This window comes from Eleutherodactylus coqui, chromosome 4, assembly GCF_035609145.1.
Source record: "Eleutherodactylus coqui strain aEleCoq1 chromosome 4, aEleCoq1.hap1, whole genome shotgun sequence".
NCBI classification, from domain to species: domain Eukaryota; kingdom Metazoa; phylum Chordata; class Amphibia; order Anura; family Eleutherodactylidae; genus Eleutherodactylus; species Eleutherodactylus coqui.
The window spans coordinates 278,156,209-278,417,443 of NC_089840.1; the positions used below are offsets into that span (position 1 = coordinate 278,156,209).

Sequence of the window (261,235 nt, forward strand, 5' to 3'; positions counted from 1 at the left end):
ACAGAATGAATAGTGTGTGGCACATAGGCTCCCCATTGCTATGCCCACGTGTGCAGCTCCTGATGGCGGTGGCACAGGATTCTATTTCTCATTGCTTCTGTACAGCATTGTGGGCTATCGCTCCGCCACTTTTAAAGAGGGTCGCTGCCTAGCTGTGCCAACCTCTGCAGTGTGTGCCTGCGGTCCCTCGTCATGGCAGACGCAATTCTAAATAGACATGAGCGTGGTGTGGCATGAGGGCAGCTGAAGGCTGCCCAGGGACACTTTGGTGTGCGCTGTGGGGGGGGGAGGGGGGGCGGTTGGGCAGCATGTAACCCAGGAGAAGTGTCAGTGGAGTGTCATGCAGGCAGTGATTGTGCTTTGTTGGAGGTAGTGTGGTGCTTAGCAAAGGTATGCCATGCTAATGAGGGCTTTTCAGAAGTAAAAGTTGTTGGGAGGGGGGGGGGGCCCACTCTTGCCGGTATTGTGGCTTAATAGTGGGACCTATGAACTTGAGATGCAGCCCAACACGTAGCCCCTCGCCTGCCCTATCCGTCACTGTGTCATTCCCATCACTTTCCTGAATTGCCCAGATTTTCACACATGAAAACCTTAGCGAGCATCGGCGAAATACAAAAATGTTCTGGTCGCCCATTGACTTCAATGGGGTTCGTTGTTCGAAACGAACCCTCGAGCATCACGGGAAGTTCGTTCCGAATAACGAACACCCGAACATTTTGGTGTTCGCTCATCTCTACTTAAGAAGTCTTCTAAATATCAAAATGGAAACTAATAAAAACTACAACTACATCTTGCTATGCAAAAAGCAAGCCCTCAAACAGCCTCATAGATAGAAAAATATAAAGTTACGGGTCTCAGAATGTGGTGAAAAAAGCTATTTTTATTTGTTTTTTAAGCTCGCTTGTAATGAATAAGAACAGTGAAAAATACAATATAAGTTTTTAGCAAAATCGTAGCAAATTACAAAATAATGTGCATAACTAGAATTAATCTTAGCGCTAATTCCTTTTCCATGAGTCCATGACAGCACACATGGAGGTTGCCCTCTTGACCTGACTGGGACAGGAAGAGGAGAGTTCAAAAGGCCACCTACCACCACCATTCTCTAGTGACTTCAAATTATCACAACGGATATGTGGCCCAATCTTTTATTGTTGCTGAAAACATTTTTAAGAAAAAAAAAGAGATCTGTAGATACAAATTTTTTGACAATCAGAAGATTAACATGGCTTTTCCCCTGCATGAATTCTCTGATGTGTAACAAGAGCCGATTTCTGGCTAAAACACTTCCCACAATCAGAACAGGATAATGGCTTTTCTCCTGTGTGAATTTTCTGATGTGTAACAAGATTTGATTTCTGATTAAAACATTTCCCACATTCAGGACATGAATATGACTTCACTCCTGTGTGAATTCTCTGATGTTTAACAAGATAACCACGAATGCGAAAACATTTCCCACAGTCCGCACATGAATATGGCTTCACTCCTGTATGAATTCTCTCATGTATTACAAGTTCTGATTTCTGATTAAAAGCTTTCCCACATTCTGAACATGCAAATGGCTTTTCCCCTGTGTGAATTCTCTGATGTACTACAAGTTCTGATTTCTGATTATAACCTTTCCCACATTCTGAACATGAAAATGGCCTCTCACCTGTATGAGTTCTCTGATGTCTAGCAAGATGAGATACATATATAAAATTTTTCCCACATTTTAAACATGAAAATGGCCTCTCACCCGTGTGAATTCTCTGATGTACAACAAGATGAGATTTACGATGAAAACCTTTCCCACATTCTGAACACGAAAATAGCTTCTCAGCTGTGTTACCCCTCTGATGCGTAAGAAGATGATGTTTATACCTAAAACATTTCCCACAATTGGAGCAGGAAAACGGCTTCTCCCCTGTGTGAGATATTTGATGTCTAACAAGATAAGATTTATGGTTAAAACTTTTCCCACATTCTAAACATAAAAATGGGATCCGTTCTTTGTAAACCCTTTGCTGTTGAACATCCCTTCTGTAATTGTTTTTTTTCTTAACTGCCTGTGATGAATTAGTAGATGATGAAGAAGGATCAGATGATAGATCTTTGCTGTGTAGGGCTGAGGGTAGAGCTTGGATAATGGCATGATCTGCCTGTGTATTTTGCTTGATAATATAATCTTCCACTTTATATTCTGAAGATATCAGATGTTCCTCTGAGCTGCTGGTGTCGTCATCTGGCAACAAAAAAGATTTTTTTTTTTTTAATATCAATAATTTTTGGCATTTCCAAAAGACAGTATACAGTATGTTGGTTTTCATCATTGACTTTTAAAGTATTGCATGCTACATCTTTATGGGTAGGGAAAAGTGAGGGACGTATGGGGAATAGGGGAAGGAGAGTAAGGGAACAGGGAAATCTATAACTTAACCTTAAGGTGTCTCCAACATATCTGTTCCGAGATTCAAACAGCAAATATTAAAACATATAGATTTAGGTTTAGGGGTTTCCATTTAGATTATACAGTATAAGATGATTGTGTGCAAGGAGGAGAGATATTGCCAGTTGTCAGAACGAGCACCAGAGCAACCAAATTATTATATCCTAAGAGGAATTTTAGAGGATGGGCGCAAGTGGTGTAAAGATGGGTGGGAAGCAGACCAGGAGTGGGAAAGAGCTTGTTGGTGGCTAATCAAAACCTGTCAGCATTTTTGTTACTCGGATCCACCTTGCCCTGTCTTTCCTGAATGAGCCAACGTATCCTTTTGGTGCGCAATTCGTTTCTCGTGGACACAATTTAGAGTGACAGTATCCTGCATTTCTTCTAAGGATGGAGTGTACTTGGATCTCCAATTTCTTGCTATGAGAATTCGCGAAGTGTGGAATATGTGAGATACTATTACTCTGTGTCTCCTAGGTAAATTTTCTATGCCTATAAGGAGCAAGGCTAGTTCAGGTTCAAGTTTCCTCACAGTAGGTATCAGGTTGGATATGTATTGTGAGATCTTGCCCCATTATTGGTTTATCTGAGAGCATGACCAGAATATGTGAAGTAGGGACCCAACTTCACCACATCCTCTCCAGCAAAGGGGGGAAACGACTTTCTGCATTTGTGACAGCCTATGTGGGGAGCAAAACCATCTAGTCAGGAGTTTTTGATATTGTTCCCAGTGAGAGGGGCAAGAGGTGGATCTATGAGCCCATTTTAGGGCCTCGCACCACATCTTTGGAGAAAATTGTTTTGTTCAAGTCCCTTTCCCAATTTAAAAGTTGATAGTCTTCTTAAAATATTGGATACTAGATAGACAGGTATATATAGATTTTGAGAGTTTTTTCTGTAGTGATATGTTTGCATTTAATAGGTTGTTCAGAGGATTTGGTAGCGTTGAGCAGAGGGACTTGTGGGCCCTTAGGAAGCTACAGATATGAAAGTATATGGAATGTTCAGAGGGTGGAATTGCATATTTCTCTTGCATCTGTTGGAAGGAAAGCATGGTGTTCCCCTGATACATGTCAGATATATTCATAGTTGCTCTATGTGGCCAGTTGTTCAAGGAGAGGTCTGGGATTAAGTATTTTAGGCTGAGAAGGGGGAAGAGGGACTTTTGTAGACATGTGCAGTTCCAAATTTAGTCCCGAACCCAGTGTATTCCATGCCTGCAAGGTAGCTTTAACCGTTGGGGGATACTGTGAGACATCCCGGGTCTGTATCGAGTTTGCTAGAAGGTATGCTCACCGGTTAGTTATGCCCGTTAGGGCTGATCCAATGGGAGACCATGTTTTGTCTGCCTCCATGTTACACCAGTGTCTGCTCTGGTCAATTAGGAAGGCTTTGTGGTAGTTATGAAGGTTGGGAAGGCCCATGCCCCCTAGCTTCAGAGGTCTGTTCAAAATAGAAAAAGCCACCCTGGGTTTTGCTCCTCTCCATATGCACTCATTCATTTGTTGGTGAAGTGATAGAAAAATAGAGTCAGGGATGGGCACAGTGATAGTTCTAAAGAAATATAAGATACGAGGGAGAATGGGCATTTTATACAATATCACCCTGCCCATCCAACTAGGTTCAAACTTGGTTAGACGATCAAGTTCTTTTTGAATTGAAGTTTTCAGTGTGGGGAAGTTTACTGATGGGAGGTCATCGGCTGCGGGAGTTAATGCTATACCTAAATATGGCAGAGCGGATGGACGCCATTGAAATGGAAATGTTGTTCTTAGGGACTTTTTGTCCACTTTGTGTAAGTTGATACCCATCATTTGCGATCTGGTAGAATTTACTTTATAATAGATGTCTCCATATTGCTGCAAGGTGAACATCACCTGGGGAAGCGAGGCCCTCGGATTCGTTACAGTTAGTATTACATCATCGGCAAATAAGTTAATTTTATGCGTAGTTGTTGCTATAGGGATGCCCTCAATGTGTGGGTCAGATCTTATTGCCTCCGCCAGGGGTTCCATCACCATTGAAAATATGAGCGGAGATAGTGGGCATCCCTGGCGTGTGCCATTAGTAATTTGGAACGGTTTGGATAGTATTTCGTGCGACAGAACAGAGGCTGATGGGAGGTATAGAAGGCGGTTATAACCGAAAGGATCAGCCCAGAGAGGCCAAATCTCTCCAGCGTTTGACGCATAAACCCCCAGTGTACTCTGTCGAATGCCTTCTCCGCATCCAAGGCAAGGAGCAGAGAAGGAATCTGTCCAGCGCCGGCCATGGCTATGAGGTCAATCAATCGTCTTATTCCATCTGGAGCCTGACATCCTCTCGTAAAGCCTACCTGATCGTTTTTAATAAGATGGGGCAAGATGGGGAATAGTCTGTTGGCTATTATTTTAGCATACAGTTTAATATCTCAGTTGAGGAGTGAGATGAGTCGAAAGTTAACTGGTATCTCTGGAGGCTTCCCCTCCTTGGGAATAGTAACTATAGTTGCTTTTAAGTTTTCCGGAGGGAAGGTTCCAGAAGACATTATACGGTTAAAAAAATTGCATATGTACGGAAGCAAGACTGGCTTCAATAGTTTAAGATATTCATTCGAGAATCTGTCTGGACCTGGCGATTTGCCCATTTTCAGTGACCGAATGGCCCATTCTCCTTCCTGCTCTGTTTAGGGTGACTTAGCTCCTGTGCTTGTTCTGGTTGGAGAGAAGGGAGAGATAGTGAAGATAGGAATGTATTGATTAGTTCCTCATTAGGTTGGGGGCTGGCTTTGTCGCAGCTTAGATTGTAGAGTGAATTGTAATAATTGCTGAATTCATCCGCGATTTCTTGTGGGGTGTAGACCCTCTTGTTTGATGTCTGAGATATTAAGTAAGGGATTCTGGTGTTTGCTCTTGTTGCTTTAACTCTGTTGGCCATTAATTTGCTTGCCTTATTATATGAATGATAGTGTTGCATTTTAAGTCTTTTTAGGTGGTTTTCATGGTCTATTGCAAAATGCGCTTGTAGTTCCGTTCTTGCTTTTTTTAGTGGAAGTAGGTTTCCCAAGGAGGGCTCTGCTTTATGAATTGCAGCTAGAGTGGAAACTTAAGTTAAGAGGCCTGTGTGATTTCGTTGCGCTGTTTTTTATACTACGCTGTTTGCTGGATAAAAAGGCCTCTTATAAACGCCTTATGTGTATTCCATAGCAGAGAGGGATTGGTGGAAGGGGGGGGGGGGAGTTAAAGGCAAAGAATTCAGTAAGCATCTTTTCAGTGGTGGCAGAGTTATTTTTGAGAGACATAACGTAAGTGTTGTTTCTCCAAATGAAAGTGTTTGGGGGCGAGTGAGGCATGTGGAGAGTCAAAGTGCTTGGGGCATGATCTGACCGTGAGATGTCTCCTATTTCACACTACGCCACCATCGGCAAGAGCCATTTAGTTGTTAGGAACATGTCAATACGCAAGTAGGTGTTGTGTCTGTGTGAGGAAAAACGTACAATCTCTCTCAGAGGCGTTTGCATCGCCACGCGTCATATAAGTCCTCTCTTCGTAGCCACTCAGAGAGGTGAGGGGGATGTCTGCCACTTCTCGATGTGGAGTCCAAATCTGGACTTTGAATGATATTAAAGTCCCCACATATTAGAAGTTTGCCTTTAATTAAATGCGAAATCCGTTTAAGAGCGGTATTTAAAAAGGCGAGTTGCGCGGTATTGGGGGCATAGACATTCACTATGGTAAAAGTCAAATTGTTGATCTTACATACCAAGGCGGCAAACCTTCCCCTCTCATCCAGAACCTCCTGCAGCAACTGGAAGGCAATCGTTTTCTTTATTGCAATAAGGACTTCCGCTTTTTTTCTTTGGGCCGTTAGCATAGAAAATTTGGGGGAATTCCCTGTTGTTCAATCTATTAGTGTCAGATTTTTGGAAGTGGGATTCCTGAACGCAGACTGCTTCAGCTTTGGATCTTTTAATTTCTTTCCACATAAGGGATCTTTTAAATGGGCTATTCAAGCGTTTAGCATTAAGAGATAGAACCTTCCGCTCCATATTAGCTGTAATAGTATTGTGGTAAAGAAACCACAATCTGGGAGTAGTTACATCTAAGATGCAAGTTAGTGTAAAATATCAGCGAGGATATGAACAAGCAATTAGGCACCCTTTGGGGGAACAAAAAACATTTGACTAAATGTAAATAGAAACATAAACATAATTGTGCAGTGATTCATACTGCGCAAACTTGGTAAAAGTTTGCAGGAAAACGGTGGTGAAACCTGTACTTGTAGAACCGGCGATCAGCAACGTAGCTGTTCAGCTTGCATCTCTCCACTCCTGAGTGATCTTGGGAGAAGTGTTGTTCTTCTTGGTCTGGTTTTGATCGGATCGCGTTGGACAAGGAATGTTCCACTCCTCCAATAATTCCAGGGCTTTGTCAAGTGTGGAAATTACATGGGTTCTCCCATTCTTTGTGACGATAATTTTAGTTGGGTAGCCCCATTTGTATCTTACAGCATGGTTTCGTAAGGCAGAAGTTATGGAGGTCAATTTCTTCCTTGCTGCAATTGTAGCTTGAGAAAGGTCGGCGTAGAGTGTAATGTTCTGGAAAGGAGCCGGCAGTGAAGGCATTTGTCTTGTGGCTCGCATGAGTTGGTCTTTTATATGAAAAAAGTGTATCTGAGCAATTGGTGTCTCAAGGAAAAGAAGTCGGAATGGATTGAGCTCTTGGTAGTCTATGAGCCCGGTCAATGGTGAGGTCCATAGGAGAGCATTGTGGAACTACTGTACGGATTAAGCTTTGTAGGAACGCAGTGAGCTCAGTAGGAGGAGACTGTTCTGGAATGCCTCTAAATTTAACGTTGTTCTGGAGGTTCCGGTCCTCAATATCTGCTATTTTGTTTTGCAGGGTTTCCACTTCTTCTTCTAAAGTGTTATGCGAGTCCATAGAATTGTGGGCCGATGCGAATTCTCTCATTTTACGATCTGTATGGTCCACCCTTTCTCCCAGTTCTTCCACCGTTGCATTTATGCCCGCGAGGCTATTGGCAAAGTCTTTTTGTATTGATGTGTGTAGAGCCAAGATTGCTTCTTTCATGAACATTTTAGAGGCTGCTTGGTCGGTTAAAAGTTGGTTAATTTCTCAGGAGACAGCTTCCTTATCCTTTTAGGCATTGTATATGGATGCTAGCAGCGTTCAGGAGTAAAGTGATGCCCTTTAAGCTGATTTTCTAGTCGCTTTATCCATCGCTAGACAGGTTAGAAGGGGAGCTGTGCTAATATGCGTCCATCCATCTCTCCCTCCATTAAGTTTATAGTTTTTACTTTATATATAATGTCCATACAAAATGCGAGGCGAGTAGCAAAATTGATCAGCCAAGACAGAGATGGCAAAGCAGATTACAATTTTACAGTAGACTTCAGAGCAAGGAGCAGTGGATCATGATGTTCTCTTGATCTTCTTAGACGCATGTATCATTGTACTTGTCATCCTTTTTTTCCACTTAAACACCAAGTGGAGACGCAAAGGGTCCCCTGTGAGTCCATATAAAATGTACAGAAAAACAGCACATACGAGTTTGACCTTATTAATAACTTGTCAAGATGAGACTGGTGGACAGGCATGGGTAGAGGGTGACGTCACTGCCTTAGACCAGCCCACGTGATTCACCAAGCCAGCATAAGGTCTTTGTCAATAACTTTAAGTAAAAATGGTCTCACCTTACTTCGTCCACACAAGCCCGTTCATTTATAGATCCTTAGCAGGAGATCCTCACGTCCGAGACCACTCGATCGGGTGGTTACATTTATAAGTAGCAGAATATTGGGAACACGGACATACAGTGAGAAATCCTCTTCTTTATTAAATGAGGTGCTCTACATAATCAGGTGCACGGAGTACGCGTTTCAGCTCAGCAGAGCCTTGTTCACCTCGTACAAATCGTCACTACCTGCTCATTTAAATATTAAAATCAATTAAAACCAGCTGATTATTAACCCTTTATATACTGGTGAATGATTGCTGTCTAGTTCCCTTTAGATCGGCAGTACTGATTCACTATGTGCTTATTAGGATATGCAATGGAATATAACATAATACAACCATTGTTAAATATTCCAATGGGAGCTTAAAAAAAGACGTATCATCAGATAATATAAATATCGATTTTATGCAGAATAAATAGAACATAAATAAACTATATGATGTGCAATTAATAAATATCATGAAATAAATAGAGAATTAGAGATGGAATATAATTCATCCTGCAAAATGTCATAGAATAAATAAATAAATCAGGGCGCATTGATGAAACCTAAATAAATTCTATTATAGGTCATCCAAAAAATCCTTGCAGAATTATTATTATAAGTGAATATTTCACATTGTTAATAATCTAATCAATTCTACTGAATGATATTCATACATAATAATACAAACCACTAAATAATAAACTGTAAATAACTAAACCGCATGAAATAATATCAACAATACCTCTGGATGAATTAATTATAATTATTTAATAAATATATAATTAATGTGTTTTGATATTCAAACCTCTTGGAAATCTTGTATCTAAAGTCAAAATCCAAAAACCCTCGTGTTTTAACACTGTTGTACGATCAACATTTTGCTTTCTTTTGTGTTTTACTCTCTCGATGCCAAAATAAATTAGGCTGTTAGTGTTAGGGCTTATTCAGACGACCGTATATCGGCTCGGTTTTCATGCCGAGCTGATATACGGTGTCCTTGTCTGCAGGGGGGGAGGATGGAAGAGCCAGGAGCAGGAACTGAGCTCCCGCCCCCTCTTCGCGCCTTGCCACTATTTGCAATAGGAGGGGGCAGGATGGGGGCGGAGCTAATGGAGCTTAGCGGTCGTCTGAATAAGCTCTTACCCTTATGTTCTTCTAAAAGGTGTCTGTCAACAGCTGCATTGTGATTATTGATATGTCTGATATGCTCCGCTATGCGAGTCCTTAATTTCCTTATTGTGGCATTTAAAGTCTTCGTAGTGAAAAGGCTGGGAGGTAAAATGTTACCAAGATTTGTATTCCTTTTGGCTACTACCATAATTCCATTATTCAAAATTTCATTAGTGACCTTATCTTGACATCGGGAGGAACGGCTTCACAACCTTCAGCATCCACAGCAAAAGACCTTAGACATTGATTTTGTTGTGGATTTCAGAAGCAGAGTTCATCTGGAATTCTTCCATGGTGAAGTCTGCCATGTGAACATACCCTTACTGCAGAATACGATGCAGTATTGCAAGTTATGTCACTACCAGATGCGGAAACTAGATATTCCATGTCAAAATTCTGCAGGCGTAATTCACGTGGAATTTTTCCACCGTATGAACATACCCTTCTTGCAAATTTTGAGCTGGAATTTACTGCAGCTTGCAGCATGTCCTGGGTCCTAATTCTGGTCAATGTGAAAGGTAATTTCTACTCCTTTTGCTTGTGTGCTGTTGGGTGTATCTTCTTTTCTTGGATCTGTCTCACTTTTCCTGTCCTGGGGTTTGTCTTCTTTCCTTATTCTATGTATGGTTATTAGGGAAGATCCATGTTCCTGTCGCAGGGTCACCCCTTTCAGGGCAGATACTCCGCTTGTTTGGCAGATGTGACTATCTTTAGATTAACGTAGATCCTTTCACCTCTAGGTTAGCTGCTCTGGTGCCTTTCCAGTCTACCTGTCCCAACATAGTCCTAGAGGCCTGTGCAACGTGCTTGTCAGACTTGACATAACTAACTGCAGCTGCCACTACTAGTATGAAGGTGCCGAAAAATCTGTGAAAAAATTTCCAGCAGTGTCCTTCACAAGGCCTGGGTGCCTGTCCCAGGTAGGTCATCTTCCTCAAACAGCATAAAAAGTATATTGAAGATAGGAAAGGAAAGAAAAAAAAAAAAAAGGAGACTAGCTTTTTAAAAAATTTTCTCCAAATAAAATATCATACAAAATACGAAACAGGATTTCAATAACACACGGGCACAACAAATCCGGAGCTGCTCATTGGTTAACCCCTTAATGCTATAGGATGTAAAGCATATACAATAAACAGGAAAAAAAATGCTCACCACCTCACTCTGTCTGGCACCTTTATATACTGCAGGCTAGATCCACACGAGCTGGCAGCCCTGCCATTCAGTCCCCATCGGCATTCCATATAGGATATATTGAAATGTATCCTTGGTACCGGACCATATGTGAACACTTGGAAACAGAGGCTCTAAGATTCTTATACGATAAAGCAGCGATGCTTTTTTCTTCAGCTATAGGATGTAAGTTCATGTCCTAATTGCCTGGTACTTAAAGGGGTTGTCCCGCGAAAGCAAGTGGGGTTATACACTTCTGTATGGCCATATTAATGCACTTTGTAATATACATCGTGCATTAATTATGAGCCATACAGAAGTTATTCACTTACCTGTTCCATTGCTAGCGTCCTCGTCTCCATGGTGCCGTCTAATTTCAGCGTCTAATCGCCCGATTAGACGCGCTTGCGCAGTCCGGTCTTCTCCCTGGTGAATGGGGCCGCTCGTGCCGGAGAGCTGGTCCTCGTAGCTCCGCCCTGTCACGTTTGCCGATTCCAGCCAATCAGGAGGCTGGAATCGGCAATGGACCACACAGAGCCCACGGTGCACCATGGGAGAAGACCCGCGGTGCATCGTGGGTGAAGATCCCGGCGGCCATCTTGCTAAGGTAAGGAAGAAGTCGCCGCAGTGCGGGGATTCGGGTAAGTACTAAATGTTTGGTTTTTTTAACACATGCATTGGGTTTGTCTCGCGCCGAACCCCCCGCCCCCGCCTATTGAAAAAAAAAAAACCCGTTTCGGCGCGGGACAACCCCTTTAATACAACAGGTTGTAAACTTAAATCCTGCACACGCCACAGGCTCAGAAGCTGAGCCCATGCCACCTGCAGCAGGTGGATGTCTGCACTGGGTGCCGGGCAGCCATTCAGCTGTGTCCTAAGGGGCCGAAGCCAAGACTCAGAGTATGGCCAATAATGGTTCACATTTCTGACACTGATAGAAGGCACAAAATCAGTACATTACAGAAAAATGATTGCTGTGTGTATAGGTATCATGAGGAGGTGAGAAAAAGGTGAATGTTTTTTTTCAGAGGGGTGAGGGCCTAATTTTAATATACAGCCAACCTCATACAGACTAAGTGATTAATAACTGGATTCTGTTATGTGGGTATAGGAGTCTCCCTCTTCGATATTCTGTTATCTAGGTCTAGCTATATATTTTCTGTATTCTGTTACATGGCTATATGTGTGACCTTCGTCAGTACTCCGCTATCTGGGTATTGCTGTGTCCCGTTCTGCATTCTGTTAGCAGAATACAGAATATAGAGACATAGACCCAGCTATGTACGTTCAATTTATCCCTTTTCTGGATTTTGTTATCCAATGTATCTGAAGTCTGTATTCTATTATCTGGGTCTACTTCTCCATAATCTAGATTCTGTTATCTGGGTCTGTGTCTACATAATAACATAGTAATATAGTAACACAGTATATTAGGCTGAACGAAGACAATGTCCATCTAGTTCAGCCTGTTTCTAACACCCCCACCCCTTGCTGATCCAGAAGAAGGGGGGAAAAACGCAACAAAGCAAATGCCAATTAAAGGGGTTGTCTCGCGACAGCAAGTGGGGTTATACACTTCTGTATGGCCATATTAATGCACTTTGTAATATACATCGTGCATTAAATATGAGCCATACAGAAGTTATTCACTTACCAGCTCCGTTGCTGGCATCCCCGTCTCCATGGCTCCGTCTAATTCTGATGTCCTCTGGTGTTTTTAGACGCGCTTGCGCAGTCCGTGCTTCTGCCTGGTGAATGGGGCCGCTCGTGCCTGAGAGCTGGTCACCGCGTCGTCATCGTAGCTCCGCCCCGTCACGTGTGCCGATTCCAGCCAATCAGGAGGCTGGAATCGGCAATGGACCGTACAGAGCCCATGGTGCACCATGGGAGAAGACCCGCGGTGCACCATGGGAGAAAACCGCGGTGCATTCCTGGGAAAGGACCGGCGGCCATCTTGGAGAGAAGATTTTTATAACTTCATATTTCGTCAGATCGGTGAGTAGCAAGCGGTTTAAAAAACGCTTTAAATTGCTATTTTATGCCAGGGGGGGTGACAGGAGGAATGGGGTAATGTAAAATTTTGATGCTTGCCTCGGGACAACCCCTTTAAGCTCATTTGGAGGAAAAAAAATCCCTTCCCCACTCCATAATGGCAGTCAGAATAATCCCTGGATCAACGTTTGAGTTCCTATCTAACTCCAGGACCCGGATCAACAACCCTGCTAGTCACCTAATGTCTACATCCTGTAATATCATAGAGATCCTTGTATTGTCCCCTAATGTATTTATACATAGTTATTTGGTCACCCCTTAACAGTTTTTTCCAGGGTAAATAATCACAATTTTCCAGTCCTCCCATTCCGATTATTAATTTAGTTGCCCTTCTTTGAACCCCCTCCAGCACTGTAACATCTTTCCTGAGCACCGGTGTCCAGAACTGTACACAGTATTCCATGTGAGGCCTGACAAGTGCCTTATATAGTGGGAGGATAATGTTTTCATCCCTCGCCCCTATACCTCTTTTAATGCATCCCAAAACTTTATTTGCTTTTGCAGCTGCTGACTGGCATTGGTTACTCCAGTTTAGTCTACAGTCCACTAGTACCCCCAGATCCTTTCCCATATCCCTTTTCCCTAGCAGTACCCCATTTAGTGTATATTGGTGACATCTGTTTCTCCTGCCCATGTGCATGACCTTACATTTTTCAATATTGAACTTCATTTGCCATTTTTCTACCCAAGCCCCTTTTGTAGCCGCAGATTATCCTCCTTTGTATTAATTATCTTGTATAATTTTGTGTCATCTGCAAATATTGATATTTTGCTGTGCAGCCCCTCTATCAGGTCATTGATAAATATATTGAACAGAATGGGGCCTAGTACTGAACCCTGTGGCACCCCACTAGCAACAGCGGAGCAATCAGAGTTCGATCCATTTATTCCCACCCTCTGCTTTCTATCTCTGAGCCAGTTCCTTACCCAGATACACACATTTTCACCCAATCCGAGCTGCCTCATTTTATATATTAGCCTATTATGCGGCACGGTGTCAAATGCTTTAGAGAAATCCAGATATACGAGATCAATAGACTCTCCCAGGTCCAGCCTAGAGCTTACTTCATCGTAGAAGCTGATCAGATTGGTCTGACCTGATCGACCCCTCATGAACCCATGCTGATGAGGGGTTATACTGTTGTTTTCTTTGAGGTATTCTAGGATGGCATCTCTCAGGAACTCCTCAAAAACATTTTTCCATGTTCTGGATTCTGTTTTTAGGGTCCATATATCCATGATCTGTATTGTATAATGGTATAGGTTTCTCCCTTTTCTGTATTCTGCTATCTATGTCTCAATATACTGTTAGTACAGATCGGAATTTGATAATCTCGTTAGTCCCAAAATTGGACAAATTAATTATATTATGGCTGAATAGGGAAATATACAGCTAAAAAATGTCAACAAGGAGCTTAAAAATACACAAAATTGTTGCAGTCATTGCATGAGAAGAGTCTTTTCTCTACATTGTTTGGATTTGGATCCTGTCCATCGCAGGGCGAGCATTATATATCACGTATATGTATATGTGAATCAAAGTAGGTGAGCTGCTGTGATACAATTCTTTCAAGACTGTTCTTATGGATCCAACACAGTGTGCACCCGACAGGAATGAAAGAATCTTCTCTGGCCTGGCTGATGGAGCATCAGGTACCTCACTTTCGTTTATGTATACAGAGGCTGAAGTTACCCAAATTCTACCTGATGTCACCATTGATGGTTCATTTTTGAGTATGCCATCAACCAATTTACTACAAAGGAAATGGGAGTCTGAATATGATGATTTAGAACATCGAATATCTCCAAATGGAAGTTAAAAGAAGTGTAGGAGTAATTAAAGATATTGAAACCCAGCTGAAACAGCAGATGACTAGTGATGAGTGGAATACGTATTCCTTGAAAATGGATAATATCCTTAAAAGATACAAAGAGAACACTGAATCCACAAAAAGGACAAAGTGACACCGCGATGTGGAAGACTATAAAAATGGGAGGATATACAATTGGCAGTTCCCAAAGAGAAGAGCACAAAAACCCCCAGCACCATGACAGCAAAAGACGCAGAGGCAATTTTGGTGGCCAGAAACACATGATGGATTTTGGATCTACGTCTAGGGGCTCTGACTCAACGGATGATTCATCAAGATTTGGTACAGGAAGTGGGAGGGGACACTAGAACATCATATGGGTCCTAACATTGTTTCTACCCTAATTTAAGTAGGGATGAGAGAACAGCTCTGACAAGTCTGAATAATAAGTCCACTGTGATCAAGCCGGCCGATAAAAGCAGAGCGGTGGTCATAATGGACACTGTGAAATATAAAGATGAAATCATAAGACAACTGAATGATCTTGAGGTGTATGAACCCCTTAAGGGAGATCCTACTTTGAAATACCAGACACAGTTGAAGGGTATGATTGATGATACAGCACATCAGGCATTATTGACAAAGCACCTGCTGATTTCCTCTTTATCCTTCATCCTATCGTTCCAGGTATGTAGATACTCCCCAAAAATCCATAAAAATCTTAGGGAGCCCCCAGGGAGACCTATAATTTCCAGTAGAGGTTCACTCTTTGGGAATATCTCAAGCTTTCTGGACCGCATTTTACGGGAATTTCTGTAAGTGCTTTGTCATACATTAGAGACCCTAGTGACTTCCTTTTGAAAATCAGAGATATTGAAGTGAACAGCGAGACTATTGTGGTCTCTGTGGACGTAGTTTCGCTATACACCAATATTGTTCATGCAAAGGACATCGAAGCGGTACATGATCATCTCCTTCCCTCTGCCTGGAGTAATGGGAATGTGAATTTTGCAATTTTTCTACTTGAGTTCATCCTGAGTAACAACTTTTTTGTGTGGGGCGGTAAATTTTGCTGCCAATGCTGCCGGCACCACTATGGGTTCGAACGTGGCCCTGACCTATGCGAACATGTTTTCAGAACTTAAGTTCATACTGTCATATTCAACTAAGGAAATGCAATTTTTAGACGTCCTTGTGTACAAAAAAGGTACACGATCGTAATAATCTGCTTGCCTATGACAGTTACCATCCCAGGGGAATGTTGAAATCACTTCCCTGAAGTCAACTGTTAAGAGTCAGGAGGATTGTGGATGATGAACAAGTGGATGTTTGCCTTGAACAAATGTGTGGCAAATTTGTGGAAAGGGGTTACCCAATGACCCGCTTGTCGGTAGCATCTCAGAAGGTTAGAGCATTAACTCAGGAAGAACTACTAGTCTCTAATAAGCATAAATCTTCTACATCAAGAATGACGTTTGTATCAGCTTTTGGGCCCTATAGTGGTCGAATCTCTGGTATTCTGAGACGCTATTGGCTTATATTACAAAGGAATTGTATGCACATTAAAGAGTTTGAACAAATGCCTATGATGGCATACAGGCGGGGCCCTAACCTGAGGGACCACCTTGTACACTCATATTCCCGAGGCAAGCAAGAAATTAGACAGAGTTTTAGCTCCTATTAAAAATTGGCAATTTCCCATGCCTTAGTTGTGCTTGCTGCGGAAATATGAGTAAAGGAGACAGGTTCTCTCATCCTCTAATGCAGTGTTCCTCAACTCCAGTCCTCAGGGATCGGCAACAGGTCATGTTTTCAGGATTTCCTCAGTGTTGCACAGGTGATGTAATTATCGTCGGTGCCTCAGACATTGTCACAGGTGTTTTTACCATAGGAGATCCTGAAAACATGACCTGTTGGTGGTCCCTGAGCAAGAGAGTTGGGGACCCATGCTCTAACGGGACGTACATTCCAGATTAAAGCAAGATACACTTGCAAGTCAAGCTATGTAGTGTATATCATTTTGTGTCCTTGTGGTCTCCTCTATGTGGGGGGGACCACAATGGAGGTAAATTCTAAGATTACGAAACAAAAGAGTATGATCAGAATGCGTAACATCATACTTCCCATCCCCAAGCACTTCTTGGAAATGGGACATAATATATCTCAACTAAAACTTAAAGTAATTGATCATGTACCAGCTGACATTAGAGGGGGGGATGGGTTACATTTATTAAAGAAACAGGAGGCTAAATGGATACACAATTTGGACACGTTGACCCCTAATGGACTTAACATTGAATATAATATCTTACCATTCTTATAGAGTTCTAGTATCTGTAGTCTCTGAAGTCACCATTTTTTGTAAGTAATGTTTTTTATGACGTTATTTTATAAATGGTTTAACGATATTTTCTATATTATTTTTTGGATATTTATGAATCTGCTTGGTTTGCCGTATCATCATCCCGTGAGACGTGGTATTAATTAGAAAGATTGGATTTGTATCACCCATCTATGGTGCGTCTGGTGTCCTGAAGTCCTCCACTATGATGACTTTGTGATCAATCATCTTCATGAGAAGTGGTTCCATGTGAAATATGGACAATCATGATAATTGTTTTAATTGTAGTTTATCATGAATAAAAGTGAAACTATATGGTAGAACTGGAGTATCCCTCATATATTTTTTATGATTAATGCCCATTATAGCTCTGTACTTCTTGTGTCTGATATGATTGATATCCTGGTTCACCATGAATTGCTATCTACGAGGGGGTTAATGAGTATTAACTCACGTTATATGGGGATTTTCCCCCGCTCCCCTGCTTTTCCTCATCCTTTTTGCCCTCTGTTCATTCATGCAAGGACCTGGATGGTTACGGTCTTGCACGATTGTAAGATACTGTTATATTGGGGCTACATTTGTGATCACACTTTAAGAGGAATTATCTATTTATATATAAAATTGAATGTATGTGTGAGGGTATATATATATATATTGCCATATGTTTTTTTTTAATGTTTTATACCTATATGCAAGTTTTATTCAATTCCAAATGAAAAAAACTTATATGTTGCCTTACATCAGATATTCCAAGAGGCTTTGCAAGGCTGAGAGAGATGTTCTAGAAATTCAGAGAAAACCACGGAACCAGACACAAGGACGCATGTACTTGGCCGTTTTCCCAGAAGTGCCATATCAAGATGTTCAACCATGTACATAATTTTCACTGTCCCAGGCCGGAAATCCGGACTTCTTAGAATTGAGTGGGTGATTCTTTGCACTGGAGTTAATTGAATACGTGATTTTCTGTACAAGCCAGAGGCGCCAGTATCAAGATAATGACTGTTATATGATTTTCACTGTCTCAGTCCGCAAATCCGGACTTCCCATATATGGTTATGAGCCCATCACCCCCTTGGGGATGGGACAAAGGGTATAAGATCTCATGTAATCTGTAATAAAGCACGTTGGCACAGCCGAGAGCCATGTCCCGTGTGAGGAATGATACCAGATCCCTGTGTGGTGTCTCTTCTTTACCGCCGGCAACGGGGCAAGTGGGGTGGGCCTGATTGGTGCTGTACTTAGAATATTTTATTTTACCCTGATAAATGGCGCCCGAACGTGCGGCGACAAAACCGGAGCTTACAACGCATTCCACCCGGATCCACGCCACTGAGAAGCCGTCCTGCTGCAAACCGAGCCTGATCAACTCACAGAACTCCAGGTAAGACAAACATATATTTATGTTGTGTTTTACACTGCGGAGTCTTGCAGCAGGACTGACTATCTGTGGTTTGTGACCGGACGGGTTGGGTTAAGAGTTCTACACGGTAACTCGTGTGGGCTCCGGGTTTGCCGTCATGGACCACTGACCGTGATATGCGCACCAATCGCTCACCCGGAAACTAGTCTGTAGTCTATTTGTACTTTGAAGTCCGTAGCGTTTTAGCGATAGTGAAGATTGTTTGATTGTTTGTTGTATCTGCAGAAGTTTTTTTTCTCTCTTTCTTTTCATTTAGTCTCACAAGAGAAGGGACCCTCAGTTTAGTTTAGTTAGTTGTTAATGGTTTAGCAGAGAGGGATGCATTTTGTAAGATAAGGCTTCATAAGAGAAGGGACTCTCGGTCGGTTTGCCTTATATATGGGGCTAACGATTTGATTTCAGAGAGATGCATTTTATGGGGCTGGTTCCATAAGGAGAAGGGACCCTCGGTTGTTCTGCCGGTATATAAGGGGCTGACAATTTGAAAATTAAGAGGGATGCACTCTATGGAGCGTGTTATTATTTTTATTGTTGTTGTTGTTGTAATATGCGTAAGACCTTATTAAAGAAGATAGAGCCCCTCAAGGGCTGCCGCCGTGTGGATGAATTTGTAAAATGTAAGAAAACTCTAATGAAAATGTGTGACACCGACCCGCACGGCAGATTACAAAATGGTGTCTGGGAGGGAGGTCTTTAGGACCGAGAGGTGCCTTGGAAGATCAAGGTTTTCTAGAAAGTGCTGGAGAGAGAAAGAGAGACAGTCAGAGAAAGTATGTACACATTATTTGTTTAAGATAGTGTCCGTAAGTGAAATGTTGAAAAGTACAGTAAGTGATCAAGAGGGCGTCAGGAGAGTGTCTATTGAAGGTTACATTGGCAGTTAGGTAGGGGAGAGAAATAAGGGGAGCAGGCAAGTCGATAAGAAAGTTACAATGCATGTGATTTGTTGGTAAAGAAAGAAGAAAATGTGTATAATACAAGATAGATAATAGATATGGATATATATGTGTATATATGTATATACTGTGTGTGCAAATAGTTAACTGAGCTTGCTTTTAGGGGAGAAGAGTTTTGTTGACATGTAGCTGCGAGCTTGTGTTCAGTCTGTTTAGTCTTCAAGGTCAAGAGATAACGAAGCGAGAGAAAGAATGCAATAATAACCCTGGATAATATCTCTGCTTGCTGTAAAGGAATGAAGAATTGAAATGAATTTAATTAGTTATACTGTCTTAGTAGGCAGGGAAATATAGTAATTTCTAATGTATATTCTTACTTATACAGGGGTTGAAAATGAATGTTGCAAGGTCCCAGGATATGTGTTAATTATGATTTCAAAATGCAGGCAATAGTTTAAGCTAAAACTTATTCAGTCTGTGTTTCATATTCGCGGAGAGATAACAGTCAGGGTCACAGAAACTAAAACACTTCAGTGTTTAATACAGCATATAATAGCTTCAGTAAATAAGAAATATAGAATATTTCAGTCACTCAGCAAACTTTTTCACATAATTTGTCAAAGATAGCGCTCATTCACAATCTCATCTCAATAGAATTATGTACTTTATAAAATGATAGCACTCACCTCAATGTTTTTCAACTGATGTATGTATGTTTGTCAAACTTTTTTTTCGTCCGTGCATCTGTGTGTACTGGTATACCTCCAAGGGGGGATGACGGAGCAGACTTGAGAGCATGGATGGATGAGAGTTAGTGACCCGTGTTCAAGCTGTGGTGGAATGTGTGATGCAGATAATTGACTGGGGATAAAATGTCCTCCCCATGCATGGGACTTTGCTTGGTTGAGATGTGGACGTGTGGACTGTTACACTGAAATTAAGTTGGGAAGACGGACGCAATGTGCCAATATCGAAGGGGTGGAGCTAGATGATGTAATAGTACGTAATGTTTCATCCCTCTTGTCCACAAGGGAGGGGTGAGGATTTTGAGCAGCTAGTAAAAGTTGTTTTTTTTTGTTTTGTTTTTTTTTTCTCCTGTCTGAAATTTGATAAAGATATTGCAGGCAGGATCAGACTAATAATGAATTCACTTAAAGGGATCTCACATTTCCAATATTAGTAGATGTTTGTAGATTATTCTGCCCTGATGTAACTCATGTTTCTGTTATTGATGCTAACATTTTACAGGCCTTATCTGCTTCCATCAAATCTTTTTACAATGTTATACTACCTTGAAACCGGGTGCTCTTGTTCCAATTGAGTACCCTGTTTCAAAGGGGGGGAGGAGAAGGCATAGGTGATCTAGGTATTGCAAGTCAGCCATTTTTAAATTCAGCCATTTTTAAAAAAAATTTTGCAAGACATTTTTTAAATTTTTAAATTTTTTGCAACAAGATTCTGATCTTTTTCAAATAGAATATCAGCCCGATTGTCTAGCATTGATGCAACAAGAAAATTTAAGTTTTAAAAAGTTACTGAAAGCCCTTGTTAATAATGCATATTTTGAGTTGTTTTTTATAGATGGTACCAGGGTGATTGACGACTCCACACTGGATATACGGTGGTTACACAACAAGATGTCCTAAAAAGCAGAATGTCTCCGCATGTCGCAGTACAAGAAGCGGAATTAAAAGCCCTCGCTGAGGCGTGTAGAGTGGAGGAAGGTAAGACGGCAAACATTTACACTGACTCCCGGTATGCATTTGGCATAGCTCATGATTACGGCCCAACATGGAAGGCCAGACAGTTTTTTACCACAGCAGGACAGCCAATTAAGAATGTTGCAGCGGTGCAGTCTCATGGAGGCCCTACTTCTACCTGACAAGGTGGAAAGCTCACACCAATTCCTACACCGGAGAAGCAAGAGGCAACGCCATCACAGGCCACACAGCAAAAGCAGCGGCCCTCAAGCCGTCGAAGAAAGAAGAAAAGAAGAATTTGATAAAAACTTGGACTTTGATTTGAACTTGGACTTTGATAAAAACTTGGACTTTGATAAAAACTTGGACTTTGATATACTAAGGACTTTACAGTTACAAGCCAGCAAGGAAGAAAAAGACAAATGGACTAAAAAGGGACGGCATATGGTGAACAGTCAACAGCACTTGCCCACCATGGTCCCTGTGCCCCATGATGGTCCAGCTGACGCACGGAAAGACGCACCTCTTAAAGCAGCAATGATGTCGACGCTTGAACGAGGACGGGTGGCTCCTTGGTTTTCTGTAGCTGCTGCATCATTTGTCCAGTTTTGCATGATCTTTGCCGTAAGCAACAGGGCAGAAGTAAATTTGCCACACCACACTTGCCTAGACCACTCTACCCATTTCAGGGATTGCAAATTGGCTACACTCAGCTCCTACTTGTTGGGAAGCATGAAAATGTGCTTGTTGTTGTTGATGTCTTTTCAGGTTGGAGACCTACTTTGTTACCAAAGTAATTTCCAGGTAATCGCACAGAAGCTCATGAATGAGGTAATCTGCAGATATGGGGTACCGGAAGTGATTGAGTCAAACAAAGGTACACACTTCACAGGTGAAATAATGCAACACATCATGTCTGGTTTGGGTATATTCCAGGTTTTTCACACACCCTACCGTCCGCGGAGTAGTGGGAAAGTAGATACAAAAGGCAATGAAGAAAACGGGCAAATTTTGAATTGAGTGTCTTTCATTAGTTTTTTCTTTTTCTCCGGAGGGTACATGCCACAGTAGCTGAGCTTGGGGAATGATTTTCTTGTTAATTTTGTCATAGGCCTCTCCAAGGAATTGTCAATAATGTATTCTGTAGTCTCTGCTTTTCTCCCAGGTCCTACAGATGAGTGTCACAATCTGAAACCAGGTGACAGGGTCTATGTGAAAAAGTTTGAGCGAGAAACCCTGTTTGAATGTGCTTACCAGATGTTGTTCACCACCCCAACTGCAGTCAAGCTCGAAGGAAAACCCACTTGGATCCACACTTCACACTGAAAGAACTTATGATCCTGCATATCCTTTACATGCTATAATTTGGTACAATTCCTCTAACACACACCTTTGACTACTGTACACTAGCCCCCTGTTTCAGAACAAATTAATACAAGCAAATGTGCAATAAGAGTACACTGAGGGTGAGAATCCAACACCGCATCGTGCTAAGAGAGACGTTGACGCTCCAGGTGGTAACTTTGACCCACACGTATACATAGATGTAATAGGAGTGCCAAGGGGGGTGCCAGATGAATTTAATTCTAGAGATCAGGTTAAAGCAGGTTTTGAGTCCTTATTTGTTATTGTCACTGTTAATAATAATGTAGATTGGATGAATTATATCTATTACAATCAGCAGAGGTTTGTAAACTACACCAGAGATGCTTTGCAAGGGTTAGCTGACCAATTAGGGCCCACTGCATCCATGGCCCTAGAGTGGCCCTGGATATGATTTTAGCAGAAAGAGGTGGGGTATGTAATTTCCTGTTTGTGTATTATTCCTTTAATATGACGCCAACATTTCCCTTGTTTAAAAAAGATGAAGAGTCAGTTCCGATAATGACAACCAGGTACGTTACCAGAAGAATGGAGAGATGGACTAGTACTGCGCCTGCCCCGGTCTCATAAGATGTACTGTCAGTGGACTTCCCATTTGCCTAGGGAAAGTGCAGAAGACCTTAGGTTCCGGCGAGGGCACACCCTGTGGGGTGTTAACTCGTACAGATAGAGGGTATGGATGCCCGGAAATAAGCCCAGGGAATCCATGGCCTCCTTCTGAGGTGAGGTAAGGATCCCTCCCTTTTAGGAGTAGGGACTTACGGGCAGTGGAGAAACCCTGACGCAAGGGAGAGACGACCGAGGAAGAGTGCAAGGTCTGATGCTTGATCTCCATATTAAGTTTTTTAGGGGGGTTTGTGAGGGTATATATATATATATTGCCATATGTTTTTTTTTTATGTTTCATACCTATATGCAAGTTTTATTCAATTCCAAATGAAAAAAACTTATATGTCGCCTTACATCAGATATTCCAAGAGGCTTTGCAAGGCTGAGAGAGATGTTCTAGAAATTCAGAGAAAACCACGGAACCAGACACAAGGACGCATGTACTTGGCCGTTTTCCCAGAAGTGCCATATCAAGATGTTCAACCATGTACATAATTTTCACTGTCCCAGGCCGGAAATCCGGACTTCTTAGAATTGAGTGGGTGATTCTTTGCACTGGAGTTAATTGAATACGTGATTTTCTGTACAAGCCAGAAGCGCCAGTATCAAGATAATGACTGTTATATGATTTTCACTGTCTCAGTCCGCAAATCCGGACTTCCCATATATGGTTATGAGCCCATCACCCCCTTGGGGATGGGACAAAGGGTATAAGATCTCATGTAATCTGTAATAAAGCACGTTGGCACAGCCGAGAGCCATGTCCCGTGTGAGGAATGATACCAGATCCCTGTGTGGTGTCTCTTCTTTACCGCCGGCAACGGGGCAAGTGGGGTGGGCCTGATTGGTGCTGTACTTAGAATATTTTATTTTACCCTGATATATGCGTGTCTGCCTGGGTGTCTGTCTGTCTGCCTGGGTGTCTGTCCTTTGTGCGCTACTACACCATTCATCCGATCACCATGAAACTTTGGGAAGTTGTTGAGTACACTCCTGGGAAGATTATTGACATAGTACAACTATCCTATGATAAATGGCGTGCATGCGTCGTCGACAGTTACGCCCTCCCCCACGTAGATCCTTTCGATTTCCATCATTGCCACTAATTCTCTCACTTCCCGATGTCGTAGAAACATGAAATTTAGCACGAGCATTGATTATGTCATAAATAGGAAAAGCTAATGGGTCCCAACTCGATTATTCAATTCTATGCGCTAAAGAATTAGTGTCCAAATTTTACGTATTGAATCTAATTCTCTCACTTCCCGATGTAATTTGGCACAAGCATTGATTATGTCATAAATAGGAAAAGTTAATAGGTCCCAACTCAATTATTCAATTCTAAGCGCAAAAGAATTAGCGTCCAAATTTTACGTATGGAATCTAATTCTATCACTTTCTGATGTCATAGAAACTTGAAATTTGGCACAAGCATTGATTATGTCATAAATAGAAAAAGCTGATGGGTCCCAACTCGATTATTCAATTCTAAGTGCAAAAGAATTAGCGTCCAAATTTTACGTATGGAATCTAATTTTCTCACTTCCCGGTGTCATAGAAACTCGAAATTTGGCACGAGCATTGATTATGTCTTAAATAGGAAAAGCTGATGGGTCCCAACTCGATTATTCAATACTAAGCGCAAAAGAATTAGCGTCCAAATTTTACGTACGGAATCTAATTCTCTCACTTCCCAATGTTATTTGGCACGAGCATTGATTATGTCATAAATAGGAAAAGTTAAAGGGTCCCAACTCAATTATTCAATTCTAAGCACAAAAGAATTAGCGTCCAAATTTTACGCACGGAATCTAATTCTCTCACTTCCCAATGTTATAGAAACCTGAAATTTAGCACGGGCATTGATTATGTCATAAATAGGAAAAGTTAAAGGGTCCCAACTCAATTATTCAATTCTAAGCGCAAAAGAATTAGCGTCCAAATTTTACGTACGGAATCTAATTCTCTCACTTCCTGATATATATAAATGAATGTATGTCTGTCTGTCTGTCCTTAATGCATTACTACACCATTCATCCAATAGCCATGAAACTTTGGGAAGTTGCTGAGTACACTCCTGGGAAGATTATAGGCATAGTATGTCTATCCTACGATAGGTGGTGCGCGTACGAGCATCGTTGACAGTTATGCCCCCCAGACAAAGATCATTTGATTTCCATCTCAAGCACAAAAGCAAAAGGCATTACGAGCAAAGGGATGCGTGTTCAACCAGAAAATGATGCATCCGCCGAACGTTTCGCAAGACAATTGCTGGATATTGAGAATGCTGAGGTAAAATGAAAGCTGCGCTGTGGTTGGTTGCAATTTCTTATACTGCTGAGGCAACATGAAAGCTGTGCTGTGATTGGTTGCTATTTCTTATACTACTGAGGTAACATGAAAGCTGCGCTGTGATTGGTTGCTACTTCTTATATTACTGAGTTTACATGAAAGCTGTGCTGTGATTGGTTGCTATATATTATACCGCTGAGGTAAAATGAATGCTGCACTGTGATTGGTTGCTATTTTTTATATTGCTGAGGCAGAATAAAAGTTGCACTGTGATTGGTTGTTATTTTTCTTACTGCTGAGGTAATATGAAAGCTGCGCTGTGATTGGTTGTTATCTAGATATATAAAAACGAATGTATGTATGTCTGTCTGTCTTCGCAGCAACGCGCGACGGGTAAGCTAGTACTAAATAAGGGTTACTTTTTTTTATATATGTACCGCTTTCCCCTATTAGTAGGAGCATAGTGAAATCCAATATGTGAAAATTTGACACAAGACGACAGTTAAGACAAACTCTGTGGTATGGACTAACATGGCATCCCCTTGAGATGCCCTCAGTGATAATGTAATGACTATGAGGATGATGACACAAGAAACCCGGTCTACAATACTGCATAACTATATCCTACATATATATTTTGTACCCTATACATGTGCTGATCATGCATGCAAAGACATTAAGTGTATTTGATCTCCATAGTAACGCTGCGAGAGATTGACAAGTAGCCTAGCGGCGATCCGTACATCTCTGCGCATGCGCAGTAGATACAATGAGATATGCATGAAACAGGAAGTTTCTTTACTTCCAGACATGCGCAAAGGGGTACGCTGGATGCTGACACGGAGGGGCATAGGGTGATGATCGGCAATCCATATCAGAGGAGGTACTAAGAGATAACTCACAGGTGTTTTATGTTCTGTTTATGTTTGTTATATGCTTTGATTGGTGCACTTTATTATATAATGGTGTCTATGCAAGATCTTTATTGAGCTTGACAAAGACTATGGAATAGTGGTCGAAACGTCACCTGTCTTTACGAACGTGAGGAAAGAAAAGACACAGTGATGTTTTGACCTGCTGGCACCATAATTTTGCTGTCCTGAATTTCTATTTTCTGTTCTCTACATGCAGTCTCACCTGGGGGGTCATCTGTAGGAATCCCCTCCTTACACGGCTGATCCCCCCTCACATGTGTCTCTGTAGCATCAGTATGGAGCAGATCTTCATCCGGATTCACCAGCTGTGAAATAAATATTGTAAAAGTCATCACACAGTTGGAGAAGTCGTGTGGGAGGTTTTATATGGCCAGAAAAGGTCATTAATTAGTATGAGGAGCCGGAATGACATGACAGCAGTAGTGATCTGGGCCAAATAGCTGCAGGTCTCCTGTATAACTCCAACCTGTTGCTTCTTTATTCCAACCAGAAGTCTCCAGAACCAGAAAATAGTGATAAGATGCGGAGATCTAATGTCTGCGGTCGGCTGTAATCCTGCCATCTCCAGCTTTCTCATTACACAAGTATCAGTCATATAATAAGACTAAACACAAGACCTTCCCAGCCGTCCTACAGACCAGAGGGGAGATTTCATGAGACCTTCTCTCCATCTACCTGATCATCCTGTGGAAGAAGAGGCCGGGGACATCTCTCCGCTGCTGTTCTCTTACTGGATCTACCTGCAGAAAACACAGACAGCCACTGAATTCATTCTCTACATACAAATAATAAAGGCCGTGTGGATTTAGTCCTGTCTATTACCTGGTGATGAGGGGGGCTGGTGGTCCTCCATCATGATGTCCTTGTACAGATCCCTGTGTCCTTCTAAATACTCCCACTCCTCCATGGAGAAATAGACAGCGACATCCTGACACCTTATAGGAACCTGACAACACAATGATACCGTCATCACCCAGACATGTTATACTGCCATAGTGTTACTGTATAATGTCCCAGCATTTCCAGCAGCATCACCTCTCCAGTTAGCAGCTCAATCATCTTGTTGGCGAGTTCTAGGATCTTCTGCTCATTGATCTCCTCCAGTATCAGGGGGTGAGGTGGAGGCCCTGTGATTGGGCTCAGGGGTCTTCCCCATCCATCAGACACCGGGGCCTGACAGCCATCACTAGAAGTCTTCTTCACTACCGTGTAATCCTGTTTATGGGGAGATACAATCATAAATATCACTGCAGACATTCCCAGAGTCCTTCATCTCTCCAGTTATTAAAGCAGTTGTCCATATCAGGACAGGAATGCAGCAATGTAGAAAACTGAATAAAACAAACCATAAAAAGGACGTTCCATTAATACTAGTTATTTCCTATCTACAAGATAATGTATAAGTTCCTGATTTTGCGGGTCCAACTGCTGGAACCCCCATGATCCCAAAAATGGAGCTTTGATATGTCCTAAAGTATGGACAGTGGGTAGGTGATATCTTATTTGGTGGGACAAACCTCGCTCCACAGCTGACACCCACCCACAGCAGCCATGATCAGCGTGAATGTTGATTGCAGCTGTTAATCCTTTAAATGCTTTCATCAGCTTTAAGAGGTCACAAATCCATCCCCCCATCCCACAATGAAATTGTGAGGTGCTGTTTGATTGCCATGGAAGTCTGAGGATCACTCATAAAAGTGATCAAACAATCGCAAGTCCAGGTAAAAAAAAGAATAATGTAAAATTGAGTTAAAAAATGTTTTATAAATTATGGGAAAAATGAAAGGTGCAACCAACCTACTAGTATTTTTTATGCTCTGAAAAATGATGATGAACCGACAAACAAGAATTCATAGTTACTTATGGCTTATTTTGTTCAGTTTCCCAATAATTCCTTGTTTTTGTCTAAAACTAGACCACTGTGATAACATAGACAGGAATGATGGAACGTGACGTCATCCCCAGAACCTCTCACCTCTCCTGTAAGCTGGAAGAGTATCTCTAGGGTGAGGGTGAATATACTCTCCGCCATCTTGTCCCTCTTCCTCTCCATCCTTGTCGGGTCAATCAGGATAATTATCTGATATAGAAGATATCAGCTGAGGATCCTGACTGGAGAGAAGATGAGACAATGTAACATCATATAAAACCACCTGGAATAATATAATTACTGGAGATAATAAGGTGAAACCTGTGAGGAGGTAATAAAGTGTAGATGTTGTGTTCTCTCTTTGTAGGGATTGAAACAGGAGGTGACTAGTTTGTCAGGTCAGTTCCTCCATGTCCGAGGGGAAAGCATGTCAAGTAAAGATGAGCGAACCTACTCGGCCACGCCCCTTTTTCGCCTGAGCGCCGCGATTTTCAAGTACTTCTGTACTCGGGCGAAAAGATTCGGTGAGTGGGGGGTTGCAGCGGGGAGTGGGGGGGGGGAGAGAGAGAGAGAGGGCTCCCCCCTGTTCCCCGCTGCTACACCCCCCCCCCCCCCCCGCTCCACCACGCCTCCCCCCGGCACCCTCCTCCATATAATAGCTACGGACAATCAGCAATGGTCATTTCTGTAGGACTCTTTTTAGACGACCGAATTTGTGCAGGTTTTTGCGGGTGCAAAATATATGCGCAAAACACAGAGAATCAAACGTATTCATCTCCATGGGTTCATCTTAATGAGCGTTTTTCCACACACTGAATAAAGTAGGACCTGCTTAATCTTTCTGCATTTTGCGCAGCAAAGGCCCCATAAAAGTCTACTTTTATACGGGGCAGAAATGCTGCGGAATTCCCACAGCAACTTCAGCATCCAAAACAAGTCAAAATCTGCACTATCGCTGTGGAATCGGACTGGAAATCAGCTGTGTTTCTGCAGCCACACCGCTCCCCTCCCCACCAAACTCTTTGCGCTATCCTCACCTGGTGTCCTCCAGTGAGTGCAGAGCCGCGGTCAGGTGACATCACTACTGCATCAGCTGACCAGCAGCGCAGCGCTCACTAGTGTCAGGAAACTGGAGGTGAGGGCAGCGGTGTGGCTGCTGAACAAGCTGCAGGCACCCAGCTGATTTCCAGTCCCGTTCTGCACCGATACGGACGATTTTAATTCTGTTTTGGATGAGGAATTTGCGGGGGAATTTTCTGCTGTGGAAACTCTGCAGCACCTCTGTTCCGTGTAAACGCACCCTAGGGGTGTATACGCGCATACGCGTTTTAAAATGTTCTTACCCGCATGTGACACCTCCTTTCCTGAATTGAAAAGTTACCCTCATGAGGTCTAGATGTGTTCTTTATACCCTCAGGTTTGCACAGTTTTTCGTGCATCCCCTTGCGTATTGCGTGCGCATTTGTGCATCTCCCATAGGCTTCTATGGGGTCTTCTGGAATGCAGCAACGCAGGAAAATAAAGCGGGTCCAATTTTTTGTGTGAAACCAAAATGCCAACAAAAAAAAAAATCATTACTGTGAAAGAACCTATTGACATCAATGGGTCTATTCTCTGGGCATGGCACGCGTATATTTTGCGCTCACAAATACGTTGTTCTCAAGTCGCCTTAGAGGGGTAAAGCTAGAGCTTCCAGTGACTTCCGTAGTCCTTCCACCTGCAGGAACTAAAGACACGTACAGAATATCTCAAAGGAATTAAAGGGAAGGTGTGAACACCAGCGGTCCTCAGGGGCTTTCACACACAGTATTTAAGGGGGTCTCCGTGTGAGGTGGGGGGCTTCTAAACTTTTTCTACTGGATTTTTTTAACAAGATAACATAATAGACGGATTTTAGTGTTAATATAAAGTGTTTGTTCGACTTTAAAAATACAAAACTGATGGGACACCGAGGACACATCGAGCGTGTGAGGAGCTGCGAAGAATCACGTTATTAACACTACTCCCCTTCCCCCGCTAAAAACATTTCCTGAACCAGCAGATAAACACAAAGTGTTAGAATGTGATAATGAGAAAAAACAAACAATAAATGTTTGGTAATTAAAGCCCAAAAGAGACCCAAGTGAGAGGCTGAGTGACACGTACCTCCTCCCGCCAGACAGGTGAGCTCCAGGAACTCTGATGACATCACAAGCATGTGACCGGACTTGTGTGGGAGGAGCCATCCTGTATTTACCTGGAAATCTCTGTTCCTCAGTTGTTGTAGCTGCAGCAGAGAAGAGACATTATGGAGCTTGTGAGATCCCGGGAGTTCATAGCCGACATCAACCTGAGGAGACCACAGATGTAATGTAATGTGGGGGCTTCAGGACCCCCTCCATCTACGGATACAATAGTCTGCAGTACTGGGGGCTCCATCTACAGATACAATAATCTGCAGTACTGGGGGCTCTGGGTGCCCCCTCCATCTACAGATACAATAGTCTGCAGTACTGGAGGCTCTGGGTGCCCCCTCCATCTACGGATACAATAGTCTGCAGTACTGGGGGCTCTGGGTGCCCCCTCCATCTACAGATACAATAGTCTGCAGTACTGGGGGCTCTGGGCGCCCCCTCCATCTACAGATACAATAGTCTGCAGTACTGGGGGCTTTGGGTGCCCCCTCCATCTACAGATACAATAGTCTGCAGTACTGGGGGCTCTGGGTGCCCTCTCCATCTACTGATACAATAGTCTGCAGTACTGGGGGCTCTGGGTGCCCCCTCCATCTACAGATACAATAGTCTGCAGTACTGGGGGCTCTGGGTGCCCCCTCCATCTACAGATACAATAGTCTGCAGTACTGGGGGCTCTGGGTGCCCCTTCCTCCTACAGATACAATAGTCTGCAGTACTGGGGGCTCTGGGTGCCCCCTCCATCTACAGATACAATAGTCTGCAGTACTGGGGGCTCTGGGTGCCCTCTCCATCTACAGATACAATAGTCTGCAGTACTGGGGGCTCTGGGTGCCCCCTCCATCTACAAATACATTAGTCTGCAGTACTGGGGGCTCTGGGTGCCCCCTCCATCTACAGATACAATAGTCTGCAGTACTGGGTGCCTCCTCCATCTACAGATACAATAGTCTGCAGTACTGGGTGTCTGGGTGCCCCCTCCATCTACAGATACAATAGTCTGCAGTACTGGGTCTCTGGGTGCCCCCTCCATCTACAGATACAATAGTCTGCAGTACTGGGGGCTCTGGGTGTCCACTCCATCTACAGATACAATAGTCTGCAGTACTGGGGGCTCTGGGTGCCCTCTCCATCTACAGATACAATAGTCTGCAGTACTGGAGGCTCTGGGTGCCCCCTCCATCTACAGATACAATAGTCTGCAGTACTCGGGGCTCTGGGTGCCCCCTCCGTCTACAGATAAAATAGTCTGCAGTACTGGGGGCTCTGGGTGCCCCCTCCATCTACAGATACAATAGTCTGCAGTACTCGGGGCTCTGGGTGCCCCCTCCATCTACAGATACAATAGTCTGCAGTACTGGGGGCTCTGGGTGCCCTCTCCATCTACAGATACAATAGTCTGCAGTACTGGGGGCTCTGGGTGCCCCCTCCATCTACAGATACAATAGTCTGCAGTACTCGGGGCTCTGGGTGCCCCCTCCATCTACAGATACAATAGTCTGCAGTACTGGGGGCTCTGGGTGCCCCCTCCATCTACAGATACAATAGTCTGCAGTACTGGGGGCTCTCGGTGCCTCTCCATCTACAGATACAATAGTCTGCAGTACTGGGGGCTCTGGGTGCCCCCTCCATCTACAAATACATTAGTCTGCAGTACTGGGGGCTCTGGGTGCCCCCTCCATCTACAGATACAATAGTCTGCAGTACTGGGGGCTCTGGGTGCCCTCTCCATCTACAGATACATTAGTCTGCAGTACTGGAGGCTCTGGGTGCCCCCTCCATCTACATATACAATAGTCTGCAGTACTGGGGGCTCTGGGTGCCCCCTCCATCTACAGATACAATAGTCTGCAGTACTGGGGGCTCTGGGTGCCCTCTCCATCTACAGATACAATAGTCTGCAGTACTGGGGGCTCTGGGTGCCCCCTCTCCATCTACAGATACAATAGTCTGCAGTACTGGGGGCTCCGGGTGCCCCCTCCATCTACAGATACAATAGTCTGCAGTACTGGGGGCTCTGGTTGCCCTCTCCATCTACAGATACAATAGTCTGCAGTACTGGGGGCTCTGGGTGCCCCCTCCATCTACAGATACAATAGTCTGCAGTACTGGGGGCTCTGGGTGCCCCCTCCATCTACAGATACAATAGTCTGCAGTACTGGGGGCTCTCGGTGCCTCTCCATCTACAAATACAACAGTCTGCAGTACTGGGGGCTCTGGGTGCCCCCCTCCATCTACAGATACATTAGTCTGCAGTACTGGGGGCTCTGGGTGCCCCCTCCATCTACAGATACAATAGTCTGCAGTACTGGGGGCTCTGGGTGCCCTCCATCTACAGATACAATAGTCTGCAGTACTGGGGCTCTGGGTGCCCTCTCCATCTACAGATACAATAGTCTGCAGTACTGGGGGCTCTGGGTGCCCCTCCATCTACAGATACAATAGTCTGCAGTACTGGGTCTCTGGGTGCCCCCTCCATCTACAGATACAATAGTCTGCAGTACTGGGGGCTCTGGGTGCCCCTCCATCTACAGATACATTAGTCTGCAGTACTGGGGGCTCTGCGTGCCCTCTCCATCTACAGATACAATAGTCTGCAGTACTGGGGGCTCTGGGTGCCCCCTCTATCTACAGATACAATAGTCTGCAGTACTGGGGGCTCTGGGTGCCCCCTCCATCTACAGATACAATAGTCTGCAGTACTGGGGGCTCTGGATGCCCCCTCCATCTACAGATACAATAGTCTGCAGTACTGGGGGCTCTGGGTGCCCTCTCCATCTACAGATACAATAGTCTGCAGTACTGGGGGCTCTGGGTTCTCCCTCCATCTACAGATACAATAGTCTGCAGTACTGGGGGCTCTGGGTGCCCCCTCCATCTACAGATACAATAGTCTGCAGTACTGGGGGCTCTGGGTGCCCCCTCCATCTACAGATACAATAGTCTGCAGTACTGGGGGCTCTGGGTGCCCCCTCCATCTACAGATACAATAGTCTGCAGTACTGGGGGCTCTGGGTGCCCCCTCCATCTACAGATACAATAGTCTGCAGTACTGGGGGCTCTGGGTGCCCCTCCATCTACAGATACAATAGTCTGCAGTGCTGGGGGCTCTGGGTGCCCCCTTCATCTACAGATACAATAGTCTGCAGTACGGGGGGCTCTGCCCGCTCCTCCTAACTAAGTAATAGCAGCATGTCTGTGCGAGTCTCATCCCCTTTCATCCCACATCTGTGGCAGATGCAGCAAAGGGAATTCTTCAATTCTCAACCGCAGCTGTCACACATGACAGCTGCGGTAGAGAATCCTGCTGCCGGCATCCCGTCAATGGCTTATCAGGGAAGGGCTTCATAAGCCCTTCCCTGAAAAGCCATTTAAAAAACTATATTAAAAAAAAATACTCACCTCCCTTCAGCTGCCGGGGCTCAGCCATGACTTCTGGCGATGTCCCCGGTTCTCTAGTTCTGAGCCATCAGCAGCTCTGATTGTGATTGGCTGAGCACTTCAAATCCCTGGCTGCTGATAGCTCAAAACAGCAGTGCAGAGCCGGGGACAGAGGCAAAAGTTGCCGCTGAGCCCGGCAGCCGTCAATAAGCCTTTCCCTGAAAAGCCTTTTAAAATAGTGGAAAAAAAAATACTCACCTGTCGGGGTTCAGCGGCGACTTCTGCCACTGTCCCCGGCTCTGTAGCTTTTAGCTATCAGCAGCTGGGGGTTTAAAATCCCTGCCTGCTGGTAGCTCTAATTGTGATTGGCTGAGTGCTTCAGCCAATCACAATCAGAGCTACTACGGTAGCAGGCAGGGATTTTATATCCCTGGCTGCTGACAGCTCAGCAGCGCTATGGGGCCGGGGACAGCAGCAGAAGTCGCCGCTGAGCCCCGGCAGCTGTCAATGGCTTTTCAGGAAAGGGCTTCATAAGCCCTTCCCTGAAAAGCCCTTTAAAATAGTGTACAAAAAATAAAAAATTATACTCACCTGTCGGGGCTTAACCGCGGCTTCTGCAGCTGTCCCTGGCTCTGTAGTTCTGAATTATCAGCAGCCGGGGATTTAAAATCCCCGCCTGCTGGTAGCTCTGATTGTAATTGGCTGAACTGCTCAGCCATTCTATAGCCATACTATAGAGTTGGGGACAGCGGCAGAAGTCGCCGCTGAGCCCCAGCAGCCGTAAATGGCTTTTCAGGGAAGGGCTTCATAAGCCCTTCCCTGAAAAGCCAATTAAAAGTAGTGTAAAAAAAACCAAAAAAAACTTACCTGTTGGCAGCTGCTGGGTCCCCCGTGGGGATGAAGAACACATCTGCAAACGGCAGATGTTTCCTTCATTCCCGCTAGTTAAGAGAATTCCCTGCTGATACATCTGCCACATCTGTGGCAGATGCAGCAGAGGAATTCTTTAATTCTCTAACGCAGCTGTCACAGGTCAGCTGCGGTAGAGGATTCTGCTGACGGCAATTGACAGCTTAAATATAAGCCCTTCCCTGAAAATCAAGTAGAAGTAGTTTAAAAAAAAAAAAAATCTCCCTTCAGCTGCTGGGGCACAGCCGCGTCTTCTCCTGCTGTCCTCTGCACGGTAGTGCTGATCTATTAGCAGGCAGGGATTTAAAATCCTCGCCGGCTGAAAGAGCTGAATGTGATTGGCTGAGGTGCTCAGCCAATCACAGGCAGCTCTCCCCGTCATTCATTCGGGGATACAAAAGAAAGAAAATAACACGAAGCCGACGGCAACCAAAACCGTCGCCGTATGCCCCCTGTAAACCAAAACCATACATACTATATATCAAAACGTCCGAAACAAATAGAGGAACCCATTCCCATACTTTATTTCAGCATAAATATACTAAATTGAAAAATAACTATAAATGTTAAAAAAAATATTTTTTTAGCATTTTACCCCCAATAAAACTCAAAAACGGAAAAAAAGGCAGTGAAAAAGATATTTTCAAAAAATTGCCCCATATGTCACTGAAAAAAAAACGCAGTGAAAATAATTTTGATAGCTAAAGGAAACAAAATAGGGCAGTAAAACTGCCACATGGGTAAAATCCCTAAAAAGTGTCTGGTCCTTAAGGTACAAAACAGCCTGGTCCTTAAGGGGTTAACTTCATCTTAAATCATAATTATTTTACTTATTTAGATGAATTTTACATCCAAAATAAAGGTCCACCAACGGGCACTAAAATTGCACCGTTATGCAAATCTATTCATGGGCTACTTTAAGTCTACTATCCATGAAGAAGTTTGATAGTTTTAATACCGTATATTTCGGCGTATAAGACGACCCCCCAACTGTCACCTTATGCGCCGGGAATACGGTGTAAAAAAAAAAAAAACAGTACTCACCTTCCCCGGCTGCAGGCTGTTGTTCCCTCCTCATCCCCGACAGAGCATTGCTTTCTGGATGATGCTGGGCTTGAAATCCCCACCTCCAGAAAGCTAATGCTGTGATTGGCTAACACACACGACGTCAGCCAATCACAGCCATTCAATGTGAAATGGCTGTGTTTGGCTGACGTTGTCTATAAGAGTTGTCGCCAGTGAAGATAGAAGTCCAACATACCTTATAGTCGGCTTACAAGGGTATGTAGAAACTGCTAATATAACATTCATTTTGAGAAGCAAGTAGGCTTTACAGTAACCGTTTTTGCCATAAAGACTACCCTAGAAAATGAATTGATGATGCAATGATAAGAGTATCTTTGGTTACGCAGAAAGATCGTTTAGAATCATGAAGGAAAAATATAGATATGGATAAAAATGGTAAGATTATATTGGTAACTTGTTATAATGCATCTCACGGGGTAATAAGATATATTCTTAAACACCATTGGCCGATTTTCCTGTGATCCAGTATTGGGAAAAGTAATAGGAGAATATTCACAGCTGGCATATACCTTGTTTCCCTGAAAATAAGACCTACACCGAAAATAAGACCTAGCATGATTTTCCAGGATTTTTGAGGATGCTTGAAATATAAGTCCTACTCCAAAATTAAGCCCAGCTTACAGTTAATTTAAAAAGTCTACTTAAATAGTGTCCAGGCAGCTATACATGTAAAAAAAGTTACATCTTTTTGAGCAAAAATTAATATAAGACACTGTCTTATTTTCGGGGAAACACAGTAAAAGGACCCTAAGTAATCAGATTGCACCATCTCTTCCAAATAAAAATATATATGCAAGCAGTAAGAACAGCAATGATCAGTATAATAGGAATATGAGAAAAAGCCAGGGAGTAGTTAAAATCGGTTCCAAGGAGTGTGGCAATATCCGATGTAAATGTTGTCTTTCAATAGGGAGTAATGTACAATGTATAAAAGGGTCAGAACCACAGGAGAGATGATCCCCTTAACCAAATATATGGACCAGACGTGAGCTATACTTGCAGCCTGCAATATGTTGGTCTTACAATACGCCCCCTTCAGGAAAGGATCAACAGACACTGGTCAGTTATATATGTTTTTATTACATAATGTATTTAGACACTTCATTCAAACTCACAGCGGGAACTCCCAGGAATCACTGGCGATACCCTTACAGGTATTAAAAGGGAAACGTAAAATATTATGCAGACGAGAAACGTTCTAGATTTTTAGATTTCATTGTTTTAGTCCCGTGGGACTAAATGAAGCTTTGGATTATGGGAGATTTTTTTTATTTCCTATTGTGTGTTTAGTGATGAATTGAAATGCTAATTTACTATATGAATATGTGAAGATATAGTGATTTAATATTTTGGGATATACCGTATTTTTCGCCTTATAAGACGCACCCCCGTTTTAGAGCGGGAAAATAGGGGAAAAAAATCATTACTCACCTCCCCCGGCGTTCTGCGGCGCTGCTGCAGGCTGTCGCTCCCTCCTGGTCCCCGGCAGAGCATTGCTTTCTGGACGCAGGGCTTGAAATCCCCGCCTCCAGAAAGTTAATACTGTGATTGGCTAACACACGCCGTCAGCCAATCACAGCCATTCAATGACATCATTGAATGGCTGTGATTGGCTGAAGGCGCACGTGTGTTAGCCAATCACAGCCATTCAAGGATGTCATTGAATGGCTGTGATTGGCTGACAGTGTGTATTAGCCAATCACAGTATTAGCTTTCTGGAGGCGGGGATTTCAAGCCCCGCGTCCAGAAAGCAATGCTCTGCCGGGGACCAGGAGGGAGCGACAGCCTGCAGCAGCGCCGCAGAATGCCGGGGGAGGTGAGTAATGATTTTTTTTTTTTGACAGGAGAAAAGAAATCTTCTAACTGATCGCACATTTGTTCGTGCGATCGCGAATTTAACGCGCAATCGCGCTAAATAAATCGCGTCCGTGCGTTAAATTCGCGATCGTGCTAAAAATGGCGATCGGAACGAATTTTCAGCACATTCACTTTATAAGACGCAGGAACATTTCCCCCCCCCCCCCCCCCCCCACTTTGGAGGCGGAAAAAGTGTGTCTTATAAAGCGAAAAATACGGTATAAAATTTTCTGTATTTAACATTATTCATATAATTTTAATATTTGTATATATATGAGAATGTGGAGATTTAGAAAAAATATATATATCTATCTTCAAATTCTGTATAAAGATTTCCTTGTATCTTATATATGAAGAATTTTATATGTTTTCCCTCAGATAGGCAAAAAAAAACTGAATTGCTGGTCTTTAAGTGGTTAAACCTTTCTTGCCCTATTTATCAATTGGAAGGATTTAGACAAATGGCGACTTCCTTGATTAGTTCTTTGATGTTTAAAGGGTTTGGACTACAATTTCAAGTTAGTCCCATTCCACAGGATAAGGGAAAACTTGCTGAGCAGAGGGGATCTTACTGCTGAGACCCCCACTGATCTCGAGAACTGGGGTCCTGTGTAACCCATTCGCTTCACTGTGGGATTACTGCACCCCTGCAGTGTGGAGGAAACTGAATGAAGCACTGGTAGTGAAAGTGCACCAGCGCTCCATTCGCTTTCTATGGGACTGCTGAGATGCCAAGGTGGCTCACACTCGGGTATTTCTGTCAGCCCCATTGAAATAAACCGAGCACTGAATGCATGTGAGCTGCCAGTGCTCCACTTAGGGACATTACTGCGGAACAAGAAGCGACCCCCATAGTAACAAGAGCATGGGAAACGGGAGTCCCATCCTCAAGATCGGCAGGGCTCTTAGCAGTGAGAACCCCACCAATCAGCAAGTTATCCCCCCCCTTTCCTGTGGAAAGGAAATAGCTTGAAATTCTGGTACAACCATTCTGGAACAAGATATCTGTGGGTAAAACATTTCTCACATTCAGAACATTACTATGGATGGCTTCTCCTCTATATGAGTTTTTTTATGGTTAACAAAGTTTGATTTTCTGGTAAAGCATTTTCCACATTCTAAACACGAAAATGGCTTCTCCCCTGTGTGAATTCTCTGATGTCTAACAAAACTTGTTTTATGAATAAAACATTTCCCACATTCTGAACATGAAAAGGCCTTCTCCCCTGTGTGAATTCTCTGATGTCTAATAAGAATTGATTTACTTTTAAAACATTTCCCACATTCAGAACATGGAAATGGCTTCTCCCCTGTGTGAATTCTCTCATGTTTAACAAGAACTGATTTATAGGAAAAACACTTACCACATTCAGAACATGAAAATGGCCGCTCCCCTGTATGAGTTCTCTGATGTAAAACAAGTTGTGATAGCTGGATAAAATCTTTCCCACATTCTGAACAGGAATATGGTTTCTCCCCTGTGTGAATTCTCTGATGTACAACAAGTTGTGATTTATAGACAAAACATTTCCCACATTCTGAACATGAAAATGGCTTCTCTCCTGTGTGATTTTTCTGATGTACAACAAGATTTGATTTCTGACTAAAACGTTTCCCACATTCTGAACATGAATAGGGCTTCTTCCCTGTGTGAACTATTGGATATTCAACAATCATGTAAATTTTATTTTTCTTAACCGCTTGTGATGAATTAGTAGATGATGATGATAGATCTTTGCCGTGAAAGGCTGCAGATATATCTGTAATGGCAGGCTCTTTATATGCATCTTGTACGGTACCATGATCATCTGCTTTACAATCTGAAGATATCAGATGTCCTTCTGAGCTCCTGGTGTCGTCATCTGCTAAGAATAAAACGGATTTAATTATATACAAATGTCGCAAAGTTTAACTGTTTTCTGATAACTTTCTGTGAGGAGTTATCTTAAAGGGGTTGTCCCGCGCCGAAACTGTTTTTTTTTTTTTTCAACAGCCCCACCGTTCGGCGCGAGACAAACCCGATGCAGGGACTTAAAAAAAAAAAAAACGCACAGCGCTTACCTGAATCCCCGCGCTCCGGTGACTTCTTACTTACCTGGTGAAGATGGCCGCCGGGATCTTCTCCCTCGGTGGACCGCAGGGCTTCTGTGCGGTCCATTGCCGATTCCAGCCTCCTGATTGGCTGGAATCGGCACGTGACGGGGCGGAGCTACATGGAGCCGCTCTCCGGCACTAGCGGCCCCATTCAGAAAAGAAGAAGACCGGAATGCGCAAGCGCGTCTAATCCGGCGATTAGACGCTGAAAATTAGACGGCACCATGGAGACGAGGACGCTAGCAACGGAACAGGTAAGTGAATAATTTCTGATAACTTCTGTATGGCTCATAATTAATGCACAATGTACATTACAAAGTGCATTAATATGGCCATACAGAAGTGTATAACCCCACTTTCTTTCGCGGGACAACCCCTTTAACCCCTTAATGACATGGCCTATTTTGAGCTTAAGGACCAAGCCTTATTTTTCAAATCTGACATCTGTCACTTTCTGTGCTAATAACTTTTGAATGCTTTAACTTATCAAGGTGATTCTGAGATTGTTTTTTCGTGACATATTGTACTTTATGTTAGTATAAAAATTTAATCAATAAATTTTGTCCTTATTAGGAAAAAAAATCTAAATTTACTGAAAATTTGGAAAAATTCACAATTTTCAAACTTTGAATTGTTTTCTTTGTAAGATAGAAAGTCAAACACCACAACATAGTTATTAATTAACATTTCCCATAGGCCTACTTTACACATCAATCATTTTTTAAGTGTTATTTTACTTTTTGCAGACTCCACAAAGTATATAAATTTAGCAGTAATTTTTCACATTTACTAGCAAATTTCAAAATCTAAATTTTTTAAGGACCAATGCAGTTCAGACATAGTTTTGCCGAGCCTATATATCAGAATCCCCCATGAATTGCCCCATTTTAAAATCAGCACCCTTCAAAGTATTCAAAATGGCATTTAGAAAGTTTATTAACCCTTTAGATGTTTTACAGGAATTAAAGGAAAGTGCATCAAAAATTAGAACAGTTCCTTTGTTCTACTGATTTTCAATATAAAACCTTTTTTTTATATAAAACAGTAGGAGTTAGCAAAGAAACAAAACTTGGAATGTATTACCCAGATTCCGCAGTTTTTAGAAATGCCCCATATGTGGACGTAGCCTGTTGTATGGGCACATGGTAGGTCTCAGAAGGAAAGGAGCGCTTCTTGTCTTTTTGAATGCAGATTTGGCAGGAATAATTTTCAGACCCCAATTTTTTTTAACAGTTTGAGTTCAATACGAAAAAATCCAATTTTTCACATAATGTTTAGCTTTAGGCCCAGATTTTCATTTTTCACCAGTGGCAGAAGGAGAAACGTACCCCATGATGCATTACCCAGTTGCTCTCGAACACGGAAATGCCCCATATGTGGACGTAGCCTGTTGTATGGGCACATGGCAGGACTCAGAAGGATAGGAGCGCTTCTTGGCTTTTTGAATGCAGGTTTTGCTAGAATAATTTTCAGACCCCATGTAGTGTTTGCAGTGCCCCTGAGGTACCAGTGCATTTGAAACCCCCAACAACTGACCCCATTTTGGAAACTACACCCCTCAGGGAATTTTTTAAGGGGTGTAGTGAGCGGTTTGAACCCACAGGTATTTGAGGAATTTTTTTAACAATTTGAGTTCAATACAAAAAAAAAAAAAAAAATCACATTTTTCACATAATGTTCAGCTTTAGGCCCAGATTTATATTTTTTACCAGTGGCAGAAGGAAAAAAAACGTACCCCATGATGCGTTACCCAGTTGCTCTCGAACACGGAAATGCCCCATATGTGGACGTAGCCTGTTGTATGGGCACATGGCAGGACTCAGAAGGATAGGAGCGCTTCTTGGCTTTTTGAATGCAGATTTTGCTGGAATAATTTTCAGACCCCATGTAGTGTTTACAGTGCCCCTGAGGTACCAGTGCATTTGAAACCCCCAACAACTGACCCCATTTTGGAAACTACACCCCTCAGGGAATTTTTTAAGGGGTGTAGTGAGCGGTTTGAACCCACAGGTATTTGAGGAATTTTTTTTAACAATTTGAGTTGAGAACGAAAAATTCACATTTTTCACATAATGTTCAGCTTTAGGCCCAGATTTTCATTTTTCACCAGGGGCAGAAGGAGAAAACATAGTCCATAATGCATTACCCAATTACTCTCGAGCACGGAAATGCCCCATATGTGGATGTAAACTGTTGTTTGGGCACATGGCAGGGCTCAGAAAGAAAGGAGCGCTTTTTTTGTATGCAGATTTAGCTGGAATCATTTTCAGCCCCCATGTAGTGTTTGCAGCCCCTGAGGTACCAGTGCATTTGAGACCCCCAACAACTGACCCCATTTTGGAAACTACACCCCTCAGGGAATTTTTTAAGGGGTGTAGTGAGCGGTTTGAACCCACAGGTATTTGAGGAATTTTTTTTAACAATTTGAGTTGAGAACGAAAAATTCACATTTTTCCAATAATGCTCAGTTTAGGCCCAGATTTTTATTTTTTACCAGGGGCAGAAGGAGAAAACGTAACCCATGATGTTACCCAACAGGGAAATGCCCCATATGTGAATCTAAACTGTTTTTAGGGTGCAGGGCTCAGAAGGGAAGGACTTAGCATGTGGCTTTATGTACAAGCTGTGCGAAGTATATCAGGGTAAAACGTCAGGGCAATAAAAAAATTAAAATTTCAGGGACGTGTGGTAGATCTTAAAACACTCATTTATACAGAGGCCGGGTTGTGTGGGGCACGTTTCACACTGGTATATGGTGTATTTTCTTATCCCCTGTTTGTAGCACACTCTGCACCTCTTTTGGGGCCTTCCCTTCGTCGCAGTGGAAGGAATTTCACTGAGTAAATGCTGCCCTGGTACAATTCTTGTGGCCTCGCTTCCAGAAGTACTGGGCCTCTCCCACCTCCTGGTCCCCAAATATTAGGTCCTTGATAACTTCCTCTTGAAATTCAAGGAATGTCCCCCTGTGGCCTGCACCTCGGAACAGCACGTAGGCATTATACAGTGCCATCTGTACGAGGTGCACGGCCAGTTTTTTGTACCACACCCGTGTTTTCCGCATGGCTCTATAGGGCTCCAGTACCTGGTCTGATAGATCGACCCCTCCCATGTACTTATTATAGTCGAGGACGCAGTCTGGTTTGGGGGTCTCTGCACTGGTACCTCGTACTGGGCAGGGGGTACTGCTGTGGCCGTGTATTGTCGTCAACATAAGGACATCCCTCTTGTCCTTATATTTAACGCACAATACATTGTCGCTGCATTGGGCCCGGCTCTCACCCCTTCTGAGCAGTTGCCCAAGCAGCGTCTTAGGGAGGCTTTTTTGATTTTTCCGAACAGTGCCACATGCCACTGTTCCTCTGGAAGCGAGGCACTGAAACAGGGGGACACTGGTATAAAAGTTATCCAGGTACAGATGGTAACCCTGGTCTAATAGTGGGTGCACCAGTTCCCACACTATTTTCCCTGTTACTCCCAGCACTGGGGGGGGCATTCTGGGGGCTCAATTTTAGTGTCCTTCCCCTCGTAAATACGGAACTTGTGGGTGTACCCTGATGTACTTTCGCACAGCTTGTACAACTTCACACCATACCGTGCCCGCTTACTGGGCAGGTACTGGCGGAATTTTAGCCTCCCCTTGAAGTGTACCAGGGACTCATCTACTGCAATGTTTATCTGTGGGGCATACGCCTGGGCAAACTTGGCGTTAAAATGGTCTATTACGGGCCTGATCTTATACAACCGATCGTAATTGGGGTGATCGCTGGGGGGGCACAGCTGGTTGTCATTGTAGTGCAGAAATTTTAAAATACACTCAAAGCGCGTCCTCGACATCGCCATGCGGAACATTGGGGTGTGGTACAAAATATCGGTAGACCAGTACGCCCTGATTGTTGGCTTCTTTATTAGCCCCATGGTTAGTATAAGCCCCCAAAATTTTTGTATCTCTGGTGCATCCACAGGGGTCCACTTATCGGGTCTGGCATAGCTGGAGGTGGGATTTTGTTGAATAAAATTCTGGGCGTACAAATTCGTCTGGGTAACAATGTGGGCAATGAACTCTTCTGAAAAAAAAAACTTGAAGAAGTCCTTCCCTCTGAGCCCTTCCGGATCAAATTGAATCCCTGGGTTCCCAATAAAATCAGGGATCTGGGGTCTGTAATCTTCCGGGGTACTCCAGTGAGCATCTGATGCATTGGGGTCAGTGGCGGTCCTTGGACGCCTTCTCGGGGGTGCAGGGAGCTCAGACTCGCTGGATGAGGATGAGGATGAGGAGTCGGAGAATGCCAAAAAAGTGGGGTCGTCATCACCACTACCTGAGTCCGAGTCTGATGCAATGATTGCATACAGTTCCTCTGAAGTGTACCTCCTGCGGGCCATATTTATATAAAATGGGGCACACGGGGAAAAAGTTTTATTAGATGGGACACTGCGGGATGGGGTGACCACGGGACGGGGGTCGGAAAGAACACGGAAACTTATGTGGTGTATTCACGTAAGTGTTTTTTTTTTTTTCTTTTTTTTTTTTGTTTTTTTTTTTTACACAGACGAATACACTGACACAACACGGACTAACGACACACTACACACTAGACGGACTAACGACACGCTACACTAACTAATGACGGGTGACGGGACAGGTAACGAAATGGGAACAACAGGAACTTTTTTTTTTTTTTTACACCAAGGGATACACTGACTACACACTGCGCTACACTACACTGCTGATCGCACGCTACAGCTCACTCACTACACTTCTGATCACACACTACAGATCCCTCACTCACTACACTACACTTCTGATCACTCACTCCACTCTGCTACACTACACTGCCTGATCAATCACTCACTACACTCACTACACTGATCACTAACACTCACTCCACTACACCACACTGATGACTAACTCCTCTCCACTACACTGATCACTAACTCCACTCCACTACACTACACTACACTGATCACGCACTCCCTGCCTAATCTACACACTAATCGCTCTTTTTTATCACAGTAGGTGCTCTATCTACAAGCACCGGATGCTTGCACATGGAGCCCCTACTGTAAACAGCGCAAAGTCCGCTGCTGCGCTGTGATTGGTCAGGGAGTTTTTCCCTGACCAATCACAGCGATCGTGGGGGAGGGACCGCTCTGATTGGTCCCCAGCCCGGACGCAGCACTTGTCTGCTGACTATGTCAGCAGACATCACTGCTGTGTCGCCGCGATTGTCACCGCGGCGACACTTTAATGACATGACGTACCAGGTACGTCATGTTGCGGGAAGTATCCCGCTACCATGATGTACCAGGTACGTCCAGGAGTGGGAAGGGGTTAAGCCATTAACCCTTTCCAATCCAATTTTGGATTCAGGGTTTCCGAAAAGGCTTTCTCTTTTTGCTGTTCTACAACGGTGCCATCTGCTGGCTAAAACCAGTGTGTGTGCTCCAGAGAGGCTCCGACAGCTGAGTGGCTGGCAATAGATGGTAAGAATACCCTGCTGGACGTCTTCTGACATTGGAGCTGTAAAATATAGGAAGACGTCAGACAGTGGATTGGAAAGGGTTAAAAAGCTATTATGCTCTTAATATAGCAAAACCCTTTATAAAAGCAATTAAAAGGGTAAACAAACGGTTACTCAGAAAGTTTTTGTAATACATTTAATCTCAAGTTAAACTTTGCTCTATCTGTAACATTACAAGTGCAGTGATATTTTATGACATCACTGTATAGAATATCCACAATTCAATTAAGATGGAGGTGGCAAAAGAGATCCCGATGTAACCGTGAACCTCAGAGCAAGGACCAGTAGATTATCATGTTAGGCCACCAAGCTGTTCTCTTGCAGTTTTCCAGCCAGCATTGCTTAGGCTCATGCATCAGTGTATCGGTCAACACTCTTCTAGTGAAATGCAAAGTGGAAAATCATAAAAGGAGGCTGCAAGTCAGTACTATTAGGTGGGGTCCATCTCACAAACTCCTGACAGCTACATGTACTTTAGTGCAGAAGGGAGCAGTATAGAAAATGTTGGAGTAATGCTTTCATTTAGGTGACACTCAGGGGCATTGAAACCTTATCAACCAGGTATGCTCAATGATCCGTACGATGCACCAGAGAAGAACACAACACGGAACAATAAGGTTTTGTCCCATAGCCCTTCTCATAGAAGTAGCTCACTCTAGATCTCCGTGAGGAGCTGAGGCTAGATGTAACGGCCTAGGGAAACACATGCAGAGAGGTTTTTTTGTTAACTGCATTGGCTTATTGATTCTTATATGCCTGCTTTGTGTGGATCAACGAAAATGAATATATCTAAGGAGATTGTTATGCCCTGATATCAGCATACAGGGCAGCTATGCGATATCGCAACAACCAGCAATGCAATATCGCTGTAATTGTTTTGCGTCGCTATCCAATCGCCCGTGCGGATACAGTTACACATTGTTTGTATGAATCAGACATCCAAAAAAGGTGAAAAACTGAACAACTGGTTGAGAAAAAATCGTCACTGGAGCCGAATGTAACTTTCCTGAACATTGGCTGGTGTATCGCCTCAGAAGAGGTCCACAGACATCCACCGAGAAGCAGTGGCCATTACTAGTAACACCCCACCCAACAGAAGAAGATTCCTGTTTCTTTTGGGTATCCGCTATGTCTCCATGTTCTGTATTCCATTTTCTGGGTATACATGTCTCCATGTTTTGTGTTCTGTTAGTCTAATAGAAGCTAGCTCAGTCCTTGTATCTCTATACTGGCTGAATAGAGGAATAGACGTCAACCAACTGACAACAAATACATTAAAAAAATGTACACAAACCTGTTGTAGTCAGCGACTGAGGAGAATCTGTGATGTTTTCTGCATTTAGTAGTTACTCACCTGGGGGGTCATCTGTAGGGATCCCCTCCTTACACGGCTGATTCCCCCTCACATGTGTCTCTGTAGCATCAATATGGAGTAGATCTTCATCCCGATTCACCAGCTGTGAAATAAATATTGTAAAAATCATCACACAGTTGGAGAAGTCGTGTGGGAGGTTTTATATGGCCAGAAAAGGTCATTAATTAGTACGAGGAGCCGGAATGACATGACAGCAGTAGTGATCTGGGCCAAATAGCTGCAGGTCTCCTGTATAACTCCAACCTGTTGCTTCTTTATTCCAACCAGAAGTCTCCAGAACCAGAAAATAGTGATAAGATGCGGAGATCTAATGTCTGCGGTCGGCTGTAATCCTGCCATCTCCAGCTTCTCATTATACAAGTATCAATCATATAATAAGACTGAACACAAGACCTTCCCAGCCGTCCTACAGACCAGAGGGGAGATTTCATGAGACCTTCTCTCCATCTACCTGATCATCCTGTGGAAGAAGAGGACGGGGACATCTCTCCGCTGCTGTTCTCTTACTGGATCTACCTGCAGAAAACACAGACAGCCACTGAATTCATTCTCTACATACAAATAATAAAGGCTGTGTGGATGTAGTCCTGTCTATTACCTGGTGATAGGGGGGGCTGGTGGTCCTCCATCATGATGTCCTTGTACAGATCCGTGTGTCCTTCTAAATACTCCCACTCCTCCATGGAGAAATAGACAGTGACGTCCTGACACCTTATAGGAACCTGACAACACAATGATACCGTCATCACCCAAACACGTTATACCGCCATAGCGTTACTGTATAATGTCCCAGCATTCCCAGCAGTGTCACCTCTCCAGTCAGCAGCTTAATCATCTTGTTGGTGAGTTCTAGGATCTTCTGCTCATTGATCTCCTCCAGTATCAGGGGGCGAGGTGGAGGCCCTGTGATTGGGCTCAGGGGTCTTCCCCATCCATCAGACACCGGGGCCTGATAGCCATCACTAGAAGTTTTCTTCACTACCGTGTAATCCTGTTTATGGGGAGATACATCCATAAATATCCCTGCAGACATTCCAGAGTACTTTGTCTCCAGTTATCTTCATCTGTTATTAAAACAGTTGTCCGTATCGGGACAAGAACAAAGTAATGTATGGCATTGAAAAAAACAAGCCTTAAAGTGGATGTCCCATCAATAGTAGTTATCCCCATCCACAGGATAAAGGATAACTTGCTGTTAGTGGGGGTCTGAGTGCTGGACCCCCATTGATCACAAAAATAGAGCTCTGACGCACCATCAAGGTTGGGCAGTGGAAGACCCATACTTTAAGTCCCCCACAATCAGCAAGTTATTGCCTCTTCTGTGGGTAGAGGATATCTTGTTAGGTGGGATAACCCCTTTCAAGGTGCTTTTACACCGACAGATCATCTGCTCATGCTACATAGCAAAGATTGAGAATGACTATGTTGGTCCCCGCAGGTTAATAAAGTGTAAATTGTTAGATGATCTGCAGTGTAGTAAGAAACAATCATTAATAGGATCATTCATTCCCATACAGCCATCATCGGTTGGCTGCACATCTCCTGGTTTATACATACAGTGGGCAGCCAACCCACTACCATTTTTATGTGCACTGAAAGAAGATGATGAACCGACAAACAAGAATTCCTAGTTACTTATGGCTTATTTTGTTCATTTTGCCAACATTTCCCTGTTTTTGTCTAAAACTAGACAACTGTGTAAACATAGATAAGAATGATGTATTGTGACGCCATCCCCAGAATCTCTCACCTCTCCTGTAAGCTGGAAGAGTATCTCTAGGGTGAGGGTGAATATACTCTCCGCCATCTTGTCCCGGTTCCTCTCCATCCTTGTCGGGTCAATCAGGATAATTATCTGATATAGAAGATATCAGCCGAGGATCCTGAATGGAGAGAAGACGAGACAATGTAACACCATACAAAACCCCCTGTAATAATATAATTACTGGAGAGAATAAGGGGAAATGTGTGAGGAGGTAATAAAGTGTAGATATTTTGTTCTCTCTTTGTACAGGTTGGAACAGGAGGTGAATAGTCTGTTAGCTCAGATCCTCCATGTCTGAGAAGAAAGCATGTTCCACCTTCACATGCCGACTATAGACAATCACAGACTAACAGCGATTCAAGTATAAAGTTGTAAACCTAGGGATCCGACAGCGCCTTCCCAAGTCCTCTAACCTGGGATAACAAGAGTGAGAAACAAATACAGGAGTTTTTGGACTATTAACCAAGGTGTGAACTCCAGCAGTCTTTACATGATTTCATACAAAGCATTTTAAGATAAAACACTGTGTTTTGTGGGTTCTTCCCAGCTTTTCAGCCATTTTTTGGTAAAAATAACACGATGGCCAGATGGTAGTTTCAATTTAAAGTGGTTGGACAACTTTAAAAACAACAAAAGAAGTCAGCGTTACTCACCCGTCTTTATTGGATTACTTTTCTGTCCCACCAAAAAAAATTAAAAATAAAAACATAAAAATGTATACTTTTTTTTTTTTAACATTGCAATCAATGAAAAATGTATGAGAACCTGTGGCTGCATGTTACTGTATGCTTATACGTTTTTTGTGATTAAGAGAAAAAAAAGCATTGAACTACAAAATTTGATTAGAACAGAAAAGGTTTACAGTGAAAAATGTACATTTTGGATCACAGTGCATGCTGGGTATCTGATTTTAACACCATAACTGTATGCTTTGAATGCCTGCTTTGTTACGCTGTTGCGTCCAACCGGACAGGCAACATCCAAAACAAACGAAAAGGCACAACCGTGCAAAGGAAACATAAAACTACGGGAAATCCTCTCCCTATAAACCCCTAACCCGGGAGGGGGCCCTGCCTACTCGGCGGGCCGATCGCTCCGAGAGGTGCGGACCCGCACTCGTGCCTGGGCCACTGACACGTCCCTATCAGGGAGCCCTAGAACAAAAGAAAGGGAAACAGAAAACCAAACAAAGCAGAAATAGGAACTTAGCTAGCACGGAGGAGCTTCAGCCAGGATGTGTTCCTCAGTAGCTGGTCCAGCGGCAACTGAAGCATTGACCAGCACAGGAGTCAATACTAGCACTGCTTAAATAGGAGCAGACCTACTCAGCACCAGGTGAGGACTGACATTACTCTTGCAACCACCACACCCCTCAGCTCCAGGAGAGGTAGGAATACTGCTAAACCCTGGTCTGGCCTGAAAGCAAGGTGGAAACCTCAGAACGGCTGCAACATACGCAACAGACGCTTCCCATCTATGTTTCCCGCACACCTGATACGTAGTACAGGCCCTCACGATAAACTACGGGGACACCAATCAGGACAAACTTCCCTCGGCCTCAGAGCGCAGATTTGATCCCTGGCAACACCAAGGTGAATCTAATTGGCGTCATCCTGAAGCCCGTGCTCTCCAGATTATGATATTCTAGGAGGTAAGTTTTAGGCTACCTACACATCGGCGTCGCAATATCAGGGAGAGAAACTCAAACCAATATTGTGCTTGCCAATGTGCATTTTTACGCTGATGGGTGAATTAGAGGATCGGCAAGTGGTTCACATTATTTCAATAGGAAACCTCACCTCACCCGCCGTGCGATGCGTTTTACTGTCCCACTGTGTACTATGGGCGACAGGTTCAGAGGAGCGGGAGAAGATAGGAGAATATTTGTGCGAGATTTGGGAATCTCGCAACGCACAAATCTCAAGCGAAAGAGAGCGTCTTGGCCGTGTGAAAGCGGCATTACTCTTACAAGTTCTGATAGTAAATGAGGGAATTACCTTTCGTGCCAGAGTCCTCCCAGCGTCCGTCCTTCCTCAGAAAGCGTCTGTCTGCAGTCCAGCGCCAAGTGAATCTGCGCCCCGGCTGCTATATACTAATCATGACAAGATACGACCGATCCTGGTGACCCCATGAGGCTGACGGAGAGACCATGAAAATGTGTATTCAAAGCCAAAGGGGTCTACTGTGAGAAGCCTAAACTATACAACATTTTCCAATTCAGCATTAACCCCGCGTTCTCCTCCAGTTTTCAGGTCTTCGATAAGAATCTACAATATAAAAAATACAAAACTAAGAAAACTACGGACAGAAAAGTTGTGTCCAAACTTTTGACTGGAACTGTACGAACTCATCCGTCATTTAGGCCGTCTGCACAGATGTCACATCAAACTCAAGTAGCGCATGCTGCGTTTGTAAATGCTGAACGGATTTTCTTCACCTGTGTGAACAAATGTTTGTTTTTTTTCTGGACAATTCTTTTTTTTTTTGTTTCTTACAGTTTTTGGTGCCGATTCCAAAATTTCAAATTCCAAAGGTCACACAAATATGAACCCTATTCTTTTGAATCAAGTCATACGCATGAGCGCTTTTTTTTCCTGTGGCGTGTTCTAACCTTTCACGTTCCTCAGAACACATTGCCTATTGTTTTCAATGTGACTGTAAAACAGCAAGCGATACGAGGATTCCCATTCAAAACAATGGGAAGCACTTACCGATCCTCCATGCAGCTAAAAACCGCGCCGGAGGATCGCAACTTCCCAGAAGTGATATGAGGCATTTTCCTACAAAACAGTCTCGCAGCCGTGGGTACCTCGCACGTTCACGGCCGTGTTTCATGGTCTGATATTGAACTCGCCCGTTGTAGTGACCCGGAAGGTCCTACAGAGAAGTCAAAGTGAGTTAATAAGTTCTTGGGATCTCACTATGAGCCTCAAGGGGACAGAGGAGGTGCCCCACCCTCAAATAGAAGTGGTTATTCCTGAAATAGCTGTCCCAGCAACAGCTTACTAATTGGTGCTTTAGGTGCTTAGCAAAATCCGAGCCCGCATAGAAAAGGTCATTTTAAGTTTGCGCATGTTGTCAGTTGGAGGCAGAAGAGGGCAGACGAAAAGACAAGAGCAGGAGAGGAATATAGTGCGGTGAGACGGCGAGTGTGTCATCAGGAGAGATAGACGGAGGAAGATCAGAGAGTAGTAGAGTTTTTCCTCCATCCTGAGTAAGGAAATCGGACCCAGTCAGATAGAGAGGTCATCATAATAGTGAGCGTTACCTCCTCTTGTACAGTTAACTAACAGTGGAGTATAATCTACCCTGCACAAGCCCCTCCAGCCTGACGCTGACAGCCCCGGACGAAGAAAAGGGAAAATCTTTATTGTATCCAAATAACCTTCACCGTGAGAGAAGTAAGAAATCCGACACTGTCAATGTGGATACAAATGTACCGTAACTGTTGTTATCATTGCTCCCACATCCACACGAGTGAACTGTCTCTATGACCTGACATTACATTGTAAACTGCATGCCTTCAGATTACTGGCATCCAATTGGACTGGTCTGGTTATTTCATTATCATAAGTAAGGTTTTTCTCATATAAAGGCACTGGCGTCACGTACAGATATCAGCAGTCAGTACCTAAACTAAACGGAGACTCTTGCCAACCGCTTGCTGCATAAGTCGCCATTTCTGTCAGAGTAGCTACCACTGTGACCAAGTGTAAACTGACATCACCCACTCGAGCTACCTCTGGCTCGCTGCACAGTGTGTAGGAAGCGTCAGGCTGACTTCACACAGGCGAGCGTGATATGGGGCTGTGAATCTCGCCCCCATATTGCGCTCCCCACCATGTGAATTCCCTATGTATGCGAGACGTTTTTATGTCAAAATAGCCTTGCATCACTTCGGGGATGTAGCGATCCGCCGGCGCAGCTGTCAGCCATGGCGGGGGATTGCGGAGTTTCTCCCATTGCATTCAATGGGAGACATCGCATTGCATTGCATGCGCCTACCGCAGTATGTGCCCCGATACTGCCGCCGGCCACATTAAAAAGAATGGGCGCTGTGATGCCAGAGCGTGAACGAGATAGAACATGCCGCGATTTGTTTCCTGCATAAAACGGGGGTTCATATTTGTGAATGGGGTTTGTATTTGTGCGTCTCGCAATGCACAAATCTCGCGTGATTTTCTCGCCGCTGTGTTGGAAGTCTTAGGAAGATTTACGGACAATAACCGTAACAGCAGAATAAAGAAAATGAGATCGAGCGGCTATAAAAGGTTTTATAAATGGGATTAGGGCTCCTGCAGACCAGCGGAGGCGCTCATGTGACATAATAGAGCTGTGAAGGAAGCGCTGTGCATTTTACTGCACTGTTCCACGCTGCCCAGGAGAACGGAGTAGACAATACGGCCAAAAAAGTAACCAGCGCTCAATTGCAAAATAGGTGAAAATGAAATGGGATGGGAATACACAGGGTTAAACTTCCTTCATGGGGTGCCTGGTCCTCGACCCCCCTGATCCCAGATGGCGTGCAGTATCGCAGACGTCAATGAGGGGGTTCGTAATACAGACTGACTTGTTTATCTACAATGCGACGCGTTTCGGCTTTACAATATAAACATCAATGGATCCCGGCGCTCCAAGTTTAGTTCAAACCAGTTTTCCACAGATGACCCGCTTCTGTTCAGGGTTAGGACTCTCGCGGGTTTAGTTTCTCAGTCCGGCTGACACCAGAGAACGGAGTAAGTCTGGCGTTGGGTGAAAAACGCTCTTTATTGGAAAGTTCAGACAGTCATGGAGGAACGTGGCGTCTTACGTGTTTCAGGCACGCATGTCGGCTGTGATTGAACCGCCCGGCAGCCCAACTTGTCCCGCGGTGATCAATTAATGACACAAAATCCTGCAGTTCACTGCGTGATTTTGTGCGGATGCCGTGCGCCCCCATAGAATGCTATGGTGCTTTGGGTGCGCAAATGTGCACAAAAAATAGACCACGTTGCGTATATTTTCGTGCGAGCGTAAAAATGTAGAATGTGATGAAACCCAGTAAAATCAATGGGTTCTATTTTCTGCGCTTTGCGTATGCAAAAACTCCTGCCATCCACACAAATGAATTTGCACGCCATCTTGTGCGCGGCGGGCAGAGAACTGCGGGGTTTCGATCACATATTTTGCAGGAGTATTTCAGCTGCACAAAAAATACGCAGCGCGATTTATTTTCCTGAGATCATTTTGAACTCATTACACTAATTTCGTGGCTCGGAGCGTCGGGGGGTGAAGGGTTTTTTTGTGCGTGCAAAAAGTGCAGTAAAACAGAAATGCACTTGTGTGCGCAAATACGTGTACGCTCGTGTGATCAGCCTAAACCCTGAATGGGGTCACCTGCGGTGACCTGCAGGACACAAGATCCCCGGATGGCGGAACAACACAGAACGCCTGGGAAGCGGGACGGCATGTTTACATAAATCACTTTCCCGCCAGCGTCCTCCGTCTGCGAACCTTCATACGGTTTTACAACCACATGTGACCTGGTGACTCCATCACCACTGCGTCCGTCATCACCGGGGGATCCGATACACGAGGTGCCAGAATACTGCAGGGCATACAATATGGGAGGGTATTACAGACAGACCAGAGGTGTAACTTGAAGCTCCCGGGCCCCAATGCAAAACTTGTAACGGGGCCCCCAACTATAATGCTTTACTCATAGTACTGGGCTCCCCATATGGAGAAGAGAGGCCGTATGGGCCCCCTAAGGCTCCTGGGCCCGGGTGCAACCGCATCCCCTGCATCCTCTATAGTTACGCCCCTGAGACAGACAGTTCTAGTATTCAGACTCGGGACCCTGGAGAACACAGAGTGTAACAGCATCATTACCCCAGTACTGCCGCCAGCAGAGGGAGCCACTGAGGGAACAGAAAAAGACAGCAGCAGCAAAAGGAAAATGCATGCTGGGCAATTAATGCCAAGAACAGGCTGGTGCTGAAGGGGTTAATGATAAATCTGCCCCCCAGTGCTGGTGACCCCCACATACCTCCACCTGCAGCCGTACAGGAGCCGTGGGGTTGTTCTGTGCTTACAGGACCTGTGATGATGTCACCGTCATGTGATCAGTGTGTGGGAGGAGACAAGGGGTCACATGACCAGGTCTCTCTGCTCAGTGGATGCAGGACTCTGCTGTGTGACCTGCAGTTTGTGTGTCTTATCAGGATGTATTCAGAGAGTGGATGGAGCCGAGCCGAACGTGTGTGAGAGACGGAGGAGCAGAGCCGAGCGTGTGCGAGACGGAGGAGCGGAGCCGAGCGTGTGCGAGACGGAGGAGCGGAGCCGAGCGTGTGCGAGAGGGAGGAGCGGAGCCGAGCGTGTGCGAGACGGAGGAGCGGAGCCTGAGCGTGTGCGAGACGGAGGAGCGGAGCCGAGCGTGTGCGAGACGGAGGAGCGGAGCCGAGCGTGTGCGAGACGGAGGAGCGGAGCCGAGCGTGTGCGAGACGGAGGAGCGGAGCCGAGCGTGTGCGAGACGGAGGAGCCGAGCGTGTGCGAGACGGAGGAGCCGAGCGTGTGCGAGACGGAGGAGCCGAGCGTGTGCGAGAGGGAGGAGCCGAGCGTGTGCGAGAGGGAGGAGCCGAGCGTGTGCGAGAGGGAGGAGCCGAGCGTGTGTGAGACGGAGGAGCCGAGCGTGTGTGAGAGGGAGGAGCGGAGCCGAGCGTGTGTGAGAGGGAGGAGCGGAGCCGAGCGTGTACGAGACGGAGGAGCCGAGCGTGTGCGAGACGGAGGAGCCGAGCGTGTGTGAGAGGGAGGAGCCGAGCGTGTGTGAGAGGGAGGAGCGGAGCCGAGCGTGTGTGAGAGGGAGGAGCGGAGCCGAGCGTGTGTGAGAGGGAGGAGCGGAGCCGAGCGTGTGTGAGAGGGAGGAGCGGAGCCGAGCGCGTGCGAGACGGAGGAGCGGAGCCGAGCGCGTGCGAGAGGGGGGAGCTGAGCCGAGCGCGTGCGAGAGGGAGGAGCGGAGCCGAGCGCGTGCGAGAGGGAGGAGCGGAGCCGAGCGCGTGCGAGAGGGAGGAGCGGAGCCGAGCGCGTGCGAGAGGGAGGAGCGGAGCCGAGCGCGTGCGAGACGGAGGAGCGGAGCCGAACGCGTGCGAGACGGAGGAGCCGAGCGTGTGCGAGACGGGGGAGCGGAGCCGAGCGCGTGCGAGACGGAGGAGCCGAGCGCGTGCGAGACGGGGGAGCGGAGCCGAGCGCGTGCGAGACGGGGGAGCGGAGCCGAGCGCGTGCGAGACGGAGGAGCGGAGCCGAGCGCGTGCGAGACGGAGGAGCGGAGCCGAGCGCGTGCGAGACGGAGGAGCGGAGCCGAGCGCGTGCGAGAGGGAGGAGCGGAGCCGAGCGCGTGCGAGAGGGAGGAGCGGAGCCGAGCGCGTGCGAGACGGAGGAGCGGAGCCGAACGCGTGCGAGACGGAGGAGCCGAGCCGAGCGTGTGCGAGACGGGGGAGCGGAGCCCAGCGCGTGCGAGACGGAGGAGCCGAGCGCGTGCGAGACGGGGGAGCGGAGCCGAGCGCGTGCGAGACGGGGGAGCGGAACCGAGCGCGTGCGAGACGGAGGAGCGGAGCCGAGCGCGTGCGAGACGGAGGAGCGGAGCCGAGCGCGTGCGAGACGGAGGAGCGGAGCCGAGCGCGTGCGAGACGGAGGAGCGGAGCCGAGCGCGTGCGAGACGGAGGAGCGGAGCCGAGTGCATGTGTGAAACGGGAACGGAGCCGAGCATGTGCAGGACGGAGTTCCTGTTTGTATGTGTGTGTGTAATGTAGACGTTGGGGGCCGTATATGTGTTGAATAGCCTGCAGGGGGTGATAGCGTACTAGAGATTGGAGAAATCACCTAACTGCATGGTTGTGTGGCAGGAACTAAATAAAAGCCACTTCCTGCCAGGCTCACAGGAGGAAGTTACAGCTCACCAGAGCTGGACAGGCTGCAGGCTTGAAGTCCAGTTTGGACCAGTGGAGGCGGTGTGAAGCCGTGTCAGGCACTGGGAGCCTGAGGTCCGGTGCAGACCAGCGTGGGACCCTGTGTTGGTTAAACCTTAACTTATGGACGGTGATACGCTGAATACGTTTGTGCGCTGTGAATAAATGATGGCAGGCGCCAGATGTAAAGAAAGTAAAGTCTCCTTGGACATTTGTCTATACACACACGTGGTGCCCATTCCGTTCCGAGAGTTCAGCGATCTGCAAGCGAGAAATCCCCTTGCCACATGGTGGATTGCGCTGGCAAACTAGAAGGGCGCATAAAGAGCTGCAGAGAGCAACATGTGTAAAGCATTTAAAAGGGCCAGGAAGCTAAGTGTTCTGTTGTCGCGGGCAACGCAAGCTGAAGGCTGCAGACAGCGGTGCAAAGGGCCAGGAGGCCAAAAAACTACACCTGTATTTATTATCTATCATTCACATGCAGCGTGATTTAAGACTCCAGGGGGAGCCCAGGGTGGCAGTACCAATGTTGTTCACTGATGGAAATGAAGGGCAACCCGCCGAATTATCATGGCGTCATTAATAGGTTGCTGGGCTGCATGGTGAACTACATATATCAGAATGGTCTGGCGCCCTGTATCCACTATGTGTGGGAGTGTACGCCAAGCATTCACCCCCCTCATTATCAGGAGGCAGTGTGAGTGGCTGTCTTATCGGTGTCCTGCACAGGTGTTATTGGCTCCTCCATTTGGTAGTCAGCTACCTGCATGGTGAGAGGAGGATGCATCTATATGCACTCCTCAGTCAGTAAGTAACGGCCATTTTCTGTGATTGTTTTTAATTTCTTATTTCCCCTTCTGTGATGCAGCCCGTATAAAATGTAGTTGCGTATGGGCTGTGGGTATATCAGCGACCATGGAGCACAATGGGCTCTATGTTGCAGATATCCACTGTAAAACAGAACATGCTGCGTTCTCTTTTCTGCGAGTGGATTACGTAATTCCGACCCACTAATGTGAGCGGAATTGTGTAATCCAATGCGATTGATCTGTGTATTACCGCGGATCAGACGCATGCGGAATCTGTAATTGCTATCTGGTCATGTGAGACCGGCCAAAGGTAGATCGCTATCTTTTTATCACGTGACCAGGGACCGCTCAACCGTTGGTTTCTGGGAACAAGGAGATTTTAAATTTCCTGGGCTCCCCGCCTCCTGCGCATGTGTCCAACGTTTTGCTGGCGGTCGCATATGCAGAATCCAGGAAGGTTCACGGAGAAGAATCGCGTCGTGGTTCAAATACGGAGGCCTCCGGTAAAAAGTTTCATCTCTTCTCACCGATCGCAGGTGAGGCGAGATGAAACTTTAATTTTTTTTTTTAACTTTTACGTGATAACAGCGAATACGTGACCAGGAACCCCTCACCGCAGCCCTCCATGAAATCTCCAGGCTCTTGGCTAAGTTTTGTAGCTAGGAGCAGGGAAAATTTAAATTACCCTAGTAATCCATGGCTTTTGCGCATGCGTCTGCCATTTTGGCGACGGGCGCATGCGCAGAATCTAGGGTAAGGTCCGCGGATAAATCCGGGGGCCTTAGGTACGTACTTTCATCCTCACTCACGGACATGATCCATGAGGGAAGATGAAACGTTAGCTTTTTAAACTTTTTTACACTCTTTTTTTTACTTTAAATGATCTCGTCACCGGTGACATCTCAAATTCAAAATCCCTCTGCTCCTGCCTACACATGGTATCCAGGAGCCGAGAGATTTTGAATTTCCTGGGGCGCGAGCCCCTCTGTGCACTCGCCCGATGAATGACATTGGACGTGCATGCGCAGAAGGGGACTTCAGATCCCGGGACATCGCGGAGGACCCAAGGTGAGAATTTTCACCTCCACATGGATCCGATTCATGAGGGGAGGTGAATCTTGACCTTTTCTTTTTACCTTTTTACACCAGTTCACCGCGGGACACCACGGACAAGGCGGGTGAGTAATCTCAGCTGCCCCCATGGATCCGATCCATGAGGGCAGCTGAATCTTTAAGTTTTTTTGCACTTTAATGCGATCAGCGCCAATTGCATTTCCAGAGGGGGGGGGGGACACGCCCTGCAGTCCGGGATGACAGCTCTAGGCATGGAGCTGTCATGCCCATAGCCCACGTTTTTACATCCTCAGGGATTAAAGCCCTCTTGGGCAGGACATAAAAACTCTGTGGGCTGGTCACTAAAGGGTTAATGAAGTATGAGCGGACAGAGGGTAGTCCTAGTGAATACTAGTATATATGTCAAAAGAGGGAGAAATATTATCATTTATTTTCCGGCACGTGGGGATGAGTAGAGAGCTAAAATGAGAATACATTTCTGGGAAAGTCCTAATTTGGCTAGTGCTTGTTCCAGGTAGAGCCAGTCAGTCCTGTGAAATGTTTTTTCAGTGATAGTGCTTAGTAAAGTTAGGGGAAGGTTGTGCTTTTTAGTATACTCAATAGCATACAGAACTCGCTGGGTGTTATGTCTCCCCTCTCTGTTTTTATAAATCTGGATTGTTCTGGCAGAACCAATTTCGGAAGGAGGGGGGCAATTCTATTAGCAATTAATTTGGACCAAAGTTATATATCCGTATCAAGAAGTGAAATGGGCCTATAATAATAATCTTTATTTATATAGCGCCAACATATTCTGCAGCGATTACAATACAGGGGAAATAACACAAGACCACAGTTACATGAAGTACTCAATTGAAGGAAACAATAGGGGTGCGGGTCTTGCTCCAACGAGCTTACATACTACAGATAATGGGGTGATACAGATAGTAAAGGGGCTGAAGATGCGCACCGTATGGCGAGGTGGAGAATGAAAGATGCTATACACACAATGGTCAAGCCATATAGTGGCAGAATCAGTATGACTGCAAGTGCCGGTTGATTATGTCTAGCAGGAACTGCAGTCGGTAGGACAGGGAGCATGTTATCAAGCGGAGTTCAGAGGGGTTTGGTTTAGAGTATATGATATGCTTCCCTGAAGAGGTGCGTTTTTAGAGCACACCTGAAGTTTAGTGTGCCAGTGATTGCTTGGATATTTTTTGGTAGCGCGTTCCAGAGGACAGGTGCTGCTCTAGAGAAGTCTTGGAGGCGGGAATGAGAGGTTTAAATTAGAGGGGCACTTAGTCTGATTTTGTTAGCAGAGTGGAGGGCTCGGGCTGGGTGATGGATTAAGATGAGGGAAGCAATGTAGGACGGGGCAGTGCTGTGGAGAGCTTTGTGGATGAGGGTAGTGAGTTTAAATTGTATTATGTATTTGATGGGCACAGGGCAGAGGTGTCCGAGTAGTGGCTGGACAGGAAGATGAGCCTGGTTGCCGCATTCAGGATAGATTGGAGGGGGTAGAGTCTGGAGCAGCGGAGGCTGATCAGAAGTGAGTTGCAGTAATCGAGTCGAGAGTGGATGAGGGCAACAGTGAGCGTTTTTAGCGTGTCCACGGTGAGAAAAGGGCATATTCTAGCGATGTTCTTGAGGTGCAGCTGACATATTCGGGTGAGAGATTGGATATTGGGGGTGAAGGAGAGATCGGAAATGAATATGACCCCAAGGCAGCGGGCGAGATGTCTGGGATAACTATAATTGCTGCAATATAAAGGGTCCTTGCCTTTTTTGTAAAGAATGGTGATATAAGCTTCAAGGGAATGTGGTTAGAGAAAGGCACCTTAAAGGAGGGTATTAACAGGATGTTAAAGATTGGCCTAAGACACCAAAGAATTTTTAATAATACATGACTCTGTCCATTGGGAATGGTTTTTAGAACCTCTCTGATTTCTGTAGCCGTGACTGCCATCAGAAGAGACTCTGATTCTGTAGGAGAGACAAGTGGAAGACCAATAGTGTCCAAAAAGGACTTGTTATCGTCAAGCCTGGAACTGGATTCCGCCGGAATCTCCCCAAAACGTATATTATATAAATTATGGTAGAAGGAGGAAAAGCACCTGGCAATGTCCTTCGTATCCATCAAGACGTCACTTTGAGGAGATTTTATTTGGAAGATCATGGTGAACTTTTTCTAATCAAAGCTGACATGACTCAACTCACTATCCCCTCTCCTCTTCCCCCCCCCCTTCCTGTTGCCATGAGCATAGTTTTAAATTCGTTGTGTGAGATAAGATTTGGCTGATTGGCTATTTAATAAATCCTTGAGTTGGTTCCTCAGCAACATCAAGGAATTTTGTTCCACTACTGATAAAGATTTCTTGTAGAGTTCTTCCAGGGACGCTATTTCAGTAAGCAGTGCAGAGGTTTATTGTAAACATTTCTTTTTCACATAAAAGCCTAGAGAGATGAATGTATAAAGGCCTTGTGTGCTTCCCATATAAATGACTGGGAAACAGAGGTAGCCAAATTCAGCTTGAAAAAAGTTTTCCTAATAATCCATCGAGAGTTTCTGGTAGGAGTCTACTAATGTTTAGTTAGGCTTCCATAACCACTCCCTGCTCGATAGAGTTGATATACTATTAAATAAATGGGGGGCGTGGTCTGAGATGGTTATGTTACCAGTTTAAGAGTCCAGCACCTGTCCCAAAAAACTACTAATTTAAATTTCTGGTAGAACGTAAACACCCTGGAGAGGAATGTACAATCTCTTGTGTCCGCATGGAACAGACGCCACACATCACTAAGACCCATGTCTGGTATCTTCTGATGGAGGCTCTTCAATGCTCTATAGGAGAGGCCTGAGTGTGAGGAGAAGGAATCTATAAGTGGGTTAAATGAATGCCAAGTTCAGGTCTCCCCTGATGGGTATTAGGCCCTCTTTAAATATATCAATTTTAAACAGGATTCTTTTAATCCACCCGATGTACAATTGTTTGGGGCATTTGATGTCTGATTTTTTCTTACATTAATATGTACTGTACATATAATGGTGATCATTCAGTCCATTGCTTTGATTGCTTCAAAAAATATTTTTTTTAGATTCAAATTATGAAAAAACTTCTGAATATCTAGATGCATCTGAAATGTATCCATATTCTTATCTGGTATAAACATCAAACGCTTATTAAATAACAAATAATGAGTCTTATTTAATTTTTTTATTACCGTATATACCGGCGTATAAGGCGACGGGGCGTATAAGACGACCCCCCAACTGTCACCTTATACGCCGGTATTCAGTGGAGAAAAAAAAAAAAATTTTATTACTCACCTCCCACGGCGTTCTGTCGCGCTCCGGCAGGATGTCGCTCGCTCCGGCAGGCTGTCGCTCGCTCCTCGTCCCCGGCGCAGCATAGCTTTCTGAATGTGGGGCTTGAAATCCCCGCTTCCAGAAAGCTAATACACACGCCGGCAGCCATGACATCATTGAATGGCTGTGATTGGCTAAAGCACACGTGGCTTCAGCCAATCACACTATTCAATGACATCATTGAATGGGTGTGATTGCTAACACGTGCGCCTTCAGCCAATCACAGCCATTCAATGATGTCATTGAATAGTGTGATTGGCTGAAGCCACGTGTGCTTTAGCCAATCACAGCCATTCAATGCTGTCATGGCTGCCGGCGTGTGTATTAGCTTTCTGGAAGCGGGGATTTCAAGCCCCGCATTCAGAAAGCTATGCTGCGGCGGGGACGAGGAGCGAGCGACATCCTGCCGGAGCGCGACAGAACGCCGTGGGAGGTGAGTAATAAAATTTTTTTTTTTTTACACTTTTTTTTTTTTTGTATTACCGGCGCATAAGACGACCCCCGACTGCAGAGCAGATTTTTCGGGGTTCAAAAGTCGTCTTATACGCCGGTATATACGGTACTCAGATTAAAAACACCTTCACCTTTTTCTTTTACTTCCCCTTCTGCTTTTTTCAGGTCTCCCTGAATTAACACATCTTCTTCCATTTTTGTGCTATGACATTGTGGCGAGCCGATGACGTCACAGAAGGAGCACGCGCCCTCTGTGAACTCTTTACATGAAATCAACATTGATTGCGGCATGTAAGGGGTTAACAGCAGGTAAGAATGTTCTCAGTGATTCCTGCTGGTGCAGCAGAAGGCCCCCTGTTAGCACAGGCTCAGCTTCTGAGCCTGCATCATCACAATGCATAAGTTTCTGTCCTGTTGGATATGAATATGAGGCAGCCAGGATGTAAATTTACGTTCTGTGGTGTAAGGGGTTAAAATATTTCCCACATTCTTAACATGGAAATGTCTTCTCCCTTGTGTGAATTCTTTCATGTCTAACCAGACCGGATTTATTTGAAAAGCATTTCCCACATTCTGAGCACGGAAATGGTTTCTCCCCTGTATGAATTCTCTTATGTTTAACGAGATGTGATTTCTGATTAAAACATTTTTCACATTCAGAGCATGAAAATGGCTTCTCCCCTGTGTGAGTTCTCTGGTGCAAAACAAGTTGTGGTATTCGGCTAAAACATTTCCCACATTCAGAACATGAAAATGGTTTCTCTCCTGTGTGAATTCTTTGATGTCTAACAAGATATGAATTATGGTTAAAACATTTCCCACAGTTTGTACATGAATATGGTTTCACCCCCGTGTGAGTTCTCTGATGAGTAACAAGACACGATTTATCTGTAAAACTCTTCTCACATTCTGAACATGTATATGGCTTCTCCCCTGTGTGAGTTCTCTGATGAGTAACAAGGGTTGATTTCCGCTTAAAACCTTTTCCACAATCTGAACAGAAAAATGGCCTCTCTCCTGTGTGAGTTGTCTGATGCTTAAAAAGATTTGATTTATCTTTAAAACCTTTCCCACATTCTGAACATGAAAATGGATTCTCCCCTGTGTGAATTCTCTCATGTATAACCAGATCCGATTTATTTGAAAAACATTTCCAACATTCTAAACATGGAAATGGCTTCTCCCCTGTGTGAATTCTCTGATGTCTAACAAGATGTGATTTATGACTAAAATATTTCCTACATTCTTTACATGAAAATAGTCTCTTCTCTGCGTTAACTCTTTGGTGTTTTACATCCTTTTTGTAAATTTTATTTTTCTCAATCACCTGAGAAGAATTAGTAGATAATGATAGGGAATCGGATGATAGATTTTTGCTGTGAAGGGTTGAGGATATATCTGGAATAATGACAGGCTCTTCATATGTACGCTGTATGATACCAGGACCTTCCACGCTACAATCTGTTGATATCAGATGTCCCTCAGAGCTCCTGGTGTCGTCATCTGTCAAGAACAAAATGAATTTTAATATTTTTGAATACAACTTTACAATTCTAGTGCTATTTAATGACATTACTATAGAAAATGTCCATATAAATTGTGTATCAAAATTCTAATATTAACTAATACAGAGATGGCAAAACATATCACAATTTACCAGTAGATATCAGAGCAAGGACCAGTAGATTATGCTGCTGGACCATGGGGATGTTATCTTGATTTTCATCTTCAGGTTCATGTTTCGGTGTGCCCATAATTCCTCTTTTCTAGTTAAATGTTATATATAATATATGGAGTCGGGTGGATCCTTCTCACAAACTCCCTAACATCAACATATACTTTAGCACAGAGCAGGGTAGAGGAGAGCCATTAAGTCATGTACAAAGAAGCCAAGAAGCCATGGCTCTGAAGTAAGAGATCACCACCGGTAGTTTTCTCTTTTCTTTTTTTTCCATTCATTCATTCATTCATTCATTCTTGTTAGCCATAGCATGGAGTGGATACTCAAAAGAACTTGTCTTTTTGTGTTTCCATTCCATTTTGTGGCTAAAAAAATGATTTTTCTTTCCTTTATATGGTATTTCTTCACAAAAAAGTGCATATAAAACTCTGTGTGCAAGTTTGACCTTATAGGAAAATAACTGTGGCTGCCACAACTTATATAGAAGCACTGGGGAATCTGTAAAAGAACTTCCAGCAGTGTCCTCCACAAGACCCGGATGCCTGTTACCAGTAGATCGCCTTGCTCAAGCCACATGAAAACGTATATTACTACAATATGGAATAAAAAGACTAGCTTTTCTTTTTCTCTAAAGAAAACTGGACTGAAATATCACAACTTCTGTGGATTTCCCAAAATAAATCCTACCTTCTTGGGCAGTAAACAAGTGCTGGATCTCCATAACTTTCGTAATAAAAGGTTGGATCCTACCCATGCACCAACCTCAGGAGTACTGTGGTCTCTGTACCTAATGGACGCTGAGAAAGGACACAGACATACGGTCTCGGACAGGCACACCACAGCTGTCTACTAAAGTTTACTTAGACCTGGTTCCTCCTCGTTCTGGACCCAAGGTGCTCCAAATAATTCCACAGACAGCACATTGCCTGAAAATATAGCTGTGTGGCTTTCATCTTAATCCATGGTGAGTAGAGATGGGCGAACATACTCGGTAAAGCCGATTTCGCAATCGAGCACCGCGATTTTTGAGTACTTCACTACTCAGGTGAAAAGATTCGGGGGGCACCGTGGGTGAGCGGGGGGTTGCAGAGGGGAGTGGGAGGTAGAGGGAGAGAGAGCTCCCCCCTGTTCCGCGCTGCTACCCCCCCCCCCCCCCCCCGCGCGCTTCACCACGCCCCACCCCCCGGCGCCCCCCGAATCTTTTCACCCGAGTAGTGAAGTACTCGAAAATCACGGTGCTCGATTGCGAAATCGGCCTTACAGAGTAATAACCTTCCATTTTCCAATGAATGTTACCTGGGTTTACATCCTTATTAGAGATGAGCGAGCACCAAAATGCTCGGGTGCTTGTTACTCGGGACGAATTTATCGCGATGCTCGAGGGTTCGTTTCGAACAACGAACCCCATTGAAGTCAATGGGCGACCCGAGCATTTTTGTATTTCGCCGATGCTCGCTAAGGTTTTCATGTGTGACAATCTAGGCAATTCAAGAAAGTAATGGGAACGACACAGAAACGGATAGGGCAGGCGAGGGGCTACATGTTGGGCTGCATCTCAAGTTCACAGGTCCCACTATTAAGCCACAATAGCGGCAAGAGTGGGCCCCCCCCTCCCAACAACTTTTACTTCTGAAAAGCCCTCATTAGCATGGCATACCTTAGCTAAGCACCACACTAGCTACAACAAAGCACAATCACTGCCTGCATGACACTCCGCTGCCACTTCTCCTGGGTTACATGCTGCCCAACCCCCCTCCCCCCTGCACGACACAGTGTCCACAGCGCACACCAAACTGTCCTTGCGCAGCCTTCAGCTGCCCTCATGCCACACCACCCTCATGTCTATTTATAAGTGCGTCTGCCATGAGGAGGAACTGCAGGCACACACTGCAGAGGGTTGGCACGGCTAGGCAGCGACCCTCTTTAAAAGTGGTGGGACGATAGCCCACAATGCTGTACAGAAGCAATGAGAAATAGAATCCTGTGCCACCGCCATCAGGAGCTGCACACGTGGGCATAGCAATGGGGAACCTATGTGCCACACACTATTCATTCTGTCAAGGTGTCTGTATGCCCCAGTCAGACTGGTAATATGTACCTTAACAGTAACCGCGTTGGTGGTAATGTGGTGGTGACTGCGGACCTAGTAGCACGGTTGTATTTTGTTGGTTTTCGGAATGTGGCCAGGATTAAGTGGGCCGTGGCGGGGGGATGGTGGGGGGGCTCTCTTGTTGTGTCGGTAAAGGTGAAATTCTTGGACTGCCACCAGACGAACCAATGCAAAGGCATTTGCCAAGAATGTTTTCATTGTTGGAGGAGGAGGGGGATGTTTTTGAGGCACTACGTGTCCTCTCCACGTGTCCGTGGTTATATGCACCTTAACAGTAACCGCGTTGGTGGGAAATGGCCTCGCCGCCATCATGTCTTTGGGAAGCCTCTGTTTCCACACCCCAGAGACATACCATTAGCAGCGGTATAGGCAGAGCCCAGAATTCATAACATTTCAGCCGTAGCATTAGGACAGGCCCCACTAACATATCACTAGCAGCATTATAGGGGGAGCACAGTATTAGTTCCATTTCAGTAATAGTAGCACTCAAGACAGGCCCCAGTAACAATTCCGAAGCAGCAGTATAGGAGGAGCATAGTCTAAGTTCCATTTAAGTAATAGTAGCAGCCTACACAGGCCCCAGGAACAATTCCGAAGCAGCAGTATAGTGGGAGCGCAGTCTTAGTTCCATTTCAGTAGCTGCAGTATAGCCAAGGCCCAAGTTACATTTATGTAGCTAAAGTGTAGGCCAACCCCACACACCTTTCTGTACCATGAGTGCAGGCGAAGAACATAGAAATTGCTATGATTACACTGTAGGTGAGGGCTCAAAAAAATTGGTGTACCAACAGTACTAATGTACCTCAGTAAAAATTGGCCATGCCCAACCAAGATGGCAGGTGAAACCCATTAATCGCTTTGGTTAATGTGGCTTAAGTGGTAACTAGGCCTGGAGGCAGCCCAGTTTAACGAAAAATGGGTTCAAGTTAAAGTTCCAACGCTTTTAAGAGCATTGAAACGTATAAAAAATTTTTAGAAAAATTATATGAGTGAGCCTTGTGGCCCTAAGAAAAATTGCCCGTTCAGCGTGATTACGTGAGGTTTCAGGAGGAGGAGCAGGAGGAGGAGGAGGAATATTATACACAGATTGATGAAGCAGAAATGTCCCCGTTTTGGATGGTGAGAGAGAACTATGCTTCCATCCGCGGGTGCAGCCTACGTATTGCTTAGGTATCGCTGCTGTCCGCTGGTGGAGAAGAGAAGTCTGGGGAAATCCAGGCTTTGTTCATCTTGATGAGTGTTAGCCTGTCGGCACTGTCGGTTGACAGGCGGGTACGCTTATCTGTGATGATTCCCCCAGCCGCACTAAACACCCTCTCCGACAAGACGCTAGCCGCAGGACAAGCAAGCACCTCCAGGGCATACAGCGCTAGTTCAGGCCACGTGTCCAGCTTCGACACCCAGTAGTTGTAGGTGGCAGAGGCGTCACGGAGGACGGTCGTGCGATCGGCTACGTACTCCCTCACCATCCTTTTACAGTGCTCCCGCCGACTCAGCCTTGACTGGGGAGCGGTGACACAGTCTTGCTGGGGAGCCATAAAGCTGTCCAGGCCCTTAAAGACTGTTGCACTGCCTGGGCTGTACATGCTGCTTGATCTCCGCACCTCCCCTGCTACCTGGCGCTCGGAACTGCGCCTTCTGCCACTAGCGCTGTCGGATGGGAATTTTACCATCAGCTTGTCCGCCAGGGTCCTGTGGTATAGCAACACTCTCGAACCCCTTTCCTCTTCGGGAATCAGAGTGGGAAGGTTCTCCTTATAGCGTGGGTCGAGCAGTGTGTACACCCAGTAATCCGTAGTGGCCAGAATGCGTGTAACGCGAGGGTCACGAGAAAGGCATCCTAACATGAAGTCAGCCATGTGTGCCAGGGTACCTGTACGCAACACATGGCTGTCCGCACTAGGAAGATCACTTTCAGGATCCTCCTCCTCCTCCTCCTCAGGCCATACACGCTGAAATGATGACAGGCAAGCAGCATGGGTACCGTCAGCAGTGGGCCAAGCTGTCTCTTCCCCCTCCTCCTCATCCTCCTCACGCTCCTCCTCCTCCTCCTGAACGCGCTGAGCTATAGACAGGAGGGTGCTCTGACTATCCAGCGACATACTGTCTTCCCCCGGCTCTGTTTCCGAGCGCAAAGCGGCTGCCTTTATGGTTTGCAGGGAACTTCTCAAGATGCATAGCAGAGGAATGGTGACGCTAATGATTGCAGCATCGCCGCTCACCACCTGGATAGACTGCTCAAAGTTTCGAAGGACCTGGCAGATGTCTGCCAACCAGGCCCACTCTTCTGAAAAGAATTGAGGAGGCTGACTCCCACTGCGCCGCCTATGTTGGAGTTGGTATTCCACTATAGCTCTACGCTGCTCATAGAGCCTAGCCAACATGTGGAGCGTAGAGTTCCACCGTGTGGGCACGTCGCACAGCAGTCGGTGCACTGGCAGATTAAACCGATGTTGCAGGGTGCGCAGGGTGGCAGCGTCCGTTTGGGACTTGCGGAAATGTGCGCAGAGCCGGCGCACCTTTACGAGCAGGTCTGACAAGCGTGGGTAGCTTTTCAGAAAGCACTGAACCACCAAATTAAAGACGTGGGCCAGGCATGGCACGTGCGTGAGGCTGCCGAGCTGCAGAGCCGCCACCAGGTTACGGCCGTTGTCACACACGACCATGCCCGGTTGGAGGCTCAGCGGCGCAAGCCAACGGTCGGTCTGCTCTGTCAGACCCTGCAGCAGTTCGTGGGCCGTGTGCCTCCTATCTCCTAAGCTGAGTAGTTTCAGCACGGCCTGCTGACGCTTGCCCACCGCTGTGCTGCCACGCCGCGCGACACCGACTGCTGGCGACGTCCTGCTGCTGCTGACACATCTAGATTGCGAGACAGAGGTTGAGGAGGAGGAGGAGGAGGGTGCTTTAGTGGAGGAAGCATACACCGCCGAACATACCACCACCGAGCTGGGGCCCGCAATTCTGGGGGTGGGTAGGACGTGAGCGGTCCCAGGCTCTGACTCTGTCCCAGCCTCCACTAAATTCACCCAATGTGCCGTCAGGGAGATGTAGTGGCCCTGCCCGCCTGTGCTTGTCCACGTGTCCGTAGTTAAGTGGACCTTGCCACTAACCGCATTGGTGAGGGCGCGTACAATGTTGCGGGAGACGTGGTCGTGCAGGGCTGGGACGGCACATCGGGAAAAATAGTGGCGACTGGGAACTGAGTAGCGCGGGGCCGCCGCCGCCATCATAGCTTTGAAAGCCTCCGTTTCCACAACCCTATACGGCAGCATCTCAAGGCTGATAAATTTGGCTATGTGGACGGTTAACGATTGAGCGTGCGGGTGCGTGGCGGCGTACTTGCGCTTGCGCTCCAACACTTGCGCTAGCGACGGCTGGACTGTGCGGTGCGAGACATTGGTGGATGGGGCCGAGGACAGCGGAGGGGAGGGTGTGGGTGCAGGCCAGGAGACGGTAGTGCCTGTGTCCTGAGAGGGGGGTTGGATCTCAGTGGCAGGTTGGGGCACAGGGGGAGAGGCAGTGGTGAAAACCAGAGGCGGTGAACGGCCTTCGTCCCACCTTGTGGGGTGCTTGGCCATCATATGTCTGCGCATGCTGGTGGTGGTGAGGCTGTTGGTGGTGGCTCCCCGGCTGATCTTGGCGCGACAAAGGTTGCACACCACTGTTCGTCAGTCGTCAGGCGTCTCTGTGAAAAACTGCCAGACCTTAGAGCACCTCGGCCTCTGCAGGGTGGCATGGCGCGAGGGTGCGCTTTGGGAAACAGTTGGTGGATTATTCGGTCTGGCCCTGCCTCCACCCCTGGCCACCGCACTGCCTCTTGCAACCTGCCCTGCTGCTGCCCTTGCCTGCCCCTCTGAAGACCTGTCCTGAGTAGGCGTTGCACACCAGGTGGGGTCAGTCACCTCATCGTCCTGCTGCTCTTCCTCCGAATCCTCTGTGTGCTCCTCCCTCGGACTTACTGCCCTTACTACTACCTCACTGCAAGACAACTGTGTCTCATCGTCATTGTCCTCCTCACCCACTGAAAGGTCTTGAGACAGTTGGCGGAAGTCCCCAGCCTCATCCCCCGGACCCCGGAAACTTTCCAATGGTTGTCCATCAGTGACGATAAACTCCTCTGGTGGGAGAGGAACCACTGCTGCCCAATCTGAGCAGGGGCCCGAGAACAGTTCCTGGGAGTCTTCCCGCTCCTGAGCATGTGTCATTGTAGTGGAGTGAGGAGGCTGGGAGGAAGGAGGAGCAGCAGACAGAGGATTCGGATTTGCAGCACTGGACGGCGCAGAACTCTGGGTGGATGATAGCTTGCTCGAAGCGCTTTCTACCATCCACGACAGGACCTGCTCACACTGCTCATTTTCTAATAAAGGTCTCCCGCGTGGACCCATTAATTGGGCGATGAATGTGGGGACGCCAGAAACGTGCCTCTCTCCTAATCGCGCAGCAGTCGGCTGCGACACACCTGGATCAGGAGCTCGGCCTGTGCCCACACCCTCACTTGGGCCTACGCGTCCTCGGCCGCGTCCTCTAGGCCTACCCCTACCCCTCAGCATGCTGTATTACCAGTGATCTCCAAGCCAGGAAAGAAATTGGCGCAAGCCTGCAGCCAAAATAGAATTTTTTCCCTTGTTTTTCAAAGGACAAGCCACACTGCGTGTATTCAATGAATACTACTAAGTTTAATAACTGTGTTGTGGCCCTGCAAATGTGTCACAGAACTGCAGTGATGCAAAGTTATTCGCTACAGCAGATCAGGGATTTCCCATGCAGGAAAAAAATTGGCGCAAGCCTGCAGTAAAACATAGCTGGCTGCGTCTGATTTTTTTTAACGTTCTGCACGCAGCACACACGTACCCAGAGCCCTGAGGACTGTCAGAGGCAGGCGAAATATAATTTTTTCCCTTGTTTTTCAAAGGAAAAGCCACACTGCGTCTATTCAATGAATAATGTATGTCTTCTGGCCCTGCCTACACAATTCTATCCCTGTAGTATTAATGCCGGGTGCAATGGTCTGCACAGCCGGTTTTGAGAAAGAAAAAAAAATGCAACACTGCTAACAGCAGCCTGGACAGTACTGCACACGGATAGATGTGGCCCTAGAAAGGACCGTTGGGGTTCTTGAAGCCTACACTCACTGCTAACACTCTCCCTGCCTAACCACCACTTCTGTCCCTATTGCAGGGCGCAATGCTCTGCAGATCCAATTTTGAAAAAAAAAATACAGTGCTAACACAGTACTGCACACTAGTAGATGTGGCCCTAAGAAGGGCCGTTGGGGTTCTTGAAGCCTACACTAACTCCTAACGCTCTCCCTACAGCAGCTCCAGCACGATAGCACTTTCCCTCAGCTAACTCACAAGGCATCTGAGCCGAGCCGCGGGAGGGGCCGATTTTTATACTCGGGTGACATCAGATCTCCCCAGCCACTCACAGCAGGGGGGTGGTATAGGGCTTGAACGTCAGAGGGGGAAGTTGTAATGCCTTCCCTGTCTTTCAATTGGCCAGAAAAGCGCGCTAACGTCTCAGAGAGGAAACTGAAAGTAACCAGAACATCGCGTGGTACTCGTTACGAGTAACGAGCATCCCGAACACCCTAATATTCGCACGAATATCAAGCTCGGACGAGTACGTTCGCTCATCTCTAATCCTTATGTTCTGGATTCTGTTATCTGGGTATTAGGAGATGTTTTGTAAAACTTGTTTGGGCCTGTTTTTTTTGGAATGGATGGCAGGCTTGGTAGTGGGGCTGTCCATTCCACTCCCTCCACTCCAGGTATTATTTTGGGAAGACAAGCTCCTTAGGTGCAGAGGCTGTCCGATTAGCGGGGCCATAAAGTCTGCAAAGTGGAGTGGCAAACAGAGGAGGCCGGGTGCAGCTAGGAATGCTGGAAGCTGCTGGTCTCAAGAGACGCACTATTACTGACCCAGGGAAAAAAATGGACTTTGTGCAACTGTGTGGTTTTTTGTGCTGCTGTAGCAAGCCGTCTGTATAGTCAGGGACGGACTCTGTATAGTAAGTGCTGGATAAGCAGGATTTTGTTTAGGCCTGAAGTTAAGGCTGTATTCTGTTTATTTTTATGCTTTCTAATAAACACAGGCCAAGCCTGTATGGACTTTATCTACTGTTGTGGACTGCCAATAACACTGCAACTCTGCGCTCTACCTGAGCGGACTCTCCTACAGCCTCCACGTTCTGTTGTCTGGGTCTACGCCTCCATGTTTGGGATTCTCATATTGTTCTCAACACGAGAAACAAAATAATCTTGTACATATGATACCTCCAATGGCTGACTAAAATAAATGATGTTATAGCAAGCTTCTGAGGCTGCAAAGATAACATTTTTGTATATTCCTTTCCAAAATTAGACAAATACTTTCTCCTTCTCAGTACTGAGAACAGATGTGGAAGGATATGTTTTTGTATGTAGAGGCATTACATTGTTATCCATGATTTGTAATTTGGCTGAATAGAGGAGTATACAGCTGATAACAGAGAGTAAAAATTCAAGACAAAATGCCGGTGAATAGAATCTGTGACTCTTCTCTGCAGTTAGTGGTTATTGCTCAACCGGGGCAGTCATCTTTATACTGCTGATCACTGCTCACATTTGTGTCTGTAGCATTAATATTGTTCAGATTTTTACCATGATTCAGAATATGTGAATCAGAGTTTTTAGTAATGTCTATTACCTGGTGATGAAGGGGGCTGGTGGTCCTCCATCATGACGTCCTTGTACAGATCCTTGTGTCCTTCTAAATACTCCCACTCCTCCATGGAGAAATAGACAGTGACGTCCTGAGACCTTATAGGAACCTGACAACACAATGATACCGTCATCACCCAGACACGTTATACCACCATAGCGTTACTGTATAATGTCCCAGCATTCCCAGCAGCATCACCTCTCTAGTCAGCAGCTCAATCATCTTGTTGGTGAGTTCTAGGATCTTCTGCTCATTGATCTCCTCCAGTATCAGGGGGCGAGGTGGAGGCCCTGTGATTGGGTTCAGGGGTCTTCCCCATCCATCAGACACCGGGGCCTGACAGCCATCACTAGAAGTCTTCTTCACTACTGTGTAGTCCTTCAAATTGAAAGACATTAATCAATTCACTAAAGACATTTTCAGATTCCCTCACCTCTCCTGACATATCATTTGTTATAAAAGGGGTTGTCCGAGGTGACAAAAATGGGCAATGTTGGGAAATTGAAAAAAAACAAGCCTTATATGAAATCCAGCACTCGCGCTCTGAAAACGGCTTTATTTGGCCAGATTCAATGATGACATTAGATCAACAAAATGTGACCACTGTAGCCAATCACTGGACTAGTAATAATACAAAAAAATGAATGTTGAAGCCACAGATTGCCTGCAGTGGTCACATGTTGTCAGAATGACCCCTACAACAAAATGCCAGTAATTGTTCACTGTTTCTATCACCATGTCGCCACTTTCTCTAAAACTGAATTTCTCAAAAACTGAACTTCTTGTGTTCTTTCCATCTACTAACCCACCTGAGGGTGCTTTCACACGAGCGTAGGCGTATTTACGTTCGCACGTGCGCAGCGTTTAATCGCCGGAAAGAACGTTTTTCGGCGATCATGACCAGAGCTAGAAAGCGTATTATCGTTTGTTCCTACTTTGCAAACTATCTTTTCGGCCATCGAATATGCGTTGGCGCGTATTTCGGTCACATATGTTCCGTTTTTTTCGGGTTGCCGTTTTTACGCGCCGTAAAATCGCCCGTGCGAACGAATACATTGGAAACCAATGCCTTAGATGGTCACGTTTATACGATTGGGCGGAAAAAAGCGCCGTTTATGTGCTCGTGTGAACGCACCCTTAACCTGACATTTCCGTCTCAGTCTGCAGTACACCATCGCTCCTCGGCAGCATGCCTGCTGTCTTGGGGTCTCATTTGACTCTAATCTTTCCTCCACTCCCCATGTTCAGTCATTTGCTGGCTCATGTCACCTCAAAAACTTCTCCAGAATTCCTTACCTTGGAAATATCAAAAACTTTTAATGTTGCCCCGATCCATTCTTGGCTTGATTACTGCAACTGGCAACTAAATGGTCTCCAATTCACTAAATTCTCCTCTCTCCAATATATCCTGAATGCAGCAGTCATCCTAATAATTTCTTGTCCAGTCGCTACGCTGATGTCTCCATCTTGTGCCAGTCACTGCCCCGTCTGCCCGTCAAATATAGAATACAATTTAAACTAATCCCTCTCATTCATAGGGCTCTCCACAGTGCTGCACCGCCCTGTATCTCCGGCCTCATCTCTACTGCCCGACTTGTGCTCTCCACTCTGCTAATGACCTCAATCTAAATACCCCTTTAATCCGAACCTTCCACTCCTGTCTCTAATGGCCCATTTATTTGGAATGATTATTGTTTAGGATTGTTCATATTCCAGCGCTCTCGCACGAATTAGATAACGTCCCATGTAGAAGCATGCAGCTCACTTTTGAACGACTGTCTGCTTACAGTGAATGGAGGCGGATAGGGGAAGAATGATCTCAGTCTTGCTCTTTCTGAATGCGATGCCAAGGATACTCGCTCCTATGTAACAGGACAGGAGCGAGCATCACTAGAACACACTGTCAGGCATCATTTGCCCGACCGCTCATCCCATGTAAATGGGCCATAAGACATTTCCAGAGTCACATCAGTTCTCTGGGATGCGCTACCCCAGACGATCAGGTTGATTCCCAATGCCCACAGCTTTATGGCCCTTTTACATGGGACAATTATTGTTCAGAATACCGCGCTCCCGTGGAAATCGGATTGATAATTAACCCGTGTAATTACATTCAGCGACTGAACGACAAGACTTGTTCACTTTTTGCATACAGAAAACTGAACAACTTGTCGTTTAGTGTAAACAGCAATTGTTCACTTCTGAAAGACTGTTTGTTTACTGTGAATGGATGCGGCGGGGGGAAGAACGCTTCCCGGCCCGCCCTGCCTCCATTCTGGCAGTGCTGTGAGTGATGCCAATGATACTTGCTCCTGTGTAACAGCACCTGAGCGAGTATCATTGGGATGGACTGTCGGGCATTATTTGCCCAGCAGCTCATCTTGTGTAAAAAGAGCATTAAGCATGTCCTAAAAACATATCTATTTAGAGAGACGTATTATATTCCCTAATCTAAACTCTTTTCCATCAACACTGCTTCTGCACTCGCCATTGGAAACCCAACCCGCTTCTACCAACAGTATCATCCATGCAACTTATTGTACCTCTTACCTGTTTATACCCAACTATGGCTGGTGATCGACTCCCACTAGAGATTAGCGAGTATACTTGCTAAGGCACATTACTCGAGCGAGTAGTGCCTTAGCCGAGTATCTCCCTGCTCATCTCTAAAGATTCGGCTGCCGGCGCGGGTGACAGGTGAGTTGCGGCGGGGAGATACTCGGCTAAGGCACTACTCGCTCCAGTAATGTGCCTTAGCGAGTATACTCGCTCATCTCTAACTCCCACCGCTTCATGTACGTATGTATATCACCCCATATAGATATTTTTTCACCTGTTGTGGCACCCCAATTCCTTTATAGTCTGTAAGCTCTTGCATTCTGGTCCTCACCCCTATTGTCCAAGCTATCCATTGGTTGAATACTGTATGTTATATCTTAATTAGCGTATGTTACCTCCGATTTGTAAAGCATTGTGGAATAGGTCGGTGCTAATAAAGATTATTATAATTGTCACAGAAACAAGGTTTACGGGTCCAACAGCCACCGACCTGTGATGTACGGCACCCGGGGGCAGGCTGCAAGGTTGACTTATTTCTAACTCCCTGTATCCTTCATTTGCCCAAATCACACACTGCACAGCTTAGTGCGCCCCAGCATACAGGCCATCTCGGTTTCCACCAGCTGACGCACAATTAACACACTTTGTGTTTATGTATCACTTAAAGCTTTATCCCAGTGAGGGCTAGCAGAGATTAGGCAAAATATATACATATAAAAGAGTTTATATTTACAGAAGAGTAAGGAGCTACAAATAACCACAAACAGTATGAAAACCAAAAGGAATAAAATAGTAGAAACTACCAGTCTATGAGGTTGTTTCCAACGGTCCTGGAGAGGAGGTGGACAGCCTGCATTTAGATGCAACTCCTAGGTCTGGCCATGGTGGGAAGATCCCCCTCTAGTTTTAAAGTCCCTCTGGTCCCACCTCCATCGTCATCCTGATGACATCACCGAAGGCTGGTTAAGTAGATGCGCAGATCTTCCGGAGGGAAACCCAGTTTAATATCCCGGCCATATTTCCCTGGGTGACACTCCAATAAGGAAGCTATAACTGCCATGCTTCATATCAGGAATGTACCTACAAGTGGACACCAAGCATGATCTGTGCAGCGCTTCATAGAATGTGCAGGACGGAACCAGAACCCAGCGGTGATCTGCTTGTCTAAGAGCTCTGCACGGGTGACAACAACCTAATGGTGACGTCAGCACTCATGCAGTCATTGGGATGACAGTTGTCCTGTCTAAATGGGATATTAGAGATATCTTTACCCAGGCGCAGATGGCAGATAACTGAGAGAATAGCTTACATGCAAAATATTTGGTGATAATCTATGAGTATCATGTTTAACATTTATTATTAACATGATGTCATTGCTGCAGTCAGATAAAGGAAGCCCAGCAATGAGAAACGGAGTGATGGGACTTGAGTCCATATGTGAGTCAGGCTGGCTTCACACGGAGCGAGAAAATCGCGAGATTTCTGCGTTGCGAGACGAACAAATACAAACCCCATTCTTTTGAATGGAGTCATACACATGAGCAATTTTTTCCGGCATAGCACTGCAATGCAATGCTGTGTAGGAAACACGATCTATCTTGCGGTGTGCTGTCGCATCGCAGCGCCAATTGTTTTAAATGGGGCTGGCAGCAGCCGCACCGAAAGATCCCTGCATTCCCAAAGTGATGCAAGGCTGTTTTCACAGGTAATTCACATAGTGGGGAGTGTGATATGGGGCGCGGGTTCACTGCCCGATATCACGCTCGCCAGTGTGAAGTCAGCCTAAGGCTTTTTTTTATGCATTTTTTTTACTTTCTCAAGATTTCCTTGTTTTTGTCTGAAACCCGACAACCCCTGTAACAGTGAAGAACGACATAACCCAGAATCTCTCACCTCTCCTGTAAGCTGGAGGAGTATCTCTAGGGTGAGGGTGAAGATACTCTCTGCCATCTTGTCCCGGTTCCTCTCCATCCTTGTCGGGTCAATCAGGATAATTATCTGATCTAGAAGATATCAGCCGAGGATCCTGAATGGGAAGACGACGAGACAATGTAACATCATACAAAACCCCCTGGAATAATACTGTGGTACGAGGACTTTGTTAACAAGGACTTTGAAACACGCTATTGTTTCTCTGTTATCAGCCTGAAAGCTGAAGCATATTGTATATTGTTATATATCTACCAAATGAAATGTAGCTACTGTATACTAACTTTACCTTTCATTAACTTCCCTTGGTATAAACGTAATTGTCTGTACATGCAGTCTGCTCTGCTGTGTGATGCTAGTTGTAGTTAAGATACACGGTGTAACCAGGTACCAGGAGCCTGTGATGGAATTCACTAACACCCCCCTTCCTTTATTCACTCACTCTACCCCGTGTCCCTCAGTCTGCTTCATGTTAACACAATCTTTGTTCATTTCCTATATACTCTGGGTGTCTTCTGCAGATCCAAGATCGTATATCAATACAATTACTGGAGATAAGAAGTGGAAGCCGGTGAGGAGATAATAAAGTATAGATGGTGAAACGGGGTGTTTTACCAAGTCAGAACACAATTACAGGCTTATATTGTAAGAGTCGTACAATGAGAATAGACTTAGTAAGACATAGTAGAATACATCACCGATCAGCCATAATCTTCTCTACATCCTGGCCAGCACATCAAACGAGAGAAGGAAGGTGTCAGGTCTATATCGGGGTACAGGTCTCAGGTACCTCATCAGGTCCTGTCTATGTACTCTCAAGCCCATGTTATATACTCTTTACAAAAAGTTTCTACATGCACAGAATTCTATTGCTCATTAGTCCTGGCTCATCTTATGGTCCTTTTAGGGGAGCCAATTCCCGGTTGGACAAGCGAATGACGTCACCTCTAGCTCGTTCGTATTCGTTCAGCCTGCAGACAGGCAAATGTATTGTTGCTTGTTCAAATGAGAATCATTCAGTCTCTCTATAAGTGAATGAGATGAATGAATAATTGCTGTTTAAACCGAATGGGCCAATGATAATTTTTATGGCTGTATAAAATGAACGACGAGCGGAAATCCAACTATCCCTATTCTTGTTCACCGTTCAGTGGTTGACTCGGGTTTGGACCAAACAAATAACCTTCATTTTCACTCGTTTCAACGATTTTTCCAATGATAATGAAGCACCTTTAACCTTTGCCTAACCGTGTTGTCCCATCTCAAAGTACTGGCCAGATACCTTAAGAAGTCACAAGTCCGCAAAGCAAACATAAAGACCTATTAGACACTGTAGACACTGTCAGTAGACCAACTCCAGAGAAATACGACTATAGCAAAAGGGTTACACCAAATATCACTATGCCTTCTAAAATACAATATGGAGGACATCCAGAGAAAAGTCCCCAGTCAATCTACGCAGCACTACAAGGGGGCACAGCCTGGCCGCAGTTGTAGGCGGCTGTGTGGTGTGAGAGCTTGCTATTCTGCTTACCGTCCTTTCCCCAGCATAGGAGCAGGGAGTGGTATCTCTACAGTCGCGACTGCTTTAGCAGTTGGAGATCCCTCTGGACCATTTCCAAAAATAATCTGGGAGAAGGCTGCAGGAAGCACTTCCACAATGGCGCCGGCGCACAGGGAGCCAAGGCTCGTTATTATAAGTGGTGCGGCATGCCAGATCCACACCCCCATCGGTGGTACTATCATCTCAGGCAGATACGTTCGTAAGGCTGACACAGGGCTCTTGCAGTAAGTGTATCTCCAGCCAGCAGATATGTGGAGCTGCAGCAGCTTCCTCCTCCAGCTCTATTACAGCCACAGCAAATGGGTCTGCATTGCAAGATTTGGGGCTTATTCGCTGTAATCCCCCAAAATTTTAGAAAGAACAACAGCGGTAAAAGGGAAGCTCAGTGATGTGGGGGCTCATCGGCGCACAGTAAGGGCCAGAACTCGTTTACATGGCCGTCTGAGAGCTTGGCTTATTTGGACGAGTTGTGTATTTTAATGGCACCACTCTGGGGTACCAATAATGGGTTACATTTTTTTAGTGGGGGAAGGCCGCCTGCAGACGAGCGGAAATCCCACCGCGGGATTTCCCGCGGGATTTCCGCCGCTGAAAGTCTGCATAGGAGTGCATTACTATACGCACTCCTATGCAGACGGCCGCGGTTTGGCCGCGCGAAATCTCGCGCGGCAAACAAACCGCAGCATGTTCTAATTTTCTGCGGGGCACGCACTCACCTGGCCGCCGGCTCCAGTCTGCGCATCTCTGGGGTCGGATCGCGCGGCGAGATTTCTCGCTGCCGGATCCGACCCGCTCGTCTGCAGGCGGCCGAAGATAGATAAAACGTCCAAAAATTCTGCTATTCTTTTGGGGGTTTTATGGTGTTACGATTATTGTGGTACCAAGTTTGTATAGTTTTTTTTTTTAAATTTATTACTTTTGAACAATTATAATCTGTTCTTATAAAAACAGATTATAAGAAAAACAATTAAATCTGCATTGCTGTATTCTAAGACCCTGAACATCTCTACTCTTCTGGCGGCGAAGCTCTGTGAGGGCTTGCTTTTTGAAGGAAGAGTTTTAGTTATTATTGGTATCAGCTTGAGGTACATGTGACTTTTAGGGCACCTTCAGACGACCGTATATCAGATATGGATATTCACGCTGGCCGATATACGGCGTCCCTCTGTGCAGGGGGAGGAGGCTAGAAGAGCCAGGAGCAGTGCACTGAGCTCCCACCCCCTCTCCACCCCTCAGGACTATTTGCAATGAGAGGAGTGGGACAGGGGCAGAGCATAGTCTCACGGCTTAGCTCCGCCCCCTCTCATTGCAAATAGTGTCGAGGGGTGAAGAGGAGGCGGGAGCTCAGTTCCTGCTCCCGGCTCTTCCAGCCTCCTCCCCCTGCACAGAGGGACGCCGTATATCGGCCGACGTGAATACCCGGCCGATATACGGTCGTCCGAATGCACCCTTAGATTGCTATTTATTATATTTTTTCGGAGGTGAATAAACAAAAAATAGTAATGCTGGCATTACTTTTGAAAATAATTTTTACGGCGTTCACCATGCGAGATAAATAAAATATTTTCGCAGTCTGGGTCGTTACGAACGCAGAAACACCTATTATGTGTTGCTTTTTTTTAATCTTTAATTGGCATTTTATCCATTTAAATTGATTTTTGTTGGGAAAAAATTTTTTATTTTTTTATTAACTGGATTTTTTTTTATTTTGAATTAAACATTATTTTAGTTGTTATTTTTTAGTCCCTGAAGGGGACTTGAAGAGTGATCATTCGATTGCTGGGATAGTACACTGCATTACTCATGTAGTGCATTCTACTAAGCTTATGATAACAGCCTATTAGACTGTGGGAGACATGGTCTAATAGGCTGAGTTACATGGCAGACATAAAAGCCTTTGTCAGACCTTCCGCTGCCATGTGAACCCATTGGTACCTTGTAATCACACCACGGGGTGCCAATGGGTGACAGAAAAAGCCCCCTCCTCGTCATCTGCTTACTTGTTGCAGTTGCTACTGATTGTGGCATGTAAGGGGTTAAACGGCCAGGATCTGAGGTTTCTCTATTCCTAGCTGCTAGGGCAGGAGCCTGGCTGTCAGTAGTCAGCCTTCGGCCTCCTGTACACTGGATGTGATTGACGCCCCGATATCGCTCTCACAATCCTTCCTGAAGCCCTGGATGACAGTCGTGTTCGCAGGGAAACAGCCCCCCATCCCTGCAGGGCTGAAGGAATCCCCTGCTGTGGCTGTCACAGCTGTGGCAGGAGAGAGTGATCTCCTACCATTGATGGCAATGAGGCCAGCAGCAGCAGCGCCAGCCCCATTGGAATCAATAGGACAGGATCGCTTAACCCCTTCCCACTCCAGGACGTACATTTATGTCGGGGTATGTATGAAGAGAGATCGCGGGGCGACCTCTCTGCATGCAGCGCGGGCGTCAGCTCTTTATTACAGCTGACACCTGTGGGCAATCGCTGCGTTCAGGAACTTCTAAACATAAAACTTAAACAACAGTCCTTCATGTTCGGTCCAAGATTTATCAGTCCTTTCAAAATTGTAACGCCATACATATTCTTTCCTGCTTTTTAGATGCAGCTAATGTTTATAATAGTGACACAAAAGAGAAGAAATACTGATGATGTCACCAACCTGTAAAACAGCGAGCGGCACAGAGCCGAAGAATGAAAGAACGCAGCAGCGACAACACATTGGGGGAATTAATGCCCGGAAAGGTTAATTCTGAAAGTGTAAATAATAAACTTATCTCAGTGCTGGAGACCCCACATACCTCCACCTGCAGCCGCACAGGACCTGTGATGATGTCACCGTCATGTGATCAGTGTGTGGGAGGAGACAAGGGGTCACATGACCAGGTCTATCCGCTCAGTGGATGCAGGACTGTGCTGTCGGAGGATGTATTCAGAGAGTGGATGGAGCCGAGCCGAGCGTGTGTGAGAGACGGAGGAGCGGAGCCGAGCGTGTGTGAGACGGAGGAGCGGAGCCGAGAGTGTGCGAGATGGAGGAGCGGAGCCGAGCGCATGCGAGACGGAGGAGCGGAGCCGAACGCGTGGGAGACGGAGGAGCGGAGCCGAGCGTCTGTGAGACGGAGGAGCGGAGCCGAGCGCGTGCGAGACGGAGGAGCGGAGCCGAGCGCGTGCGAGACGGAGGAGCGGAGCCGAACGCGTGCGAGACGGAGCGGAGCCGAGCGCGTGCGAGACGGAGGAGCGGAGCCGAGCGCGTGCGAGACGGAGGAGCGGAGCCGAACGCGTGGGAGACGGAGGAGCGGAGCCGAGCGCGTGGGAGACGGAGGAGCGGAGCCGAGCGTCTGTGAGACGGAGGAGCGGAGCCGAGAGTGTGCGAGACGGAGGAGCGGAGCCGAGCGCGTGCGAGACGGAGGAGCGGAGCCGAGCGCGTGCGAGACGGAGGAGCGGAGCCGAGCGCGTGGGAGACGGAGGAGCGGAGCCGAGCGCGTGGGAGACGGAGGAGCGGAGCCGAGCGCGTGCGAGACGGAGGAGCGGAGCCGAGCGCGTGGGAGACGGAGGAGCGGAGCCGAGCGCGTGCGAGACGGAGGAGCGGAGCCGAGCGCGTGCGAGACGGAGGAGCGGAGCCGAGCGCGTGCGAGACGGAGGAGCGGAGCCGAGCGCGTGCGAGACGGAGGAGCGGAGCCGAGCGCGTGCGAGACGGAGGAGCGGAGCGCGTGCGAGACGGAGGAGCGGAGCGGAGCGCGTGCGAGACGGAGGAGCGGAGCGGAGCGCGTGCGAGACGGAGGAGCGGAGCCGAGCGCGTGCGAGACGGAGGAGCGGAGCCGAGTGTGTGTGAGACGGGGAAACAGCTGAGCCCATGTGAGACGTATGTGTGTGTAATGTGCACATAGGGGGCCATATATTTGTGTAATGCATATATATATATATATATATATATACACACACACACACACGCGCAGTAGATATGAAGTCTTCACACACCTGTTAGGGTGCCATGTTTTTCACCTTCCATCTCCCACCTTATCTGTACAATTGCATTGAAAAACAAAGTGAAATCTTTTAGGGTGGAGAAATATAAATAGCAGACATAACATCATGGTGCTGTGAGTTTGGGGTCCGGTTGCTGCGGTCAGGCTGGGATGCCGTCTGTATTACAATGATACAATGGTGTGTTCCCAGCCTGATGACATACTCCTGCATTTGCATCACATGTGGATTTCAGTGTAAATCCGCCATGACAGAAGTCTGTGTACTTTCATTGTGGGTTTGTGCATATCTCCCTCCTACAGGGAGGCTCATCCGCGTGCCGTACACCCGATGCAGAATCTGTGCCTCTTAGTTACATGTGACTTTTTTCTGTGATGTGAATTTGAAATTCATGGCATGAACCTTATGTTGGTATTTGGGGACCATATACCTCCCAGGAGCTCCTGTGATCGAGGCGGCAGCTCTATCTGCTGATCTATTCAGCTCCCTGAATTATACGTTCTGCCTGCTCCCTTGTACTGCAACAGATACCTACCCGTTACCGACCTTTGGCTTAATCCTGACTATGCTACCTGCCTCCTCCCTTGTACTGCAACAGATATTTACCCATTACCGACCCTTGGCTTTCCTTGACCATGCTATCTGTCCGCTCGGGTTACAACATGAGACTCCAAACCGCTCCAGAACGTTACAGAATAATCTCACCAAACATGGAGTCTCTTGTGGTCAGCCTGAGGAAACGGGCTGCGAGGTTGCTGATTTACAAAGAAAACAAAAATAAACAACAGATCTGCGCTCCTATACGGTAGAGTTGTGTAAAGTGAACCTGTATAGATCACTTACATCTGAGAGAGCCTTCTCCAAAACCTGGAACCTGGTGTTGGGTCCTGCAGCTCTGCTTCGTCAGTGACGCTTGGGGATTCGTTTAAGGCTTCTGGGCACCTCCAGGGTGTAGCGGTCATCCCCTTCCCTCAGATTAGGGTTTGACCGTGTGCAGCGAGTGAGGCCTACACATTATATAAATTGATATATATTTTTTTCTACTTTGTCGAGTCCAAGCGCCGTTCTCACAACTTTTAATATTGATTTGCCAAGAAAAATAGAGACGGATTAGAGAGGCAACCCCTGGCGGTGCACAATGCAGGTTCAGATGTCTGCATGCCACTGCCATCTAAACTTGGTGGAGATTGCCGCCAATATCGAGGATTCCCTACTCAGTGCCGTATCTACCTACAGATGCAACCTACTCCATTTACCACTGACAGAAAGAAGGTATTGTTTATCGTCAACCTCCTCACAGATGAAACTGTATCCGAGCCAATGCATATAGATGTCATCTGCAAACCTCTTTCCCTAGCAGAGAAGGAAAGGCGCTATAAGGAGAATCTATGTCTGTATTGCGGGCTCGGGATATTATGCTATTAATTACCCCAACAATTTCAAAAAGACTTGCCTTTACCAGTGCTAAGTACATAGGGAAATCTGACATTCTCAAACAGCCTGGGTTTGGTGTCACAGGCCATCCCATTGATAACTCAAGGTAAAGATGAGATATTTCCCCCATCTTTTCACTTTGTCATTCCCATACAGGTCTTAATTGTGGACTAAAAATTATAATGCCCTGCCTTTTTCCCGACGCCCCACTCCCCATCACAAAGGACACCCCTCGTTCTCCTCCCCCACACTAAGCACACACAGAACCCTCCCTCGTTTCCCACCACTCCTTATCATACAGAACACCCCTCTTTCCTCCCACCCCCCACTCCCTATCACACAGGAGAAGCTCCTTGTTCACACGCCCCCACTCTCCATCACACAGGACGCCCTTCACCCCCCCCCCCACTCCCCAATATACAGAACACCGCTCGTTTCCCCCCCAATTCTTATCATACAGAACACACCTCTTTCCTTCCCCTCCACTCCCCATCGCACAGGAGACACCCCTTGTTCTTACCCTCCCACTCTCCATCACACAGGACACCCCTCGTTCTCCCCCACACTCCCCATCACACAGAACACCCCTCGTTTCCCACCACTCCTTATCATACAAAACACTACTCTTTCCTTACCCTCCACTCCCTATCACACAGGAGAAGCCCCTTGTTCACACGCCCCCACTCTCCATCACAAAGGACACCCCTCGTTCTCCTCCCCCACACTAAGCACACACAGAACCCTCCCTCGTTTCCGACCACTCCTTATCATACAGAACACCCCTCTTTCCTCCCACCCCCCACTCCCTATCACACAGAAGCCCCTTGTTCACACGCCCCCACTCTCCATCACACAGGACGCCCTTCATCCCCCCCCACTCCCCATCACACAGAACCCTCCCTCGTTTCCCACCACTCCTTATCATACAGAACACCCCTCTTTCCTTCCCCTCCACTCCCCATCACACAGGAGACACCCCTTGTTCTCACCCTACCACTACCTACTCACCCTACCACTTTCCATTACACAGGACGCCCTTCGTGCATTAATTATGAGCCATACAGAAGTTATAAAAAGTTTTTCACTTACCTGCTCCGTTGCTGACGTCCTCGTCTCCATGGTTGCCGTCTAATTTTCACCGTCTAATGGCCAAATTAGACGCGCTTGCGCAGTCCGGGTCTTCTCATCTTCTCAATGGGGCTCTGTGTAGCTCCGCCCCGTCACGTGCCGATTCCAGCCAATCAGGAGGCTGGAATCGGCAATGGACCGCACAGAAGCCCTGCGGTCCACGGAGGGAGAAGATGCCGGCGGCCATCTTCACCGGGTAAGTAAGAAGTCACCGGAGTGCGGGGATTCAGGTAAGCGCTGTCCGGTGATCTTTTTTAACCCTTGCATCGGGGTTGTCTCGCGCCGAACGGGGGGGGGGGGTGGGGGTTGAAAAAAAAAAAAACGTTTCGGCGCGGGACAACCCCTTTAAGTTTACAAAATGTTTAAAGGGGTTGTCCCGCGCCGAAACGGGTTTTGCTTTTTTTCAACCCCCCCCCCCCCCCCAGCCCCGTTCGGCGCGAGACAACCCCGATGCAGGGACTTTAAAAAAAAAACGCACAGCGCTTACCTGAATCCCCGCGCTCCAGTGACTTCTTACTTACCGGTTGAAGATGGCCGCCGGGATCTTCTCCCTCGGTGGACCGCAGGGCTTCTGTGCGGTCCATTGCCGATTCCAGCCTCCTGATTGGCTGGAATCGGCACGGGGCGGAGCTACACGGAGCCAGCATCCTGCACGAGCGGCCCCATTGAGAAAAGAAGAAGACCCGGACTGCGCAAGCGCGGCTAATTTGGCCATTAGACGCCGAAAATTAGTCGGCTCCATGGAAACGAGGACGCCAGCAACGGAGCAGGTAAGTGAAAAACTTCTTATAACTTCTGTATGGCTCATAATTAATGCACAATGTACATTACAAAGTGCATGAATATGGCCATACAGAAGTGTATAACCCCACTTGCTGCCGCGGGACAACCCCTTTAAGAAAACATTTTGAAAAAGGATATTTTCCAAAAAAAGAAAGTGACCTATTTCCACAAAGTCCGGGATCCTTGGTGTAATTCTCGCCTCACAATTTCTATACAAAACCCCTACCACCTAGCCTTCATCTCCAGAGCTCTGATGGGATAGCTTAACCCTTTCCAATCCACTGTCTGATGTCTGAAGACATTATGATTTAAGGCTGCACAGCTCCGATGTTGGATGACGTCCGTCAGGGTTTTCTTACTGTGTATTGCCAGTGTCTCTGCTGTGGGAGCCTATCCAACGTGTCACCTCATGCAGTACTGGCTTTAGCCAGCAGAGAGCACCGTTGTATAACAGCATAAAAAAGTAACCCCCTAGGAAAACCAGAATACAAATTGGATTGCAAAGGGTTAACATTTAAAGAATACATTGAAGATGGACTAAAACACAAGCATATGTTTTAACAGCAAACATTTATTAACATTCGGTAAAAAAAAGCTTTAAGGAGCAATTATAAATTAAATTAAAGTGCAATATTAAAAAAATAGATTCTTTCTATGTAGATGAAATAAATTAGAGGCCACAAAATTAATATAGCTGCATTCATAATGACCTAAAAAGAAACTGTGAAAAAAATTACGTTCCCTTATCTTGCCTAAAAAAAACTGAATAAAGAGGAATTCAGAAGTCCTAGAAATACCAAAATGGCTCCAATAAAAAAACTACAGCTTGCCCTACAAAAAGCAAGCCGCCAACAAAGGCTTGTAGACCGGAAAATGCCGCAGGTCGCAGAATATATTGATAAAAAGTTTTTTCGTTTTTGTAAAACTTTCTTTAAATTTTTCTCTGCATTAAAATATGCTATATAAATTAGGTATCACTGGAATCTTTTTACATTTTTTTTTTAAAAATCACAAGATATTGCGGACATGTTTTTTACAGCACCATGGAGGCTATAAACATAAAAATGCAGGAAGAGTTCTGAGTGGTGGATCACATGTTGCTATGTTTTAAAAAACTTTATGCTGCTTGAAAGGTATAGCCAAATAGTGGAAAACAAAAAAATGGTTGGTTATTAAGAGTTTTAAATGTCAAAAAAGTTTTTAAAAAATAGCTACTTCCCTGACAAGTTCTTTTATGTGGAGATCTGTAAGTAAAACATTTCCAACATTCAGAATATTAATATGTCTTCTCCCCTTTGTGAACCTTCTCATGTTTAACAAGATATGATTTCCTACTAAAAGATTTCCTGCATTGAGAACATGAAAATAGTTTCTCCCCTGTGTGAATTCTCTCATGCTTAATAAGACCTGATTTATCTATGAAAGATTTTCCACATTCAGAACAGGAAAATGGCTTCTCCCCTGTGTGAATTCTTTCATGTCTAACCAGTACTGATTTTAATGCAAAACATTTCCCACATTCTGAGCATGAAAATGGCCTCTCCCCTGTGTGAATTCTCTGATGCATAACAAGCTGCGATTTATATGCAAAACAGATTCCACATTCTGAACATGAAAATACCTCTTCCCCTGTGTGAATTCTCTGATGTTTAACCAGACATAATTTATCTCTGAAAATCTTTCCACATTCGGAACATGAAAAGGACTTCTCCCCTATGTGAAGTCTCGTATGTGCAACAAGATGTTGTTTCAGATTAAAACATTTCCCACACTCTGAACATGAGTAAGCCTTCACTCCTGTATGAACGCTCTGATGTAAAACAAGATGTTGTTTCCGGTTAAAACATTTCCCACACTTTGAACATAAATATGGCTTCACTCCTGTGTGAATTCTTTCATGTCTGACCAGAACTGACTTAAATGAAAAGCATTTCCCACATTCTGAACATGAAAATGGTTTCTCCCCCGTGTGAATTCTTTGATGTATAAGAAAACTTTTTTTGTAGATAAAACATTTCCCACATTCTGAACATGAAAATGGCTTCTCCCCTGTGTGAATTTTCTGATGTGTACAAAGACTTAATCTCCGATTAAAACATTTTCCACATTCTGAACATGAAAATGACTTCTCACCTGTGTGAAGCTTTTCATGCCTGTCCAGAACTGATTTAAATGAAAAACATTTCCCACATTCTGAACATGAAAATGGTTTCTCCCCTGTGTGAATTCTCTGGTGTATAACCAGTTGTGATTTATTTGGAAAACGCATTCCACATTCTGAACATGAAAATGGTTTCTCCCCTGTGTGAACTCTCTGGTGTATAACAAGCTGTGATTTATTTGCAAAGCACATTCCACATTCTGAACATGAAAATGGTTTCTCACCTGTGTGACTTCTCTGGTGTACAACAAGCTGTGATTTATATACAAAACGCATTTCACATTCTGAACATGAAAATGGCTTCTCCCCTGTGTGAATTCTTTCATGCCTGACCAGAAATGATTTAAATGAAAAACGTTTCCCACATTCTGAACATGACAATGGCTTCTCCCCTGTGTGAATTTTCTGATGTGTTATAAGAGCTCTTTTAACGGAAAAACATTTCTCACATTCTGAACATGAATATGGCTTCTCCCCTGTGTGAATTTTCTGATGTTTAACAAGAGCTCTTTTAGCGGAAAAAAATTTCCCACATTCTGAACATAAAAATGGCTTCTTTCCTGTGTATAATCTTTGATGTTCAACACCACTTCTATAACTTTTATTTTTCTTAACCGACTGTGATGAATTAGTAGATGATGATGACGAAGAAGGATCAGAGGATAGATCTTTGCTGTGAAGGGCTGAGGGTATATCTGAGTTAATGGCAGGCTCTTCATATGTATCCTGTATGACACCAGGATCTTCCACTTTGCAATCTGTTGAAATCCGATGTCCCTCTGAGTTTCTGGTGTCGTCATCTGCTAAGGATAAAACTAATTTTATTATTTTTAAAAATAATTACAATTATACTGATATCTTATTACATCTATGACGTCTTATTTCAGCCTTACATACTATATTATATAACATCTATACAAATTGCAAAAAGGAAGGAAAAGGGATTAATCAAGGCACGCTAGAACAGAAGAACCAGCTGCAGAATGAAAGACCAATGTGCAACTTTTACTAGGATGGGCAACATGATTTGGCATTTGATTAACTGCTTTCTGTAGTCATGATGAGCAACTTAAATATATTAAAAAGTACAGGAAGAGGGGAGCCTTTGAAGTCACATGTACTGCCCACTGTATACAAAACAACTTTGAAAGTAGCCATAGCAAATAAGTCATTAAAGAAAACAATATATAGAAATAGTAATCAATATGTCAGTAAAAACACATACCGTATATACCGGCGTATAAGGCGACGGGGCGTATAAGACGACCCCCCCAACTTTCACCTTATACGCCGGTAATACAGTGGAGAAAAAAAAAAATCATTACTCACCTCCCCCGGCGTCCTGTCGCGCTCCGGCAGGATGTCGCTCGCTCCTCGTCCCCGGCGCAGCATTGCTTTCTGAATGCGGGGCTTGAAATCCCCGCCTCCAGAAAGCTAATACACACGCCGTCAGCCAGTTACAGCCATTCAATGACAGCATTGAATGGCTGTGATTGGCTGAAGGCGCACGTGGCTTCAGCCAATCACACCCATTCAATGATGTCATGTGTTTTTCAGGTTAAAACATTTCCCACACTCTGAACATGAGTAAGCCTTCACTCCCGTATGAACGGGAATGTGTTTTTTTGTTACTATATGATTTAGAGAACGCCGGCACAGAGTTTATATTTTTGGGAATTTGGAGAAGATCTCCTCTGGAGTTATTATTCAGCAGATGCTCTTTGTAGCATCCGTTGTTTATACGGTTTCACTCTGAATCTAATATGTAAATCCTCCATAATTTTAGGATAGTCCCTCTGGTCAGAGCATGCACGTTTTGTTCTAATGAACTCTCCCCACAGAGTATACAGAAGTTGTTCCTGACAGAAGTGCTGGAACCCTTCTTCCTATTACTCAGTGTATTTTACGCCCAGGTTCAACGCTGCACAGCGATTCCTGGGCTGCCTACAGCAATAGTCAACCAGCAATGAGTTTCCGTCATGAATGTGTCAATCACAGAGATCCAAAATTTTGATTTGTTTCTCCAACTGACGCCCCCAAACATCATATGTTAATAAATAAATAAATAGACTTATTTGTGTTAATGTTTGTGTCAAGTGAAGTTTATGTCCTAAGAGAATATGATCTTCGCTTGATCCAGAATGTTATCTGGGTCTACATCTCCATGCTCTAAACTCTCTTATCTGGGTCTACATCTCCATGTTCTACACACAGTAGTTTAACATGTTGGATAGGAGCTCCTAAAATTAGGCAACTATTTCCCCATCTTCAACACTGATAGCAGACATGGAATAAATAGGACTCGTTCATGTTGGCTCATTTCATGTCCATTTTGCAGATACATTTCTACATCTAGATCTTAAATGTATATTGTGTTGTCGTCTAGAGCGGCATCACATTGTCATCCAGGTTTGATTTATATTTTGGCTGAATAGGGGAGTATACAGCTGATCACAACGGAGCTTAAAAAGTCTGTGACTCTTCTTTGTGTTTTGTTTGTAGGATTATTATTGTTCTCATTTTTACCCCGATTTAAAAGCTATAAGTCAGGGTATTAATTCATGTCTATTACCTGGTGATGGGAGGGGCTGGTGGTCCGCCATCATGATGTCCTTGTACAGATCCTTGTGTCTTTCTAAATATGCCCACTCCTCCATGGAGAAATAGACAGTGACGTCCTGACACCTTATAGGAACCTGACAACACAATGATACCGTCATCACCCAGACACGTTATACCGCCATAGCGTTACTGTATAATGTCCCAGCATTCCCAGCAGCGTCACCTCTCCAGTCAGCAGCGCAATCATCTTGTTGGTGAGTTCTAGGATCTTCTGCTCATTGATCTCCTGCAGTATCAGGGGGTGAGGTGGAGGCCCTGTGATTGGGCTCAGGGGTCTTCCCCATCCATCAGACACTGGGGCCTGACAGCCATCACTAGAAGTCTTCTTCACTGCCGTGTAATCCTGTTTATGGGGAGATACATCCAGAAATATCAAATCTCCCATCATATCATTTGTTAGTAAAGCAGTTGTCTGATTTTGAGAAAACAAGTGAAATGTTGGGAAATTGAACAAAATAGACCTTAATTAAATATTAGATCTGACACTCTGGTTCTCTGAGATGGGTTAATGCAGGAATGATGCCACATCAACAAAACCTGACCACTGCAGCCGATTTACTGGCCTCTGCAGCACACCAATAATACTAAATAATCAATGCGGAGGCCAGTGATTGGATACAGTGGTCACATGTTGTCAACATGACATCAATGCTTCAGACAGGTAAACAAAGCCCAGCAATGAGTAACAAAGTTGTGGAACTGGAACCAACAGGTGTGTAAGGACGCTTTTACCTGGGACGGCTTGTTGGGTGCAGATGTCTGGCATGTTGTCCCAGTGATGAATGTTCTGTGCTTTTACATAGGAGTGATTATTGCTCAGTGAATGGAGGTGGAGCGGACCAGGGATTGTACCGACCCACACGCATCCATTCACACTAAACAGGCAATCTTTCATAAGTGAACAACTGCCTGTTCACATGGGCCGAGCCATCGTTCATTTTTCTACATACAGAAACTAAACGAAGAATGAGAACAAAACAAATTCTCATTCACCATTCATTCAGGGCAGCATTTACACTGAACGACAATCATTCATATTCTCACTGGATGCAGGAATTTGAACGATTTATTGGCCCATGTAGAAGGGCCCTTAGGCTCGTTTTCTAGTTTATTCAATTACCCAACATTGCCCTGTTTTTGTCTGAAAGTAGAAATCCCCTTTAACATAAATAAGAATGATGGAACGTGACGCCAGCCTCAGAATCTCACCTCTCCTGTAAGCTGGAAGAGTATCTCTAGGGTGAGGGTGAATATACTCTCTGCCATCTTGTCCCGGTTCCTCTCCATCCTTGTCGGGTCAATCAGGATAATTATCTGATATAAAAAAATATATCAGCTGAGGATCCTGAATGGGGAAAAAAGGAGACAATGTAAAATCATGCAAATCCCATGTAAAAAAATACAATTACTGTAGATAATAAGGGGAAATGTGTGAGAAAATAGTAAAACGTATTCAACATGAGTTGAATAGCTTGTCGAGGCAGGACCTCCAAAGTAGTATTTTCTGAAATACTACCTGTACTAATTGCTGCACAAGATAGGCAGCGGCAGATTAGGGGGGTAAACAAGTGACTCCAGAGTTGGTGCAGGAAGAAAAGGTTTGGGTTCCTGGAGAACTGGGCTGACTTTGCGGTCGGCTACAGGCTCTACCGTAGGGACGGGCTGCATCTCAATGGGGAGGGTGCAGCTGTACTGGGGAAGAAGATGGCTAGAAAGTCAAAGGAGTGTTTAAATCACGGACTCGGGGGAGGGCAACCTGAGAGATACAGGGAAGACAGTGTAGGAGTAAGTAATGGAAATGGGGGTGGAGCGGTGGGAGGGGTTATAACAGTGAGAACTGGCAGAACAGTTAGTAGGGATACCCGAAATATAACAAAATACCCAAAACCTTCTAAACTAAATGGTGACTGATGCTAGAAGTCTGAACAATAAAGTAGATGAACTAAAAGTAATAATGGCTGAGGAAAACTATGTCATAGTGGGAATAATGGAGACCTGGTTGGATGAAAGCTGTGACTGGACAGTTAACTTACAGGGTTACAGTCTGTTCAGAAGGGATCATAAAAAACAGAAAGGGGACGGGGTTTGTCTTTATGTAGAATATATGGGAAGGAGATGAACATGTGCAGTCTCTATGGGTGGAAATACATGGAGGGAAGTACAGCAATAAAATCCTCGCAGGGGTTTTCTGTAGGCCACCAAATATAGCAGGAGCTTCAGAAAAACTATTATTGAAGCAAATAGATGAAGCAGCAAATCGCAATGAGGTCATTATTATGGGGGACTTCAACTATCTGGATTTAAACTGGGAAGCCGAAACCTGTGGATCTCATAAAGGTAACAGCTTCCAGTTGGTTACTAAAGAGAACTACCTTACCCAACTTATACTGGACCCAACTAGAGGGACGGCCATTTTGGACTTTATATTAACCAATAAACCTGACAGAACAACATGGGTGCAGGTTGGGTGGCACTTTGGAAATAGTGACCATAATATAACAAATTTCAACATGTCCTTCAAGTGAGAGTTTTATAGGGAAACTTCAAAAATACTAAACTTTAGGAAGGCCAAGGTCGATCAGCTTAGTGACGCCGTTAACCTTATTGACTGGGGTAATGTCCTCAAAATAAGGGTACAAACAATGAATGGGAAATGTTTAAAAACATCCTGATTACTTACTGCGCGTGGTTCAAACCTTACAGGAATGAAAGACTTAGTAACAGGAGAAAACCAATGTAGCTTAACCCTTTAGTGACCAAGCCTGTTTGCATATCCAAGCAATTCTGACATTGTTTTTTCACCATATATTGTACTTCATTTAGGTGGTAAATATAGACTGATAGAATTTGCATATATTTATTAACCCTTTCCAATCCATTTATTTTTTCTCATCCATTCTCCCCAGCTCCAAATAAATTGGAGCTGGGGAGAATGGATGAAAAAAAAATACATTTTCCCTTCACCCTCCTGATCTGACAGAGTTCAGGAGGGTGCAGGTACTCACCTCACCGTGGGGGGAATGCGGAAGTTACTTCCGCATTCTCCCTTCTGCCCCCCGGCTCGGCGATCATGTGACCACTGGGGTCAGGTGGCACCCAGCGGTCACATGATCGCCGGGCAAAATGCGGAAGTAATGCTTCCGCATTCTCCCATCGGCCTCCCGACTCGCCGTTCATGTGACCGCTGGGGGTCAGGTAACACCAGCGGTCACATGATTGCCGGCCGGAATCTTCATGCATTACATAGCGCTAATTGAGCGCTATGTAATGTGTAAAGGAGAAGGCAGGGGTGTATACCCGATCATCAGACACATCGGGTGCAGATGCACTCCTGCACTGCAGTGTCGGGCCTGTCCCGACATCGGAGCTGTGGAGGAAAATGATGATGTCAGGGCAGGCCCGGCATTGGATTGGAAAGGGTTAAAAATGGGGAAATTTTGAAAAAATTCTCATTTTTTCACATTTTCAACTGCAGTATGTCAAATATCTGCAAACATACCGTACACATTTTTGATAAGATATATATTTCCATCTGTTTACTTTATTCTGGAAGCACATCGAAAAACGTTAGTTTTTTTTAAAACCATTTAGGAGACGTACAAACGTAACATTGATTATTAACATTTTGAGGAACATTTTGTTGTCCTACACTAAGCCAAGAGTGCAAAGGCTTATAGGTGTCAGAATTATAGATACCCCATTTTAAAAAACACACATCTTACTGTATTCACTCAGGGGTGTCATGAGTATTTTAACCCCACCGTTTCTTTTCAGGCATGAAATGCAATTTAGAATAGAAAAAATAAAATCTCATATTTTTGCAAAAATGTCATTTTAAAGAAAGCTTTTTTCTCTATAGTGCACATGAAAATTATGATTTGCACCCCAAGACAGATACCCGTTTGTCCTGTGTTCAGAAACATACCCTAATCTTCTGTTTGTATTCAGAATGGAGCCCAAACCAAATAATTTTGCTTGAAGGTATTTCAGACCCCACTGCACAATTGTAGAGCCCTTGAGTGGCCAAAACGATAGAGAACCCCCACAAATGACCCCATTTTGAAAACAAGACCACTTAACAAATTCATCTAGGTGTGTACCACGTATTATAACCCCACCGTTTTAGAATGAATCTAAGCAAAGCAGAAGTAAAAAATTACGATTTTCATTTTTTGGCAATCGTGTCATTTTAAATACAGTTGTATTGTACAGTGTACATAGGAATGAAGACTTGCACCCCAATATGGATACCCATTATAGCAACATACCCATTATAGCCCAGATTTGCTTACAGGACACATGGCTAGGCCCACATTGGAGGTAACAGCCTATGGACTTCAGGGCACAACTGAATAAATTCCAGGCTCCATTGCTCACTTGTGCAGAATAAAAATTGACTCCCTAAAAATAATCCTCCGCACCCTTTTTGGCATTCCCTAAATATTAGATAAAAGTAATAATGTAAACTGTGTGGTATGTCTGAAAATAGGAGTAATTACAGAGGCCTGGTTGGGATGGGCACATGGGGCAATAAAACCAGATATCCCACCTCCTGCAATGCTTCCTGCAAACCTAAAACTTTTTTAGGGGGTATTTCTTGACCTTAGTGGCAGGAAGCGGGTGTAAAAAGTGGTGCTCTGTGAGGGCTCCCACACACTGGCGAGAGCGATATCGGATGTGATTGACGCCCCGGTATCGCTCTCGCAATCCTTCTGAAGCCCTGAATGCGAGGCGTTTCTGCAGAGAAACAGCCTCCCATCCCAGCAGGACATTGCCAGAGGCCTTAGGTTAGTAATTTCACCTCCCCTCACGGATCGGATCTGTGACCTCTGACCGCCAACAGCAGGAAGCTGTCACATCCACAGCCCCTGTGGCTTTAATCCACAGGGCTGCAGAGTTTTTTCGGCCCTATGGTTTAAAGCCCAGCCAGGGCTCACTAAGGCCCTCACTAAGGGGTTAATAAAGATGTAAAGGGGGCAAAAACACCAAAAATAAAGTGTTTAAACTCCTAAAAAAAGAAGGCAGTGAAGAAGCACTAAAAATCTATAAGAAAAAAAAACAAATTATATAAAAATCAGATAAAAGAAGAAAAGATGGAGAGAAAATCTAACCCTAAACTCTTCTTTAACTATATAAATAGTAAAAGATTGATATTGAAAGTGTTGGCTCTTTAATAATAATGTAGGAGAAATTGTAGAGGACAACGAGGATAAGGCAAATCTATTAAATAGCCGTTTCTCCAGTGTATTTCACAAGGGAAAAAGAAATGTCAGATGAGATGCAAAGTGATAATGTAAACTCTTCACTAAATGTCACGAGTCTAACCCAAGAAGTGGTGCAGAGCCGCCTTAAAAAGATTAAAATAGACATATTGCTGGGTCCCGATGGCATACATCCATGGAGTTCTTAGGGGAATAAGTAATCTGACAGACAGACCCTTGTTTCGTATTTAAGCACTCTATAGTGACGGGTCTGTTCCACTGTATTGTTGCATAGCCAATGTGGTGCTGATATTCAAAAAGGGGTCAAAAGGTGAACCTGGAAACTACAGGCCGGTAAGTCTGATTTCTATTGGGGGTAAAATGTTTGAAGGGTTTCTAAGAGATGCGATCGTGGAGGACCTCAAGGAAAATAGTTGTATAACTCCTGATCAGCTTCTACGAGGAGGTAAGTTCTAGATGGGATCAGGGAGAGTCGTTGGATTTTGTGTTTCTGGACTTTTCCAAAGTGTTTGATATTGTGCTGCCTAAAAGGTCGCAATGATTCTCCGCTTGTGGACAGGGGGCCGGCGCTTTCCATAGCAACGCTATGGAAAGCTTCAGACGGCGTGATTCGCCAGCGATTTACTGCCGGCGAAATCACGCCCGTGGACAGAAGCCCTAACTCACTCACTCAGGATGAAGGAACAGTGATGGCATCACCATCACATAATCAGGGGCGGAACGTGTAAATCACTCCGGATGAAGGATCTGTGATTATGTCGCCGTCATGCTCTGCCCCTAATCACATGACAGTGACTGTCATCACAGGTCCTATAAGCACAGGGCTGCTGTAGGTGTTCATTAGTATTCTATAGCAACTGAGGCTGCAGGGGTTTGAAGGGGATGGAATACTAATGAACACCTACAGCAGGCAAGTGATTACAGGACCTGTGATGATGTCACCGCCATGTGATCGGTCACCTGTGTAGGAGGAGTTTGGGATCACATGACCAGGGGGTGATTAGTGTGTGCAGTACTCTGCTGTGATGCTTTCAATCCATGTTGTATAAAGAATGTATGTAGCAGAGTTGTATATGAAGTCCATGTAGCAGAGCTGTGTGTGTGTGACGTGCATGTAGCAGAGCTGTGTGGTGCATTGCGCCACCAGAAACACTGGTACGATATAATTTCCTAATATTTACTAATCTATATATCTATATATATATAAGATTGAATGTATGCGTGTGTGTCTGTTTGTTCTTTATGCGCTACTACACCATTCATCCGATCGCCATGAAACTTTGGGAAGTTGTTGAGTACACTCCTGGGAAGATTACTGGCATAGTACATTTATGCTATGATAAATGGCGCGCGTGCGAGCGTCGTCGACAGTTATGCCCCCCCCCCCCCCACGTAGATCGTTCAATTTCCATCATTGCCACTAATTCTCTCACTTCCCGATGTCAAAGAAACATGAAATTTGGCACAAGCATTAATTATGTCATAAATAGGAAAAGGTAATGGGTCCTAACTCGATTATTCAATTCTATGCGCAAAAGAATTAGCATCCAAATTTTACGTATGGAATCTAATTCACTTCCTGATGTCATCTATATATATAAAAATGAATGTATGTCTGTCTGTCTGTCCTTTATGCATTACTACACCATTCATCCAATCGCCATGAAACTTTGGGAAGTTGTTGAGTACAATCCTGGGAAGATTACTGGCATAGTACATCTATCCTACGATAGGTGGCGCGCGTGCGAGCATCATCGACAGTTATGCCCCCCAGACAAAAATCATTTGATTTCCATCTCAAGCACAAAAGCAAAAGGCATTACGAGCAACGGGATGAGTGTTCAACTACAAAATGATGCATCCGCCGAACGTCTCGCAAGACAATTGCTGGATATTGAGAATGCTGAGGTAAAATGAAAGCTGTGCTGTGATTGGTTGCTATTAGAGATGAGCGAGCACCAAAATACTCGGGTGCTCGTTACTCGGGACGAAATTTTCGCAATGCTCGAGGGTTCATTTCGAATAACGAACCCCATTGAAGTCAATGGGCGACCCGAGCATTTTTGTATATCGCCGATGCTCGCTAAAGTTTCCATTTGTGAAAATCTGGGCAATTCAAGAAAGTGATGGGAACGACACAGCAACGGATAGGGCAGGCGAGGGGCTACATGTTGGGCTGCATCTCAAGTTCCCAGGTCCCACTATTAAGCCACAATAGCGGCAAGAGTGGGCCCCCCCCCTCCCAACAATTTTTACTTCTGAAAAGCCCTCATTAGCAATGCATACCTTAGCTAAGCACCACACTACCTCCAACAAAGCACAATCACTGCCTGCATGACACTCCGCTGCCACTTCTCCTGGGTTACATGCTGCCCAACCCCCCCCCCCCCCCCCCCGCACGACCCAGTGTCCACAGCACACACCAAAGTGTCCCTGCGCAGCCTTCAGCTGCCCTCATGCCACACCACCCTCATGTCTATTTATAAGTGCATCTGCCATGAGGAGGAACCGCAGGCACACACTGCAGAGGGTTGGCACGGCTAGGCAGCAACCCTCTTTAAAAGGGGCGGGGCGATAGCCCACAATGCTGTACAGAAGCAATGAGAAATATAATCCTGTGCCACCGCCATTAGGAGCTGCACACGTGGGCATAGCAATGGGGAACCTATGTGCCACACACTATTCATTCTGTCAAGGTGTCTGCATGCCCCAGTCAGATCGCATTTTTTAATAAAAATAGTCACAGGCAGGTACAACTCCGCAATGGGAATTCTGTGTGCACCCACAGCATGGGTGGCTCCCTGGAACCCACCGGCTATACATAAATGTATCCCATTGCAGTGCCCTGGACAGCAGAGCTAACGTCAGATTAAATGCAGGTGGGCTTCGGCCCACACTGCATGCCCCAACCTGACCGGGGCTTTTAATTCATAGACACAGGCAGGTACAACTCCCTATTGTGAAGTCCCTGTGGACCGACAGCATGGGTGGGTGCCAGGAAGCCATCGGCGGTACATAAATATATCCCATTGCAGTGCCCAGCACAGCTGAGGTAATGTCATGTTTAATGCAGGTGGGCTTTGGCCCACACAGCATGCCCCAGTCAGACTGGGGTTCTTTAGAAGTGGACACATGCAGTTACAACTCCGTGTGGACCGACAGCATGGGTGGCTCCCTGGAACCCACCGGCGGTACATAAATATATCCCATTGCAGTGCCCAGCATAGCTGATGTAACGTCAGCTTTAATGCAGGAGGGCAAAAAATTAATTGGATTACACTGTAGGCGAGGGCCCAAAAAAATTGGTGTACCAACAGTACTAATGTACCTCAGAAAAAGTGCCCATGCCCAACCAAGAGGGCAGGTGAAACCCATTAATCGCTTTGGTTAATGTGGCTTAATTTGTAACTAGGCCTGGAGGCAGCCCAGTTAAAATAAAAATTGGTTCAGGTGCAAGGTTCAACGCTTTAATGAGCATTGAAACGTATAAAAATTGTTTACAAAAATTATATGACTGAGCCTTGTGGGCCTAAGAAAAATTGCCCGTTCGGCGTGATTACGTGAGGTTTCAGGAGGAGGAGCAGGAGGAGGAGGATGAATAGAATACACAGATTGATGAAGGTCCCCGTTTTTGATGGTGATAGAGAACGATGCTTCCATCCGCGGGTGCAGCCTACGTATTGCTTAGGTATCGCTGCTGTCCGCTGGTGGAGAAGAGAAGTCTGGGGAAATCCAGGCTTTGTTCATCTTGATGAGTGTAAGCCTGTCGGCACTGTCGGTTGACAGGCGGGTACGCTTATCCGTGATGATTCCCCCAGCCGCACTAAACACCCTCTCTGACAAGACGCTAGCCGCAGGACAAGAAAGTACCTCCAGGGCATACAGCGCGAGTTCAGGCCACGTGTCCAGCTTCGACACCCAGTAGTTGTAGGGGGCAGAGGCGTCACGGAGGACGGTCGTGCGATCGGCTACGTACTCCCTCACCATACTTTTACAGTGCTCCCACCGACTCAGCCTTGATTGGGGAGCGGTGTAACAGTCTTGCTGGGGAGCCAGAAAGCTGCCAAAGGCCTTAGAGAGTGTTCCCCTGCCTGTGCTGTACATGCTGCCTGATCTCCGCGCCTCCCCTGCTACCCGGGCCTCGGAACTGCGCCTTCGGCCACTAGCGCTATCGGATGGGAATTTTACCATCAGTTTGTCCGCCAGGGTCCTGTGGTATGGCATCACTCTCGAACCCCTTTCCTCTTTGGGTATGAGAGTGGAAAGGTTCTCCTTATACCGTGGGTCGAGCAGTGTGTACACCCAGTAATCCGTAGTGGCCAGAATGCGTGTAACGCGAGGGTCACGAGAAAGGCATCCTAACATGAAGTCAGCCATGTGTGCCAGGGTACTTGTACGCAACACATGGCTGTCCTCACTAGGAAGATCACTTTCAGGATCCTCCTCCTCCTCAGGCCATACACGCTGAAAGGATGACAGGGAAGCAGCTTGGGTACCCTCAGCAGTGGGCCAAGCTGTCTCTTCCCCCTCCTCCTCATCCTCCTCATGTTCCTCCCCTCCTCCTCCTCAACGCCCTGAGATATAGACAGGAGGGTGCTCTGACTATCCAGCGACATACTGTCTTCCCCCGCCTCTGTTTCCGAGCGCAAAGCGTCTGCCTTTATGCTTTGCAGGGAACTTCTCAAGAGGCATAGCAGAGGAATGGTGATGCTTATGATTGCAGCATCGTCGCTCACCATCTGGGTAGACTCCTCAAAGTTTCCAAGGACCTGGCAGATGTCTGCCAACCAGGCCCACTCTTCTGTAAAGAATTGAGGAGGCTGACTCCCACTGCGCCGCCCATGTTGGAGTTGGTATTCCACTATAGCTCTACGCTGCTCATAGAGCCTGGCCAACATGTGGAGCATAGAGTTCCACCGTGTGGGTACGTCGCACAGCAGTCGGTGCACTGGCAGATGAAACCGATGTTGCAGGGTGCGCAGGGTGGCAGCGTCCGTGTGGGACTTGCGGAAATGTGCGCAGCAGGTCTGACAAGCGTGGGTAGCTTTTCAGAAACCGCTGAACCACTAAATTAAAGACGTGGGCCAGGCATGGCACGTGCGTGAGGCTGCCGAGCTGCAGAGCCGCCACCAGGTTACGGCCGTTGTCACACACGACCATGCCCGGTTGGAGGCTCAGCGGCGCAAGCCAGCGGTCGGTCTGCTCTGTCAGACCCTGCAGCAGTTCGTGGGCCGTGTGCCTCTTCTCTCCTAAGCTGAGTAGTTTCAGCATGGCCTGCTGACGCTTGCCCACCGCTGTGCTGCCGTGCCGCGCGACACTGACTGCTGGCGACGTGCTGCTGCTGACACATCTTGATTGCGAGACAGAGGTTGCGTTGGAGGAGGAGGAGGGTGGTTTAATGGAGGAAGCATACACCGCCGCAGATACCAGCACCGAGCTGGGGCCCGCAATTCTGGGGGTGGGTAGGACGTGAGCGGTCCCAGGCTCTGACTCGGTCCCAGCCTCCACTAAATTCACCCAATGTGCCGTCAGGGAGATATAGTGGCCCTGCCCGCCTGTGCTTGTCCACGTGTCCGTTGTTAAGTGGACCTTGGCAGTAACCGCGTTGGTGAGGGCGCGTACAATGTTGCGGGAGACGTGGTCGTGCAGGGCTGGGACGGCACATCGGGAAAAGTAGTGGCGACTGGGAACTGAGTAGCGCGGGGCCGCCGCCGCCATCATGTGTTTGAAAGCCTCCGTTTCCACAACCCTAGACGGCAGCATCTTCAGGCTGATAAATTTGGCTATGTGCACGTTTAACGCTTGAGCGTGCAGGTGCGTGGCGGCGTACTTGCGCTTGCGCTCAAACACTTGCGCTAGCGACGGCTGGACGGTGCGCTGACAGACATTGGTGGATGGGGCCAAGGACAGCGGAGGTGAGGGTGTGGGTGCAGGCCAGGAGACGGTAGTGCCTGTGTCCTGAGAGGGGGGTTGGATCTCGGTGGCAGGTTGGGGCACAGGGGGAGAGGGAGTGGTGCAAACCGGAGGCGCTGAACAGCCTTCGTCCCACCTTGTGGGGTGCATGCTGGTGGTGGTGAGGCTGGTGGTGGTGGCTCCCCGGCTGATCTTGGCGCGACAAAGGTTGCATACCACTGTTCGTCGGTCGTCTGCACTCTCAGTGAAAAACTGCCAGACCTTTGAGCACCTCAGCCTCTGCAGGGTGGCATGGCACGAGCGGGCGCTATGGGAAACAGTTGGTGGATTATTCGGTCTGGCCCTGCCTCTACCCCTGGCCACCGCACTGCCTCTTCCAACCTGCCCTGCTGCTGCACTTGCCTCCCCCTCTGAAGACCTGTCCTCAGTAGGCTTAGCAAACCAGGTGGGGTCAGTCACCTCATCGTCCAGCTGCTCTTCCTCCGAATCCTCTGTGCGCTCCTCCCTCGGACTTACTGTCCTTACTACTACCTGACTGATAGACAACTGTGTCTCATCGTCATCGTCCTCCTCACCCACTGAAAGCTCTTGATACACTTGCCGGAAGTCCCCAGCCTCATCCCCCGGACCCCGGGAACTTTCCAAAGGTTGGGCATCGGTCACGACAAACTCCTCCTGTGGGAGAGGAACCATTGCTGCCCATTCTGGGCAGGGGCCCGAGAACAGTTCCTGAGAGTCTGCCTGCTCCTCAGAATGTGTCATTGTAATGAAGTGAGGAGGCTGGGAGGAAGGAGGAGCAGCAGCCAGAGGATTCAGAGTTGCAGCAGTGGACGGCGCAGAACTCTGGGTGGTCGATAGATTGCTGGATGCACTTTCTGCCATCCACGACAGGACCTGCTCACACTGCTCATTTTCTAATAAAGGTCTACCGCGTGGACCCATTAATTGTGAGATGAATGTGGGGACGCCAGAAACGTGCCTCTCTCCTAATCCCGCAGCAGTCGGCTGCGATACACCTGGATCAGGAGCTCGGCCTGTGCCCACACCCTGACTTGGGCCTCCGCGTCCTCGCCCGTGTCCACGTCCACGTCCTCTAGGCCTACCCCTACCCCTCAGCATGGTGTATTACCAGTAGTGCAGAAACAGAACGCTGTAATTAAATGTGCCGCTTATTGGCCTGTGGTTGGAAGCTGACTTCACTTACGGAACGCACAGCAGAGCCAGGAAAGAATTTTGCGCAAACCTGCTGTAGATGTGGCCCTAAGAAGGACCGTTGGGGTTCTTGAAGCCTAATATTACACCTAACACTCTCCCTATAGCAGCTCCGGCACCAGCAGCACTGTCCCTGATCTATGTCAGAATGCATCTGTGGCGAGCCGCGGGAGGGGCCGATTTATATACTCGGGTGACACCTGATCTCGCCAGCCACTCACTGCAGGGGGGTGGTATAGGGCTTGAACGTCGCAGGGGGAAGTTGTAATGCCTTCCCTGTCTTTCTATTGGCCAGAAAAGCGCGCTAACGTCTCAGAGATGAAAGTGAAAGTAACTTGAACATCGCGTGGTGCTCGTCTCGAGTAACGAGCATCTCGAACACGCTAATACTCGAACGAGTATCAAGCTCGGACGAGTACGTTCGCTCATCTCTAGTTGCTATACATTATACCGCTGAGGTAAAATGAATGCTGCGCTGTGATTGGTTGCTATTTTTTATATTGCTGAGTCAGAATAAAAATTGCGCTGTGATTGGTTGTTATTTTTCCTACTGCTGAGGTAACATGAAAGCTGCGCTGTGATAGGTTGTTATATATTATACCACTGAGGTAACATGAAAGCTGCGCTGTGATTGGTTGTTATTAAGGATGAGCGAGTATACTCGCTAAGGCACTACTCGTTTGAGAAATGTGCCTTAGACGAATATCTCCCTGCTCCTCCATAAAGATTCGGGGACCGCTGCAGCTGACAGGTGAGTCGCGGCGGGGAGCAGGGGAGAGCGGGCGGGAGATACTCATCTAAGGCACATTACTTGAACGAGTAGTGCCTTAGCGAGTATACTCGCTCATCCTTAGTTGTTATATTTTATACTGCTGAGGTAACATGAAAGCTGCGCTGTGATTGGTTGCTATATATTATACCACTGAGGTAACATGTAAGCTGCGCTGCGATTGGTTGCTATATATTATACCACTGCTGTGATTGGTTGTTATATAGATATATAAAAACGAATGAATGTATGTCTGTCTTTGCAGCAACGCGCAACGGGTAAGCTAGTGTGTGTATATATATATATATGTATGTGTGTATATATATATATATATATATATATATATATATATATATATATATATATATATATATGGCGAAAGCTCTCACTGACTGACAGACTCACTACTAATTCTCGATGTCATACAAACTTGATATTTGTTGATGCTGCTGCAGGCTTCAATGTAGTCCTGAGCGCCGACAGAACATTTCTCCCTGGTAGCGAGGCTTGAATACCCCGCCTCCAAGGTATATACCCCAACCTCGATTAACCAATCACAGCCATTCAAGGATGTCATTCAATGAATGGCTGTGATTGGTTAATCGAGCACTGGCTCTGATTGACTGAGTTGCTCGATGAATCAATCAGAGCAATCGCTTGCTGGGGGTGGGGTATTCAAGCCCTGCTACCAAAAGAAATGCTCTGTCTGCGTTCAGGACTACACGAAGGCCTGCAGCAGCGCCGGAGACCAGCGCAAGGGACCTGAACACTGCCTGCTAGGTGAGTATTAAGACAACCCCCAAAAAATAAGAAACTGCGCCTCTTTTGAGGGCAAAAATGAATATAAGACAGTGTCTTATTTTCGGGGAAACACGGTAGTGATCAAGATATTTCTGCTTCATGATACACATCAATCTAAATGTTTTTGCCGGGAAATTTGTATTTCCTTTGTGGCCACAGAGCCTATCAGCAGTTGTCTGCAGTTCTACAGGTAGGGAAATATGTCCCGTTCTTGTATTACTTAGTTATCACCTTAAGGCCGGTCTCACATGACTAGATTAGAATTGTGGCATCCACGATCATCACCCGCACAAATGATAATTCAGGTACGAGGGGGCGACAGCCGTGGTCAGGGCCGGATTCTGAGCGACTCCCGCATGCGCAATCCGACCTTTCCTTCTGAGACCGGCCAAAAAGGTAACCAGTCATATAGTTTTTACAATTCAATCTACAATAAAACTTTAACCCTTTCCAATCCACTGTCTGACCTCTGAAGACATTCTGATTGAAGGCTGTACAGCTCCAATGTTAGAAGACGTCCGGCAGGGTATTCTTACTGCATATTACTGGCCGATCTGTTGTCGGGGGCCTCTCCAGCATGTCACATACCGCAGTACTGGCTCTAGCAAGCAGATGGCACCATTGTATAATGGCAGAAAGAGAAAGACCCCTAGGAAACCCTGAATCTAAAATTGGATTGCAAAGGGTTAAGGCTGCTTTAACAGCAGCGACAAAAATCGCACGATTTTCTCGAGATACGTCAGCACTACAGATCGCACGTATGTGAAGCCCATGTTTTCCTATGGGCTCCTTCACATTAGCGATGTTTTGTAGCCCATGTTTCCCTATGGAGCCTTCCTTTGTGTTGGATCACATTGCATGAAATCACGGTTTTCGCGGGATGTGATGCAACTTTTACAGTAGGAAGTCCTACTGTTTGTTCCTAAAATAAACCCTAGCTGCAGTAAAAAAAAAAATGAAAATACATTACCTAACAGGCGCTGTCCGCTCCACCGCACTTCTCCTCCGGCAGCACTTGTTTGTAGTCTTCAGCCACCGTTTCCTGGTCAGAGGGTTCAAAAATATGATTGGCTGCGCCGGGGTGCTTTTGAGAACCAATCACTGCAGTACTTGATGAAGCAATCAGGGTAGGTCACACAGCATTTTACCGCTGTGGAGCCACCGGTGACCCGGCCTATTGCCGCGTAAGGCAACAAAATTGTACTGAGTCCTCGGTCAGGCGCGTTTTTTCGCGCGATTTGCGAATGCGATCTGCACATATATAGAACCATTGCTTCGCAATGGGATCGGTCACATGTCCGCTTTTTATGCGGATATGCGATAAATTATAGGACACGACGAATCGCAGATCGCGCCTATCTGCGTTCTGCGATTCCTTGTGTTCTATATATGCGCTCAATTGAGAACATATACTATAAAGATCGTTCTCCTCTGCCACAGCTGTAACAGCTGAGGCAGAGAAGAACGATGTTCGCCCATTGAATTCAATGGAGCCGGCAATACAGCCGGCTCCATTGAAAGCAATGGGCTGCCGGCGAGCGCAGGATGAATTTTCGGGAAGGGCTTAAAAATATAAGCCCTTCCCTGAAAATCATCCTGAAATGTGTAAAAATAAAAAAAATAAATTATTGAATGACAACTGAGAGCTGCCCCTGATTGGTCCCTGCGCTCAGCCAATCAGAGGCAGCACTCACTCACCCGTTCATGAATTCATGAATGGGTGGGTGAGAGCTGCCTGATTGGTGAGGGCTGTGTCCAATCAGAGGCAGCCCATTCAGCAGGCGGGGATTTTAAATCCCCGCCTGCTGAATACTACACAGAGCAGTTCAGGAAAACTGCCGGCAGCCCATTGCTTTCAATGGAGCTGGCTGTATTGCCAGCTCCATTGAATTCAAGGGGCGAACAGCGGACAGTGCTCCTTTGATCGGGCCCGTTTAGCTGAAAACGCTGCTAGGTGCAGATTTTTCAGCGAATCGTCGGCCCCGGTCACGTGATTTGCGGATGTGCATCCGTTATGCGATCCGCAAACCGCGCGAAAAAAACCCCTTCTGACCGAGGCCTGAGCATGACAGCGTATTCCACGCACGCCGCCATGCGCAGTCACCTATTTTTTTTATATATATTTCCACGGCCATCGCTTTGCAGTGGTGCATTTATTCGCCGCCCATACACAATCTAATTAGGTACAGGCGGCACTGCTTACGTACCCCTAGAGAACAATTGGCTCTCTGTGTGTAATATGCCGCAAAAGAGAAAATGCCGCACTCTTTTTCGCGCTCCTGTAAATGATTCTTATTTGCAAATGTGAAGGTAACCGTGTATAGCAATGCATCTGATTGCCTGCGTATTACCGTGTGTCACACTTATAGCATACGTGTAATATGCGGTAATCATGCGCTCATGTGAGCCGGCCTGCGGGGCTGCAGACACATTCTCACGTAGTCCAGGAAATGAGTCGTGTTTGGAACTTATTCCAAGGAGCAGATCATGTATGGGAATTCATTTTGCAGCAGTATGCAGCGTGGTTTAGGTACGGGTACCGGTACAGGTTAGGGGGCTGAGCTGAACTTTTGTACCCGAGACCCTGAGCCTTTAGTCACGCCCCCCTCCAAATACTAATATCTTCATTCCCCGCCCGAATCCACTAGTGAGTTGGGAGAAGCATTTCACCTCCCCAGACCCCCCTTATAATGATACCTGACCCCCAGTGCTGGTGACCCCACATACCTCCACCTGCAGCCGGACAGGAGCCGTGGGGTTGTTCTGTGCTTACAGGACCTGTGATGATGTCACCATCATGTGATTAGTGTGTGGGAGGAGACAAGGGGTCACATGACCAGGTCTCTGCTCAGTGGATGCAGGACTCTGCTGTATGAGGATGTATTCAGAGAGTGTTTGGTGCAGAGCCGGGCGTGTGTGAGACTGGGGAGCGGAGCCGAGCGTGTGTGAGACGGAGGGGCAGAGACGAGCGTGTGCGAGACGGAGGAGCAGAGCCGAGCGTGTGCGAGACGGCAGAGAGGAGCGGAGCGTGTGTGAGACGGAGGAGCGGAGCCGAGCGTGTGTGAGACGGAGGAGCGGAACCGAGCGTGTGTGAGAAACGGAGGAGCGGAGCCGAGCGTGTGTGAGACAGCAGAGCGGAGCCGAGCGTGTGTGAGACGGAGGAGCGGAGCCGAGCGTGTGTGAGACGGCAGAGAGGAGCGGAGCGTGTGTGAGACGGAGGAGAGGAGCGGAGCGTGTGTGAGACGGAGGAGCGGAGCGGAGCGTGTGTGAGACGGAGGAGCCGAGCCGAGCGTGTGTGAGACGGAGGAGCCGAGCCGAGCGTGTGTGAGACGGAGGAGCCGAGCCGAGCGTGTGTGAGACGGAGGAGCCGAGCCGAGCGTGTGTGAGACGGAGGAGCCGAGCCGAGCGTGTGTGAGACGGAGGAGCCGAGCCGAGCGTGTGTGAGACGGAGGAGCGGAGCCGAGCGTGTGTGAGACGGAGGAGCGGAGCCGAGCGTGTGTGAGACGGCAGAGAGGAGCGGAGCGTGTGTGAGACGGAGGAGCGGAGCCGAGCGTGTGTGAGACGGAGGAGCGGAGCCGAGCGTGTGTGAGACGGAGGAGCGGAGCCGAGCGTGTGTGAGACGGAGGAGCGGAGCCGAGCGTGTGTGAGACGGAGGAGCGGAGCCGAGCGTGTGTGAGACGGAGGAGCGGAGCCGAGCGTGTGAGAGACGGAGGAGCGGAGCCGAGCGTGTGAGAGACGGAGGAGCGGAGCCGAGCGTGTGTGAGACGGAGGAGCGGAGCCGAGCGTGTGGGAGACGGAGGAGCGGAGCGAGCGGTGGGAGACGGAGGAGCGGAGCCGAGCGTGTGGGAGACGGAGGAGCGGAGCCGAGCGTGTGGGAGACGGAGGAGCGGAGCCGAGCGTGTGGGAGACGGAGGAGCGGAGCCGAGCGTGTGGGAGACGGAGGAGCGGAGCCGAGCGTGTGGGAGACGGAGGAGCGGAGCCGAGCGTGTGAGAGACGGAGGAGCGGAGCCGAGCGTGTGGGAGACGGAGGAGCGGAGCCGAGCGTGTGTGAGACGGAGGAGCGGAGCCGAGCGTGTGGGAGACGGAGGAGCGGAGCCGAGCGTGTGGGAGACGGAGGAGCGGAGCCGAGCGTGTGGGAGACGGAGGAGCGGAGCCGAGCGTGTGGAGACGGAGGAGCGGAGCCGAGCGTGTGGGAGACGGAGGAGCGGAGCCGAGCGTGTGGGAGACGGAGGAGCGGAGCCGAGCGTGTGGGAGACGGAGGAGCGGAGCCGAGCGTGTGGGAGACGGAGGAGCGGAGCCGAGGTGTGGGAGACGGAGGAGCGGAGCCGAGCGTGTGGGAGACGGAGGAGCGGAGCCGAGCGTGTGGGAGACGGAGGAGCGGAGCCGAGCGTGTGGGAGACGGAGGAGCGGAGCCGAGCGTGTGGAGACGGAGGAGCGGAGCCGAGCGTGTGGGAGACGGAGGAGCGGAGCCGAGCGTGTGGGAGACGGAGGAGCGGAGCCGAGCGTGTGGGAGACGGAGGAGCGGAGCCGAGCGTGTGGGAGACGGAGGAGCGGAGCCGAGCGTGTGGGGAGACGGAGGAGCGGAGCCGAGCGTGTGTGTGTGAGACGGAGGAGCGGAGCCGAGCGTGCTGTGTGGAGACGGAGGAGCGGAGCCGAGCGTGTGTGAGACGGAGGAGCGGAGCCGAGCGTGTGTGAGACGGAGGAGCGGAGCCGAGCGTGTGGGAGACGGAGGAGCGAGCGAGCGAGAGTGTGGGAGACGGAGGAGCGGAGCCGAGCGTGTGGGAGACGGAGGAGCGGAGCCGAGCGTGTGGGAGACGGAGGAGCGGAGCCGAGCGTGTGGGAGACGAGGAGCGGAGCCGGAGCTAGCGTGTGGGAGACGGAGGAGCGGAGCCGAGCGTGTGGGAGACGGAGGAGCGGAGCCGAGCGTGTGGGAGACGGAGGAGCGGAGCCGAGCGTGTGGGAGACGGAGGAGCGGAGCCCGAGCGTGTGGGAGACGGAGGAGCGGAGCCGGAGCGAGGTGGAGACGGAGGAGCGGAGCCGAGCGCGTGGGAGACGGAGGAGCGGAGCCGTGCGCGTGGGAGACGGAGGAGCGGAGCCGTGCGCGTGGGAGACGGAGGAGCGGAGCCGTGCGCGTGGGAGACGGAGGAGCGGAGCCGTGTGCGTGGGAGACGGAGGAGCGGAGCCGTGTGCGTGGGAGACGGAGGAGCGGAGCCGTGTGCGTGGGAGACGGAGGAGCGGAGCCGTGTGCGTGGGAGACGGAGGAGCGGAGCCGTGTGCGTGGGAGACGGAGGAGCGGAGCCGTGTGCGTGGGAGACGGAGGAGCGGAGCCGTGTGCGTGGGAGACGGAGGAGCGGAGCCGTGTGCGTGGGAGACGGAGGAGCGGAGCCGTGTGCGTGTGAGACGGAGGAGCGGAGCCGTGTGCGTGTGAGACGGAGGAGCGGAGCCGTGTGCGTGTGAGACGGAGAAGCGAAGCCGTGTGCGTGTGAGACGGAGGAGCGAAGCCGTGTGCGTGTGAGACGGAGGAGCGGAGTCGAGTGCGTGCGAGATGGAGGAGTGGAGCCATGTGCATGTGAGATGGAGGATCGGAGCCGTGTGCTTGTGAGATGGAGGAGCCGAGCCGTGTGAATCAGATAGAGGAGAAGAGTTGGGTGTGTGTAGTGACCCAGTGACTGGTATACTGTGTATGAGATCGCTGTGGGGGGATATAGAGAAGTCTCTAGATTATTGGCTTTCTTTCCTGTTAGACAGGACGAAGTTAATTCAATGAGTTCACAACGCTCCCCCCCCCCCCCCCCCAGTCTCTAGACACTGGAAGCCCCCTAGTGCGGCCAGCCTGCTCTGTGATAGGTCAGCCTTGTTAGGCTACAAGAAGCTCCTAGAAGGGGGTGGGGGTTATAAAGAGCTGTCCTTCCTGTCTTGTGTGCTAGTAATCATCTGAGTGGACATCAGTCAGGAGCTTTAGTCCCCAAAAGCTGGATAACCCAGTCAAGCACCTTAGGACAGCAGCCATGGAGAAACCATTGTACAGAAGAATTCCTCCCTGCGAGAGATTACAGAGTAAAGAGATGGGAACAGATGTTCCCGGGCCCAAGTACATGTGTATAAGGTACATGTAGTGAGCCGTATATGTGTAATGTAGATGTAGGGGGCTGTATATGTGTAATATACACAGAGGGCACAATCAAAGGGAAAAATGGGAAGGAACTGAATGACCAACAGAGTATCGAGGATTGGTGGAGGAATACTGAAAGGAACTATATACCTGCAACCACATACCTGGACCATTGCATGTGGTGGAGCCTGTGGACTTGGAGCTCCATTATGGAGTCAGAAGTAGTTATGGCAGTGAAACAACTAGCCAAAACTAAAGCACCAGGCATAGATAACATACCGGCAGAGCTATTGCTGCCAGTACCAGTGAAAACCATCATAGCGCTGTTCCAGGCAGTATGGGCATCCACACAATGGCCACAGGACTGGGAAAGATCTGTCTTCATCCCTCTACCAAAAAAAGTGACTCCCAGAGTTGCTCCAGCTACCGAACAATAGCACTCATTCAGCATGCAAACAAGATCCTTCTCAAAATTATACAGGAAAGACTGAGATCAGTAGTCAAACCGGCACTCCCTGATGCGCAGGCAGGATTCCGTCGAGGACGCAGCACTCGCTCCCACATTGCAAACGTGCAATGGACCATGAAAAATGGTTTGGGATTGGCAAGGGCATGCGACACAGCTGCATCCAACAGGGCTTCTTGTTTAACCCATATGCGGAAGAGATCATGCAGAAAATGGACCTAGATGAATTGGAAATTGGTGTGGAAATAGGTGGAAGACACATCAACAATTTCCATAATACAGATGACACAACTCTGCTTGCAGAAACAGAAGCAGGTCTGATATGTAAGATTAAAAGTGGAAAAAATGGGCCTCTACCTGAATTTAAAGAAGAGTAAATTTATGAAAACTGCAAAAAATGGCTAAATTCAAATCAAAAGGAGCACATACAGCTGCCAGCAAGCCATGGGAGCGTATCTTCATTGGAGCAGAGGAGGTCATGATTTACAGGACTCACACAACGTGGGCAGACCAGGTCTCCCTTCTAGTCTTCACCCCTCATAGTTGACGAACCTAGTGAACATTTTTAACTAGGCTTCCCCTCCTCATCTTAGCCCTGCACCCCACAGAGCTGTTGCCTAAATTTATGTTGTTATGCCTTTTGAATAAAGCATACCTTTAGAAATCACTACTTAAAATTTTCCGCTCCGCAATAAAATAGTTGCCATACTGTCTGATGAGCGAGCCGGACCATCTGTGTGTAGTTTCTGCATAAGCCCTCCCCCTTTCCTTTCGTGTTGTGAGATCATCAACCACAGTTCTAATGTTGCTGAAGAGGCTTTCTTTCAAATCTTGCAACAAGTCAGGGATGAGCTTGCAGCATTGTCTAACTTGAAGGAAATCAGCAAAACCATCAGCCAATTAAAAAATAACAAAGCCAGAAGACCGGATGGGATTCACGTTAAAATCTTCAACCTTTTCCAATCCACTGTCTGATGTCTAAAGACATTCAGATTGAAGGCTGCACAGCTCCGATGTCAGAATACGTCCGGCAGGGTATTCCTATTGTATATTACTGGCCACTCTGTTGTCAGGGGCCTCTCCAGCATGCCACATACTGTAGTACTGCCTCTAGCCAGCAGATGGTGCCGTTGTATAATGGCAGAAAGAGAAAACCCCCTAGGAAACCCTTAATCCAAAATTGGAGTGCAAAGGGTTAAAGAGGGTGGACCTGAGCTGACATAATAACTGCACCAGCTGATTAAAAAAGTGTGGGTGACTGATAAAATCCAGGCAGACTTTAAGGACGCCACTATCATCACTCTTTCCAAAAAGGGGGAAAGAACAGACTGCGGAAACTATCAAAGTATCTCCCTTCTAACTTCTGCAGGGAAAATCCTTGCAAACCATCTTCTATCCATTTCAGAAGACATCCACCCGGAATTGCAGAATGGCTTCCACCCTTCCAGAGGAACAGTGGATATGATCTTCACGACACGACAGCTCCAAGAAAAATGCAGAGAACAAAACTAACCCCTGTACATGGCTTTCATTGAACTTGCAAAGGCATTCGACACAATGAATCACAATGCTCTTTGAACCATCCTCCAAAAAAATCGGATGCCCTAATAAATTCGTAAAAATCCTGCGGCTCCTTCAATGGCAAAAGGTACAGTCAGGGGTCAAACAGGTTTGTGTTATTGCCCCAACTTACTTTTCTATCTTTATAGCTGTGATACTGCACTTTCTTGATGAGAAGCTTCCCATTGGCGTGGAAATCATCTATCGGACAGTTGGCAAACCATTTAACCTTAACAGACTGAAAGCCAAAACCAAGCTCACCATTACGTCTCTTATAGAACTCCAATATGCTAATGATAACATAGTCTTTGCTCATTCAGAAGCTCTACAAGCCAGTTCTACAACACTGTCTGAGCTCTGCGAGTATAGCTTCTTTTTGAATGCAGCAGAGAGTGTTTGAGGACCCGGATATTCGTAGAGATACCAAGATGTTTATAAAACTATGGTCCTTCTAACCCTCTTATATGCCTGTCAAATGTGGAATGTCTACAAACGTCACTCTCAACTTCTGGAATGATTCCATCAGCGTTGCCCTGGAAAAATCCTGCAAATCTCTTGGGAAGACAGGAGGACAAATGTCAGCATTCTGGAAGAAGCAAAGACCACCAGCATTGAAGTGATGATCTTATACTATCAACTTTGCTGGACTAGTCATGTTGTTTGAATCCCAACTAACGTCACCTAAAGCCATTGATATACTCTCAAGAACGGAAAATGGAAAGTTTTGGGACAGCAAAAAATGTAAAGATGGGCTTAAAGCTAACCTTAAAAACTGTGGCACAGACATTCAGTACTTAAAAGCTCTGGCGCTCAAGCTCTCATTTTGGGAGTCAGCCATTACCAACAGCACTGTGAATTTTGAAGAAGCACAAGTGGAGGGTGAAAGGGAGAAACATATCAAAAAGAAAGCACATCAAGCCAACCCTTGTCGGGACAGTTTCACTTGGAAACCAATGTCCTCACTGCAAATGAACCTGCTGATCAAGAAAAGGTCTCTATAGTCACCTACGGACCCACCGCAAAGCCCCCATACTTGGAAGGCAATCATACTCGTCCACGAGTGATAACCTATGGGGGATGGTAACATCATTCACTGAGACAGAGCACTGATCTGTATCTGTCCACAAAAAGGCCAAATTATTTGCATATATGCGGCTCCACGTTCAAAAAAAAATAAAAGTTTTTGTTTAAAGAAATTGCAACTTCCCTGACGAGTTCTTTGATGTTTAAGAGGAAGAGATCTGTAAAACATTTCCAATGTTCAGAATATTAATGTCTTCTCCCCTTTGTGAACCCTCTCATGTTTAATAAGACCTGATTTAGATATGAAACATTTCCCACATTCTTATCATGAAAATTGATGGGCTGGTGGTGACACTGGCTAATATTTATGCCCTAAACTCATCTCAGATCAGATTTCGAAACAAAGTCTTGAAGAAAATTAGAAGGATTCAGAAAGCCCCCCCTAATAGTTTGTGGAGACTTTAACCTCATAGCCAAGAGAGAAATGGATTCTAGTGGATGGGGAAGGATATCTACACCCTCATTGTCTTCATTAATAAACAAAGAGGAATTATATGATTCATTTCGATACCTCAATGCTCATTCTAGAGAGTATTCCTTTGATTCATCTAGACATAGATCCTTTTCCAGAATAGACATGTTTCTGGTTGATCTTTTCTTGGTGCAAGGAATGAGAAAGGCTTCCATTGGCACAATCCTATACTCAGATCACGCCCGTCATAGGCAATTTCCACAAACGTCTTTACAGACAAGGTATGGCGTAATAACACTTATCTGATGTAGATGCCGGTCCATCAGGAGAAGATCACAAAATCCTTGCAATATTATTTTGATATGAATGATTAACCAGGTACTGATCTATTTATATTATGTAATGCCCATAAATCAATTATAAGAGCTATTATGATTTAGCCGGGAGCTATTTTAAAAAAAAATAAAAAAGCAAGAAGATATGGTCCGTGTTAGCATGGATTGACCCCTTAGTGACCAAGCCTGTTTGTGTCTAAATGACCAGGCCAAATTTTGGAAATCTGACATGTGACACTTTAGCATAGAATAACCCCGTAAAGGTTTTGCATATCCAAGCGATTCTGACATTGTTTTTTCCCCACATATTGTACTTCATTTAGGTAGTAAAAATAGACTGATACATTTTGGGTATTTTTATTAAAAGTGTTAAAATTGGGAACATTTTGAAAAAAAAAATCATTTTTTCACATTTTCAACAGCAATATCTCAAATATGAGAAAATAGCGTACAAAATTTTTTGATAAGATATATATTTCCATGTTTACTTTATTTTGGGTGCACATTGAAAAAATTGTCATTTTTTAAAAACCATTTAGGGGACATACAAATTTAACATTAATTATTAACATTTCGAGGAACATTTTGTTTTCCTGCACCAAGCCAAGATTGCAAAGGCTCAAAGGTGTCAGAATGATAGATACCCCCACAAATGACCCCATTTTAAAAAATACACCCCTTAAAATATTCACTGAGGGGGGTCATGAGTATTTGACCCCACAGTTTTTTTCAGAAATTAATGCAATTTAGAGGAGAAAAAAAATTAAATTTAATATTTTTGCAAATATGTCATTTTTAAAGACAGGATTTTGTTCTATAGTGCACATGAAAATAAGGATTTGCACCCCAAAATGGATACCCCTGTTTGTCCTGTGTTCAGAAACATACCCATTGTGGCCCTAATATGTCTGTATGCACAACAGACCCAAACCGAGAGGAGCAGAGGACACCCACAAATGACCCCATTTTAAAAATTAGACCCCTTAAAGGGGTTGTCTCGCGAAATCAAGTGGGTCTATACACTTCTGTATGGCCATATTAATGCACTTTGTAATGTACATCGTGCATTAATTATGAGCCATACAGAAGTTATTCACTTACCTGCTCCGTTGCTAGCGTCCTCGTCTCCATGGTTCCGTCTAAATTCGCTGGCGGCTTGCTTTTTTAGACGCGCTTGCGCAGTCCGGTCTTCTGCTCTGAGCACGAGCCGCTTCAGTGTGCTCGCCGCTACAGCTCTTCTGCGCATGCGCAGACGAGCTGTATCTTCTCGGGAGCGCGCTGGAGCGGCCATTCTGCTACCATCCTCTGTTAGAGGAAGGTGCAGAAACTGGAGCCGCCCAGCCGAGAAGCCCAGCCCAGCAGCCCAGCCGCCCAGGTAAGTGATGGGTGACGGACTGACGGGGGTGACGCGTGACTGACTGCCGCTGTGGCCCCGGAGCCTACCGCTGGGGAGCCGGGGGCTAGCGCGGGGAAACCGGGGGCTAGCACCGGTTACCTGCTGCCTGGCGGTGGGTGACTGGTCGGCCGCGTTCAATCCCGGAGTCCGGTCGGCAGCTGCGGGGCGTCTGGTTGTCAGGGAGACACAGCTGGTAGCGTCTCGGGAGCGCGCACGTCGGGCTACAGCAAGCGATGGGAAAAGAGCTGGCGGCCATCTTGGGGAAACTTTTTATAAGTTGCTGAAACGCTGGAACTGTAAGTACAAACCAGCTAGAAAAGTCATTTACAGGGGGGCTTAGTAATGTTTGCTTAATTAGGGGGACTGGGCAAAAAAAAAATTTTACTGCTTCCTCGAGACAACTGCTTTAACAAATTCATCTAGGGGTGTACTGTGTATTTTGACTCCACAGTTTTTGAATGACTCGAAGCAAAGCAGAAGGAAAAAAAATGTGATTTTCTTTTTTTGGCAATTGTCATTTTAAAAAGTTTTTTTTGTACAGCACACATATGAATGAAGGCTTGCACCCCAAAATGGATACCCCCCGTTTGTCCCATGTTCAGAAACATACCCATTGTGGCCCTAATCTTCTGTAACCCTTAACTGTTAACTTTTACATGATTGCCATTATCCATTGGATAACGGCGATCACGTGACTGGAAACCGCTCACCACGGCCCTCAGTTACTGCTCCAAGCTCTCGGCTACTATTAGTAACCAGGAGCAAGGAGATTTTAAATTTCCCAGGTCCTCCCCAGCTTCTCTGCTTGCGTTGTGCTGGCGACGGATGCATGCGCCACAGCAATGAAGAGGTCTACAGAAAAGGATCACTGCAGGCCTTAGGTAAGTAATTTCACCTTCCCTCACGGTTCAGATCTAACTTGCACCAACTCATTGGAAGTCCATCTTAAGGTAGTCACAAAATGGTACTACTCCCCTATCAGATTGGCCAGACTTTTACCCAGTACTAACGGAACCTGTCGGAGAGGATGTGAGGATTCAAGCTCCCTAATGCATATTTTTTGGGAATGCCAGAGATCAGAGCTAAGGAGTCTCTATCCACACCCTGTCTCTTAAATTCTAACCTCCTCTCATTCATTATTAATAAAAAGGTTAAAGATGTTGCAAATTAAAAGGTTAATAAGGTTTTGCTTTATTAGAATATGACAATTATAAAAAGGTCAGGCTGAATTTACTGATTAGGATGTGATGTTAACGTGTATTCCTTTAACTCTTTCGATACTTGTTTCATATAGAATAGTTTAACTTCATTAGGCAATGAAGACACATTTATTGTAATGCTTAAAATGTCTTTATTAATAAAAATCATTGAACATAAACATAGACTTAAATTGTCAAGAGACAGAAGACCTAGCACTGGCGTGACAGAGGAAAGCACACCAATACTTAGGGCAAGGAGGAAGTGCATCAGCTCAGCTTAAATAGTTAAGTGATTGCCCATCAATCTCACAGCTGATCTGAGAGCCAGAGGACTGGTTAACCCTCTCAGTGCTGGATGAAAACAGACAGATAGGGTCCATATGCACAGGAATAGCAGAATGATGTTTGTGGCTGCCTGGAACAGCAAGAGGGCGGCAGAAATGAGTAGCAGACCTTACATGTGCAGCAAGATGTTGTTTTAGGTTAAAGCATTTCCCACACTCTGAACATGAATAAGGCTTCTCTCCTGTGTGGATGCTCTGATGTAGAACAAGATGCTGTTTCCGGTTAAAACATTTCCCACACTCTGAACATAAATATGACTTGTCTCCTGTGTGAATTCTCTGATGTGTAGCAAGATGTGTTTTCTGGTTAAAACATTTTCCACAGTCTGGACAAGAAAATGGTTTCTCCCCTGTGTGAATTCTCTGATGTTCAACAAGATATGATTTATAGGTAAAACATTTCCCACACTCTGAACATGAATATAGTTTCTCCTCTGCATGAATTCTCTGATGTGCAACAAGTTTTGATTTACAGTTAAAACATTTCTCACATTCTGGACATGAAAATGGTTTCTCTCCTGTGTGCGTTTTCTGATGTCTAACAAGATGTTGTTTATTTTTAAAACATTTCCCACATTCTGAACATGAGAATGGCTTCTCCCCTGTGTGAATTCTTTCATGTTTAATAAGATCTGGCTTATATGTAAAGCATTTCCCACATTCTGAACACGAAAACGGCTTCTCCCCTGTGTGAATTCTTTGATGTCTGACTAGAACTGATTTAAATGAAAAACATTTCCCACATTCTGGACATGAAAATGGCCTCTCCCCTGTGTGAATTATCTGATGTGTAACAAGACCTCTTTTACCTGAAAAACATTTCCCACATTCTGAACATGAATATGGCTTTATCCCTTCGTAAACATTTTGATGTTCAACACCACTTCTGTAAATTTTGTTTTTCTTAACCACCTGTGATGAATTATTAGATAATGATGGTGATAAAGAGTCAGATGATAGATCTTTGCTGTGAAGGACTGACGGTATATTTGCGCTAATGGCAGGCTCTTCATATTTATATTGTATGATATCATGATCTTCCACTTTACAGTTTGAAAATATTAGATGTCCCTCTGAGCTCCTGGTGCCGTCATCTGCCAAGGACAAAACCAATTTTCTTATTTTTGAAAATAATTACAATTACACTGATATCTTATTAAATTTATGACATGTCTTTTTTCAGCCTAACATACTAAGTTACGCATATATAAAATCTTCCTACAAATTGCAAGGAAGGAAGGAAAAAAGGTTAACCACATCCCACTGGAACAGATGGGCAAGCAGCAGAAAGGTTGATCAATATAGAGCTTTTATTAGGATGGGCAACAAGTTTTGGCATTTTATTATGGCCATGACAAACTGTAATCACTGTGGATGTGGAACCACTGTGTCAACCTACCGGGTAGGTGATGATCCAATACAACAGGGCTGACAGCCGACCCCAGCATGAGAGGTACAAACCCCATATACAGATGGAAACTAGGGAAAGTATCTTGCCCTGAGCTGCTAATCAGGAGAGGTAAACCCCTGCCTATAAGCGGGCCTAGCGTCCTGATAAGGACGACTCCACGGTCTTCCTTTAGGGACTGACTCACCCTGACAGGACAGAACACCTATAAAACAAAACACAGAACAATACCGGGGAGTACAGAAACAAAGGAGGTACAAGCGGACAAGAATAAACAGAGAAGCAGACTCACAAGGATAACAGACAGCAGGATACACGAACGGAGAACACAGAACACGAGCAGATAGCAAGGTAGCAAGATAACTGCCAGAGCAGCGGCTAAACATGAAGTTATGGAAACAAATTACACAGCAACACTACAACACTGTCTGAAAGGCCCAGGGCAGCGATATAGGGCGGTGATTAGAAAAGGGACATCAGCTGTGAAGGAGGTTCAGAAGCAATTAACCCTAGGAGTGCTGGAAGGGAATAAATGTGAGTTCAGTGAACAGGGCGAGCAGGGTGACGCCCACATCTGCTAGACACAGAAGCAGAGGATTGTGTCTGAACAGTGCATCTAACAGGAACAACTTAAATTGATTAACAAGTACAGAGAGAGGGGAGCGTGTGACATCATATGTACTGCCCACTGTATACAAAACTTTGTGAATGAAAGTAGCCATATTTCAATAAATAAAACAATATATAGAAATAGGAACCAATAAGTAATTAAAAACATATAAATTGGTCTATAATAAAATGTAATATATAAAAAACAGTAGTACTCATCTGCAAGGCACTAAAAGTAGCATTAATATTGTTTTGATTTTTACCCTGATTCAAAAGCTGTAAATCAGGGTATTGAGTAAAAAACAAATCACAGAAAGCGGCCAAATACTCACTGATATACTGATACAAGAGGGCAGGTATATACACCACTTATCCCCAAAGATGCAGATAGCCAGACTGCTAAATGAAGGAGCAACCTGACTAGGTGTCAGGTCACATAGTAAATGTAGTGCACCATGCAGGCCTACAACCTATTAATGATGCCATATTTGAATCCAGCGGGTTTCCCTAAACCCCACAGATGAACTACACTGGCACTGGTACTAGCAACCTAAGCTTAATGTGGTTACTGGCTGTCTACATGTTGAGGGATAAGTGGTGTACATGCCTGCCCTCTTGTATCAGTATATCAGTGAGTATATGGCCGCTTTCTGTGAATTTTTTGTCTGTTTTATATTTACCTTTCTGTGATTTTAGGTTATTTTGTCCCGTCTATTACCTGGTGATGGGAGGGGCTGGTGGTCCTCCATCATGATGTCCTTGTACAGATCCTTGTGTCCTTCTATATACTCCCACTCCTCCATGGAGAAATAGACAGTGATGTCCTGACACCTTATAGGAACCTGACAACACAATGATACCGTCATCACCCAGACACGTTATACCGCCATAGCGTTACTGTATAATGTCCCAGCATTCCCAGCAGCGTCACCTCTCCAGTCAGCAGCTCAATCATCTTGTTGGTGAGTTCTAGGATCTTCTGCTCATTGATCTCCTCCAGTATCAGGGGGTGAGGTGGAGGCCCTGTGGTTGGGCTCAGGGGTCTTCCCCATCCATCAGACACCGGGGCCTGACAGCCATCACTAGAAGTCTTCTTGACTACCGTGTAATCCTGTTTATGGGGAGATACATCCATAAATATCCCTGCAGAGATTCCCAAAGTCCTTCATGTCTCCAGTTATGGACAACAATTAGTAAGATTCTCTTCAGATCTCCTATCATATAATTTGTTAACAAAAGGTTGTCTTATTTTGAGAATAAATATGGGAAATGTTGGGAAACTGTATAAAACAGACTTTATTTATCTATTAGATCCGGCACTGGCACTCTGGTTCTCTGAGATGAGTTCATGCAGCGATAATGTCACTGTAACCAACAGGTGAGTTAGGACCCTTTTCAATAGGATAACTTGTTGGGTGCAGATGCCTGGCATGTCATCTCAGTGATGAATCTTCCTGTGCTTTTAAACAGGAGTGATTATAATAATTATTGCTCAGTGAATGGAGTCGGATCGGGCCGGGGATCCTTTCGACCCCATTCACAGTAAACAGGCAGTTTATCATAAACGAACAACTGCCTGTTCACATGGGCAGATCTATCATTCAGTTTTCTACATACAGAAACTGAACGATGAACAAGAAGTGAGCAAATTGTCATTCAGTCGGGGCAGCATTTACACTGAACGATAATCATTCAGATTCCTTCTGGATTCATGAATCTGAACAATTTATCGACCGTGTAACAGGGTCCTTAGGCTCGTTTTGTAGTTTTATTCAATTACCCATCATCCCCAGAATCTCTCACCTCTCCTGTAAGCTGGAAGAGTATCTCTAGGGTGAGGGTGAATATATTCTCCGCCATCTTGTCCCGGTTCCTATCCATCCTTGTCGGGTCAATCAGGAAAATGATCTGATATAAAAAAAAATTATCAGCAGAGGATTCTGAATGGGAAAATAGGAGACCATAGTAGATCTGAGCTGGTAAGAACTGAGATCACTGGCCTTTAGCTTGATGCTGTTCTATGCACCCCCACCTCCTGAACAACTATTACTATTATTTTGTGTGGCCACAAAGTCTCGCAACTTTTTAGCGCTTTTCTGCCAGGATTTTTTGAAATATAAGCCCTACCCTGAAAACAAGGCCTACCTGCATAAAAAAAATAAAAATACATCACGCAAGAGGCGCTGTGGGCTCCGTCGCAGGAATCCTCTGCAGCTCTGGCAGACTTGCTTGAAGGTTTTAGTCAGTGCTTCCTGGTTTAAAAGTTCAAATCCTTGCTTCCAGGAAGAACTGGCTCTGATTGGTTCTCAAGCACCGTGGCTCAGCCAATCACTGCAGCGCTTGATGAACCAATCACAGCCATGGCATTTTCATGTGATGCGATGCAACACAAAGCAAGGTTCCATAGGGAAGCATGGGCTACAAAACATAGCAAATCGCAGCAATATTCAGCAGGCCACAATCTTTCCCCCCGCAATGTAGCGGCCTACAAAACATCACTAATGTAAAGGAACCCATTGGAAAGCATGGGCTTCACATACTTGCGTTCTGTAGCACTGTCGCATCACGATAAAATCGCACGATTTTCTCGACCGTGTGAAAGTGGCATAAATCTGCCTTTATGGTGGGGGGGGGGGGGTAGTTTATTAAGGCCAGTCTTAATATTACCCTCACTGGTGTACAGCTAGCCTCGCTCTGCAACAGTGGTGATCGGTGAGACTAACTATCCCTTCTGTTAATCCTTTACCTGACCCAATATTGATCACCACATGTAACGTGCTCACGGAGTAAGGGCACTCACTCTGTGACCCCACCGACTATCCCTCATGTAATCGTTGAGGGTCAGTGGGTTTTAATTGCAGCCAGAGACCAGTCATTGGTGTCCGGTTCTGCTATAGGCCGAGATCGCTAAGGTAAGCAATAATGCATTGCAGTAGAAAGGTAGTTCGGTGTACTATCAGAGCGATCATAGCATCACAGATTCAAGTTCCTTACAGGACCATAAAAAATAAATAAAACTAGAAAAAAAAAAACACGGAAAAAAAACTCCCTTTTGGTCACTTTTCCTTGTTTTATAAAATTTAAAAAGCCACACATTTGGTATAATCGCATTCATAACGACCTGTACAATAAATTGAACACATGTTTGTCCGTACGGTAAATCCTATAAAATATATTTTTAAAAAAACAAGGCCAAGGTGCTTTTTTTTTGTTTATTTCGCCTCCCAAAAAAGCTCAATATAAGTGATCCAAAAAGCCATATGCACCCCAAAATGGTAATAATAAAAACCTTACTAAACTCGGTTAAGAAAAAAGGTATGGGAACTTAAAAGCAGCGATGGGGAAAAAAGTGTTTTCATTTTCATTAAAAGGAAAAAAAAATGGCAGAATTAATGTATTTTTTTCTCTCTATCCTCCCCAAAGAAAAATAAATAAAGGTTATACAATACATTATATGTACCCAGAAAATCGAATCAATAAAAACCATGGCTCATCACATAATAAAACAAGCCCCTATATGGCGACATCGACAGAAAAATAAAAAAATTATAAGTTTGGAAAAGTGGAGATGACGATCTTTGCATCCTTATGGCCAAAATAGGCCGCGTATTAGTGGGTTAACCCTGTCCAATCCAATTTGTATCCTGCTTTTCCTAGGTGGCTTACTCTTTTCCTGCTGGTTTACAACGGCGCTATCTGCTGGCTAAAGCCAGTACTGCATGAGGTGACACATTGAGTAGGGTCTGACAGCAGAGAGGCTGGCAATATATAGTAAGGGAACCATGACGGACGTCTTCCAACATCGGAGCTGTACAGCCTTAAATCATAATGTCTTCAGACGTCAGACAGTGGATTGGAAAGGGTTAAAAGTGGAACTCCCATTCACTGCCACAGTCTGTAGCAAGGTTTGTGGACTATTTGATGCCTTTCTCTATTTTATGTACACAGTTAAAACCCCCTTTTATTTATTTTTCCTTCAACATGGCTGTGTGTGGGAATTTTCCCATCCTGCCATGGGCTTCTGGTAAATTGATTATTCTTGAGTAATCTTGTTATTCCCGTTACACCCATGACAACATCTATGTCAGATTAACTCACTCATGATCGCCCAATAGTAGATTTACGTTGGAGAATGCTTGGGAGTAGAGTCGGCTCCATTCCAGCTATTAGCTGTTTCTGGCAGTTGACAGTCGCCAGTAACTGCCACAATCAGAGTTAGATCTGATCGTGGCAGGTAACTGTTTAGACGCATGGTCAGCTTTTACCGTAGCATCTAAACATTTAGCGGGAGTGGGGGCGCCTCTCCCCCACATCCCATCAGCATCCCCCACAATGCAATTAGGGGGTGCCATTGGGCTAGCAAGGCAGCCCAGAGCCTACTGAAGGCAATGTCAAAAATCACTATGTAGTAAAAGAAATGAATAAAAATGTAAAAAAAAAAGAACATTTTTTTTTACAGTTCAAGAAACCCTCCTTTGTTCCTTTTTCCCACAAAAATCTAAATAATTTTTTTTAAAAATACATGTTTGGTATCTCTATGTAAAAGTCTTAAACTATTAAAGTATTGCAGTATTTATCCCGCAAGGTGGAGACCATTAAAAAAAAAGTACGTAATGCCAGAATTGCAAGGTTTTTTTGTTATTACAGCTACCAAAAAATTGGAAAAAAAGTAAACAAAAACATGCATGTCTCCCAAAATGGTGACAATAAAATCTACAGTTCACCCCTCAAAAATGTACGAGCCTCAGAAAATAGTGATGGAAAACAATTTTTTTTTGAAGAACAAATTTTATTTACTTTTAAAACATGAAAAAAAGTTAAATAAAATAAAATTGACAAACCCACCATTATTGAAGTGATCTTCTCTCCTCTGTCACTATACGTCTTACCAGTAAGCCGCTTCTCTGTCCATTACTCACAGTTATCATCTGTATAGTCCCTGACATTCTATTTTCTTTTCTTTCTCTGTATCTCCACCAGTCTTTGGCTTCATCCTAATCTACTTCTATCCTGGGCACTCCGCTCTTCGCAGTTTTCTTGGTGGAGGACTCCACCACTGATAGGGTCTCCAACAACTGCAGAAGGAATCCATGAGGCGAGAGAATAGAACTTTCCCTACAGAACCTCGAGAGATAGGAGAGCACATCATCTCATCTGCTGTGGGAGACAAGAGGATGATTCTAGGCTTTCCCAGTGGCTCCCCGTGGGGACCTACACCAGGCAGGTAACCTGCATGCCCATGGATTTTGGGGGAGGGAGGTCCTGTAGTCCACTACCTTTAGAGATCTGGAGGAATCCTTGAAAGAGCAGAGAAAGCCAAGCAGCCATCTCACATTTTCCAATCTGTCCCATAGAAAGAAAACAGTAACTGAGGAGGTGAAGAGTATTCAAGCTTTCCAAGAGATCTGGGAGGTTCCTATTTCCTGTCCGGATGGCAGGTGGTCTCACATGGGTGCGGTCATGAGCTTAAGGAAAATTCAAGGTTTATGTCTGGTTTCAGGCAGTTCTAACTAAAAGCAATAAAATCTACCTAAGAATTAATTTTATTAACTCATCAATGACTGGTCAGGAACGGGCCACTTAATATGTATGGTGATTCTTGTTAGCCATTGGCCAGAATTCCTTCTCGTAACTCCCAACTGAGGCATAGGGGGTAGATTCTGTTGCTAACTCTTGGCTAGAAACTCCATGATTACATATTCTTATCTCGTCCTTTCCTTTCTTATCACTTTAAATTACTTTGTACTTATTCCTTGTACAAATTACCTGAAAGCACTGTGGAATAAGTTGACGCTACACAAATAACAGGTCCCTTCCCCCCTGTATGGCAGTTTCTAGTGTAAATTCTTCTTCAACCAGACAGCAACCATGTCCTTTCTGACATAAGATGGCGCAGATAGCCAAAAATAACAATATTTTTTCAAAAGCAGAATTTTTACAATCTTTATATGCCGTTTTGTCATAAATCTCTGCTATGTTTTTTAAATTGTCTCAATACTAAAATAAAAAAAGACATTAAAATGAAAAACTTTACAAATAGTTTCTCTTCTTTCTATGATTTCCCAGATTCTGATCCTGTACACAGCGCCCCCCATTATTACTCATCCACATTATCTGTCCCCCCAAAATCATCTATCCCCCTGGCCCCCAGTATAACACCCTCCAAATAGTAATATCGTCATTCCCCACCAAATCCACCAGTGAGTCAGGATAAAGATTTCACCTCCCCAGACCCCAATTATAATAACTGCCCCCCAGTACTGGAGACCCCACATACCTCCCCCTGCAGCCGGACAGGAGCCGTGGGGTTGTTCTGTGCTTACAGGACCTGTGATGATGTCACCGTCATGTGATCAGTGTGTGGGAGGAGACAAGGGGGTCACATGACCAGGTCTCTCCGCTCAGTGGATGCAGGACTCTGCTGTGGGAGGATGGATTCAGAGATGAAGCGGAGCCGAGCGTGTGTGAGACAGAGTAGCGGAGCTGTGCGTGTGTGAGATGGAGGAGCAGAGCTGTGCATGTGTGAGATGAAGGAGTGGAGCCGGGCACATGAGAGACGGGGGAGCAGAGCCAATTATGTGTAAGACGGAGGAGCGGAGCCGTGTGTGTCTGTTGGACAGAGGAGCCGAGCCATGTGTGAGACGGAGGAGCGGAGCCGTGTGTGAGACGGAGGAGCGGAGCCGTGTGTGAGACGGAGGAGCGGAGCCGTGTGTGTGAGACGGAGGAGCGGAGCCGTGTGTGTGAGACGGAGGAGCGGAGCCGTGTGTGTGAGACGGAGGAGCGGAGCCGTGTGTGTGAGACGGAGGAGCGGAGCCGTGTGTGTGAGACGGAGGAGCGGAGCCGTGTGTGTGAGACGGAGGAGCGGAGCCGAGTGTGTGAGATGGAGAAGCGGAGCCGAGTGTGTGTGAGACGGAGGAGGGGAGCCGAGTGTGTATGAGATGGAGAAGCGGAGCCGAGTGTGTGTGAGACGGAGGAGCAGAGCCGAGCGTGTGAGAGACAGAGGAGCGGAGCTGAGTGTGTGTGAGACGGAGGAGCAGAGCCGAGCATGTGGGAGATGGAGGAGCGGAGCTGAGTGTGTGTGAGACGGAGGAGCGGAGCCGAGCGTGTGTGAGACGGAGGAGCGGAGCCGAACGTGTGTGAGACGGAGGAGCAGAGCCGAGCGTGTGTGAGACGGAGGAGCGGAGCCGAGCGTGTGTGAGACGGAGGAGCGGAGCCGAGCTTGTGTGAGACGGAGGAGCGGAGCCGAGCTTGTGTGAGACGGAGGAGCGGAGCCGAGCATGTGTGAGACGGAGGAGCGGAGCTGTGTGTGCGAGACGGAGGACCAGAGCCGAGTGTGTGTGAGACGGAGGAGCGGAGCCGACTGTGTGTGCTAGACGGAGGACCAGAGCTGGGTTTGGTGACCCGGACTGGGCACTATAGACTGGTATGCTGTATAAAGATAGGTATGGGGTGATATAGATAGGTCTTGCTGTAGGTTATTGGCTTTCCTCCCCTGTTAGACAGGGCAGAGTTAATCTAATCAGTTCACAACCACTCAGGTACTTCCCCTGCTCCTCCTTTGATTCTGTCAGAGCAGATACTGGCATGAATATCAACCAACTGAAGGAAGCTGTGCAAAACCGAAAAACATGTAGGGAGCCGTCAGTGTCAACGAGGGTCATAAACGACAAAACAGCTAGCAACAACAGTACTTTCCCCCCAGTCTCCAGACACTGGGAGACCCCCTAGTGCAGCCAGCCGACTCTGTGGTGGGTCTGCCTTGTTTGGCTGAGCTAGAAGCTACCAGAAGCTTCTAAAAGGGGGAGGGGTAATAAAGAGCTGTCCTTCCTGTCTTGTGCACTACCATGTTTCACTGAAAATAAGGCATAGCATGATTTTCCAGAATTTTTGAGGATACAAAATGATTTTTCAGGCTTTTTGAGGATGCTTAAAATATAAGTCCTACTCCAAAATTAAGCCCTGCTAACAGTTAAATTAAAAAGTCAATTTAAATAGTGCCCAGGCAGCTATACATGTAAAAAAAAGTTAAACCTTTTTGAACAAAAATTAATATAAGACAATGTCTTATTTTCGGGGAAACGCTGTAGTAGTCATCTGAGTGGACATCGGTAAGGAGCTCTGCTGCCCAAAACCTGGATAACCCAGTCCAGAACCTCAGGACAGCAGCCAGGGAGAAGCCAATGTACAGAAGAGATATTCCCTGAGAGACACTACAGAGTAAAGAGATGGGAACAGATGTCCTGGGGGATGTGTGGTTTCCTAGTTCTAAGACCTATAGAGCCAAGGGCTTTAACATCTTATTGAGAGGTATCTGTGAGACCTGTGACTCGCTTAGTCGTCAACTGACATCCTCACCATTACCTTCCACCTCTCAATTTATTGCCATATACAATTAAGCAACCCACTCTCTCAACACCAGAAAAAAATCTGGAATCTGTTTAAAGACCTGACTATTAAAGATTTACAAGTGGTAATGCATAAAGATCCTCTAGCCAGGGGGGCGGGTCCAGCAGCCATGCTGTGAGGACGCACGAAACCTGAGCTCTGTGGTAATCCCCATCATCCTGCACCCATCCTGAAGGCCCAAACCCCCGAGTGTGCTCTACAACATACCGACAGACAGGCGATCACCCCTGACGGCACGGCGGGAGCTTCGGTGGACGCCCGAGGGAGATTTTTATAGGTCCCGGCTTCGGGCCTACTCCTGTGGAATCCCCCGGCCGAGGTGAGGCGGCGGGAAATCCACAACCCTACCGCTCAAAGAAAGCCCAGTGGTGCGGCGGGACTCTCCGGGAGCAGAAGCGGTGGGAGACCAGGCCGGAGAGAGGACACCCGCCAGCAGGAATACCGCTGTCTGCCCGGAGACTTCCGGCTGCATGAGAGGAGGGGCCCCGGAGAGCGGCAGGTCCCCGCTGGCCTGCGCTGCACACCGGACCCCACACCCCTGCCTGGACCCACTGTGGACTTTCCCATCATACCGTTGAGAGGCGGCGGGGTGCCGGGGGGAGGGTAGAGACACCCGAATCGGCCACAGACTTGACCCTCCAGGACGCCCGGTGTCACACCGAGGGGACCCATTAAACTGCCCCCGCCTCAGAGACAACATAAGAGTCAAAGTCCTACAGGGTATCAATTAACTGCCCCACTACAACACCATCAAACGGCAGTGTAGCTCACAATGGGCAGCCATTTTGCAAAGCACAGCTTATATAGGAGCTGGAGCCCTATCTCTGGGGTGACATTCTTTATAAAGAAAGACGGGAATTAACCCCTGTACCCGGGACTCTATGCTGCATTGACTGTGTGTCTGTTATTTACAGTCTCGAGTGACACAGGAGACAGTCCCTGTCACCTATACCTCCTCAACAACCAACACCAGATGCTGACCAGCGATAGGCCAACGCACTGCCAAACTGCGATACCGGGTTACCGGATCTCAAGCCCTCCATACACCCCCATTGCAGATACATCACTGTAACCGCGCCAATTAAATCCTCATCTGCTAAATTGATGACTCGCACTATAAGCTGTTGCGACCCAGAGTGATTTTCTACTATTACCCTGGCTGCGACTAACAATAATTGCCGATCAAGTCTCTGATCAACAGACCGTTATGCCAAGCAACTCAGAACTCTTTGCAACTCAAAACTATTTTTGTTTCCGAAACTGTACGTACCTAAACATCTCAAACCACCATTCAGAAGGGAAGCCCCGGCTGACCCCTTAGTACATAAAGACCGCAAACATACCACCGCCGTCCTCCTCCCGCAGGCGGGGTGGCCGCAGGTCCTCCAAGATGAGTCGCAGCACTCCCTGACTGATAACGGAGCACCTTAAGGCCTTCGTACTTGAGCCAACGACTGGCATACCGTACCAATCACCTGGACCAGACATAGAGGCTGCTAGAGCTTCGGGATCCATCCCTTCCTCAGAGTCAGAACAGGAGCCAACACTGCGACAGGTCACAGTGCAGCTCTTGGAGGCCATACACTCCAGCACCACCTCCTTGACTGGGAAAAATCGAAGAAGTTAAAATAGATGTAGGATTGCTGCGGCAAGACATGCATAATCTCAGAGGCAGAGTGGGAGAGGCAGAGACACACATATCCCAGCTTGAGGACATTGTGGCTCCAATCCCTGACAAACTCTCTGAGCTCAACAGGGCTGCGAATGCCTGGGCCCAGCGCGCAGATGACCTGGAGAATAGACTGCGCAGAAATAACCTTCGAATTCTGGGTCTACCAGAACACACTGAGGGCCAAGACCCTTGCTTGTTTATGGAAACTTGGTTGAAAGAACGTTTACCAGAGGCCAAATTCACTGCAGCTTTTGCCGTTGAATGAGCCCACAGGGTCCTGGGCCGCCCTCTGCCTCCAGGCGCACCCCGATGCTGGCGAGACTTCTCAGCAGCAAAGACAGAGACATAGCCCTCCAGGCTGCTAGGCGTGTGCAGACTCTCCAATACCAGAATGCTAATATTTCTGTTTTCCCAGATTTCTCTGCTTCTCTTCAGAAAACCAGAGCGACCTTCGTGGCTGTTAAGCGTTGGCTGAGGGAGGCCTCCATACCATATTCCATGATGTATTCAGCTTTACTTCGGGGGGTACACAATGAACAAGCCTCCTTTTTTTCCACTCCAGAGGAGGTTGAGGACTGGCTTAAGCATATACCAAGATCGCCCAGGCGCTAGTGATTACCTGACAACTCCATCCGGGTAGGAGTGGGAGGGCAGGAGGGGTCCGGATGTTTGATTATGGTCAATCTGGTGTCGCCGGAGATGGCTAGACCTACTTATATTGTATCTGCCCCCCCCCCCTTCCCGCTCCTTCCTCTCCCCTCCTTTCTTCTCCCTCCCCCCCATGCCGCCCCCAACACTTCAAATTTATCGGTTGTCTTGCCTGATTCAAGTGTTTAGTGATAAACGATGGGCAGAATAGATTATACATTGTACACAAATCACTATCGTCTTAACCATATAGGAGAGCCGCTCGTTGGGCGGTTGAAATTTATGTACCTGTGATGATGGTGTCCCAAAGCTCAAAATAGATCTGATCTGTTTGACTGTGCGTACTTTAGGTGCACAGTCTTCCCCGTCACCACATGCATGTTTGTTTTGTTAATAGTTACCATGTTTGTTCTACTTAAACAAGCTTTAGCTGATGCAACCTCGAATGCAATTATTGGGATAAGTTCTTGCAGTACAATGTTCATAGATAATACAAGTTACCATCATTGGGTTCAGCTATTGATCGAAATACAGGGGACTCTGACGGCGAGACATATGCGGGGTCGGCTTACCCCGACAGGGTATATCCCCCTATATACACATAGAACTAATAGAGTCAATGGCTAATATTAACATACTCTCCTGGAATGTGCGGGGAATGGGCACCCCAAAAAACGGTCCATGGTCTTCTCATATATTAGGAACCATAACCCACACATTGTATGCCTCCAAGAGAAGCACATGATTCCAGAGAAAACAGGCCAGCTACAGAAACCTTGGGTCCAATGGTCCCTGCATTCCACATACTCATCCTACGCCAGAGGGGTCTCAATACTGATCCACAAGCGACTGAGCTGGGAACCGGGATGCACAGTTAGAGACCCAGAGGGCAGGTTCATCTTTATTCAGGCATGGGTGGAGTCCCTTCTCTTTGTACTTGTGGCAGTGCACCTCCCCCCGCTGGCCAATATTGCAATCCTTCATCAGGCAGCCCAATTTGCCACCCAATATCCCAACGCCTCGCTACTGTGTATGGGAGTCCTGAACATGGTTCTAGATCCCCAGATGGACAGATTCAGTGCCCCACATGTCCACCCAGCCCAGGCTAATCCCTAACCCTTGGCTCTACTTGTGCAGGAGGTCGGCTGGAAAGACATTTGGAGAGTTAGACGGCCAACGGTTCGTGAGTACTCATGTCACTCTGTCGGTAGGAACGCCCTCTCCCAAATAGACTATTGCCTCGGGAATGCCAGACTGTGCACCGCAGTAACCCAAATCGAATACCTCCCCAGGGGAATATCGGATCACTCTCCCATGCACGTTGAAATGACCACACCAGATGCACATGCCCATAGGCACAACTGGCACGTACACCCCTTTTGGCTAAACCTGTTTGGCATAAATGACAGGATTCCCGACCAACTCGCTAGCTTTTTAGAACTAAACCAGCCAGATGCCGACCCGATAGTACTATGGGAGACATTAAAGGCCTTCCTGCGGGGCGCCCTGAAATCTTCCATATCATACATCAAAAGAGACTCCTCCAGGCTGGAGCGAGAGATGGCGTCCCAGTACATGCACCTAGAGGCTGCTTACGTTGCGGACCAATCCGACGAGCGCAGAGAGCAGTGGTTGAGACAGCGAAGACAATATCTAATTCATCTACAAAAGTGGGCTCGTAGAGCATCCTTTTTTGCAAAACAACGATTCTATGAACTGGGCAACCAATCCAGTAGCTTATTGGCCCACTTGGTACATCAAAATTCGTCATCCCCGTCAATACTCCGCATCGCATCTGAAACAGGAGAGATTCTCCACTAAAAGGAACTAATAGGGGCGCGATTTCAGCGCTTCTACAGCGGGCTGTACGCTACTGGATTCCATGCCACTCAACAGGAGCTCAAGAGCTATCTATCGAATCTCAACTTCCCGGCGCTTAACCCAGACCAGCAGATTCCAATAGATGCCCCATTCACATTGACAGAACTCTCAGAGGCCCTTCAGGAGATATCAAGTGGCAAGGCTCCAGGCCCGGATGGATTACCAATAGAGGTATACGCTAAATATCAAGAGACGCTCTTACCCACATTGTTAGCGACTTACAACGTAGCTTATAAAAATGGATCACTGCCCCCAGCCTTTTATGAGGCCACAATTGTACTCATTCTGAAACCGGGAAAAGACGCCCTAGATTGCGGCTCCTATAGACCCATTTCCCTCCTCAACTCAGATTATAAACTCCTAACTAAAATGTTGGTCCGGCGCCTTAACACTGTTATTTTAGACCTAATTCACCCAGACCAAACCAGGTTTATGCCGGGGAAATCTACACGAGAAAACCTACGACAGGTTCAGGTAGTAGCGCAGGTCGGGTCAGCGGGAGGGACGGACTGGGCCCTAGCCTCTTTAGACGCCACCAAAGCTTTCGACTCCATTGACTGGCCCTTCCTACTCCAGGTGCTGAAGAGATTCGGGTTCGGAGATAGATTCAATGTATCTCCCTAATATACAAAACGCCTGTGACGACAATATCGGTGAACGGCACCTGTTCCTTGTACTTTCCTTTGTGTAGAGGTACGAGACAGGGATACCCCCTCTCCCCACTCCTCTTCGCCCTGACCATGGAACCACTGGCCATCATGCTTCGGACGTGTCCAATATACCACGGGATTGTAATAGGAGATAGAGAGGATCGTGTGGCGTTATACGCCGATGATCTTATGCTCTTTATGTGTGATCCAATGATTTCCCTGCCCCACGCTATGGACATCATCAACAAATTTGGGCTCTACTCTGGCCTACATATTAACTGGTCAAAATCTGCCTTAATGCCAGTCTCTGCACAGAACCCCCTGCGGCTTATGGACTCACTTTGCGGCCTACAAGTCTCTAACGATTTTAAATATTTGGGCATCCAGATTACCAACACAGCGAACCGATCTCTTGCTTTGAACATACATCCCCTGATAGACCTCTATAGGTCCAAATTCAGAACCTGGAGATCTCTGCCGCTATCGGTGGCGGGCCGCATTAATTTAATTAAAATGATAGTCCTGCCCAAGTGCCTCTAAATCCTGCAGCACATCTCTGTGCACGTAACAAGGAAATTTTTCCGGACCATGAACTCCCTCATGACCTCCTTTATATGGGGAGGTTCCCACCCAAAACTTAAACTCTCCACCCTCCAAAGACCCAAGAGTGCTGCTGGGGCGGCACTTCCAGATCTGTTTTTATACTATTTAGATGGTCAACTGCTACATTTGAAATCCTGGCTGGGAAATAGCCCGTTACTTAACTCAGAAGCAAACTTAGCCCAAGTCCTGAATATCCCCAGCCTTTGGCCAGTGCTGGAATTCCCCACCACCATAGGGGGTAAGATACTACCCATCCATAGACTAGTGATGCGGGTTTGGAGTCAGGCCAAGGACGTAAACGGGTTCTCTGACATCACCGCGGACATGCCATTGTGGAGAAACCCTGGGCTACGGGAGCTACTACCACTAACTGACCTTGAGGTATGGGATCTGTACGGCATAACATGCCTGGGCGCCCTATACAACTCTAATGTTATGCTATCCTTCGAGCAGCTGCAGAATCAATGCCAAATACCCCAAACCTATTTTTATAAATATCTTCAGATCAGACATGCACTCCAGACGCAATTTCCGCCTGCGAGTAACAATATATCCAACTATCCGTTAATAGAAATACTATGATTGCAAGGGCCCAGGGGACTTATCTCAACACTGTACTCCCACTTAACAACCTCAAAAGCCGCTTGAGAAATCCCTCCAGCCCTATCTAAATGCAAGTCTCTAATCCCAACACTGACGGAAGAAACCATTCAAGAAGTATTAGAATCTCCTTTATACATCTCCCCCTCAGCAAACAATAAAATGACCCAACTATACATAGTTCATCAATGCTACCTCACCCCGGCGAGGTTACATAGGATGGGCTGAAACCTATCTCCGCACTGTATCCGATGTACATGCACATATGCCGACTTCTGGCACATGATTTGGGACTGCCCGTCGATCCGGTCATACTGGGCGGAGGTCACAAACCTGCTGTTCGCAATTCTGGACGTCCCGGTTCCCACTACTCCAGAAATCTGCCTCTTTGACGTCCTTGATGTAGAATATTGGCAGCATTATGACAGAGTCTTCCTACGAGAAGTCCTATTTCTAGCTAGAAAGGTTATCGCACTACGTGGATGGACCCAAGAGGCCCGACCTTGGCAATGTGGAAAAAGTTTACTAACTCAACCATACCCTACAACAATCTAGTCTACAAGGCACGTAAATGCCTGGACAAATTCCAAAAAATGTGGGGCCAATGGTGCGACTCGTCGCTAACCCTGTTCCCTCAGCAACCACTCACCTTAGCCATATCAGAGCTACAAAGACAGCATTAACAATCTGAGGAAACGGACGCCAAGTCAAGAAACTCAACCCCCACACTCCGTTATCTAATTAGAGCACCACACTTAAGAGTTCCCCGATAACTGCGCTTCCTATGTTAAGTCCCCTTCGTAAGTACACTCAATTCTTCTTCTTTCCTTTGTTTTCCTTTTTTTATATATAAATGCATATACACCCATATATTTATAGTCCTACAATTGATATGCAGCTTCCACTATACATTCTATGGCTTCTTCCCCCTCCATGAACCTTCTATTATTCTCCTTTCTTCACTCCGTTCTTCCTTCCCTCCCACTTACGAAATGTACTGTACTTAGTAAACAATGCAAATGTATGGCTGTTTGACCACCAAACCACATGTATGACTTTGTACTGCAATTGTTTTGTTTTAACATGCTCTTTACTTGCCAATAAAACAAGTTTAAAAAAAAAAAGATCATCTAGTCATAATAAACACACTTACACCTCTCAGAAATATTCAAGGACTCCACCTTGCACATCTTTCAGCTGTGACATCAGGCTTCAAAAATCCGCAAACATCTTCGAGACCTCTAACAGACTGTGAAAAATGAATTAGCAAGCAAAATAAAAATGCTAGAAGGATTGCACTATTAGCAAAAAACTTCACCTCCTCCCATGTTACTGGTGGAGCAACTTTTATCTCCTCTTGGGAAAAGGATCTGGGTATCAAGATAACGGATGCAGAGATTAGAACAATGTTTAAAATCCCATATGGAATCTCACTATGTGTCCATCTACAAGAGAATCATTACAAATGACTAACTAGTAGAGATGAGCGAACGTGCTCGGCCACGCCCCTTTTTCGCCCGAATACCGCGATTTTCGAGTACTTCCGTACTCGGGCGAAAAAATTCGGGGGTCGCCGTGGCGGCGCGGTGGGTTGCAGCGGGGAGTGGGGGGGAGAGGGAGAGAGAGAGGGCTCCCCCCTGTTCCCCGCTGCTACCCCCCATGCCGCCACACCTCTCCCCGCCCCCCGGCGACCCCGAGTACTTTTCACCCGAGTAGTGAAGTACTCGAAAATCGCGGTATTCGGGCGAAAAAGGGGCGTGGCCGAGCACGTTCGCTCATCTCTACTAAATAGTGGTACTAAACCCCGGAGTGGTTGCATGCATACAAACCTCGGGGATGGACAGATGTTGGAGGTGTCAGGAGCAAACAGGATCATACCTATGTAGTGTACAGAAGTTTGTATGTGTGAAAGCTTCTGGATGTTTTTGGATGGTCTATGTCACAGGTGTCAAACAAGGCCTACGGGCCGAATCCGGCCCACTGTCTCATTTTATGTGGCCCGCGGAGTGCCGACGGCCGCTTACCACTGTAGCGATTACCAGCTAGGGGGCCGCAGCTCCCCACTGGTAATCACGCTGTTAGCGCTGATCCCGGCGCACACTCTGACATCAGTGTGCAGCCGGGATCCTCCTCCCCAGAGTCCCCTGCTCATCAGTTCCGAAGGAGAGGACTCAGGGAGGAAGCATGCCGGGCGCACACACTGACGTCAGAGTGCATCGTAGCTCAGCGCGAGCAGAGGGGGAGCGGCACTGACAGCAAGGGGGAGGTAAGTATATGGGTTGGGGGGGGAACTATTATTACTGAGGGGGGTTAATATTACTATTGGGGGTTAATATTACTGAAGGGGGTTAATTTTACTGTGGAGGTTAATATTACTGACAGGGATAATATTACTGACAGGGATAATATTACTGAGGGGGGATAATGATATTACTGATGGGGATGATATTACTGAGGAGGTTTAATATTACTGAGGGGGTTAATATCACTGTGGGGTTATTACTACTGAAGGGGTTAATATTATTACTGTGGGGGTCACTATAACTACTGGGGCCACTTTGGGGTACCCTGTTACTACTGGGGCCACTGTGGGGGGTCTCTTACTACTGGGGCCACTGTGGGGGTCTCTATTACTACTGGGGTCACTGTGGGGTTGTTATTACTACTGGGGCCACTGTGGGTGTCGCTATTAGTAATTTGGCCACTGTGATGGTCGCTATTACTAATTTGGACACGGTGGGGGTCGCTACTACTAATTGGGCTACTGTGGGGGTCGCTATCTATCGATACATAGATGCTCCTAAACATGTAGAGAACACAGGTAGCATGAAGTCGGAGCTGTGGCATCAAAGCAGGGGGCAGTAGATGGTAAAAGTCCTAGATTTTAGCATCCTCCAACTTTGCTCTTAGGCCACTATCACTTTGAAAATCAATTAACTCCATCTGAAGGTGATTGGGTTCACTGTTGGTGAAAGGATTGGCAAAGATGGCAAAGCTTGAGTGCTGTGTTCTAAAGTCAGAGAAGCACCGATCAAACTCATCAATTAACCGGCTCAATTTGGTAGCCAATCGAATGCATGAAAAAGCACCAGGAACTGAGGCTGAGATGCTGACAAACAGGAAAAAGAGCAAGATTGTTCTGGTCCAGTTGGGACTTCCTTGGGTGAAGTTTACGCAGCAAACCTGTGATTATGTTGAACATCTGTATAATTACTTGTTTGCATCCTGCAGCCTCTGATTCAGTTGGGCGAAATGTTTGGTTATGTCACACAACATGATAAAATCACATAGCCAGTATGGATCAGACAGCTCAGCCAAGGGCTTTCCTTTACTTCGCATGAAAAGTGCAATTTCTTCTGGAAGCTCCAAAAAATTATTTAGGGACTGCGCTCCTGCTCAGTCACCTCACTTCTGTATGGTATGGTACGTCTCCAAGCTCCAAGTCCACCTCTTGTAAAAACAGACAGAACTGGCGATGATTTAAGCTACATACTTGAATGAAGTTTACTGTTTTCATGACCGTGGCCATAATATTATCTAGTTCCAGAACCTTTCCACACAGAGCTCCTTGATGGATAATGCAATGATACGTTATCAGAGGTGTGTGGCAGTTAGTTTTTTTGCATTTGGGAGGCGTAGGTAGCCCCCCATTAGATTGGTGCTCCAGTAGTTAAATTCCCCCGTATTAGGTAGAAGCTCCCAGTTACTAATCCTCCACTTAACAGGTGGGTGCCCCAGTAGGTAGTCAATTTCCCCCAGCTGATAAACACACAGATATAGAGCCTCTTTGTGACAGCCATAAAATGTCATAATAGTGTTCAGTCAATGGTTAATGAGTTATCCAGACTTTAAAAATATCTGATCAGTCTGGGTCTGCTGCTTGGCATCTCCACCGATCAGCTGATTGAAACAGCCATGACACTCATGTAAACACTGTAGTCTCCAATATTTATACACGAGGAAGATCCTCTCTTTGGAAGAAGTCTGTAGTACTCAGAATGGTCACTATAAAAAAAAATACATCATGCTGAGTAATCACAGATTGTACTCGAATCTAAACACTGAACAGGCTGCAGCGCTCACACCAGCATTTGGCCCCCTCAATCTGCTTATCTGCAGGGGTCTTGGGCAGCAGATCCCTACTGTTCAGATATTGATAGCCCATCCTGAGAATAGGCCATCAATTTTTACAGCCTGGTTAATTCCTTAACCCCTCTTAAGGATGCAGTGCAACGTTTGCTGGCCTTCTACCCTAAGGGCCAAAATTAACACTTAACTTCACCAATTTAACTCCTCACTGCTATTATTTTGAAAACTTCCCTTTCAATTATACAGAATGAGCGTCAAGTACGTCCTAATTGTTGACTCTGTTTTTCTTTCTCTTACTCTACTGCACTTACAAGTAAATTACTTGCAATGTAAAAATATCACTTCTAGCAAAAACTGTGATTTATCAGGTTAATGATGCTGGACTGCTATTTTTCGGAACACCACTGTACGTATGATGCAAGAAAGACGTGAACCTTAAGTTCCTCAACAAACTTCACTCTTTGCGGAAAAACAATTGTTCTACTAATTAATGATTATGCATTATGACTGTAAATACAGTATGACTTGGTGCCAAGGCAGTTGGCACCTAAATGATCCTTATTTGACACCAACCTTCATTCTTAAGAAACTTACCACAATACTGAAGTTTATCCCTTCCGTCTCCTATTGGGAGATTAATTAAAATGAATTAAAAAGGATATCTTTCCTCCAAAAGAAACTTCTACATTCAACCTGTTCCAGATGTGGAGAGGAAGATGACTTCCATTATTTTAGGGTATGCCCTCAAATTCAGGCTGAATTTAAACTTTTACTAAAATGCACACTGGTCATGGTATAGCAGTAACTTCAGCCTGGGTCTCTTTGGTCACGTAACCAAGATTGGTGCATCCATACCCCACGACATTAAACATTTCTTGTTGTGGTTAGCACTGTTGCCTTACACTGCTGGATCCTGGGTTCAAATCCTGGAGACATTATCTGGAAAGAGTTTATGTTCTCCCTGTGTTTGTGTGGGATTCCGATTCCTCCTGGTACTGCAGTAAAAAGAAGTCCTATGAATACCAAAATTACTCCAATAAAACTACAGCTTGCCCTTCAAAAAACAAGCTCCCACACAGGCCCATAGACCGATAAACATAAAACGCTACAAAGTCTTAAAAAACGTTTTATTTTTTTTAAAGATTCTTTACATTTTTCTAAGCAGTAAAATATCCTGTATAAATTAGGTATCACTGAAATCATACCAAATCACAAAATAATATGGACATGGTTTTACAGTACCACGAATGCCTTAAAAAAAACTAAAATATAATGGCCCAATTTTTTTTTAAATTTATCGCCAATTAAAATGCTTTTAGCTCTTCGAACACATTATATGTCAAATTAAAGGAACTATCCGGTTATGAGATGTTGATTGCCTATCCTCAAGATAGGCCACCAATAGCAGATTGGCAGGGTTCACTGCTCAGGACCCATCACCAATCAGTTGTTCACTATGTCACTGTACTCGGGTGCGCGGCTGAGTCCATAGGAAGCAGACAGTGCCATTCTCACAGCAAATTTTCCTTGAGCTATTTATCAATAAAAAAAAAAAAGTATAAAAATGTCTACTTCTCCGATAGTTCTTTCTGGTTTAAGAAGAAGAGATCTGTAAAACATTTCCAAAATTCATGGAATTAATGTCTTCTCCCTTTTGTGAACCCTCTCATGTTTAACAAGAGCTGATTTATCTATAAAGCATTTCCCACATTCAGAACATGAAAATGGCTTCAGCCCTGCGTGAATTCTCTGATGTTCAACAAGATATGACTTATAGGTAAAACATTTCCCACACTCTAAACATGAAAATGGTTTCTCTCCTGTATGAATTTTCTGATGTCTAACAAGATGTTGTTTATTTTTAAAACATTTCCCACATTCTGGACATGAAAATGGCTTCTCTCCTGTGTGAATTCCCTGATGTGTAGCAAGATGTGTTTTCTTCTTAAAACATTTTCCACAGTCTGGACATGAAAATGGTTTCTCCCCTGTGTGAGTTCTCTGATGTTCAACAAGATATGATTTATAGGTAAAACATTTCCCACACTCTGAACATGAATATAGTTTCTCCACTGCATGAATTCTCTGGTGGGCCACAAGTTTTGATTTACAGTTAAAACATTTCTCACATTCTGGACATGAAAATGGTTTCTCTCCTGTGTGAGTTTTCTGATGCCTAACAAGATGTTGTTTATTTTTAAAACATTTCCCACATTCTGAACATAAAAATGGCTTCTCTCCTGTATGAATTCTTTCATGTTTAATAAGATCTGGCTTGTTTGTAAAGCATTTCCCACATTCTGAACATAAAAATGGCTTCGCCCCTGTGTGAATTCTTTGATGTCTGACTAGAACGGATTTAAATGAAAAACATTTTTCGCATTCTGTACATGAAAATGGCTTCTCTCCTGTGTGATTTCTCTGGTGTATAATCAGCTGTGATTTATATGCAAAACACATTCCACATTCTGAACATGGATATAGCTCCTTTCCTGTGTAAATGTTTGGATGTTCAACACCACTTCTATAAATTTTACTTTTCTTAACTGGCTGTGATGAATTAGTAGATGATGGTGATGAAGGATCAGATGATAGATTTTTGCTGTGAAGGGCTGAGGGTATATCTGGGATACGGGCAGGCTCTTCATATTTATATTGTATGATACCACGATCTTCCACTTTACAATCTGTTGATATTAGATGTCCCTCTGATCTCCTGGTGTCGTCATCTGCCAAGAATAAAATTAATATTCCTTTTTTTAAAAAAAAATAATTACAATTACACTGATATCTTATTACATTTAGGACATGTCTTTTTTCAGTCTAACATACTATTTTATATAAAATCTCCATACAAATTGCAAGAAAGAGAAGAAAAAAGATTAACCACCCTATGCTGGACCAGCAGCACAAAGGAAGTTTAATGTGTAGCTTTTATTAGGATGGATAACAAGTTTTCGTATTTGAATATGGCCATAATGTCCAATAGCATCTTTGACTTTCTTTTGCATTTGACATACCCCTAAAATCCTTTTTTATTGCTTTTGGCCTCTGTTGCAAGCCTCAATTCATTATTAACTTTTCTGACACTTGCCCTACAGTTTCTGCAGACCACATTATATTCTTCTTTAGATATTCCCCCCTTTCCCATTTAATAAACACATTTTTATTCAAATTGCAAGTAAAATCCATGTTATGTGGCATGCGGACCCTAAAGAGCTATGTGTTTCAAGCCTTGCGGTTCTTACTCATAGCATGACCATAGTGCTACACATGTTTATTTTAAAACCAAATAGACCAGTAGGATACAGAGATTAACTGTTTAAATGCCAGCATAGTATAGTGATTGCAGATCACCATTACATAAAATTGTTGCAGTTGTCATATACCTACAAATTAAACATTATACTACTGTCACTGATTTCTTCAGAGGGGTCGGTGATCCGGGGATTATTCTGATTGCTAGATTGGAGTCAGGAAGGATTTTTTCCCCTAAAATGAGGAAAATTGGCTTTTATCTCATTGGGCTTTTCCCTTCCACTGGATGAACATTGAGGGGTGCCAGGCTGAACTGGATGGATAGGGCTTTTTTTCAGCCTAAAATACTATGCTACTATAGCGATAATAGTAGCATAAAAATATTACAATGCTGGTAGCAGAAACAGCAAAGCATTTGAAGGCACTGAACCTGAAGCTAAAAGAAGAAAGTAAGAAGACAGCTTATGTTGCCAATCTCCTCCTCTCAGGGGTTTGTTAACTCTTTCCAAACCAAAAGAGGAGAGACTTCATATCTTGTACATGTGTATGTAGAACATGACATGCTGCTCTCGATGATTGAGGCATGTTTCTAGATATATAGGAAAGATGTTCTGATATTCTGCTTTATGGTTCAAAATATGTTTATTGCAAAGCAACACATCTAGAAGGTATATGTTTCCGCCTAATAGTAACGCGTAGATTGTTAGTTTAATAAAACTTTTCATTTGTTTAACATGTTACTTGTAGCTACCACATTGCAATTCTTTGAAATTTTAAACATAAGGCCCTTGTCACAAACAGTGTGGCATAGTCAGATTGGTCAGGTGGTGGGCAATTCATCAATATGACATCCAGCTTCTCGCATTCCAATAATGCATCCCCTCTCAAACTCTGTTAACTAAGCAAATTGGAAAAAGACGTCCAAGTGTATTAACAAGAACAGTGCGGCAGCATGGTTATCCATCAGAAAGGGTTCTTTACTTGAAAAGTCGCACATTTCTATGAAAAAGTGGCTACATATTACTTACCTCTGGTGTTTGGAAAATCTGAAATGCAAACCGCACAACTAAATGGAATATCTGAACATACTGTTAGGTTGTGCTGCTGGGACCTTTAGTACTAGGGTTTCTAGCAGCACAAGCCCACAGGCGTGGCATAATTGTGCTGGCTGGGTGTGGTGATCTCCTGCTAGCCAATCCCCTGGGTCTTTGCTCACATATTCACATATATACCCAGCTCCTGTCAGCGTCTGTTTGGTGTCCAGAGTGAGAAGTCATGTATCCTTGTCCGTTGCAGCTTGCAGTGAGTTTGTTGGTTCATGTCAGTTTTTTAGTTTACTTTCTGTCAGTTTTGTGTCAGTTTGTTCTGCTGAGTTCGTTTGCCATTTCTGCGCTAGGGTGGGCCTTTGAGTCCTCTAGTAGGAGTGTCTTGCTAGTGTAGTGACTGTAAGACACGAGGAGCCTTGCCGTGGCTTTGCAGTTTAAGTTCATTGGCCAATGTATGAACCAATTCCCATACTTTTATAGCTATAACATCTGCTTGTGTGTACAGGTATGCAAGGTGAGTGTTTTGATCATTTGTCAGTCCCTATATTATGTCTGTCCATCAGTCCAGTTCGCAGTATGCAGTTCTCTGTCCAGTTGGTGTTTCCATCAGCACGTTCAGTCTGAAGTCCGTCTTAGGCTCCCTTGTTTGTTATATCCCTGTCTTTGGTCACGTTTGTGTGGGCACGGTGTTTATTTGCCCACACGAACCTAACACGTACCCCAGTTGGATATTTATATGTTTTATCATGAAGAATGTAGTCTATATTTGCCTACAAACCGTGATTTTTGCTCGGTGGCCTCCGTCATTATATTCAAGTTGATGAGTCTTGTTTTATTCATAAAATATAGTAAAATCATTGGTGTGCCCCACATCACGAAATACGTATCTTTGGCATTGTGGACACTGCCACAACACCAGCTGTGAGGTATATGGAAGTTGTTTTAGACAGAAGTGCTAAAACCCTCCTTCCTATTATTCAGTTCAACCCAAGTTCAAAGGTGCACAGCGATTCCTGGGCTGCCTACAGAAATATTCAACCAGCACTGAATTTCAGACACTAATGTGTCAATCACAGAGATCTAAAATTTCAATTTGTTTCTCCAACAACACATGTTTATAAATTAATATACTTCATTTGTGTCAAGGGAAGTTTATGTCCTAGGAGGACATGATCTTGCTTGATCCAAAATGTTATCTGGGTCTACGTCTCCATGTTCTGGATTCTGCTATCTGGGTCTACGTCTCCATGTTCTGGATTCTGCTATCTGGGTCTACGTCTCCATGTTCTGGATTCTGCTATCTGGGTCTACGTCTCCATGTTCTGGATTCTGCTATCTGGGTCTACGTCTCCATGTTCTGGATTCTGCTATCTGGGTCTACGTCTCCATGTTCTGGATTCTGCTATCTGGGTCTACGTCTCCATGTTCTGGATTCTGCTATCTGGGTCTACGTCTCCATGTTCTGGATTCTGCTATCTGGGTCTACGTCTCCATGACTTCTATTAGCATACAGTAACTTAACAGATCTAATAGGAGCTCCCAAAATTAGACAAATACTTTCCCCTCATCAATAGCGATAGCAGATGTGGAATAAATAGGCCTCGTTCACGTTGGCTCATTTCATGTCCATTTTCCAGACGCATTTTTACATCCTGATTTTCAATGCATATCATGTTGTCGCCTATAATTGGTATCACATTTCATCCTGGTTTGATTTACATTTTGGCTGAACAGAGGAGTATACAGCTGATAACAGAGTAAAAATTCAAGATAAAATACTTGCACCAGTGAGTAGAATCTGTGACTCTTCTCTACATTTAGTGTTTATTGCTCAACCATAGGATGTCCTTTTTATACTGCTGATCATCGCTCATATTTGTGTTTGTAGCATTAATATTGTTCAGGTCTTTACTCTCATTAAAAAGCTGTGGATCAAAGTATTAAGGCTTGTCTGTTACCTGGTGATGGGGGGGACTGGTGGTCCTCCTTCATGACGTCCTTGTACAGATCCTTGTGTCCTTCTAAATACTCCCACTCCTCCATGGAGAAATAGACAGTGAAGTCCTGACACCTTATAGGAACCTGACAACACAATGACACCATCATCACCCAGACACGTTATACCGCCATAGCGTTACTGTATAATGTCCCAGCATTCCCAGCAGCATCACCTCTCCAGTCAGCAGCTCAATCATCTTGTTGGTGAGTTCTAGGATCTTCTGCTCATTGATCTCCTCCAGTATCAGGGGATGAGGTGGAGGCCCTGTGATTGGGCTCAGGGGTCTTCCCCATCCATCAGACACCGGGGCCTGACAGCCATCACTAGACGTCTTCTTCACTACCTTGTAATCCTGTTTATGGGGAGATACTTCCAGAAATATCATTGTGGATATTTTTAGAGCCAATAACACTTTTCCCATCATAGAATTTGTTATTAAAGGGATTGTCTAATTTTGAGAGAAAAAAAAAAGGGAAATGTTGGAAAATGAACAAAGCAGATCTTACTTAGCTATTAGATCTGGCACAGGAGCTTTAGGTCTCTGAGATTGTTTAATGCAGCAATGTCGTCACATCAACAACACATGACCACTGCAGCCAATCACTGGCCTCAGCAGCACACCAATAATATTACTAAATAATCAATGCTGAGGCCAGTGATTGGATGCAGTGGTCACATGTTGTCAACATGACATAACTGCTTCAGGCGGGTAAGCAAAGCCCAGCAATTTGAAACGAAGTTGTGGAATTGGAACCAACAGGTGTGAAAAAGTACTTTTCCATAGGACGGCTTGTTGGGCGCAGATGTCTGGCATGTTGTCCCAGTGATGAATGTTCCTTTCCTTTTACATAGGAGTGATGATTGCTCAGTGAATGGAGGTGGAGTGGACCAGGGATCATTCCTACCCACCTCAATTCACTGAAAACAGGCAGTCTATCATAAGCGAACAACTGACTGTTCACATGAGCCGATCTATCGTTCAGTTTTCTACATGCAGAAACTGAACGACGAACAAGTAGCAAACAAATTCTCGTTCGTCATTCAGTCGGGGCGTGCCTTTACACTGAACAATAGCATTCAGATTTTCGCTGGATGTAGGAATCTGAACAATTTATCTGCCCATGTAAAAGGGCCCTTAGGCTTGTTTCATAGTTTTATTCAATTACCCAACATTGCCCTGTTTTTGTCTGAAAGTAGACATCCCCTTTATCATAGATAAGAATGATGTAACGTGACGTCATCCCCAGAATCTCTCACCTCTCCTGTAAGCTGAAAGAGTATCTCTAGGGTGAGGGTGAATATACTCTCTGCCATCTTGTCCCGCTTCCTATCCATCCTTGTTGGGTCAATGTGAAAAATGATCTGATAAAAAAAAATATCAGCTGAGGATCCTGAATTGGGGAAAAAAAGGAGACAATGTAAAATCATACAAATCCCATGGAAAAAAATACAATTACTGGAGATAATTAAGGGAAATGTGTTAGGAGATATTAGTGTTTTTAATACGAGTTGAATAGCTTGTCAAGGCAGGACCTCCATGTCTGAGGTCAAAGCATGCAAGTACCCTATGGTCACTTGACTGCTTCTGCACTGTGAATTCCACTAGCACAGTCATACGCACCTACGTCTCACTACAGGCGTGCGCAAAATTGTTTCCTGGCTCTGCTGTGCGTTCCGTAAGGGAAGTCAGCCTCCAACCACAGGCCAATAAGCGGCACATTTAATTACAGCGTTCTGTTTCTGCACTACTGGTAATACAGCATGCTGAGGGGTAGGGGTAGGCCTAGAGGACGTGGACGTGGGCGAGGACGCGGAGGCCCAAGTCAGGGTGTGGGCACAGGCCGAGCCAGTGCGGTGGCCAGGGGTAGAGGCAGGGCCAGACCGAATAATCCACCAACTGTTTCCCAAAGCGCCCCCTCACGCCATGCCACCCTGCAGAGGCCAAGGTGCTCTAAGGTGTGGCAGTTTTTCACAGAGACGCCTGACGACCGACGAACAGTGGTGTTCAACCTTTGTCGCGCCAAGATCAGCTGGGGAGCCACCACCACCAGCATGCGCAGGCATATGATGGCCAAGCACCCCACAAGGTGGGACAAAGGCCGTTCACCGCCTCCGGTTTGCACCACTGCCTCTCCCCCTGTGCCCCAACCTGCCACTGAGATCCAACCCCCCTCTGAGGACACAGGCATTAGTGCCTACCGGCCTGCACCCACACCCTCACCTCCGCTGTCCTCGGCCCCATCCAGCAATGTCTCTCAGCGCAGCGTCCAGACGTCGCTAGCGCAACTGTTTGAGCGCAAGCGCAAGTACGCCGCCACGCACCCGCACGCTCAAGCGTTAAACGTGCACATAGCCAAATTGATCAGCCTGGAGATGCTGCCGTATAGGCTTGTGGAAACAGAGGCTTTCAAAAGCATGATGGCGGTGGCGGCCCCGCGCTACTCGGTTCCCAGTCGCCACTACTTTTCCCGATGTGCCGTCCCAGCCCTGCACGACCACGTCTCCCGCAACATTGTACGCGCCCTCACCAACGCGGTTACTGCCAAGGTCCACTTAACAACCGACACGTGGACAAGCACAGGCGGGCAGGGCCACTATATCTCCCTGACGGCACATTGGGTGAATTTAGTGGAGGCTGGGACTGAGTCAGAGCCTGGGACCGCTCACGTCCTACCCACCCCCAGAATTCCGGGCCCCAGCTCGGTGCTGGTATCTGTGGCGGTGTATGCTTCCTCCACTAAACCACCCTCCTCCTCCTCCTCCGATGCAACCTCTGTCTCGCAATCAAGATGTGTCAGCAGCAGCACGTCACCAGCAGTCGGTGTTGCGTGGCGTGGCAGCACAGCGGTGGGCAAGCGTCAGCAGGCCGTGCTGAAACTACTCAGCTTAGGAGAGAAGAGGCACACGGCCCACGAACTGCTGCAGGGTCTGACAGAGCAGACCGACCGCTGGCTTGCGCCGCTGAGCCTCCAACCGGGCATGGTCGTGTGTGACAACGGCTGTAACCTGGTGGCGGCTCTGCAGCTCGGCAACCTCACGCACGTGCCATGCCTGGCCCATGTCTTTAATTTGGTGGTTCAGCGCTTTCTGAAAAGCTACCCACACTTGTCATACCTGCTCGGAAAGGTGCACCGGGTCAGCGCACATTTCCGCAAGTCCCCCACCGACGCTGCCACCCTGCGGACCCTGCAACATCGGTTTAATCTGCCAGTGCACCGACTGCTGTGCGACGTGCCCACACGGTGGAACTCTACGCTCCACATGTTGGCCAGACTCTATGAGCAGCGTAAAACTATAGTGGAATACCAACTCCAACATGGGCGGCGTAGTGGGAGTCAGCCTCCTCAATTCTTTACAGAAGAGTGGGCCTGGTTGGCAGCCATCTGCCAGGTGCTTGGAAACTTTGAGGAGTCTACCCAGATGGTGAGCGGGGATGCTGCAATCATTAGCGTCACCATTCTTCTGCTATGCCTCTTGAGAAGTTCCCTGCAAAGCATAAAGGCAGACGCTTTGCACTCGGGAACGGAGGCGGGGGAAGACAGTATGTCGCTGGATAGTCAGAGCACCCTCATGTCTATATCTCAGCGCGTTGAGGAGGAGGGGGAGGAGCATGAGGAGGAGGGGGAAGAGACAGCTTGGCCCACTGCTGAGGGTACCCATGCTGCTTGCCTGTCATCCTTTCAGCGTGTATGGCCTGAGGAGGAGGAGGAGGAGGATCCTGAAAGTGATCTTCCTAGTGAGGACAGCCATGTGTTGCGTACAGGTACCCTGGCACACATGACTGACTTCATGTTAGGATGCCTTTCTCGAGACCCTCGCGTTACACGCATTCTGGCCACTACGGATTACTGGGTGTACACACTGCTCAACCCACGGTATAAGGAGAACCTTTCCACTCTCATACCCGAAGAGGAAAGGGGTTCGAGAGCGATGCTATACCACAGGACCCTGGCGGACAAACTGATGGTAACATTCCCATCCGACAGCGCTAGTGGCAGAAGGTGCAGTTCCGAGGGCCAGGTAGCAGGGGAGGCGCAGAGATCAGGCAGCATGTACAGCGCAGGCAGGGGAACATTCTCCAAGGCCTTTGCCAGCTTTATGGCTCCCCAGCAAGACTGTGTCACCGCTCCCCAGTCAAGGCTGAGTTGGCGGGAGCACTGTAAAAGGATGGTGAGGGAGTACGTAGCCGATCGCACGACCATCCTCGGTGACGCCTCTGCCCCCTACAACTACTAGGTGTCGAAGCTGCACACGTGGCCTGAACTCGCGCTGTATGCCCTGGAGGTGCTTGCTTGTCCTGCGGCTAGCGTCTTGTCAGAGAGGGTGTTTAGTGCGGCTGGGGGAATCATCACAGATAAGCGTACCCGCCTGTCAACCGACAGTGCAGACAGGCTTACACTCATCAAGATAAACAAAGCCTGGATTTCCCCAGACTTCTCTTCTCCACCAGCGAACAGCAGCGATACCTAAGCAATACGTAGGCTGCACCCGCGGATGGAAGCATTGTTCTCTATCACCATCAAAAACGTGGACCTTTTAGCTTCATCAATCTGTGTATAATATTCATCCTCCTCCTCCTGCTCCTCCTCCTGAAACCTCACGTAATCACGCCGAACGGGCAATTTTTCTTAGGCCCTTAAGGCTCACTCATATAATTTTTGTAAACAATTTTTATACGTTTCAATGCTCATTAAAGCGTTGAAACTTGCACCTGAACCAATTTTTATTTTAACTGGGCTGCCTCCAGGCCTAGTTACCAATTAAGCCACATTAACCAAAGCGATTAATGGGTTTCACCTGCCCTCTTGGTTGGGCATAGGCAATTTTTCTGAGGTACATTAGTACTGTTGGTACACCAATTTTTTGGGGCCCTCGCCTACAGTGTAATCCAATAAGTTTTTGGCCACCTGCATTAAAGCTGACGTTGCATCAGCTGTGCTGAGCACTGAAATGGGATATATTTATGTACCGCCAGTGGCTTCCTGGGACCCACCCATGCTGTCGGTCCACATGGACTTCCCATTAGGGAGATGTACGTGCCTATGTATACTTATAAAAAACTCGAGCCTGACTGGGGCATGCAGTTTGGGCCGAAGCCCACCTGCATTTCATCTGACGTTAGCTCTGCTGTCCAGGGCACTGCAATGGGATACATTTATGTACAGAGGGTGGGTTCCAGGGAGCCACCCATGCTGTGGGTGCACACGGAATTCCCATTGCGGAGTTGTACCTGCCTGTGACTATTTATAAAAAAACGCAGTCTGACTGGGGCATGCTGACACCTTGACAGAATGAATAGTGTGTGGCACATAGGTTCCCCATTGCTATGCCCACGTGTGCAGCTCCTGATGGCGGTGGCACAGGATTATATTTCTCATTGCTTCTGTACAGCATTGGGGGCTATCGTCCTGCCCCTTTTAAAGAGGGTCGCTGCCTAGCCGTGCCAACCCTCTGCAGTGTGTGCCTGCGGTTCCTCCTCATGGCAGACGCACTTATAAATAGACATGAGTGTGGCGTGGCATGAGGGCAGCTGAAGGCTGCGCAGGGACAATTTTGTTAGCGCTGTGGACACTGGGTCGTGCGGGGGGGGGGGGCAGCATGTAACCCAGGAGAAGTGGCAGCGGAGTATCATGCACACAGTGATTGTGCTTTGTTGGAGGTAGTGTGGTGCTTAGCTAAGTTATGCATTGCTAATGAGGGCTTTTCAGAAGTAAAAATTGTTGGGAGGGGGGGGGGCACTCTTGCCGCTATTGTGGCTTAATAGTGGGACCTGGGAACATCAGATGCAGCCCAACATGTAGCCCCTCGCCTGCCCTATCCGTTGCTGTGTCGTTCCCATCACTTTCTTGAATTGCCCAGATTTTCACAAATGGAAACCTTAGCGAGCATCGGCGATATACAAAAATGCTCGAGTCGCCCATTGACTTCAATGGGGTTCGTTACTCGAAATGAACCCTCGAGCATCGCGAAATTTTCGTCCCGAGTAACGAGCACCCGAGCATTTTGGTGCTCGCTCATCTCTAGTGGGGATCTTACTTGTTAGGGGGTGCCTGGACTCCTGGCACCCCTTACATCCAAGGAAGCAGAAAATCCAATAGAGAAGGCGTATTCCTGTAGATCAATTTATTGCATTTAAAACAGATAAGTGGTGCTGCGACGCGTTTCAGCTTATACCAAGCCTTTTTCAAGCATAAGAGACAAGTAGCAAGCTGCCTCTATTTATAGTAAGCATACAATTGGGAAAGGGGAAGGAAGGGAACAATCTGCTCTGTCACTCCCCTAAGATAGACGTGGTCTTCCAATAGTTAATGCATTATAGTATATATGGTGTCTTATCCTATAATAATAGCGTCCTCTTGCTAATATTACATAATGCATCAATAAGTACAAATTAGGCTGTATTGAACGGCGTCCGCGTGGTAACGCGGCGCCGTTCAATGACGTCCATGGAGTCATATGGTAACCCAGGGTGAAAGAGGAGTGTCGTGAAACCAGGGGGAAGGGGCGTTCCATAAAACGTAGGTGTGGGCGCTTGGTAACCTTAGTTACAGATAGGGGGCGTGGTGATGTTACGTCACTAATAAGGATTCACTTCCAGTGACGTGAATAGGGTCACATGATGCCGCATGGAGCGCGATAACGTCCGAAACGTGAGGGCGTTGTGTCACATGACCGCACAGTCGAGATCACGTAGGGGAAGGGGGAGGAGAGCATGTGTTGACTGAGACGGATTGGCAATATGTCATGTGACTACCCAATGGTAGCCCGATTGGGTCAAACACACAAGGGAGCACATGTTGACCGGGACGAATCGGCACTGTGTCACGTGGCTACCCGATGGCAGCCCGGCCGGGTCAAACGCACAGGGGAGCACCCAGATGTATAGATGTATAGCCACGTCCAAATGAAAAAAAACTAACATCACATGACCGCACGATCCGGGTCACACGAAGGGGGGAGGGGGGATAGGGTAACAGGGTGTGTTATGTATTGTGGACACGTCTCAGTCAACACCCCTTCCCCCTGGTTTCACGACACTCCTCTTTCACCCTGGGTTACCATATGACTCCATGGACGTCATTGAACGGCGCCGCGTTACCACGCGGACGCCGTTCAATACAGCCTAATTTGTACTTATTGATGCATTATGTAATATTAGCAAGAGGACGCTATTATTATAGGATAAGACACCATATATACTATAATGCATTAACTATTGGAAGACCACGTCTATCTTAGGGGAGTGACAGAGCAAATTGTTCCCTTCCCCCTCCCCTCCCCTTTCCCAATTGGATGCTTACTATAGAGGCAGCTTGCTACTTGTCTCTTATGCTTGAAAAAGGCTTGGTATAAGCCGAAACGCGTCGCAGCACCACTAATTTGTTTTAAATGCAATAAATTGATCTACAGGAATACGCCTTCTCTATTGGATTTTCTGCTTCCTTGGATGTAAGGGGTGCCAGGAGTCCAGGCACCCCCTAACAAGTAAGATCCCCACATACATTGATATAGTTTGACGGAGCGCAAAAGTTTTTTTCTTTTTATCTTGATTGCAAACCAATATTTGCTATACAATATGCCATTGGGGTCCGAATTCTTAGTTTGTTAGAGGTAAGCTGAGCTCAGGAGACTAACATCAAATCACACAGCATGGGTTGTGATCCAAAGTAATCTGTTTATTCAGTGACAAACGACAAGTTTTATAGGGTCACATGTTCAATTACAATATTTCAAATCTATTATAATTCATTTGTTACGATTGGTCAAAGAAATATAAACAAAATATAAATATACTAGATAAACGATTTAACATCTAAAATGCCAACCAAACGCACGCAGGCGCAGAGTTGACCTTACATGATTAACCTCTCAGAATACAAAGATACTTTAAGTATAAACAATGAGTGTTGAGAGAAACACAGAACAGGGCGTAATGACCCGAGACACTCAATCTAGGGCGTTGGAATGTTCTAATCATCGAGGTCCCTTCTTATTCTTCAATACATTTTAGCAAATCTTATAAAAGTGAAAGTACAAAATACATGACACAGAAGATGGCTACTTGCTCACAAAATAGGTAAGCATAAAAATGAACATGGAGAGATATCCATTTCACTAACACTCCCCCAGACCAATGGGACACAAAACCTAATTACATGTGTTTCTCTGCATCTGCTGATTCCATAGGCATTTTCTCCCCGTGTTGTTCTCTCACACACCTCCCAAAATGGTGGCCAATGCTATGGCATCATACAAACAGCAAGGCGCCAGACATGAAATCATCAGATCTCTTATTTTATTGTTAAGGCCACAACAATTTGGCTATGTAAAGCTGGATCGTTCCATTGCGCCTCAGTTGCCGAGTGCTGAAAGTTTGCACAAAACTCCTTAATGGAAACTCTGCCCTGATGCAAAGCCCTGATCTTCCCTTCTGCCAATGACACCTTGTTTGGGTCATCGTAAATCAGCCCGAGGAAGGAAGAAAAATTATCCACAGATGACAAAACCTCAGACATGGGGGATAAAGAAAAGGCTCAAACCTGCAGGTCTCCCTGTAGTCTAGAAATCACAATCCCCACTCCTTGACTCTGATCACCCGAAGAAATTGGGTGCAGTCTAAAATACAGTCTGTTACCTGAAAACCAGTCTAGCAAGTCCAGCTTCAGTTCTGTCACATAGCCTGACTGAACCGATTGCTGCCGCTTAACTTTGGCAACCTCAATCGCCATTGCTGATTGGACAAGGCCTCTGTAGGATTCATAGTACTACACACAAGATCCTAAAGAACAGTATAGGCTGATCAATCTGTCATGTCCGCTTCGTGCATGCAATAACTGCAAACCAAAATATGAATTCTCTATCAATGTTCACACAACACTACCAGGAACCCCCTGCAGTACAAGGAAAAAATAAACAAATAAGGGAAACTTTCCGTAAGGGGAACTAGAGGGTGACAACCCCTGCCTACTTGTGGATGGCCTGCCCAGATGGAGCTGCATCCACCCTCATGCCTGTGCCACTCACTAACCCTAAAAAGTGACAAGTGAAAAACCACAATAAGAGTAAACCAAAACCTCAGAGTAAATGTCTGCAGAACCACAGAAACCAGATCCAGAGATGTTCTCACTCCACAGCAGAAGGAGCTGAAATTGACCAGCACAGAACCCAGGCCAGGAAGAAACTAAAAACTCGCCCTAATTGCCCCCAGGTATACACCAACAGCCGACACACCCATCAGAGTCAAAGAAGACCAAATGCACAGTCAAGCTCAAACTGATACAACAATGCATATTGGAAGCCTGCCATGAGAAGCAACACATGTTGCTGCAGGATTCCTGAACCTATCACTGAGCTGTCACGGTCACCTCTGGCAGTGTTACTAGGGACAAACTGTCATATGCGAAGACAATGCAGTTCCACTCTGTTAGCAGTCTAGTTTCATAGTTCATGACACCAATGCAAACGAGTGGGTGTCAAAGCCATTACACAAAATGGTCACCGTGAAACCAAATATCTTTCAGCCAAGTGCCTGAAAATGGTTCCAACAGACACAGGGGTGTGTAACGATTGTGCCACCTGCCTCTGGATGGCAGACAACAAAACAGTTGGACCTACTTGTGCTTGTCAAATGATCCTCTCTACTCATGGTCTGTCGAGGGCATCCTGAGCCTGGTCTCCTTGTGTGTCCCCACACATCCAGTGGTCCCAACACCTCCTAAAAGTCTGGTCAGAATGTCCCAGGGGACAGGCAATTTGTCAATATGACCATCTAGCTTCTTGAATTCCAATAATGCGCCCGCTCTTAAACTCTGTTAATTGGGTGAAATCTTTTGATTGTGTCCTAGAGGCATAGCTAGTGATCAACAAGCTCTACAGAAACTAAAAAAGAGGTCCACTATACACACACAGCGTCTGAAAGCCTTTTTATAGGCCAACGGTAGTGACAAGACTGTACATCTAATCATGCCACAACACTAATCATTTGCATATCAGCCCAAGGTGTAACTGCATGCTGACTTTTGCAGCAAAACGACAACTCAATCTAAGAGTTTAATTATTTTTTTTTTACAAAGTGTGTAAAAGTCAAGGCTAAAAAGAGACTCTGTGAGAGCATAAATGATAAATGTCCGCAGAAAAGACATTGGGTAAGAAAATAAATTGACGTTAAATTTTTCACACAATTTCTGCTCATCCAACAGCACATGTATGAACCATCAATCTCAAAATAAACTTTTAAACATCGGAAATCAAGTTTATGGTCAGAATGATAAAGTCTGACTAAATAGTTAAAAGTGTAGAGGCACCCTACAACTACTCCTTTACATATGGATGTAAACCTTCCATGTGCAGGTTGAAGGAGAGATAAGACATCATAACACTGTCACATCCCTGAGCTCAGTGGACTGATTAAGTATTTATGTCTCAGCTCAGTTTGTCTGTTTTAAGTTTTGAGTGTAAAACAGTCTTAAATTTCTGTGTGCGAAAATTTGTATTTCAATCAAGAGGGGTGTCCTCTCTGCATTTGTATATTATATGTGCCCCATCCAAACCAGTTCCATATTAGTCTGATGAAGGATGGATAGAAGACCCAAAAGCTTACTGTAACATTGTGTATTTTTGTTAGCCATTGAAAGGTATCATATCTACAAGATTACGTGGTTTCTCTCACTGAGAACAGTCACACTTTGCTCTACTGGCTAACACGGTACCAAACCTTTTTTCTCGATTTACATATGGATATGACATCATAAATAAAGTTTCTTACACAAACTTTCCATAGAAGAGTAAACGTTAACCTACTCTTACCCAATGTAACTTCCATGCTTCTAAAATTTGCACCTCTTGTTTTTCTCATCTTGTTCTTATACAATCATCAGAATAGTCTTACCTCAGACTTCCCAAGGTATTCTTTAACCTGAGGTACCTTACTGAAGGTGTATGGTGAGAAAAAAAGGGAATTCATCTTCTGGTTTCTCCACTGAAGACCACAGGCCAAGCTCAGAGAACCTAGGTCAGCGGTCAAGCTCAGACGCCATAAGCTATAGATACAAGTATAGAGGCCATAAGCAGGGCCCAGAGGCCATGCTTCATAGAAAGAGCCCTGAGGCCCAGCCTAGTGGCCATCAGCAATAGGCAAAACATAGAGGTCAAAGGCAATGTACAGAAACTATATGCACTGTGGCCAAGAGCCACAGGCCACAAGCACCAAGGCTATATGCTCTAGGTCAGGCTAAACACAGATAGACATGAGCACAGTAAACCCTAAGCAATGCACTGGGACTATTAGCCATAGGCAAAGTCCTGAGACTTTCAGCACAAAGGCCACCAGCCACATGCAAACACTAAGGTTATAAATACAGAGGCTATCAGCATTAGCAAAGTACAATCTGGTCCTGGGTCTGGATATTGGGCACACAGAGAGCCGTCCCATTTTGTTCTTATAGGGTTAAGGTGAAGATAAAGTCCACTATACGAGGTCATTCTACTCTGGACTGGCTGGAGATCCTCTAAGAATAGCACTCATACATACCTCAACTCTATCTGCTGATGGAAGAACCAGACAAAGCAGAAGGTTCCAATCCACTTGCAGCAACACAGGGAGCACTCATCCACTGAAGGGGTTTTCCACAACTGCAGGAGAAGAGTTCCATGAGGTGAGAGAAAAGGACTTCCCCTACAGAACCTCGAGAGATAGAAGAGCACACCATCTGCTGCAGGAGACAAGAGAATGATTCTAGGCTTTCCCAATGGCTTCCCGTGGAGACTTACACCAGACAGGTAACCTCCATGCCCATAGAGTTTGGGGGAGGGAGGTCCTGCAGTCCACTACTTTTAGAGATCTGGAGGAATCCTTGAAAGAGCAGAGAAAGACAAGTAACCATCTCACATTTTCAAATATGTACCATTGATAGAAAACATGAACTGAGGAGGTGAAGAACATTCAAGGTTTTCGTCTGATTTCAGACAATTCTAAAACAATCTAATGTAACTAAGAATGTATTATATTAACTCATCAATGAATCAGTATGTAACGTGTTTTTTGTTGGCAATTATAACCCCCAATCAAAGCATTAGGGGTAGATTCTGTCACTAAGTCTTGGCTAGAAACTCCATGATCACATATTCTTATCTCATCCTTCTCTTTCTTATTTATCACTTTAAATTACTTTGTACTTATTCTAAATAATAGGCCTTTTTAAATCTTTAATTATGAGACCAGATTATTGGGCGCCCAACTTTTTTCCATAACAGTTAGTGGAGAATGCATACAATTACAATCGTGTCTCATTGGGTTTATTGGAGATGTCCTAATTCTCTCTCCTCTGCTGTCTTGGCGGCAAAGGAGCTCTGCCAAGATGGCCACGATTAAAACAATGCTTCCCTTTCCTTCTTGGAATCACTTTTATGGGTTCTATGGCTCTGATCGTAAAGGATACTGTAAATCTAGTACAAACCTTTCCCATCTGGTATCTCATTTTTTTGTTAGCCTTTCTACATGACTTGGTAAAGTCTACGGATGTTTTCTTCATCTTGGCATCTGGGTCAGTAGTCTCAGACTTATGCCACCATCAGGTCATGTAATAAGAGAGACGTCAGGCAGCAGATTTGGTGCGGTTGTATTTTATGCATTCATAGGAATACACAGACAATAATGCCTCCTCAGTACACAAGATGGCGACGTTTTGACTCTAAAGAATGAGTCTTTGTCAAGCTTTATCTACCATCAGGTCATGGACACATTCCCCATGTCTACTTTTTAAGTGCACACAAGCTGAGGATAAGCAAATGGGTGCCTCCACTAGCTTGTGAAGTAACGATCTCCTTGGGGATAAATACCCAACTTTGATGAGGGACTAAACCGATAGCTACCTAGAGTTCAAAAAGTGCACAATGTCACAACAATGTGGGAGGCCAAGGGATCTTGTACACGCACCAATTATCACTCAAAATTCATCCAAACGGACACAATCGTTACATGTAAACACGGGCATCATTCACTTTTTGCTTTAACAATGGATTTAAGTTCATACCTCTGAAAGACTGAGAAATACATTCCATTTGAATGTATTTCGCTCATCTTCCAAAAGACTGCAAGATGTTCTCTGCGCGGCATGTTTACACTTGCCGTGAGGAGAACAATGCAATCTGACAGCAGCTGTTTGTACAGCTGGGTGTGTGTTTAAACACACACTGGGCTCTGCTAACAACTCATAGAGGTCTTTTTACATACAACTGAAGATGATAAAGTGTTAATGGCCATTAACACTTTATGCAAATAGATGGCTAAATCTTTCAGTCATTTAAAAGCTTATCTTTGTGTGTAAAAGGACCTACGTATACTGTGTTAGTACACAAAAGGGCTGTAGTGGTAACACAGGCATAGGTCATGTGAACTGCCTGTCCAGGACAGCTACAGTGTGCAGAGATTGTCCCAACTCCATACTTTACAACCAATTCGTAAGACACACAAAATACAGAGAAAAGTTAAAAATCACTTGTGAGAAGGATTGGCAATATCTCTTGCAGCCAAGTCTGCCATAGAAGAGGAAAGGAGAGATTGGTATGAAATCTCACCTGTGGCTTCTGTCAATCCTGTAAATCCTTCAGTCTACATCACCTGCAGAGAGAAATGACAACCTCAGATATGCCCGCATTCTCCACCAAAACTGTTGTGGAAAAATCAAAGCTCCTATGAAACATTTGTGAAAGCACTATATCCATTCCAAAGGTAGACCTTTATAAACTAACTTTATGCAAACTGTATGGATGTGCGCGCTGTGTAGATAGTTCTCCAAGAGCCTGGTTAGTGCCAGATGTGATGGACAGTGATCAGGGCACACATTCCACAGACAGGAATCCTGACCGAATCATTACTCCTAGTCAACTGACCTCAGACGTAGTGGAAGTAACGATTCTCAAGGCGTATGCGCAGTACGCCTCTGGAGTTATAGCTAGTGATGGAGCGCTGGGGTGTGCTGGCGCAGGAGGGTTTGCTATGGCATCTGCACAGAAATACAGTGAAATATAGAAACCAGTATGGATGCCAATCAAGAACAGCAGTGTGTCGGCGCAGCGCTGATGGAAATATCTGACTCTTTTCTGCTCATTAGAATACAACGTGGAAAACTACAAAAGCAGATAGTAAAGGTAACGAGGCGGGAAGTACAAGGCAAAACACTCATACGTAAATCTCATTAGCAGCGCTGTTAGAGGTTTAACGTGGATTGCATTGTACAATTATGATAATGGGTTCTTTTAAATTATTTTCCACATATCTGAATACCAGATATAATTTATGGCAGTTTCTGGTGTAAATTCTCCATAAATGTGAGGGCACGGGGCAGCCGCGCTCTTTACCCCAAAAAACATCAGAAGCCGGCGCAGGCAGTCAAGTTACAATATTTTTCCTAAGTAGAGCGGGTGCCGAACCTTACAACTTTTAAACATCACGTATCTGTCATAAACCTCCCAATGGGTTTTAAATTGTGTCAATACACTAAAATTAAAAAATACCTAAAAATGAAAAACTTTACAAATAGTTCTCTGCTCTCTATACCCCCCTCCCCCCTGGGGATCACTGCTCATCGGCATCATCTCTCCTGTCAGTAGCAAGGAACTTCACCAAAATCATCTGACCTCCCAGTATCCCCCCGACCCCCAGATATCGTCTCCCCCCAGTATAACACCCTCCAGATAGTAATATTAATAATTCCCCACCCAAATCCACCAGTGAGTCGGGATAAGGATTTCACCTCCCCAGACCCCCCCTGATAATGATACCTGCCCCCCCAGTGCTGGAGACCCCACATACCTCCACCTGCAGCCGGACAGGAGCCGTGGGGTTGTTCTGTGCTTACAGGACCTGTGATGATGTCACTGTCATGTGATCAGTGTGTGGGAGGAGACAAGGGGTCACATGACCAGGTCTCTGCGCTCAGTGGATGCAGGACTCTGCTGTGTGAGGATGTATTCAGAGAGTGGATGGAGCAGAGCCGAGCGTGTGCGAGACGGAGGAGCGGAGCTGAGCGTGTGAGAAACGGAGGAGCGTAGCCGAGTGTGCGAGGCGGAGGAGCGGAGCCGAGTGTGCGAGGCGGAGGAGCGGAGCCGAGTGTGCGAGGCGGAGGAGCGGAGCCGAGCGTGTGCGAGGCGGAGGAGCGGAGCCAAGCGTGTGTGAGATGGAGAAGAGGAGTCGAGCGTGTGTGAGACGGAGGAGCAGAGCCGAGCGTGTGTGTGCGAGACGGAGGAGCCGAGCGTGTGCGAGACGGAGGAGCGGAGCTGAGCGTGTGTGTGCGAGACGGAGGAGCCGAGCGTGTGTGTGCGAGACGGAGGAGCGGAGCCGAGTGTGTGCGAGAGGGAGGAGCGGAGCCGAGTGTGTGCGAGAGGGAGGAGCGGAGCCGAGTGTGTGCGAGAGGGAGGAGCGGAGCCGAGTGTGTGCGAGAGGGAGGAGCGGAGCCGAGTGTGTGCGAGAGGGAGGAGCGGAGCCGAGTGTGTGCGAGAGGGAGGAGCGGAGCCATGTGTGTGCGAGAGGGAGGAGCGGAGCCGAGTGTGTGCGAGAGGGAGGAGCGGAGCCGAGTGTGTGCGAGAGGGAGGAGCGGAGCCGAGTGTGTGCGAGAGGGAGGAGCGGAGCCGAGTGTGTGCGAGAGGGAGGAGCGGAGCCATGTGTGTGCGAGAGGGAGGAGCGGAGCCGTGTGTGTGTGAGATGGAGGAGCAGAGCTGTGTGTGTAGTGACCCGGACTGGGCACTATAAAGTATATATTGTGCATGAGATGATAGTAGAGAGGTTTTATTGCAGATTATATGTATTGTAGGGAGCTGGATATGCATGTGTAATATATATGTAAGGCCTTTATCACACGGGCGACAGCGATATCGCCACTACAAAATCGCAGCTTTGCACATACAATTTTGTAGTGTCACTGATGCTTTTTCTCAAGATGATCACACATTGCGTCGCGACTGCACGTGATTATCTTGCCTGATAAAATCGATCAAGTTAATAGGAGTCTCTAATGTTAATAATATATCGTATTGCTATGCAAAACGATCAACAAGTAGGCTCCATAGGGAAACATGGGCTACAAAAAATAGCACATCGCAGAAAGATAGAGCATGCCGCGATTTTTTTGTCTAGCAACATAGCATCAGTGAAAATATCACTAATGTGAAGGAACCCATTGAAAAACATGGGATTCACAAACGTGTTTTGTAGCGCTGTCGCATCGCTGGAAAATTGCGCGATTTTGTAGCCTATGTGAAAGCAGCCTTAGGAGCATATTCTGTAGCATTAAGAAAGGCACTCCATTGAGAAAATCCAACCCCTCTAAAATCCCCCAATCTTACACTACTGAGGTATAAAACAAATTCGAACTGCTTGAAACATCAGAAAAGCGTCCAGAGGAACTACGGCACGATATAGAGTCCACAGTTATGGAAACAGCCAGTAAGCATCTCACCTATAAGAAGCAGGAAGAATGACGCTATTGGTTGGCCGAGCAAATCCTCAGAATAGCCAACAAAAGAAGAGCAGTAAAGGCAGACGGCTACGAAGAGGAATTTCGGCAACTAAATGACAATTTTCGAGCGACAAGGAAATAGACTGGAATGAGCGTTGCAAATCTGATATCTAAGGCCTTTTCTCACAGGTGAAAATGGTCCAAAAACCTTTCTTGGCACACAATGGCATAAAATCAAGGATCAGTGTAGGGAATACTCAGAGGAACTATATGCCTGCAACCACGTACCTGGACCATTGCATGGTGGAGCCTGTGGACTTGGAGCTCCATTATGGAGTCAGAAGTGGGTTAACCCCTTGAGTGGCACGCCCGGAAATTTTCGGGGACCAGCTCCACTGCTCATAGCGACATAGCCCGGAAGATTTCCGGGCTATGTATCACTATGAGAGCTGCAGAGCACAATGCCACAACCTGTGACATTGTGCTCTGCCTGCACAGACCCACAGAGAACAAAGCAAGGGCTTTGAAAAAACAGCAGAAGATATTGCCGATATGTCGGCAATCTCCTGCACTGGTTTGTTTACAGGTTGCCATAGAGACCATCGGCTTGTCAGAAGCAAGCCGATGGTCTCTGTGGCAGGGAGAGCTGGTTGTTAGCTGTCAGAGGACAGCTAGGTACCTGCTCTTACAGCAGAGATCAGAGAAAACCTCCGATCTCTGCTGTGTTAACCCCTTACATGCTGCAGTCTATGTGACTGCAGCATGTAAAAGGGCTGTCACTGCAGCATGTAAAGGGCTGTCACCATCGGACCCCCGGAATGTGATCAGGGGTCCTGATGGGTCCCTGTGGAAGTCCCCTAAAGGGACAAAAAAAAAAAGTAAAAAAATTATAAAAAATAAAAACACTTGTCTCCCTTTACTTTGTAAAAAAAAAAATCAAAAATACAATCACACATGTGGTATCTGTGCGTCGTAATGACCCAGAGAAGGAAGTTAATGCATTATTTAACCCCTTAATGACATGGCCCCTTTTTTTCTTTTTCCCCCATTTCTTTTTTTCCTCCCCCCTGTTTAAAAAAATCACAACTTGTCCCGCAAAAAACAAGCCCTCATATGGCCATGTCAATGGAAAAATGAAAAAGTTATGGCTCTTGAGACGCAACTGCAAAATTAGTTGAAATTCAATGATTAGACCATTTTAAAAAACCTGCCCTGGTGGGCACGACAGGGTGGTAGTAAATCCGCCACTCAAGGGGTTAAGCAATATAGCCAAAAATAAAGCACCAGGCATAGATGACATACCAGCAGAGCTAGTGCTGCCAGTACCAGTGAAAACCATCACAGCACTGTGCCAGGCAATATGGGCATCCACACGATGGCCACAGGACTGGAAAAGATCTGTCTTCATCCCTCTACCAAAGAAAGGTGACTCCCAGAATTGCTCCAACTACAATAGCCCTCATTCTATGAGCAAGATCCTTCTCAAAATCATACAGAAAAGACAAAAATCAGTCGTCGAAGTGGCACTCCCTGATGTGCAGGCAGGATTCCAGCAAGGACGTGGCATTCACAACCATATTGCAAACCTCCAATGGAACATGAAAAAAGCTTGACAATACCAAAAGAATATCTACATGTGCTTCATTGACTAAATCTAGGCCTTTAACCCCTTAGTGACGGCCCAATAGTGTTTTTACGTCCTGCCATTGCAGGATGTGTATGGAGGGAGATAGTTCCGCCGATTGCAGCTATTAACCCTTTAAATGCTCGGTGGTCCCGTACAGCCCCCCCCACGGTGAGATCGGGGGAGCCGTGCAGGTGTCATGGCAGCCGGGGGCCTTCTGAAAGGCCCCAGGGCTGCCTTAGGAGACTGCCTATCGGGCCCTTCTGTGGTGTGGCTTGATAGACTGCCTGTAAGAAAAACTGTATGACGTAATGCTATTGCATTACGTCAGACTGCAGAAGCGATCAAAGCATTGCTGGTTGTGGTCCCCCCTGGGGACTGAAAGAAAGTGTAAAAAAAAAAAAAAACAATCAAGTTTTACTAATTATTTAAAAAAAAAGTAATAAAAGTAAAAAAAAAACATTTTGCCATATTTGCAATAAAAGAAAATAAAAAAATTAAATATCTTTAAAAAAAATACAAGTACCACTGCAAAAAAAAAACCTATATAAGTTTGGTTTCATAGTAATCGTACTGACCCATAGAATAAAGTTATCGTGTCATTTTTGTTGCAGTTTGTGCGCTGTAGAAACAAGATGCACTGAAAGATGGGGGAATGTTATTTATTTTCAATTTCTCTCCATTTAGAATTTTTTTAAAGTTTTTCAGTACATTATATGGTACATTAAATAGTGCCATTTAAAAATACAACTCGACCCGCAAAAAACAAGCCCTCATACAGCAACGTCGATGTATAAATAAAGAAGTTACGATTTTTTCAAAAGGGGGGGGAGGAAAAAGCAAAAAAGCTCCGTCACTAAGGGGCTAACTGCGTTGAACAGGGCGAGCAATGGTATGCAATACAAGAGCTGGACATATTGGGACATGGTATAAAATCACTTTATACCAATCAGAAAGCCACTGTGGGAACACAGTATGGGGACACAGATTGGTTTGGGATCGGCAAAGGCGTTCTACAGGGCTGCATCCTCTCACCCTTCTTGTTTAGCCTATATGCAGAAGTGATCATGCGTAAAATCAACCTAGACAAATTGGAAACGGGTGAAAATAGGTGGCAGAAACATCCACACTCTCTGTTACGCGGATGAGACAACTCTGCTTGCAGAACCAGAAGCCAGTCTGAAGCAGCTGATAAGGAATGCCGGAGCCGAAGCCTGCAAGGCAATAGGAGAAGGCAGGCATGACAGAGTTAACGGAAAAGGAAGGGTTTCAAGATGGTTCTGGAAAAAAGGGAGGGTAGGTGGGAGGTTGGATGGAAGCGGAGATTAGGGGAAAAGAAGCGTGAAAGGAATAGAAGTAGCCAGTTGCTGGAAGAGGAGCGATGGAGAAGCAGGAAGAAGCATGAGAGACAGCAGTGAAGAGTGCTGCCTGGACAGATCAGTGGCAAAAGAAGACCCGGCGCCAAAGAACACGATGGCCAATACCGTCAGAGCTGATACTGGCATGGATATCCCACAACTGAAAAAAGCATGGAGAGGTCACCGAAGGTTTTGAATGACTAAATGGCTAACAACAACAAGGAGCTTTACATGTGTGAGTAATATACATGTACGGAGCTGTATACAATGGATATAGTCTACATACCCCTGTTAAGATGTCATGCTTTTGTCAGGTTAGAAAAATCCCACACACATTAATTATTTCAGATTTATTTCCCCCTCAGTGTGACCCGTTATCGGTACAAATTCCATTGGAAAACAAACTGAAATCTTTTTGTGTAAACAAATGTAAAGAAAAACTCAATAATGTGGCTGCATAAGTGTTCACACCCTCTTATATTTGGGGTTGTGTTCAGAATTAGCCAATCACATTTACACTCATGATAAATAGCAGCCAGTACTCCGCTGCCAGTATTTGCAGGGATTCTGATTTCCCCCATATAAAGTTTGGCTCTTCTAGGAGGATTTTCCTGACATTTTCTTAGTTGGACGGTAAAGATCCTACAGCACATCAAAGGGATCCGATTGTTGGAAAAGGGGATCAAAACATTTCCAAGGCATTACATATACCGTGGAACACAGTGAAGATGGTCATCAAGAAGTGGATTACATTTGCAACAACAATGACATTACCAAAATTGGTAAGTCCCTCAAAAATTGATGAAAAGACCAGAAGATAATTGTTCCAGGAGGCTTTGAAAAGGCCTACAGAAGCTGCTGGAGGAATCTCTGGCAAGTACTGGTTCGTAGTCATTCTTCATATGTCTGGGTTGTGGGGGAGTGGGGCAAGACGGAAGCCTTTTCTAACAAAGAAGAACATCCAGGCCTGGTTATGTTTTGCAAAAACCTCAATCAAGTCTGCCAGAAGTGTGTGGGAGAACGTGTTATGTCTGCTGAGACCAAAGAGGGAACATTTTGACCATAAATGCAAAAGGTATCTTTGGCACAAAGTCAACACTGCGCATCACCAGAAGAACACCAGACCCGCAGTGAAGATGGTGGAGACAGCATTATGTGTGGATATATTTTTTCTGCTGCTGGAACTGGGGCTTTAGTCAAGGTGGAGGAAATTAAGAAGAGTTCCAAAATACTAGTCCATTTTGGCACAAACCTTCAGAACTCTGCTAAAAAGCTGAAAATGAAGAGGAATTTCACTTTTCAGCATAACTCAAAGCATGCCACCAAATTAACAGAAGAATGACTTCACCAGAAGATCATAGCTTTGGAATGGCCCAGCCAGAGCATAGACCCGAATCCCATTGAGGATCTGTGGGTTGACCGGTAGAGGGTGCTACACACAGGATGCCCTCAGAATCTCACAGATTTGAAGTCCCATTGCAAGTAAGACTGGACAAAGATTGCCAAGTCAAGGTTTGCTGTAACCTCTGGTACGTAATTTATAAAAGGGATTTGGAGGATTTGAGCAAAGTTTTTGGGCTAGAAGCGTTGAGGGCTTGTTATTTGAGCTTTAGTAATGTTGTATATTAGTTGATGAAGGAGGGCTTTTAGTTATCGCTTCGAATTGTAATACCTTCTGTTCGAGTTCTAATTTTTGCTCCATACATTCTCTTTTTTGCCATGTTGCCAATTGAATAAAAAGTCCTCGAAGCACTACTTTATGTGCTTCCCATAGTGATATAGTTAACCCTTTACAATCCAATTTGTATCCTGGTTTTCCTAGGGGGCTTACTCTTTTTCTGCCGTTATGCAATGGCGCTATCTGCTGGCTAAAGCCAGTACTGCATGAGGTGACACATTGGCTAGGTTTCAACAGCAGAAAGGGTGGCAATATACAGTAAGAGAACCCCGACGGATGTCTTCCAACATTGGAGCTGTACATCCTTAAATCATAATGTCTTCATAAGTCAGACAGTGGACTGGAAAGGATTAAAGGGCTTTTTTAGGACTCATAGAAGTAATGTTAAGAATACCTGCTCAGGCTTAAATTACTATTCCTATGTAAATCACTTTCTGCATACTAGTGCTTAAACCAGTGATATTTTCCCTTTCAGTATTTTTCTATATTTTTTTAATAAATTTAATTTATAAAACTTCCACATAAAATTGCTACTCTGCTCATTCGCCTTCCATTTTTATCATTCATTTTATGCCTTCATTCTTAAATTTTTTAATATGGGCATTATATTATTATATAATTGTAATAACGATCCCTGATTATATTATGTTCCAGATAATTATCTTTATTTTTTACCATTCCCTGTACAGCAGGAAATATATTTAGAAGGAAGACTCCTTCCTCCATAATGACAATCAGAATAATCCCCGGATCAGTGTTTGAAAGTTTCTACCTGACTAAGACCCGGATCAACAACCCTGCTGGTTATTTACTGTCTATATCCAGTAATGTCGTAAGTTTCTTTTTGTTTTAATTGAAGGAATAAAAAATATTCAATTTTTAATGAAGTTGTGATTGTACATTATCAAACCAAATCTCTCAAAACCTTGGAGAACAACTAAGAATACTTTAGCTACCGTGTTTCCCCAAAATAAGTCCTACCCCGATAATAAGACGTATCGGGTTTGCGGGGAACGCTTGAAATATAAGGCCTCCTCCAAAAATAGGTTCTATCTCGGGTGCTCTCAAAAAAAAAAAAAGATAATACTCACATGGTCCGTGGCGATGGTCTCCGGCAGCAGTGGCGGCAATGGTATCCGGCTGTAGTGGGGGCTTTGCCCTCCGGCGGTAGCGGCGATGGTCTCCGGCAGCGGCACTGCATCGGCGCGGTGTCCTCCTCCGTCTCACAGCTGCCTTCTGCTGGCGACAGTGCTTTAAATACCCCGCCTCCAGCCAATCACAGCCATTCAGTGAATGACATCATTCACAAAAAAAATCTAAAAATCATCTATAAAAGATATCTGTCCTTCAAAAGAAACTTCTGTATGGGGAATATTTCAGACCGAACCTGTCCAGATGTGGAGGAGAAGAGATAGAGCACATCCTTGCTAATGACATAGTATTAACTCCATTCTGGGCTGTCTTTGGTTATGTAACCAATATCGGTGTGTCCACCCCCCCACAACAGTAAAAAAAAAAAGTCTTATTTTATATAAATGTCTCAGCACCTAATTGGTGGGCACCAAGGGTTCCTACATTATGTGTATTTCTGGAAAAACTTGGATTCCTGTTCAGAATGGAGTGGGTTGACGCTTCCCTTCGCGGAGCGGTGCTCATCAAAAAATGTTTTGACACGGTTGCCATTTAACATTCTTCCATAATATTTATTGAATAGTACATTGTACATCAAGGACTTTTAAGTTTCTTCCAGGCAGAGGTAGACTTATCATGTACATTACAGATCAAATTATCCAGCTTGGAAAGCTGCCTCAAGCTCCGGCAACATGACTTCACAGTTTGCATCGACTGCCTGCCTCTGAGTGAGCCAGTCCTTTCTTGCCACTTATCCTCTGTCTTTATCCCTGGTCCGATTTCCCCATCGCCCCTCCCATGTTTATTGTTACCCTCTTCAAGGGATGTTATCACATTTACAGGATGTTTAAAAGAAAACATTTATTAAAAAAATGATCTTTTTCAAAAACAGAAAGTGATCTAATTCCACAAAGTCCGAGATCCTTGGTGCATTTCCCGCCTCGCAATTTCTATACAAAATACCTACCAGCTACTCCTCACCTCCAGAGGTTTGAGATGATATCTTTATATGCAACCCCTTTAGGACATAGAAATAGCATTTTGGGGGGATTTTTCTTTCCACTTTTCAAAAGCCATAACTTTTTTTCCAACGACATGTAGTTTTGATTGCTGTCATTTTTGGGTAGGTAGACTATATTGTAAAACTTTAAATTTTTTTATGATAGAGAGAGAAAACGCATCAATGCTGCCGTAGTTTGTAATACATTTTTTCTGTGGGTCGGTACGGTTACAAGAACCCCAAAATTCTTATTTTTTTTTAGGTTTTTCCACTTTTCTGCAATAAAACTTTTTTAGAATTTATATTAATTTTTTTAAATCGCTGCATTCAAGGTCCTATAACTTTTTAATTTTTCAATGGACGGAGCTCTGCAAGGGCTTGTTTTTTCATGACAAGCTGTAGTTTTTATGCGCACCATTTTGAGGTACATATGGTTCTTTTGATCACTTTTATTGCATTTTTTGGGAGGCAAAATGAAAAAAAAAAGCATAGGTTTTTTAGGTATTTTTTCTAATGCTTTTTGCCATGGAGGATAAAAAGTGTTTAATTTGTTGTACGAGTTGTTACAGATATGATGATACCCAATATGTGGGATTTTAATTTTATTATGCGAATAGTTTTTTTATACAATTTTTTTTTTTACCCTTTTTTTTTAACACTATTTTGAACTTTTTATTTTTACACTTTTTATATACCCACTGGGGCTTTGCACCAAAGCTGCTATGTTAAAGCATTGCAGGACTTCTGTCTTGCAATGCCTTATCGCTTGTATTAGTGATCATAGGCAATGCCAAAGCAGGACACCTGTTATCTGGCATCTTGTTGCAATGGCAATACATCGGCCCTCCGCGATTACATTGCGGGAGTCCAAGGATTTCACAGAGGGAGCACACTCCCTCTGTGAGCCCTTTACAAGCCGTGATCTGCATCTATGTCAGATCACAGCATGTAAAGGGCTTAACAGCAGGGGTCGCTGTTCCAATGCACCCCCGCTGTTGCAACGGGAGGCCGGCTATTGAGGACAGCTGGCTCCCGCTGCCGGATAACGCAGGATCTCTTCTGATCTCACGCTATCCACAGGGTGTAAGTGTATGTCCTGGTGCATTAAGTACCCTGCTGCCAGAGCGTACACTTACGCCCACTGTCGGGAAGGGGTTAAAGAATAAAGGAAAAGCAACCAAAACACAAAAATATGTTTTAACAGCAAACATTTATTAAGGATTGGTAAAAATAATTGAAGCACAGTTATGTATTAAAAGTGAAATATTTTATGTACGTACTTTTGTATTATCTGCATTCTTTTTGCTTTTTGGATATCAGACATTATTGGTAATTGCACACATTTTCTAATGATCATTAATGCTCTAAATTGCTTTGTTTTTCCTCTATGACATCTAACTATCCTTGAGCCTTCACTCATCTGTGACTGACAAAATGCCTTTTTACAATGGTCACTAGTGAGCTGTATTAGAATCTATGCACATTTTTGTGGCAATGCATTGGAAGCCTGGCATGGGTGTCCCACGTTGGGTATACAGCTCACCTGTAGGATGACAGACGGGATCCTGCTGCAACTGCCAGGATTGAAGATAGTTCCTATCCCAACCATTTAACCCCTGTAATGCTGCAGTCAGTGTGGTCTGGTAGATCAGTATACTACACTGCAATACTGAAATATTGTGGTGTATTATAGAATTGATCATTGTCAGGTCCTCTAGTCCCCATATGTAAAAGAACTAAAAAGCAGGCCACAAAATTAGAATCACTGCATTCATTATGTAGAATGCTAAAAAAAAAATAATTGGTGGAGCAACCCCAGTAGAGTATGAAACAACCTCCTCGTTTTGGAGGGAAATAAGCTAAGGATTTGTTTTTCTTATTTAAAAACCCAGGGGAAAATTTTCTATAAATTGGAGGTGCAGCTCACCTCAAATCCTGTTGTACCCAACTGGGTAAACGTTTAAACCGAATACAGAGAGAAAGAAAAATTCTTTCTGTATGTGGCACAACCTGCAGGCGTAATATAATCACATGCGATTAGTAATTGCCAAACTTCTCTGTTTATTATTAAAACCAGCATGAATAAGTGTTTGGAGGTTAATGATCTTCTTCCTCAGTGCTAATCTCGTGTAATTATGTTACTTCTGGGGTTGCGCCACATATCTAAAGAATTCTTAAAATTTTCTTTACTACTTTCATAATGACCCAAGTAGAAACTTTAACCCTGGAATAGTACTCAAGGTGAAGATTCAACCTATCAAATGTTCACACGGGTGCTACCAGAGCACTAATCAATTTAATTTCTTTTATTACAATTGACCTGTATTGAGTGCTTATATTTATGCCGATATGCTTGGAGATTGTTGTACAACTACTATTGATATCTTCATAACAGTCCAGGAACATGTAGCATTGCAGGGTTAAAAAAGCACAGTGAATAACATGAAATTTCAATTCCTAATCCCTCATCAAAAAAACAAACAAAACAAAGAATAAAGAGGAATTAACCCCGTAGTGACAGCTCTTTTCAGTTTTTCCCTTTTAAAAGTCGTAACTCCTTTATTAATCCATCGACATTGCTGCATGAGGGCTTGTTTTTGTGGGACGAGATGTATTTTTCAATGGTACCATTTAACCCTTTGCAATCCAATTTTGGATTCAGGGTTTCCTAGGGGGGTTTTCTCTTTCTGCCATTATACAATGGCGCCATCTGTTGGCTAGAGCCAATCCTGCGGTATGGGACATGCTGGAAGGGCCCCCCGACAACAGAGTGACTAGTAATGTACAGTAAGAATACCCTGCTGGACGTCTTCCGACATTAGAGCTGTACAGCCTTCAATCAGAATGTCTTTAGATGTCAGACAGTGGATTGGAAAGGGTTAATATACTAACAAACTTGGAAAAAAATTCTAAGTGGAGAGAGATGGAAAAAAATAAAATTGTTCATCTTTCTGTGCCTTTTTCTACAGCGCGAAACTACAACAAAAATGATATGATATCTTTATTCTATGGGTCAGTACTAATGATGAGCGAACGTACTCGGATAGGCACTACTCGTCCGAGTAATGTGCCTTATCCGAGTACCTCCCCGCTCGTGCAGCAAGGTTCGGGGCGCCCCGCTGCTGACAGGTGAGTCGCAGCGGGGAGCGGGGCAGAGCGGGCGGGAGAGAAGGAGAGAAAGATCTCCCCTCCGTTCCTCCCCGCTCTCCCCTGCAGCTCCCCGCTCCGTGCCGGCACCCGAACCTTGCTGCACGAGCGGGGAGGTACTCGGATAAGGCACATTACTCGGACGAGTAGTGCCTATCCGAGTACGTTCGCTCATCTCTAGTCAGTACCATTACTACGATACCAAACGTGTAGTTCCAGTACCAAACCAAGCTACTACAACAGGAATGCTCCATATCTGTGTCCTGCAGAAATCGGCTTTATGCCTGAGTGCAGCAGCCCAGCAAATCATGACCACACTACCACCAGGGGGCCTGAGCAGTGGACCCAGTGGATCTGCTATACCACAAAAAACAAGACCATATACAGCTGTATTGAAAAACAAAAGTAATGGTTCCTGGAAGGTAGGGCCAAAAAAGTAAATGAAAAAAAAGGCTAGTTATTAAGAGGTTAAATGTTGAAATTCTCTGGCGCGATTTCTCAATAAAACGTTTTTGTTTTTTTAAAGGCTTCTTCCCTGACAAGTTCTCTGATGTTTAAAAATAGAAATGTAAGTAAAACATTTTCAACACTGAGAATATTAATATGTCTTCTCCCCTGTGTGAATTTCCTCATGTTTAACAAGATTTGATTTTCTATTAAAAGATTTCCTGCATTGAGAACATGAAAATAGTTTCTTCCCTGTGTGAATTCTCTCATGATTAACAAGACCTGATTTATCTATGAAAAATTTTTCACATTCAGAACATGAAAATGGTTTCTCCCCTGTGTGAATTCTCTGATGTCTAAGAAAACCTTTTTTATAAATAAAAGATTTTCCACATTCTAAACAAGAAAATGGCTCCTCACCTGTGTGAATTTTCTCATGGGTATGAAGACTTAATTTTCGCTTAAAACATTTCCCACATTCTAAACATGAAAATGGCTTCTCACCTGTGTGAATTCTCTGATGCTTAACCAGATCTGATTTATGTGAAAAACATTTCCCACATTCTGAACATAAAAATGGTTTCTCGCCTGTGTGATATATACGATGTGTAACAAGATGTGCTTTCTGGTGAAAACATTTCCCACATTCTGAGCATGAAAATGGCTTCTCACCTGTGTGAATTCTCATATGTGCAACAAGATGTTGTTTCCGGTTAAAACATTTCCCACACTCTGAACATGAATATGGTTTCTCTCTTTTGTGAACGCTCTGATGTAGAACAAGATGTTGTTTACGGTTAAAACATTTCCCACATTCTGAACATAAATATGGTTTCTCTCCTGTGTGAATTCTTTGATGTACAACAAGATGTGTTTTCCGGGTAAAACATTTCCCACATTCTGAGCACGAATATGGTTTCTCTCCTGTGTGACTTCTTTCATGTTCAATAAGACATGATTTATAGTTAAAACCTTTCCCACATTCTGGGCATGAAAATTGTTTTTCCGCTGCATGAATTCTCTGATGAGTAACAAGCTTTGATTTATAGTTAAAACATTTTCCACATTCTGGACATGAAAATGGCTTCACCCCTGTGTGAGTTCTCAGATGCACAACAAGATGTTGTTTATTTTGAAAACATTTCCCACATTCTGAACATAGAAAAGGCTTTTCACCTGTGTGAACTCTCCCATGTCTAACCAGGTCTGATTTAATGGAAAAACATTTTCCACATTCTGAACATGAAAATGGCTTTTCCCCTGTGTGAATCCTCTCATGTTTAACAAGGTCTGATTTAAGTGAAAAACATTTTGCACATTCTGAACACGAAAACGGCTTCTCCCCTGTGTGAATTCTCCCATGTCTAACAAGATCTTTTTTACCTGAAAAACATTTCCCACATTCTGTACATGGATATGTCTTCTTCCCTGTGTGAACTCTTTGATGTTCAACATCCCTTATGTAAATTGTATTTTTCTTAACCAGCTGTGATAAATCAGTAAATGATGATGATGACTCAGATGATAGATCTTTGCCGTAAAGGGCTGAGGATATATCAGGGATAATGGCAGGCTCTTCATATGCATCTTGTAGAATACTGCAATCATCTGCTTTACAATCTGTTAATATCAGTTGTCCCTCAGAGCTCCTGGTGCCGTCATCTGCCAAGATTAAAACAGATTTTTTTAAAAATAACATTAGAATTATACTGATATTTTATGTTATATAAAATGGCCATGCAAATTGCAAGGCATGCAGCAAAATTATTTTTTTTAGTTCAATACTAGAGATGAGCGAACGTGCTCGGCCACGCCCCTTTTTCGCCCGAATACCGCGATTTCCGAGTACTTCCGTACTTGGGCGAAAAAATTCGGGGGGCGCCGTGGCGGCACGGGGGGTAGGAGTGGGGAGTGGGGGGGGGAGAGGGAGAGAGAGAGGGCTCCCCCCTGTTCCCCGCTGCTACCCCCCGCACCGCCACGCCTCTCCCCGCCCCCCGGCGCCCCCCGAATCTTTTCACCCGAGTACTGAAGTACTCGAAAATGGCGGTACTCGGGTGCGTAAGTACTCGAAACGAGTACGTTCGCTCATCTCTATTCAATACTTTTATTAAACTTTTTGCAAAAGGCACATCTTTCAAAGAGAGCAACATTAAACATAGGGAAACAGGGATAAATAGAGGTGAGAGAATGTAAGAAGCTCTAACGAATTAAATCAAAAGTAGAGAAAACATATTTTTGTAACTTAAGTCCATTTTATAGGTTTAAGTTTAATTCTCAGTAATGTGGAGAGCAAACAAAGAAAATAGTCAATGTACCATTCATTAAAGATCCTTAAACCCAAAGATTATTACATATCAAACAGAGGAAAAGCAAACTGGAGTGCAGGACTTATAAAAATATATAGATGTATATCACTAGATAGGTCCATAATGGATACCCCTGTTTGTCTTTTGTTCAGAAACATACCCATTGAGGCCCTAATCTTATGTTCATAAGCACAACGGAACAGGGCCAGGTTTATATAGGAGCCTTATTGGGGCAGGTACAAGATACGGGGTGGACTGGACAGGGAAAACACAGAGCGAATAACATGGAACAGGAGACCAGGTCAAGGAACATGGAAATAGGACTCAGGAGAGCTATTCAGCATACTTAAATAGTTCAATAGGCTACTGCTCTGAGTTCAGGTCATAAGTTCGAATCCTAACAGTAGCCTCCTCCTTCCAGGATGGCCTTCGGGTACCTTCTGTAAAAATTCCCCGATGAGCCCTGGAGCGTGAACATTCTCCGTCGGGCCATATTTCTTCTATTGCATGGGGTATTGTAACCCTTCTCTCCACTTTCTGGAGTCCAAAATGTTCACCACTTCAAACTCCTCCTCTCCTTTGACTGGTGGAGGAGGTGGTTGAGTCTTTCCCAAAAAGGGGGTTTCTGTAAATGGCTTCAAGGAGGGTTACGTGGAACACTGTGTAGATCTTCAGACTGCTAGACCAAATGCTACTTGGCCCTGCCTTTCCATGATTGGAAAAGGCTCCAGAAATTTTGGCCCGAGCTTGAGAGAAAGGACATGGCTCTTTAGGTATCTTGTAGAAAGCCATACCTTGTCCCCTACCTGAAGGATGGCCCTGTGATGGCAATCACAGCTTGCTTGTAGCTTGCCTGCTCCTCATGCAGAATTTCCTTCAACTTTTCTTGTGTTTCCTGTAATGTTGCAATTCTGTAGTAGACAAGGGGATAGGGGTCTCTATGTGGGAGCCCGGAATAAAGACAGAATGAAACCCATTGTTCGCAAAATAATGGGATCTGCAAAGGTAGAACAATGTCTAGCATTGTTGTACGTGAACTCCACAAAATCGGTAGGCAACCCACCTACCTTTATGACTTATTTTTGGGTCACTTCCCAGTAAGAAACAAAAGGCATAAGCTTAAATGTCGCACTTAATGTGAGGTTAAAAGTTGGTGTTAGTTGGGGGATCATGCATTTGCCAGTCGCCAAGGCATCCAGTCATATTGTCATTTTTGGGCATAAAAATGTATAGAAGTTAGTTATTAGACCCTTTATCGGCATCTGCAAGCGAAGTTTGGTGAGAAGTTTTTCAGTCCAGTCATCCTCTGCAAGTTCATGTGTTACGCTTATTGCATAAACTTTGTGGTTGCATGATATGGAAATAATGGGAACACACAAAATCAATTATCCTGGAGATGGGAGATGAAATGTCTTGTTTGTTCTTTTGGTCTGACAGTTGGACTGGGTGGAATACAGATGATAGATTCACACTATGCCCAGGGCCATGCAAAACTTCTTCCAGAATTCTGCTGTGAACTGGACCCCCTGTCAGAAACTACATCTTCAGGAATACCATGAAGTTTGAATATTTCTCTGTTCCAGTTCCGCTTTATACTCCGCAGTAGGAATCCCTACGGGGCAAGGAATAAAGTAAGCCATCTTAGTAAGCCGGTCTACCACCACAAGAAGAGTGACCATCCCATTTGAGATACCGGGATGGCCAGCCAGTTTAGAGTCATGGATCTGCTTTAGGACTTCAAGTCGACCCGCGTCTGGAATTTACTGTTTGTTTTTCTGCATCTAGAATCCTTTCTTGTATAAAAGTTTTACTTCTCCTGAAGGTTTTTGAGGAAAGGGTCACTTTCATACCCTTGTTAGTAATTCTTTAGGATTGAGGATTCCCACAAAAATTTTTGGGACCAGAATATTACTATCCATCTCAGCCTCCTCCCCTGATTCAGCCTGTAGGGGGTAGCGATTCTTAATAGTGATCTTTAGTTCCCAGTAATCAATGCACAGTCAAAGAGTAGAATCTATGTTTTCAATTAAGAATATGGGTGCTCCCACCGGGAAATAAGTGGACCAGATCAAGCCCTTCTTTAGATTTTCATCCAAGTATTTCCGGAAGGTTTTTAACTCTGGTTACAAAGGGTTATAGATAGAGATGAGCGAGCATACTCGCTAAGGCTAACTACTCGAGCGAGTAGTGCCTTAGTCGAGTATCTGCCCGCTCGTTTCTAAAGATTTCGGCTGCCGGCGCGGGTGACAGGTGAGTTGCGGGAGTGAGCAAGGGGAAGTGGGGGGGGGGGGGGAGAGGGATCTCCCTTCCGTTCCTCTCCGCTCTCCCCCGCCGCCGGCAGCCGAATCTTTAGAGACGAGCGGGCAGATACTCGACTAAGGCACTACTCGCTCGAGTAGTTAACCTTAGCGAGTATACTCGCTCATCTCTAGTTATAGATATGCCCAAATGGAATAGAAGATCCAGGGATCAGCTCAATAGGACAGTCATACGGCTGATGAGGGTGCAGTTGATCTGCATTCTTTTTGCTGCAGATGTCGTTGAACAGCTGGTATTGTGGTGGCAACTTCACGTTTTCTAGATGAGTACACTTGGGGTCTGGCCCCTGACTGAAGGTGGGCAGCTTTGATCGTCAATTCTCCTTATAATGCTCTGAAGGGAATGTGATAGTTCTTGATTCCCAGTTGATGGCCGGGCTGTGGGTAGAGAACCAAGAGATCCTTAGGATGACTGGAAATTTCGGAGATGATATGAGATGAAAACTGATCGTCTTATGATCATCTGGCTCAATGTGAATATACAGTTCACTTGTCTCCTGAGTGACGGGTCTAGAAACCAGGGGGGGTCCATCCACCATTTCCATGTCAACAGGTTAGGTTTTAGCTCTGGTTGCAATTTGATATTTAAGAGCATATTGGCTGTCCATGAAGTTCCCTCCTGCTCCTGAATCTAACATGGCAGTACCTAGGATTGTGTGGCTCACCGTCATGATCTTGATAGGGATAATTAAATTGAGGCATGGGTAATGCCTCTCCTTGTCTTCGTGAGTGACTAGAATAGAATGGCTGAAAAAGCAGTATCTGGATCTTTCTTTTAGGGTTTGTTAATGATTGTAATTTGGAATCTCATTTTGCAATAATTTCCAACCTGCTTAGACACTTCTATCCTTAAGAACATTCAGCTATTGGATCCTTCCTACCCTCTCTTGGAGTTCATGAAAATCTGCCCTTCTGAATTCCAACCTTGAGATCTTGGTCTTCTCAGGTCTTCCTCCCCTTGCTATCTAAAATTCAAGGATGGCATAATCACTGCCTCCTAAAGTCCCAGCAACCCATACTTCCTCAACCATTTCCTCCCTGTTGGTAATTTTTCTTTGTTCTTTCTTTCCACTTCTAATAGCAAGGTTCTCAAATGTATTAATTAGCTGTATATTTTTACCTGGCCTTTTACTTCTCTTTTGATGTTGTTCTAGTTTAAAGCTCTCCTGATGAGTGTAGCTAGGCACCTGCCAAATAAATGCTTACCTGTTTTTGTAAGCTGTAACAGCTGTAACCCACCTCTAGCAAGTGGTCCATCATACAGGTAATTCACTTCATGATCTGGAAATCCAAATGTTTGCTGATGGCACCATCGATGTAACCAGATGTTCACCTCTAGAATCCTGTTCCATCTTCTTATTCCATGTCGTGGGAAATTTGGTTTGTTTGGCTAAAACTAGCAGTGACAGCTGTTTTAATGCCCATGATAGAGAGACATTCCCAGGTAAATCCCAATTGTGAAGAAAAACATAGGTTCGGTAAGAATGTTCGTAATCTGTCCGAATTTTTGTCAAAAGTTTATAACCTGCGTTGAGCGATTTGTTCTAAATGAGCCTGCATTTGTTGGATCTTTATCAGAACCTGCCTCTGCACTAGAAATGCCCAGGATATACCCTATGCCAGAGGCCCAATGGAGGACCAATGCGTTTTGTCCCTAGTAGTAGGCGATTCATGATGGCAGTACGACTCTAATGTTTTTCTGCGACACCATGCACCAGTTTGGCAGGGTGCCCTTCTGAAACATCCTCCTCTTCCTCTAGTAAGATCCTGCAATGACTCTTCCTGCCTGTCCATGTTGGGTCATGTATCTCATTAGTTTCCAACTCTTCCTTTTTGTCGTCATTCTCCTGAGTGGATTCTCTGCTAAAGCGAGTACTGGGAGCTTGCATCTCCGCTTCTGCATCTCCTTGAGGACACGTTGCCCGTGGAGGTCTGACCATGCACATTGACCCACCTTCATCTTTCTCTTGGGAGGTAAAAAAATAAATGGGCATCAGTGTATTAGTTTTCTATCTCTGGTTGTTTGGACTGCCCTCGTTGACATCCATTACACTGAATGATCAAACAGTTCCTCATATCGATCCATGTGGACTGCTTTGCAGTCTGCAGGAGGATTTGGCATGGATGAAGTAGAGGGGGGATGACTGACTGCTGTGTGCCTGCTACCGTACTGGGAGGACAAGGCAGTAGTTTAAGCATTCTGTATCATCCATTTTATGACCTGTTCAGAGTGCTGCGGATGTAATGCACAAGCAGAACCACTTCCAAGGAATAGCAGTGGGCTTTCCTCGCCTGCTGCAAAACATGGAACCGTTGCTTTAGTGGGAGACACTTGGCACGTCCTCTACCACATCCAATACCACATCCACTATTTCCTGCTTTCATCATGTTTTATTGTACTTAATTTTTTTGTTTACTTTTTAGTTTTACTTAACTTTCAGCTATGGTAGTTTGCAGAAGACCACTTGCAGCTGTGTCACATGAGCTATTAGTTTGTATTGGCCAAACTTCAGATTTTAAGTAACCTCTGAGGCCGCTGACTCACACTGTCTTTTTGCAGTGTTTGCAGTAAATTAAAACTGTGCAGCTCCATTACACAGCATTAACAATCTTAAGCATAAATATGCAAACATTTATTCTTAACTTCTTACCTCCCCAAGTTTGTATCCAGAAGTCACTCTTTCCTTTTGTACATCCACAGTCTAAATTATCTGATGTACCTTTGCTGGAGTGCTCCCATTGCTAACTCGACACACATCAGAAAATGCTTTCCTTCTTCATTAAATATACACTCCCCAAATCTTGTTACGTAGTCTCTCTCACATGCACTCGTTTGGAGAAAATGTATCGAGGAACCATCTACACGCCACCCTCATTCAAAAGCTGTGGATTAGAGTATTAAGTCATGTCTTTTACCTGGTGATGGGAGGGACTGGTGGTCCTCCATCATGATGTCCTTGTACAGATCCTTGTGTCCTTCTAAATACTCCCACTCCTCCATGGAGAAATAGACAGTGACGTCCTGACACCTTATAGGAACCTGACAACACAATGATACCGTCATCACCCAGACACGTTATACCACCATAGCGTTACTGTATAATGTCCCAGCATTCCCAGCAGCGTCACCTCTCCAGTCAGCAGCTCAATCATCTTGTTGGTGAGTTCTAGGATCTTCTGCTCATTGATCTCCTCCAGTATCAGGGGGTGAGGTAGAGGCCCTGTGATTGGGCTCAGGGGTCTTCCCCATCCATCAGACAGCGGGGCCTGAAAGCCATCACTAAAAGTCTTCTTCACTCCCGTGTAATCCTGTTTATGGGGAGATACATCCATAAATATCCCTGCAGATATTCCCAGAGTCCTTCATGTCTCCAGTTATGTAATTGTTTATCAAAGGAAATGTCCAATTTTGCCAACAAAAGGGGCAATGTTGGAGGATTGACTCAAACAAGCCACAGGGCCATTTTACACTGAACGTTAATCGTTCACATTCTCGCAGAAACCTGAATGATAACCGTTGAGTGTAATTGCCAGCAGCAAATGAACGACAAATTATATAATTCATTCATATTTCAGTTTTTGCATGTCTAAAAGTAAAACAGCAATTGGCTTGCGTGAAAAAGCAGTCATTCATCTGCGAACAACAATCTGTTACTTTCATTGGAGGTAGGTGGGTCGGCACGATCTTCGGCCCACCTGGCTCCATTTATCGAGCAATCCTGCTCCTGTGTGAAAGCACCAGAGCGATTATCGCCATGACTGCTGTTGAACACTGAAGCACATGACAGTTGTCCCGTGTAGAAGGGCCCTTGCTTACCTATTAGATCCAGCACTCTGGTTCTCTGAGATGCATATTATCTACACGGATGCAGCGATCACGTCACGTAAACAAAAAGTGACAACTACAGCCAATCATTGGCCTCATCGCATACCAACAATAATACTAAATAATCAACCCTGAGGCCTGTGATTGGTTGCAGTGGTCACATACTGTACATGACATCACTGTCGCAGTCAGCTAAACAGATCCCATCAGTGAGCAACTGGAACTCACTGGCAATTAAGGCTTGTTTAATGGATTTATTCTCTTACCCAAAATTGCCCTGTTTTTGTCTGAAACCATCATAGATAAGAATGATGGACCGTGACGTCATCCCCAGAATCTCTCACCTCTCCTGTAAGCTGGAAGAATATCTCTAGGGTGAGGTTGAATATACTTTCCGCCATCTTGTCCCGGTTCCTCTCCATCCTTGATGGGTCAATTGGGACAATTATGTCACATAGAAAATATCAGCCGAGGATCCTGAATGGGGAGAAGAGACAATGTAACATCATACGAAATCTCCTGGAATAATACAATTAGTGGAGATAAAAGGGGAAACCAGCGAGGAGGTGATAAAGTGTAGATGTTGTGTTCTCTTTTTGTACAGGTTGGAACAGGAGATGAATAGTTTGTCAAGGCAGTTCCTTCCTGTCTGAGGGCAAAGCATGTTCCACCTTCACATGCTGACTATAGGCAATCACAGACTAACAGCGATTCAAGTATGAAGTTGAAAAACTAGGGATCCGACAGCGCCTTCCCAAGTCCCCTCACCTGGGATCACGGGAGTAGACAATTTCGTATCATCTTGGATCTATTTGGGCATAAAAAAAACAAGGTACAAACACCAACAGTCTTTATACAACCACGGTAGAGGACAATTTGTATACATCTCACCACTCCATGATAGTCCCTGGAAAAATTAATTGTTTTAGGATTTGTTTATACATAGCAAATACGCCAAGATGAGGGGAGGAAACGTGGCGACCTCGGATTCCGCGCTGCAAATTTGGTTGTGTGCATTGGGCCTTATTGAATAACCTTCTCTCTCTATATACAGTCAGTCCCTCAGTGTCACCAATATTTTTGATAATCGAAAAACTCCTTTAAGAGACATACTTGTAAGGTGCTGCATTTTTTTTTAGCAACTAGATAGAAATATTACAAATGATTTTTTAAAATGACATTCTTAAAGTCAAGTGCTTAAAATGAATAAAAATAGAATATTCACGCACCCCGGCAGCTCCTTGTCCAGCACTGCAGCCCTGATGCCCGCTGCATGTAAGAAGCCGTGGCTGGTCATGTGCTGTACATGGTGCGTGTGACCACTAGAAGAATCACTGCTGAAGCTTGTGAATGGCCGCGTATATACACCTCTATGTGTATATACTGAGGAGAATCTACCTCACCTCTATGTGTATATACTGAGGAGAATCTACCTCAACTCTATGTGTATATACTAAGGAGAATCTACCTCACCTCTGTGTGTATATACTGAGGAGAATCTACCTCACCTCTATGTGTATATACTGAGGAGAATCTACCTCACCTCTCTGTGTATATACTGAGGAGAATCTAACTGACCTCTATGTGCATATACTGAGGAGAATCTACCTCCCCTCTATGTGTATATACTGAGGAGAATCTACCTCACCTCTGGGTGTATATACTGAGGAGAATCTACCTCACCTCTGGGTGTATATACTGAGGAGAAGCTACCTCACCTCTGGGTGTATATACTGAGGAGAATCTACCTCACCTCTCTGTGTATATACTGAGGAGAATCTACCTCACCTCTATGTGTATATACTGAGGAGTATCTACCTCACCTCTGGGTGTATATACTGAGGAGAATCTACCTCACCTCTATGTGTATATACTGAGGAGAATCTACCTCACCTCTATGTGTATATACTGAGGAGAATCTACCTCACCTCTGTGTGTATATACTGAGGAGAATCTACCTCACCTCTATGTGTATATACTGAGGAGTATCTACCTCACCTCTGTGTGTATATACTGAGGAGTATATACCTGATCTCTGTGTGTATATACTGCAGAAAATCATCCTGACCCCTGTGTGCATATACTGAGGGGAATCTACCTCACCTCTGTGTGTATATACTGAGGAGAATCTACCTCACCTCTATGTGTATATACTGAGGAGAATCTACCTCACCTCTGGGTGTATATACTGAGGAGAATCTACCTCACCTCTGGGTGTATATACTGAGGAGAATCTACCTCACCTCTGGGTGTATATACTGAGGAGAATCTACCTCACCTCTCTATATGTATATACTGAGGAGAATCTACCTCACCTCTATGTGTATACACTGAGGAGAATCTACCTCACCTCTGTGTGTATATACTGAAGAGAATCTACCTCACCTCTGTGTGTATATACTGAGGAGAATCTACCTCACCTCTGTGTGTATATACTGAGGAGAATCTACCTCACCTCTATGTGTATATACTGAGGAGAATCTACCTCACCTCTGGGTGTATATACTGAGGAGAATCTACCTCACCTCTCTATATGTATATACTGAGGAGAATCTACCTCACCTCTATGTGTATACACTGAGGAGAATCTACCTCACCTCTGTGTGTATATACTGAAGAGAATCTACCTCACCTCTGTGTGTATATACTGAGGAGAATCTACCTCACCTCTGTGTGTATATACTGAGGAGAATCTACCTCACCTCTATGTGTATATACTGAGGAGAATCTACCTCACCTCTGTGTGTATATACTGAGGAGAATCTACCTCACCTCTGTGTGTATATACTGAGGAGAATCTACCTCACCTGTATGTGTATATACTGAGGAGAATCTACCTCACCTCTGTGTGTATATACTGAGGAGAATCTACCTCACCTCTATGTGTATACACTGAGGAGAATCTACCTCACCTCTATGTGTATACACTGAGGAGAATCTACCTCACCTCTATGTGTATACACTGAGGAGAATCTACCTCACCTCTATGTGTATACACTGAGGAGAATCTACCTCACCTCTCTGTGTATACACTGAGGAGAATCTACCTCACCTCTCTGTGTATACACTGAGGAGAATCTACCTCACCTCTCTGTGTATACACTGAGGAGAATCTACCTCACCTCTCTGTGTATATACTGAGGAGAATCTACCTCACCTCTATGTGTATATACTGAGGAGAATCTACCTCACCTCTATGTGTATATACTGAGGAGAATCTACCTCACCTCTATGTGTATATACTGAGGAGAATCTACCTCACCTCTATGTGTATATACTGAGGAGAATCTACCTCACCTCTATGTGTATATACTGAGGAGAATCTACCTCAACTCTATGTGTATATACTAAGGAGAATCTACCTCACCTGTGTGTGTATATACTGAGGAGAATCTACCTCACCTCTATGTGCATATACTGAGGAGAATCTACCTCACCTCTCTGTGTATATACTGAGGAGAATCTAACTGACCTCTATGTGCATATACTGAGGAGAATCTACCTCCCCTCTATGTGTATATACTGAGGAGAATCTACCTCACCTCTGGGTGTATATACTGAGGAGAATCTACCTCACCTCTGGGTGTATATACTGAGGAGAAGCTACCTCACCTCTGGGTGTATATACTGAGGAGAATCTACCTCACCTCTCTATGTGCATATACTGAGGAGAATCTACCTGACCTCTCTGTGTATATACTGAGGAGAATCTACCTCACCTCTATGTGTATATACTGAGGAGTATCTACCTCACCTCTGGGTGTATATACTGAGGAGAATCTACCTCACCTCTATGTGTATATACCGAGGAGAATCTACCTCACCTCTATGTGTATATACTGAGGAGAATCTACCTCACCTCTGTGTGTATATACTGAGGAGAATCTACCTCACCTCTATGTGTATATACTGAGGAGTATCTACCTCACCTCTGTGTGTATATACTGAGGAGTATATACCTGATCTCTGTGTGTATATACTGCAGAAAATCATCCTGACCCCTGTGTGCATATACTGAGGGGAATCTACCTCACCTCTGTGTGTATATACTGAGGAGAATCTACCTCACCTCTATGTGTATATACTGAGGAGAATCTACCTCACCTCTGGGTGTATATACTGAGGAGAATCTACCTCACCTCTGGGTGTATATACTGAGGAGAATCTACCTCACCTCTGGGTGTATATACTGAGGAGAATCTACCTCACCTCTCTATATGTATATACTGAGGAGAATCTACCTCTCCTCTATGTGTATACACTGAGGAGAATCTACCTCACCTCTGTGTGTATGTACTGAAGAGAATCTACCTCACCTCTGTGTGTATATACTGAGGAGAATCTACCTCACCTCTGTGTGTATATACTGAGGAGAATCTACCTCACCTCTATGTGTATATACTGAGGAGAATCTACCTCACCTCTGTGTGTATATACTGAGGAGAATCTACCTCACCTCTGTGTGTATATACTGAGGAGAATCTACCTCACCTGTATGTGTATATACTGAGGAGAATCTACCTCACCTCTGTGTGTATATACTGAGGAGAATCTACCTCACCTCTATGTGTATACACTGAGGAGAATCTACCTCACCTCTATGTGTATACACTGAGGAGAATCTACCTCACCTCTATGTGTATACACTGAGGAGAATCTACCTCACCTCTATGTGTATACACTGAGGAGAATCTACCTCACCTCTATGTGTATACACTGAGGAGAATCTACCTCACCTCTCTGTGTATACACTGAGGAGAATCTACCTCACCTCTCTGTGTATACACTGAGGAGAATCTACCTCACCTCTCTCTGTATATACTGAGGAGAATCTACCTCACCTCTATGTGTATATACTGAGGAGAATCTACCTCACCTCTATGTGTATATACTGAGGAGAATCTACCTCACCTCTATGTGTATATACTGAGGAGAATCTACCTCACCCCTATGTGTATATACTGAGGAGAATCTACCTCACCTCTGTGTGTATATACTGGGGAGAATCTACCTCACCTCTATGTGTATATACTGGGGAGAATCTACCTCACCTCTGTGTGTATATACTGAGGAGAATCTACCTCACCTCTGTGTGTATATACTGGGGAGAATCTACCTCACCTCTATGTGTATATACTGGGGAGAATCTACCTCACCTCTGTGTGTATATACTGAGGAGAATCTACCTCACCTCTGTGTGTATATACTGAGGAGAATCTACCTCACCTCTGTGTGTATATACTGAGGAGAATCTACCTCAACTCTATATGTATATACTGAGGAGAATCTACCTCACCTCTCTGTGTATATACTGAGGATAATCTACCTCACCTCTATGTGTATATACTGAGGAGAATCTACCTCACCTCTCTGTGTATATACTGGGGAGAATCTACCTCACCTCTCTGTGTATATACTGAGGAGAATCTACCTCACCTCTCTGTGTATATACTGAGGAGAATCTACCTCACCTCTATGTGTATACACTGAGGAGAATCTACCTCACCTCTATGTGTATATACTGTGGAGAATCTACCTCACCTCTGTGTGTATATACTGAGGAGAATCTACCTCACCTCTATGTGTATATACTGAGGAGAATCTACCTCACCTCTATGTGTATATACTGAGGAGAATCTACCTCACCTCTGTGTGTATATACTGAGGAGAATCGACCTCACCTCTATCTGTATATACTGAGGAGAATCTACCTCACCTCTGTGTGTATATACTGAGGAGAATCGACCTCACCTCTATCTGTATATACTGAGGAGAATCTACCTCACCTCTGTGTGTATATACTGAGGAGAATCTACCTCACCTCTATCTGTATATACTGAGGAGAATCGACCTCACCTCTATGTGTATATACTGAGGAGAATCTACCTCACCTCTATGTGTATATACTGAGGAGAATCTACCTCATCTCTGTGTGTATATACTGAGGAGAATCGACCTCACCTCCGTGTGTATATACTGAGGAGAATCTACCTCACCTCTATGTGTATACACTGAGGAGAATCTACCTCACCTCTATGTGTATATACTGTGGAGAATCTACCTCACCTCTGTGTGTATATACTGAGGAGAATCTACCTCACCTCTATGTGTATATACTGAGGAGAATCTACCTCACCTCTATGTGTATATACTGAGGAGAATCTACCTCACCTCTGTGTGTATATACTGAGGAGAATCGACCTCACCTCTATCTGTATATACTGAGGAGAATCTACCTTACCTCTGGGTGTATATACTGAGGAGAATCTACCTCACCTCTGTGTGTATATATACAGGTGGGCACACAACGGGGTCGGGGGATTCTGGGAGAGACTACATGTAGAAGTGCGGTGGGCACACAGAAGGCGGTGATGCTGCTAGACACACGGCCATGAGGTAGCACTGCAGGGGCCCTGAGCTGAGCTCATACTCCTGGCCCACCTCGTCCTGCCTGCTGGTACACTAGTGTGGCCTGTCCAGCTCTGATGATACAAGTACAAGGTTCCTATATTATCAATTGTGTATCGCATCCTCCGTCACCCAACCGCCTGCAGTCACTATAGTCTTGTCAGCCGTAATACACCCCGTCCATCCGTCTACATAACCATCATTACTTACTACCACTTGCAGCCGGACAGGAGCCGTGGGGTTGTTCTGTGCTTACAGGACCTCTGATGATGTCACCGTCATGTGATCAGTGAGTGGGAGGAGACAAGGGGTCACATGACCAGGTCTCTCGGCTCAGTGGATGCAGGACTCTGCTGTGTGAGAATGTATTTAGAGAGTGGATGGAGCAGAGCCGAGCGAGTGTGAGACAGAGGAGCGGAGCCGAGCGTGTGCGAGACGGAGGAGCGGAGCCGAGCGTGTGCGAGACGGAGGAGCGGAGCCGAGCGTGTGCGAGACGGAGGAGCGGAGCCGAGCGTGTGCGAGACGGAGGAGCGGAGCCGAGCGTGTGCGAGACGGAGGAGCGGAGCCGAGCGTGTGCGAGACGGAGGAGTGGAGCCGAGTGTGTGCGAGACGGAGGAGCAGAGCCGAGCGTGTGCAAGACGGAGGAGCAGAGCCGAGCGTGTGCAAGACGGAGGAGCAGAGTCGAGCGTGTGCAAGACGGAGGAGCAGAGCCGAGCGTGTGCAAGACGGAGGAGCGGAGCCGTGTGTGGGGGACGGAGGATCAGAGACTAGCGTGTGCGAGACGGATGAACAGACCCAAACGTGTGCGAGACAGATGAGCGGAGCCGAGCCTGTGACAGACGGAGGAGCGGAGCCGAGTGTGTTGGAGATGAGGGAGGGGAGGGGAGCTGAGCGCGTGCAAGACGGAGGAGCAGAGCTGAGTGCGAGTGAGACGGAAGGGCGGAGCCGAGTGTGTGTGAGACGGAAGGTCGGAGCTGAATATGTGTGAGACGAAGGAGCGGAGCCAAGTGTGTGCTGTCCACGTAGGGGGCCGTATATGTGTAAAAAACATGTAGGGGACTGTATACCCCGTTTCTCCCAAAATAAGTCCTAGTTATAGTTAACATAAAAAGTTAATTTAAATAGTGTCCAGACATCTATACATGTAAAAAGTAAAGTCTTATGGAAGAAATATTAATGTTCAACCCTGTCTTATTTTCATGGAAACAAGGTATGTGTAGATACTAGCTGATATACCCGGCTTCGCCCAAGTTAATTCGAGTTAATTTGCTCACACTTAAAATTTTATGAAGTCAAAGTTACTTTAGAAAAAACTGAGGAATAAAATATGTATACACATAGAGGAGCGTCAGATTCTCCTCAGGCTGCATGTATGGATGTGCCTCTGCAGAATGTGCCACCCCTCCCACTTTCATTTAGGACCCAAAGAATACTCGTGCCAAATTTCACACTTGTACAACACCGGGAAGTTACATTTTATAGGGGGTCAATTACTTTTGCAATTAGCATTTAACCCTTTGCAATCTAATTTTGGATTCAAGGTTTCCTAGGGGGCTTTCTCTTTCTGCCATTATACAATGGCGCCATCTGCTGGCTAGAGCCAGTCTTGCAGTATGTGACATGCCAGAGGCCCCCGACAACAGAGCGGCCAGTAATATGCAGTAAGAATACCCTGGCGGACGTCTTCCAACATCATAGCTGTACACACTTCAATCGGAATGTCTTCAGACGTCAGACAGTGGATTGGAAAGGGTTAATAATCAAGTTACAATCCCTTTACTCTTCGTACTTAGGGCCTAAAGAAGCCCCTAGTCCTACCCGCAACCCCTGTCCCTACCTACTTGCCCCCCTAGGCTAGGCCCTAGGGCGACAATTGGGCTCACTAGGGATGCGGGGCAGGAGGCAGAATCACAGACAAATACAGGTAAAAACACAAAGGCGGGTCAGGCAAACCGGGTCAGCAACAGGAGAGAACGAGGTACAAGGGGTCAGGCAAAGGCAAAGTCAGGTCCAAAGCAAGTGAGTCAAAAAAGGGCATCAATCCAAGGTAACGCAGGGGTAGCAGGAGACCAAACATACACTAGCAAGGTCTGAAGGAAACTGAGCAGTTTAAATGCTGTCAGAACTCCCGCCCCAATAGCTGATTGGGGTGGGGAGCCTGACAGCAGCAGGACCCATTCACAGGACGGTGGGAGAAACAGCTCCCAGCGCCTGCTAAAGACAGACAGAGACCCAGACCTCAAGCAGGGAGTCCAGAACAGAGACCCAGACATCAAGCAACGAGTGCAGAGCAAGCACACCTGGGTGTCATGGCAATGGATGGCAGCGAGGGATGGCACCTGCCGCATCCTCCGCAACCTGGTTACCTAGACGCCCGCCCCGAGCACTGGAGCACGTGCCTAGAGCCAGTGTCCAGGATTATGGCGGCCAGAGGAGGTCACAAAGACCGGGTCTCCCCTGTGCCGTACCCCCACAGCTTGGGTGATAGGACCGGCAGTGCGGGTTTGGAGACCCCGAGAGCCGCCGGTCTTGACAGTTACATTACATCGGGGTGCACTTACTTTTGCACTTAGCATTGAATAATCAAGTTGTGATCCCATTACTCTTCCTATTTAGGACCTAAAGAATGTTCCTGCCAAATTTCATGTTTGTACGGCATCAGGAAGTTAGAAAATTAGATTAGGTGCATTACACAAAATTAAAGTTCTGTAGTGACAAGAGCCATTTTGTCATTCGTGTGTTTTATTTTTTTGTTTTACTTTATTCAGGTTAAGGGGGCATGGTCAGAAATCAACCGAAATTATTAGCTCAAGAAATAGTATTTTAATGCCTCTAGTGCCGTCTTAACTGCTAAACACTTCCGTTCAACGATGGCTTAATTTTTCTCGGTAGGGGACAGCTTCTGACTTAAATATACGATTAGATGTTCTTTACCATTTATCGTTTGGGATAACCCTGCACCCACCCCGTGTCAGAAGCTTCTGTCTGCTCTATAAACTCTTTGGTGACATCAGGGCTGATTAGTACTGGCTGCTGGCACAAAGCAGCCTTCAGGCTCTGAAAGGCCTTCTCTGCCTCTGGAGTCCACGTCACCATCACTGACTTTTGACCTTTTGTCAAGTCAGTCAATGGTGCCGCTATGGAGGCAAAATTTGGCATAAACCTGCGGTAATACCCTGGGATGCCAAGAAAAGCTTTGACCTGTTTCTTAGTCAACTCTGTATGGCATCCACCTGATTGACCTGTGGTTTGATTTCACTTCTGCCAATGATGTAGCCAAAGTATTTGGCTTCCTCCAAGCCTAAGGCGCACTTTTCTTGGTTTATGGTCAGGCCTGTAACTGTTATTGCATCCAAGACCGCCTGCACTTTGTAAAAGGTGACTTTCCCAATCCGAACTGTAAATGACCACATCTTCCAGGTATGCAGCGAAATAGTCACTATGTGGCTTCAAACTCTGGTCCATCAACTTCAGAAAAGTAGCCTGCGCCCCGTGCAGTCCAAGTGGCATGTTTTTGTTTTAGAGCAAACCACCTGGATTGCCAAATGCGGTTTTCTCTTTGACTTCATCCGTCAAAGGTATTTGCCAGTACTCTTTTGTAAGATCAAGAGTGGTAATATATCTGGCATTATCTAATCTCACAATCAGCTCATCCCCCCTTGGCATGGGGTAAACATTGAACCTAGAGATTTCATTTAGCTTTCTGACATGCTATTTGGTTTGGGAATAAAAAAAATGGTGCTTGACCACCCACTCTTTGACTTCTCAATCACTCCTAACTCAAGCATGTGCTTAACCTTGGCACAGATTGCTTATCTACATGCTTCCAGTATCCTGTACAGTTTTAGGTTTACCTTCATCCCAGGCTCAGTTAGTATGTCATGCTTTGTTACATGGGTGCGACCCGGCCGTTCGGAGAACTTCATTTTGCTTCTCTGCAGAAAGTCTTTGGCTTCTTGTTGTTGCACTGAGAAGGAGTCTCCTATTCTAAGGGTGCCTTCACACTTGCGATCGCAATATCGCTGCGATTTTTTAACGCAAATGTCGATGGGACTTTCTAATGTTAAAAAAAACAAAACACAGAAATATCGCAGGTTTATGCTTTGTGATTTTCGTGCAACACATTTTTAACATTAGAAAGTCCCATTGACATTTGCATTAAAAAAACACAGCGATATCGCGATTGCAAGTGTGAAGGCACCCTTATTGTGGGAAAAGTTTGCGGCACCTTTTCCTACCTATTACCAGAGGCACCCAATGATTTCCTAAACTTCCAGGGCTTAATTAAATTAACATGATAGATCTTGTATGGCTTTCTTCTCTCCAGTTGGTGTACTTTATAATTTATGTCTCCAACCTTGTCTACTATTTCCTATGGACCTTGTCACTTGGTGAGAAATTTGCTTTCCACCGTAGGTATCGAGACCAGAACATGGCCCCCATAGTTAACATTTCTAACCTTGGCAGGCTGATTATACACTCTTCTCTGGGCCTCTTGCATCTTCTGCAGGTGTTCTCTGACAATAGGTAATATAGTAGCAATACAGTTTTGCATTTGTGCCACATGCTCAATAATGCTCTTTTAGAGAGTCAACGCTGTTTCCCATGTCTCTTTGGCTATGTCCAGCAGCTTCCTTGGGTGACAGTTATAGACCAACTCAAAGTGAGAGAACACTGTAGACACCTGTGGTACTTCTCTAATGGAGAACATCAGGTACGGTAACAGATGGTCCCAGTCACTACCATCTTTGGCTACTACCTCTTTAACATTTGCTTTAGATTCTTGTTAAATCTCTCCACTAATCCATTTGCCTGAAGGTGGTACACAAAGGTGCCCATGACACAGTTCTTTCATTATCTTCTACATAAACAGTGTCCCCTGGTCAGTAAGGATTCCTTTTGGAATCCCTGTCCTGAAAAACATAAGGGACAACTCCCGTGCAATACTCTTGGTGGTAGTATTTTTTAAAGGAACAGCTTCAGGACATCATGTTACATAATCTAGCACCACCAGGAAACACTGATGTACTCTTGCCGATTTGACTATGGAACCCACTAGATCTATCCCAATTCTTTCAAATGGTACCTCGATAATGGGGATGGGAGCTAACGGGCTGCAGGGCGGTCATCTGACATGTTGAGCAAGATTTCAAAAGACAATATGCACTCAAAGGAGATCACCATTAAGCCTGCAGATAAAGGTGGTGCTATAGTTCTCATGAACACATCAGACTACAGGAAAGAAGCAGACCGACAGCTGACAGACACCAGATAATACAACAAAATGGATCAAGACCTGACTCAAAAATATGAGGGAATTGAGAAGGGTCATCAGAAGCCTGCCTGTGGGCTCCACAATACTGGAGAACCCCAGGGTTGAAACATTCTACATGCTCCCAAAACTACACAAAGCTGGCAACCCAGGAAAGCCAATTATCTCAGGTGTGTGAACCCTCACTGAAGGAATCTCAGGATGGGTAGAAGGTGTCCTTAAACCATTGGTGAGAAACACAACCAGCTACTTGCAGGACACCACAGACCTACTGAACAAACTGTCAACTGTAGGTCCCCTCCCCAATGGTGCAATCCTGGCCACCATGGATGTAGAATCCTTATATTCCAACATCCCAAACAAAGTCGGACTGACCGCCTGCCAGGCACACCTTGAGGCCCATGGGGTTGCCTCTGAATCCGTGTTACAACTCACGAGATTCATCCTCATGCACATTTTCGGCAAAGAGATATTCCTGCAACTCACTGGAACCGCAATGGGCAGTAAAATGGCACCACAATATGCCAACCTTTTCATGGCAAAGCTGGAGAGTGACTTTCTGGCTCCTGCTCCAGCAAGTCATTGGCCAACTTTCGCTACATTGGTGACATCATAATCATCTGGACCAACACCGAACAAGAACTAATAAAATTCCATGAGAGATTCAATGCATTCCACCCCACCATAAACCTGACATTAAGCTGCTCGTATACCGAAATTAACTTTGGACGCCACCATAAAAATTGCAAACAACTCAATACAGATATCCCTATACCGAAAACCAATTAATCAGCCCACATACCTCAGATGGGGCAGTTTCCACCCTAAACACATCAAAAGGTTGATCGTTTACATTGAGGCCATCAAATACAACCAGATCTGCTCCAACCCAACAGACAAAGAGGAACATTTACACTATCTTAAAAGGACATTTTTAAATCAGGGCTACCATCCCACCTCAATTGATGACCAACTCACCAGAGCCAACAGGATACCCAGAAATCAACTATTACAATACACAGAGAAGGAAGAAAACGGTCGTGTACCTCTAGTATTGACCTCCAATTGACAGCTAGAGGTACTGAGGAAAACCGCAAAGAAACTCCATCATACCTTACATAAGGATGACATCTGAAAACCATATTCCCGGACCCTACCCTTCTGTGTTACAGGCAACAACCCAAATTTGAGGAATTTCATAATCGGGAGTGGATTGCCCTCTGACAAACAAAAAGGAACTTAGCCCTGCAATCTAAGAAGCTGCAAGACCTGCTCACATGTACTGACCAAGGACAAATACAAATCTCCAACACATAACGGGACTATAAGATTCCGGGGACATTTACATGTTGCACGTCTGATGTTGTATACCTGATCCTGTGCAGTAAATGTCCTGTTGAGGCCCTTTAAGTGGGAGAAACAGGACAAAAACTTAAAGGGAGGATGAGGTCTCATCGCCACACAATTAAACAGAAAAAGACAGAATTCCCTGTGGCAGAGCACTTTTCTAGTCATGGACACAACATGGAAGACATGAAAGTTGTTATATTGAAAAGCAATTTCAAATCACAATGGCACAAAATAATTTGGGAAAATAAATTTGTAACAATTTTTGACACTTTCAACACAGGGTTAAATTCTTCAGGAGGATTCATGTGTGACTGGGAAGTGTGAGATCTATAACACAGATAACACTGCTGACCTCCTAACACTAATTCAGGGACCATAAAACCTTCATGTCTATGTTTGTATTTCTGTTGTAGTATTTTTTTAAGTGCAAATTAATCACATCCATGTCTCTGCCTTGTCATAAGTATGTGTGTATAAATATGCATGCCTCTTCCGATCCATTTGATTATGCCTTGAAAAAGGATCCTGAGAGGTCCGAAAGCTCGCATTAACATCATGCATTTTTGTTATCCATTAAAAGGGTATCATATCTACAAGATTACTTGGTTTCTCTTCCTGGGAACAATTTTCCTTTGGCATTCACTCATTTGTGACTGCCAAAATGCCTTTTTACAGTGGTCACTAATGAGCTTTATTCAAATCTATGCACATTTTTGTGGCAATGCATTAGAATCAAGGACCATTGCCTTTCCTTCAGAATACTGTAAAGAGAACTGCCAGATGGCGCCATCCACCTCTAAACCAGTGCATGACCTTGAGGATGGTCAACAGGACTTAGAGAAATTACAAGTTCACTTACAGATGTTCAGAGATGTCTGCAGCAAGTGCAGCGTTCCGTAGGGTGACCACAAACACAGGGCATACGTTGAGGAGCCAGGCGGGTAAGATACTGGCTTGTTACAGTGGCACTTACCATGCTACCTCCCAGAGCGACGCACGTAGCCTTGGCCAGGACAATGCTGGGCCTCTTCCAGACACCTCTCGGAGAAGGATGTCTAATAAACTGGTGTATAGGGTTAGGGGTTGTCACGGATGACGCCACTTTTCCTTTACCCACCGTAAAGACCCTCGGTGGTAAATAAATGAGCTACAGACAGAATTGACGTACCTCAGGTCCCTTGGAACGGTCAGGGCCTAGAAGAACTTTACTTGAATACACTTTGGAAAATACAAGGCACAATTGACAGTATTGGAAGTGCAGGCATGAAGCAGACTGGAGTAGTAGTACCTCTGCACGGTGATCCCAGACGTCAGGATGGCTGTGTGAGACAAATTAACAAAAGTACCTCTACGTCGTGATCCAATAGCTCCAGACGGCCGCGTAGGAAAGCAGGATAGCAAGTAGCTCTGCACTAGGCCTTGGGAAAAAGTGCACTTACTGATTGCTCACACCCTCTCTCTCTCTCTGCTTGGGACTCACTGTTCTCTCATCACTGGTACGTGCACTCCAGGGAACCTCTCCTCCTCTTCCATCTTCACCAGATGAGGGTTGAAGGTACCCCCATGTGGCTGGCACTCTGAAGAATGCACTTCTTCCTGCTCTCACACACTCGCATTTATAGTCTCACTTATACCACATGACAGGACATAAATTGATACATTCACAGGCAATCCCCAGGCTTTTGCAGACACTTAACCCATCTCACACTAAAGCGGTGCAACACATGACAGAGGGGTACAGTTCACGTCAACATTCTGGAAACACTTCTTTATGGCCCTTGCAAATACCCTGAATCTTTCCTCTGCTTTTCATCCTCAGTCTAACGACCAGACCGAAAGGACAAACCAGACTCTGGAGCAGTATCTCTGCTGCTTCATTTCCCATCTGCAGGATGACTGGGTGGATTATTTATCGACAGCCCAGAGCCCATTCTATGCCAACACGCAGTCGGTTTTCCTTCCTATCAACCCCCCTTGTCCCGACTGTCAGTCACAGACTGACTGCATTAGCAGAAACCCAGAAGGAATTAAAAGAAGGCTTGCGTGAATCCCAGAATGCCTAAAATACACAAGACCGCAAAGCAGCTCCTACCTTTTGGGTTGGCGAAAAGATGTGGTTGTCCGCTAAAAACTTGAAGGCTCAAACTTTGGCAAAAATTCATTGGGCCTTTCCCAGTCTCTGCAAGATTTAGCCAGGTGTCATTTCAGTTAAAGCTCCCAGGCATCCTAAGGATTCACCCTGTTTTCCATATCTCCCTGCTAAAGCTTTTCCAGGAAAATACCTTTGCAGGAAGGCATCAACCACCTCTCCCTCCTGTGAAAGTTCAGAGCTAGGACAAGTTCGTGATGGAGAAGATTTTGGCTTCTAGACTACAGAGAGGTAAAATATAGTACGTCGTGAAGTGTCAGTGTTATAGTCCAGAGCAGAACTCTTGGGAGCCAGCAAAAAATGTGCATGCTCCGAGGCTCACAAAGGCATTTCACAAGAGATACCTAGGGAAACCAGCACCTGGGATGTCTAGTGGCCATTTTGAGGAGGGAAGCTACTACTGTCAGGGCTCAAACCCACAACCTCCTGTTCTCTGGTCGGTGGCTCTCCCTATTCAGCCATCCATCCCCATTCTGGCTCCATCCTGCCTCTGATTAGGCTTGCTATATAAACCTGGCCTTGATCCCTCTTTCCTCGGGTGATTATTCTGCTCCACAACATTGACTGATCAGCTCCCCTTCTGCCAGTTCCTCTGCTACTGTGACAAAACCTCCCGATGTCAACTTCTAGCTTTCCATCTGACTACATTACCTGCCTCATCCCTTTGTGCTGCAAACTGAGACTTCCTGTTGCTGACTCCTGGCTATTTCACAACTACCCTTCAGACCTAAGGCTGCTACACTTTAGGCTCCTATCCAGCACTGGTAAGATGCTTCCACCTGGCATGGGTCCCACATTGGGTATACAAGCTTAACTGTAGGATGGTAGCCCGAGATCCTGCTATAACTGCTAGGAATGGCAATAGCTTATATTCCGACCATTTAATTCCTTTAATGCTGCAGTCAGTGTGGTTTAGTAGATAGTATACTACACTCCTATACTGAAATATTGTAGTGTATTATATAAATGATCCTTGTCAGGTCTTCTAGTGGGACCTTAAAACAGAGGAATAAAATTAAAAAAAAAAAAGTTCCCTTATGTAAAAGAAAAATGTAAATTAAAAAGCAGGCCACAAAATTAGTATCACTACATTCATAATGTAGAATAGTAGAAAAAAGTAGGTGTAGCAACCCCAGTAGATTATGGAAGTATGAAGTAGGAAATAGCTTCCTCTTTTTAGAGGTGAGCCAGGGATTCATTTTTCTGGTTTTAAAGCCAGGGGGGAGGGGATTTTCCATGAATAGGAGGTGTAGCTCACCCCAAATCCCGTTGTATCCAACTGGGTAAACGTTTAACCCCTTCATGACATGGCCTATTTTGGGCTTAAGGACGCAACAATTTTTGGCGGATTTTCTTCTCCGTTTATCAAAAGCCATAACATTTTTATTTTTCCGTCGACGCGGCCGTATGAGGGCTTGTTTTTTGCGTGGCGAACTGTAGTTTTTATCGGTGCCACTTTTGGGTACGTAGACTATATTGCAAAACTTTTTTTTTTTTTTAATGATGGCAGGGAGAGAAAACGCATCAATTCTGCCATAGATTTTTTTATTTCTTTTTTACAGCGTTAATCATGCAGCATAAATGAGACATTCCATTTTTTCTGCGGGTCGGTACGGTTACAACGATACCAAAATTCTTACTTTTTTTTAGGTTTTCCCACTTTTTTGCAATAAAATCCCTTTTTTTGGAAATCTTTTTTCTATTCTAAATCGCTGCATTCAAAGTCCTGTAACTTTTTTATTTTTTGATGTACGGCGCTCTGTGAGGGCTTATTTTTTGTGAGACGAGCTGTAGTTTTTACTGGTACCATTTTGGGGTACATACGGCTTTTTTGATCACTTTTATTACGTATTTTGCCTCAGTTTTTTAGCGTTTTTTTTGGCGTTTTTTTCCGTGCACAGTCAAAAGCATGTGCAACTTATTGTACGCATCGTTACGGATGTGACAATACCAAATATGTAGGGTTTTATTTTTTTTTTACCTTTTTTTATGCTAATCTGAGAAAAAGCATAAAAAAATGGTTTTTTTTACTCTTTTTTTACATTTTTTTAATTCATTTTTTTAATCTTTGCTTTTTTTACACTGTTTGTGTCCCTCTGAGGGACTTTCACCACTGCCCTGATGATCGCTGTCATAAGGCATGGCAGAGCTACTGCTCTGCCATGCCTTAACGCTTATACAGCGATCTCAGGCATAGGCAATACAGGACGCCGGTGTCTGGCGTCCTGTTGCCATGGTGACAGGCCGGGCTCTCGCGATGACATCGCGAGTTCCGGCCGGAGACACAGAGGGAGTCCGCTTCCTCTGTGAACTCTTTCCCTGCCGTGATGTACTTAGGGGTTAACATCTCCGATGCCCCCCCCCCCCCCCCGCTGTTGCAGCGGGATGCCGGCTGTGACTGACAGCCGGCTCCCGCTGCGGGATAGCGCGGGATCTTATGTGATCCCGCGCTATCTCCAGGACGTAAGTTTACGTCCTGTTGCGGGAAGTACCAGGCTGCCAGGACGTAAACTTACGCCCTGCAGCGGGAAGGGGTTAAACTAAAAAAAAGAAAATAAGAACATTTTTGGGGTATGTGTTGAAACCTCCAAGTATAATGTAATGAGATGAGTTAGTTATTGCCAAACTTCTCTATTTATTGAAACCAGCATGAATATGTGTTTTGAGATTAATGAACCTCTTCCTCAGTACAAATCTCATTTAATTATATTACTCCTGGAGGTTGCACCACATACCCAAATAATTTTTTAAAATGTTCTATATTTACTGCATTCATAATGATCGAAGTAGAAACTTTAACCCTGGTATACTACCCCAGGTGAAAATTCACACTTTCCAATTTTCACACTGGTGCCTTCAGATCACTTTCATTTCTTTCATATCTTTTATTGCAATTGCACTGTATTGAACACTTATATGTATGCCAATATACTTGGCAATTGTTCTACAACTATTTTTGATAAAAGGTGCAGTATTACAGGATTAACAAGCATAGTGAACACCATGAAATTTACATTCCTTATCCCTTATCACCCCCCCCCCCTCCGCAGAATTAGGCCCCATTCACACACGATTGTCATTTGAACAAACTAACTAATGACTTTTTTGCATACAAAGGTTGAGCATTTAAACGTAAAGATAATTGTTTGAAATCGTCTCCATTTCCTTCATTAAGTAAAATAAACTCCATATATGTTGTTTCCTCAGGCGGGCATGTGATTATGCAATGAATCTATGGCCAGCAGGTTTTTAATTAGTATCATGAAAAGTCAATGTCTTCTGCAGTATGAGCAAACAAGTAGTCATTGTGTTTGGGATGGCAAACAATCACCCCTCCCTTCGAGTTGTTTAGTCTTTCAAAAAACTGAAAGAATGTCATTTAAACCAGACAAAAAGTGAACAAAATAATTACTCATTTTATGCAGGCTGAAACACAGCGATAAACAACAAATGAACGAATAGTGCAGGATGGCTTCGTATTACACATAACTATTATTGCGCAAATTTGTTTGAACAAATTTTGAGCGATAGTCGTTGTGTGTGAATGGGCATTTAAGAGGACTTAAGACATCTGATGAATACCAAAATGGTACCAATAAAAACTACAACTTGCCCCACAAAAAAAATCCCCACACAGCCTCGTAGAAAAGTTATAGGTCTTCTAGTTATATGTTGAAAAAAGCGATTATTATTTTTAAAAGGTTTATGTTTATGAGCGGTAAGACAAACTATATAAATTAGATATAACTGGAATCGTACCAAATCACAAAATAAATGTGAACATATTTTTACAGCAACATGAATACAACCTAAAAATGGCACAATTTTTTTTAATTTATTCCAACTTAAAATACTTTTAGCTTTTTCGACCCGTTATATGTCAAATTAACCGGGGCTATCCAGCTATAAGCTATTGATTTAAAGTGCAACATAAAAGAATTCCGGTGTGCGCAGTCCATTTTTGTATTGTGGTAATTTGATATTGTAGGCCAAGTAGCCATTAATTTCAATAAGAACATGGACTCCAGTACCAAACCAAGCCACTACAATGGGAACAGGGCTGTCTATGTCCTACAGAAATCAGCTTTAGGCTGCATTCCCATGAACGTATATCGGCTCGGTTTTCACGCCGAGCCGATACACATCGTGCTCATGTGCAGGGGGGGGGGAGGATGGAAGAGCTAGGAGCAGGAACTGAGCTTTCGCCCCCTCTCTGCCTCCTCTCCACCCCTCTGCACTATTTGCAATGGGGAAAGCCGGGACAGGGGCGGAGCTAATTCTCGGAACTTAGCCCATTTCCTCATGTTTAACAAAATTTGATTTCCTATTAAAATCTTTCCTGCATTGAGAATAAGAAAATGTTTTCTTCCTTGTGTGAATTCTCTAATGATTAACAAGACCTGATTTATCTATGAAAAGTTTTCCACATTCTTAACATGAAAAAGTCTTCTTCCCAGTATGAATTCTCTGATGTCTAAGACCTTTTTCATAAATAAAATATTTTCCACATTCTGAACATGAAAATGGCTCCTCACCTGTGTGAATTTTCTCATGTGTACGAAGACTTAATTTTCGCTTAAAACATTTCCCACATTCTGAACATGAAAATGGCTTCTTACTAGAGATGAGCGAACGTACTCGTCCGAGCTTGATACTCGTTCGAGTATTAGCGTGTTCGAGATGCTCGTTACTAGAGGCGAGCACCACGCGATGTTCGAGTTACTTTCACTTTCATCTCTGAGTAGTTAGCGCGCTTTTCTGGCCAATAGAAAGACAAGGAAGGCATTACAACTTCCCCCTGCGACGTTCAGGCCCTATACCACCCCCCTGCAGTGAGTGGCTGGCGAGATCAGGTGTCACCCGAGTATATAAATCGGCCCCTCCCGCGGCTCGCCACAGATGCATTCTGCCATAGATCAGGGAAAGTGCTGCTGGTGCCGGAGCTGCTATAGGGAGAGCGTTAAGAGTTATTTTAGGCTTCAAGAACCCCAACGGTCCTTCGGAGGGCCACATCTGACCATGTGCAGTACTGTTGAGGCTGCTTTTAGCAGTGTTGCACAATTTTTTTTTTTTAGTATATCGGCCGCGCAGAGCATTGCGTCCACAGTCTGCAGTCATTGTACAGAGTATAGGGCCAGTACTGATGAGGCAGGGAAAGAGATATTCAGGCTATATAGGCAGTGGGCTTTTTCCAAAAAATTGATCGCTGTCATCCCACCAGAGGGAAACAGTATACATAATATTATACGCTGCCTACAGTATCTATCTGCTGGGGGTAGTAGTCGTAATTAATACGCAGCTAAGCGTTACAGCAGGCTTGTGCAAAATTGTTTCCTGGATCTGCTGTCTCTGTTACATGATCGCCGTCACCCCGCCAGAGGGAAAGAGTATACATAATATTATACGCTTCCTACAGTATCTATCTGCTGGGGGTAGTAGTCCTAATTAATACGCAGCTAAGCGTTACAGCAGGCTTGCGCAAAATTGTTTCCTGGATCTGCTGTCTCTGTTACATCAGCGCTGTCATCCCGCCAGAGGGAAACAGTATACATAATATTATACGCTGCCTACAGTATCTGTCTGCTGTATCAGCTCAGCATTTTAAAAAAATAGAAGCAAAATACCTAAGGCTTACTACTGGACTTTGGCCACTTGACTGCTTCTGCGCTGTGAATTCCACTAGCTCAGTCATACGCACCTACATCTCACTACAGGCGTGCGCAAAATTGTTTCCTGGCTCTGCTGTGCGTTCCGTAAGGGAAGTCAGCCTCCAACCACAAGCCAATAAGCGGCACATTTAATTACAGCGTTCTGTTTCTGCACTACTGGTAATATAGCATGCTGAGGGGTAGGGGTAGGCCTAGAGGACGCGGGCGAGGACGCGGAGGCCCAAGTCAGGGTGTGGGCACAGGACGAGCTCCTGATCCAGGTGTATCGCAACCGACTGCTGCGGGATTAGGAGAGAGGCACGTTTCTGGCGTCCCCACATTCATCTCACAATTAATGGGTCCACGCGGTAGACCTTTTTTAGAAAATGAGCAGTGTGAGCAGGTCCTGTCGTGGATGGCAAAAAGTGCATCCAGCAATCTATCGACCACCCAGAATTCTGCGTCGTCCACTGCGGCAACTCTGAATCCTCTGGCTGCTGCTCCTCCTTCCTCCCAGCCTCCTCACTCCATTACAATGACACATTCTGAGGAGCAGGCAGACTCCCAGGAACTGTTCCCGGGCCCCTGCCCAGAATGGCCAGCAATGGTTCCTCTCCCACCGGAGGAGTTTGTCGTGACCGATGCCCAACCTTTGGAAAGTTCCCGGGGTCCGGGGGATGAGGCTGGGGGCTTCCGGCTACTGTCTCAAGAGCTTTCAGTGGGTGAGGAGGACGATGATGATGAGACACAGTTGTCTATCACTCAGGTAGTAGTAATTGGAGTAAGTCCGAGGGAGGAGCGCACAGAGCATTCGGAGGAAGAGCAGCAGGACGATGAGGTGACTGACCCCACCTGGTTTGCTACGCCTACTGAGGACAGGTCTTCAGAGGGGGAGGCAAGTGCAGCAGCAGGGCAGGTTGGAAGAGGCAGTGCGGTGGCCAGGGGTAGAGGCAGGGCCAGACCGAATAATCCACCAACTGTTTCCCAAAGCGCCCCCTCGCGCCATGCCACCCTGCAGAGGCCGAGGTGCTCAAAGGTCTGGCAGTTTTTCACTGAGAGTGCAGACGACCGATGAACAGTGGTGTGCAACCTTTGTCGTGCCAAGATCAGCCAGGGAGCCACCACCACCAGCCTCACCACCACCAGCATGTGCAGACATATGATAGCCAAGCACCCCACAAGGTGGGATGAAGGCCGTTCACCGCCTCCGGTTTGCACCTCTGCCTCTCCCCCTGTGCCCCAACCTGCCACTGAGATCCAACCCCCCTCTCAGGACACAGGCACTACCGTCTCCTGGCCTGCACCCACACCCTCACCTCCGCTGTGCTCGGCCCCATCCACCAATGTCTCTCAGCACACCGTCCAGCCATCACTAGCGCAAGTGTTGGAGCGCAAGCACGCCGCCACGCACCCGCACGCTCAAGCGTTAAACGTGCACATTGCCAAATTGATCAGCCTGGAGATGCTGCCGTATAGGGTTGTGGAAACGGAGGCTTTCAAAGGTATGATGGCGGCGGCCCCGCGCTACTCAGTTCCCAGTCGCCACTACTTTTCCCGATGTGCCGTCCCAGCCCTGCACGACCACGTCTCCCGCAACATTGTACGCGCCCTCACCAACGCGGTTACTGGCAAGGTCCACTTAACAACGGACACGTGGACAAGCACAGGCGGGCAGGGCCACTATATCTCCCTGATGGCACATTGGGTGAATTTAGTGGAGGCTGGGACAGAGTCAGAGCCTGGGACCGCTCACGTCCTACCCACCCCCAGAATTGCGGGCCCCAGCTCGGTGGTGGTATCTGCGGCGGTGTATGCTTCCTCCACTAAACCACCCTCCTCCTCCTCCTACGCAACCTCTGTCTCGCAATCAAGATGTATCAGCAGCAGCACGTCGCCAGCAGTCGGTGTCGCGCGGCGTGGCAGCACAGCGGTGGGCAAGCGTCAGCAGGCCGTGCTGAAACTACTCAGCTTAGGAGAGAAGAGGCACACGGCCCACGAACTGCTGCAGGGTCTGACAGAGCAGACCGACCGCTGGCTTGCGCCGCTGAGCCTCCAACCGGGCATGGTCGTGTGCGACAACGGCCGTAACTTGGTGGCGGCTCTGCAGCTCGGCAGCCTCACGCACGTGCCATGCCTGGCCCACGTCTTTGATTTGGTGGTTCAGCGCTTTCTGAAAAGCTACCCACGCTTGTCAGACCTGCTCGGAAAGGTGCGCCGGCTCTGCGCACATTTCCACAAGTCCCACACGGACGCTGCCACCCTGTGCACCCTGCAACATCGGTTTCATCTGCCAGTGCACCAACTGCTGTGCGACGTGCCCACACGGTGGAACTCTACGCTCCACATGTTGGCCAGGTTCTATGAGCAGCGTAGAGGTATAGTGGAATACCAACTCCAACATGGGCGGCGCAGTGGGAGTCAGCCTCCTCAATTCTTTACAGAAGAGTGGGCCTGGTTGGCAGACATCTGCCAGGTCCTTGGAAACTTTGAGGAGTCTACCCAGATGGTGAGCGGCGATGCAGCAATCATTAGCGTCACTATTCCTCTGCTATGCCTCTTGAGAAGTTCCCTGCAAAGCATAAAGGCAGACGCTTTGCGCTCGGAAACAGAGGCGGGGGAAGACAGTATGTCGCTGGATAGTCAGAGCACCCTTATGTCTATATCTCAGCGCGTTGAGGAGGAGGAGGAGAAGCATGAGGAGGATGAGGAGGAGGGGGAAGAGACAGCTTGGCCCAATGCTGAGGGTACCCATGCTGCTTGCCTGTCATCCTTTCAGCGTGTATGGCCTGAGGAGGAGGAGGATCCTGAAAGTGATCTTCCTAGTGCGGACAGCCATGTGTTGCGTACAGGTACCCTGGCACACATGGCTGACTTCATGTTAGGATGCCTTTCTCGTGACCCTCGCGTTACACGCATTCTGGCCACTACGGATTACTGGGTGTACACACTGCTCGACCCACGATATAAGGAGAACCTTTCCACTCTCATACCCGAAGAGGAAAGGGGTTCGAGAGTGATGCTATACCACAGGACCCTGGCGGACAAACTGATGGTAAAATTCCTATCCGACAGCGCTAGTGGCTGAAGGCTCAGTTCCGAGGGCCAGGTAGCAGGAGAGGCGCGGAGATCAGGCAGCATTTACAGCACAGGCAGGGGAACACTCTCTAAGCCCTTTGACAGCTTTATGGCTTCCCAGCAAGACTGTCACCGCTCCCCAGTCAAGGCTGAGTCGGCGGGAGCACTGTAAAAGGATGGTGAGGGAGTACGTAGCCGATCGCACGGCCGTCCTCCGTGACGCCTCTGCCCCCTACAACTACTGGGTGTCGAAGCTGGACACGTGGCCTGAACTAGCGCTGTATGCCCTGGAGGTGCTTGCTTGTCCTGCGGCTAGCGTCTTGTCGGAGAGGGTGTTTAGTGCGGCTGGGGGAATCATCACAGATAAGCGTACCCGCCTGTCAACCGACAGTGCCGACAGGCTGACACTGATCAAGATGAACAAAGCCTGGATTTCCCCAGACTTCTCTTCTCCACCAGCGGACAGCAGCGATACCTAAACAATACGTAGGCTGCACCCGCGGATGGAAGCATTGTTCTCTATCACCATCAAAAACATGGACCTTTTAGCTTCATCAATCTGTGTATAATAGTCATCCTCCTCCTGCTCCTCCTCCTGAAACCTGACGTAATCACGCCGAATGGGCAATTTTTCTTAGGCCCACAAGGCTCAGTCATATAATTTTTGTAAACAATTTTTATACGTTTCAATGCTCATTAAAGCGTTGGACCTTGCACCTGAACCAATTTTTATTTTAACTGGGCTGCCTCCAGGCCTAGTTACAAATTAAGCCACATTAACCAAAGCGATTAATGGGTTTCACCTGCCCTCTTGGTTGGGCATGGGCAATTTTTCTGACGTACATTAGTACTGTTGGTACACCAATTTTTTGGGGCCCTCGCCTACAGTGTAATCCAATTAATTTTTTGCCCACCTGCATTAAAGCTGACGTTACATCAGCTGTGCTGGGCACTGCAATGGGATATATTTATGTACCGCCGGTGGCTTCCTGGCACCCACCCATGCTGTCGGTCCACACAGAGTTGTAACTGCATGTGTCCACTTCTAAAGAACCCCAGTCTGACTGGGGTATGCAGTGTGGGCCGAAGCCCACCTGCATTTAATCGGACGTTACCTCAGCTGTGATGGGCACTGCAATGGGATACATTTATGTACAGCCGGCGGGTTCTAGGGAGCCACCCATGCTGTGGGTGCACACGGAATTCCCATTGCGGAGTTGTACCTGCCTGTGACTATTTATAAAAAACCGCGGTCTGACTGGGGCATGCAGACACCTTGACAGAATGAATAGTGTGTGGCACATAGGTTCCCCATTGCTATGCCCACGTGTGCAGCTCCTGATGGCGGTGGCACAGGATTATATTTCTCATTGCTTCTGTACAGCATTGTGGGCTATCGCCCGGCCCCTTTTAAAGAGGGTCGCTGCCTAGCCGTGCTAACCCTCTGCAGTGTGTGCCTGCGGTTCCTCCTCATGGCAGACGCACTCATAAATAGACATGAGGGTGGTGTGGCATGAGGGCAGCTGAAGGCTGCGCAGGGACACTTTGGTGTGCGCTGTGGACACTGCGTCGTGCGGGGGGGGGGGGGGGAGGGGGGGGTTGGCAGCATGTAACCCAGGAGAAGTGGCAGCGGAGTGTCATGCAGGCAGTGATTGTGCTTTGTTGGAGGTAGTGTGGTGCTTAGCTAAGGTATGCATTGCTAATGAGGGCTTTTCAGAAGTAAAAGTTGTTGGGAGGGGGGGGGGCCCACTCTTGCCACTATTGTGGCTTAATAGTGGGACCTGGGAACTTGAGATGCAGCCCAACATGTAGCCCCTCGCCTGCCCTATCTGTTGCTGTGTCGTTCCCATCACTTTCTTGAATTGCCCAGATTTTCACAAATGGAAACCTTAGCGAGCATCGGCGATATACAAAAATGCTCGAGTCGCCCATTGACTTCAATGGGGTTCGTTACTCGAAACGAACCCTCGAGCATCGCGATAATTTCGTCCCAAGTAACGAGCACCTGAGCATTTTGGTGCTCACTCATCTCTACTTCTTACCTGTATGAATTTTAATATGTGCAACAAGATATTGTTTCTGGTCAAAACATTTCCCACACTCTGAACATGGATAGGTTTTCTCTCTTTTGTGAATGCTCTGATGTATAACAAGATCTTGTTTCCGGTTAAAATGTTTCCCACATTCAGAACATAAATATGGCTTCACTCCTGTGTGAATTCTCTGATGTCTAACAAGATGTGTTTTCCGGGTAAAACATTTTCCACATTCCGAGCACGAATGTGGTTTCTCCCCTGTGTGATTTCTTTCATGTTCAACAAGACATGATTTATAGTTAAAACCTTTCCCACATTCTGCACATGAAAATGGCTTCACCCCTGTGTGAGTTCTCAGATGCAGAACAAGCTGTTGCTTATTTTGAAAACATTTCCCACATTCTGAACATGGAAAAGGCTTTTCCCCTGTGTGAATTCTCTCATGTCTAACCAGGTCTGATTTAACTGAAAAACATTTCCCACATTCTAAACATGAAAATGGTTTCTCACCTGTGTGAATCCTCTGATGATTAAGAAGGTGTTCTTTAACTGAAAAACATTTAGCACATTCTAAACACATAAATGGCTTCTCCCCTGTATGAATTCTCTCATGTCTAACCAGGTTTCTTTTACCTGAAAAACATTTCCCACATTCTGAACATGAATATGTCTTCATCCCTGTGTGAACTCTTTGATGTTCAACATCCCTTATGTAAATTGTATTTTTCTTAACCAGCTGTGATGAATCAGCAAATGATGAATGATATGATGAATCTTTGTTGTGAATGGATGAGGGTATATCTGGGATAATGGCAGGCTTTTCAGATGCATCTTCTGCTTTACAATCTGTTGATATTAGAAGTCCCTCAGAGCTCCTGAAGCCGTCATCTGCCAAGATTAAAACAGTTTGGTTTTTTTTAAGAACATTAGAATTATGCTGATATCTTATTATGTTATATAAAGTGTCCATACAAATTGCAAGGCATGTAGCAAAATTACATTTTTTTAAATGTAATCATATTATGAAACTTTTTGCAAAAATAAGAATATCCCTCAGAGAGGGCAACAATAAGCATAGGGAAATAGGAAAAAAAAGGAATGAGAGACGATAAGAAAAACTAATTGGCATCAAATCAAAAGATCGAGGTAAGTGGTGAAAACCTATTTCTGTTTCTTAAGTCCATTTTCCAGGTATGTGTTTATTTCTCAGTAACGTGCAGAAAATGTATGGTGGAGAGCGAACAAAAATAATCGTCAATGTACCATTCAATAAAGATCCTCAAACCCCTCATTGATAAGTATATTCTGTCTATGCTAAACAGTAAGGAAAAAAAGAAAGAAAAAAAAGGAGGGGGGAGGGAGAAAAGACAGAACAGAGGACAAAGACTCATAGATCTTTTAAACCCCCAGTGTGCTGTGCTACAGCTCAATTTCCCACAATGTGGCGTGTCGGGCAAACCCCAAAACCCTGCAGTATCTACAATATCTGCCTAGATTTTTCTAGCAACTCTGCTTGTATTACATGGCCAAAATATGTGAACCTGAGCCCGGTCATCTTGCTCTCCAGTGACATATCAGGTCTTATACGATTCAGGACTTCCCTATTTGTTACTCTCGCCGTCCAGGACATATACAGCAGCTTTCACCAGCACCACAGCTCAAATCCATTAATCCTTCTTCTATCAGCTTTTTCACAGTCCAGTTTACACATCCATACATGGCTATGGGGAAAACGGCGGTTCGCACTATCCTGCATTTAGTTGCTATGCCGATAGCCCTACTTTTCCAGATTCCGTCCATGTTTAGCATAGCGCTTCGCTCCAATGCTATTCTACATTTTATCTCTGGCAGAGATTCTCCAGCTCTCCTCCAGTCACATTTATAGAATCCTTTCACCTGGGGGCCCTACCATAGGATACTATATCATATTATTTTATGAGCGCTGTCATAGGGTTTCCAAAGCGAACTTTTTACAAGTTAATTCGTCAGGTCTTTCCCTAACCCTCCCCATTTATCCAGACTTGTAACCAACTTATAGGGATGACTCCTACACAGCTGGGTTGTTCAGGTCTTTACTCTCATTCAAAAGCTGTGGAACAGAGTATTAAGTCATGTCTATTACCTGGTAATGGGAACGGCTGGTGGTCCTCCATCATGACGTCCTTGTACAGATCCTTGTGTCCTTCTAAATACTCCCACTCCTCCATGGAGAAATAGACAGTGACATCCTGACACCTTATAGGAACCTGACAACACAATGATACCGTCATCACCCAGACACGTTATACCGCCATAGCATTACTGTATAATGTCCCAGCATTCCCAGCAGTATCACCTCTCCAGTCAGCAGTTCAATCATCTTGTTGGCGAGTTCTAGGATCTTCTGCTCATTGATCTCCTCCAGTATCAGGGGGTGAGGTGGAGGCCCTGTGATTGGGCTCAGGGGTCTTTTCCATCCATCAGACACCCAGGCCTGACAGCCATCACTAGAAGTCTTCTTCACTACCGTGTAATCCTGTTCATTGGGAGATGCATCCATAAATATCACTGCAGGCATTTCTAGAATTGTCCTTACCTCTAGTTATGCAATTTGTTAATAAAGGAGTTGTCCAATTTTGCCAACAAAAGGAGCAATGTTGGAGGATTGAATCAAACAAGCCATGGGACCCTTTTACAATGAATGATAATCTTCACATTCTATCTGGATCACGGGAATCTGAATGATAATCGTAGAGTGTATTTGTCGGCAGCAAATGATCGACGAACAATAATTCAATCATATTTCAGTTACTGCAGGTCTCAGAATAAAACAACAATCGGCATGCGTGAACAAGTAGTCAGTCATCTGCCAACTATGGTCTGTTTACTGTCAACGGAGGCAGGTGGATCGGTACGATTTCCGGCCCGCCTGACTCCATTCACCAAGCAATCCTCGCTCCTGTGTAAAAGCATCAGAGTGACAGTTGTCCCATGTAAAAGAACCCTTACTCAGCTATTAGATCCAGCACTCCGGTTCTCTGAGATGTGTCTTATCTACATGATGACGCCACATAAACAAAAAGTGACAACAATCATTGGCCTCATCGGCACACTAACGACAATACTAAAGATCCAACACTGAGGCCCGTGATTGGCTGCAGTGGTCACATAATGTAAACATGACATCATTGTCGCAGTCAGGTAAACAGATCCCACCGGTGAGAAACAAAGTGTTGGAACTGGAACTCATAGGAGATTAAGGCTTGTTTAATGGATTTATTCTCTTGACCAAAATTGTCCTGTTTTTTTCTCAAACTATCATAGATAAGAATGATGGAACGTGACGTCATCCCCAGAATCTCTCACCTCTCCTGTAAGCTGGAAGAGGATCTCTAGGGTGAGGGTGAATATACTCTCCGCCATCTTGTCCCTCTTTCTATCCATCCTTGTCGGGTCAATCAGGAATATTATCTGATATAGAAGATATCAGCCGAGGATCCTGAATGGAGAGAAGATGAGACAATGTAACATCATACAAAACCCCCTGTAATAATACAATTACTGGAGATAATAAGGGGAAACCAGCGAGGAGGTGATCAAGTGTAGATGTTGTGTTCCCTGTTGTAGGGATAGGAACAGGAGGTGACTAGTTTGTCAAGGCAGTTCCTCCATGTCTGAGGTCAAAGCATGTTCCACCTGCAACAGGGATTCAAGTAAAAAGTTGTAAGCCTAGGGATCAGACAGCGACTTCCCAAGTCCTCTAACCTGGGATTACAAAGGTAGACAATAATTACGGATTATCTTGGAGCATTTTGAGCATAAAATGAATTTAAGGTACAAACACCAACTGTCTTTATACCACAATGATAGAGGACAATTTGGATTGTGTGCCTGACTTTTGTAGTTTGTTTGTAAAAAAATCCCCAAATCTGTTTGTTCTTTTTGAATAACCATGTAATTTACAGGGGGTGGACAAAAATATGGAAACACCATATGAAATGCATGGGATTTTATTCATTAGCACTGAGCCATCCTTATGATCCCTGCTTGGCTGAAAGCTTTCCAGACAAATTTGTGTTTACTTCACCTCTTGCCCTGCTCTGGGTGGTTTTGGGAGCCAACTGGTAACAGCAGCTAAGTGACTCAAACCCCTGACCAATGGAACCTTGTTGCTTGGGTAGATGTTCACTTCTGCTCTGGCAGCATATGTCTCATATTACCTCCATGTAAAATCGGTCTTTACATGTTTTATTAAAATATAATTTATAATTACATGTAATTTGAAGCATGCATTTCATATTGCGTTTCCATATTTTTTGTCCGCCACCTATAATAAATTTATATTATATATATTTCATCCCCTTACTACCACCAATGTTTGTAATAATCGGAAAACTCCTTTAAGAGATATACTTGTAAGGTGCGTGCATTTTTTGGCATCTAGATTGAAATACTACAAACACTTTTTAAATTATATTCTTAAAAGTGGATTTCCGAGATTTCAAGTGCTAAAAATGAATAAAAACCTGTCCCAGCAGCTCCTTCTCCAGCACTGCAGCTGCATGAAACCTGGAAGCAGTGGGTGGTCATGTGCCGTACGTGGTGCATGTGACCACTCAGCCAGTTATGGGCTTCAGCAGCCATAGAAGAATTACTGCTGAAGCCTGTGAATGGTCGCACCGTCACACGTACAATGTTTCTTCCGGGCTCCATGCGGCAGACTGGGAGCTGCCAGGATAGGTGAGTAGTCAATCTTTTTAATTAATTGTAAGCCCTTTTAACTTTTTTTTAATGTCCTAGAAACCCCCCTCAATGACACTGTAGGCGACACATCTTGGTAATAAGAAAGTACCGCAAAAGTAACAGTTTTCAGACACCTACAGGGTTGGTTTGTCCGGGTACTAACCAAGATTTTTCTGCCTCGTTATGCAAATCAGTCAAAAAAAACATTTGTAACAGGAAATTTGTATTTCCTTAATTGACAGCCATTTAATGATGTCATGAGTATTCTTCTTTTTTTTTTTCCGGACACTGTATACCCGGCGTATAAGACGACCGTCGACTGCAGAGCAGATTTTTCGTGGTTAAAAGGTCGTCTTATACGCTGGAAAATACGTTTGTTTTTTTTTCATTTTGCTGTACTGCTTTTAAAAAACAAAATATTTTTGAAAAAAGTAAAACTAGTTTCTGCCACCGTCTTCTGACAACCATAACGTTTTTACTTTTCTATCGACCTAGTTGTGCGAAGGCGCATTATTTGCGGGACGTCCTGAAGTTTCTATTAGTACCATTTTGGAGGACATAGGACTTTCTGAATGCTTTTTATTACAATTTTTGTAGTAGACGGCTGTACCAAGTGTTAGGTTGTACTGCTGGAACCTGTTGTCTTACAGGCTTCCATGAGCATGGCTCCACAGATAAGGGTTGATATAGCAGGCTGGGTGTGGTGTTTCTCCAGCAGCCAATCCCCTTGTCTGCAGCAGATAAATGCCAGTAATCTCTTGTATGAGAGGGCTGGTCATTCTGGTGTTAAGTGTTTTACTCTGTGGTAAGCGCACTCAGAGCTATGTGTGCATGTTTGCCAATAATGTCTCGCTCCTTTCCCTATAGACGGTCTGGACACTTGCTGTCCCTCCTCTACTTGTGGTTTCTGGGGTGTATGTAGCCTGCAGGTTTCTCCCTATCCCATTGTAGGTGCGGCCTCCGGACATTCTATGTTTTGTGTGTGTCAGTGGGGTAATTCCGGACACGTTCCCTAGGTCAGCATGGTGTCTGACTGTTCCCCTGGTGTGAGTACATCTGGATAGGCGATGGCTGTTGTTTGTTTGCACGTGAGCTCTGGGTGGGGTTCTGTTGGTATGTCGTATGCACTACTTGTTTGTATGTTTGGTGTGCACAGTGACTGGTGTAGGATGTCTGTGCATATGGCCAGACATGTGTCTGTTGGTACTGTCCTGTTCTAGGTGTGTGCATTACGTTTATTTTCTGTAGTTGTTGTCTTGTTAGTGTAAGGACCCACAAGACAACGGGGAGCCTTGTCGTGGCTTGTTGGCAAAAGTGACTTGGCCAATTCACGAACCAATACCCTGTTCTTTCATAACTATACCATCAGTTATGTATGCAGTGTGATTGTGTTGGTCATCAATCAGTTCCCTGTTTGTGATTTCTGTCACTTGTATGTTGGTCCCTAACCAACCTTGGGCCACGTTTATGTAGGCCCATTGCTTATTTGCCCACATGAACGTTACACCAAGGAAGCGCTATTCTGGCATTTGCTTTCTTTTTTTTACGTTGACTGTGTGGGTTAAATATTGCGTAACTTTGATAGATCAGACTTCTATGAATGCAGCCATAGCAAATTTTTTTAATTATAGCTATGGTAAAAGGTTTGTTTTTTTAAAAAACTTTTGTCGTGGCTGAGAGTGGGCATTATGTGATGTTAAGGCCTCCTGCACACTGGCAAGAGCGATATCGGGACGTGGTTGATGCCCCAATATCGCTCGCAAAATTCTTCCTGAAGCCCTGGATGCAAGGCGTTTCCGCAGGGAAACAGCCTCCCATCCCAGCAGGGATGAAGGAATCTCCTGCTGTGGCTGTCACAGCAACGGCAGGAGATAGTGATCCTCTCCCAATGATCCTCTCCCAACGGGCCGGCGTCAGCCCCATTGAAGTCAATTGGACAGGATAGCAATCCTCTGCCACTGCTGTGACATCAGTGGCAAGGGACTCCCCGCGACGAGGATTTCCAGGGGGGGAGGAGTGGAGGGTCTTGAAATATAACCCCTACTCCGAAAATAATCAATAACTGTACAGAAAAAAAAAAAGAATACATCACCTTAGTAGCACTGTCATCTCCGGCGCGTCTTCTTACAGGTTCTGGCACTCTTCTTCTCTTTCTCTTCTGGCCGGGGATTGAAAAATCCTCGCCTCCTGAAAGCGCTGCCTCTGATTGGTAACAGCACTCAGCCAATAAGAGGCAGCGCTTTCAGGAGGCAGGGATTTTCATTCCCTAGCCGCAAGAGAAGCAGAAGAAGAGTGCCGGGACCTGCGAGAAGATGCACGGAGATGACAGCGCTACTAAGGTGATGTATTCTTTTTTTTTTCTGTACAGTTATGGATTATTTTCAGTGTAGAGCTTATATTTCAAGACACCCCACCCTTCTTCCCCCGAAAATCCTCATCACAGGGAGTCCCACGCCACTGCTGTCACAGCAGTGGCAGAGGATCGCGATCCTCTCCCATTCATTTCAATGGGGCTGGCGCTGCTGCCGCCGGCCCCATTGGAAGCAATGGGCAAGATCGCAAAAAGAATGGACATGCTGCAATTTTGTTTTAATGCTGCATTAAAAGCGCTCCTGCAGTATGATGTAATACTATAGTTTTACATTATTATGCGACCTGACAGGTAATCTATAAAGTCCAGCAACAGTCATGGCTTGATAGGTAAACTGCATTCAGAAGGCCCCCGTCTGCAAGGGAAACCACACAGAACCCTGAGGAATTGATAGGGGCATTGAAGGGGTTAACAACTCCAATCAGCGGCGTTGCTGTTTGGAGCTGTTGTGGGCGGTGTAATCAGTAAGAAACAACCAGCAACTGCATTACATGGAGCAGGGTCCAAGCCCAATCCCCATGCATACAACCTCCATGATATAACTGTATGTCATGGAGCATTAAGGGGTAAACTGTACTCTAAAAACACCTCTTTTAAAGGATGCCTGCCATGCTCCCTAACCCAACTCTTCTCCATTAACCTCACTTTCACACTCCCCTTCAAATTCTGAGCCACTTCTTCCTGCTGTATTACCAATGCACCCTATTGCACTTCTGGCATGCTTATACTGGCATAGATGTACGGGGTTGAAATTGCAACTAGGCCCTTAAACAAGGGGGCCCAGAGGCCCCCCTCACCACATTGACCGCTGCCTATGCTGCACGGAGGAAGTAGCACAAAACCTAATGCATTAAGAAATGGAAGGACTATTGTAAAGTGTCAACATAAGGTCAAAGGGAGAACTACAAGGGGCATCATGTGTGACAGGGGGGCAGAGGAAGAATTACAAGGGGCATTATGTGTGACAGGATGGCAGAGGGAGCATTGATGGAGGCGTCTGTGATATCACACTTGGAGTCCTGCTAATCTGCTCCAAATGTGGCGCACTTTGCAAAAAGACATATCACATCTCTGCAGCTTGTGATTTTCATACACGTCAGAAATCATGTGTTATAATAGTGAAACTTGAAATTTGGCACGACCATTCTTCAGGTCCTAAATAGAACAAGTAAATATTCAATTCTATGTGTGAAAAAATGTTCACAAATCCACGTACATAAGATAGTTATTTTCTCAGAGGCGATAATGCCAAGGGAAATGATTTGTATACTGAGGAGAATCTACCTCACCTCTGTGTGTATATACTGAGGAGAATCTACCTCACCTCCGTGTGTATATACTGAGGAGAATCTACCTCACCTCCGTGTGTATATACTGAGGAGAATCTACCTCACCTCCGTGTGTATATACTGAGGAGAATTGACCTCACCTCCGTGTGTATATACTGAGGAGAATCGACCTCACCTCCGTGTGTATATACTGAGGAGAATCGACCTCACCTCCGTGTGTATATACTGAGGAGAATCTACCTCACCTCCGTGTGTATATACTGAGGAGAATCTACCTCACCTCTGTGTGTATATACTGAGGAGAATCTACCTCACCTCTGTGTGTATATACTGAGGAGAATCTACCTCACCTCTGTGTGTATATACTGAGGAGAATCTACCTCACCTCTGTGTGTATATACTGAGGAGAATCTACCTCACCTCTGTGTGTATATACTGAGGAGAGTCTATCTCACCTCTGTGTGTATATACTGAGGAGAATCTACCTCACCTCTGTGTGTATATACTGAGGAGAATCTACCTCACCTCTGTGTGTATATACTGAGGAGAATCTACCTCACCTCTCTGTGTATATACTGAGGAGAATCTACCTCACCTCTGTGTGTATATACTGAGGGGAATCTACCTCACCTGTCTGTGTATATACTAAGGAGAATCTACCTCACCTCTGTGTGTATATACTGAGGAGCATCTACCTCACCTCTGTGTGTATATACTGAGGAGAATCTACCTCACCTCTGTGTGTGTATATACTGAGGAGAATCTACCCCACCTCTATGTGTATATACTGAGGAGAATCTACCTCACCTCTCTGTGTATATACTAAGGAGAATCTATCTCACCTCTGTGTGTATATACTGAGGAGAATCTACCTCACCTCTATGTGTATATACTGAGGAGAATCTACCTCACCTCTATGTGTATATACTGAGGAGAATCTACCTCACCTCTGTGTGTATATACTGAGGAGAATCTACCTCAGGTGTTTGTGTATATACTGAGGAGAATCTACCTCACCTCTGAGTGTATATACTGAGGAGAATCTACCTCACCTCTGGGTGCATATACTGAGGAGAATCTACCTCACCTCTGTGTGTATATACTGAGGAGAATCTACCCCACCTCTATCTGTATATACTGAGGAGAATCTACCTCACCTCTATGTGTATATACTGAGGAGAATCTACCTCACCTCTGTGTGTATATACTGAGGAGAATCTACCTCACCTCTGTGTGTATATACTGAGGAGAATCTACCTCACCTCTGTGTGTATATACTGAGGAGAATCTACCTCACCTCTGTGTGTATATACTGAGGAGAATCTACCTCACCTCTGTGTGTATATACTGAGGAGAATCTACCTCACCTCTGTGTGTATACTGAGGAGAATCTACCTCACCTCTATGTGTATATACTGAGGAGAATCTACCTCACCTCTATATGTATATACTGAGGAGAATCTCCCTCACCTCTGTGTGTATATACTGAGAACTAAGGTCCTATATTATCAGTTATACATCGTATTCTCTGTAACCCAACCGCCTGCAGTCACTACAGCCTCGTCAGCTGTAATACACCCCGTCCATCCGTCTACATAACCATCATTACTTACTACCACCTGCAGCCGGACAGGAGCCGTGGGGTTGTTCTGTGCTTACAGGACCTGTGATGATGTCACCGTCATGTGATCAGTGTGTGGGAGGAGACAAGGGGTCACATGACCAGGTCTCTCCGCTCAGTGGATGCAGGACTCTGCTGTATGAGGACTAGGGATGAGCGAGCGTACTCGGAAAAGCACTACTCGCTCGAGTAATTGGCTTTATCCGAGTATCGCTGTGCTCGTCCCTGAAGATTCGGGTGCCGGCACGGAGCGGGGAGCTGCAGGGGAGAGCGGGGAGGAACGGAGGTAAGATCTTTCTCTCCCTCTCTCCCACCCGCTCTCCCCTGCTCCCCGCTGCGACTCACCTGTCAGCCGCAGCGGCACCCGAATCTTCAGGGACGAGCACAGCGATACTCGGATAAAGCAAATTACTCGAGCGAGTAGTGCTTTTCCGAGTAAACTCGCTCATCTCTAATGAGGATGTATTCAGAGAGTGGATGCAGTGGAGCCGAGCGTGTCTGAGACGGAGGAGCAGAGGCGAGTGTGTGTAATGTAGATGTGGAGGGCTGTGTACGTGTTGTGGCAATGCCTGGAGGGGCAGGTGCGATAACATGGCGGCACACTCAGTCCATGGACAACTTTAGCCACCATACCTTTCACCCCAGATAGCGCATCAGCATTCCCCTGGGACTGGCCAGGTCTATACTGAAGGCAAAATGAAAGTTCTGTAGTGACAAGAACCATCTTGTCATCCTTGCGTTATTCTCTTTGTTTTACTTCATCCAGATTAAGGGGGCATGGTCAGAAATGAACCAAAATTTTCTACCCAGGAGATGGGGCTTGACCACCCACTCTTAGACTCCTAAATCACCAGTAGCTCAAGCATGTGCTTGGCCTTGGCAAAGCGCACTTGTCTATGTGCTTCCAGTATCCTGAATGGTTTTAGGTTTTCCTTGATCTCAGGCTCAGTTATTATGTCACGCTTTGTTACATGGATTCGACCCGGCCGGACTGGAAAAAAATGTGAAAAAAAAAATCCCACATATTTGGTATCGTTGTATCCATAATGACTCATACAATAAACTGAACACACTTTTTATTCTTCACAGCAAAAAGTATATTAAAAAAATCCTGAGTTAAAAAGCTGCATGTACCCCAAAATGGTACCTATAAAAACTGCAGCTTGTCATGCAAGAAAAAAGCACTCACAGAGCTCAATCCATGGAAAAATAAAAAATTTATAGGACTTTGAATGCCGCGATTTAGAAAATAAAATAATTTCCAAAAAAGGGTTTTCATTGTGGAAAAACCTAAAAAAAATGTTGGTATCGTAATTAGAGATGAGTGAACCTACTTGGCCACGCCCCTTTTTCGCCCGAGCGCTGCGATTTTCAAGTACTTCCGTACTCGGGTGAAAAGATTCGGGGGGTGCCGTGGGTGAGTGGGGGGTTGCAACTGGGAGTGGGGGGGAGAGGGAGAGAGAGAGGGCTCCCCCCTGTTCCCCGCTGCTACCCCCCGCTCCGCCACGCGTACCCCCTGCCCCCCCCCCCCCCGAATCTTTTCACCCGAGTACGGAAGTACTCGAAAATCACGGTGCTCGATCGAGTAATTACTCGAAACGAGTATATTCGCTCATCTCTAATAGTAATCATACCAACCCACACAAAAAAAAGTCTCATCTCATTTTTGCTGCATGATTAACGCTGTTGAAAAAAACCTAAAAAAACAATGGCAGAATTGATGTGTTTTCTCTCCCTGCTCTCATATAAAAAAAATGTGTAAAAGTTTTACAACAGTCTATGTAACCAAAAAATGGCACAAAAAAATAACTACAGTTCATCACGCAAAAAACAAGCCATCATACAGCCATGTTGATGGAAAAATAAAGTTATGGCGTTCGAAAAGTGGAGATGAAAATTCCCCAAAAATCATTGAGCCCTTATGCCCCAAATAGGCCGTGTCCTTAAGGGGGTCTAAAAAATTCTCTTCCTATATTTATAATAAAAAAAAGCATATTTGGTGTCATTGTATCCGTAGAAATCCAATCTATCAAAGTAACGCATTATTTATCTCGTACGTTGAACGTCATCAGGAAAAACTACAACGCCAGAATTGTGCTTTTTTTTGGTCACTCTGTCTCCAAGAAAAAATGTAATTAAAAAATGAACAAAAAGTTGTATGTACTCCAGGGGAGCGGAGCTAGCCGTGCAAGAGGAAAGTCACACGCTGCTGGGGCTCCACAGCAGGCACAGAAAAACTGACCTGGTGGGCCTTTCATACACCTCCGGTGAACCGAAGACTACCCCGCTGCATTGCCCGGCACAAGAGGAGTAGAAAGACACCTCTCCCGACCAGCTCCGAGAAGAGCGTGGATCAAGGCCAACTATTGCCGCCGCATCCCTGGCCTAAATTTCGGGACGCCGCGGGCCGGAAGAGCGACCAACGGGCGGCTAAAGACAAAGGCCCGCCAGGCCCTCTACCGGAGGTACCGGGGAACCCGATACTACCCTCGGCCCCCTCCTCCCAGCCACAAAGACCGGAGGAGCGGGAAAACACAGCGCGGACGCTGCGCCCATCCCCCCAGCTTCCCCCGACACGCACTGAGTACAGTGCAACGGGGGCCATCTGAAGAAGGTGAGAAGAGGGATCAGGGGACATATCGCCCTGACCCATGGAACCGGCAGCTCTATTGCCCTGTAGTGTGGGAAAGCACAGGATATTGAAAGGAAGGCTTACAGCACAGCAGACAGCCAGCAGCAGCCTCCCATGAAAAAAAAGCAGATTATAGAAAAGCAGGAGATAACAGGGAGGCTAAATAAAAAGCAAAGAGCACACAAATAAGTGCATCCCAGCACAGCCCCCACTGAAACTCACAGCAGCCCAGCAGAAGGGACCTGAGATAAAAGGAGTGCACTACTGTCCAGCGAAGTAGCAGCCACATACCAACAGAACTAACTGCATAAAGTCTCTCACAAACAACAGAACTTCCTTAAATAAACAAGAGACCCATACCTGAAACAAGCAACCAGAACTTCACTCCCACACTGAAATTAAAACCGGTCCCGAGCAGAGCAACACCAGCAGTGACCATTTATAAACAACTGCATACTCTGCACATCCAGACTTAACTCTAACTGAAAGACTGCACAGAAACACCTGTGGCCGGACACCTCCCCCCCCCCCCCCACATAAACCCGGGTTCATACGCAGCCAGTGGAATGGTTGCGGCCCTTCCATGAGCTGCGCTCTAGCCCCGTCCCAATAAACCAGGACAGAAGAACCGATTACCACCGAACTAGATAGCAACCAACAACAAAGATATACTATGTCAAGGAGAATCAGCAGACAGAACAAAGGACAAACATCAGCATCTCAATCTACGCTGCCGGAATTATTCTCAAGCAACCAGTTTTTTCCTCTGACCCAAATGGAGCAGTCACCACCTACCCCGAGTCCCGAGAATCCACTCGTTGCAAGTCAGACCAACGACTCATCCAGCACCTCGCAAACTCCGGACCTCTCAGCCTCAGAAACCGCACTCCTCACCCACATCAAAAAACTGTTCCGTGAAGAACTACAGGCCGCAGTACACAACATCTCCAAACAAATCAATGACCAGTGATCTCGAACAGAAAACCGACGACATCATCGACGCGCTAGACCAAGAAAGAGCGAGAGGGGACGACTATGCTGAAAGAGTGGAGGCCCTTGAACTAAAGTGCGAGGACCTCGAAAACCGAAGCAGAAGAGCCAACATCCGCATCCGAGGTTTTCCGGAATCAATTACCAACTTAAAAGAAGCTGCAACAAACCTATTCTCCGCTCTTCTCCCCCAAGTGGCACACGAATCTTTCCGTATGGATAGACTACATCGTGCCCTCTCCAAACCAATTAACTCGGACCTCCCAAGAGACACAGTACTCAAACTACACTACCCTGAGATGCGAGACCAACTGCTGGCAGCGGCACGCAACTTGGACTCCTTTCCCGGAGTCCCCACATCAGTCCAAATCTTTGCTGACCTCGCCCCATCCACATTAGCTAAACGGCGAGCCTTGAAACCAATCACTTCAGCCCTACAACAGGCGAATATTAGATACCGGTGGAACTTTCCCTTTGCTTTATTGGTCCGCATCAATCAAAGGTCCCACTCAATCAGATCCTTGGAAGAAGGAAAGTGCGTCCTGGAGGAAGAACACATCGCCTTCGAGAGCGAACTGACCAGACCTCCCAGACCACAAAGACCAACTCGCTCCTGGACCACGGCAGGGAACCCACAACGAAGGGCGTCACCAGCCGAAAATCGAGACCGGACAGCCTGAGACAGATATGTATCACCTATATTTTGTGTCAAATGACTTGAATGGGCTTGAGTCCTCCCAGGCCCCCTGTTGAGGGGCCGGGGACACCTCACGGCCCACCAACTTCCTGCTTAGCCCACTAGAAACAAAGCGCCACATTTAGCAGGACACCAAATCGTACAGATGGTCCCCCATACATATGTTTATGGACATTTTCATCTGAGTGATGTCGTTTACGGATCTTTGACCTACAGGTCATGATATCTAGCAAAAATTTGCCGACCTGTCGGTGTAGGCCCGGGGGAGGGCCCGGCGGCGCCCCAACCATACATATAAGATCCTCATAGATATAAAAAGACCGCACTTAGCAACAAGATGCGGGGGGGCCGCATGTGTATCACTCGGGCAGGCACTGAACAGGATAAAATACAGAGTCTGTGGAATGTTCAGTTTGTCTAAGTTCAATAGACTAAACCCATAGTTGTATTCACTTCTGTTAACACTAAATTGAGATTTAGCACTGGGACGGGGCGGAGTTACTTGATGCCCTCTCCCTTCCAAACTATGGATGCTTCCCTCCAAATGTTAGGAGGGACGCCCAGTTTGGGAATTTTTGGGTTTTGGAACCCAATACGGGTCAATATTCCGACCCTTGTTACACCATGTTTTATGTTACTTATTATGCAGAAAAGTGGCTCCACACTGAGTAGACACACCATTCACTACCACACTAGCCCCCAAACGTCACAACAAAACCATAAGTGTGCTCGGCCCCTCCCCTCCACATTACAATGGTCACCATAATATCTCACAATGCCAAGGGATTCAACTCCCCACTTAAGAGGAAATAAGCATTTATGCAATATATTAAGAATAGACCAGACATTATTTGCCTCCAAGAAACTCACTTCTCATCCTCCTCTGCCCCCAGATATCTCCACCCCCAATACTCCCGCTTCTATTCCTCGGTAGCAGCAAAAAAACATCAGGGCCTATCAATCCTCCTACACAATTCATTCCCCCTAATAGTCGACAAAGCAGAACTGGACTCTTTGGGTAGATTCGTTATAATACAAGGTATATTGCACAAACAAAAGGTAATTATAGTGAACTCATATGCCCCGGTTGATAACCCCTACAAACTATTTTTGTATATTTCCAGAAAAATTAAATCACTACCCCAAGCCTCTGTCTACTGGATGGGGGACTTTAACATGGTCATCTCTCCCACCTTGGACCGCTCCTCACATAGCCAAGATAAAATTAGCCCCTCCCAAAGGGCTGCAATAAATGCAACACTAAAAGAACTAGCGCTGGCGGATAGCTGGAGAGAGGCTCATGGCACGAACAGAGGCTACACATTTTTCTCAGCACCACATAAATCATATTCACGTATAGATTGGACATTAGTGTCAACTCACCTCCTACCCTCCCTCGCACAAGCAAGACATATCCCCTGCGCATGGTCAGATCATGACATCGTCCTTACACACTTTGTAAACTTACCCCCCCGACCACACACCAACAGATGGAGACTTAATGAATCCCTATTAAAAGACCCTATAACCCATGCTCAAATCTCAGAGAAATTAAATGAATTCATGATTTTTTAACGATACTGAGGCATCTCAACCGGTTTGGATATGGCTGGCACACAAAGCCTTCATGAGAGGACAGATCTCTAAAATCGCCTCTATTAAAAAAAGAGAAAAATCGCAAGCCTTGCAAGCCCTGGAAAGACGCTTAACATTATTAGAGGCGGCCAACCAGCAACGCCCGAGTCTAGCCCTTACCAAAAATATACGGGACACTAAACTCCAAATTGACTTTCTCTATACATCCCAGGCGGAAAAAGCTCTGCAATGGACACAAGCAACTTATTTTAAACTAGCTAACAAACCCGATAAACTACTAGCGGCGCGTCTAAGAGCAAAAGAAAGGATTAACTCTGTTCACTCCATCAGAACAAATAAGGGGACATGCACATCAAACCCAGATAAAATAGCACATACGTTCCTAGAATTCTATAATGAGTTATATAAATACAAGCCTCAAAAAACCCCTTCAGCCCCCCAGGATTTTCTGAGAGATATACAACTCCCAAGACTCTCAGAATACCAAAACGAGAACCTAGGCCAATATATTACAATAGAGGAAGTAGAAGAAATGATCAAACTCCTAAAACCAGAAAAAGCACCAGGCCCGGACGGACTAACGGCACTGTATTATAAAAAATTCAGCACATCCCTTACACCGCTCCTAACACGCTTTTACAACGACATTCTATTAGGCAAACCGACCCCCGATGAATTCCTAAAAGCACACATAACAATCATCCCCAAGCCAAATTAAGACCACACATCACCTAAAAATTATAGACCAATTTCCCTTCTAAATATAGACTATAAGATCCTGACCAGCATCCTAGCAAAAAGACTAAACAATTACCTCCCGTCCCTGACACATAAAGACCAAGTAGGTTTCATCCCCTCCCGACAAGCCCCAGACAATATCAGAAAAGTCCTAAATCTCATACACACAGCTAATTCCCACAAACCCCACTGCTAACCCTGGCCCTAGATATCGAGAAGGCCTTTGACAGCCTCTCGTGGGACTACCTATTTAAAGTACTGGAAAAGGTAGGCATCCAAGGCAACTTTATTACAGCCTTGCGCACACTATACTCAACCCCCTCAGCAGAATTAAAACTACCAACATCCATAGAAAACAAAATATCAGTACAGAGGGGAACTCGGCAAGGCTGCCCCCTGTCCCCAGCTCTATTCGCCCTGGCAATGGAGCCCCTTGCGCAGCTCATCAGAAATAACCCGAACATAGCCGGCCTACCTTTAAAAAATAAAGAATGCAAGGTCAGCCTATTTGCGGACGATATTCTCCTCACCCTAACGAGACCACTCACCTCCCTACCTAATCTAATAAAAACCATGGACTCCTTTGCAGAGATATCAGGACTGGTAGTCAATATGGAAAAAAACAGAAGCTCTTTTTCACAACATACCTGCGCACACCCAGAAATTGATAGAATTAAATTTCGGATTCAAAGCCTGCCCACACTACATCACATACCTGGGCATCAAACTGACCCACAACCTAGACAATCTATACAAATGGAACTACCCGCCCTTATTTGCTACTTTAAAAGCCGACCTGAAAAACTGGACACAACACGCCATCTCATGGATAGGGCGCATCAACTCAATAAAAATGAACATCCTACCCTGCCTACTCTACCCATTCAGATGCCTCCCAATAGAAATCCCCGCAAGAGACCTACAAGAGATGCAAAACTCCATCACCCACTTTATCTGGAAAAACAAAAAACCCAGAATTAAACAAAAAATAATGCATCTCCATAAGAGACTTGGAGGACTATCGGTACCCAATCTAAAAAAATACTACACAGCTGCCCAACTATCGCAAATTCCCTCCATGTCAGCAGGAAACAAAAGACCCCTATGGGTAGATATAGAAACCGTCCTTCTGGCTCCAGTAACGCTAAAGACCATCTTCTGGGACAGAAACTGGAAAGCCACAAATATCCGTCAGCTGGCCCCATTAACCTACTACCAGTTTCTAATATGGAGGAGAAATAGATTTAAATACGCTCTGATCTCGAATACTTCCCCGCTACTTCCAGTTATCCCCAATCAAGCCTTTCCTTTAAGCTTACGAGAAGAAAACTATCATTGGTGGAGAACTCACCATCTCACATCAGTTCACCAGTTCATGTCATGGGGTAAAATTATTCCTCCTCGGCAACTGATTGAAAAATACACAATCCCAGGTCACCTCTGGCTCGAATTGAAACAAATCTACAGTTTCCTACACTCCTTGATCAGCCCCACAGATCCCCCAATGGTCCCCACGCCATTCGAAAGAACATGTCTATGGGCCCCACTACAACCAGGCCTCATATCGTTACTCTAATCTAATATGAACAAGCCAGTCAGGGAAGCCAAACTACCATATATGCTACGCTGGGAGTCAGATCTTGGCATCTCCCTGTCTCTACCACACTGGCAGCACTGTTGCACCACTATCACAAAAGGAAGCCACCAAGTAACCCTTGCAGAATCTTCAATTAAAATCTTACACAGATCTTATATAGTACCTGCAATAAAACACAAATACTCCCCTTTCGACCTCCCCGAACTGTTTCAGGGGCTGCAACAGCCTGAGCACAATGACCCACATTTGGTGGACCTGCGCACGGGTAGCCAGGCTATGGAAAGACGCCTCCAGACTTATTTCTAGGGTTCTGGATAAGGAGTTCCACCCAGTGGCTTCCGTTTGCCTACTAGCCGACAAGCCACTAGGCTACAACAACCAACAACATAAACTCTCCCAGCAGATATGTATGGCTACGAGAATATACATTGCATCTCAATGGCTGAAACCTAATCTCTCTCTAGAACCAATAACCGCTAGGGTATCACGAATGATGCTCTATGAGAAATTAACAGCTATGAGAGAAGGTCGCATGGAACTATTCTTAAAAACTTGGAGACCATGGGCGGAACACCTGGAAATACCAGGCTTGGCTAGACCTCTTAGCGCGTAAGAGGAATATACGCTGGGAATACCCCACCCCACGGTATAAAGGCAGAGGTGGCGAATAAAGAAAACAGAGAGCAAGGGATCTGACGGGGAAGGGGGGGGGGGGAATTACAAAAAAAAAAAAAACTATAAAGAGAGAACGATCAGAATCCAAGAACAGGGAAAAACACTTAAACGAAAGGTTTAAGACACACTACAACACATGATACATTAGACAAGAGGGAAGATGGGGGGAGGGGGGGAGGAAAGGAGGGGGGGACAATAACACACAAGCAACTCAAGCCTACTAACAAGGTCAACCAATGTGGAGTCACAAATGTTTATTACTTATGTTAAATGTTTTATTATTTACAAATGCCTCTAAACTTGCATTAGAGTAGAAAACTTAAGCTTAAAATAATCTTAAAGACAAGCATATTTCCTACATGATATGTAAGACCCCCTGCGAGGGGACATGTCAGATTAAATATTATTGTTAAAATAAAACTCAATAAAATACTTTGAAATAAAAAAAAAAAAAGTTGTATGTACTCCAAAATGTTACCAATAAAAGCAACAGGACGACTCACCTGTCACCCACGCCGGCCCCCGAATCTTTAGAGACGAGCGGGGAGATACTCGGCTAAGGCACTACTCGCTCGAGTAATGTGCCTTAGTGAGTATACTCGCTCATCTCTACCAACGATGTTATATGGAATGTACTTGTGTACCAAATTCATTGTGCTCAATAAAATGAAGTTAAAAAAGTAAACTAAACTGGAGGTTTTTCCCTGCAGTGCCCCCCAGGGGCACAAATGCATATTTCTCCTGTTTGAGAACTGCATTAAGAAATGCAGTGTTACTTGAATTCTCTTCCAGGAGTTGCTTGTCTTCAGCTGAGAGAACTTGCAATAATTTAAGACTACAAAAGTCTCTGAAATCTTTCATTAAGGTCTTCATGTTATATAGTTTGAATACCATGTCATAGAAATATTTTTTATCACTGGAAAAGAACATATTCTTCACATTTTTTTTCAATTTTTTCGGAAAAAAACTTTCCCCCCAATTTTTTAGTTTTCATTTCCAGGCCTTCCCATTTTTTAGGCAAGTCATCCTATTTTCGCACAGATCGAGGCTGGAGGGATTGAGAACGGTGATGGGTATCTCATGTACTTTATTTGACTCTGTATGTCCATACCAGTTCCATTAACACGTCAATACAGAGTTATGCTATACATGTGATGCACATGTTCACTGAGGAAGAGCGAACAATAGGTTTCTCAACAAACCTCACAGCTGCCAACAATTAGTCTAACAACTATTATGCGTTTTGATGCCTGTAAATGCAGTATGACCGGACGCCCCGATGGCTGATGAGTTGGCACTTACATAATCCTTTTCTGATACAAGCCTTCACTCTTAAAAAGCTTCCCATGATACTGAAGTTTATCCCTTACGCATCATATTGGGCGATTACCTTAAAAATCATCTATAAAAGATATCGGTCCTTCAAAAGAAACTTCTGTATGGGGAATATTCCAGACCCAACCTGTCCAGATGTGGAGGAGAAGAGACAGAACACATCCTTGCTAATGACATAGTATTAGCTCCATCCTGGGCTCTCTTTGGTTATGTAACCAATATCGGTGTGTGTCCAACTCTCACAACGGTAAAAAAAAAATCTTATTTTATATACCTGCCTCGGCACGCAAGACTACCATGCCAAATTGGTTGCTAGCTATAACAGCATGTTTTTTTGTTCGCCATTAAAAGATATCATATCTACAAGATTACTTGGTTTCTCTTGCTGAGAACTTTTGTTCTGCTGGCTAACACAGTACCAAACCAGCATGAATAAGTGTTTTGAGGTTAATGAACCTCTTCCTCAGTGCTAATCTCATGTAATTATGTTACTATCGGGGGTTGCGTCACATACCCACAGATTTTTTTTTAATTTTCTTTACTGCATTCACAATGACCCAAGTAGAAACTTTCATCCTGGAATACTACCCTAGGTGAAAATCTTCACACTGGGGCTACCAGAGCACTTTTTCATTTCTATCATTTCTTATATTACAGTTAAACTGTATTGAGTGCTTATATGTATGCCGATATACTTGGCCAATGTTCTACAATTACTTATTGTTATTTTCATATCTGTCCAGGAAGGTGTAGTGTTGTAGGGTGAACAAGCATATTGAAGACCATGAAGTTTACATTCTTTTATCCCATTGCAAAATAAACGTGAACATATTATTACAGCAACATGAACGCCATAAACACAACCTAAAACATAATGGCAGAATATTTTATTTTTTATATTTTTTCCCACTTAAAATGCTTTTGACCTTTTCAACTCGTTATACGTCAAATTAAGAGGGGCTATCCAGTTATAAGCTATTGATTTCAAATGCAACACAAAATAATTCTGGTGTGCGCAGTCCATTTTCACATTGTGGTAACTTGATATTGTAGGTCAAGTAGACATTTATTTTTTAAAAGCATGGCGTCTGGTACCAAACCAAGCCACTACAACAGGAATGGAGCTGTCTGTGTCCTGCAGAAATCAGCTTTATACCTGAGTGCAGCAGCCAGGCAAACAGGTGATCATCAGGGTCCTGATCAGTGAATCCAGTGGATCTGCTATTTATGGCCTATCTTGAGGAAAGGCCAGCAGTAGCTCATAACCGGAAATTAGAGACTGCAACTCATACAGCAAAGCACAAGACCATATCGTACAGCTATATTGAAAAACAAAAAGTTATGGCTCCTAGTAAACGTAGAGCCAAAAAAGTTAGAAACTAAAAGATGGCTAGTCAATAAGAGGTTAAATGTTGAATTTGTCTTGTGCTATTTATCAATAAAAATTAATGAGTATTCTCCCCTGTGTGAATTTCCTCATGTTTAACAAGATTTGATTTCCTAATAAAAGCTTTCCTGTCTCGAGAACATGAAAATAGTTTCTTTCTTGTGTGAATTCTCTAATGATTAACAAGACCTGATTTATCAATGAACAATTTTCCACTTTCTGAGGATGAAAATGGCTCTTCACATGTGTGAATTATCTGATTTTACACATTCTAAACATGAAATTGGCTCCTCACCTCTGTAAATTTCCTCATGTCTACTAAGGCCCCCTATCCACAGCCATTGCAGAATATTGCCAGCAATATTCCACTGCAGGGGAGGAGGGAGGAGAGCTGTCAGGTCTCTGTGGTGAGCCCATCTGGATGCCGCGGCTGCACTTTCCATAGGCTTCTCCCCTGTGTGAATTCTTATATGAGCTACGAGACATGGTTTCCGGTTAAAACATTAACCACATTCAGAACATGAAAATGGCTTCTTCTCTGTGTGAATTCTTTGATGTAACACAAGACTTGATTTTCGGTTAAAACATTTTCCGCATTCATAACATGAAAATGGCTTCTCACCTGTGTGAATTCTCTGATGTCTAATGAGATCTGATTTACCACTAAAAGCTTTCCTACATTCTGAACATGAAAATGGCTTCTCACCTGTGTGAATTCTCATATGTGTAACAAGATATTGTTTCAGGTCAAAACATTTCCCACACTCTGAACATGAATATGGTTTCTCTCTTTTGTGAATGTTCTGATGTAGAACAAGATGTTGTTTCTGGTTAAAACATTTCCCACATTCTGAACATAAATAAGGCTTCACTCCTGTGTGAATTGTCTGATGTCTAACAAGATGTGTTTTGCAGTTAAAACATTTCCCACATTCAGAACATGAAAATGGCTTCTCACCTATGTGAATTCTTTGATGACTAATGAGATCTGATTTACCACTAAAAGCTTTTCCACATTATGAACATGAAAATGGCTTCTCATCTGTGTGAATTTTCTCATGTCTACTAAGATTTAATTTCCGCTTAAAAGATTTCCCACATTTTGAACATGAAAATGGCTTCTCCCCTGTGTGAGTTCTCTGATGTCTAATAAGATCTGATTTACCACCACTAAAAGCTTTCCCACATTCTGAACATGAAAATGGCTTCTCGCCTGTGTGAATTCTTAAATGTGCAACAAGATATTGTTTCCGGGCAAAACACTTCCCACACTCTGAACATGGATAGGTTTTCTCTCTTTTGTGAATGCTCTGATGTAGAACAAGATGTTGTTTCCGGTTAAAACATTTCCCACATTCTGAACATAAATATGGCTTCACTCCTGTGTGAATTGTCTGATGTCTAACAAGATGTGCTTTCCGGATAAAATATTTCCCACATTCTGAGCATGAATGTGGTTTCTCCGCTGTGTGATTTCTTTCACGTTCAAGACATAATTTAGAGATAAAATCTTTCCCGTTTTCAGAAGATAAATATGGCTTCACTTTTGTGTGAATTCTCTGATGTCTAACAAGATGTTGTTTCCGCTTAAAACATTTCCCACACTCTGAGCATGAATATGGTTTCTCTCTTTTGTGAACACTCTGATGTAGAACAAGATGTGGTTTCTGGTTAAAACATTTCTCACATTCTGGACAAGAAAATGGCTTCTCCCCAGTGTGAACCCTCTCATGTCTAACCAGCTGTGATTGAAATGGAAAACATTTCCCACATTTTGAACATGAATATGACTTCTCCCCTGTGTGGACTCTTTGATGTTCAACATCCCTTCTGTAAATTGTATTTTTCTTAACCAGCTGTGATAAATCAGTAAATGATGATAATGAATCAGAGAATAGATCTTTGTTGTGAATGGCTGAGGGTGTATCTGGGATAAAGGCAGGCTCTTCATATGCATCTTCTGCTTTACAATCTGTTGATATCGGTTGGTCCTCGGAGTTCCTGGTGGCATCATCTGCCAAGATTAAAACTGTTTTTTTTTAAATTATATTAGAATTATACTGATATCTTATTATGTTATATAAAATGTCCATACAAATTGCAAGTCATGTAGCAAAAGTATAACTTTTTAATAAAGTCCTTTTATTAAACTTTTTCCAAAAATAAGAATATCCCTAAAAGAGGGCAACAATGAACATTGGAGACTGTAAGAAGATCTAATTGCCATTAAATCAAAAGATCAAGGTAAGCAGTGAAAACAGATTTCTATACTACAATGAGCACTGGGAACTGGCACTTCTACCTATGCCTTCCCCCGGGACCGCATTGCCCATGCACGTTTGACCACGCACATTGACCCATCCACAACTTCCGAAGAAAACAAAATTGATGGGCATCAGTGTATTCAATTTTTGGTCTTCTACCTCTGGCTGTTTGTACTGCCCTCATTGATATCCAAGACACTCAATGATCAAACAGCTCTTCAGACTGATCCATGTGGACTGCTTTGGAGTGTGCGGGGGTGGGAAGAGGTATATGGCACGGCTAAGGAAGAGCAGGGATGCTCATAGCCAAGTGGTGCAGACTGACTGCTGTGTGCCTGCTACTGGGAGGACAAGGAGGTGGTGGTAGTTGAGGCATTCTGTGTCATCCACTCTTCCTGTTCAGCATGCTGCAGATATAACGTACAAGCAGAACCACTTCTGAGGAATGACAGTGGGCTTTCCTCACCTGCTGCAAAACATGGAACCATTGCTTCAGTGGGAGCCACTTAAAGGGACAACTTGGTCCGTCCTCTATCACCTCCAACAGCACATCCCCTATCCCTTGATTTTCAGCTAAAGTAGTTTGCAGAAAACCACTGGCAGCTGTGTCACTCATGCTAGTGATTTGTATAGGACAGACTTGAGACTTTAAGCAACCATGAGGCTGCTGACACACACTGTCTTTTTGCTGTTTCCCTGTTTGGGTTTATTTTTGTTTTACATTCACAAAGAAACACTGCCCTCTAACTAGGCCACAATCACAGGATCAGAACAGATTACCCTATTTAAAAAGCTGTGGATCAAAGTATTAAGTCCTGTCTATTACCTGGTGATGGCGGGGGCTGGTGGTCCTCCATCATGACGTCCTTGTACAGATCCTTGTGTCCTTCTAAATACTCCCACTCTTCCATGGAGAAATAGACAGCGATGTCCTGACACCTTCTAGGAACCTGACAACACAACGATACCGTCATCACCCAGACACGTTATACCGCCATAGCGTTACTGTATAATGTCACAGCATTCCCAGCAGCATCACCTCTCCAGTCAGCAGCTCAATCATCTTATTGGTGAGTTCTAGGATCTTCTGCTCATTGATCTCATCCAGTATCAGGGGGTGAGGTGGAGGCCCTGTGATTGGGCTCAGGGGTCTTCCCCATCCATCAGACACCGAGGCCTGACAGCCATCACTAGAAGTCTTCTTCACTACCGTGTAATCCTGTTTATGGGGAGACACATCCATAAATATCACTGCAGACATTTCCAGAGTCCTTCATGTCTCCAGTTATGGTCAAAAGTTATTAAAGCTGTTGTCTGTATCAAGACAAGAACAATATAGATAACTGAATAAAGCAAGCCTTATCCCCTATAGTGACCGGCCTATAGTGTTTTTACATCCTGCAGCTACAGGGTATGTATGAAGGGAGATCCCCCTTTAAATGCCGCTGTCATTTCTGAGATCGCAGGGAGCCATGCGGGTGTCATGGCAGCCGAAGGCCTTCTAAAAGTCCCCTCAGCTGTCTTAGCAGAATTTAGCTCGATAGACTGCCTGCCCGATCGCAGTATGAGGTAATGCTATGGCAAAATTTCAAGTTTCTATGACATCAGGAAGTGAGAAAATTAAATTATGTATGTAAAATGTGGACGCTAATTCTTTTGCGCTTAGAATTGAATAATCGAGTTGGACCCATTAACTTTTGCTATTTATGAAATCAATTCTTGTGTCAAATTTCAAGTTTCTATGACACCGGGAAGTGAGAGAATTAGATTCCGTACATAAAATTTGGATGCTAATTCTTTTGCGCTTAGAATTGATTAATCGAGTTGGACCCATTAACTTTTCCTGTTTATGACATAATCAATGCTCATGCCAAATTTAAAATTTCTATGACATATCGGGAAGTGAGAGAATTAGATTCCGTACGTAAAATGTGGATGCTAATTCTTTTGAGCTAGAATTGAATAATCGAGTTGGGACCCATTAACTTTTCCTATTTATGACATAATCAATGCTTGTGCCAAATTTCATGTTTCTACGACATCAGGAAGTGAGAGAATTAGATTCCATATGTAAAATTTGACCGCTAATTCTTTTGCGCTTATAATTGAATAATTGAGTTGGGACCCTTTAGCTTTTCCTATTTATGACATAATAATCAATGATCGTGCCAAATTTCAAGTTTCTATGACATCGGGAAGTGAGACAATTAGATTATGTACTTAAAATTTGAATGCAAATTCTTTTGCGCTTAGAATTCAATAATCGAGTTGGTACCCATTCACTTTTCCTATTTTAGACAAAATCTATGATTGTGCTAAATTTCATGTTTCTACGACATCGGGAAGTTGGAGAATTAGTTTCCGTACATTAAATTTGGACGCTAATTCTTTTGCGCTTAGAATTGATTAATCGAGTTAGAACCCATTATCTTTTCCTATATATGACATAATTAGTGATGAGCGAGCATACTCGCTAAGGGCAATTGCTCGAGCGAGCATTGCCCTTAGCGAGTACCTGCTCACTCGAGAGAAAAGATCTCTCTCTCCCTCTCTCCCACCCGCTCCCCCCTGCTGACTGCCGCAATTTACCGCTCCCCCGTGCCGGCACCTGAACCTTTTCTCTCGAGCGGGCAGGTACTCGCTAAGGGCAATGCTCGCTCGAGCAATTGCCCTTAGCGAGTATGCTCGCTCATCTCTAGACATAATCAAATTTCAAGTTTCTATGACACCGGGAAGTGAGATAATTAGATTACGTGAGTAAAATTTTGATGCTAATTCTTTTGCGCTAGAATTGAATAATCGAGTTGGGACCCATTAGCTTTTCCTATTTATGACATAATCAATGCTCATACCAAATTACATGTTTCTATGACACCGGGAAGTGAGAGAATTAGATTCCGTATATAATATTTGGACGCTAGTTCTTTTGCGCTAGAATTGAATAATCGAGTTGGGACCCCTTTACTTTTCCTATTTTGGACATAATCTATGCTTGTGCCAAATTTCATGTTTCTACGACATTGGGAAGTTGGAAAATTAGTGGCAAGTCAGTCAGTCAGTGAGTCAGTGAGGGCTTTCGTCTTTATATATATATTGTAAAACTTTCATTAATTTTTTTGAGATCAGGGAGAGAAAACACAGTAATTCTGCCGTTATATTTTATTTATTTTTTACAATGTCAATCACACAGCGTAAATCGTCAGTACAATTACGACGATACCACAAATATTATCTTTTTTAAGGTTTTTCCACAATAAAAAGCTTTATTATTTCTACATCGCTACATTCAAACTCCCATAACTTTTTAACTTTTCCGTGGACAGAGCTCTCAGAGGGCTTGTTTTTTTGTGTCAGGAGCTGTAGTTTTTATGTGTACCAATTTAGGGTACATAAGGCTTTTTTGATTGATTTTATTGCGCTTTTTGGGAGATAAAATAAATAAAATAAGTATTTTGCCTTCATTTTTTTTTTACGGCTTTTGCTGCACAGGATAAGTAATGCGCTCAAATATAGTACAGGTCATTGCAAACTGGAGGATAGCACATATGTGAGGTTTTTCTTAAGTTATTTCATACAAATAGGGGAAAATGAGAAAAAAGGGGTTTATTTTTATATTTTTTTTCTGTTTCCTTCCAATCTTTATGTCCCTGTAGGGAACCTGAACCATAACAGCTATGATCACTATGATAAGGTTAAAGGGGTTGTACCGCGCCGAAACTGGTTTTTTTTTAATTCAATAGGCCCCCCGTTCGGCGCCAGACAAACCCGATGCATGTGTTAAAAAAAAAAAAACGTTTAGTACTAACCCGAATCCCCGCGCTGCGGCGACTTCTTCCTTACCTTACTAAGATGGCCGCCGGGATCTTCACCCACGATGCACCGCGGGTCTTCTCCCATGGTGCACCGTGGGCTCTGTGTGGTCCATTGCCGATTCCAGCCTCCTGATTGGCTGGAATCAGCACACGTGAAGGGGCGGAGCTACGAGGACCAGCTCTCCGGCACGAGCGGCCCCATTCACCAGGGAGAAGACCGGACTGCGCAAGCGCGTCTAATCGGGCGATTAGACGCTGAAATTAGACAGCACCATGGAGACGAGGACGCCAGTAACGGAACAGGTAAGTGAATAACTTCTGTATGGCTCATAATTAATGCACGATGTACATTACAAAGTGCATTAATATGGCCATACAGAAGTGTATAACCCCACTTGCTTTTGCGGGACAACCCCTTTAAGTTAAGTGGTTAAGGCCCTTTTCAGAGACAGATCATCCGGCTGTGTTACAACTGCTGATCGGCAATGATCATGTTAGTTAGTGATTGTTAATGTTTAGATGGCTGGATGATCCCCAGGTAGTGCAAACGATCATTAGTAATGGCTGTTCTTCCCCATACAGCTAACATCGGTTGGCTGCACATCTCCCTGATTACATGAGGAAATGTGCAGCAACCAACTGGCATTTTATGCAGAAGAGACAACGATCCGCCAACACACAAGCGTTCATAGTTACGTAAAGCTTATTTTATTGAATTTCCCAACATTGTGCCGTTTGTCTGAAATCGGAGAACCCCTGTAACATAGATAAGAGTGATGGAACGTGACGTCATCCCCAGAATCTCTCACCTCTCCTGTAAGCTGGAAGAGTATCTCTCGGGTGAGGTTAAATATACTCTCCGCTATCTTGTCCCGGTTCCTCTCCATCCTTGTCAGGTCAATCAGGATAATTATCTGATATAGAAGATATCAGCCGAGGATCCTGAATGGGAAGAAGACGAGACAATGTAACATCATACAAAACCCCCTGTAATAATACAATTACTGCAGATAATAAGGGAATAGCGGTGAGGAGGTAATAAAGTCTAGATGTTGTGTTCTCTTCTTGTGTGGGTTAGAACAGGAGATGAATAGTTTGTCAGGTCAGTTCCTCCATTTTTGAGGGCAAAGCATGTTTCTCCTTAACATGCCGACTATAGGCAATCACAGACTAAGGGCCTATTCAGATGAGCGTATATCGGTCGGGTTTTCACGCCCGACCAATATACGCTGCCATTCTCTGCAAGGGAACTAGGGCTTTGAGTCCACACCCCCTCTACGCTTTTTGCAATGAGAGGGGCGGGATGGGGAGGAACTTAGCTCCGCCCCCGTCCCAGCCCTCCCATTGGAAGCAGTGTCGAGGGGCGGGAACTCAATGCACTAGCTCCCGGCCTGGAGCGCTTCCTCCCCTTGTATAGAAGGGCGGTGTATATCAGTCGGGTGTGAAAACCCGACCGATATAAGCTCATCTGAATAGGCCCTAACAGGGATTCAAGTATAAAAGTTGTAAATCTAATGATCAGACAGCGACTTCCCCAGTCCCCTCACCTGGGATCACAAGAGTAGACAATTACGGATCTTTTTTTAATGACCCTGTAATATGCAACAGTCGACATTGATAGGGCCATTGAAAGGGTTAACACTTCCAATCAGCAGCAGTGCTGCTCAGAGCTGTTGCGGGCGGTGTCATCGGTAGTTCTTCATCAAGACCTCCTGCAACAAGGTAAGTACGAAGGGAAGACAACAGTTCGACATATTAGTCATGGTCAGACGTTTTCTTACAGCATCAATCCCCTTAACGTGGCTAATGTTTGTCGCTTTACACAAACATTAGCCACGATAAGGGGATTGATGCTGTAAGAAAACATCTGACTATGACTGATATGTCGAACCGTTGTCTTTCCTTTGTACTTACCTTGTTGGAGGAGGTCTTGATGAAGAACTATTTTCTTTTTGGTGAAAAGATCTACCGACAAAAAAGAGGGACCGCGATGGGGTCCAATATGGCCCCCACCTACGCGAACCTCTATATGGATGATGTGGAAACTGGTCATGTATATACCTCCCCAAGCTGGACCTTTGTCCAGTCTTGGTGGAGGTATATCGACGAGATTTTCTTTATCTGGACGGGATCGGAGGAGCAATTGAATTTGTTCCATGCTGAACTTAATGACATTTATCAGGAACTTAAATTTAACCGAGTATATTCCAACACACAGATACAGTTCCTGGATGTCATGGTTTCCACTACTGATGGTCGTTTGACGACTGATTTGTACGTCAAACCCACCGATAAGAATAATCTCTTGACCTTGGACAGTTTTCACCCCCCCTAAAATTGTAAAATCATTGCCCTGGAATCAGCTACTCAGGGTGAGGCGCATTGTGGACGAGAGGTTCATTGATAACAGATTAGAGCAAATGTGCCAAAAACTTTTGGCTAGAGGTTACCCTGAGTGGCTGATTACTGAACTTAATGAGAAAGTGAAGACGGTTGAACGTGAGACCCTCCTGACCTATAGACATAAAGACAAGAGTAAGTTGTTGAGGATCCCCTTTGTCAGTACATTCAACCCCATGAGTGGGAGAATCGCACAGATTTTGCGCAAACATTGGCCCATACTGTCTAATGGACATCCAGATATTGAGGAGTTCAAGCATCCTCCATTAAAGGGGTTGTCCCGCGGCAGCAAGTGGGTCTATACACTTCTGTATGGCCATAATAATGCACTTTGTAATGTACATTGTGCATTAATTATGAGCCATACAGAAGTTATAAAAAGTTTTTCACTTACCTGCTCCGCTGCTGGCGTCCTCGTCTCCATGGAGCCCGCCTAATTTTCGCCGTCTAAAATGGTCGAATGGCCAAATTAGACGCGCTTGCGCAGTCCGGGTCTTCTGCTTTCTTCAATGGGGCTCCGTGTAGCTCCGCCCCGTCACGTGCCGATTCCAGCCAATCAGGAGGCTGGAATCGGCAATTGACCGCACAGAAGAGCTGAGTTCCACGGAGGAAAAGGATCCCGGCGGCCATCTTCAGCCGGTAAGTATAGAAGTCACCGGAGCGCGGGGATTAAGGTAAGCGCTGAGCGGTTTTTTTTTTAAGTCCCTGCATCGGGGTTGTCTCGCACCGAACGGGGGGGGGGGGGGTTGAAAAAAAAAAAAACCCGTTTCGGCGCGGGACAACCCCTTTAATGTCATATCGGAGGCGGAGAAATCTCAAAGATAATTTGATGAAAACAGTGCCATCTTCTCTGGCAGGCTCTGTGATATCTAGGAGGAAGGGCAATTTTGCCTGTTTGAGTTGTGCGGGGTGCAACAATCTTGTTAAGGGTCAGATGTTCTCGCATCCAAGGACGGGTAAGAGATATTATATCAATGGAACATACACTTGTAACTCGTCCACCGTTATTTATTTGATCAATTGCCCCTGTGGTTTATTGTATGTAGGCGAGACGACTCAGGATGTCAAGTCTAGAATTAGTCAACACAAGAGTACCGTTAGGACCGGTCGTACAGATGTTCCAGTAGCTAAACACTTTCATGAAGCTGGCCATTCGGTCAGCCAACTACGCTACCGGGTAATCGATCAGGTACCTATAGATGCTAGAGGAGGGGACAGAGAAAGTAGACTCAAATATCTTGAACTTAAATGGATCTTTGAGTTAGAGACCCTACATCCGAAGGGTCTCTCTCAATATTTAATTTTGTATGGGTGTTAATAAATGTTCTTCACAAGCATATATGTATGTTTTCTTGCTTGTGTTTCTTTATGTGTTGAGATCTGATCCACTATGTAGCTCTAATGCATTATTGATTACTATATAACCCCTCTGTGCACTGAGGGGTTAAAATATTTATGGGTTAACATGTCCGGCCTTCTGAGCCTTTTGGGCTCTGTAGTGATCTGGGGGCAGTCTGTTTATATAATGCATTATTAACTACTCTATTTGTAATGTGGGGTTAATACACCTATGGGTTAATAAGTCTGGTCTTTTTGATCCTTTTGGGGCTCTGTAGTAATCTAGGAGCACGTGATAGAAGCAGCTGGAGGTGTGTCGCTTGAATGGTTGCCATAGTTAACTTCTGGCACATGCGTATTATGGCACCTTTCTGATACTGTAGTCGCCGCAGTCCGTATGCGACTAGTCAGCTGACATGAAGTTCATGGTCATGTGATCATGTCCGCGGTGACGTGACACGTGATAACGCCGCGCACGTTGATGCGGTACGTAATGACGTCACATATGATGATGCGATCTCTTCGTGTGACACTATTGGCTGATTAATGCGGCGCTCCTTTATGATGGAGATGATCTGTTGCGGAGGAACACATGGCAGACACCAGCTGAACACCTGTAAGTCTTTTTTAATGATTATATGTGGGTGGATATCTTATTGGTGATTGGTTGTTTGTGCTATTTAATGTGATCAGTGGAGCTTATGGTATGTGCTTGACAAAGACCATTAGCAACTTTGGTCGAAACGTCGCGTTTTTTCTGTGTGGACTATCATTAAAGAGTCATTTATGAAGAATCCTTGGTAAGATTTTTTTTCATTCCTAAAGTGCTGCCTCTGCTCTCTTTATGGACTACATTTTATGGCGGATACCTGAAGTCCGGCATCCAGGTGGGCGTGCACACTCAATTTACCCTCTCCCACAGCTTTTGCTGAATTTTGGGTGCTGCTGATCACTTTACTTTCTTGGAGAACTACAAGGGGCATCATGTGTGACAGGAGGGCAGAGGAAGAATTACAAGGGGCATCATGTGTGACAGGAGGGCAGAGGAAGAATTACAAGGGGCATTATGTGTGACAGGAGGGCAGAGGAAGAATTACAAGGGGCATCATGTGTGACAGGAGGGCAGAGGAAGAATTACAAGGGGCATCATGTGTAACAGGAGGGCAGAGGAAGAATTACAAGGGGCATCATGTGTGACAGGAGGGCAGAGGAAGAATTACAAGGGGCATCATGTGTGACAGGAGGGCAGAGGAAGAATTACAAGGGGCATCATGTGTGACAGGAGGGCAGAGGAAGAATTACAAGGGGCATCATGTGTGACAGGAGGGCAGAGGAAGAATTACAAGGGGCATCATGTGTGACAGGAGGGCAGAGGAAGAATTACAAGGGGCATCATGTGTGACAGGAGGGAGAACTACAAGGGGCATCATGTGTGACAGGAGGGCAGAGGGAGAATTACAAGGGGCATCATGTGTGACAGGAGGGCAGAGGAAGAATTACAAGGGGCAACATGTGTGACAGGAGGGCAGAGGAAGAATTACAAGGGGCATCATGTGTGACAGGAGGGCAGAGGGACAACTACAAGGCGAGTGATGTGTGACAGGAGGGCAGAGGGAGAACGAGAAGGGGCATCATGTGTGACAGGAGTGCAGAGGGAGCAGGGGCGTAACTATAGATGGTGCAGGGGATGCGGTTGCACCCAGGCCCAGGAGCCTTAGGGGGCCCATAAGGCCTCTCTTCTCCATATAAGGAGCATAGTCCTATGAATAAAGCTTTATAGTTAGGGGCCCCGGTACAGATTCTGTACCTGGGCCCAGAAGGTTCAAGTTACGCCTCTGAGAGGGAGCATTGATGCTGGTAGGCAGAATTTCAGTCTGAGAACAGTTCACAACAGGAGGTGGTGATTGTGTTCAGCCAAAGGCTGGACAAATATCAGTCTGGGATGATTTAGTGAATCCTGAACTGAGCAGGGGGTTGGACCCGATGACCCTGGAGTTCCCTTTAAACTCTACCATTCTATGATTCCATATACGACCCCCTATGTATATATTACACACACTCAGCACTGCTGCTCTATATACTAAAGAGAATCTACCTCACCTCTATGTGTATATACTGAGGAGAATCTACCTCACCTCTATGTGTATATACTGAGGAGAATCTACCTCACCTCTCTGTGTGTGTATATACTGAGGAGAATCTACCTCACCTCTATGTGTATATACTGAGAAGAATCTACCTCACCTCTGTGTGTGTGTATATACTGAGGAGAATCTACCTCACCTCTATGTGTATATACTGAGGAGAATCTACCTCACCTCTGTGTATATACTGAGGAGAATCTACCTCACCTCTATGTGTACATACTGAGGAGAATCTACCTGACCTCTATGTGTACATACTGAGGAGAATCTACCTGACCTCTAAGTGTATATACTAAGGAGAATCTACCTGACCTCTAAGTGTATATACTAAGGAGAATCTACCTGACCTCTAAGTGTATATACTGAGGAGAATCTACCTCACCTCTATGTGTATATACTGAGGAGAACCTACCTCACCTCCGTGTATATACTGAGGAGAATCTACCTCCCCTCTGTGTGTATATACTGAGGAGAATCTACCTCACCTCTGTGTGTATATACTGAGGAGAATCTACCTCACTTCTGTGTGTATATACTGAGGAGAATCTACCTCACCTCTGTGTGTATATACTGAAGAGAATCTACCTCACCTCTCTGTGTGTATATACTGAGGAGAATCTACCTCACCTCTCTGTGTGTATATACTGAGGAGAATCTCCCTCACCTCTGTGTGTATATACTGAGGAGAATCTACCTCACCTCTGTGTGTATATACTGAGGAGAATCTACCTCACCTCTCTGTGTGTATATACTGAGGAGAATCTACCTCACCTCTATGTGTATATACTGAGGAGAATCTACCTCACCTCTATGTGTATATACTGAAGAGAATCTACCTCACCTCTATGTGTATATACTGAAGAGAATCTACCTCACTTCTGTGTGTATATACTGAGGAGAATCAACCTCACCTCTGTGTGCATATACTGAGGAGAATCTACCTCACCTCTGTGTGTATACTGAGGAGAATCTACCTCACTTCTGTGTGTATATACTGAGGAGAATCTACCTCACTTCTGTGTGTGTATATACTGAGGAGAATCGACCTCACCTCTGTGTGTGTATATACTGAGGAGAATCTACCTCACCTCTATGTGTATATACTGAGGAGAATCGACCTCACCTCTATGTGTATACTGAGGAGAATCGACCTCACCTCTGTGTGTATATACTGAGGAGAATCGACCTCACCTCTGTGTGTATATACTGAGGAGAATCTACCTCACCTCTATGTGTATATACTGAGGAGAATCTACCTCACCTCTATGTGTATATACTGAGGAGAATCTACCTCACCTCTATGTGTATATACTGAGGAGAATCTACCTCACCTCTATGTGTATATACTGAGGAGAATCTACTTCATCTCTGTGTGTATATACTGAGGAGAATCTACCTCACCTCTATGTGTATATACTGAAGAGAATTTACCTCACCTCTGTGTGTGTATATACTGAGGAGAATCTACCTCACTTCTGTGTGTGTATATACTGAGGAGAATCTACCTCACTTCTGTGTGTATATACTGAGGAAAATCTACCTCACCTCTCTGTGTATATACTGAGGAGAATCTACCTCACCTCTGTGTGTATACACTGAGGAGAATCTACCTCACCTCTGTGTGTATACTGAGGAGAATCTACCTCACCTCTGTGTGTATACACTGAGGAGAATCTACCTCACCTCTATGTGTATATACTGAGGAGAATCTACCTCACCTCTATGTGTATACTGAGGAGAATCTACCTCACCTCTGTGTGTATACACTGAGGAGAATTTACCTCACCTCTATGTGTATATACTGAGGAGAATCTACCTCACCTCTGTGTGTATATACTGAGGAGAATCTACCTGACCTCTATGTGTATATACTGAGGAAAATCTACCTCACCCCTCTGTGTATATACTGAGGAGAATCTACCTGACCTCTATGTGTATATACTGAGGAGAATCTACCTCACTTCTGTGTGGATATACTGAGGAGAATCTACCTCACCTCTATGTGTATATACTGAGGAGAATCTACCTTACCTCCGTGTGTATATACTAAGGAGAATCTACCTCACCTCTCTGTGTATATACTGAGGAGAATCTACCTCACCTCTCTGTGTATATACTGAGGAGAATCTACCTCACCTCTCTGTGTATATACTGAGGAGAATCTACCTCACCTCTCTGTGTATATACTCAGGAGAATCTACCTCACCTCTGTGTGTATATACTCAGGAGAATCTACCTCACCTCTGTGTGTATATACTGAGGAGAATCTACCTCACCTCTGTGGATATACTGAGGAGAATCTACCTCACCTCTGTGTGTCTATACTGAGGAGAATCTACCTCACCTCTGTGTGTATATACTGAGGAGAATCTACCGCACCTCTGTGTGTATATACTGAGGAGAATCTACCTCACCTCTGTGTGTATATACTGAGGAGAATCTACCTCACCTCTGTGTGTATATACTTAGGAGAATCTACCTCACCTCTGTGTGTATACACTGAGGAGAATCTACCTCACCTCTGTGTGTATATACTGAGGAGAATCTACCTAACCTCTGTGTGTATATACTGAGGAGAATCTACCTCACCTCTGTGTGTATATACTGAGGAGAATCTACCGCACCTCTGTGTGTATATACTGAGGAGAATCTACCTAACCTCTGTGTGTATATACTGAGGAGAATCTTCCTAACCTCTGTGTGTATATACTGAGGGGAACTAAGGTCCTATATTATCAGTTATATATCGTATCCTCCGTCACCCAACCGCCTACAGTCTTGTCAGCTGTAATAAACCCCTCCATCCGTCTACATAACCATCATTACTTACTACCACCTGCAGCCGGACAGGAGCCGTGGGGTTGTTCTGTGCTTACAGGACCTGTGATGATGTCACTGTCATGTGATTAGTGTGTGTGAGGAGACAAGGGGTCACATGACCAGGTCTCTGCTCAGTGGATGCAGGACTCTGCTGTGTAAGGAATGTATGGAGCAAAGCCGAGCGTGTGTGAGACGGAGGAGCGGAGCCGAGCGTGTGTATGAGGGGCGATTTTAATAATTGTATAGCAGACATAACACACAGGCCAGGTGACCTAACACCAAATTAGGGACCATAAAACTTTCACATTCCTTATCAGTGGACTAATTAAAGGGGTTGTCTCGCGGCAAGCATCAAAATTTTACATTACCCCATTCCTCCTGTCACCCCCCCTGGCATAAAATAGCAAATTAAAGCGGTTTTTAAACCGCTTGCTACTCACTGATCTGACGAAATAAGGACTTTAAAAAATCTTCTCCCAAAGATGGCCGCCGGTCCTTTCCCAGGGATGCACCGCGGTTTTCTCCCATGGTGCACCGCGGGTCTTCTCCCATGGTGCACCATGGGCTCTGTGCGTTCCATTGCCGATTCCAGCCTCCTGATTGGCTGGAATCGGCACACGTGATGGGGCGGAGCTATGATGACAACGCGGTGACCAGCTCTCCGGCACGAGCAGCCCTATTCACCAGGCAGAAGACCGCACAGCGCAAGCGCGTCTAAAAACGCCAGAAGACATCAGAGTTAGACGGAGCCATGGAGACGAGGACGCCAGCAACGGAGCAGGTAAGTGAATAACTTCTGTATGGCTCATATTCAATGCACGATGTATATTACAAAGTACATTAATATGGCCATACAGAAGTGCTTAACCCCACTTGCTGCCGCGAGACAACCCCTTTAAGTATTTACTTCTCTGCTTATCCTGTTCTGTTATTGTTTTAAATGCAAATTAATCACACCATGTCTGTGCCTTTTCATATGTCTGTAGGTGTGTATCATATCTACAAGATGACTTGGTTTTTCTTGCTGAGAACAATCACCATCACACACTAATTGGGAAAATACTGGATAACACTGACATGGAAAAGGACTTGAGGATTTTAGTTACCTATAAGCTTAACTTGTGCAACCAGTGTCAGACAGCAGCTGCCAAGGCAAATAGGATCATGGGTTGCATCAAAAATTAAAGAATGGAAGAGTTGGAAGGGACCTCCAGGATCATCGGGTCCAACCCCCTGCTCAGTGCAGGTTTACTAAATCGTCCCAGACAGATATTTGTCCAGCCTTTGTTTGAACATTTCCATTGAAGGAGAACTCACCACCTCCTGTGACAACCTGTTCCACTCATTCATCCCCCTCACTGTCTAATATCTAATCTGTGTCTCCTCCCTTTCAGTTTCATCCCATTGCTTCTAGTCTTTCCTTGTGCAGATGAGAATAGGGCTGATCCCTCTGCACTGTGACAGCCCTTCAGATATTTGTAGACCGCTATTAAGTCTCCTCTCAGCCTTCTTTTTGCAAGCTAAACATTCCCAAATCCTTTAACCGTTCCTCATAGGACATGATTTGCAGACCGCTCACCATCTTGGTAACTCTTCTCTGAACTTACTCCAGTTTGTCTCTGTCTTTTTTAAAGTGGGATTTCCAGAACTGGACGCAGTATTCCAGATGAGATCTGACTATGTTTGTATAATGTACATGTAGGAGGCCGCATGTGTGTGTAATGTAGACGGAGGGGGCCGTGTGTGTGTGTGTAATGTACACGGAGGGGGCTGTATGTGTGTGTGTAATGTAGATGGAGGGGGCCGTATGTGTGTGTAATGTACACGGAGGGGGCTGTATGTGTGTGTGTAATGTAGACGGAGGGGGCCGTATGTGTGTGTGTAATGTAGACGGAGGGGGCCTTATGTGTGTGTGTAATGTAGACGGCGGGGGCCGTGTGTGTGTGTAATGTAGACGGAGGGGGCCGTATGTGTGTGTGTAATGTAGACGGAGGGGGCCGTGTGTGTGTTGTGGGGGGTCAAACTCAGACCGTTGAGCTAATGCTGTCTGCCTCCAAATTGGTTTCAGGGTTGAGTACTCAGACGACACAAATGGACAGCCACATGCACGATGAGAATGCCATGAGTGAAGTGAAGGTTTATTCAAAGTATTACAGATGATATAGAAAAGGTTTGCTGACGTATTGATTTGATTACTGCGCATGCCCAAGGCTACATAACATCTGCAGATTTTTAATTATCATTACACATCTTTCAAAGGAGTCTCCTACATGAACAATGCATCAATGTCCGGTGACACTTGTAACAAAAACAAAACATTCCTGGACGCTTCTACTAGAAAGGAGTGAACTTTCTCAAGGGAAAGGAGGCATGAGAGAGAGAAAGCTGATAAGGATTCAAAGTCATTATTATAATTGGGTCTAACATTTTTCTAGGTAAAAGGTGAAATTAATACAGATACATGATTGAAGCAAAACAAGCAAAGAGATACAAAATGGAGTCGCTGTAGTCTATTATTAAGCGTCAGCCCTTACACGTATAAGCTTAAACCTTTAGCAGAAGAAGACGCAAATTATAAACACATAAGTATTCTGTGAAATACACTTATCAATTTAAAAGGCATAAACGTAAATTCACCCCTCACAGTGTAATGTAGACGGAGGGGGCCGTATGTGTGTGTGTAATGTAGACGGAGGGGGCCGTATGTGTGTGTGTAATGTAGACGGAGGGGGCCGTATGTGTGTGTGTAATGTAGACGGAGGGGGCCGTATGTGTGTGTGTAATGTAGACGGAGGGGGCCGCATGTGTGTGTGTAATGTAGACGGAGGGGGCCGCATGTGTGTGTGTAATGTAGACGGAGGGGGCCGCATGTGTGTGTGTAATGTAGACGGAGGGGGCCGTATGTGTGTGTGTAATGTAGACGGAGGGGGCCGTATGTGTGTGTGTAATGTAGACGGAGGGGTCCGTGTGTGTGTGTAATGTAGACGGAGGGGGCCGTATGTTTGTGTGTAATGTAGATGGAGGGGGTCTTATGTGTGTGTGTAATGTACACGAAGGGGCCCTATGTATGTGTGCAATGTAGACGGAGGGGGCCGCGTGTGTGTGTAATGTAACACGGAGGGGGGCCGTATGTGTGTGTGTGCAATGTACACGGAGGGGGCCTTATGTGTGTGTAATGTAGATGGAGGGGGCCTTATGTGTGTGTGTAATGTACACGGAGGGGGCCGTATGTGTGGGTGCAATGTAGACAGAGGGGGCCTTATGTGTGTGTAATGTACAGGGAGGGGGCCGTATGTGTGTGTGTAATGTAGACGGAGGGGGCCGTATGTGTGTGTGTGTAATGTAGACGGAGGGGGCCGTATGTGTGTGTGTAATGTACAGGGAGGGGGCCGTATTTGTGTGTGTAATGTACAGGGAGGGGGCCGTATGTGTGTGTGTAATGTACAGGGAGGGGGCCGTATTTGTGTGTGTAATGTACAGGGAGGGGGCCGTATATGTGTGTGTAATGTAGACGGAGGGGGCCGTATATGTGTGTGTAATGTAGACGGAGGGGGCCGTATGTGTTTGTGTAATGTAGACGGAGGGGGCCGTATGTGTTTGTGTAATGTAGATGGAGGGGGCCGTATGCGTGTGTAATGTACACGGAGTGAGCTGTATGTGTGTGTAATGTACACGGAGGGGGTCGTATATGTATGTGTAATGTACACGGAGTGGGCTGTATGTGTGTGTAATGTAGACGAAGGGGGACGTATGCGTGTGTGTAATGTAGATGGAGGGGGCCGGATGCATGTGTAATTTACACGGAGTGGGCTGTATGTGTGTGTAATGTACACGGAGGTGGTCGTATATGTATGTGTAATGTACACGGAGTGGGCTGTATGTGTGTGTAATATAGACGGTGGGGGCCATATGTGTGTGTGTAATGTACACGGTGTGGGCCGTATGTGTGTGTGTAATGTACACGGAGTGGGCCGTATGAGTGTGTAATGTAGACGGAGGGGGCCGTATGCGTGTGTGCAATGTATATAGAGGGGGACGTATGTGTGTGTAATGTAGACAGAGGGGGCCGTACATGCGTGTAATGTAGATGGAGGGGGCAATATGTATGTGTGTAATGTAAACGGAGGGGGCCGTGTGTGTGTGTAATGTAGACGGAGGGGCCCGTATGTGTGTATAATGTAGACGAAGGGGGCGATGTGTGTGTGTAATGTAGATGAAGGGGGCCGAATGTGTGTGTAATGTAGACGGAGGGGGCGGTATGTGTGTGTAATGTAGACGGAGGGGGCGGTATGTGTGTGTAATGTAGACGGAGGGGGCCGTATGTGTGTGTAATGTAGACGGACGAGGCCGTATGTGTGTGTAATGTACACGGAGGGGGCGGTATGTGTGTGTGTAATGTACACGGAGTGGGCCGTATGCGTGTGTGTAATGTAGACAGAGGGGGCCGTATGCATGTGTGCAATGTGGACGGAGGGGGACGTATGTGTGTGTGCAATGTAGACGGAGAGGGCCGTGTGTGTGTGTGTAATGTACATGGAGGGGGCCGTATGTGTGTGTGTAATGTAGACGGAGGGGGCCGTATCTGTAATGTAGACGGAGGGGGCCGTATGTGTGTGTAATGTAGACGGAGAGGGCCGTATATGTGTGTGTGATGTAGAAGAAGGTGGCCATATCTGTGTGTGTAATGTAGACGGAGCGGGCCGTATGTGTGTGTAATGTAGACGGAGCGGGCCGTTTCTGTGTGTGTAATGTAGACGGAGGGTGATGTATGTATGTGTAATGTATATGGAGGGGGCCGTGTGTGTGTGTAATGTAGACAGAGGGGCCCATATGTGTGTGTAATGTACACGGAGGGGGCCATATGTGTATGTAATGTACACGGAGGGGGCGGTATGTATGTGTGTGTGTGTAATGTAGATGGAGGGGGCTGTATGCATGTGTAATGTACATAGAGGGGGCCGTATGTGTGTGTGTAATGTAGACGGTGGGGGCCGTATGTGTGTTTAATGTAGACGGAGCGGGCCGTATGTGTGCGTAATGTAGACGGAGGGGGCCGTATGTGTGTGTGTAATGTAGACGGAGGAGGCCGTATCTGTGTGTGTAATGTAGACGGAGCGGGCCGTTTCTGTGTGTGTAATGTAGACAGAGGGGGCCGTATGTGTTTGTGCAATGTAGACGGAGGGGGCCGTATGTGTTTGTGCAATGTAGACGGAGGGGGCCTTATGTGTTTGTGCAATGCAGACGGAGGGGGCCGTATGTGTGTGTGCAATGTAGACGGAGGGGGCCGTATGTGTGTGTGTAATGTAGACGGAGCGGGCCGTATGTATGTGTGTAATGTAGACAGAGCGGGCCGTTTCTGTGTGTGTAATGTAGACGGAGGGGGCCGTATGTGTGTTTAATGTAGACGGAGCGGGCCGTATGTGTGTGTAATGTAGACAGAGGGGGCCGTATGTGTGTGTGTGTAATGTAGACGGAGGGGGCCGTATCTGTGTGTGTAATGTAGACGGAGCGGGCCGTTTCTGTGTGTGTAATGTAGACGGAGGGGGCCGTATGTGTGCGTGCAATGTAGACGGAGGGGGCCGTATGTGTGTGTGCAATGTAGACGGAGGGAGCCGTATGTGTGTGTGTAATGTAGACGGAGCGGGCCGTATGTCTGTGTGTAATGTAGACGGAGCGGGCCGTTTCTGTGTGTGTAATGTAGACAGAGGGGGCCGTATGTATGTGTGTAATGTAGACGGAGGGGGCCGTACATGTGTTTGTGTGATGTAGACAGAGGAGGCCGTATATGTGTTTGTAAAAAAATCGTCCTTATTAAGCACAGAGTTCCTTATATTTCTGGGAATTTTAAGATCCTCAATTATGACTGGGAACACTCAATCACTTACCCGCTCACTTACTTAATAAATAACCAATGTCTTACAACTTCTTGCTGGAATTGTGGGGTAGGCCACAGCTTTATTTATTAAACGGTCTCAACTATAACTTAATTTTAACGATAGATCACTATCCATGCTGTCCGTGTTAATTCTTACAGTTCGTAAACCGTCCACTGAGGACGTTTGTAAGCCCCGTTCCTTCGGCTTGCAAACCTTCCTCTATTCCTTAACAGCATGGACAAATTCCGGGCCAAAACCAGCTGTGACAACTTCCGACGACTGTCCTCTTCTAACTAGCCCACCTCCTCTCCCTCCCTGACCTTACGGGCGGGTGGGCGGGTGTCTCTCCTCTGTCCTTCTCTCTTCACCGCTTGACTCCTGACTGAAGCTCCTTCCGCTCCCCCCCCCCTTCTTTCCTGTCTAAACTCCACCCCCTTTTTGCTCGCTCTGCTTAACCCCTACTGTGCCTGTTCCCAGTCATGTGCCGCCTCCTTACTCAGCTCGCGGCATTCAGGACTGGGAACACTCAATCACTTACCCGCTCACTTACTTAATAAATAACCAATGTCTTACAACTTCTTGCTGGAATTGTGGGGTAGGCCACAGCTTTATTTATTAAACGGTCTCAACTATAACTTAATTTTAACGATAGATCACTATCCATGCTGTCCGTGTTAATTCTTACAGTTCGTAAACCGTCCACTGAGGACGTTTGTAAGCCCCGTTCCTTCGGCTTGCAAACCTTCCTCTATTCCTTAACAGCATGGACAAATTCCGGGCCACACGGGATGTGCCGCGTTACTGCGGCTCATTCCGTCCCCACCCCACCAACCCGAGCTAGAGCTTTCTCGACCCCATCCTGCAAGCCGGATAGGAACGTATCCAACCCCACCTCGTTGAGGTGAAACACCGTCCCCCCTGAATGCCCCCTTCTCCTTCTCTTCCAACTCCCAATGGCGAACCGCCACCCCTCCAATAGACTGAACAAGCTGTGATATTTTCATGTTCACCAGCCTCCTGGCTCTATCCACCGCTTCCAGGTTTCTTGCTCCATTCCAGTGTCTCCATGCCACTATGTCCGACCAAACAATGATGCATCCATTAAAACATTCCCGAAAACGCTGCAAGTCCTGTTTCATAATGACCAACAGGTCGCGAGTCTTTACTTTCCCGAGATCGTTCCCCCCCGGCGTGACAAACAAAACCACTCTCCGGGGGGTACTTCTGGCAATGTCCACCACCAACTTCCACATGTCGGGCCATATCAGCCCCCCGGACTCCGTGCCAGGTTACGGATGTTCCGGTCAGGCCTAGCTCCGATCCTAAAGACCGAACGGCTGCCCTCCTTTTCGCCCAGTAAATGTAGGAGTGACCGATTATATGCACTTTCCACGGCTCAGCTGCAGCGAACAAATGAAAAAACCAAACGAGGGCAAGCTTGAAAAACACAAGGGCCTACCGCTAAAACAGAAACCGGGATACCGGGTGCTGACTGAAACCTCCCCCAGTTAGATCGGGTCGCACATATGACTTCTATATTTGTGAATTCCGTCTCCCAAGCCGTTTCCAACCATCTACGTTCATCCATAAATTAGGCCCCAGTGAGAAAATGAACTCACGACCTCCCGCAGCTGCCAACGTTACCGCACCAATTCTAAAAGAATGGGTCCCGAATTCCCTCGGGTCGAGGCCCATAGTCCTCAAAGACGATTTTTACCCCGCCGAAACTTGCAAACGAGTGAGGGGGGAGGCCGGACCCGTGGACCAAAAATAGCTCCCCTGCCGGCCTTGATGCCATGTAACTGGCTGCCGTATCTACTGGGCACCATTCTGAGCCCAATCGAGTGAACGGCACCCACTCACCCCTGCCGTACACGTCGGGTTTTTTTTTTTTTTTTTATTAATCCTGACGCGTAAACCGTCATCCACCGCTACCACGCCGTCAACCATTAATCCTCCCGGCATAAATTGCTCTTCGGAACTAACTCGCCGATCCTGAGCGCCGCAAAAAACGCCAATAAGAATGCCCTCCTGCAACAGCAATGCCTCGTAGTCGTTGTAACACGTGACTTCTAAAGAGTCCAATAATTTACCCAACAACTGATACGTAACCGGGCGACGGGAATCTGAACCGACCTGTTTCCCTTCCACCCTCGCGCTATCTGGCGAAAAACGAACTCTGTTGTAACGTCCTTAAAACCGTGCAACTTTCATAAAATTGCCACGCCCGCGAGGTGCATTTTGCCGAATCTACCGACGCCCGTCTCACCCGCAGAGACGCCAACATATCCAGGGTCGCTGAACGGGCCTTCTCGCCCCCAGCCACAGAACCGTCCGCCAAAACAACCATTTTTGCCACACCGCGTTATTATTTTCCAGGTTCCCACCGCTACTGATGACTCGACACGCTTCAGCAGCTCTGCTCTGCCAGTTTCCACAAGAAATGCGGGCAGCGTACCTCCAATGCATCCGCCTGTGGGTGCCGCCCTCTGAACCGCTCCATCTGTGCGCGAGAGAGCGCGTCAACTGCCACGTTTTTATAACCCGGTACATGTTTTGCCCGTGAATATATATTAAGCTGTAAACATCTCAAGAACCACATGTCTCACAAGCGCCAACACCGGTGGGAATATGATGACTGCCGGTTAATAATTTGCACCATTGGAGCTTTATCGAACCAAAAAACACACCTTGTGGTCTTGTAACTCCTCGACAGGAAAAAACTCCAACAGAGTAATGTTTTGAGTCCATCGTTTTTCCAACCAGGATACCGGCCAGGGTTCCCTGCACCCGTGCTTCCGGAAAAATTACACCAAAACCTGTTGATCCCGCTGCGTCCGCGGACAGGCTAATACCTGTAACCGACCACTCCTCTTTTGAGCACACCACGTGCCCATTAAAGGCCTCCAAGAAGATTTTCCATATGTGTAAAACCCTTCGTATCCCTGGTGTGCCTCTAATGAAGTAGTGTGGCTCCTTTATAGAGACCATCATCTAGAAAAAACACGACCCATAAGCCTGCATCTGACGCAACGTAACTTTCTCATTTTACGACCTCGTTTACCTTCTGCCGGAGGCGGGCCAATTTTTTGTTTTCCTCGGTAATCTAAAAAACCGTTTCCTCAGTGTCGATCCCGATCCCTAGGAAAATCAGCCTAGTCACCGGGCCCATCGTTTTTTCCTCTGACAAAGGGCCGCATATGCGTCAGCGACCGGAAAGTAAGCAACAAAAAACCCCAGGTGCCCGATGATTCCATACCGATAAACAGGAAATCATCCAGGTAATGATCACCGATGTGATGCCCGTTTCAAAACCTGAGCCTCCATTCCCGGAAGGAACTTAAAAGCTCGAAATAAAAGCATGAAAGCGAACAGCCCCTCGGCAGGCACATGTCGTAGAAGAACTGGTTATCTACCTTGCGTCCCAACAATTGGAAAACCCTCAGGATGAAAATTTGCAACCACCTAAAAAACCGCCTCAATGTTGACTTTTGCTAAATGTGCCCGCTTACCTGCTGCTCTAACTAGGGCGACCGCATGGTCAAAAGGCGCATAAACCACCGATGCTTGTTCTTTTGAATGCCATCATCTACCGACTCCCCTTTTGGGAAGGATAGATGATGTATCAGTTGAAACTTGCCTGTCTCCTTCTTGGGGACTAACCCCAATGGGGAGACCCGCAAATTCACAAACGGTAGTTCGTCGAAGGGGGGCGGCCATGCGGCCGGCCACCACTTCTCTATTAACCTTTGCTTTCACTACCTCTATATTTTTTAAAGCCAATTTTAAATTGGTGCACATAATGGAAGCCGACTGAAAGGAAAACGGGATTACAAAACCGCAGGAAAAACCCTGTCTAAGGGTTCTAGCTTCCTCACCCTTGAAAAGTAGGTTTTTGACGGGCGTTGCGCTAAGATGAGTTGCATCCATACGTCCGTAGCTTTTGTAGTACCCGCAACGACACGCCCACAGGCGAGTCCCGAGGAATCTGAAAACCGTAAACCATCCTTGACCGACTCTTCGCTTCTCCCGCTCGCCACCGCTGACGAGTCCCGGGCGCGTGAGTTAACTTACCAACCACGGAAAATTACCAACCACGGGAAAATTACCAACCACGGGAAAATTACCAACCACGGGAAAATTACCAACCACGAGCGAAACCAGAAATTGTATCAGAAATCATAAACCATCTTTCACCGACTCTTCGCTTTTTCCCGCTCGCCACCGCTGACGAGTCCCGGGAGCGTGAGCCACATTACCGGATGACCATAGGACACTTTTTTTTTTTTTTTTTTTTTTTTTTTTTTTTTGTATATACGGTCAACATCACCACCGGCTGCTAAGCCACCACACTCCTGCCCCGCAGGTGGGCCCGAGCCCCCTGGGGATCCACAGGACACCGATAACACATCTCTTTTTTCCATATTACTCAAAACCGATTTCACACCATCACCAAATCATTTTTCTCCGCCACCTTGGCGGGATCCATAACATTTTCTCATGCGTTTTAAAACAATCTGACTCACCGGCATGACCGTCCTCCGGCACCGCCAAGGGCAAGGTCCCTGCCATCCTTCCTCCGGGGCTCCTGCCTCCGCTGTACGATGGCTGCCGCGTACTCACATGCGGAGCTTCTCTCGCCGACGATCCACCAGTTGTGCCAAAGTGGCCCAGCTCCGGCCGTTTTTGTGTTGTATCCCGCCACGTGTGGCGTATATTGTGCATCCTTGCTGAATGAGGTGACGGAGGTGCTGCTAGGCGGTAGGTTTGCTGGTGATACCGTTGACCTGGATCCCTAGACCCGTCGCCCAGAGCCTCTCCGCTTGGTCTCCTCATGTGTTCGCTTGCCTCCGCCCCTAATCTAGCGAGCTCGCTTTCGCGCCTTTTTGGTATCTCTCCCTTCTGGCTCTCTCTCGCTGTCTACGTTTTGCACCCAGACCTCGTCTATTGCCGCTTGCGCGACTGGCATACCCCTGCAAAGAATCACCCCCCCTGAAGATGGTGCCACCCCGAAACGTGGATTGACATAGCAGAGCCTATGCTCGCTAGGGGCTGCGACGGTTTGCTGCTGTGAAAAGTGATGTCAGCGAGCCGCGCGACTGCTATGCTCGTGACCCTGGGTGCTGGCTGCGTACCCGGTGCCCGCGTGTGTGCATGGTACGTGCTGGCTATGGCGCCGCCTATGTGGGGAGTGCCAACATAGGCCCCTATTGGGGGGCCCTCCGTAATGAGTGCCACCCCGCACGTCCCACTATCTCCTGATATCTCCCCACTTTCCCTACATCCCTGTGCGCTGCCTGCCCTCGTGCCTACACTGCTAGCAGAGCTGGTGGCCGGGCTATAATCCCTATCCCTCCCCCCCCCCCCTGTGTTTCCCCTCCCGGGCAATGGGTTTAAGGGCCTGGCCACCTGCTCCCCTGGGGCTTCTCCTCCCCCCATTCTCCCCGTTACCTGACACTGCCGCATCGCTGCGCCGCCATCTTGAGAGGGCCTGCTTTCCCGCCATGCCTCCACGCGTGTCTCGTGTCTCCACAAATGCTCCGTGCCATGTCCTGCTGCAGCCGTGCGCCCGACTGCGCGCTGGCTCCTGGACGCGGAGCCTCCGCTTAATGCTGCCTCTGTGCCTCTTCTGCCTTGCGGACTGCCGATCGGCTGTTCCCGCTGCTCCTCCGCGGGCGCTCCAACTGCCGCGCGGTTTTGAATTTCCCGCCAAACCCCTCGTGGCGCGTCCCGCGCCCTACGGCTTCTCACCGCCGCGACCGCTCCTGCGGCCGACCCTCTTAGCTGCGGGGCTTGGGCTAAGCCTCGCTGGGGGTGGGGGAGGGGGGACTGGGGGGAAGTTTTTCTTCTCTTCGGGCGGCCTCGCCCGGCATCCCCCGGTTGCTCCGCTCCTCCGCTTGCCGCCGGAAGCCCTGCAGCCGGCCCGACTGGCCTCCCCGACTCCGAGCCCGATCGGCAACTTGCCTTTTATTCCTCCAGCCACTCAGCGCCGTCCCGTTGAATCAACCTCCTGGATCTGCTCATGCAGGTCAGCCCTCCTCGGATCTTGGGGCTTCTGGATCCCACGGACTTGATAGTGCTCCTTTCTTCCCACTTGCAGGTACTCTTTTCCGCGCCTCCCTTCTTCTTGCTGCTCCTTCTCTCTGTTGCACTCTCTCTGCTTCAAAAATCCTCTTTTACTCCTTGAAGACTTCTTATGCTGCTGTCTCTCCTCTGTCCTTCTCTCTTCACCGCTTGACTCCTGACTGAAGCTCCTTCCGCTCCCCCCCCCCCTTCTTTCCTGTCTAAACTCCACCCCCTTTTTGCTCGCTCTGCTTAACCCCTACTGTGCCTGTTCCCAGTCATGTGCCGCCTCCTTACTCAGCTCGCGGCATTCAGTACTGTCGCTTGAAGAGCTTCTTTGCTTTTTTGTAAACTTCCAAAGCAGATCACCGCTCCGCCCCATTATCTTTTACTACAGAGCTTCAGTAGCACTTTTTTATTCTGTGCATTTCTTTCTTCTTGCTTCTTCTTGAAGACTGCGGTGACAACATGACTAGCTTTTACATATTTGATAACTTCTTTAGCTCTTCTGTAAATCCTTTGAAGGGTGTCATGTTTCATGAAGTCACCAAGAAGTTTAGTCCATGAGATGCACATCTTATTGCAGGAATACGTGGATACTTGTCCATTATGATTTCCCATGCAGCTTTCATATTACTTGCTTTGTCACTCTCAGTTGTCTCTTAAAACTGCACACATTTCACTGCTGATATACTCTGCAATATGTCTGTTCTCTCCATATTAAGCGCTTCTATAAAATACCGGTTGAGGTGTTGTTATCACAAAGTTGATGATTCCTTCTCCCCAAACATTTGTCCATCCATCTGTAAGTGCTGCAAGACCTAATGCTTCACTGATTTTCCCTTGTACAGAATCCATCACACGCTCATATTCTTGCTCAAGGAATGTCTACTTAGCAAATGATATTATGGTCTAAATAATTTAAAAGCTTCTGGGGAGGGTGTGGCTTACTGGCAACGAGATCAGACATGTGGCTACAGAGCTCCTCATCTAGACCACCTAAGATCTGGAATTAGGGGTCCTTTTAAGCTCTATTTACCTCAGTGGTTAAGTAGAAGACCTCCAGATTTACTAAGCTGCAAGAAGAGGGTCTTGCTGGCTTCACCAGCCGCTTGGAACATCCACGGCACTTTGGGCCTAGCACAGCGGGAAGACAGGGCCTCGATTTTGGAGGAGGCCTTGCGAGAGCGCCATAACTAAACAGAGAAGCAGTCACAGGTGCTGCTGAAGACAGAAGCAGCTTGCTGGAAGAGAAATAGAGTTTCCTGTCTGAGCTCTGATTCCAGGAGGAGGTCGGCAGAGGTGTCCACAATCTGTTCCTGATACCGAGATAGCTGGAACACTGAGTCCGGGCACAAGAGTGAAATGCTGTTTGAGCAGAACAACCCAAACCGAGTAAGAGCTGTTCATAGCTGGAAGTTAGAAGCAGGGAAGTCTGAGCTGTCTGCTGGGGACTAAGGCAGCGGATTTGTCATAAAGGTCAACATAGCAGCTTTATTAAGAAGGGCTGTCAAGAACTCGGGTCATGTTTACCTCAAACGACATCCCTATTCCTTGGATGTCAGTATACACGGATGGACCTGATTTGTGGTCTGTTTCCATTGACAAGTGTTTGTTTAGCTTGTCTTATAACCCACTATGCTATTTTTATTTGAGGTTTGCCCGGCTATGTGCTGGTGGTCTGCTGTCCTCGGCTGATGGAAGGGTGGACAGCAGAGTTTGGCCTTCCCCACCCCTTCTCTGCCTCTGGTTTCAGGGTGGCTTGGGTCAGCTCGGGGGGTTTTCTTGTTCCCCTGGGTCATTCTGATCATATCTGCTATGCTGTGGATGGAGGGGGGGGGGGGGGCAGCCTGGGTACTAACACTAGAAAGTGGGGGAGCAAGAACTTGCTTGGTTCTCTGATTGGGCAGCACTGGGGTTTTTCAACTAACCATTAACATTGTTTGAGGCCTCTTTGCCCCTGAGCAGACTAGATATGTGGCAGATGACCAGATGAAACTGCCTCTTATGATATGTTGCCTCATTGATGGTTTATAGTTTTTCAAAAGAGAGGAGAGCAAGTAAATTCTATTACCAAAAGATATATTAGAATTGGAAAATTTCTCTAAACAAAAAATTGCTCGCTGATATTGTAGGTGCACATTAATATTTTGATCAAACTTTAAGTTAACCCGCTGATAGTTTTGTCGTTGATAAGCTCGATTTGTTGTGTAACGACATCACTGAATGGCTATGGTTGGTTCATCGAGCGCCGGCTGGGATTGGCTGGCACGGGATCCAATCACAGCGCTTACTTGTTTACACCCGCTTAGCAGAGAGAGATGACAGCGGGGAGGATTGCAGAGCAGCTTGTTGCATTGCCGGGGAGACCATTGCAGGGGACAGAGATGTCGGCTGCAAAGGTGAGTATTGTGTTTGTTTTTTTTTTACCTAGTGTAGCTCGGGCTTATACTCGAGTCAATATGTTTTCCCAGTTTTTCGTGGTAAAATTATGTACCTTGGCTTATATTCGGGTCGGCTTATACTAAAGTATATATGGTTGGTCTCTCTCCGAGAGGAATCAGCTCTTACCCCATTCCCAATTACTCCTCTAAGTTTATTACCAAACTTTTTGGGTTTAGAATTGAACATACATTCAAAGAATATATGGTCTCTTTTAAGTGACCTCGCAGTCGCAGATCTTTGGTCGCAATGCACTTTCACGAGCGAACAACTCCTGGAGAGACTACTCTTTCAAACAGCAACCCCCTCATTTAACCCCTTACAAAAAATGCATCTGTGTAAAACCCTGGGACGATTCAACACCGAGTTCCCATCCTCCTGTCCACATGCGGAGCTTGAACGTGTTATAGTACCACAATGTAGCGCTAGTAGGAAGATTGCATTTCTTAAAAAGGAAATTTATTATCCCATGAGTCAACGCCAAACTGATTTTCATTATATCCTGCAGAAAGGAACTCTGTGTTAGGTTATCTGACAAGGAGGTTGTCTCTATTCTTTGCAATGCTCATGGCCACTCTAAATGCACTAGGTTACAGGAAAACCATTACAAGCTGTTGACAAGATGGTACAAGTCACCTGAGTGGCTTTTCGCTCATAATTCATCTAAATCTAATCAATGCTGGCGCTGCAATGAACAAATGGGCTCTTTAACACACATCTGGTGGTTCTGTATGATTATAAAACCCTTTTGGAAGCTGATAGAAAAAACAATATGTGACATAGCTGGCGGCTGTCAGATAATCCCCTGAAATCATGATCCTTTCCAAATCTTCAATAGATTACAAACAGTCTAGGAGTAATCTCACCACACATCTGATTACAGCAGTTAAGTCCCTAATTCTACTTCTGGAGCTACAACCTTTGCTCCTTCTTTTAATCAATGGGTAGCAAAAGTCAACGAATTTGTAGGTTTGAGGAGCTGTCAAATTGGGCTAACAGGTCTCATAATAAATTTGAATGTATCTGGTTGTCATAGAAGTTACATTCTTAACTTCTTAAGCTTTTACTTGGGTCTATTCTTTGTAAAAGGTGCAAATCACAATGCTCGCATGTTCACCTCGGGACCATTGGTGGACGCTCTTTGCTAAGGCATGAGACTACGCTATAATGCTATTGATGTACTTTGTTTGCTCTCTTCATTTCTAGCCTATTTGATTTAGCTGGAAGTATCACTGTAATCCATATTTTTCAACACTCATCATCCTTACCCCCCCCCCCCCCCCACTCCTCTCCACTACATTGTATTTGCTATTGTTCTTAATAAAAAGAGAATTTACGGGAAAAAAAAGTTTAAAAGCTTCCTGCCAACTTGTATTTACAGTTATTGACAATGCTGATCCAGAAGCATAAATTGCTCTTGCAAGGGCATGATACATTTTCTCCAGACTTTCAGGTGTCATTTTATCTACAAACAAGGGCATTGCGTATTTCTGTGAGGCCGGGGTTTGTAACACTTCTTTACTTGAAGATTCTGCTGGTGAAGAAACACTTTGTAATGATCCAGAAGCAGCAGAAATGGTGTTTCTGGAACTAGAACTTTGGAAGGAAAAGCTACTTGCCCTTTTGTTCTGGTTCTCATTATTTAATTCCATAAAGTATTTCTTAATGTCTTTAAGGCACCTCTAGCATTCAATATTGTGTTTTACCATCCTTGTAGCATTTGGAAAAGAATATGTCTTCAAACAATATTTGCAAGTTGCAGCTTAGCTCTCAGCAGAATTTGCACTGTGGAAATGTATCCAAACCCTAATATACCAGGGATGGTCAGCAGCATATGTTGCAGTAACCCTTAAAGGAGATGTCTCGAGGAAGCAGTGATTTTTTTTTTTTTGCCCAGTCCCCCTAATTAAACATACATTACTAATTACCCCTGTAAATGACTTTCCTAGCTGGTTTGTACTTACCGTTCCAGCGTTTCAGCAACTTATAAAAGTTTCCCCAAGATGGCCGCCAGCTCTTTCCCCGTCGCTCGCTGCAGCCCGACGTGCGCGCTCCCGAGACGCTGCCAGCTGTGTCTCCATGGCAACCGGACGCCCCGCAGCCGCCGACCAGACGCCCCGCAGCCGCCGACCAGACGCCCCACAGCCGCCGACCAGTAACCCACCGCCAGGCAGCAGGTAACCGGCGCTAGCCCCCGGCTCCCCAGCGCTACGCTCCCGGCTCCCCAGCGCTAGACCCTCAGCCCAGGTGAAGGCCCCGGAGCCCAGCGCTAGGTTCCGGAGCCCAGGTGAAGGCCCCGGAGCCCAGCGCTAGGTTCCGGAGCCCAGGTGAAGGCCCCGGAGCCCAGCGCTGGGCTCCGGGGCCTTCACCTGTCAGTGAACATCACCCCCGACCCATCACTTACCCCCCTGGCCCAGCGCTAGTTCCCCCGGCCTAGCGACAGCCCCCCCATCGCAGCGACAGCCCCCCATCGCAGCGACAGCCCCTGCCGGCGCAGCGACAGCCCCCCCATCGCAGCGACAGCGACGACAGCCCCCCCGGCCCATCACTTACCTGGACGGCAGGACAGCTGGACGGCAGGACAGCTGGGCGGCTTCTCCGGACAGCTGGGCGGCTCTGCACCTTCCTCTAACAGAGGAAGGTACAGAATGGCCGCTCCAGCGCGCTCCCGAGCAGTGACAGCTCATCTGCGCATGCGCAGAAGAGCTGTAGCGGGGAGCACACTGAAGCGGCTCGTGCTGAAAGGAGAAGACCGGACTGCGCAAGCGCGTCTAAAAAAGCAAGCTGCCAGCGAATTTAGACGGAACCATGGAGACGAGGACGCTAGCAACGGAGCAGGTAAGTGGAATAACTTCTGTATGGCTCATATTTAATGCACAATGTATATTACAAAGTGCATTAATATGGCCATACGGAAGTGTATAACCCCACTTGGTTTCGCGAGACCACCCCTTTAAGAGTGAGGGAAATTGAAACTCCAAAGAGTCGGCTCACCACAAGAAATAGGGTTTTGGACCAAAAAACCTCAAGCAGTACTCCAAAAATAAATAGAAGCGTAGCAGCCGTTTACGATGCAAGTAAAACATTAAAGTTTATTCCTTCAACGTTGTTTCCTTAGTTTTTTAATGGAGCAATAAAATATTTTTTTTACTTACATCTTAAACTGCTGCTACACTTCTCTTTTTTTGGAGTGTTTCCAAACTCCAGATGTTGGAAAGAAAAGAAAAACCTATTTACTAACTAGACTACAGGTAAACGTTATGCTGTGATGGTGGGGAACATTAATGGGAATCATTTAACTGGTACAAAAGAGAAACTAATTTGTCAGACAAATTTACCCTCTTAGAGCTTTTACCCACTAGCGGTTTTTGTTAAAACTGCGTTTTTTTCAATGGGACTTTCTAATGTAAAAATCACATCGCACAAGAATCGCAAAAGCACAAACTTGCGATTTTAACATTAGAAAGTCCCTTCACAGACTAGACCCTTTAAAGTGATTATTCTTTATTGAAAAGTATCTAAAAACATACACACAAGGGCAAGACCAAATGGGATAGGGGTCTTGTATCACCATCTTTAGCCCTTGATAGGACTTTACTGGAGAGTGGTGTCTCTCCTAGTTCTTGTTTGTGTCTGACTCTGTTTTAATGGGGTTTTGGAGTGTATTTACACCTATCCCATTTGGTCTAGCCCTTGTGTGTATGTTTTTAGATACTTTTCAATAAAGAATAATCATTTTAAAGAGTCTAGTCTGTGAAGGGCTTCAAATATTTCTAAACTTTCTGCATGCTGTGAATTCTATATTTATTTAATGGCAGGCTTTCTATCATGGAATATTGATTTATCTGAATGGCTCTCTCAGGCCAATTCAGTATTTTCAGAGACAGGACACTGTTCCCAATCCCATGGTTTAACTATACGAACCAGTTTCAAAGATCTAATTCACATCTACAGGGAATACCTCAGAAGTTGGTGGGAAATTTAGGGGCTGCAGAGATATGAAGAAAATAAGATCATACCCAGAGGCCTGAAGAGCTCAATCTTGCCCCCTCCTAGGTGCAGGAATGCCGAATTTCTCAAAATATGGGAGAATGAGGCCACAGAATCCTCACTGAGGCTAATAAGACTTCTCCTCGATGAGGAGAGAATAACCAGAAATTGTTAGAGAAATATATTAAGAAAACCAAAGTTCCCCCAACTTGAGAATTCTCTGCAAGAGAATATCAATAAGTACACCCAACGAATTAAAGAAAACATGCGCTATTTCTTCGTGATTTAGGGGATTTTCGCGATAACCGCACCTACACTGTGGCTCTACCACAATCCGACACTGATCCCAGTTCATCGGGAAGTGTCGGAGGCAGAGGGCACTAGATCAAACCAAGGATTACCCCCTCGAAGAAGGGGTCTGAACCGCCCTAGGCATCGTGGACAAGGCAGAAGCCGACAGAACCCCGAGAGACCCTTGGGACAACCTATCTCCCAATATTTTTTTAGAGGGCGCAGGGACCCCCTCCCTCCATACTAGCCCAGGGAACCACCTCACCCCTGACTAATATCCCAAGTTTGTTTCCTACATACTCTGAGGAAGATGAAATGTGAGTGATCAACTTGTCCAAACATGTACTTACCGGTCTGGAGGTGTCACTGTTGGAGAGGGGGTTGTCCTTCGTCCCGACGACCCAATACCAATCATTCGTCTGGGCGAAGGACATCTCCCCTTCATCAGAAAATTTAGGTGGAAGAACTTAGGGATAGAAAACTGGCTGAGGAATTGGGGCTCACGCCCAAAGATGTCCCAGCTATTAGGGCCCTTGAGAGCTTGGAATCCGAAACCATCACCAGGAGCCCCCTCACTGATCTGAGGCTCCCTAAAAAAGTCCAACCCTCCACCTACACATTGTCCGGAACTAGATAGGTTTGAGAAATTGGTTCTAAGGGACCTCAAACGTGTAGAATCTGATCGTCCTAAACAAACACCCAACATGACCATATCCGAGTCAATAGCTTTAAAAACACTCGGAAGTAATCACAACATAGTTATCAAGGTCTCGGATAAAGGATGCAAACATTGTGGTGATGGACAAGGAACAGTACACTGATATGCGTTATGATATCTTAAATGACAGGCAGTTATGAGGTCTGATCCAACAACCCAGTTTCAGAAAGAACTTACCCAGATTCTAAACACAGCCAGGGAAAAAGAATATATTAGTGAGACAGAATACAAATTTATAAATCCAGTGAGTCCAAGGACAGCCACGTTT

At 45.6% G+C, this 261,235-nt stretch overlaps 5 protein-coding genes across 5 annotated transcripts; all 5 read right to left on the reverse strand.

Moving 5' to 3' along the window:
* Nucleotides 1–860: 860 nt before the first annotated feature.
* On the reverse strand, nucleotides 861–76,670 carry LOC136624526 (zinc finger protein 420-like). Its single transcript, XM_066598510.1, has 6 exons — nucleotides 76,542–76,670; nucleotides 72,288–72,467; nucleotides 72,075–72,198; nucleotides 62,092–63,099; nucleotides 38,325–38,873; nucleotides 861–1,789 (listed from the first exon to the last, which is right to left on the reverse strand). The coding sequence occupies exons 1-6, from the start codon at nucleotides 76,617–76,619 to the stop codon at nucleotides 1,221–1,223; spliced, it is 2,508 nt and encodes an 835-aa protein (XP_066454607.1). The 5' UTR covers nucleotides 76,620–76,670; the 3' UTR covers nucleotides 861–1,220.
* Nucleotides 76,671–86,089: 9,419 nt separating this feature from the next.
* LOC136626721 (zinc finger protein 850-like) lies at nucleotides 86,090–215,200 on the reverse strand. Its single transcript, XM_066601728.1, has 13 exons — nucleotides 215,155–215,200; nucleotides 179,566–179,698; nucleotides 178,525–178,704; nucleotides 178,312–178,435; nucleotides 171,192–172,433; nucleotides 139,741–140,037; nucleotides 121,754–121,772; nucleotides 116,997–117,769; nucleotides 112,428–112,495; nucleotides 91,449–91,553; nucleotides 90,403–90,582; nucleotides 90,190–90,313; nucleotides 86,090–88,420 (listed from the first exon to the last, which is right to left on the reverse strand). The coding sequence occupies exons 2-13, from the start codon at nucleotides 179,641–179,643 to the stop codon at nucleotides 86,733–86,735; spliced, it is 4,878 nt and encodes a 1,625-aa protein (XP_066457825.1). The 5' UTR covers nucleotides 179,644–179,698; nucleotides 215,155–215,200; the 3' UTR covers nucleotides 86,090–86,732.
* LOC136624500 (oocyte zinc finger protein XlCOF29-like) lies at nucleotides 118,093–121,065 on the reverse strand. The gene is made up of 3 exons (XM_066598487.1): nucleotides 120,884–121,065; nucleotides 120,012–120,191; nucleotides 118,093–118,157 (listed from the first exon to the last, which is right to left on the reverse strand). Exons 1-3 carry the CDS (start codon nucleotides 120,959–120,961, stop codon nucleotides 118,125–118,127), a joined length of 291 nt encoding a protein of 96 aa, XP_066454584.1. The 5' UTR covers nucleotides 120,962–121,065; the 3' UTR covers nucleotides 118,093–118,124.
* Nucleotides 205,154–208,659, reverse strand: LOC136624419 (zinc finger protein OZF-like). Its single transcript, XM_066598394.1, has 4 exons — nucleotides 208,505–208,659; nucleotides 207,495–207,674; nucleotides 207,282–207,405; nucleotides 205,154–206,047 (listed from the first exon to the last, which is right to left on the reverse strand). The coding sequence occupies exons 1-4, from the start codon at nucleotides 208,580–208,582 to the stop codon at nucleotides 205,155–205,157; spliced, it is 1,275 nt and encodes a 424-aa protein (XP_066454491.1). The 5' UTR covers nucleotides 208,583–208,659; the 3' UTR covers nucleotide 205,154.
* A 12,112-nt stretch (nucleotides 215,201–227,312) lies between the features above and the next one.
* Nucleotides 227,313–230,071, reverse strand: LOC136626722 (zinc finger protein 84-like). Its single transcript, XM_066601729.1, has 4 exons — nucleotides 230,066–230,071; nucleotides 229,900–230,023; nucleotides 227,845–228,823; nucleotides 227,313–227,703 (listed from the first exon to the last, which is right to left on the reverse strand). The coding sequence occupies exons 1-4, from the start codon at nucleotides 230,069–230,071 to the stop codon at nucleotides 227,313–227,315; spliced, it is 1,500 nt and encodes a 499-aa protein (XP_066457826.1).
* Between the last annotated feature and the right edge of the window lie 31,164 nt (nucleotides 230,072–261,235).

Bases quoted from the DNA above. Each gene is read 5' to 3' on its own strand.
- LOC136624500 (XM_066598487.1), bottom strand. From the start codon at position 120,961: ATGGATAGGAACCGGGACAAGATGGCGGAGAATATATTCACCCTCACC. The intron at 120,192-120,883 runs GTGAGAGATTCT...CCCCATAAACAG, and splicing joins TCTTCCAGCTTACAGGAGAG to GATTACACGGTAGTCAAGAA. The intron at 118,158-120,011 runs GTGACGCTGCTG...TGTCCTTGGCAG, and splicing joins TTGAGCTGCTGACTGGAGAG to ATGACGGCACCAGGAGCTCA.
- LOC136626721 (XM_066601728.1), bottom strand. From the start codon at position 179,643: ATGGAGAGGAACCGGGACAAGATGGCGGAAAGTATATTCAACCTCACC. The intron at 112,496-116,996 runs GCTGAGCTGATG...ACTGTCCGATAG, and splicing joins GCAATCACTTAACTATTTAA to ATGATTTCCACGCCAATGGG. The intron at 91,554-112,427 runs GTAAGTTGGGGC...TTTTTATATCAG, and splicing joins ACAGCTATAAAGATAGAAAA to ATAATTATCCTGATTGACCC.
- LOC136626722 (XM_066601729.1), bottom strand. The intron at 228,824-229,899 runs GTAATAGACAGG...TAATCTTGGCAG, and splicing joins CCAGCCCCCGCCATCACCAG to ATGATGCCACCAGGAACTCC. The intron at 227,704-227,844 runs GCCATTTTCATG...ACATCTTGTTAG, and splicing joins AAAATTCACACAGATGAGAA to ACATCAGACAATTCACACAG.
- LOC136624419 (XM_066598394.1), bottom strand. From the start codon at position 208,582: ATGGATAGAAAGAGGGACAAGATGGCGGAGAGTATATTCACCCTCACC. The intron at 207,675-208,504 runs GTGAGAGATTCT...CCCAATGAACAG, and splicing joins TCTTCCAGCTTACAGGAGAG to GATTACACGGTAGTGAAGAA. The intron at 206,048-207,281 runs GTAATAGACATG...TAATCTTGGCAG, and splicing joins CCAGCCGTTCCCATTACCAG to ATGACGGCTTCAGGAGCTCT.
- LOC136624526 (XM_066598510.1), bottom strand. From the start codon at position 76,619: ATGGAGAGGAACCGGGACAAGATGGCAGAGAGTATCTTCACCCTCACC. The intron at 72,199-72,287 runs GTGATGCTGCTG...TTGTGTTGTCAG, and splicing joins TTGAGCTGCTGACTAGAGAG to GTTCCTATAAGGTCTCAGGA. The intron at 63,100-72,074 runs GTAATAGACATT...TGTTCTTGACAG, and splicing joins CCAGCCCCCTTCATCACCAG to ATGACGACACCAGGAGCTCT.